Raw genomic sequence first — 288358 nt, 5'->3', positions numbered from 1 at the left:
CTGGGGCTGGTCCTGCTGGGGGAGAAGGACGGCTACACATAACATGAGTTTCCCAGGGAGCCCACAGGGTCATGTGGCAGGATCTCAGTGAGAAATGAACTGAGATAGTCACAAGCCAATGACTCTCCACCACTGGGCACTTTCTGTCAGTGCTTCCAAGTCTGCCTCCTCCTGCGGCTTTTCAAGATCTCTCAGCTGCAGTATTGCCATTGCTGTAACTCATTCTCACCTGCTGGATGCTGGGGTGCAGACCCCTTACATTTCTCAGTTTCCAACAGTCATTAAGATTTATCTTCAGGTTGCACCTTTGGATTGGAACTTCAAATCTTGATAACCGAGGTAGGGGTGAAAACCAGCCCATCACATACAGATTGTGCAAAAGTGGGCCTGTCCCTGAAGCTTAGCCACCTCCTTCTGTAAGGAGGAGACAGAAAAAGCCATAGTGCTGGCAAGACTGGAAAGCTTAATGTGTAGGAATTGCCAAGCATACAAGACAGGCTTAATTAAAGAAAATTCTTATGATGTTTGTATTAGTCTGGGTGGACTAGAGAAACAAATCCATGGACACATATATGTGTATAAGAAAGATATATATATATATATATATATATATAAGAGGGATTGAATATTGAGAAAACATCCCAGCCCAGTCCAAGGCCATAAGTCTGATATTAGTCCATATATCTCATACCAATCTATAAAGACCTCTTTTGACTCACAAAACATATGCAATGAAGCCAAGTGCAGGACAATCACAAGGCAGTGGGTAGAAAGTCTTTGGGTCCAGCGGTGTTGTAAGCATCTCAGTGACCCTCTCTGGCTTCTCCGGCTTCCGAGCTCTGGTTGTGTCCATGTGGCTTGTCTTCTACAATGTCTCCCAGGAAGTGTCAGAGAGAGAGCAGTGTCTTCTGCCTCCAAGGAGGAAGTACCAGATTTCCCAGAATTCCCAGATTGTCCACAAAAGTCTCATTGGCTATCTCCAGACTGACAGCCTAGACTCCACCCCTATACCTCTTAATCCTTAAATTGACACCAGATTAGGTGACCACCGCAATGTTCCTTTTGATTTCCCTGGAATGTGAGATACACTTTGGGACATTTACAACAGTACCCATAAGAACTGTAAGATTTTATATATCTATCTGATTTAAATGTTGGAAAGAGAATGTGGAAAAGGTAGCTTTCTCACTAATTCCAGTTAGTAGAGCCACCAAATAGTGGCGGTGTGGGGCTCCCGAGCTAAGGTTTCAGAAATCACTTCCATCACTTACCGTGCAGGTCATATTGGGGGTGTTTTGAATTTCTCTGTGCTGCAGTTCCCTCATCAATTTAGTTGCCGGGTCACAATGTAGCTGTGAACAAGGCAACATGTTTACCTTCTTACGAGAGTTCTTGCTTGGCGTACAGTGAACGTGAGTGTGTGTATTAGTACTAATATTACGATCATAAAAGGATTTCTACAAAGCTAGTTCAAAGGTGAGCATCCTAGCAATTGGGAAGGCTGCAGTCCTTTCTACTTCAAAGCAGGTGGATCATCTCTGGGCCTTGGCACTGTGAGAGGCTGGGTCCCTGTCTACCTTCCCCATTCTCTGGATTCTTGCCTTGGTAATGATCTGATGGTGGCTGCCTCTGTAAGGATTTACCAAAATTTAGATAGCCTTATTTCAGAAAATATGAATGGAAGATAGAATTTCATCTCTACCTTTACAGCCCATGAAGATTGGCTTCAGCCTTTGGACCACTCTGTGGGATGCTCCCCTAATCATTTGACCATTTTTAAAATCTCTGGGCTCTCGTTTTCTGTGTCCTGCAGAAGAGACGATACCAGAATGGTGAGCCCCTTCACAACTTACACTCTGGCCTGGCCATGTGAAAGAACTGGCAAGCCCTGGAAATGGGTAGAACATTAGGGTCCACACTAGCCCCATAGACGCATTTGAAGTCGGAGTTTTGACAGGGTGCTGTTTGACATTTGGATATATTCAGAAAGGCCTTCCATAAATAAGTCCGTGTCTTAAAGAAACGAAGGGTTTCAAAGGTTCAGCAAAACAATTAGCATAATTCCATGACCTTAGATTACGGGGTTCTCTCAAATATTATTTTTCAAACGTGACAAAGGATAGAGAATAAACAGTTCTTCAGAGGGATTTTCCAGGAAAAACTAAACTGGCTGGGGTTAATGTCCAGAGGTAATGGACTCTCCTCGTGGGTCATTAATTCCCAGGAATTGGCCTGGGCTTCTATTGCTTTTGCTTAAGTAAACAATAAATAACACCACACAGATATGTAATGAACTATAAAACGACCACTTCTCAACCTGCATTGTAGATATCCCCGAAGCACACAGAAGGCAGCCTTCTATTAATCACCTTCCAACTTGATTGATTAGTTTCAATCAGCACCCTGTCCCCTGTTTTCATTTAAAATAGATTGATTTCATACTTATGAGGTTAGGGAATAGAATCATGAATGTTAGGCTGAGTAAAATGGGGTCTCTGCTAGAGTCATGTTTACTCCCTCTCCATTTATCTCGTTCTCTCTCATTTCTCTCCTGCACTTTCTGACCCTCTGTCTCAATTAGCTGTAACTCATACCATGTCCTGGCAATGCCAAGATCTGTGCTGATAATATTGCGGAGTAGAAAGTAAATGCGTCTTCTAAGATCAAGGCCTAATTTCAAGTGATTGGTAATATTAGGACCTCGCAATATATCCAGCACTGTCCTCCAGCCTCTCCCAGTCATCTTGCTCAGCTTGTAACCCAGACCAGTATTTCCCTCTCCATGAAACACGCCCTCCATTTGCTCTTCTCTCCTCTCCCGGTTCTCCTCCCACCTCAGTGAACTCTCTTTCTCAGTCTTTTCTGTCTTACAAACTTCTGATCATTGGAATACCTCAGGGACTAATTTGCACATCTCACCTTTTATATCCATCTTTACCCTTCCGGCTTTCTTCTGCATCCCTAGCTTGAAGCACTGTTTGATATCCTGATGTGTTATTAGCTCCAACCTTCCACCAAATTCTAGGTTCATATGACATTGACTGTGTGGTTAGTGTTGTGGAGTTGATCCCAAGTAATGGTGTTCAATAGAATGCAATGTTGGTTGGTCCTTTGCCATCTTCATGATCACTGGTGTATTTAAGCCCATGGTCATGGCTGGTGTGTCAATCATTCTCATGGAGGATTTTCCTTGTTTTCATCTACTTTTTACTACCCAACCATGATGTCCTTTACTAGCAATTGGCCTTTCCTGATGATATATATGCCCAAAGAAAGCAAGCTAAATTCCTTCCATCCTCACTTCCAAGGAACATTTTCAGTTTGTGATTGATCGGTTTGTTCTTCTGGGAGCTCCTGAGATCATGAGGGTGCTTCAGGAAGTGTGCAGAAGAAATTCCCATTGTCTCTTAGTTACAGTCTTCCACACAATATTTGATGCCCTTTCATAGTCAATACCTTGTCCAACCCAATCGGAATCCCTCAGTCCTTCCTCTGTCTGTGCCTGCGAGTGAGAGTGAGGTGATTGAAAAGACCATGGCTTCGGTCAGGATCATCTTTGTCCTCAAAAACGGACTTTCTATATGGTCACTCAATAGGTTTCTCAAAAATAAGATGTCTATAAGTGAAGCCCAAGTGTTCCAAGACCCCTTCCCCAAGGCCACCACAAACGCGTTCCTCCCGTCGACTCCCCTGATGATGTGCCTCCAGTCTGTCTCATCCTCCCCCCCACCCCAGACAGACCTAAGCTCCAGCCTTTGCTTCTCTCTTGTTCCTGTTGACTCTGTTGTGTGTTACTAGGAGCCACTCACAGTGATCCCGGGTACAGCAGAACGAACCACGGCCCAGTTCCACACCGTCCTGCTCTGTTCAGCCCCATCTTGGCAGCCGCTGTGTCAATCCATCTCCTCCGCAGTCATATTTTGGGTGTCTTCCAATGTGTGGGGCTCTTTTTCTAAACTATATCAGACAATAATGTACTGCTGGAAATACCACGGAAACCTATCCACCATGGTGACCCTACTGGTGTTTGAAATACTGATGCTGTTGCTTCCAGCATTGTAGCAACAGGTAAGCCCCCATAGTCTGACAAACTGACAGATGAGCAGTGGCTGTCCTCTAAAGCCACCAGCAAATCCGGTCTGCTCTGCTTTCAAAGTATACTCAAAAGGTCGATCAGGTTTTTGTTCAAGAAGTCCTGAATAAATAGGGCTTATCCATATAGAACAGCTGTATACACACCACTCTCACCCAATCTCCTTATTCTACCTACTCGATTCTTTGCCTTCAGAAGTATGTGTTAAATGTCTCCTACATCATAATGTAAGGCCAACAGCATGTCTGGTTTGATAGAAACTAAGAAAAAGTAGCAAACCTCCTGGGATATTATTTTTCATAAGTGAGCACATAGCCAACCCTACATCATCACATGGCCCAAATATCTGAGCTCAAAGGTTTATTGCACCAATATGCTGGAGCCATGTGTCCTGAGAGGCTAGCGAACCACCTGACCACGCAGGGTTGCTAGTGACCCAGAGAGCCTGCACATCCGGTGCTGCCTTTCATCTTGTGAACCCCCTCGTTCGTTGGAGCATACCTCACACGCATATAGCCATGTGTAGCCTGAGCTCCAGCTGGTTTGTTACGAAGTGTGTCTTGAGTAAGAATTCAGGGAGAAATGGAAGGATGCTGCTATTTTGTGAGCTGAACAGAGTTTTAAAAACTAGGTGGCATATTAATACTCCATCATTGTACATCAAAACCTGTGACAGCCCGAACCTGCATAAGGTTGCAGTCTGTTAGAGAAGAAAAAGTCCAGTATTTCCCACTGATATGGGGGATAGGGAAGGGTGGTAGTAAACGTGCCTGTGAGACCCGGAAAAACTTGGCTGTCCTTGAAATTCCAGCTCTGGGAGTGTTCACTGCTAAATTATGACCCTAAATCCTCACTGCCATGAAGTCAATTCTGACTCATAACCATCCACCAGGACACATGTGGAAGAGCCTCGTGGCATAACGGTTTATGCAAAGGTTGGCACTTTGAAACCATCAACCACTCTGCTAAAGAAAGAGGAGGCTTTCAACCTTTGTAGAGACAAACATACAGGGCCTGAAGTGAGTAAGAAATGAATGGCTATTTCAAAGGACAAGGACAGGGAGGAGCTCTATGACTTTGGGAAAAGCATTTTGGAGCACTCAGAAGACCTTCCCCGTTGGGATCAAAAGGCTCCCCACGCCTCCATCTCTACAGGAGGCTCTATAGCGGTGGTTCTCCTCTTTCCTCCTGCGGCGACCCTTTCACACAGTTCCTCATGTGGTGGTGACCCCCAAGCATCGAATCATTTTTGATGCTACTTAATCACTGTAGTTTTGCTACTGTTATGAATCAGGCGACCCCTGGGAAAGGGTCATTCGACCCCCAAAGGGGTCGCGACCCACAGGTTGAGATCCGCTGCGCTCGTGTAATCAGCTGCAAGCAAAGTGCAGAGTGGTTGGGATTGTGACTCTTATGATCCTGTTTTTTTTAATGGAACAAAGGAATAATAAAACCTAAAACTGAAACAAAAGACCATGGAGGCCTTATTCAATAATAATTAACCACGCCTTTGCGCTCTAGGCTAGACGTAGCTCCTTGGGCAGGCCTTGTCGTAGGCTTTACTGCATTTCACCTTTATCAGTTCATGCTTTGCCTTGTGTATATAGATGTGTCAGGGAATTTCCACCAGTTTATGACTTAATTCTGAAATTACAGTTTTCCAAAGTTCAAACACCAAGTAGATAACTATTCTGAGTAATTTGTGATCCAAATTTGATTCACAACAGACAGCTGTGGACAAATGACTTTCAAGGAACTATGAATTCCATAAATTTGAAACATGAAGATCCTTTCGCCATGTGTTTAGTATCTTCCTCCACCCCAAAGTATGAGATATTTGCTACTTAAATTAAAAAAAAATAGCTTGCTCACAGAAGAATATGTTTCTTCAATTATTTGAAGTCAATTTGCTGGGATGTGGGGGGTATGATGTTTTTTTTTTTGTTTTTTTTTTTTAACTTGGTGACCTATTTGAATAGACTTGAGACGTTGCTGAGCTAGACTTGCTAAGATTTTTTACTCATTTAAAGGCCCTCTAGAGACTTCATTGTCCTTCATAAAACTTTATTTCTATATATCATAAAACAATCCACATTATTCAAATTCAGTGAAGAGGGGAAAACATAATTGAGGTATTGCTGGGAAGCCAACTGCAAAGGAGAGGCACAAAATACAGACCATGTATTCTTAGTTTTCTGATTTTAAAAAATTTCTCTAATTTTAGACAATGAAATGGATTTGGTTATGTGTCTCTTAGGCCTAAAGAGCAAGCTTCCTTGTTTTATTAAATGCATGTGCATTGTAGCAATTGAAATCCATCTGAAAGTTCCTAGTTATACATTTAGGTTGGTTAGATTTAGCATCCCCCTGAAGAAAACTCACAGAAATTACTAGTCTCATAATCACAGGCTGACAAATTTCTTCTCTAGTTTGTCCACTTTCTAGTTGTGGAAACTTGGACAAGGCCAGCATCGGTGTGCCTCAAAATTTCCATCTCTCAGGAGGGGTAGTCAAAAAGGGGCCATCAGAGAATTTATGTTATGTTTAACTGAATTTAAATAGATGCATATGTATCTAAACTTGACAATACCCACTGCCATGAATTCAAACTCATAGCAATGGGAAATAGGGCTTCTGAAACCATAAGTCTTTACTGGAACGGGTACCCTCATCTTTCTTCTGCAAAGCTGGAGGTGTTTTTGAACTGCCAACCTCTTGTGGAGGTCTGTAACTGACAGTGCCACCAGGACCCCTTGAGATTAGTTAAACTTAGTGCCTACCATTTAATGTGCATAATCACACCAGTCAAGAGATCAAATCAGCATTGCATTAGGTTAATCAGTTGCCCAAGACTTTTTAGTGTATTTAAAAGTAAAGATGTTACTTGGAAACAAGCCATGGTATTTTCATTTGCCTAATATGTGGTGAAAGTTGGACCTTGAATAAGGAAGACCATAGAAGAATCAATGGATGTGGTTTGTGGTGCTGGGAAGCAGTATTGAAAGTGCCATGGACGGCTAAAAGGACAAATCCCTCTGTCTTGGAAGAAATATGGCCAGAGTGCTCCTGAGAGGCAAGGATGGGGAGACTTCATCAGATATACTTTGGACATATTGTCAAGAAAGATCAGGTCCTGGAGAAGCGCATCATGCTTGGTAAAGCAACCCAATAGGACAGAGTAGAACTGCCCCCATGGCTGTTAATCTCTGGAGTAGAAAGCCTCATCTTTCTCTAGCCAGAGAAGCTGGTGGTTTTGAACTGTTGACCTTGCAGTTAGCAGCCTGGTGCATAATGTACTGCGTCACCGGAGGACAGCTACAACCCTGTCGATGATGAGTATGACAATGATGTCCAGTCTCCAGGGACATTAAGTAAATAAATAAATAACCCCAAAAGGATGTCTTGTTCTTGGTTTAGTAATTCTCATCATGGGTAAAGAGACTATATGCAGATAATGTGTGGGTTGTAATTGTATTACCAAAGCATATATATATGTCTTTTAAAAAGGACTCTCAGATGCAATGCATTAGAAGTTAATAAAACTGCTGTATAAAATCCCACTATGCTCTTTAAGGGAAGCAAAAGAAAAAGCCCAGACACTAAAGAGAACAAATGGCCCCAAGTCCCCCACTTGAGGAGGTCAAACCAAATCAATATGTGCAGCGCTGGGCCGAAAGGTTGAAAAAGATTCACTTAAATGGCTCTACTTAGAGAATATGACAACGTTCCAACACTTCATGGCAGGCATCGTATTTCATGCTTGCGAGTTGTGATCAGAGATATTCTTTCTTCCTTCTCACAGAGCCCGTCTGAATGGTAACCTATTATCTGCCAGGACCGCAGCTCGAAAGAAACCTATGAGTCTATGAACGTGCCACCCAGTTCATGATGCCATGGATTAGAATGCAATAAAAGAATAATCCATCTCTGCTTCGAGCTCGGCGCCTTTTAATTCAGCCGTGCTGTCCTATATGGAGATGCTGACCCTGCACTTCCTTCTGACTCTGGAAAGGAGGCTGATGCAATCAGCAGGGGTCTAGCTGATGCTTCATCCATAGGGTGGTACTGGCCCGGAGATGAAAAGGATTACTGGTTTGCTTACTCAGGAAAGATTAATGGCAGAGAGCAAAAGGCTTTGTGTGGAAAAAAGCATGCATGCACCAGGACTTCCTAGAGCCCGGGTGGCAGAGCCTAAAAGGTCTGGGGACCATTGTGGGAAGAAGCTTTTTAATCAAAAATAAGCACCACGACCCAGCAAATCTCTTTTTTGATTAATTCTAATCTTGCCTGAAATACATTGTCATTACCTACTAATATAGGATCTCTGGTGACACCACAGTTAAATACTCTGCAGCCAATCCAAAGGTGGGCAGTTCAAGCCTACCAGCTGCTACATGGGAGAAGGAGATGGCAGTCTGTTTTCGTAAACAATAGAGCCTTGGAAAATCTATGGGGCTGCTCTCCTAAAAAGATTATATTCTAGCGAATAATGAAGGGGTATTTTTAAATGTGCAATTGAAGTTTATAATGCAAAATTCTTGATACTTCATGGCATTTTGAAATAAAACAAGTTGATAGTTGCAAATCCTGGGTGGAAACTTTTCATTTTATAGAGTTTCTATGTTATTCCAGTTTGTGCTAGGCAAACCATCATAGGATACTTGATTTTCTGTTTGGGCTGTATAAACATAAGAGCCATGTCATGATGCATTTGATGCAAACCTTACTTGATGTTAGTTACCAAATCTTCTATTTTATGTCTTGGATACCCAAATTGTACAATTCCCAGGATCTGACTAGGGAAATGCTGACTGAAGAATGGAACCATTGCACCTCAAAGTTCATTAGAATCATACATAATACATTTTTGTGAGATTTGGGGGGAATGATAGTATTTGCTCTTAGACCTCTCGGATTGTTTTAGGTGAGATTAAATTACAGTGAATATGTTTGTTCTTAAATATATTTCCCCTCATTTTATTCCTAGGAAAGGATTAAATATGTATAGGAATTGCCAAGTATTTTATCTGCAGCCATGGAATCAATCCAACTCTGAGTTTATTTGTGGAAGAAGCTCTGTAGTAAGAAGGAGAATTCTCTCCTTAGTCTGGGTCAACCAGCCTTGTGTCTGATTTTGGATGTTCAATTCAGAGGGGATGGATAGTTGCTTTGTTCAGTTTCTGGAGAAGGGAAGTGTCAGGACCCAGTGACATAGATAGGAGATCATTAAAGACTAAGGATGACCAGGACACTCCTATCCGATTGCTATTGTTTTCTTTGACCTTCTCTGAATACTCCCACTCACCAGAGCCAGCAGTAGTGTGCACTTGCTATTTTACCTAGAGTTAGCCCTTGGTTTGTGGAGAACCCATCACAAGGAGATGAAAGCCTGCCTAGCCCTATGTCATCTCCATAACCTGTCATAGACCAAGATTCAGAAATAGATAGCCGGGTCTTCAACCCTAGTCTGTCTTGGTCTGGAATTTCCCCTGCAATCTAATCAGCATAACAACCAGTCAACAGTCATTCCGAGCAGACAGGTGGGGGCCATGCAAAAGATACACTGGCCAGTTATTGATTGCAGGTCTCCTGTCCTGAATTTCCATTACATTCAGCGAACAACAGTGAACTTACACCCATTGAGTTGATTCTGGAGCATAGTGACCCTGTAAGACTGTGTAGAACTGCCCCTGGGTTTGCAAGACTTTATCTCTCTACTGCAATAGAAAACCTCATCTTTCTCCTTAGAAGAGGCTGGTGGATTTGAATGGCTGACCTTGAAGTGAGCAGCCAACATATAATCACCACACCACCAATGCACTACACATAACAACATTGCAGTGAATTGAATTTCAGAGATAATGCTCTGGATTTTTCTTTATTGGTGGTGTTAGAAAAAAAAATGCCTTGAAAGCATTTCCATTTGAAGCAGAATTAACTTTCTTAAATGTTGGGGAGATGTTTTTAAACAGCAACAAAAAAGATGTTTATTTTCTTGCCTTTGAACACCCAGATACATAGAGACTTCTTACTGAATAACGATGACTAGTTCAATGACATAGACATGCAGACTCTTTGACTTCTATAAATATTCTCGTCCTCTCATGATCCTTTTGTAAAATACAAGTGAAAGAATATTCAGACCCATTGTGGTTATTCCGGGTTATCTGCTTTAACAATGCAATCATTTAATTTGTTTTGTTTCCCATATAAACTGAATATTTTCTTATTAACCCCCATGACATCTGAATATATGTTCTGTTTACTGCCAGACCCAACTAGCTTTATTGATATATTCTACATTAAGCTGCCTTGTAAATTTGCAAATGCAGCGATTGTTGCAGCGAATTGAATTTCCGAGGTAATGCCCTGGATTTTTCCTTCTAGACAATACAAATGATGCTGTCTAATGCCAGTAATAACTAGCCACCAGCCACGATCTTTCCATAAAAATGAAGTTTATAATGAGACGGTCGCTTTTTTTGCATAGAGCCAAGGAAATTGGTCATGAAAATCTAGATTTCCGCCCCGCCCCCAGCCACCCCCCTCCCCATGCCCTGAGCTTTCTTAGATGAATCACAGGCAGGTATTTAAAATCAATAGCTCCAACTAAAACAAACCACTTTGTAAGTATGATTCCAAATCTCTTCTATGATTAAGGGACTAAAGATAATGACGGTTTCCATTCTAACTAGTTGATCTCATTCCAAATGTTTTGAAGTTTTTAAGTCGGCATAATGGCTTTGCTATTGCCAATGAATTGTTGGGGCGATTGCAAAGTTATTACTGCAAATTATTTGGAAAGTTATGGCCCCTTCTCCTCGGGCTCACGGTGATAAGGAGTCACGGCCGCAGAACCCCCCAGGGACAGTTGCATACCCTGTCCTGTCCGGTGGCTGTGCGTTTCTGAGGCGTGTAAACCGTTCACTTGCTCTGCGTCCAGCCAGCAGGGGAGCAGTTCCAGGACTCTCAGAAGTGCACGGGAAGACAGGCTTGGAAATCGACCAAAAAACCAGCCCGTGGAAGCCCTATGGCGCACACACAGTTCAACTCAGCCGCATGTGTGCTTGCCATGAGAGGAAATGGACCCCATATAAGTCTTTGTTGTTATCGTTGGTGCTACTGTATCCATATGCTCTGATTATTTCTGCCAATTTCTTCAGAAGGAAGTCTGAACAGGTTGCCTCTCTTCCCTCTCCCTGAAGTATTCAAAAATCTTAGAGCTCCTGCCAGTACCCCACCATTCCCAGGTCTAGAATCATACTGGCTGCCAAAGAGTTGGAGATAGCCCTGTGCCAGCGTTCCTGCCTCTCTCACCTGCCCCACTTCCTCACAGAGCTGGCATACTGCAAGCCCATTGTGCGGCCACTGACGTCCCAGATCCGCTGCCCTCCAGAAGAACCCCCCCCCAACCTCCACCTCTACCTCTGGCTTGAACCACCTTTCACAGGTGTGTCTTAGTGGGATGGTGAGAGTTATTTGTTTTCCTTAGTCTATTCTTCAGGGTCTGGGGGGTCCCTGTAAACCCCTCATCTGCCCTGCTTGGAAGTCCTCCAGGGATAGACCTTCTTGATAATCCTCAAGTCTAGGATTCCCTTTGATCTTGCTAACTCAGTGGGAAGGAACGTAATGAATGAATGGCTTTAAGAGAATCCCATAGAATATTGGCCACGGGATTGCAAGAATGATTTTCAGACATCTGCACCTGTGTCTTAGAGCTATATGCATGCTTTCTGTGTAGATGTTAAATATCTAGATCAAGGGGTGACATTTGAGGAAGTCCTTAATGGGTGCAATGAACAATCAAAAGAGCAAAATGTTAGTGTTTAAAGTACTTGGCGGGATACAAAGGCAAAAGGATGAAAAAAATGTGTGTGCATGGGGTGACTGGTTATTACAAGAAAGTCTCAAGAGAGTGCTAATCTTATTCCTGCCAGATAATGACTTCTTATAAATTCCTAATTTCCAAATTAAGAATTGAATATAAAAAAGTGCTCTTGGAGTTAACTGCGTAATTGTACTTTCTACTCTGCAGAATTCTCCTGGTGGATCGTATCCTGGTTGCTTTTCAGTTCGGGTTCATCCCCCATCTGGCTGACTATTTTGCCTCTGTAATTTCAGCACCACCGTCTGTTCACTTTCTCACATTTTCTGTTCACTTTGGCATTTGGTCTCAAGAAAACCAGGGCATTTTGGTTCTGTAAAAAGTCTCTTAAGCCTTTTCATCTCTTGCACCTCTGATTTTAACACATGCCCTGAATGCATGCTTATTGTTTCAGCAGATCAGCTTCCCTTATCATCTGTCTGCCCACTACCTTTAATACCTGGTCTGGATTCACTATTCTGGCCAATGCTCTTGTTTATTTAATTGGAAGCATTCTAGAATACTTTATTTTCTTTGAAAAACATGCGTCTGCTTCTTCTTCTTTTTGTTAAATTGGAAGCTCGTATGAGAGTTATGCTATTTCCATCTCGATGAATATACTGATCTGCCATCTAATTTATTCATCAAGCAAGACGAAATTTCATTTTCTGAGGCATAGATAGGCTTATAGACTCCCATGTGGTAAATTTAGAGGAATATTCTCATTGCTTTAGGATATATCATGCATATCTAGTGAAGAGACCTTGAAGCAAAATTGTCACTTCAGAATTTCATCAGGCAATGTGTGTTTGCTTTGGGGCTAGACGTGCTAAAAAGAGAGGGATTGGAGTGGAACATGTTCTCAGGTGCAGACACCAGTGGATTATTAACATACGGTTGACGGGATCCCATCTTCTTGTCCTAAATTACACGAGTTGGATGCATTTTCATGCTATTGCTCTCCTATCACTGCCAATGTGTTTCTAATTATGTTGAAGGGGTGCACGCCTTTTAAAATCCTACCTGCCTGACTTCTCCCCAGACCTGGAATCCTGTCCTAGAACCTGTCATTACCACACCAAGGGGATGGGGTGTGAGGGGCTCCTGCTTTGGAGCCTCAGCTGGCGCGGGCTTCTAGTTGATTCGACTTGCTCGTTTAACGTCCATGGATGCCAACGCACACTCTGCGGCCATCTCGTTTTCTTAGCTTTCTGAGTTTCCAACCTTTAAAAAAGCTGCAAGGACATTTTCCTCGTGATATTGGTGAAACAGCTTGTACCAGGGAGTGAGTAATTGCATTCAAATGCATTGTAGGACAAAAGCCGTTGACGACAGGAGCCCTGTGCAGCTAGGGACTTTAGCCAGAACGTGCTGAGGTAATGGTGAACAACCAACCTTCCCAAATGAGCCTGAGCAGCTCGTTTGTAGGTCCACAGGCAGCACCTACTGGCTGTGGGGTGAGCTCCAGGCATCCAGGATGTTGTGATGGGCAGGTTGCTCATGAAAGGACTACTTTCTCCTTGCCAATTGCCCATGGAAATGGAATTAAGCCTCGGTAACTTGAAATGGAATGATGGAGGAGGGCAGAGCCCTGAAAATAACGCAGATGCAGGGGATTTGTCTCACCTGGGGTCATCAGAGATTTCTAAAAATTACTTTATCAATCTTACCTCCTGATGAGTTCAGAGATTGCATCCTGTGGAGCCGTCGCCTCTCTGGCACCGAGTTTTCATGCATGTCAAGGGCCAATGGACATGAATAAACAGTTAAGAGATCTGCAAACAGAGACCCCCCAAAATCCTCTTCCATCGACTTGGATATCATGATTGGACGAGGTCTGAAATTGTCCTAGATGGGCTTCTCAATCTTCTCAGTGATGGTGGCATCCCATGGTGCCAGCCAATGGGAGCAATTTGCTGCAGGAGCTGCTGGGACCAGTTTGTATTAAGATGACATGTTGTCATGCGAAAAATACATGAAAGCCTTGTACTTGCTACTGTCAGAGGCAGTAGAAACAACGCCCCACCCCCACCCCCCACCCCACCCCTGCTTGGTCAGGCCCAGAGTAGCCTCTAAAAACAAGAGTTGGTAAGGGTCTGTTGGCATGGTAGTAGCATGGGTTTATTATGTTCTTATTAAGCACACTATTCTTACCCTAAAGGCAGAATGGGTTAAGTGTATCACTTCTGGCTAAGTATTAAGGCTCATTTGACAAGTTAAAAGGATCTTTTGTGCTTCTTTATCAAGTATGAGAAAAAAAGCATATTTGCTTTGCATCAACGTTTGCATAAGAATTGGATTAATGCTTAATAAAGCTTTTATTTTAATGTGGAACCATAATGATTTGAACAAGTCTGCTTGGATGTCGACCCAAACAGCTGAACCTGCTATTTGATTAAGGAATTGGAGCTGCATGGGTGGGTTTATTGGAAATGGCAGACATTGAACTGACAGATGTCCGCCCTGGAGGATTGCACTTCTAAATCTTTGGTTTTAAAAAATATTTAGTGTAAGTTGTTGACATTGAAACATCACCCTATGGATATTTAAGGATATTACAACTATAATTAAGGCTACCAAATTTTATTTGAAAGCGGGCGACAACCACAGATAGTTTATGCCGCCAATCAAATGTTCAAAGATGAGAAAACAGGACTTCAAAAGAGTTTGGCATACCATCCTCTTGAATAAAACATTGTGTACTTGAACCTAGAAAAATGTATTGGGAAATAAGTGAAATTTGGCCATACAATTAATAATGGAATGTTTGGAATCTCTGTCCCCTGGAGACTTAAGATGTTTTAAAATGTGGCTAGCTAATGCAAAGGCATTTCTTGAAGGATATACAAGCACACTGTTTATATCTACAGCATTCTAGTCTTTTTCTGGGTGAGAGCCTTTTTATACTTTCAAAATAGGATTTTCCCATTCAATGTAGTCATTTTTCAAGAGCCAACATGGCATGATGGCTAAGAATGTGTGCAAAATTCTTAGCATGGTGCCTTACAAATATTAAGTAGAGCATGAATATAAGCTCTTAACATTTCAGAGGTGTAATAACGCTGCCATTGAGTTGAAAACCTTATTTACTTGATACATTTCAATTCAAACCCCAATTAAGCACCACCATATACACAGAAGAGTGTTATGAACTGATTACCATACTTCAATATCCTACTTCCCCAGCCCTCTACCAGTTTTATTTTATTAATTGATAAGATCTCATTTTTAGGGGTAATTATATTTCTTTTTTTTAAACATTTTATTAGGGGCTCATACAACTCTTATCACAGTCCATACATATACATACATCAATCGTATAAAGCACATCTGTACCTTCTTTGCCCTATTCATTTTCTTTTCTTTCTTTCTTTTTTTTCCCTTTTCTTTTTTTACATTTTATTAGGGACTCATACAACTCTTATCACAGTCCATACATATACATACATCAATTGTATAAAGCACATCTGTACAGTCTTTGCCCTAATCATTTTTTTCTCCTCTTTTCTTTTTTTACATTTTATTAGGGACTCATACAACTCTTATCACAATCCATACATATACATACATCAATTGTATAAAGCACATCCATACATTCCCCGCCCCAATCATTCTCAAAGCATTTGCTCTCCACTTAAACCCTTTGCATCAGGTCCTCTTTTTTTTCCCCTCCCCCCAGCACCCCCCTCCCTGATGTGCCCTTTGTAATTTATACATCGTTATTTTGTCATATCTTGCTCTATCCGGGGACTCCCTTCCCCCCCTTCTCTGCCGTCCCTCTCCCAGGGAGGAGGTCACATGTGGATCCCTGTAAACAGTTCCCCCTTTCCAACCACTCACCCTACACTCTCCCAGCATTGCACCTCACACCCTTGGTCCTGAAGGTATCATCCACCCTGGATTCCCTGTGCATCCAACCCCCATAGGCACCAGTGTACAACCTCTGCCCTATCCAGCCCTGCAAGGTAGAATTCGGATCATGGTAGTTGGGGGGAGGAAGCATCCTGGATCTGGGGAAAAGCTGTGCTCTTCGTCGGTACTATCTTGCACCCTGCCTGACCCATCTCCTCTCCTAAACCCCTCTATGAGGGGATCTACAGTGGCCGACACTTGGGCCTTGGGTCTCCACTCTGCACTTCCCCCTTCATTCAATATGGTATACACACACACACACACACACACATTCTTTTTTTTTTTTTTGCATGATGCCTTATACCTGGTCCCTTTGGCACCTCGTGATCCCACTGGCTGGTGTGCTTCTTCCATGTGGGCTTTTTTGCTTCTGAGCTAGATGGCTGCTTGTTTATCTTCAAGCCTTTAAGACCTCAGACACTATCTCTTTTGATAGCCGGGCACCATCCTCTTTCTTCGCCACATTTGCTTATGCACCCATTTGTCTTCAGCGATCCTATCATGGAGGTGTGCAGCCAATGATATGATGATTTTTTTGTTCTTTGATGCCTGATAACTGATCCCTTTGGGATCACTCGCTCACTCAGGCTGGTGTGTTCTTCCATGTGGGCTTTGTTGCTTCTGAGCTAGATGGCCGCTTGTTTATCTTCAAGCCTTTAAGACTCCAGTCACTATCTCTTTTGATAGCCGGGCACCATCAGCTTTCTTCACCACATTTACTTGTTCACCCGCTTTGGCTTCAACAGTTGTGTTGGGAGAGTGAGCATCATAGAGTACCACTTTAATAAACGAAAGTATTCATGCATTGAGGGAGTGCTTGAGTAGAGGCCCAAGGTCCTTCCGCCACCTTAATATTAAACCTATAAATGTAGACAATTAGATCTATTTCCCCATCCTCATATATATGTTTGCATGTACACGTCTTTGTCTAGACCTCCATAAATGCCCTTTGACTCCCAGCTCCTTCCTCCCTCTCCCTTGACTTTCCTCCTGCCCCACCACCATGCTCCGTCCCCACCTGGGCTACAGCTATACCTCTTCTCTATGCAACCTTACCCTTGATCGTTCCCCATCAGGCCTGTCACTCCCCCCTCACTACCATTTTGGGTCCCATGTTGTTCCCTTGTCCCTGTGTTTATTAACACCACTTCCTTGCCCTCCTCCCCCTCCCCCACCCGGATCTGTCTGTCCCCCCGGAACTGTCTGTCCTATTGTTTTTCCTCCTGATAGTTCATCCAGCCTGTCCTATTCAGACAGACCTGTGGAGACACTAACATGCACAAAAACAAGACAGAGGAAAACAAAGCAACAGTATACAACCAGACAATAAAACAACAAAAACAAACCACTGACAAAGAACAAAACAAAACACTTCACAAAAGAAAGGCTTGTAGTTCGTTCAAGGATCGTTTGCTGGCCCTTAGGAGCATTTTCCAGTCCAGTCTGTTGGGGCACCACGCCCTGGCCCCAAAGTCCACTTTCAGAATTCCCTGGGGACCTTGCCACTCCATTCCCTTGCTGTTCCACTGCACTCTCCCAGTGCTTTGCCTCGGTGTGGTGGGATCAGGTCAGGTGCAATTCCCACACTGTGTCTCCGGTGCAGTCCCCTGTATCGCCCTTAGTCACTGAGGGGCATCATGTCTCATAGTGGGGCCAGCCATGTTGTTCTCTCTGTGGACTGGCTGCTCTACTCAGGAACATCATCCTCACGGCCTCGTGGGCCATGCTGTGTTCCACTGTCTTCTCCTGCCCCTTCATCTGCTCCCGTGTGCTCTGATCAGATATGTCCATCTCCCGGAGCTGCAGAATCAATGTCATCCTTTGAAACAAATTCTTTTCGGGGAGGGGCAGGAATCCACTTAATTTTTGGTGGGTAATTATATTTCAAATAAACTTTTTATACATTTTAGGATAAATTTAGATTTACTGACAAGCTAGGGGGAGAAGACAGAGTCCCCATACTTGTCTGGCCCACACCCAATTTTGCAATGTAAGATATGAATATCTTCCATGCATATGGTGCATTTGTTGCAATTAATGGACCCAGGTTGATACATTGTTATTAACATTAAAGTTCATACTTTATCTGGGTTTTCTTGTTTTTGTTTTTAATCTAACGACCTTTTTCTGTTCCAGGACCCCAGGCAGGAAAAATTGAGTCATTACACTGAGTAATCCTTTCTTCTTAGACTCCTCTTTTACCTGGAACAGTTTCTCCTACTTTTCTGTGTTGTTGGGTTTTTTTGTTTGAATGACTTTGGCAGTTTGAAGATTACAGGCATTTTGTCGAATATCCCTCAGTTGGTATTTGGCTGATGTTTTCCTCATTAAGGGGACAGGGTGGTTTTAGAACGGTGAAATTATTCTGCAGGACGCTGTCCTGGTGAATACGTGATATGACACATTTGTTAAAATACATACAATGGTACAGCTCCAAGAATGACTCTTGTGTGTTGCTGTTGTTGTCATTATTGTTGTTTGGTGCCACTGAGATCTTTCCAACTCTGTTCCTCCGTACAACAGATGCAATACCACCTGGTCCTGTGTCATCTTCACAAGGGTTAGGTTGCAGCCCGTTGCTGTAGCCACTGTGCTAATCTGTCTTGTCAAGGGCCTTTCTCTTTTTCACTCTTTTCAAGACTCATAATGACTCAATGTATGAAACTTAACAATCACTTAATGAGGCAGGAGTATCCCGGGCTGGAATGCAGATGGTGGCAAAGATTCTGAAGTGCTTTGCCAATATATACAATAAACTCACCACAGCCGAGTGGGGCAGCGCTTTTCAAACTAATTTTGGGAATTAGTGGAAACTGAAAGATTAAAGACAAAGATAACTGCACATAAGTTGTGTACTTGAGCTGAAAGAAGATGAACAAATCTGAAACGATATCCGTGTAGACTGGAATTAATTAAGTAAATCAAGAGTGGCCTGTGGGAGTTCAAGCGCTGTTGAAGTGGAGGAGTCTAAATGCGCACGTGGAGAAGGCTAGGATGATTGGTGTGGTAATGAACTGGAGTTATAGACATCACTTTGGACTCATTATGGCTTAATAGTAATTCAGATAGAGAAATAAGAGGAACATTTGTGCATGTGTGTGTGTCCATGGATTCGTAGCCCACATATATCCCCTTGCTTCTATCAGTTGAGAAGTTGCAAAAGCAACAACACCCCAATAGCAACAAGCCTACCTGTTGCCCAGATCTCAGTTCTACGGTCATTCTCCAATAAAAGGCACCAGGACTCCTGGGGGAAATGGCAGATTTTAGAACTGGGATGGGAAATACACAGATAGACCTGTGGTGTGCAAATTAAGGAATTACTCCACAAACAAAGGCAGCGATGGGGAAGTGCCAAGGAATGCAGAAGACAACTGAAAGAGGTCCCAATGGACAAACATGTAAAAATTGGAGCGAGAAAAACAAATGAGGTTAATCAAGTTGTGTTATGTTATTACCCAAAGTATAAAATAAATATATATTAGGCCAAAAATAGACACATCTTCCATTCACAAATTTTACACAATGTCTCATCAAGAAAGGTAAACCTATCTCTTCATTTTTAAAATGTGGGCTCTGCAGAGTGATTTTCTTCCAACAAGTGCAGTTTGGGAAGGGGGGAGGAGAGGACATCTGGAGTAGAGAAACTTGACAGACACAACCTCAACCAAGTGATCAAGGTTGTGTTAGGCCAAATTGTCTAGAAAACAAATCCAGTAACACTCATCTCTGTGTAAGAAAGAGCTGTCTATCAAGAAGTAATTAGATATCGGGAAGGCATCCTAGCTCGGTCTATTCAAGTCACTAAGTCTAACACTAGTCTGTAAGTCTCTCTTCAGACTCATGTAGCTGCATGCCGGTGATGCAGAAAGGTGAAGCAGCAAGCAGGAATGGGTGGAGAGTCCAGTGGATCCACAGTCAGTGGCAACTTGGCAGGATGCCGACCACTTTCAAGGCTGGCGGAAGAGCCACAGCAAACAGGAAGATGAAAGTGCAGAGAGAGAGAGAGAGAGAGAGAGAGAGAGAGAGAGAGAGAGAGAGAGAGAGAGAGAGAGAGAGAGAGAGAAGAAGAAGAAGAAGAAGAAGAAGAAGAAGAAGAAGAAGAAGAAGAAGAAGAAGAAGAAGAAGAAGAAGAAGAAAAGAGGAGAGGAGAGGAGAGGAGAGGAGAGGAGAGGAGAGGAGAGGAGAGGAGAGGAGAGGAGAGAGAAGGCCACACCCTCACAGAGGCATCACTGGGCTATGACTTGAGTGTACACTTTTATAAAAATTCAAGTTGACCTAAAATCATCTAACCACCACTAAGGTCAATAGAAATAATGCTGAGTCACATGCATCCTTGGAACGATGTACTGAAAATGGCACTTTCGTTCGGTGGTCATCCTCCCCCAAAGCCATTAACCCAATCTAGAAGCCAACAGATTGAGGTGACTTGCTTGATGGCAATATTTGCTTTCTGCAGTGGTTGGGAACCAAGCCATATCGCCTCCAAAGTCTGTCGGCATGGTGTGGGTTCTTTCTCCCCATAGAAAGTTTGGAATAAGGGTATGATATTTACACAATAGCTGTTGAACCTGCTGGGGTTTCCAACCTACAGAATGACCCTGTGCCTCAGTGATGGTACTTGCTACTCTACAATTGTTTACTGTTCTATAAATTCAGATCCACTTATAAATTTGCCTCCACTGTGAGTTTATTCACCCTCAAAGTATTTGAACAATTGCAACAGTCTTGGGGAAAAATGTATCTGGCCTCCCAAGGTGCTTTCTTTTAATGGATAACACTTAGCTGAATGCATAAATTTGAATATTTAAATACTTAAATCCTGTTATGTTTCTTTGATAAATATCACATCGTACAATGGTTGTAACACCTACCACTGGGATTGTTGGGAGAGTGAAATTAGGTAGCAGATAGGAATTAAATATGCTTAGAGCTTTAAAAAGTATTAAATGTTACTTATTCTTAAAGTTACCTCATTTTCTTATATTAAAACTAAATTGTACAGGTTTAACTTCACATAATAGTATGGTTCAAGATTTTTCATTTCTTTAAGTATTATTTAACATCATACATGTTTAAAGCACAATACAGCATTTTATAAAAAGCCCTACTGCCAAATAGATGCATTTAATTTTAGCTTAGAATACATTAAACATTTGTAATGTTAAAGTTAATGGCTTTTGAGAAAGCATTACTTTAGGATTAAAAGAGCAACTTGGAGACTGTCAATGCATACTGTGAAATATGAGAAAGTTAGGGAATAAATATTGAGAACTTCGATAAACTTCTTTATTAAATGGTGGATGATTTACAATAGAATGATTTCTTCAGGCATGATAAGGTATAAGGGATATAGGTGAACGTCCCGGAACTACAAAATGTCATTGAGAAAATGGTTCAGGGGTGACCCCTGACCTCCTCTGGCTATACAAATGAGAAGAATCCACCTCCTTCCTTTTCTCACTCTCTTCAGATACCAACCATTCCTCTCAGGATGCTGTGCTTCTCTGCTGGGTTCCATAACCTGCTTTCATGGCCACACAGAACTCACAGATACTACTCAGGATTATGGGGTTTATTAGGGAAGTTAACCATTTACAACAAGCCAAGATCAAAAATCACTAAGGATACAGCCTTCAGTCTACAGCAGCGTCTCCTCAACTTGCAGCCAAGTGTCTCTCAGGATGAGCCTCTTAGTTAGAGGAGCCCCTGGCCTTTGTCTCTTTCAGTCTCATAAGTCTCCAAGCTGCTGCTTTGCACTCTCTTCTGGTCTCAGCAGCATTTGCCCTCGTTCTAGTGCCTCTGCCCTCTCCACCACTCCAGAGAGGGGTCTTCAACAGGCGCCATTGGTGGCTTTATTTCTTGAGGGTCTTGGAATTCTCTGTCTCTGCTTCTGAGGAGCAGGGGAATGGCAGAACTGATCAACCCTTGAGTTAGAGTCCACTACCCCTTATTTGCATGGTCTCACCCCATTGTTAGGTCTGAGTTGTTGAGAAATGGGGAGAAGAACCGTAATTAAGGTCACTTCCCCACAGGCATGGAAGGAGTGGATGTGTACGATTCCGCCCGGTGCCCATAGGTGTTATAGTCGGCAATGAACCATCCTTAGGCTCGTCCTTGAGCTCTCTTGGAACGTGGCTTGTCTGTCAACACTAATGGGTTGCTAGAAAGTCCCTCTCTGCAGAGTTAAGATCATATCCCACCCTGAGAAGTGCAGCCAGAAAGAGGATGATCACATCATACAGTATGTACTGTACACCAAGTCCCCTTGTACCTTGGCCCATTGTCGATCCCATTGTGTTTTAAACAATGTCCACACATTTTTTTACTAAGTATTTTGGCAATCCTAAAATTATAAAGCAACTCAAAAGAAGTTATTAGTTAATAGTGCATACTGCCTAAGAATATCAACAGCACACATCCTAAGTCACTGTTCTTAGGCCCACGGAGAATGTTCCACCACATAGCTACATTATACACATCCGAAGGAAAGATAGAATGATTCTATGCCAGCCTCACAATTGTTACAATGTTGCAGGCACAGTGCCAATCCATGTTCTTGAGAGTTTTCCTCCTCTTTTCCAAATAGGATGTCCTTTTCCAGGAACTGGTCTAACTGAGAACATGTATGAGGTGACGTAGAAATGAAGTTAACTTCGCAATTATGTTTAGACAAGTAGACAGGCTCACAGGAGGACCAATCACAGTAGTCAGGTGTACACACCTTGAAATAATCGACCATTGGCGGTCTGTGTCTCTGAGGGCGGTCTGACCTTACTTCTTCCAAAACAGGTGACTCATTAGCCTGGTTGTTGTTAGGTGCCTTGCATCAGTGCTGACCCATGAGCCCATTGTTTTATTCGTTAAGAAAGGATCTACCCTGTTTCTTGTCACTCCAATGATCTGAAATCACACTGTTCATTGTTCAATGTTTAGTTTTAAAGCCTACGAAGTTGTTAGTGTCTTAAAAAGAGCACTACTAATAATTAATTGTCCTTATAATGAATCCAATCAATCACCTCTGCACAATCAATCAAACCCATGGCGACTAATAGGTTGCAATCTTAAACTATATTTCTTATAATAGAGGAATAAAATATATTTATATTTGTAATAAATCCTAATATTGCTATTGAAAGAGAAAATATTTAATATTCACTAGGTTTCCATCTGATTAAATGAAAATTTACTTTATAGTTGAAACTAGTAAAAATGAAATATAGTAAGCATATTTAAATATTTCTTCTGGGTATTAAATTTTATACTAAACTTATGTATTTTCTATTTGTAGTTATCAAAGACGTTCATTCATCTTTTCTTTTTTTGGAAAAAAATGCATTACTTTGTACACTTAAACAATCCTATATGAGAATTTTAAAAACAATTCTGGAACTGGAAGAGCTGTTAGAGAAAAGGGGGAGCATTGCTCTTTTTTTACTCTACTTATGTTTTTAATAATAGTATTAGTGGAAACTTGTTCCCCAGGGAGCACTTAAAATCAAAGCTGAATCCAATGCAAGTGTTCAGTGTCCAATGGTCACATGATTATTAAACATGCTGAACAGTGCAAGTCAGGGACACTCGTGCTGTCATTGTCAGATCATGGACACACCTCTCCTAGTACATTTCATAGCTCGGTTCTGAGTTCCCTTGTTCCTCTTCATCTGTGAGGGACCCAGTCTCCTGCCTCCAAGTGGGTTCTGACCCATAGCAACCCTAGGGTGTAACAGACAAACCTCCGCTGGGTCCTTCTCCACCCTCCACCTTGATGTTGTGTTTGAGACCATGGTTGCAGCCACTGAGTCAATCCAGCTCATCACAGTCTTCCTCTGTTGCCCTGTCCTTCCACTTTACCAAGCAGGATGCCCTGCTCCAGGGACTGGCCTCTCCTGGTAACATGTCCAAAGCAAGTGAGCTGAAGCCTCTCCACTCCTGCTTCTGAACAGCATTCTGACTGTACTACTTCCAAGACAAATCTGTTTGTTCTTGTGGGTCTGCAAAGACTGATAAATAAAGCAAGGGAGTCCTGTTCGGTGGCAGAGACATCCACACCGAGGTGGAAAACACTGAGTTGGGGTAGCGACTGAGGTCAGCAAACAGCCAACTCAAGGGGCTCAGGGAAGGAGCCCCCCAAGGGGTGTGTAGCAGCAGGTCTGTTGTGGAGAGAGAGTGGAGCATGGTGAGGCTGAAGGTGGAAAGGCATTCCCTGTGCACAGCTCCCTCTGAGAAAGCATTTTTCATGTATCAACGAGTCGAAGAACTGTATCCAATCTAACCGTGAGTATAGATTTCAAATATCTGTGCCATGATCCTGAGTGCCCAAGGATGCTGCTGCCTGTCAACCATATCAGTGTCCAGGTGCACAATGGTGACTCACATGGTGGATACACTCATGGCTGCCAGGCTTCCACCACGTTCGGGCCACAGTACACTTTCACCTAAGGCCCCTCTGCAAACACAGCTTCAGTCCCTCCTGCCCCAGCCCAAGTGAAGAACGCGGCACCACGGCCCTTTATTTGTACTGCACTTAAGGGTTTGCTCTCATGTTTTCTCCCCCTGGCTGGCCCTCTCCATGCGTCATGGATCTTTCACATTGCCCCTCTGCTCCACTGCCTTCCGGGCTCCCTCAAAATGTCTTTGTGCTTCTGGAAACCAAAGGAAAGACTTGTTCTTTGGCTAAAAGTGTTGTATGAGTTATTTTTGTTCACTTGCCCCTAGAACAAGTCTTAATGATTTTATTGCAGGGATAATCATCTTGGGGGGGGGGGGGTGGCAGGGCCGGGGAGTTGCCTGCTCTCATGAAGAGAGGTGTTTTCACGTGAATCCAAACTTTGCAGCTGTAAACGTTTCTTGAATTCCCGGACCCCTGATTTTCTCATCGGCATGTTGGGCATCAAGATCACTTCATGTGCTTGTTGTGGGCAGTCAGTGTCTCTCATGTTATTATTGTCAGGGGCCATCGAGTCAGTGCTGACCCATAGCGACCCTACACACAGCAGAAGGAAGTAATGCCCAGTCTTGTGCCATCCTCACAGACACTCTTAAGGCTAAGCCTGGTCAGGCAGTTACTGTGTCAGTCCATCTCCTTGAGGGCCTTCCTCTGTTTCGCTGCCCCTCCTTTTTACCAAGCACGATGTCCTTCTTCAGGGACTGGTCTCTCCCTCCCATACCATGTTCAATAAGGTCAGTCTCTCTCCTTCTGCCAAATATCCTCCCTGTCCATCCACCCCGGAGAGTTTCGCTAAGACATGCACACACCCATGAGCTTAGAAAGGGGCGCATTTCCCTGTGTTTGGCATCCTGATCTCACCACCCAGAAGATGACTTTGACAACCATAATGCTACAGATGAGATATATTTGCCTACAGAATCTATAATTCTGGAAATTGTACAGTAGTTAGCAATGCGCCGAATAAATTTGCTTCTCAGTCAAATAAACATATTATCTATTCATTTCGCTGGACTTCCGGTGCCAGCATAACGTAATGAGTATCAAGCATACCTGCCTGCCACGAACAATGATAAAACTGGACAAATTCCATGAAGCGACTGCATTCATGTGCTGGGCACAGACAGGTAGCCCCATGCAGTGACCCTTGAAAGAAGAAAAGTACCAAGTTCCCCAGATCTGTCTAAGCTGCATCACAGGGGAATGGAGCCCAAAGAGCAAGATCTGTGGTATTGGCATTAGAACTGATAGAAAGATCGGTGGAATGGAATAGAGTCCAGATTTAGAGCCCCCACCTATACGGTCAGTCAACTTTTGGCAAGAGAACAAGCAGATTCAATTAGGAAAGGAAAGTCTTTGCAACCAACTAGCTATCCACATGGAACAAAATGAACCCTGACCCCGACTTCTCATGTTTATCGAAGGGTCTATGTAATGAATCGCAACCCCCAGACAGAAAAGCTATAGCGATAGAGCTTTTAAAAGAAAACAAAGGGGAGTATGTTCATGACCTTGGGAAAAACAAAAATACCCAGGACATGCAATTACTAATCAACAAAGAAACTATTGATAAACTGGATCACGAAAGCGCCACGCTTTTTCTCTCCTCTGGAGACTAATTAAGAAATGAATAGGCAAACTATAGACTGGGAGAAAAGCCTTCACAGTACACACATAATGAACTAAGGATTTGTATCGGGATTATATTAATAACTTCTACAATTTAATTGTAAAAAGACAAAGTAGCAACAACCACAAAAACTGACAGACAAAAGACTGAGACGTTTCAATCAAGGAGTAGACGCAAATGGACAGCAAGTTAAAAAAACATAAGAGCTAACCCCCCCCCCAAAAAAAAAAAACCTCAACAATACAGGCCATAAGAAATGTAACATGAACCCCAAATGCATAGCATGTTGGCAGTAGATCCTCAGACCTTTTATTCCTGCCCCACCTCAGGACATACAGAGGAGCCTTGGTGGCTTAGTGGTCTCCTGATGGGTTGCTAACTCTAAGGTCATTAACTCAAAACCACCAGCTGCTCCTCTGGAGAAATTCAGGGCTTCCTACTCCTGTAAAGAGTTACAGTGTTGGAAACCCACAGAGGCAGCTCTACCCTGTCCTATGGTGTGGCTGTAAGTCGGCATTGACTCAGTGGCAGTGAGTTTTCCAGGTGGAGATGAATGAATAGCCTCGTGCTTAACCATTGGCTGTCTAGGGACTCCCATGTCCCTCCTCCAGGGGCTAAAATTAACAACACTCGCAGCTAGGCTGGAGATCTCACATCTTGCCAGTGGGCGTGGGGACTGATGCAGCCCATTGGGAAAGCAGTTTGGCGGTTTCTTCTTAAGTGAAACGTGCATCGACTCTAGATGCCCCTGCAGTATCCCTCTAGACAGGGACCGAAAGCCTCCGAACGTTTGTACGGCAAACTTCATGGCAACCTTCGCCACCATGGCCAAAGCCCAGCTAGCTGAACACAACCTAAATGTCCATCCACACGAGAACGCACAAGCTGTGTGGTATGTTCGTCATGAAAGCCAACTCAGCAGTCAAAAGGAATTAGCATGCGAAGAAATAGAAATGAAACACGAAACCATGCTATGCGACCCCATTTATATGAAGCTCCGTTTTTGGTAGGCGTCTTCCAGTCAGTTTTGACTAAGAGGGGCCCGGCCAGTGAAACGGATGACAAGTTCAGCTGCCAACCTCAAGGGCGGCAGTTTGAAACCACAAGCCGTTCCATGGGAGAAAGAGGAAGCCTACTGCTCCCGTAAAGATCACGTTTAGAAGCCCACCGTGACAGCTCTATTCTGTCCTGTAGGGTCTCTGTGAGTCTGAATTAACGGGATGGCAGTGAGTGAGTGAGTGAGTGAGTGAGTGAGTGAGTGAGTGAGTGAGTGAGTGAGTGAGTGAGCGAATGACCCCAGGTGACAGGTGCGGGCTGCCATTAAGTTTGTCTCGCTGTGATCTTCATGCAGTAGGCTGTCAGGTCCTTGTCCCATCCATGTAGCCACTGGTCAGCCTTCAAGGTGGTGGTTTGTGCAGGGTGATAAACCATTGCAACAGCAAGCTTCTGGAGGTTCTAGAACAGAGGGAAACGGTTCCAATTTTATACATGGAGTAGTGGTTGACACCTCCGCCACCCCAAACATTGATTAGGGAAGGACAAGAAGGGGCTTCCTAGAGATACTCCCTGTCTTAACTGTGAGTGGGTGACACACATGTAGAATGTACAGAGATTTAAAAGCTCATCAACCTCCAGACTTCAGATCCATGTGTCTCGCGGTATATAAACTATACGACTGTGAAAATACGCTCAGTTAATGTTGGCCAAATGAACAAATTCTATACACTTGCCCTTCCTCCATGAAATGTAAGAGCTTTGGGACCTCCTTGATATAGAGATAAAGATAATATACGCATGCATGGGCACCCACACATGCAGAAACTTGAGGGGGCTTAAAAAGTTGTGGAATACTAAATGAAAAGATCATGGGCTTTTTTGCACAAACGTTTCTAAGCCAATCAGCTCTTCATACACGCACACAATAGAGTATTGGTTGTTATTCCTGAACTGATGTTCACTGAGCCTTTGGCTTTTTTCTGTCAGATTTGATCATTTAGAACGGTGGTGCTCAACCTTCCTAATGTTGCCACCCTTTAATACAGTTCCTCTTGTTGTGGTGACCCCAACCATAAAATCATTTGGTTGCTACTTCATAAATGTCATTTTCCTACTGTTATGAATTGGGTGACCCTGTGAAAGGGTCAGTCAACCCCCAAAGGGGTCACAATCCACAGGTTGAGAACCACTGATTTAGAAGGTGCTGCCTGTTGAACAGGGGACCAGCCGGTGTAGTGGGTGCTCATTGAGCTTCTAACCACAAGGTCAGCAGTTCAAAACTACAAAGTGTCTCTGTGGGGAAAAGATGCCCCTTTCTATTTTTGCAAAGAGTTGCAGTCTTAGAAGCCCACAAGGGCATTCTCATCCCACCCGAGAGTGTCTCTATGATGTGAAGTCAACCAGATGGCAGGGAGTGATTTGTGACCATTCCACCTCCAAACTGTGCCTCTGATCCATCCCCTCAGCTCTGCACACACTCTCCTCGGCCATTATGAACCCCTTGCTACCTCCTTACATTCTTCTAACTGACCGGTGTTTTCATCAGTATTCATCCTGAAGCCATATAGTTCGCTTTATAAAATTCCAGCTCACTGAGGATCGCCTGTCAGTAGATCCATTGCCCACATGCTCCCCATAGCACAAAGAATAAAGTCTTACATTGAGAGTAATCTGTTAATGGACCAACCAGAAACCAAAGTCACTGCCATTGAGTCCATGCTGATGCAGAGACCCCTGGTGAGTTTCTAAGACTGTACCTGTTTATGGGAGTAGAAAGCCCCCAGAGAGTTGCTGGTGGTTTCGAATCGCCAACCATGCAGATAGCGGCCCAACTCACAACCACAGCACCACCAGAACTCCGACTAGCTTTCTTAATTTTAGGTTGACCGTCACCTGCAGTCTTTGATCAACTTCCCATGAAGCAAATTCAATGACCTTCAGTGTATTGACAAACAGCACACAACTTTGTTCAACAGCTTGCCCCTACAACAAGAAGTCTGGATGCTGCTCCGGCCCTCAGGTGCCAACTCCTGGATCAACTTTTCACACCCACTCCTCTAGGTGCTCTTCAGGGGGAGAAATGGCCCAGACTTCCTCTCCCACATCAATTCAGCCAAACCCAACCAAACCGTAGGAAACCTGTTGCCAATGAGTCAGTCCTTACTCATAATGACCACTGCTCAGTGGGATTTTCAAGGCTATTATCTTCACGAAAGCAGCCTGGCATGTCGTTCTCTCTCGGAGCAATGGAAGGGCTGCCCTTACAGCTAAAAGCAGAGCGCTTAACCGCTGTGCCACCAGGGTTCCTCAATAAAGAGATCAACCCAGGAATGGGAAGCTTGACTCTGCCCGCAAGGGTTGCTCTGGAGGACGTGTTCATCCCGTGTTTCTCTCCCTCAGTGCAGCTCCTGCAGCACACAGCCTCCATATCTGTCTCCCCTCCTCTTCACAGCAGTCAGAGAAGACACTGCAGAGACAGGGTTTGGTGAATAAATGCACATCTCACTGCCGGGTAGCATCCTTGCCTAATGTTGACCTCCTACTGTCACCTGTTGGACAGACAGGTATGACGTGGTTGAAAGCTCAATCAGGGATCACATAAAGGAAAAGCAGAAAACTTGAGTAACCTTATGAAGTTGGTTTTTTTTGCAGCACTGTAGAATATTTTTCTCAGAGCAAAAATGATTGGCTGAGATACTAAACTGCTTTGCCAGCTGTTCAAAAAAAACCCAAAATGGATTGCTCCCAGCATATAAATAACTGCTGTTATGTCTCCATAAAATTCTAGACCAGGAATGGCATATTTGATTAGAGTGAAAGGAAAAAGAAAGAATTGTCACAAACAAGAAGCTGAGATTGAAAAGTTGTACTCAGTAACTCCCTACGGTGCACTGAAATAGCCTTGCTCTGAGGGAGCACAGGGAATTGAATAAAACACGTGCAATTTTTAAGGAATGAAAACACTGGACCTTAGTAGCGGTTAATCATATTCTTAATAATCTCTGCCTTTTATCCTGCTCAAATGAAGTTAGTAATTATATATTGTATCAAAAATCTCCAGCCCACTTAGATCAGTGGGCCATTGTTGGTGTACATCCTGTGCTATTATTTATTAAAATAACGCTTTCTTATACATGTCCTCGGTGCTAACTAAAATAGTCAGGAGCCCTCAAAGGTAACTCAGAAGAAACACCTGGAGGTGAACTTCTGAAAAACCAGCCATTGAAACCCCTCTGTGGCACAGTTCTAGTCGGATGCACATGGGATCGTGTGGAGCCAAGACCGTGATGACTGGTTTGGGTAATGTTAATTACAGATCAGGTTCATCATATATAAACAATGTCAGCTTTTCATCACGCCTATAAAAGCATGGAATCTTCCACTTCCGTTAAAAGTAGCAGATATATATTATTCCAGCAAATCTGTGACTGACATTGTCAGTGAATATTATTGTAAAATTCCCCTGGCAACCGACTCCCATTGTTTGTATAAATAGAGCCCAGACATGACGGATTTATTCTGTTCAGATGAATAATTTGGGTATTGCAATATGGAGCTAACCTACATTGTTCCAATATCCCTCCTTGATTTGCATTTTAAAAATTAATACCAGGGGCTAATCAATGGCAATATTAATGGAGGATCTTTATATTCCTGGGATGATTCATAAGACTCTCTCAAATAGAATGTAGATGTTTAGGAAATAATGATAGCAACATATGTACAAATATGCTTGATACTATTGATGTATGGATTGTTATAAGAGCTGTAAGAGCCCCCAATAAAATGAATTAAAAGAAAAAAAAGACTCTCTAACATAAATTGACAAGGAAGTCTCTAAAAGGAGCCAAAGGCAGAATATACACACACACACACATGTATATATCCAGGAATGGGTTTGGGGCTCACACTAAATCCTAGCCCCAATTTAATTTAAGAACAATTAATTCTGACATCACTGCCCTGCTTGATACATGCCCTCAGGAAGATATGGGCGCTATACACAGAAGATATGGGTGCCATAGAAAAGTGTGGTGAAGAAATTAGATGGTGCCCAGCTATCAGCTAAATAGTGTCTTGGGTATTAAAGACTTATTTCCACACAAGCAGCCCTCTAAGTGAAATATCAACAAAGTTCACAGGGAAGAAGCACACCAATATCAGTAACTGAAGGATTGTAAATAATATAATCCCAAGCTAAAGGAAGGGCTAGTCTCAGACTAGCCTAAATACTGCGATTCTGGTTTGCAGAAGGCTATGGATGATAGTGAAACCCCAAGATACATTTCTGAGGTCCACACAGGAAATAAGCCTCCAGTAATTTCCATATTGGATAGATGTGGATAAACTCATTGCCAAATAGAGTGCATTGGAGAGATGACTGTAGGGTATCAGCATGACAAACCTTTTGTGAACGTTTAAAGCCTTGTCAATTGATCCCTCCTCTGATCCACATTGGGCTTGATCAGGTTTCAACATTCTCTCTCTCTCTCTCTCTCTCTCTCTCTCTCTCTCTCTCTCTCTCTCTCTGTGTGTGTGTGTGTGTGTGTGTGTGTGTGTATGTGTGTACTCTCTCTCTCTCTCTCTCTCTCTCTCTCTGTGTGTGTGTACTCTCAATTTTGGTTTATCTCTGAAATAGATTGTCTTTGGAGGTAGCTCTCTTGAATTTTTGTTACATGTTTTTCAGTACATGAAACCCAGGATTGAGGTACCTCTAAATACAGCAAGTAAAATAAGGGTGCGTGGGGATAGAGTGGGAGGGGGAAGGTAAAGGGGAATCAATATCAAGGAGTTCAAGAAGGAAGAGAATGTTTTGAAACTGATTGTGGTAGCAATTGTACAATACTGCTTGATGTGATTGAACTATGGCATGATATGATATCTGTATTAATGCCCAATAAAATGGTTTTGGGGAAAAAAAACTAGCTGCAATGAATGTCTTTTTCAATGCTACCCATCTCCCTATTTGGTCTTCGTGATGTTTGCACAAATATGCGAAGGTCAGCTCATGGTGTTGCGTTAGTGTTATCGTTAGGTGTCACGAGGCCATTCCGACTCGTAATGAACGCTGCCTGGTCCTGTGCCAGCCTCAACACTTGTTCTTATGTTTGAGCCCCTTGTTACAGCCACTGGGTCAATCCATCTTATCAAGGATCTTCCTCCTTTTGGTTGCCCCTCGGCTTTTCCCAGCTTGATGTGCTTCTTCGTGGACTGGTCTCTCCTGGCAACATGCACATCCAATACCCCGGAGATGAATCTTGCCATCCTTGCCTCTAAAGAACATTCTGGTTGCATATCTTCTGACTATATGGGAGTCCTGGAAAACCAAAGTCCTTTTTAACATGGACTCAAATGGACTTGGTTAAGGGAAGGTTGGAAAAAATAATGGGAGTGATGGTGGCACGGGGGTGGGGGGAGTGAAATACCAAAAGCAATGTCTTGTTTCAAATCAGCAAGCACTTCTTGAGCACTTGTGTGCCAGCCTCTAAACTGAAAAAGGAGGTATCAAGAAGGATGCAGAATAAAAAGTGCCCTGATCAAGATAAGACTAAAGGCAAGAAAACCAAATGTGGCAGAATTAAAGGCATGCAAAAAAAATCAAAGGAAAATTGAATCTGTCCGGAGGAAGATTAACCTGAGATGCTGCTGAAGTTACAACAATGTGAAGCCAAAGAGAGGATGGTGAAAGTGGATGATATACAGGGAAGACAGAAAAGGGACCCCTGGTCTATGAATATTTGCTGCCTCTAAGCCAGAGACCTGGACACATAGCATCAGCGATCATCAAGAATCTCATTTAAATAGAATCCCAGGTAAGGGAGGAGTTCCATGAGATGAGAAATGTTCATCACCCAGCCAGCAGACGTCATCAGTGATGGGCTAACACCTGCAGATGTCTGGGTGCCATATGGAATCACCTGGAAAATCCTGAAAAACATGTAAAGACAACAAACATATGGTTTGGTGAACTAAAACTCCCGCCATCAATCCCAACTCACAGTGACCCTATAGGATAGAGAATAACATTTCATGGGTGTAAAAGGCTTCATCTGTCCTTGCTTAGTAGTAGAATATCTAGGTTAGAGAGCTCGGTGACAGCGGTGAAAGTATGAGACTGATAACCACAAGGCTGGTGGTTTGAAGCCACCAGCCATTCCATGGGAGAAAGATACAGCACTCTGCTTCCTGAAAGGTCCTAGTGCCTTGGAAACTCTCTGGTCTACAGGTCACTGTGAGTCAGAATTGACTCAACGGACGTGGGCTGTGTTGGTGGCACCTCCAGGTTGTTCAATTTCAGGTGATCTCTTTTCCTTTTTTTTTCCCTTTGTTCTTCTCCAGAGCCAGTAAAATGATGGCAAGGCATTGCTTTGGTCGCCATCTCCACATATGTACATGCATCGTGATTCATTGGCTGCCGTGTCGCTTCACATCTTTCAGATCACAGCACTAGTGCCCGTTAGAGCAAAATAACACACCAGTCGCCTGCGCTGTAGTGTTTTGTGTTGTGTTCTTCTTGTGACGTCAGTACCTTCCGTGTGACTGGACTCCTGTCTGCCTGTAGGCACTTGACTTTCCCGTACCCGGCCTTGGACTTTGCATGATTGCCTACAGGTTCCATCATCTCTTGCGGTTGTCTGCCCTTCATCCCTTCCCTAGATCCTTTGTGATTGTTGGCTTGAGGCCCCATTCTTCCCGTCCCTGTAGGTTTGGGGTTTATTTGACACCTTCTATGGTGCACAGGCACAAGCCCATGCAGTTTCTGAGCTTCTTCTCCATCCAGTCCTGTTCAGTTCTGCCAATAGCTTTGAGAGAGCCTTCCAGGTGAGGGAAGAGAGACTCGAGGGAGTCTCAGAACTGAGCTAATTAGGACTCTGTCTGATTAACTGGTCCTCACTCTGAGCTGCCCGAAGAGCGTGATCATTTGTTGTCATCCTTGTTGATGTTGTTAGTTGCAGTTGATACCGTAGGTATAGACCGAAGAAATCATTGCCCAGTCCTGAGTCCTTTCTGATAGGCTTGGATCTTCAATATACTCAACTCATTGTTGAGGCAATGTATCCATCGTTTAATTAAGATGTCCTCTCCTTTTTGATGACCTTTCCCCACTAAATACGATGTTCTTTTCTAGCGATCCATCTTTTCTGATGATGTGTCCAAAATAAGCAAAAAGAAGTTTCATCATCTTTACGTCTAAGAGTATCTTTCTAAGGCTGGCTGGTTTGTTCCTCTGGGAGTCCGTGATAGATTCTGCACCAACACCGCAGTTCAAATGGGTCAACTTGCCCCCTCTCATAGTAAACAATCAACGACTGAAATGGAGATAGGGTTCAAATGGTCCCTCCTTCTTAGGCAATTGTTACAGCTTATATTTAGAAACTCCCTGGTGTTTTATTTGCACCTCTGCCTAAGACTTGGTTGTTGGTTTTTTTTGCACTTCAGTCTGCATTTATTTACATGAAGCATTATGTACCCACATGCTATCTGCATCTTACCCCATAGGATTTTAACCAGTTGGTTTTCTATTCTATACCACACAGATGAAGGGAGCATCTGTCAGGTAATACTTTATTAGTGAAGGAACCACAATCATAATAAGCCTTTTTGTTGGATCTTAGTGAAATAGGGGTGTGCAAATGGAAACACAGAAACCAGAATTTAGGCTGGTCTCCATTTTCCCCGGTCGCTCTGAGTGCTTTCAGAAGCAGGCATGTCTCCTGGGCAGCTCTGTAATGGGAACCCAGCCAAGCTGTGAGCATCGTCCCTAGGGGGACTCTAGTGGGGACTGGGGCTGGCAGCCTGCTTTCAACACACAATGGCCATACCATTAGTACAGGCATGTATTTTCTGTGCACTTAGGTGATTGGGTCTTTAGCTCGCCATGCTCCCTAAAACGAAAAGGCTGTTATAAGTCCAGGGGATTACTGCCATTCATGGTTTTCTCTCTAGAATTGATACTATTAGGAAAATGACTCTTCACATTTCTTAGTTTTAAGCAAAACTCCAGCCATTCGATTTTCCCAGTTTTTTAAAAAAATGAGTCCCATGTACAATGTACTGAATCATAGTAGTGCTTTTAATGTAACGCCATCAGCGGGATACGAAGCCCTTTTCATCACTTGGTTTAAATCAGCTCTTGCAGAGTCAGCGGTTTGAAGACAGAGCTACAGGGCTTGCAGACATATGGTGGCAGTTGTGGAAAAATGGCTCATTGCCTTTTAGAAATATCTGTGGTCTAAACCAAAGCTCAATTAATTCCTATTAAGCAGTCTGTCTGAAAGAAGGTGAGCTTGCCATCGCCTCATTTTGTACATATCTAAGCAGACAGAGGCAAAGTTTATGACGTTGGGACTTAATTGAATGGATCTTGGATTGCCTGCATAGTGAATTATGGCAACAAATAGACTTTAACATCTTGTAGTAAAATAGGCATTTATTAGTAAGGTCGCCAATCTGCCCGGGAGACTTTGCTTATCTTTGGTCATTTGTCGGCAGTGTGGTTCTCTTTCCATTGCTTCTATCTGCATGATTTTCTACACGCTGGTTTCTCTGGTATTTACATGTAGAGTCTCTATTTGTACAATCTTAAAAAAAATCGGTGTTTTTTCTTCATTAGGAAGTTGAGCTCTCATTAGAAATTCCAGTTCAAAAACAGATTACTGATCTTCCACTGGCGTGACCCAAGGGTGTAATCCCAGGATCCCACCCCTTCCCCGCTTAACAAGGAAACACGGACAAAAGAAAACTCTGACCCTGAATCAAGCACCATCCGTGAAGTCAATGTCACCTGGGAGAACAGAAAAAGCAGAGAACATCCTTTTCTAGATTATTTTATTTCACAATGCATGGGGTTATTTTGGTTTTTAAAAATTTTGACAGAGATATCTTTATGTATGCATATTTTCTAGAATGGCTTTTATTTCTAGAATATTACTTTTTAATATATGAATTAAGTGGTGATGCCTTCATAAAAAGAACCTGAATAAGCACTGGACTGCTAATAGGCAAAATATTCTTCAAACCCAACAGCCTCCATGGTAGAACAATGAGGCTTAGAGGTGACAGTCCCGCGGAGCAGTTCTTCCCCGTCCTTTGCAAGGGAAGGGAAGGCTGGAGAGACTTCCTCTTACAGACTTGGACATACTGTCTGGAGAGACTGTTCCCTGGCGAAGGACATCATGCTGGGTAAAGCAGAGAAAAAGAGGAAGGCCCTCAATAAGATAGGCTGACCCCATGGCTACAACGATGCGTGCGCTCAAGCACAGCAACAATTGTGAGGGCGGCACAAGAGGGGGCAGTGTTTCCTTTGCTTGGCATAAGCTCACCGTGGATTGGTAACTATTCAATGGCACCCAACAACAACCGCACACAGGTTTGCTGAGTCAGAGTCTACACCGTGGCGGTGGGTTTGCTGACGATTTCTTCATTATTTACAATCACAGATTACATCTGTATTGTACTGAGGTGTGCCTGCTAATGTCATAGACTTTGAGGGTTCCTTCCAGAAGACCAGTTTAGACCAAAAGGCATCAGGATGTTTTCACTGGCATTTCATGAAGGAAGGTACTTGATAGCTCTTTAATATGACCAGATTCATGGTGTCCTCAGAACAAAAAGATGGCTTCCGTGAGCTAGGAACAGCTGCGTACAGTGCTGGTGTAGCCATGACCCACTAGGGCAGAAGGACAATGAGCTTGGAAACTTGTAGTGTACTGTGGCGATTCTGTTCCACCTGCACAGGGTGAGGGCCTGTCGCCAGAATGAAACACACAGTGTAGAGTTGATGCCATGCTCCTTGTGGGATCAGCACGTTTACCTAGGCTCTTTAAGTGGGATCGATAGGTTAAACCTGCTAGGCCTTTTGAGTTGAACAAGCAATGTGTCATTCACTGCTCGGAGGACTCTCCATCATCTACTCCTTGAACCCGAACAGCAGCAGCACGAGGAAGGTATTCTTCTTGCACCTGTTTTACAGAAGAGATAACTGAAGCACGATGAGGTCCATAAATATCAACATTGAATTCCATAGCTATCCCTGGTGTGCATGCCATGTGCTATACGGTGTGACGATGATACACAGAGAGTCACATATACAAGGGAGCTTCAAAATGTTAGTGGGAAACTTCCATCCTCTTTTGATTCCATTTGTTCATGAACCCGTGGAAGTCCCCTCATTTGTCACTCTCCGGGACCTCAGGAAACGTAGGTTTCTCTGGTGGAGGAGATAATGCCAATATCAAAAGTACAGGGGCAAGAAATGTTGAATGTCATACAAGAAGGAATGATGTGATGTTTGCTATTGTCAACGTAATATTGAAGCGCCTTGCTACTCACAATCCAATATTGAGCAAGTTATTCAATGCACGTCCCTAAGCTTTTCTGCGGCATCCTGGTGGCATAGTTGGACTGCCAATGACAAGGTCAGCAATTGGAACTCCGCAGCCACTGAAGGGAGATAGCTGAGGCTCTCTGTTCCCATCAATATGTACAGCTTTGGACACCCACAGGGCAGTTATGCTCTGTGCTATGAAGCTACTAGGAGATGGAGCAGTGAGTTAGAGAAGCCTACCTCAGCTCATAACTTAAGGCAATAATAGTAATTCCCACCTCATGGGATTGTTGGGGTGTAATATTTGGTGTATAAAAAGATGTCAATCATGATATAATTGGAAAATGGCCCTGGTGGTAAAGTGGTTAAGAGGTGGGCCACTGACCAGAAGGTCATTGGTTTGAACTCACTGTCTGCCCCATTGAAGGAAGACGGGCACTCTGTTTCCATAAGGATTTACAGCCTTGGGAACCTTCAGGGGCCAGTCTACTCTGTCTTACAGGGTCGCAATGAGTTGAAATTTGATGCTACGACAATAGGTTCGTTTTGTTTTTTGGGGTTTGGGGTTGTGCTTTTGGAGGAAGAGCCTCAAAAACTCAAAGCCCACTGCCATCAAGTCAATTCCGACTCCTAGAAACACTATAGGATAAAGTAGAACTTCCCTTGTTGGGTTCTGAGCCTGTAAATCTTTCCGGGAGTACAAAGCCTCATCTTTCTCCACTGGTGGTTTCAAACCGCTGACCTTGGGGTTACAATCCAAAAGCATAACCCCCTATGCCAAGAGATGATGTAAATGGCTCAACTCAACTCCCAGTTGAAAGCGTGGTGATTCCCACCCGCCCAGAGGTGCTTTAGATGACAAGTCTAGATATCTCTTTCCAAAATATCACAGCCTTTTGAAAACTTGGATACACGCGGGCTCACCATGAGTGGGAACCGAGTCCAGGGCGACCAAGAACAGACAGTGGTGGTTGAATGGGAAAGCATTGCTACTTACGTTCATCAGAAGCTTCCTGGGTGTCGTATTTTAACTGAAGTCTGTAGGATTGGCAACATTTAAACATCTGGTAACCAAGGGGAAATACATTCTTAGTGGAAGCAATTGTATAGATGATGGTATGGTGCAGGACCACTCAGGAAATAAGAAAAGCATCGAATTTAGCTCATTTTGGACCAGGAAAGACTACAGGAAGAGGAAGGACTTTTAAAGGTAGGTGGAGATGTCATTATTGCCTCAGCCTAGGGCCAAGCGATTTGTCAGCTTTCATTCCAAAACCAAGTTCACCGCCATTGAGTCTATTCAGACTCATAGTAACTCTATAGGACTGGGTCGAATTGCCCCTGTGGATTTCTGAGACGGTGTCTCTTTCCGAGAGCAGAAAGCCCTCTCGTTCTCCCACAGAATGGTTGGTGGTTTCAAAATGTTGACCTGCAGTTATCAATGCTATGCATAATCACGACACCCCCAAGGCTCCTCTGAATCTTGGCTCGCGTTTAGCCAGAAGAGTGCCTCAGCTTTGGGAAGATTTGTCTGCTGCCGATAGGCACGGCAGGATTCAACTGCCTGTCGGGCACAGTGGGCCTCCTGAGGGCCCCCTCCCAGCCAGTGACCATGGGATTGGTAGACGGGGGTGGGGGGTGGGGGGGGGGCTAGGAGAGTCGTCTGGAGGTCATACTGATTGGTGTTGGGGATGGTAGAGGGTGCAGTTGTTGTAAGACTAAAGGATTAAAGGCACTTTCTAGGGATGAACTGCCTGAAAGGTTTGGGCACCAATAAGAAAGACCCAGAAAGCTCAGACCGAAGTTGCAGGGATTCCTAACAAGTTTGCTTTTTGACATCTGGAGGGAGAAGTGCCATCTGGTTGAGAGCGGGTACCAAACAAATCTCCTTCCCAGGACAAAACCTGAGTTAGAACTGTAACTCGCGCTGTGGGTAGGCAGATGTGGAATGGGAGCTGGAGAAGTGGAGCTGAGCCACGGCAAGGACATTTCAGGAAAAGAACCAGGCAGAGATGTCTGGGAAGCCCAGGATGGAGGGGCTTTCCAGGAAGCATGAATGAGCGACAGATATTTCCAAGAGGTGGAGGAGGAAGAGGAAGAAGAAGAAAAGTACCAAACGGGTCTAGTCATGAGGTTTGAAATTTAAGGTCTTTTTTGTTTCAAGAGCAGCTTCTGCCCAAACGAGACAAAGTTGGACATTGCTCGTAGCTTCATATCCTACACACTAGGAAACACTGTAGGAAGTAAGGGTTGAGTTCTGCAGAAATGACCTGGCTGGTTACATGGGTGTTGTTAGTATAAAATACATGGGTGTTGTCATTGCACAATGTTATTGAGTCTGGCCTGACTCACACCTCCCCTTTTATAACAGAACAAGGCACTATCCAGGCCTGTGCCATCCTCACAATTTGTGTCATGTTTGAGCCTATTGTCGCGGTGACGGTGTCAATCCATCACTTTGAAGGGCTTCTGCTTTTGTGCTCACCTTCAACTTGACCGAGCACAGTGGCCTTCACCTGGACCGCTCCTTCCTGCGACATATCCAAAGTACGTGAGACCCAGCTCTTCTCTGGGTAGGGGAGTGGGGCATGGAGGCTGTGAAATCCCATTCTCAGTGACCAGCCTTTGAAAATTGTGTAGGGTGTATGTGTGTGTGTGTGTGTGTGTGTCTGGTGAGCGAGAGAGCCTATTTCTAAGACAGCGCTTTCCAGGTGGGAATGTGAGTCAGGCCAGGCCGGTAGCTTTGATTTTTTTCCAGAGGAAAGAGGGAATCTGGATTTTTTTTATTGTGAAATTTGCACATTAAAAAATATGATTTAGCATTAAAAACCAACAACCCGGTCTAAACCAAATAAGACCTGTCAGTGGGGGAGGCTGCAGCCTGCTGCCCTGACACTGGCTTCATGAGGATTCTCCATGAGCAGAGAGTGTAGCCCTCACCTATCGCGGGCACTGGATAAATATTTGTCAAGTGAAGAGTAAGGTTGTGGGAAAGTTAGAACTCTCGTGTAGCTGTGATTATATGTCATGGGCATAACAAAGCATCTGAACATTTTTAAAGGACAGTAAAAGTCACCAATGAGACATTTCTATTCCAAGTGAGTTGGGATGGTGGAATTGTTGGGTGAGCACTACACAGCAAGCCCACCTGCCAGCACCTCAAGAGAAAGATGAGGTTATCTGTCCCCTCGAGCACTGCGACCGTCTAAGTGCTCTGGTTGAGAATCAACTTGGGGAGGGGGCATGATGTTTGGGGTGTGCCCAACGTGGTTCTCATTATCTATTGATTTGACCATCTTGATGCCCCTGCTCCTTGGCAGAAGCAAATGTGCAGCGTTAGTATCAGTGACTCAGCGCCGTTGAAAGTCAGTCATTCTTAGAACTCAGAGTAATACCTCTACAACATTGCAAAGGACCGTCTGGGTGGTGCTGTTAGCAGGGAAGTAAAAATATCCATGAGGGGCCCCTTTTGTTGGTGTTTGTTGTTGGTAGTTGTAAGTTGGGTCCCACCCATAGTGACCGTAGGTACAACGGAAGAAGCATTGGCCCTTCCTGCGCCATCCTCACGATGGTTCCTCTGCCTGAGTCCATCCTTGCAGCCACTGTGTCCGTCCATCTTGTTGAAAGCCTTCCTCTTTTGGCTGCCCCTCCACTTTCGCAATCATGATATCCTTTCCCGTGTCTTCTGACATGTCCAATGTATGTGAGGCAAAGTCTCGCCATACTTGCCTCTAAGGAGTACTTTGGCAGTTCTTCTTCCCGGACATATTTGTTTGCCCTTTTAGCAGTCCATGGTACTTTCCCTGGGACATGCAGATGCTTAACGTGCTCAGCAGCTAACTGAAAAGCTACAGATTCTAGTCTACTCAGAGGCACGTTGGAAGAAAGTCCTGACAACCTCCTTCTGGGAGGACACAGCCATTAAAGCCCTCTTGGCGAATAGTGTTCTTTTCAGACCCGTTTGAGGTCCCCATGAACCAGAGCCACGTCTACAGCAACGTGTGTTTCCACTGAAGCACAGTGGAACTCTACAAGACAAGTCTATACATACGTGACTAGATGCCCAGAAAGTGGCTTGGTTTAGAATTCTCTCTAATTTCTTTCATTTTCTGCAAAGTTTCTCTATGCTTCAGTCTTGTCCTTCATACATTTTTTTCTACTCTGACTCAAATAGAATTGATCATTTAAAGTTCAGACGTCCCTCTTTAAATTCTAAAACTTCTTTCAGGATAGAGATCTTCATAGTAGGTATCAGTCCCTTTTGACAGACAAGAACACGGAGCCTCAGAAAGGTCATGCACCCCGCTCCTCGGGGCACCTGGTCTGGAAGCAGGACCACAGAGTCTGACTTCCAAGATCTTGTATCTTTAGGCACAGTAAGCTTGAAATAACGTCCTTGAGTTGACTTTCAGGAATAAAGCTCCCCTTCTTTTCTCTTTTAAATGAACATCTAGCTTTATTTTGCTCTAGCCTTTAGGGATGACTAGAGCTTTCCACGTTTCTAAAAGAAAATGCAAAAGCAGCTCTTGAACTCAACACCAGTTGATTTCCAAGAAGAAAATTAGCTTGGGCAGATCAATGGCTACATTTTAATTGTGAGTGTGATGGGCCCTTCATTTCTAGTTTTATTTTAGCAATCTGCTCCATGACTATTTTCTGGTTGGATTTAGCCAAGTGTGAGCTCCGGGAAAAATAAAAAAGGCAAGTGTCTGTTGTGTGTGCTTTGTCCCCATTCCTCATCGCTGCAAAGTCAAAGCTCTTATCAAGTTCAGTTGTTTTCGAGAACATGCAACGAAAGGGACTATGTCACACTATGGTCAATTGACCTAGCCTTTCTGGAAACCTTTGGAGAGAAACCTGCAGCTTTGTCAGGCATGGGGGCCCAGGAGAAAGAAACATCAGGATTTTTTTTTTCTTCCAGACAATTAACCTGGTCAGAGTCTAAAAGAAGCATTTGAGGGTTTTGTCCTTTTCCTCAATATATGTGTTCCTTTGAATGCAAAGATACAGATAGTTGAGTGTGTGGTATACAGGTATAGTCACATCCCTCCATGTAACCTGTCTCCCCTTTGACAGATGTTGACGGGATGATAAATATGAACACACTTTATAGGTACACAACTTCATAGGACTCGCCCCCTACCCTCTTTATTTTTGGCAGAAATATGTTCCTCTGCTACCACACGGCATGGGCGTAACATCTGTTTCAGAGCGTGTTAAAATCCAGCAACTCAATGTCAATTGGATGTGGCGTCACGGTATGGCAAGCTGGATGATGGCTCTCACTGGGGGAGGAGAGCTTGCCTTATCATCCCAGTCTCCAGAGAACGATTCAAAACAGCTGGTCTTCTATATATTACATAATTATGAAGCACACAGTGTAGTTTAGAATACTTAAGAGGCACTAGGGGCTCACTTCTCAAAATATTTACAGCCTTTTATTCTCCTAAAAACAATAATTTGCATGCCTAAAATGATATGTGTACCTTTGCTATGCAAATTTCCTCTGGTCTCTCTCTTTTTTTCCCCCTTCTTGGAAACCTGGCTTTGGAAATGCCCCTCGCAGAGGTTAGCTGTGATGCGGCCACAAGGAGAGATCATTGTCAAGAAAGGAGATCCCCAGTGCTTCCTGAGATTTTTGAGTTGCTCTTGTAAGGTGCCATCAACTTGGTTCTGACCCATGGTAACCCTAGGTACAACGGAAGGAAACACTGCCCGGTCCCTCCCCATCCTCCCAATTATTCCCATGCTAGACCCATCCTTAAAGCCACTGTGTCATTCCATCTCATTGAGGCCCTTCCTCTTTTTCACTGTCCCGATACTTTAATAAGCATGATATAGTTCTTGAGGATCTGGTCCCTCCTGACAACATGTTCAAAAAATGTGAGGTAAAAATCTTGCCATCCTGGGGAAAAGGAAGTGGGTGTTAACAAATCCAAGGACAAGGGAACGACAAGTGATCCAAAAACAATGACAAGGATGGTGTAGGAGGTCTAGTAGGGCGTGATCAAAGGCAATGTAACCAAGAGAAACCCAAATGAAAGCTGAGCATGATAGTGGGACAAGAGGAATGTAAAAGGAAATAGAGAAAAGAGTTAGGAGGCAAAGGCATTTGTAGAGGTCTAAATACAGGCATGTATATATGTAAATATACTTATATATGATGATGGGGAAATATATCTATGTGCATATATTGATAGGTTTAGTATTAAGGTAGCAGATGGGCATTGGGCCTCTATTCAAGGACTCCCTGAATGCAAGAATACTTTGTTCTATTAAACTGGAATTCCATGATGCCCACCTTCCCGATACGAATGCTGAAGACAAAGGTGCACCAGCAAATGTGGTGAAGAAAACTGATGGTGCCCGGCTATCAAAAGATAGAGCATCTTGGGTCTTAAAGACTTGAAGATAAACAAGCAGCCATTTACCTCAGAAGCAACAAAGCCCACATGGAAGAAGCACACCAACCTGTGTGATCAGAAGGTGTCAATAGGATCAGGTATCAGACATCAAAGAACAAAAAAATCATATCATTATGAATGAGAGGGAATGCAGCATACAGACCCAAGCCCATCTATAGGCAACTGGACAGCCCCTTACAGAAGGGTCTCAAGGAGGAGACGAGCCAGTCAGGGTGCAGTGTAGCAATGATGAAACACACAAGTTTCCTCTAGTTCTTTAATGCTTCCTTTGCCCACCCCCCACTATCATGTTCCCAATTCTACATTACAAATCTAGCTAGACCAGAGGATGTACACTGGTACAGATAAGAACTGGAAACAGAGGGAGTCCAGGACAGATAACCCCTCAGGACCAATAATGAGGGTAGCAATATCAGAAGGGGACTGGGAAAGATGAGGGAAAAAGAGGGAACTGATCACAATGATCTATATATAACCCCCTCCCAAGGGAATGGACAACAGAAAAGTGGGTATAGGGAGACATCAGACAGTGTAAGACATGAAAAATAATAATAATTTATAAATTATCAAGGATTATGAGGGAGGGAGGGGAATAAACAAGGAGCTGATACCTAGGCCTCAAGTAGAAAGACAATGTTTTGAGAATGATGAGGGCAACAAACGTACAAATGTACTTGACACAATGGATGGATGGATGGATGGATGGATGGATGGATGGATGGATGGATGGATGGTGAGAAGAGTTGAACGAGCCCCCAATAAAATGATTTTTTTTTAATCTTGCCATCCTTGCCTCTAAGGAGCATGCTGGCTGTACTTCTCCTAAGATAAATTTGTTTGTCCTTTTGGAAGCCCAAGGTACTTCCGATATTCTTCACCAGCACCACAAGGACCTCTTATAGGCACAGTATCTGAGGTCATCCTTGTTGACCCCCAAGTGATGGCAGCCTAAAGCCATGAAATGATGCCTGCCCCTGCATCTTCCCCACGTTCCATTACAGGTGGAGTCACTGTGCTCCTGAGGTGTTTCATTGGCTCACATTTTGGGAGGTTGGTAGCCAGGTCTTCATTCCTAGTCTACTTCAGTCTTGAAGCTTTGCTGGAATTCGGTCCACAATCTAGCAACACAAAACCACATTCTTTGACAGATTGCTGGTGACCACCTGCGATGTGCATGGCTGGGAAGCTACCCTGGGTCCCCTGCACAGAATTCTCCCACTGAATCTTCAGTGGTCCTGACATTGGAGAAAAGGTACTAGTCTTTGCCTGGAAGGGGATGACATGGGTCTCGGTGCCTATTGGCTTGGCCAGTACAGGTGGCTGTTACTGACTTGTAAGGACAATAAGGCAATAGGTGTTGAGTCCTGGACCCCAAGACAGAGCATTAAGATAGTAAGAGTGTTCATTGTGGATCCTAGTAAAATGACATCCTTGACAATCCTTTCTCCATTTATTTTTTAGTTCAAGGATCTTTTGTTGGCCTTTAGGAGCATTTTCCAGTCCAGTCTGTTGGGGCACCACGCCTTGGCCCCAAAGTCCACTTTCAGCATTCCCTGGGGACCTTGCCACTCCATTCCCTTGCTGTTCCGCTGCACTCCCCCAGTGCTTTGCCTCGGTGTGGTGGGATCAGGTCAGGTGCAATTCCCACACTGTGTCTCTGGTGCTGTCCCCTGTAGCGTCATTGGTCACTGAGGGGCATCATGTCTCATAGTGGGGCCAGCCATGTTGTCCTCTCTGTGGACTGGCTGCTCTAATCAGGAACATCATCCTCATGGCCTGATGGGCCAGGCTGTGCTCCACTCTCTCCTCCTGCCCCTTCATCTGTTCCCGTGTGCTCTGATCAGATATGTCCATCTCCCAGAGCTGCAGAATCAATGTCATCCTTTGAAACAAATTCTTCTCGGGGGAGGGGCAGGAATCCACTTAACTTTTAGTGCTGGGGCCAGCCTCCCAGACCTCTCCACTGGTTCCCTACTCCACGCCGGGATATTGCATTCACTCCTTGGGGCACTGGGTTGAAGACTGGTCCCTCTTTCCCTGTGGAGATATAGACAATACCCTCCCCTTGGGTGGGTTAGTGTCCCATGCCCCCACTCCCCTTTTCTTCCTTATATTCATCCTTTTGTTTTCCTTTCCCCACCTCCTCCCCCATTGTCTACCATGTGCATCCCTGGTTTTGGTCTGGTCTCTGCCATACTACACAGTCTTCACCCCAAAAATGTTTGTACACAGTAGCTTTTCCCCTATGCCACTTTTGCATTTTTTAAATTCTTACCTCAGCGGGCTCATGTTGTACTTGTCTTTTTGTGCCTGACTTACTTTGCTTAGCATGATTTCCTCCAGTTTTTCCCATGCCACTATGTGCTTCATACGTTCATCACTGCTTTTTAGTGATGCGTAGTACTCCATTGTATGTATATGCCACAGTTTTTTAATCCAATCGTCAGTTGATGGAAATTTGGGTTTCTCCATTTTTATGATGTTTTCTGTTGGCCAGTTGTGAAGATTTTGATTTTCTTTACATGGAATGGTAAATCCATACCAAAGGCTGCAGTCTTTGATCTTCAACAAGTGCCTCAGGTCTGCCCTACTTTTAGCAGGTGAAGTTGTGTCATCAGCATATCATGGGTTATTAATGAACCTTTCCTCAATTCTGATGCCAAGTTTTTCTCCATAGAGCCCAGAACCTTAGATTATTTGTGCAGCATACAAATGGAAGGACTATGCCGAAAGAATACAGCTGTCTGCAATCTATTGAGTCACCTTTCTTTGAAATGGGCAACACTGTTTTTGTGACTCCTGTCCACTTGTTTTAAGTTTTCTTCAGCTTCAACCTGAACTTTCATATGAAAAGTTGATGGCTTATATAGGGTCCCTATGAGTTTGAAATGACTTGATAGAAGTGAGTTTTTGAGATTTTGATCCCATAGTTGGTCTTGACCTTGTTTTTGGCTGGTGATATTGAGTTTCCCTACTATCTCTTTCTACACATGGAGTCCGTTTGACTCCTGTGTATTCACCCGTCAAGGTCCATATGTAGAGTCGCCAGTTATTCTGTTGAAAAATTATATTTGTAATCAGGAAGTCATTAGTCTTGCAAAATTCAATCATGCAATTTGAAGCTTCTCTTCTATCACCAAGGCCTTTTTTTTTTTTTTGCCAAACTACTGGTTCTCCTTCTAGAAGCTCTCATAGGGTAGTGGTTTACACGTTGGGCTGCTAACCAAAAGATCAGCAGTTCAACTCCATCAGCCAACTCATGGAGAGGGATGAGGCTGTCTGCTCCCATAAAGGTCTATAATCTCAGAAACCATTGGGAACAATTCTATGTCCTGTAGGGTCATGATGAGTCAGAGTCAAGTAGACAATGGGTTCACTTTAGATTTTCTTTGTTTCCACTTTCAAATTCTAATCACTAACATTTTCATAGAATCCTTTGATATTGGAAACTGAGGCTTTAGATAATAGTAATCCATTGTCTCTCCCAGTTCTGAAGCCTGAGATTCTGAGATCAAGATGACTGGTGTGTTCATTCTTTCTGAGGCAGGAGGCAGGTCTATCCCTTGCCTCTCACCCAGCTTGTGGAAGCTCCAGGCAGCCCTTGGCTTCCAGAGGCAGCTTCACATGGGTGCCTTCCTTCCCTCTGCCCTCTGACTCTGCTCCTCTTTTATACAAACAGCACTCAGATGGGATGAAGACCCACCTTCCTCTGTTGTGACCCCCATCGTTGTTGACCAAAGAACATCTTCTAAGACCCTATTTCCAATGAAGGCCAACAAAACTGTGCAATAAGTGGGTTTAAAGAACCACCATGTAGTCCTGTCACAGCTCAGAAGGCCAGAAGTTCAACTCACGGTATTGGCCATGTTGACTCCATGTGGAGGGCCTTGAGAGAGGAAGTTCTCCGTCCTTTTCTCCTAGTTTCCAGGTAGCAGACCATTGTTAGCATGCATTTGTTGCTTAGAGATGTAGCTGCACCTGTCAACTTCCTCAGGGTGTGAGTGGATTTCCCTGACTTCTCTCCACTCTGAGAAGACACCATCAGAGGACATTAGGACTGGAACTCACCTTGGTCTTCACCTGAAAAAGAAAAGCCAATGTCCCCAAACAGATCACTGACTCGCACCAATACAGATGTTTGTACTTCCTCATAGATTTTTGGGGGGTGTGGGTGGGGTGGAGGAAGAGGGAGTATACTTTACTCTAAAACACCAAGCACAAAACAAATTCACTGCTATTGAGTCAATACAAACTCCTAGTGACCCTATAAGACAGGGTAGAACTGCCCCTGTGAGTTTCTGAGACTGGGACTGTTAATAGGGGTAGAAAGCCTGTCTTTCTACTTTTCGAACTGCCAGTCTTATGGGTCACAGTCCAATGTGTAACCACTATGCCATGAGGGCTCTGTGTTCTCTAACACAGCTCTTTATTCATAAAAGGGGTCTGAGTAGGAGAAATTGGTTAATCAAGATATACCCTTAGCATAGTACATCCTTAATTTCCTTGGGTCTGAAAGTCTTAGCTCTAGGCTGCCCACCAGACAACTCTTCTTTCATCATCATCATCATCATCATCATCCTCATCATCGTTGCATGTTCTCTGGAGTGCCCTTTGTGTTTCTGTCATGATACAAACTCCATGACAGCCATTATGTCACATTGACATCTATCTGCCCTACCATTCCTTACATAGAGTAGAAACTCAATACATATTCATAGGCTTCGTGAATGGTTCAGTAGTGTGTGAGACTGCATTCTGAAGTAAGAGAAAATATTTCATATTGGGTTCAAGCAGAACTGTTTAGTTTGCAAATCTGACAACTCATATCAGGAAAGAAAGTGGGTCGATCTGATCTCAGCAATAATGATTGACTGATGGATGTTTCCCCTCATGGCCACATGGCAAGGGGAGGGGTTTCTTCAGAAAGGTAGTGGCCTCAGACATGCAGCACCCTGTCCTTTTTCTTAACAAATAGTCCTTTCTATCAACTGAGGTCATGCTACCCATATGCAGAAAGATGTCACTCTGAAAACTGGGGACAGACAGACACTGTCTTTACTGAAGCACAGCTGTGTGATTTCTAAAATGATGGGGCAGCGAAAACAATTCTTTGCAGAGGGTTTAGAGGAATCATTATGAGCACGATGGGAGCCCGATTCTTACATGGTGTCCAGGGACTTCATAGGGAATGGCATCCGTGCGATTAGCTCCCAGAGCTCCACACCCCCACCAGCAGCATCGCCCTTCAATTCTCACACAGCAAGAATGACGAGAGCTAATGGCTTTGATCCCATGTGCGTCCTTCCAGCCTCGCTAAGTTGGCTGTGTTACATCATCATCTGAATGGCTGGTGGAAGTTCCAATAGCAGAGTCCCTAAGCCTGCAGCTGGGATGTAGCAGGAAAGTTGATTCCAGAGAGAGGAATTAAAACATACTGTGGAGGGAGGAAATCCTTCCAGGAAAAAAAATGATTTTAGCGTAACAGGGGAACTTATATAGTTTCCTCTAGGTGTGGATCACACTAAGGTGTATATGTGATGTATACGTATGTGAACACACACACACACACCTAATAGAATAGGCCAACCCATTGTGAGCCTTGGAGGGTTTTGAGTATGAGGATGGTAATGCCATGTGGAATTGAACTTGTGCTGTGGACTGTGAATCCATTTGGAGATTGAAGCCATTGAATGTCAGGTACTGGGCAACTTTTAGGAAACTTTTTAGGGTTGATACATATGCTCACTCTGCATGATACATAACCTTGATTGTCTGGATAATTTTAAGGTGGATAGGTGGATACATAGGCTCAAACTGAACATACTGTGTCCTGTAAAATGCATGCCCTTGTTTTGTATGTCCATTCACACAAAATACCCCAAACACATTGCCATCGGTCGATTCCATCTCATCAGGACTCTATACAGAGATTCCCAGGCTGTCAGTCTTTCTGAGAGCAAATGGCCTCATCTCTCTCCCAAAGAGCAGCTGGTGGGTTTGGCCCGAGACATGTTTATTGTACCTCAGAGCTGCTTACAAACAAACAAAGTAAGCAAACATACACCTTAATAGTAGTGTGCTGGATTAGAAAAACTAGCAAACTCACTGCCATTGAGTCGATTTGGACTCACAGCGAGCCTATAGGACAGGGTAGAACTGTCCCTGCAGTTCTCAAGAGACTCCAAGTCTTCACAAGCATAGAAAGCCTTGTCTTAATCACCTGGAACTGCTGCTATTGCAGACTGCTGACCTTCTGGTTAGTGCCCAATGCATAATTGGCTGGATGGCAGTGAGGGTTTGTTTGTTTGTTTGTTTGTTTTAATTTGGGGATCAGAAAGCCCCTCCATATCACTCTCATGAATACAATTCAAAGGTCCATGTGCTTTAATAAGGTCATAGCCCAAATGTATCATTCTTTCAAGATTGTAAGCTCTTCTATCCCACATAACGCACATGTCCCAAACATGGTCTCATTGCTAATTCTGTCATCTTATCTGCAACTGTGAAGTATTGATCAGCCACCAATCGTGCTTCCATGATGCAAGGGAGGGAGACAGGGCAGGCAGCTTTATGTAAAGAGGAAACTGTCTGCCCTCTGGGGTGGCTGGGAGTTGGAATTGACTTGATGCAATAGTTGTGCCTTTGACTGTTTTAAGCTTTTTAAAACTTAAAGATATTATCCAATAAGTTCTTTTTTTAAAAAAGATGAGGTTCTCTACTCTCTTAAAGAATTAGTCTCAAAAACTCGTAGGGGGGAGTTCTCCCCTGTCTTATAGGATCACTAGGAGCTGGCCTCAACTCCATGGTAGTGAGTTGGGTTTTGATGGTTAACTATACTTAGGGCTGGCCCTCGTAGGAACTCAATACAGATTTACTGGATAAACGAGTAAATAAATGAACAAACGAAATGGCTCTTGAGCAACAGATGCAAAATAGCGTGCCTTAATCAGATCATTCTACTCTAGCAAGCTGGTTTCATTTTGATTTAAATGTTTATTTCCTATCATTTTCTCTTCATGCAAAAATTAGCACATAATCGTTTCCCGGGGATGTGGCGCAAAAATGACTCTGCGTTTGAGAGAATGTCCTTTAAGATTAGAAGTCATATTTTGGAGTGCAGGCAACCGCTAGATGACTTTCAGACCCTAGGCTGCATTTTAACCCTGCACGGTTCCCCACGGTTGGGGGGGACAGCAGGGCCCTGGAAGAGAACCACAGAAGAGCTGATTTTAATAAAGGCGATCCCAAGGCCGCCTGGGAGTGTACCAGCATCAAACAGCCACCAAGCGCGCCCGTGAAGAAGCTCCCCACACTGACGTGCCGGAGGCGTTGGCCTTCTGAATCGATGCTGATACAATTCTACAAGTACTTAATCAGCTTGGGATCGTGCTCCGGTGTGTTCTACAGCAGATAGATTGCAGTGTTCACTTGTGTTTGCTAGCGAAACGGGGCATGATTGGGAAGTCACCCTGCAGTCGACTTGTTTAATCGCTTACCAAAGGGTAATATCTTGTGTTCATTTAGTTGCTACAACATTGAAAAGGTAGATGCTCCCCTCTTCCTTTTCCAGACGGCCGGCCACGTCCTCCCAGACCACATTGGATTTTACGCTGATGTGTTTGTAGATGTCACTGATGTCCCTCCTTGACAAAAGCCCTCTCTGGCTACTTCCCGCAGTGGAACTCCTCAGACCCAGGGCATCTCCGAAGCATTGTGATAAGGAATTGAGAGAATCAGATCTTGTAAAGTTAAACATTAAAAAATTAAAATCCAAGGTTCTTCCTTCAGTGTTGACTCAGAAATGTATTTTATAATATTTATATTTATATCTAGGAGCCCTGGTGGCATCGTGGTTATGCTTTGGGTTGCTAACTGCAAGGTCAGCAGTTCAGAACCACCAGCTGCTCTGTGGGAGAAAGGGGAGGCTCTACACTGGTAAAGGGTGACAGTCGCCTAAACTCACAGGGGCAGTTCTACTCTGTCCTATCGACTCGTGAGGAGGCAGAACTGGCTCGACAGCACTGAGTTATTATTTATTTTCTTCTTTCTGGAGAACTCCAAACAGTAAAAAATGGTTTCCTGTGCAGATAATGGCTGAAAGGTTAGTGGTTCAAACTCAGTTAGAGGCATCTCAATAGAGTTCCTGGTGACCTGCTTCTGAAAGGTCTTAGTGTGGAAAACCAACCCGCTAGAGAGGTTCAACTCTGTGATGTGGGCATTCCTTGGGAATCAAAACTAACCCGACAGCAATGAGAGCATTTGCAGTGACAAATCTAAAACACAGCAGACTTAACACTGCTAAAATTAAACATGCTAAATGTACAGTAGTTTGCATCATCCACCCCACGGGCACTAACGCCCCTGAGTCAAAAAGGAACGAACCCCACTGCGTCCTGCACCGCCGTCACAATCCAGGCTTTGCTTGAGCCCCTTGTTGCAGCCACTGTGTCAATCCATCTCCTTGAGAATCTGCATCTCTTTCTCTGAAACTTGACTGTACCAAGCATGACGTTATTCTCCAGGCCCTTGTCCCTTCTGTTAATATGTCCAAAGGACGTACGTCAGATGCAGTCTCATCATTTCCCTGCTAAGGACCTTTCTGACTGGTCATCTTCCTAGCATATTGGCTCATTCTTCTCACCGTCCATGGTACAATCAATAGTCTGCCGACATCATCTTCCAAAGCCTTCGATTCTTCCGCCATTTTCCTAATTCATTGTCCAGCTTTTGCATGCATTTGAGGCAACTGAAAATGCCATGGCTTGGGCCAAGGCACCCAAAATGTCTTCAAAATGTCATCTTTGGCTTTATTACGTTTTTTACAAAAGGATTATTAATTGGGAATGAATATATATCATAGTATTGCGTAGTTCAATCACATCCAGTAGAGTTGTGCATTTGCAGCCACAATCAGTCGCCAAACATCTTTGCTTTTTAAAAAATCACTTTCAAAGGTCTTTTGCAGCAGATTTACCCAATGTAAGATGTCGCTGGATTTCTTGACTTCTGATTCCATGGGTGTTGACTGTGGATCGCAGTTGAGTGAAATCCATCACAGCATCAATCCTCTCTCCGTTTATCGTGATGTTGCTTATCAGTTCAGTCGTGAGGATGTTCGTGTTGTCGATGTTGAGAAGACTGTAGGGAGGGCCGTGGTTGATGAGCTTCGTCAGGGCTTTGAGTGCTTGCAGCACTGTTGCTGCTTTGAATGCTTCCAGCAAGGAAGGTTGTTCACGAGTCTCCCCTGATTTATGCCCTGGAAGCCCCGTTGATATTTGGGGGTTTAATTGAAATAATAATAAGACTAACAATAATTTTCATTCATGGAGTTAGAGGTAAGTAATGGGATTCCGTGTTCCATTTTAATACATCTCTTTTAATCCCTCTTCTTTAAGAGTTCTTAAGACCCCTTTCAAGCAGAGCTTTGGACCAGGTCCAACCTAGTCAGTCATGGCGGAGGAACTGAAACCAGAACAGACCTGGATCTTTAACATTTGGGGGATCTAGAATGGGAAAAAGGATGTTCTGGAATGGGAGTTATCAAAGAGGTTCAATGAGCCCTTTTAGATAGCTGGGTGAGACTGGATTAGAGGCAGGAGTTGGGCAAAGACACCCTTCACATATTCCAAGCAACTGGGTTGACTACCATCTTTGAATGGACATCAGTGCTTCTTGCTCAGCACAAAACCTGATGGGCAAGATATTTGGTTTTACTATGTTGTATGGTACACTGCCCTTGGTTTCTAAGAGGGGAAGTAAGCTTCGAGAAGATCTTTCACTCATAATGGTTCCTAGTCTGGTTCTGGTCCAGTTCACTCAAATTTTAGAAACATGATATTGTTCTTGGTTTTATTTTCTCAACCATGATTGAACTGAAAAGAACCAGGCTGAAGCACTGATGTTCTCAGAGAGTTTCGAACCAGGGAGGATGGTGGACAGCTCATCCTGAGTCAGATAGTCTTGCTAATTTTCAGGGCCTGCCCATCTTCACCCCGCAGGTATCTCAGACTCCTTGGCACCGTGTCTTCTAGTGTTTAAATTTTATTATCTTCAAGTGGTGACTGGCATATTGCTTTGTAAAGTTATGAAAAAAAGAACTCTCTTGAATAAAGTGATACTGTTATAATTATGATGATACCATAGCCACTGCGGTCATGTCCCAAGACTTTAAATCTTCATCATCTTTGAGGAACTGGGAGAATTCATAGGACACTGGGTATAAATGATCTAAACAGGTAAGATCCAAATTCAAGTGTTCACAGGTGTGCTACTTTAAGAACATCTATTGTAAGGAGAAAAAAATACACACAACAACTCACAAAACAGTTAAAGTAGGAATTGGTTAACTGCATTTTTTAAATGGATGCTTTTCTGTATAAAAGATCCCCGGGGTCCCTTTATGTGCTCTGCTCTCCTGGTGCATTTAAATGCTCGATTGTAGATCATTAACCACTTGATGAAATGGCTGGGGGGTGGGGGGAAAGGTGAGGGAGGGAAAATAGAGGAGAGGTTTGGGAGCCAATATTAATTACAAAACAATCAAAAAGGATGAGAACACATTGCTGCATTTAAAATGTGAACGCAAGTGAACATTTCATTTGAATCCCCCCCGATTTTAGGTCTATATGCTTTTGTGAGAAAACCAGCAGTGTCTCCAATCCTTTGTTCCCTGAATTGTGACTGTCTTTCGTTCATTCACTCTGTCCCGCCTGGTTACTGGGTGTCTGATGTGTTGTAGACACATGTGAAGCAATGGTGAGCCAAATCAGGCAGAGCCCATGACCTCCTGGAGCAGGCACCCATGGGTCTGTTAACACGATATGTCATTTTATTTTGAAGTCTGATGCAGACAAAAAGATGGGAAATTCTAAGGATAAGTACATTCAGCTGAAAAATATATTCTAGCATCTCCATGAACTGGCACCTTGGGCTCTCGGGGACGAGGGTGGTGAGGGAAGGGGGCTTCCTGATACACATTCTGTCATATAGTCTCTTTATGAATGATCATTGCTTTCTGGATTATTTGTAAAAGATAAAGGGAAAAGCTTTTCTTAATTTGGTTCTTGGCATATTTATATGGATGTTTTGAGGCTCTAGAAATAGCAATTATCATAAATATCCCATCTGGCAGATTTTATTAGCATTGGGCTCACACCACATAGATGAATCAACCTGACACACACACATATTTTTTTTCCTTTAGCTGTTTGGTCACCATAATAATTGGTTCTATTATAAGTGGGCAGTGTGATCTTAATTTCCTTTTGTAAATGTGAGTGATTTCATCTCACCAGTGACTTAGGAGTTGAAGATATGTTTCAAATTTCAGAAAACCCGTCATTTTTTGTGGAGATGTCTGTGTCTTATGAATTTAATGAAAGGAAGTAATCTATTAATAATACTTCACATAGATTTGCTTATTCATGTGGAAGTTGCATTATGACTCCAAACTCTGTTTACATAAGCTATCCATAGGAACTGGTTTTAATTCATTCATTTTCACGATGATTACAACTTTTAGTTGAGCAAATATTGAACTTTATTAATCCCACCTGTGTATCCCGCTGCGTAATAATATGTATTGGCACATGTATTTAAGATTCTTCAAGCTTTGAACAGAAATGTTGCCATGGGAACCTGATTTCCTAGCCCATAGTCCTTTGCAGAATGTACACCTGCCTGATGGTAGAGGTTTCCATGGCAACAGTGTTGTTCGGCGAACACAGAACTTGAACAGAATAAACTAGAAGTCTCTTTTACATATGTGTGTTGATAGTTGAGATGTGACTGTCGTTATTGTGTGTATTGGAAGTACAGGTGGTCCTACTGTGGGCAGCAGTGTTGCTTCTGCCCCCGTGAACAGGTTCCTATGGAGTTGAGTCGTCACGGTGCTTAGGGTTCCGAAATTAAAGCCATTTTTAGTCTCTCTTCCCTGTCTCTGCATCCTTGCCTTATTTGACCCTCCTGCTAGCCCGTGGTGAAGTAGCCCTCCATGGCCAGCTTTACCAGAGCGATCAGTTTTGATCTTGCAGAACGGTGTGTGTAGGAAAGGAGTGTAGCCAATGTCCAGCTGAGCTCAGCGGCTCTCTCTCAAAGGCAGCATCCATCTTGGGAACCGCTGATGCTACAGAATATTCCAGTCATGGCCCTTCAACTGTCTCCAATGGGCTTTGCTCCACAAAGGTCACAAGCTCCCACAGCAGAGCATCCTGAAGACAGCTTGCCCATGTTTGATCTAGTGTGTTCCTTCATTTCTTCTATTAGCGTTCAAGCTGAAAAAAAAGTTGACCACTCTTACATTTAAGTAGCTCTGGCTCTGTCTGGCTCCTGGTTCATTTGTGTCCCATTACATTTGTAACTCATGGTCTGGCGGGGAGGGTACTATTACCCAGCAAGAACTCATCTGGGGTTGCCACGATTGTTTGATTAGGAATCCGCCGGCCTCTGTTAGTCTTCTCATCCATCAGGGAGTGCATGCTTCTTGCTGCCAGGCATGCTCAAGGGGTGGTGTTTCTGGGCAGGACTCCAAGCAAGCAGCAGGGGATTATCCAACAGCCTCAGTAGTTGCTCACCATCTAAAAATCCGCTGAATGGGGCCTATTATTAATGCCAATCACCCTCCACCCACAAGGGTATCCAAGGGCCATTCAGCAATGTGGGGCTGCTTTTAGCAGTCACCCTAATCAGATCATCCTCCTCGATCAAGGTAAGGAATGTAGGAAAATGAGGTGGGTTAAAAGAATTAGGACCAGTAAATGCATTCCAAATGCATTTAGGGCAAATTAGCTCCGAGTGAAAATAGAGATTGATTGGTGTGGCTGAGCGGAGCTGTGACTTAGAAGCCTGAGTTGATGCTTCTGATGACGTAAGGCCTTGGAAAGTTAAACAAATATGAGAAAGGGATGCCTTTGCTGTTTATTTAGAATGAGGGTGGAAAGGAGGAAGGGAAGGAGGGAAAATAAGGAAGGAAAGAAGAGAGTGACAGGATAAATGGCTGAAGGAAGGAAGAAGCGAGGAGAGAAAGAAGGAAGAAGTTGTATATGGAAACACAATGACATCATAAACTCAGGAAGTCAATCTAGAACAGTGGTTCTCAACTTATGGATCTCGCAAGACCCCTTTGGGGGTCGAATGACCCTTTACAGGGGTTGCCCGGTTCATAACAGTAGCAAAATGCCAATGATGAAGTAGCAAGGACAATAATTTTGTTGGGGGGGGGCGGCGGTCACCACAACATGAGTGTGTTATTCTGGGCACATTAGAGAAACAAATCCACAGAAACTCATATGTATAAGAGAGAGTTTTATATAAAGGTTAAGTGCACATCAAGAAAACATCACAACCCAGTGCTGCCCAAGCGCACAAGTCCAACATTAACCCATATGTCTGACACCAATCCACAAAGTCCTCCATCTCACAAAACACACACCATGATGCCAATTTCAGGAGGAAAGCCGAATCAGTGAGCGTGGAAGCATCTCAATGCTGGCAGGGATCTCCACACGGCTGCTCCAGCACCCAGGGCTGCATCAGGGTAGGTCCATGTTGCTTCTTCTCAGGGATGTCCTGCAGGAAGTGAGCCTTGCCAGCTGAAGCAGGGAACTGGCTAAGGCAACTGCACCGTGGTCCGACCATCACAAAGCAAGAGACCTGGGAATTAGAAAGGTGAGACTCAAGAGACCTGAGCAGTAGAAAGGCGAGACTCACTGAGCCACTTACCCCTCCACCCTTCAATTAACCCCACATATGTCTATCGGCCAGGTTGGCACAATAAAAATTAACTATCTCAATGAGGAACTGTATGAAAGGGCCGTGACATTACAGAACAGTTGTCCACGTGTGTCAATGACAGGAAAGCACAAGGAATGTCGTTGGCGGACCGGGAGTCAAGACAACAACCATCTGCTACCTCACCTACAACCTTGGTTGGATTCACCACCTCAGTGAGCTTGCTGGAAGTGAAGTGGCGGAGCCTGAGCTGAGCTTTTAACCTCTGTGCTCTGGGAAGGTGCACATCCACCCTGTGAAGGGGGCTCGTGGGAAGTTCTTTAGTCCCCAGACACGTGCTTCTACTGGAGAACTCAACTCCATGGTGGTCTCTCCTTGGAGCTTTGATTCCAAGCAAATACTTTCTGGATTATATGAAGTTTTAAAGCTACTGGAACTGCTGCTTGCATAAATCCTGCCCGGCACTAATATTCTGATCTGTGCTCCAATCTCCACTAAGCTTATAAAAAGGATGGCTGGTGGCCATTGCTTAATATAGTTAGGGGAGTGTTGAGCTCATGGTCATCACTCATTCAATAACTCTCAAACTGAATTGAGTTACCTTTCATCAGTCCTGGAAATGGACCATGCCAACTCTTTCCCTCAAGTGCCAGCGGGACGCTGTGAATCTTCAAGATGACTGCTAACTCCCAAACAAACCACAGCCCGCCCTTGTGAATAACAGGCTTTGGTCATACCTGGAAGATTGTGCGCAGTTCTGGCCACTGGAGCTTAAATTCTAGAAGACATGGAAGATCAGGGAAACTGAAGAAAGGTTGCTACCCCAAAGGCAGGCTGCTGAAAGGAGTAGGGTGCTATGAGCCTGTCCCAGGCAGGGGTGGGGGGGTACAGGGGGAAGCAAGCCCTAAGGACTTGAGTCCTTTAGGCAAGGACATTTAAGGGGCTCCAGCTAAAGTCTGGGAGATCACAAATCTATGAAGCAACAATAGACACAACTTTCTTCCTCTCACCTGGGGCATTTGGACAAAGGAACCCACCTTTCTTGCAACTTGAGAGAACCGAGTGTAGGCCCAGACAAAGTGCAGTGTCACAGAAGACATTTGCTAATGCTGTCAATTATTCTCAGACATCACGTCCCTGGACACGTGGCACTCAAAGCTGGCAGGGAGAGCGTGGCAGGTGGATTGCTTGCCGTCCATTGCCAGTCGTTTTCTCTGTGTGAGCTGGCAGCTGTGCCTGAGCACAGGGGGGCAGCTGAGGAACTACGATCCTGCTCTCTGCACAAGGCGTGGACCGTGAATTCTGCGGCACGGACACACTGGTAGTCCCCTCCTAATTCACCAGGAATGGACTTAATGCATGCTATCATTACCGGCGTGGCATCTGATCACACAATTATACCCAAGAAGAGGCGACAAATTCTCTCTGTTTTTTTCCCTACTGATAGTGCTGCTTCTATTTGGTAACATCTAACACACAATAATATAGCACAAAAGTGTGTGTGTTGATATACATAATAGGTGTATATGTAGATTCCTATATGTAGGAGCCCTCCTCAAGGTCAATAGTTTGAAACCACTGGCTGCTCCTGGGGAGAAGGATGGGGCTTTCTCTCTCACACAGAGTTACCATTTCAGAAACTCACAGGGTGCCCTACCCTGCCATATGGGGACACCAGGAGTTGGCATTGGCTCGATGGCAGTGAGTTTGGTTTTTGTCTGTGTAGATGTTGTGGGTTAAGCATTGAGCTGCTGACAAAAGGGTCAGCAGTTCGAATCCACGAGCTTCAATGCAGAAGAAAGATGAGGCAGTCTGCTACCATGATGATTACGGCCTCAGTAACCCTGTGGGGCCGTTCGGCTCTGTCCTGTACTGTGAGCTAACTAGATGATAGCGGGGTTGTTTGTTGAGTGTGCATTTGTTAATATGCACATCTACCTGAACAGTTACATGTACACACCAGTAAACACCTAAATGTGTACTGTGTCTATGTGTGTTTATATGTACACAAATCTGGGAATGGACACATACACACATGTGAATTTAGAACCATGTAGTGCATGTGTGGATGCATACACATGAGTAGGGCAATAGCTCATAGTCATCCGCCCAAAGTGCTCCGATTTCCAGATGGTCTCCACGTGGATACAGATGGCGACAAGGAGCATGTCAGGTAGGACGAGCCCTGGATGGAGTCTCAGAAGTGTGGAAACTGCCTGAGCAGTTCTCCTGAGAGGGCTTATGCCGAGCTGGGCAGTGGGAGATGGGGAACAAAGAAGAACCCTGGTGCTGTATTCTAAATGTGTTCGTTGTTTCATCGGGAATAAGACGTCATGGGAGATTTTTAAGCAGGGGACGCTGGTGTGGTTTGTGTCTGAGAAGGGTCATTCTAGCGGTGCATGCAAAGTGCATTGGTTGCTAGAGTGGGGTCAGAGAGATCTGTTCACTTCAGGGTGATTCATTAACTTGACAGAGAGAAAAAAACAATGCCTTCCATTTACAGTAGTAGCAAAGAAGATGGTGTGAAAGGATATAAGAGAGAGATCAAAGACCAGCTTTCTGTCCTACATCTCTCCCGCCAAGCTGTTTCCACGGACACTACCATCCCTTCCATGCAGGATGCTGTGAAAGACGCACAGCTCGGGGTACTGGGTCTATTTCTTCACCGGGGTCTCGTGGCTCCCCTTTCCTCCAAGTCATCTTGAAAAGGAGACAAGACGCCATGCCCGTTCCTTGAAAGCACAATAACGAATAGGTTATGAATGAGCCAGGATGATTATTTCTTCACTAAGCCAGGATTTTATGTAATGAATTTTGTCAGAGAGACCTAATTAAACCTTAATAGCAGTCACTGAGAATAGTAACAGCTTCGTACCGTCTCAGGGTAAGGAGCGTCAAGGCAGATGGCCCCCCCTCCCCGCCTCTCCTCTCCTGTTACCTCTTCTAACCTTTACAGGGCGCTTTTCCCAAAAGCATATTTAGTGCCCGATCATTATTTAAGTAGAGAGTTAGGTGCATGGAAGGAACACAAAAGTTTCCCCCTCTGGCATACACGGGAAACATTGCTGTTCCCACAGGAAGTTGGGAAGGCAATGTTCTTCTTTGGTTCTGAGGTGAGGATGATGCTAAACCTGCGGCATTACAGAGCAGAACTGGTCTCTCGGGTGTCCTTGTCTATCATCTTCTGGAAGCGCATCACCAGGTCTTTCTTCTGAGGCACTATTGTGCTGCTTCGAACTACCCAACGTTAAGTCTCTAGTCTAGTAGCAACAACACTGTGCCAAGGTCGATGCTGAACGATCTAAATCAAATTTTTAAAAGCCCTGCCCTTGGAGAAAAAAAACCACTATGGACCGAAAAATAAGTTGAAGGCCGATACAGATATTTTCCGTCTTCAAAATAAGGCATTTGAAGCATGCTTCTCACATACTGACTATATCAAGTTAAGTGCTCTGGTGTTGTAGTGGGTTATATGTTGGCCTGCTCACCACAAGGTCAGCAGTTCAAATCCACCAGCCATTCCACCATTGACTGATGAGGCTTTGCACGCTCCTAACAGCCTGCAGTCTTAGAAACCCACTGGGACAGAACATCCTCCCTGTGCTAGAGGGTGGCTCTGAGAGGGAACCGAGGGATGGCAGGTCAAGTACTGCCACCAGGAGGGAAACGGAGTGGTAGATTGTCCAGCTCAAGCTTCTCTGCCTATTTGTGCAACCACCACATGTAATGTTTAAATGTCACAGGTGAATTTAAGCACAGGTAAATGGCGAGGAGCTCTCTTTCTACCCCCACCCCCACCCCCCAAAAAAGAAGCCTTCTCGACCCAAGCCTGTTCAGGTCATCGGCATTCCCTTGGCTGCTTCTTCCCTGTTCTTCTCCCAGCATCCCCTCTCTCGGCTTAAGATGAAAAGACTTATTGGATTCTTTGTTGTCAATTGGACAAGTCCCCTCCAGAGTCCTGTCTGTCAAGATCCTCAGATTCCATCTGAATGTAAAGCAGACCGGTAGGCTAGGAAGACGTGAGAGCTGTCATGTGCTCAGGGAAACAGAGCCAGGGTACTTGGTAAGCTATCTTTCAAGGTCTTCATGCTCCAGGTTGGCCGGAGAGAGACAGTAGAGGGTAGTGTTGCAGAGTATTGAGAGGGAGTTTCACGAGTATTTCCTGAGCAACTAACTACAGGTAGGTGCTCTTGAGAAGAACGGCTGTTAACTTATACAAGCATTATTGAAAGTGTATGTCAGGGGTCCTCAAACTTTTTAAACAGGGTCAGTTCACTGTCCTTCAGACCTTTGGAGGCCCAGACTATAGTTTTTTTTAAAATATTAACAAATTGCTACGCACACTGCACATATCTTATTTTGAAGTAAAAAAAAAAAACGGGAACAAAAGCAATATTTAAAATGAAGAACAAGTAAAGTTAAATCTACTAACTGCAAAAATAAATAGACCTCCAAACTTCAAAAACAAAAAAGTCCTAACTTGTTCCTACCTCAGTCCTCAGGCAGTAGCAGGCTTTGCACAGGCAAGCTCCAGACTTCTCTGATCACCCCTGAGACTGAGAGAAGGAGGGGAGTCGGAGAGTGCAGTGCGGCGCACATGCCGCAGATGGCACAGCTGGCTCTGGATGAGTGGGCTGTTACGCAGGGAAGGCAGCAGTGGCAAAAACACCCGAGGGGGGGGCAGATAAGTGTCCTCAGTGGGCCGCATGTGGCCCGCAGGGCGTAGTTTGAGGACCCCTGGTGTCCGTGTATGTGATTCCGTCTAAATGTTGTTCTCTACCTGGTAGCCTAGACATGGAAGGGGATCACCCAGTTTGCAGACACTGACAGTATTCTGGAGTACCCTCTTTACTTTGCGTGGGACATTAGGTTACAGTTTCTTTTATTTGAAACAACCAGGATTTTAACATCCTATTTTAGTTAAACCCAGAAGAAATCATTTTTACTACATTTTTCAAGTTATAGGCTGCTTGTGTTCAATTCCTCATCTTAGTGGAATTTCACTTGTCAAATCAGTATTCTTGTGACCAAAAAAGAAAAAAAAGGAGTTTAAGTTGAACGGAATGATGTGGGAATGGAAAGAGAAACCACCTCCGTCACGGACAGAGGGGGGCAAGCTGTTGTCCGTGGGACACTGGCTGTAATTGCTGGAAAGGGCCTGTGGAAGTTCGAAAAGTGATTTCTCACCAAGAAGCAACTTTCATTGTATTGTGACGATCCCCTCCCTCTCTTGAAGACCACCGTCACCATTATTTCAAGTTGAGAAATGACCACCATGTTTCCTTTTTCATGTATTGGGGTGAACGGTGAGGGCTCCCATTAATTCCACGTGTGCCGTTATCTAAACTGACATTTTTTTCTTTTATTGACAGAGCTATAAAAAGAGAGAGAGATGTGAATTTCCATGTCTTTCATGTGTCCTTAAGCCGGATTGATTTTGCTGACAAGGGTGCATTTAAGATAATTCCCCCACTATTTCTGCCACATGTAACAGCCCCTGAATCCGCCTCATTTCCTCATGCTTGCCTTCCCCATCAGCTGAATCCGCACCAGCCCACTTTTGACTGTGAGTCTCTCTTCTGTAGAGACGCCTGTCCCTGCCCTTCTCTGAAAGTCACCTGCCCTTCTCTGGAAGGCACCTGCCCCTCTCTTACACTCAGCTCCCTAGCTGATCACTCTAATTGCTTTTGTCTTTAATCTACTGCATAATTGATACATTTCACTGACCAACTCGTTTATCACCACGCTACCCCTGCCTTCTGCAACAAGACTCTAAGCCTCTGTGGCCAGGGACACTGTCGTGTACATGTCTGGGTTACACTGCAGGCTTAGTGACCACCTAGCAAACCAAAGTCACTGCCAACAGGAGGATGCAGATGCATAGTCACCCTATTGGACAGGGCTCAACTGCCTCTGTGTGTCTCCGAGACTGTAGCTGTTCATGGGAGCAGAGAACCTCCTCCATCTCCCAAGGAGCAGCTGGCGGTTTCAAACGGCTCACCTTGCAGATGGCAGTTCAACGTGGAACCACTAGGCCACCGGGGCTCCGGTTAGCATCTACAGCATTGTCAAATCCTGGTCCAAGATGAATTTACCCCTAAATAAGATAAGGGGGGAAAATGCCACCAAACTATCATTGGGATAAATCTATTTGATCCTTTCTTAAAGTAAGGCAGTGTTCTCATCAACTCTGTGGTTATTGCTTCCTTTTTTTTTTTGAAATAAAATAATGGTTATTTTCCCCCTAAGTCTATTTCAGTCAAAAATTCTTTGAAATGGAAGTTCTAATATCTTGGAATGTCTGGTGACCTCCTACTCGTATCAGGCTTTGGCATTTGTCCCCTCTGGGCACTCATCGGCCATTCAGTCTAGCATGTCTTCTTCCTTCCCCTTGTACACTAACTTCTGTATCTCCGGCACCTTTCCAAGAAAGCCTAATTTTATTTTCACATTCACTAAATATAAGGATGATAATTATATTGACAGGAACTATCCAGAACAAATCAATATTACAACCACTACACATTTGGAGCACTAGAAGTGACGGTGGATTCTGGTAGCCTAATTTCCATTAGTAACCATGGGCTCAAGCTTAGGAACGTTGTGAAGAAGGCACAGGGCTGGGCAGTGTTTCCTTCTGTTATGCATACGGGCACTGCGGGTCCAGACCAACCCAGGGGCACCTAACAACAATTTTCATTATCGAGTTGTGTTAGACAGGGTTTATCTCTCCACCCTTCAATTAATCCCACATGTGCTTATCGGCCAGGCTGGCACAATAAACTCACTACCTCACAAGTGTATTAAATTCCATATTTTGGTCATAAAAATTTTAAATACCATAATAAACATGTTAAGCCATATGAAGGGATACAAAAAAACACCCAGAATTAAAATATATATATATTTTTAGAGCTAATGTACCATATATACTCAAGTGTAAGTCAACCCGAATATATAAGCTGAGATGCCTAATTTGCATATGCCACAGGATATACAGTGGGCTTGTACTTGAGTATATGCGGTATTTAAATAGTTTTACAAAAAAACTCATCACCTTCAAAGTACTCTCCATTACACTCAATACATTTGTCAATTCTGTGATTCTGTTCTTGAAACATTTTTTAAAGTCCTCTATTTGGATGGCAAACAGCACCTACCTTATTTTTTATTTCTTCTCTTCTACAATATCAAATCACTGTCCTGTCATGTCCATCTTCATTCTCTGAAACAAAAAGAAGTTAAAGGGAGCAAGGTCAGGTGAGTAAGGTGTGTGGGACAAGAAAGGCAAGCTGGAGTTTTGGGATGTTTTTTTTCTCTCCAAAATCTAGCACGCATGAGCAGGTGCATTATCATGGTGGCAAAACCAGTCCCCCATCTGTCTGCCAGAAATCAGGCCTTTTTTTGTTACACCCTGCTTTGAAATCTTTTCAGAACCTCTAAATAGAAACTTTATTAACAGTCTGACCTGGTAGGACAAACTCCAGATGCACTATCCCCCTCACATCAAAAACACGAATGAGCATCATTTTGTTTTGGGGGGGTACCCCCCTGTATATTGGTCTTTGATTAGTGGGAAGGTAGCATACATTACGTGCATGTTAGAAGTCTTGTGTTGTGTTCTAGATGTTTACGAAGCAAGTGGTTTAACATGAGGTTGCTCTCAGCTTGGGAATTCCGTAACTGTGAATCCCATTGTGGTTACAGTGCAGGGTCTTTATTCTTGCAGTCCCCGCCCCCTTCCTAGTTTACGTGAACACACAGTCTTAACATAGTTGGTTAAGCCAATCAGGTCTTTGTTTTTTATCTTCTTCACGTTGTATCTCGCTAGCAGTGCCTTCTTACAAATATCCCGAGTCCACGAGACATCTTTTCTGCTGAGCACTGTGAAATTCAATTCACAAGTAGCGCTTTATTGATGCTTCGTTTTTGTGACCTTTCCAGTCCTGTGTTGGTGACATATTGGTCCTCTGTCTCCAGTGCTTTGAGAATCTAATAGATAGGATGGAACGGGTCAGCTAATGAAAGTCCCTGGAACATTAACTTTCAATTTCATGAATGTCTGAATATTGCGGCGAAGATGAATAGCAGGACTTCCTTTGCTTTTACATTTTAACATTTATAAGCTAGTTAAATTCCCCCTGTATGATCAGCCGCACAGTTCTCATCGACAATATTAACACAAGCATTTATATTTTCCAATGGTGGTGAGAGAGCTTAAAATAATTTATAAACCGCAAGGCCAGGGAACTTACAAATGCTTGCTACTGAAAGAGACGAATAAATAGGGCTTTCCTTTTCTGTGAGTTATTGCATAGATGGTATCCGTAGGAATGACTCCTTCTTGATTTCTCTTTGTTTTACTGACAGGAGAGGAGAATTGGCTTATATCGTCCTAGGACGGATCTGTAATTCAGTAGTTAGAATCGCATTGTTCTTTGGAAGAGGCATCCGTCTTCCCTGAAGAGGTTAGCACAAGGGTGCGCATTTATGAAAGGGTCTGGTGAACTAACCAATCTTTAGGATGAGGCTCAGATCACCAGCATGATAAGCAATAAAGGAGGAGCTTGAGTGACTGGTGCGGACAAGGATGAGAAGTTGCACAGCTGTTAGATCGTCGGGTCTGGAGAGCCACACGAGAACTCATCTGTATTCTCGTGGGTTATTGTATCGTCCTGGCATCATCTGCTCCTGCCCTGGTCCAGTCTCACCACTGTATTGATGGCCTTCATTTTTGTGAAATATGACCAGAATTAGATCAAGCGGTTTGGCCTTTGGGGTTGGGGCTGGGTCTTCCATCTGTATTTAAAAACACATGCTCTTTTGCCATGCTAGGAAAGTTACTCTTTCTCCTGGAGAAGTGTAGGCATTGGTTTGATTCACTGAGAGACGGTCACATGGAAACGTCACCTCACCTGGACTCCTTGATCAGGCAGTTCTCTGGATACACTGTGTACTGTGTGCTATAGTTTGTTAAAGAAATGAAAACTTAGGCTACGTAAGCGTGGTGTTGTGAGTAGATTCTGTCGAGTTGAATTTTTTTTATTACTCGCAACGAACACAGGTGTCATAGTAGAACTTCTCCATTGGGTCCTCTAGCCTGTCATCAGCATGGGAGTGGATCACCAGGGCCCTCTCCTGCAGCACAGCCAGGTGGGCTCAGACTGCCCAGCTTTGAGCTCGCAGCTAGCAAGTACATAAAGGTAAGGACTACAGAGGAAGTGTGTCATGGTGGTTCTGTTTGGATAACGCTTTCAGTGTCTGTTTTCTTGGGGAAGATGGCAGGCTTTGGGCTCTTCTGGAGCCCTGATGGCAAGTGGGTTGTGAATTGGGCTGCTAACCACAAAGCCAGCAGTTCAAACCCACCAGCCACTCTGCGGGAAAAAGATGAGGCTTTCTGCTAGCATAAACATTTTCAGGCCCAGAAATCCACAGGGACAGTCCTTCCTTGTCCTACAAGGTCACTAGGAGCCAGAATATGCTTGATGGTGGTGAGTTTGGTTGGGGTTGTGGAGACCTGTGCGTCCTCTGTTGCTAATTCCTTTTTGTCCAGCTCCTGTTTGCTTTCACCCAGGCTACATGTGCGCCTTCCAACATCACGAGCCCTCTCTATGTTCACTTGCTGTACTTTTGTCAGGAGGCCTCAGTGACCTTGAGGTAGGGTGCTCGTGGAGAGGGTTCATGCACATCATATCTTTCCTTACCATCCCACCACTCGTGCTCCTGGCCCTGGGTCCATCTGGGTCCAGTGGGTTGGGGGCAGAGTTGGGCCAGTGGAGTTCCTGGAGGGAGCCTGGTGAACCGGAAGAAAATCTGGGGTATTTCTTCTCTCTCCATGACTTGGACAGCGTCTCCCGTCATGGCAGCATCTTCCCCGTGGCTCCATCTCTTTATAGAACCTGGTCCTCCAGTGTTCCGGATTTTACAACCTCCAGGCCCCATTACCACCATATTCTCCTCCCGTCCCTCTGGCCGAAGACAGCACTTATCTCCAGATGTTGCTACTCTGTTGGTTGCCTAGCAGCTTCTTGCCTGGCCCTTCTGTTACATGCACAAGCAAGTCTTTGGATTAGATGTCCTCTTCTAAGTATATTCACAGTTGGCCTCTGAGACACACCAACTCATGGCAAAAGCTTCGTATGTCTCTCCCCTACAGACTACACTCACAACAGGCTAAATCCACAGTTTCTCATCAAACTGATCTCTCCATGCATATTAGACTGATGTTCTCCTTTCCCATGAGATAGATCACATTTTTAAATTGGTTTGTATACAATTTCATAAATACCTTCATGAAAGTCTTTTAGCTCAGAAGACACAGAGTGAACTTCTTTCCTTGCCTCTTTGAGAGTGTGCTAAACTTACTTTAAGCTGTGTGCCAATGTTGCTTTATTCTTAAGAACATGTCTTCTCGATCCTACTCTGTCACAGTCCCTGTAAATTCAGCCACTGCATCTCTTCTCTCCATCTCCCTTTGGCCTCGATACAGTATAGTGCACAGATCTGGTGCTCAAAACTAACTGCCAAATGATTAAGTGAAAATTGCTCTCAAGTTCAAAAGGAAGTTGGTATGAAAATGCCTCTATGCTAATAATGGTATTGGTTGCAAGTTGCCAAAAAGAATCCCTAAGAGAAACACAAATTATTCTTTTGGAAAACTTGAGGGAACCAGACCACCTGCGTGAAACACACACACACAAATGATATTGTGCTGATACACATATTGGAAGCATGCCTGTGTTCATCCTGGAGACATGCTTACAGTTTTGTTTTATTTACATTCTTTTTGTCAAATATATTTGTATTGGCTTAAATATTATTTCAGTGTGCTCCATATATGGGACTGTATTCATAATTGAAGCAGCCTTTAGAGCAGCCGTTCTCAACCTGTGGGTCGAACGACCCTTTCACAGGGGTCGCCTAATGCAGCCTGCCTATCAGATATTTGCATGACGATCCTTCATAGTAGCAAAATGACAGTTATGAAGTAGCAACAAAAATAATGTTATGGTTAGGGGCCACCACCACATGAGGCACTGTATGAAAGGGTCACGGCACGAGGACAGTTGAGAACCACTGCTTTAGAGTAAAAAGTTTGGTTGATCATCTTCCCCTCATTCTGGTTTCTTGGAGAATTTCTTCCTACTGGAGCTTCTTTGGTTGATGCTGAGTCGATCTTCCCAGGCTGGTTACCTGGCTGCCACCTTCTCCTTCTCCCTATTTGACTTGCACCCTGACGTCATCTGATGTCCTCGTTTGTAAGTGGCCATTGTGGATTGTTTACCTAAAACCACTTCGCTGGATACCCGTCCTAAGTACTTACACCTCACAGCTCATGTCTTCTGCCAAAAGATGTCACAAGCCTCAAATCAGAAGTCAGTGCAGGTTGGTCTAAGCCAATCGAGACCGGCCCATTCTGTCCTCCTAGTGATTGGTTCAGAGAGCCCAGATCTAAGCCAATCAAACCAGGGCATTCCTCTGATCACTCTGGTTAGAGATGGGCTTAAGAATGGGTAGATGCCACAATTTATTTTAGTGAGGCATAAGAGAAAGAAAATCTAGGGGCGTCTGACAAATAAATTTCTTTACTCTTCTAAGGGATCTTCTAGTAGAAATTTTCTGTTCATTCCTGGACAGTGTAGCATGCAAATGTGGAGCTTAGAAGTGGTATGAGTGCTTTTGCTTTCATTGGGGATGAGGCCTTCGGACGAGACTGACTCATGGAAGATAGAGCAGAAAGATGGAGACAGACCAGAACCTTGATAACAACATGGTAGGGCAGACGGACTCAGAATTTGTCCCATTTCGAGATTTCCTTTTTTATGAGCCAAACCTTGTGAGCTGGGGTTTCTTTAACTGCATTGGAAACATGTCCATTTATATATCACCCGAGGAGCTAAATAACGCTACTCCAATTCTGAATCTCTAAATATAGGGATCAAAAAAAAGATCTTCAGAGGCTTTGAAGAAGGAACAGAATTTTTACCTTCTGGGTGATTAAAAAATACTTTACTGGGTATTCATATAACTCTTATCACAATCCATACATCCATGTATTGTATCAAGCACATCTGTACATTTGTTGCCATCATCATTTTCAAAACATTTTCTTTCTACATGAGTCCTTGGTATCGGCTTCTCATTTTTCCCCTCCCTTCTCCACCTCCCCTTCTCCCCCTCATGAACCCTTGATAATTTATAAATTATTATTTTTTCATATCTTAAACTGACCGATATCTCCCTTTACCCACTTTTCTGTTGTCCATCCCCCTGAGAGGGGCTTATATGTAGATTATTGTGATCAGTTCCCCATTTCTCCCCCACCTTCTCCTTCCCCTCCTGGTATGGCTACCCTCAATATTGGTCCTGAGGGGTTTATATGTCCTGAATTCCCTGTGTTTCCAGCTCTTATCAGTACCCTGTTCATGCTCTGGTCTAGCCAGATTTGTAAGGTAGAATTGGGGTCATATTAGTTGGGTGGGGGGGGAATCATTAAAGAACTAGAGGAAAGTTGTATGTTTCATCAGTGCTATACTGCACCCTGACTGGCTCGTCTCCTTCCTGCAGCCCTTCTGTGAGGGGATGTCTAATTAACCCTCCCTCTTCCTTACATCTCTTTCTGCAAGTCCCTGCCCTCAGGATGCTTATAATCTAGTGTTAGGGGCCCAGTACTGGAACTGTAGTGTGGCCATCACAATAGTTGTAGTGCTGAGGGAGCCTGTGTAGGCAGGGCTTGCATCCCTCATCAGACTGGAATCCCTTCAATATAAGGCACTTAGAATCCTCAACGAAGAGCCCTGGGTTCCTAGATGGGCTTCTATCTGTAAGATCAGCAGTTCAAAACCACCTGTGGCTCCTCTGGACAAAGATGAGGCTTTCTACTCCAGTAAAGCGGTCGTAGTCTTGGACCCCACAGGAGCAGTTCTTTGCTGTCCTACAGGTCACTATGAGTTGGCACCTATTCCATAACAGTGGTGGTGGTGGGGGGTGTCCGCAACCATGGAGGGATCTGGATAATCATCAATGTCCACAAGTAGGGTGGGAGTGCCTTGAAACAGTGGAAGGGATAAGGACGGCATTTCAGTTTGACAAGTTATTTTCGTAGGAACATTTCCTGGTGCTAACTGAAAGATTGGAGGCTCCATCCACCCAGAGGTCTCAAAGGGAGGCAGAGAGTACCACTTCCCAAAAGCCAGCCTTTGAAAACCCCATGGAGCGGAGTGCTCCTCAGCCTCCTCTGAACAGAAAGATCAAAGGGGGAGTCAACCTGTTTGGTTCCTATGTGCCAAAAGGCACTTTAGAAGTGTGATCACATTTACCCCTCTGTGGAGGAGGTGGCTGTGCAAAATGAGGAAACTGGATGGAAGAGACCATCAAGAACTCGTCTGAAGTAGATGACAGATCAATGAACGGTGATGTAACGACATGGGTAGACAGCGAGGATGGTGACACCTCATAAGGCACACAACCACTGTCCTTGAACTATGCATGCAGACATTGTCAACAGAAGTATGCATGATTGTATACATTGCTCCCCAAAAAGAACAGGAAAAAGAGAGAGAAAAAAAGAAAGAAATGGATAGAGCAATCGATCAAAGCAACACTAGAAGCTCAGTAACCCACTGCTGCCATTGGGTTACTTTCTACTCCTTGTGACCCTCCTTCAGGTTTCCAAGGTTGTTAATCAATATAGGAGCAGACAGCCTCATCTTTCTCCTCTGGAGAAGCTGGTGGATTTGAACCTCCAACCTTGTGGTCTGCAGTCCAATGCTCACCCAACAAGGTCAGTGAAGCTCCTTACAATCAGAAAAGAAAGAAAGGAAGGAAGGAAGGAAGGAAGGAAGGAAGGAAGGAAGGAAGGAAGGAAGGAAGGAAGGAAGAAAGAAAGTGACGGGTACAGCAAGCGCTACGTGCTAGGTCTTTGCCCCTAAGCCCATGCTTTTCCTCTGTATTTGTTCTCTGACACTTGATTTTTCTTTCTTTCTAAATATATGTTCCTGTTCATTTAGAGATTTAGCATTCATCAAAGGAAATGTCTGTATATGTAAATTCCCTGCACTGATAGACCAAGTGATTATTTATAGCCTGTTGACATTTGCGGAGTTTTCCGCTCACATTTACATTAGCCTGACACCCCCCTAGAGAAGGCTTGGAAATGTTGTGATGGCTTGTCAGCAACTTCTCGATGTATATTCTTTGATTTGTTCTGCAAACATTTATTGGATATTCAGGACGTGCAGGGTACTGTGTGCAGGTGAAACAGACAATCCTGTGGATAAAGTGGTATCGAACATCTATTAAAAGGGCACCTATGGTGAAAGGCAATCCCCAGTTGGTGCAGATGATTATTATGCATACTTGTTGGTTAACTGAATGGTTGGACATTTGAGTCTGCCCGGAAATGCCTTAGAGGAAAAGCCTGGCAGTCCACGTCTAAAAGATTGGCCATTCAAAACTGATGGAGCACAGGTCTGATAGGCACCACTGGTGTCTTCTGATTAAAGACTCATTCTGTGCAAAGTTTCAGAACCTACACAGACGTGTGTTATATAGGCTGTATCTGGGAGACCAGGTGTACTTCTGACAATCCAAACGCAGATAATTCAATGTGAACAAGAAGATATGGGCCTAGGAGAAGAAGAGATCAAAGAAACCTAGGAATCCTTTATAATCAAAGAGTTAGCCCAAATCTTACTACTAAGAGTGAAGAATATGGAGTCAGAGGCTTGGATTCAAGAATGTATCCGCTGCTTACAAAATGTTTGGTGTTGGACAAATATGTTCTTGGAAGCCAGTTTCTGTGTTGATGAGATGCAGGTAATACTGTCACCCTATATGAGGTCATAGCAGCTCTTCTAAAAGACTCACTGCCATCAAGTCCACGGAGACTCATAGTGACCCTATAGGACAGCATAGAACTGTCCCTGTGAGTTTCTGAGACTGTAACTCTTTTCAGGTATAGAAAGCTCTGTCTTTTCCCCATGGAGTGACACGTGGTTTTGAACTGCTGACTTTGCAGTTAGGAGCCAAAGGCATAACCACTACACCACCAGAGCAGCACTTGGAGAACTGGAAAACCAGCTGCCATCAAGTCAGTTCTGCCTCATGTCAGAGGAGAAGTGTGCACCAGAAGATCTTCCACGGCTGATTGTTCAAAAGTGCATTACTAGAGTTTTTCCCAAGGGATCGCTTGGTCGACTTGAACTTTCAGGTTTGCAGTTACCAGCTGAGTGCGTTACGTATTTATGCTACCAAGCGACTCTAGTATTTATGATGTGGTGTGCACATGCACACTAGGTATAATTATTGATATACATCCTCAGGTTGGAGGACACTCTGGGTACATCAGAAGAGACCAGTCCCTGGAGACGAACATCATGCTTGGTGAAGTAGGGTGGCAGTGACAAAGAGGAAGACCTTTGGCAGGTTGCATTGACAGAGTGGCTGCCAGAATGGTCCCAAACAAACAACCATTTTGGGGATGGCGCAGGACCAGGAAATGTTTTGTTCTGTGGCACAGAGGGTGGCTGTAATTGGAACCGACTGGACAGCCCCTGACAACAGCAGACATACCCCCAGGCTTGGGGCCGGTGGGCAAGATTTCTCCTTTGGTTGGTTGGTTAGGTTTTTGATGCTCTGGACATCTCTGAGATCAGAGGGAGCAAGTGGCCAGAAGCTGTGTGGAAGTAGGGCTTTGTGCGGCGGGAAGATAAGAGATGAAAATTCCAAAGGAGTCCAGCTCCTGATTTAGAAAAAGTCAGAAGTATCTATTCAAAAGGCAGAGCCCAATCAACGAAGAGCGGGCAGCGTTATTTTGCTAGGACACGTATGTAGTTAGTCCTCGTCAGAATTTAAGAGACAGCCAAACGAGAGAGAGATTTGTGAGTCTGCATGTGTGGATGCTTTCGTTGATAAACAAGTTCGGCTTCATTAGCTACACCAGGGAAGTATTTCTTGGTATGAAACAAGGACTGTTTAATCTCAGTTTATGTAAGGTTAACTTAGTCAGATTCAGTGCCCTGCCATTCAAAGCTACCTGATGAACCTTTAATAAACTCTGAATGTCAAAGACAATTTTCTGTCGTGGCCAGCCAGCCAGTCAAACCAACAACTGCACATCAAAACCAGGGCAACTGTTGTGTTTCCATTTCAAGACAAAATTTTAAACTGGCCTTCAACAAGCAGCCCAGGATCCCAGTGAGCATCCTGTAGAACCCGGCGTGGTGAGTCCCTTTCTTCTAGCCTCATGAGTTTGGATCCACCAGATATTTATTAAAGAAAGAACAGCCGGATAAACTCATGTTAAGGGAGGAAATTGGTTTTCCTGCAGCCCAGCCTATTTTTAAATTAGCAGAAGCAAGTGTTAATATGAAACCCCGTGACCAGTAATCACATTTTCCTCTCACTTTGCTGGAGACTCGCAGCAGCCCGTATTAGCATTTCTCACTAGTTAGGGGACTGTCGTCAAACGGTCCAGGGAGACTGTTCAGGGGCAAGAGGCAGAGATGGAGAGGTGAGCTGGGTGGGGAGGTTTCTGGGAAAAACACCTCAGCAGGCGATTGTATGTGGAAATGAAAGCCTTTTTCTTTCTTTCTTTTTATTTTTGTGTCCAGCAATTCCAAGCAAAAGTACAAAAAAGACAACCAAGATGGCACCAGACCCTAGCTGGGCTATAGTTTACTCAGGGACTGGCACAAAATCAATATTGCCAACTCCTATTGATGGTTTATTTCAGTCATTACGCTTGAACCCATAACTAAAATGCTGTCAAGATAGGACAACCTTGTGATACTAAAATGCTCTGCTTTCTTCTTTCTGTTGATTGATTTACATGTAATAATGAGCATAGGGTAGTTCTCGGATGCTGACCAGTCCACTCAATGAACCCAGTGGGCTGGGAAGAGGGGGTCCATCACCGCGTCTAGACGCCCGTGTCCTCGAAGCAAAGAATCAGGCTCCTTGGCACTTACTTGCTGACCGGTGCATTGCGAGTGCAGAGCGTGGGTCTCTCGATAGAACGGAATCAGGACGTGTAAGGAGCAATGCCCCTCATGTCGACAGCAAGAGAATTCACTGGTATTCGCCACCTTCCATTACCATGTTCTCCTTAACACACTGCTGGAAAACTGGTAAAATGGGAAACCTAGTTCTTTCCCAGGCAGCACCGGGGTACATACAGACAGCTGTTCGTTGCGAGGCTCTTTTATGATTTAAGTGGAAATAGATCTTCTGATAATGTCTGCCCGTTGACCGCAGCTAAATTGCCATCTCCTGATCATGGTCCAGTGATGAAGCACTCAGTTGCTAATTCAAAAGTTCAACCCCAGGCTGCTGCTCCACAGGAGTAAAGACCTACCAGCCAGTCCCGATAAAGATGGGCAGCCGTGAACACTCTATGTAGCAACCCCTATAAAGGGCTGTTGTCCCCTGGATTCTCCGTGAGTTGAAATTGACTCGATGGCATCTAACAACACTAGCAATGACACAAGGTAAACCCCGTCCTCCTAAGATATAAACCAGGCTCTCTTCACTGGGGATCCTTGAACCTGAATGGGCATAAAAACAAACGTGCATCTTTATGCTGCAAAGGATATGTAAGATCATTTTGATAGCTTTCTCTCAATGAAATTGGTTTTATTCTTAGTTTGTGTATTTGATCATCTTCAAAAGAGCAACATGATTCTGACAAACTTTTAAAATAATGTTACTAAAGAAATTTGACACGTCAGAATCAACTCAATGGTAGTGAGTTCGAGGGGTTTGTTTTGTTTTGTAACTACATAGATCTATAACTATATAAATATATATGTATCATGTATATATAAATAAAACTGAGCCTAAACCTCACAACTTACATTTAAAACAACTTAATGTGGCATTTAAAATCATTAAACTTTTAGAAAAACATGAAAGACCATCCTCAGGATGAGACTAGGTGAAGATCTAGTTCTTAGATCTCTCGCCAAAATTGTAAATCCAGAAGAAGAAAAATGATTTCTTACCCAAATGTAAAATTTTTGTTCTATCAAGTTTCTGTTAAGAGACTGAAAAGACAAGCTTCAATTGGGAATAAGCACTTAAGGGAGAAAAACTTTAATTTGGAATATATTAAAAAGTCTCCACGCTCAACCATTAAGAAGCAAACAGCTCCAATAGAAATGAGTCAAAATAAATTTTGCTGGAGGATACGCAAATGGCAAACAAGAGCCTGAAAAAAAAGAAAGAAAGACACTATTCAATAGCATTATCCATCAGAGAAGTGCAAATTAAAATCAATGAGATAATCACCTAGCACTTATCTGGCTGGCCAATATTATTTGTAAAAATTCTTATATATACAGTGATCACCCCAGCACTGCAAGCCCGTGAAGACGCTGGGCTTATCGTACATAGGCTGGTAGGAATGTAACAGGTGCCACCATTTTGCAAAAGTTTTTAATGTCTTCAAACCTAAATACATACTTACTGTAACCAGCAGCGGCACTTCTCAGAAAGGAATGACATATGTTCTTATTAAAAATCTATACAAAAATGTTCAGAGCGACTTACAATAACCTAAAACTGGAGACAACCCAGATGTCCGCCAGGAGGAGTCTGGGTAAATAAGTCGCAATGCATCCACGTACTTGTGGTTAGTCACCACTGACTCAGTCCTGGCTCCTGGTGACCCCATGTGCGCCACACTGAACGGCCCCATCGGGTTTTCAAGGCAGCTAGCTGTAGGAAGCAGCTCACCACGCCTGTCTCCAGAGACATCTCGGGGTGGGTTCGAATTGACAGGCTTGTGGCTAGTAGTTAAACGTTGAACTGTTGGTATCACAAGACCCCTCCATGACTACCCCCAAACTCACGGCCATCTTGTCTGAAACCCCGGGGGCTTCAGAGACTGTCACTGGCCATGGCAGTCGATAAGCCCGTCTTGCTCCCCTGGAGCCGCTGGTGGTTTGAAACTGCTGAGCATGGGGTTAGAAGCCCATCACGTAACCACTGCACCGTGACTACTACTCAGCAGTAACAGAGGATGAACTCCTGATGCATACTACAACTTGAAGGACCTCAGCGGTATAATGCTGGGGGTGAAAACCAGTATCAAAAACTCCCCTCCAGTATGACAGCACATATGCAACATTTTGACATAAAATCATAGAAGTGAAAAGTAGATTAGTGGTTGGCAGGATTTAGGGGTTTGATGAGGGAAAGGGTAAAGCAGGGTAGCACAGCAGCGCATTGTGTGGATCGGATAAGCAGCTTGGTTGTAGTCTAAGTTACACAGAGTTACACACAAAATTATGTGCAGTTATGCACGGCTGCCCTTGCTTACTCTGTGTGTACACACACACCATGAATACACACCACACAAGTGAATGCGTGTGTAAGGGTAACTCGTGGAATTTGAGTAAATTGCCTGGAGTGTGCTTTTCCCCGTTTTCTTCGTAGATGAAGGAGCCCTAAAGGTGTAGTGATTACGTGTTGGGCTGATAACCACAAGGTTGGCAGTTGGAAACCACAAACCACTTCATGGGAGGAAGATGAAGCTTCCTGCTTCCGTAGAAAGTTCCGGTCTCAGAAACCCACAGGGGCAGCTCTACCCTGTCCTAGAGGGTTACAGGAGTGGAAATCAACTTGATGACCGTGAGGGTAGCTTTGTGCTTCTCACCATCAGGGATGGGAAGGAAAGAAGGCAGGGGATCTATTTTCTTTCTTTATTTTTTATTTCTTTTTAAAATCATTTTATTGGGGTCTCGTACAACTCTTATCACAATCCATACATATATCCCTTGTGTCAAGCACATTTGTGCATGTGTTGCCATTTTCTTTCTACTTGATCCCTTGGTATCAGCTCCTCATTTCCCCCCTCCCTCCCCATCCCCCCTCCCTCATGAACCCTTGATAATTTATAAATTATTATTATTTTGTCATATCTTACACTGTCCAATGTCTCCCTTCACCCACTCTTTTCTGTTGTCCGTACCCCCTTTCTACCCCACCTTCTCCTTACCCTCCTGGTACCGCTACTCTCATTATTGGTCCTGAGGGGATCATCTGTCCTGTATTCCCTGTTTCCAGTTCTTGTCTGTATCAGTGTACATCCTCTGGTCTAGTCAGATTTGTAAGGTAGAATTTGGATCACGATAGTTGGGGAGAGGAAGCATTAAAGATCTAGAGGAAAGTTGTATGTTTCATCGGTGCTAAACTGCACCCTGACTGGCTCACCTCCTCCCTGAGACCCTTCTGTAAGGGGATGTCCAGTTGCCTACAGATGGACTTTGGGTCTCCACTCCCCTCTCCCCTCATTCATAATGATATGATTTTGTTTTAATTCTTTGATGCCTGATACCTAATCCCATCGATACCTCATGATCACACAGGCTGGCGGGTTTTGTTGCTTCTCAGCTAAATGGCCACTTTTTTATCAAGCCTTTAAGACCCCAGACGTTATATCTTTTGATAGCCGGGCACCATCAGCTTTCTTCACCACATTTGCTTGTTCACTGGCTTTGTCTTCAGTGGTTGTGTCGGGAGGATGAGCATCATAGAATGCCAATTTAATAGAAGAAAGTATTCATGCATTGAGGGAGTACTTGAGTAGAGGCCCAAGGTCAAAAGCACAATTTTTAGAGTGGACTTTGCCAAACTACCAATGTGATCTGTAGCACAAGAAACAAAACTTAAGGATGTCTGCAATGGAGTATTACAAGCTCTGGACTGCTCGGTGTGTAGGAATTAAAGGACTAAATAGCTTCCTTTGCTCAGAGGTGAATCCTCCTCTGGGCAGCCAGGTTCAATCACGCGAAGGAAAACAGACCTTGGACACTGACCTATCCACAGGGGTCTGGGGTGGTGAAGTCCAAGGCTGATCTCCTTCTTCCCTGGTTTTTGTCCTCTTGCTGTTCTTTCTTGTCTCATTCGTCCCTTGCTTCTTTACTTCAAGAAGAGGGTCCCCTGCTTATGAGACAGATTGCTGTGTCATTTCTAGTTAAATTAACTCCAGAGCCATGTGACTCACGTGCTCTCTTCTCCGAAGAACCCGTGAACTCTAGACACAAACCCTTCTGCCTGAAATCATCTGTGTGGAATTGCTCAGAACAAAATTAATGTCATTCAGCACGAGATTTTAAAGCAGACAGCAAAAAGCATTTCCTGAGGGGAAGTCCAAAACAAATTATGCTCTCAGCATTACCATCTTCAAACTAATTGCTGTCAAAGTCCAGCTAGTCACGGTCCCACATGAGTCAGAGTAGAACTGGCTTCTGTAGAGTTCCAATGGCTGATTTTTCAGATATAGATGACCGGCCTTTCTTTCAAGGTACCTCTGGGTGGACTCAAATCTCCAACCTCTCAGGCAGGTGCATTCACTTTTTTTTTACCAACTCCAGGGACTCCACTGGCCATCTTGCTGCAGTGGAACACTGATGTCAATGCTCAGCCATTGCTGGACAAAACAGAACCACTGAAAACGAGAGGGTAACTTCAAATGTGAGATCAGAAAAATATTGGCAAGCAACAACAAATATTAGCAGGCCTTTGACCCCTGGAGGGAAAAGGCATCACTGTTTTTTTCCAGCATAGTGGTTACCCTTCAGGCTGCAGTCTGTAAGATCAGCAGTTCAAAACCACCAACCAGCTCTATGGGAGAAAGATGGAGCTTTCTACTCCATAAAGAGTTTCAATCACAGAAACACACAGGGGCAGTTCAACCCTGTCCTATAGGGTGGCCATGAGTCGGCATCAACCCCCTGGGAGTGAGTCCATCAGTCAGAGGAGCACCCAGTAGCTCCTTTCTAGATCCTGTTGGTGTCCCCCCCCTCCTTTTGTTCTTAGCATTATTCTATTTTTCATAGCTTCTCGTGCCCAGGAATTTATTTTCAGAATAAAGAATATGCTTGATGAACTCTCACCAGAGAGGGCCCTGGAGGGAAATGAGGAAATTGGGTTAGGAGTGTTGAGTGAAGAGCGTTTATGTACAAGATAGAACCATGGGATTAGAGTCAGAATGTTGCTTAGAAGCAAGGACGACGAGACTGCCTCTGCGTACTTTGGAAGTGTTATCAGGAGAGCCTGACCTCTGGAAAAGGCCATCGCGCTGGGTGAAGTACAAGGGCAAAGAGGAAGAGCTTTGATGAGAGGGATCGACATGGTGGCTGCGACAATGGGCTCAAACACGTGTGCAGGATGAGGATGGCCCAGGATTAGGTGATGTTCTGTTTTACACGTGGTTGGTAGGGTTCGGAATCAACTTAACAGCACCTCACAGTAGCAGAAACTCAGAACCCAGAGCACCTGATTAGAATCTGAGCAAATCACTGCCCATTAACCTCGGTTCCCTCACTAGACATCAAAGGCAGTGGAGCAGATGAACTCTCCAGGATTCTACGTCTGAGATAAGGCAGGGCCCACGCCTATGTGCCTTGAATCTTGCTCTCTCAAATCTTTGCATGAAAAACAAAGTGATGGCAACTATTTACTGCACAAACGATACAAGCCAGACACTGCTGCAGGCCCTTGACCTGTTTTGACTCATTTACTCTTTGAAAGCAACCAGTGGAGGAAAGTTTTTATTATTTTCAAGATTCTGAAATAAGGAACAAATGGGCACCTAAGGCCCCAGAAGGCCAAGAGACTCACCTGAGCTATTCAACAGGAAGTGGCAGAGATGGGATGGAACTTTCTAGATTTAGAACTCAAGTTCTTAATTCCTGAACCATATACACCGCCCATGTGACCCGAGCTAGGCACGCTCTGTTCCCTTCAAGACCTGTCGTCACGCCATTCCCAACATAACCTCCCACAGCCTGCACCAACACAGACCTCAGCCCAACAACTTGACCGACAATGCAGACTTGACCTTGGCCAAACTATGTTTTCAGTCTTTGGGACACTGCATCTCTACACAGCATACACATATACCCCGCGGTACTTAGATCGGAATCATTTTCTCTGGCAAAGTCAGACATCTTGCCTTTCTGTGAATCCTTAGATCTGGAACTGGAATTTTTCTTTCAGACTCTGTCAAACATCATATAAATATTTTAGATTTTGCAGGCCCCAGGCCCTCTCACAACTTCTCAGCTGAGCTCTTCTAGCTTGAGAGAAAATTGTAGTTCTTTCTCCCTTCTGCCTTGGGGAAGGTGAGCTAACATGAGTGGCCAGGATGGCTGCTGTGGATCCAGCAAAGGTGAATTAGCTGAAGATGTGCTTCCCTGTTCTCTTTGATGAAATGTGTACACTTCTGGGGTTTAGTGTCTACCCTGAGAAAATGCTCCCTTAAATATATATATGTATATATCTATATATAAGAATAAAAACACAACCAAATAGACTTTTTCCCTTTGTATCAAACGATAATTTCTAAGATTTTTGAGGGGGAAATAAAACCTCTCAGGTGCAGTTCAATTGTCCAATTTCATCAGAAAAGAGGCTATGTCATTTTGGAGATATTGTTTAAAAATTATTTCTTTCATTTTCTCAGTAGAGCTCACACTCATTGTAAAATTTTCCCAGTTCAGCAGGAAGGCATATTCTGTGCACCGGCTGTGCTGTGAGTTCTCTTCCCTCTATTGCTTCTGAGAGAAATGGATACTATATTTTTTTCTATTTTCCCTTCCCAAGGAAGGCTGCCATCCAGGGGTTTTTTGATTTACTTGGAAGTTATGCTCAGGGCCATATTTTAGTGCTATTAGTATTGCGTGATGTCAGTACTGACGGGCTCAATGGATGTGGGCATTATTTTCCCCCTCCTGATGCCGCCCGACTGTTGGGTTATTGCTGATCTATGCAGCTCGAGGATTAATTGTGCAAATTAGTCGAGGCAGGCCCCAGTGTGCGCGAGAAAGGGCTGTCACTCCAGTTGTGATCACAGCACCCAACACATGTTCCCATCACTGCAGCAAGATGCCTCTACAAGCATGAACATGGCCGTCACGTGAGAGCGTAGGCCTGGATGGCCTGTGTTGGGGGGTGGGGGGAGGCGGGGAACAGGGAGCTCCGTCTGGACAAAAATTAAATATTTGAGATGCTTTCCCGAGAACAATGTCAGTGTGCAGCTGTATTCAATTCGGGGGTGGGGGTGGGGTGGGAATGACACTGGCCCATGGTGACAAAGGCCTCTGTTTGAAGCTAAGGGTGAGGCACTCTGCCAACCTCCGATGCGTTGTCCTGAAAATAAGGCAGAGCAAACACTAAGACTCCTCAGCAGCCTGCTCAGTTTGGCTGTTTTCTGGCATGTGCTTGAAGAAGTGCTTTAAACTTGACTTTGCATTCCTCTTATTTTTATGGGAAAACTCCAGAGTGGCTGACCGTGGCCTGGACACTGTTGAGATGAAGCTGGAGTCTTCATTTCATACGAGCAAACATGTGTACAGACCCAATGCGCTCTCTGGTTTCCAGTCCTTGAAAAGACCAAGTGCTACAGAAGGTACTTATTATGAGCTCATTCGATGATCACGTGCCCGGACCACCATTATGGGCACCAAATGAAGCCAAGTTTTATTTTTGGCTCTTGTTTTTAAAAGAAACAAAATACTATAAGATATATTTAGAAAACCTAGTACTCGCTGGAGATGAAAATGAACTGGTTTTTAAATTACACAACAACGGAGGCCTGGATCTAAAATTAAACTTCTATTATTTTTTACTAGAGGAAATAAAATTCCATATGAGAGGGTTTTTTAAAGACCTTTTTAATTATAGGAGTTTAATGTTTTCATAATGGGATCAAAAACACAGCAGGAATGCATTCTCAGCAAGTAGGCACATTTGCCTTAAGAAAAAGTAGAATGTCAGAGGACCCATCCTAAATCGCATGTTTCTTTGGTTTCATTCGAAGATGGGGCTGTAGCCTGAATCCTGAACTAGAAAGTAAACCTTGAAAATGAAGTCTATGAATAGGATCATCCTAAACTGAATTGACTGGAGGAACAAATCCATTGACTACTTTCATCTATGTGTAAATAAAAGAGCTTTCTCTCAAAATTAATTATATATCAGGAAATCATCCCAGCCCAATCCAGCTCAAGTCCATAAACCCCACACTAGTCCATAAGTCCCTCTTCAGAACCGTGAAGCTATATGCAATGATGCAGAATACATAAAGATCACAGGCGGGTGGGTGCAAGGTCATGTGGATCCAAGGGCAGTGTCTGACAGCCATCAGGGTCAGCCAGCAGGAAAGTGAAGGCAGAGAGCAGAGTGGGGGGAGGTTCCCAGAACCCTGGTTATGAGAAGGCCATGCCCACGAGGAGTCACCCTGTGACTGTGAGCTGATTGACAGGCTAACCTCCACCCCTGCACTTTTATAGATATTTTCAAGTGGACATGAAAGTATGTAACTCCCACAGATACTAAATCTCAGGATATGTGAAATGGAAACATTGATCAATGAGGAGCTGGTAGCTCAGGAGTAAAAAGCTCAGAGACCTGAGTTTGACTCTTGACCAAGTCTTGAGGTCTAGACTTGGTGGAGGCTTGAGTGTTGCCCTGAGGTTTACAGGTTTCACTGGTGCTTCCAGATTATGGTAGACTAGGAAGAAAGACCTTACTATCTCCTTCCAAATGCCAGACATGAGAAGCCACCTGCATCACAACGGTTGGATCTGCAACTGCTCGCAAGGATGCCTCCAGGCCAGGCAGCTTTTCACTCCTTTGTGAATGAGGTCTCTCTAGCCCAATATCAACTTCACTCAACCTACAAGGGTCTGTATCCGTAACTAAGTGCTCATGACAGGTCAGCTTCCTTGCAACCGAGCTGCAGTCAATTAGTATTTTACATCTGCTCCTGGGATGCTGTGAGTTAGGCATTGGACTGCTGACTACAAGGTCAGTGGTTCAAAACACCAGCCACTCTGCTGGGGGAAAGATGCGGCTTCCTGCCTCCGAGTGGTTGGTGGTTCTGAACTGCTTATTTGAGCTTAGTAGCCCACTGCATAGCCACTAAGACACGAGGGCTTCGGGTTTAAGAGATGTTGTCTTTCAATATATTTTTTGTATCACAGTGAAGTTTTTAAATAGTTTTTCGAAACGTGATTGTACTTAAATGTTTTCCATCTCAATCCTTTATTTCTGCATGGATAGCTGATGGATGATTCACTGTGTTCAGTATGTGCACTCGGCACCATGACCTATTTTCACATGTCTGTCACCGGTAACTGAAACTCACTTTTACTCTGAGAAAGTTTACACTTGAGGATCAAAACCCAACAATACTTATTGTCCAAAAGGGAACTAATACTCAATATATATATTTTTTCTAGTTTAGCAAACATCCTAAACTGAAGCCATAAATACTTAAATACTTTAAGCATATATTTTTCAAAAGCCTGAAATGTATAGAAAAAATATTAATGGCAGTTTTATGGTTCATAAAAATTCTCAATGCATTATTTATCTGACACATGGACTATCCCTGTAAAGACAATGTGCAGCTACGGCTGAGATGACATGGTACATCTAGGTGTTCATAATTAGTAGCAGCATAATGAATACTACTTTTAATAAGTGTCAATAATCTAGTTAAGACATGGCTAATATATAACAATGGTATATTTCTCTTCAGACATATTGTGAAAATAATATTTGAAGACCCAGGAACAATTATGTGATATCTCCTGAGTATTTATGCCTTGCATTTTGAACATATGCTTAATTTGGTCAATAAAGTCTGGGTATCCATATTCCCAATAATATGATTTTCTATCTAAGATGAAGGTGATTAATCTCAGAGTGCTATCATTAAGACTGAATTGATTATATGCAAATTGATGCAAGATACAAGTAGCAGTGCTTTAAAATAATAGTCTAGGCTTGCATTTTAATTGAAAAGATAACCACAAAGAACTGCTTCATAGTCTACATTAATTCTCCCAATGATTTTATCAGCATGGTACATAACAGACGAGCAGTATCCACAGTGAAAAATGAAGACAACCGATTTCTGAAATTAAAAATGCTGATAAGGATCTAGGCAATGCACGCCTCTTCCCTTCTTGAACCAATGTCTGCGCTTTGCTCCTGATTCCAGCCCATCCCCCATCATCTGTCTATGTGCTTTAAATTGCTTCCAACCCCTTACCTAGTCTGATGGAATATTTAAAAGCGTTAAGAGTTGAACTCGTTAGATGTATTTCTTACACACCCTTAAACAACTCCTGTGCCCCTCTCCTTCTCTTTTCTACCTGAAAGGATGTAACTTACTTCAGGTTCACTGGTCTAGAATCTGTAAGCAAGCAAACAGAGCCTGTATCCGCCAGGTTAATGCAAGGTCTGCTAGATGGTACAGATTCTGATGTCTCCTTCCGTTTCCTTCTGAGGAATGGACAAATTTGAAATGACGCACCCTGACAGGTCAAATCTGTTCAATCCAACCAGATATATTGATGCCCTGCTGCAGCAAATTTCTCTCCTGGCCTCTTCCCTCGAAGTCTCAGTAATAGGACTGTCACCTGGGTCCTTGCTGTGGAGCGCGAAGAACAAAGTGCGTCTCGGGAAGTGGAGGGACGGTCCTGTGAATGATGTGGGCTGATAATACCTTCCCTGTCAGCCACTTCTGGCTCCTTGGAGAGTGATTTCCCAGAAGGGGAGCCTGTGAGCCATAGCTGAGAGTCCAAATACCAACCTTCAGGATTCTGTCTTTGGGGACAACTCTCATACACCACCAAATAGTAACCCTACTTTACATCCCTGATCTGATCTGGCACAAAAAGGAGGAGGGGACGACATTAATAGTATATATTCCAAAGATGATTAAAGCAACAGAAATAGATCTATCTCAACTTTGCCCAAACAATACTTAATTTTCCTTGAGGAAATTTTGCTCACTAAGATACAGATTTACCAATTACGCTGACTTTTTGCTAACAGCATATTGATAAATGCTTTATCATGACTAATGGTATTATCCATGTAATCTCCCTTTATGTTGAGCAAGTCATATCCTCCTATCATCATGAGAAGGAGCCCCGGTGGTGAGTGATTTACTCACTGGGCTGGTAACCACAAGGTCAAAGCTTCAAACCATAGCTGTTCCATGGAAGAGAGATGAGGATCCCATAAAGATTCCCAGCCCTGGAAGCCCACTGGGGCAGTTCGACTCTGTCCAGATTGTGTGGCTGAGTCTGAACCAGTTGACTCAATGGCAGTGCGTTTTTGGTATTACCATTAATAGGCCCTACTCTCGGAAACAAGCAACACACACACATGTCAACACTATTATAAATGTTCTTGGGAGAGACTCTGTTATTGCCTCTTATTTATCTCTGCTCTCACTTCTCTGGGGCAGGTTAATTGCTTTAAAAAGCTTATCAAGGATTTGCTTTGATTTAGACAGCATTCTGATTTAAATAGTTCAGGCATTGACATTTTAAAAAAACCTCTTCAGCAGATTCTGGTGTACACCCCAAGCCGAAAATTGCTGCTCTGGAGGCCTGAGTCTGAAGTGGCTAAGACAGTTTCAGGGTAGGGGACATTTGAGATAGATCTAGAAAGAGAAGGCAGGTTTCCTAGATGTCCAGGAATGGAGGGCGCTAGATGAGTGGAGACCAAGAGACCTGAGGGTGCAGAATATTGGACTAGACTCTGCTCTGGAGGAAGAAACGATTGAAGAACACCAGAAAGTTTGATCAGAATCACACGAAAGAGAGACATCAGGGCCATTCTGGGGATGTTCAATTCTAGTCTGCTGGTCATCGAGAACCTTCTTACAGCAGGAAATACATTGTGAGATGACATATATGTTGTTTAAGGAAGAAAGACAAATCTGTACTGGAGAGCAAGGACTTGAATGTGAGAACTTTGAAATCAGGGGAATTTTGCATCAGTTGGGTGATGAAGCCTGATAGAGCATGATCAACATAAGCCTTTCCCTACGCCTTGGATCGCTAAATGAGAATCATAACTTTCAGTACATACACATTTTAAAATATTGTGTTATCAACAACAGCTACACACTCTTACGCTAATGGTATATGTAAAACACAAAATAATAACCTTGATTTATAAGATTTATAACAATAGCCGTGGTTTAGGAGAATGGCATTTTATTTCATCGTACTGAAGCAGCAATGAAGAGTGAAAGCAAAAGAAAGACAGCATTTAGTATCAGGCCTCGTTTGATTTCTGTTTAATATTGACTCGGTAGCTGTCAATCGATCAATTCATCAGTAGGTATACCTGCTCTGTGACGAGGCCTCTGCCAAACAACAACCACACTAACACCAACAATAACCTAACAATAACAATAATAACAATAGCAATCACCTTAAGCACTGCCATTGAGTTAACTTTGACTCCTAGTGACCCTATACAGCAGAGTAGAATTGCTCTTTTGGATTTTGACGCTGTAAATCTCCTTTCTACGGAGCAACCAGGTAATCTTGTGATCTCGTGCTTAACAGCCCAGTGTTTAATGCACTAGGCGAGTGGGGCTCCTTCTAATAAAAATAAGACAATACTATTTATTCAACTTAATGGGGCACATAATCTCAATCGACTCTCTTAAAGTGACTGGTGGATTTGAACTACCGGCCTTGCATTGAACAGTGCAATGTGTATCTAATAGTGACCCCACAACAAAACAAATCTCCGCCATAAAACCAATTCTGACTCATCATGCCCCTTTAGGAAAGGGTAGAGCTCCTTTGGGGTTTTGAGTTTTTAAATATTAATGGAAGCAGATTGCCTTATCTTTTCTCTCAAGGAAAGTCTGGTGGGTTCAAACCCCTGACCTTAGGTTAGCAGCATAATCCAAAGCCCACTACACTGCCAGGGCTCCTTATATCTGATGCCGTGACTGGGTATTGAACCGTCTTCTTGTGATGCCTTTTGTGTTTTTCATTAGTTTCCCCAGGGAATCCCTTAATATTTCAACTCAGGGCTTGAATTTTTTTCCCCATTCATTTAACTTGATAAGAGCTGAAGTCCCACTTAACATAACAATTACATTAAGTACAAATGGTTTAAATACCTGGATTAAATGGCAGATTGCATAAAAACACACAGCCTAGCTCTATAAAACAAAATGAAACACATGAGAAATATAATGGCACAAATAAGCTGAAAATAGCAGGATGGGGAAAATATGAGATGCAAACACTCATATAAAAATACTACAATAGCTATTATATTCAGAACAAAGAATACTATCAGGAAGAGAGTGTGAATTATCATGACAAAATGGTCCATTTATCAGGATGCTATACAACTATAGCACCTATATACCAAATAACAGAGTTTGAAAATCCGGGAATGGAAACTGATCCAACTGCAAGGGGAATTAGGAAAATTCACAATTACTTTCTGAAATGTTGATTATCCATCAGAAAATAATTGTAGAAAGAAAATAATTAGGACAAAGAAGATTCAAATAATACTACTAAGCATGCTTGGTAAAACAGATCAGTGAAAATCAGGGAAGACTCACCAAAATAGATGGAAGAAAGGAACACAACACTGAACTCAAATTTCTCAATCACCATGAAGGTGCCGGAGCGCCTTATAGCCTTGTATTCTGCTACCCTTACGGTCACTGTGAATCTGAGACAATTCACTGGCAGTGGACAACATCTAACAATTTGATCTGATTGATAATTGTAGAATATTCTACCAAGCAACGGCAGACTACATGTCTGGGTCAAGTCTACATGGTACATTCTCCAAGATAGTCTATCCCCTTTCCAGTATGCCAGGCTAACCCTATAGCAAAGCCAAAACAATACAAGGAAAGAAAATTCCAGGCCAACATTTTTTTATGGACATAGATGGAAAAATTTGAAACAAAATTTCAGTAAATTAACTCCAACAATTGTTTAAAACAAGAATACAGTATGACCAAGTAAGGTTTGTATCTTGAATGAAAAGTAGTTTAGTGTTTGAAAAACAATCATTATAATTCTACATAGGCCCAAACCACCTGCAGTCGAGTTGATTCTGACTCATAGCAACTCTATGAAGACTTTTCAATGCTGTAAATCTTTATGGAAGCAGATAGCCTGTCTTTATCCCTCAAAGAACCTGGTGGGTTTGAACCATCGGCCTTATTGTTAGCAGTGCAAAGCTTACCCAACATTGCTACCAGGGCCCCTCAATTTTTCATATTCCCAACCTAGAAAAATAAAATAAATAATATTATTTTAATAGTTGCAAAAATGCATTTGATAAATTCCAGCATCCATTACTTATTTTTTAAAATACCCAACAACTAGAAATAGGAGAGACAACCTTCTTTGACAAAAATAAACACCAAAAAATCCTGCAGTTAATACTAAATGGTGAAAGACTCCATATTTTTTTCTGATGATCAGGAATAAGACAAGGAGGTCTGCTCTCATCATTTCTATTCAACATGTCTCTAGAAGTTTTATCCAATGTCATAAGAAGGCAACGGGGAGTGGGGGAAGAATTCAGATTGCAGTAGAACACGCAAAAGTATCTTTTTGATGGATAATATGATCGTTCATATAGAAAGTTTGTTGGGATCTATAAAAGAACTAATTGATTCAATGGTAAGTGAGATTAGCAAGGTTGAGGGATACAAAATCTATATGCAAAAACAATCCAACTGTGTTTTTATATGTATGTGGCTATTACTTAGTCTCCTGTCAACTTGAGCAAAGGGATGGAGTCTAGCCTGTCAATCAGATCATAGCAAATGATGCCTTTGTGTAGGCGTGACCTTCTCCTGAGGATTCTGGGAACTCTGGTCTTCCTCCCTGGAGGTGGGACACACTCTCTCTGCTTCACATTGGGTTGAAAGCCACATGAAGCTATGCTGATGGCAGCCAGAACCCTGCAGATGGAGGAGTCACCTGGAGGGCCATGCCAGTGCCGAGATGCTTCTGTAAGACTTTTCACCCACTGGCTAGTGATGTTTCTGCTTTCAGCATCATTGCATATGCTGTGTGAGTCTGTAGAAGAATTTATGGACTCGTATCAGACATATAGGCTAATATCAGACTTACAGACTTGATTTGGGCCGGGCCGGGATGTTTTTTTTTTTAATATACAGTTGCTTTTGGATATAAAGCTCTTGTCTTAGACAAACATGAGTGTCCCTTTTTTTGTTTCTCTAGTCTACCCGGCCTAACACAATGTACTAGCAATGAACAATAAGAAATTGAAATGATAAGGAAATACTATATAAAATTACATAAAAATCATATAAACAAGTGTAAGATTTGTAGACAGAAAGCAACAAAACATTTCCAAATTATAGACCTAAGCAACATGCAAACTTATATGGTGCTCCTGGGTCAGAAGTCCCAATATTGTTACAATGTTGTTAATCACACACACACACACACACACACACACACACATACACACACACACCAAAACTTATCAAATTGTATACTTCAAATATGTATAATTTACTGCCTGCATTATACCTTAATAAAACTGCTAAAAGGAAAAAAAACATCAAATCCTCTTAAGAATGTCGTTGAGTAAAAGCAGCTACATAATTACAAAGTAGTCAAATAAATAGACTGTAATTTCAGAATTTAAATATGAATTGTTCTGTCATAAGACATAAATTAAGGCAAGATGTTCTCAGTAGCAGAGTGACTTTCACAGAGTAGTGAACTCTCAGAAATGACTATTAGACTTGAGATGGGAGAGCCACCCCCAAGAAAATACCCATGTAGTTATTAGCAAATATAAGATGTATGGTTATTGATCCAAACCATACAGAGAAGTTGCTCGATAGATGAAATGTGTTTCTCATCTGTTGCTTTTTAAAACCTGTCAGTCTGTGTTAGACAGGGTTCTCTAAAGAGATAAAACCAGATTGCTGATAATTATATATGTATATTCATAAAGATAGATATATAGTGCAAGAAATGAATTGTTAAATTTTTATACAGATAGCTAGATATATAATACAAGAAATGAACAGTTAAATTATAAAGCAGTACAAATGACTTAGTGCAACTCACTCCCGTGAGAGAGTTGTGAGACACTGGCAGTCCTTCAAGTCTTGAGGGCTCTACTAGCGGGCAGAGAGCATTGTAAAGTCGGTTAGGGCAAATGTATCTTATTACTCCATCCCCACTTAGACCGATTTTAAAGCTGCTTCCGTCTTTTAAAAAGTCAAAGGGAAATACACTTGGGTTAAGTCCTTGTGATCCCCCGCCGACCATGGACCAGGGATGTGAGCAGCCTTGTTAGCATGCAAAATGTGTTGGAGAGTGAGGTTGAAATTTAGCACCCTATCACTTGATCTTCCTTATGGTCCACTTAAATTTGTTTGAGTTTTCTTTATGTTCTGCTTGCTTTACCATTGAGATTTTTATCTGCGTTCCTTTGTTGTTCTCATTAGGCTTGTTGTTGTTGATTTTTCCATGTTGTTCTAGATATGAATCCAGGATAGGTAAATGTAGACAGGTGGCAAATGGATGACTAGCTCTTTGGGGATATGCATGGGAGGTTGGGGTGGAACTGGGAGCTAAGGATGATGAATACAAGATAAGAAAATGCTCTAAACCTGATTGTGGTGATGATTGTACAACTCTTCTTGTTGTGATTGAACTATTGAGTTATATGATATGTGAATGATATGCCAATAAAATTGTTTGGGACGGGAGGAAAATGAGGTAGGGAGTGAGAAAAATGGGTGTCAATTACTCAGAAAATTTCTTCCCTACTTTTCTGTGCATCATCCCCATTCATATTTAAGACACAGTAGACAACCACATCCAGATGGTCCTAACCAGGAAACGAGACCAAGTTGTCTTGTGAAGCCAGAGCCTCAAATTCCAGGCAACAGATGCCCAGACCCTGGGTCGTCATTTTGGTCGGCTCATAATAATGTCACTGTGGTTTGCTTGGTTTTCTTTTCCAACATTAAATTTCTTATATCGTAATTCTGCCAATGGGTGGGTGTTACTGTGTTTCAGAATAAGTTGTGTTATATACTTGGACATGGAAGGGGGGTTTCATTTTGCTTCCTAAAGATTTCTTGACGTCATGGGAATGTCTGTATTGGGAAGCAGCACTCTGGAGATGACTGCTTAAACATTGCTTATATTCAAAGAAGCCCTTGGATATCACTGCTCCTATGTGGTACACAAGCCCAATGTCCAAATATGTTTAATGCAGCGCTGGAAGCCCAGAGATCAATGTCTATGCCATCCTCGGGCTCTGTGCCTGACCGGATTAACAGTTGGCTCACCCCATCAGACTCATCTACCTGGGTAAGAACTTTTTATGTAAAGTGCTCCCAGCATCCTTTTTGTGCCTGTTGACCATTGAAGCAATAATATTTCCCCCCGTGTTAACAGGTTGTATTAGGGAAGGTAGCTGATGACAATATATTAAGGATATAATTCTTGCATCCACTGTGCCTTTTCTCATCCATGCTGGCAACCAAGTCTCTCTCTGGTCCTCAGCCTCTAGCCAAATGGTCCCTTTGACCTCGACTTTGTCCACGAGCTAGTAAGCTCACCTACCATTCTGCCATGTGGAGTCAGTGCTGCTTTTGACAGAATGTGAGACAGACTTACAGTGATGGTGACATACCAACTGTGATCAAGCTGTTGTTTGAGGATCCACAGCCTGGCAGGTGTCCCTCACTAAGGTAGTTTACTATACCTGGATTTACTGTTAAAAATTCTCATCAAGGCTGCCTGACTAAATTGTTTTTGGTAAGTCAGCAAAATGTTGACAAACCAGACTAGAATTGTTGGCTCACTCCCGTAAGTGTTAGTATAACCTTTGGGCTTTCTTCAAACATCTATTTCTGTTGCTATGCATCTTGCTAGACATTTGTGTTGGAAACTTTTAGGAAGGACTATGTCAATTTGGGTTTTGTTATTTTGTCCTCTCTGGACAAGTTATTGTGTTAGTTTGGGGTCCTGACAGTACCATTCCTCTTCTGGTTGATTTATGAAACCCGATCGGTGTTTCTCAACTTTCCTAATGCTGTGACCCTTTAATACAGTTCTGCATGTTATGGTGATCCCCCAACAATAAAATTATTTTTGTTGCTACTTCATAACTGTAATTTTGCTATGGTTATGAATCCAGAGACCCCTGGGAAAGGGTCGTTCGACCACCTGAGGGGCTACAAGCCAGAGGTTGAGAACCACTGCCTTATACAGTGTTCACTGGTGACTGCTTCAAAAGGAATGAACCCAACGGGGACTTGGGCTATTGGAGATCAATTTTCAAAAATGCTAAAATGCACATGCATTTGTAGAATTGACCATACATGCTCCATTGGGTGACCTACAAAAGCATTCGCCCAGCAGCCGAGGCCACATCTCTACTGTGTCCTCATTAAGTCGATGCATCAAGCTTTAGAAACAGGTAAGCACTGGGGAAAGCTTGGAGCCCGTGTATGGTGCAAGTAGCTAGTGCACTTGGCTGCTCGCGGAAAGATTGGAGACTCGAGACCACTCTGAGGCTTCTTAAGAGAAAGACCTGGCATCTACATCTAATTCCCAAAAGAAACATAAGCAGGAGCAGGGGCAGAAGGAGGAGAAGGTTAAACAGAAGAAGAAGAAGAAGAAGAAGAAGAAGAAGAAGAAGAAGAAGAAGAAGAAGAAGAAGAAGAAGAAGAAGAAGAAGAAGAAGAAGAAAAGGAGGAGGAGGAGGAGGAGCAAGGGGAAGGGGAAGAGGAAGAAGAAACAGCTATTGAAAGCCCTCTGGGATTCTATTTTGATACGCATGATGCATTGAGAATAGGATGTTATGCGATTTGGTCGCTAGGCAATCATCAGAATATCACAGGCCATTCTCATACAATCTGAACTTAACTCCCCATAGAGTCTTATATACACTCCCATGGACGCCTCCCAGACAGAGTTCAAGAGCTAGAGCCAATGTATCCTGGGGCCTGCTTTGCCTGGTGGGCTGCTGTGAAGTATGGAGGCTGTGCTGACAGCCAGATTGGAGTACAGCGCAGAGATGGGGAGCTTGAAGGGAGAGGGTGTGCAGAGAGGTGGGTGCAGGCCCTGAGTGTGTGAGTTCTGGGAACACTGTCTGTGGTGGCCCTGGCTGCCATGACCCTGTTGGTGCTACTGTGTCTTGATCATATCCAGCTATGACCACTGCTGCCCAGAGCCAGGAGCCCTTGAGCACCTTGACTCATCAGCCACCAGCAACTGAGCAGGAGCCAAGGCTGGCACTGCCCAACTAGGGGATGGAAAGTCTGCAGAGCTGCTGAGTGGGGGACTGAAGCTGGGAGAGGGGGGGAGGAGAGGAGGGAGGGTGCTGTGGGGAATGGCTTGTGCCCTGCTCTTCTTCAGGAGTTTTGGGTCTTTGAAACCATGAGGAGGAAGTGCTAAACCAAAAGAGAGTTTCTTTCCCCTTAACAAACAAATACAAAGCCTACATCTTATGGGACCACTGATGTCTATGCGCCCTGACATTGTGCTATGCGTAACATACCTGTCTATCGCGTGTCTTGATTTGCACATAAAAAGAGGTGACGTGTTGATTAACTGATGGGAGTGATACGGCCGTAGCTGTTACTGCAGCCCGATGTGCCATTGCCTGTAGCCGTCACCCCTTGTCATGCTCATTCCTTCTTAGCAGAGTAGCTACAGCGAAGAGCAGGTGCGGACTGACTAGGCACAGAACAAAAGTGAGGTTAGAGGATGGACATCTGCAACAAGGAAGTGAAATTTTCCATGGAATGGAGGTGAGGGTAGGGTGGCACGGAGATGATTTGTGCTTTGGGGATCTTCCCAGCAACGTGGATGCTCATGACACGTCCAAGTGGACACCCCACTGGGGGGGTTCCAAATCCCCACTTGAGAGGACCCCTTTGTGTCCTGCTATCTTAGCTGAGGCACTGGTTCCGGCCTATAAAAGAAAGAACCACATCACACCGGGCCCTTCCTCAGGCCAGGACGCACAGTCCCGCTACACATGGGGTCCAGCTACCCTTGACCGCTTACTTCCCTTGGGCTAGTACAAAACCTCTCTCAATTGTAACTCACATATGGAAGGCCATTTCTCATCAATCCTCTGAAATGCTGGCTGGTGTCAAAGATGGCTGTTCTGGCTTATTTTGGCTTTTTTCCCTCGCCTGGAACAAAAGCATGTCCTCCCCACCTGGAAAGAAGAAACAACCTAGACACGAGAGACAATCCAAACAAGCATGTTCAAGTGACAGCCAGTTCCCGATGACAAGATGGAAGCGTCTCCTGCATGGTGGTGGTGTCCTTGCCACATGGTGACCACGACCACACACTTGAAGAACAAAAGGGCACATTGCCTGGTCCTGTGCCAGCCCATGGTCAATTACATTTCAGGTCGTAGTGATTCATCTGGTTTTCAGTAGGTGGGCTTTCTGTCTTGATTTTTTAGGAAATTTCAGGTTTTTCTTCCCAGGCTATCAGCTCCCCTTGGACCTGTTTGGGGTCATACTAAATCTGTTTAGCAACATACTAAGCTACACTGGAGATGCATTGGCTGGGAATTGAACCCTTGTCTCCAGCATGGAGGATGACACTTCTGCAATCGAGTCCGCGATGCCCCACTATGTCTTACTTAACCAAACCAAACTCACTGCCATTGCATCAGTGCTGACTCAGAGACCCCCTGCAGCTTACCAAGACTCACTGTCCGTGGGAATGAAAGTGCAGTCTTTCTCCTGCGGAGCCGCTGCTGGTTTCTAACTGCAGACCATGCGGATCATTGTCCAACATGTAACCACTGCCCCACCAGCTCTCCTCCTTGCGTAGTTCTGCTTCACACTGATGTCAGCTGGTTCTGGGGAGGCAGCTTGTGAGACTAGATGAGATGGAAGCCATGGCACGTCCTTGACTTTCCCTTCAATGTGGACACCCAATTGGGCACCAACACCAGGGGCTCAAATAGAAAGCAAATGTTTAGAAAATGATGGTGGCAACATATGTACAAATGTGCTTGATACAATTGATATATGGAGTGTATTATGAGCTGTAAAAGCCCCCAATAAATTGATTTTTTTAAAAGAATTTTCGAGATAAACTGTATGAATATTCATTTGCCTTAGGCATTCATGAATTGCTGTCCCACAAGAGAGCGTCTGTTGATTATACATCCATAACACAGCATCCTTAAAAACATTTTCTTCGTCAGGACTGGACCTGTGACCCAGTGTCAGCTCTCCAGGTTTTTGCCATATGTTAGTTCTTTTTCTCTCTAGGTTTTTGCAGCTGAAATTTGCATCTGGCTTTCACTCCCGATCCTTTAGGGTAATGACTTGGACAGGGGTCAGGGAGAAGTGTCTGTCTGTCTCTCCTGAAAGGCAGTGGGCCTTGGTTGCATCAGGCATTGAATGAGGCTGTAAGGTTCCCATGGCACAAATGAGCGGCCAGCTTTGTTTTCAAAAGTTGAAATGGCATCTTAATTAGTCGCTCTTTAATACGACACAATGACACTTTTTAAAGTGGCCCAACGTTGTAAAGCACCTCTTCATGTATTCCTAGGTGCCTCCAGATTCTTCTTTACTTTGAAATGATTGGAATTTGAATGATGTCGGTGCTGCCTTCCCGAGTTGATTGCACTAATTGCCGCCAGTAGATTTGTGATCCATCAGCCTTCACGTTGGCCACAGCCCAGCACACACATAAGACCGACTAGAAAGATGTTGCTGGTCGAAATACTAGCCACGTAGACGCTTCCAACAGAAACACACTAACTAAGAAGACCTAAACTAGCTGCCCAACAAAACTAAACTTGTGTTGTCCAAACCTTAACTGTGACTCTTTCTTATTTATTTTTTATTGCTGTAAATGCCAGATGAACATGTAATTTAAAGATAGGAATAAAATGAATTGTTTGAATAAACTAACTCAATTTTTTATGCCTCACACACAACTGTAATTCAGAGATAGCAGGATATATGAATAGCTGTTGGACTAAAGAACGCATCTGATTGATTTTCTAAAAATTAAGCTTCCCTTCTCACTGTGGCATTCATAGTGACGAAAATTGATTTTTTAAAATTGTATTGACTTTTTAAGGTATCAGTATTAATCACATCTTGCATGTTTCCACTATTTCCGGCCCACTGGGAGGTGGTGGTCATAGACAGACCCCTGTCTATCTCTCCTGCCAACGACAGTGATTTAGAGAAATTCCTTGGCCAGCGAGAACCCTGGCTCTCCCATCATCACACGCTGGGATGTCTGCCCACACATAGATTCTACGTTTCTATCTGGTAAAGGTTAATGCATTGTTATTTGAACTTGATTCTCAGAGCTCATGAAGACTTTCTGTCTATCTAGACTTCTTAAAAGCAATCAGTAGAAAAGGTGGATTCTTGTGGACTTTCTAGAGAAGTTATCAGGTTTCTAGCCTTTGTTTCTAGTCTGAATGCCTTCCCCCCCCATTCTTACTTCCCTATACTTTCGTGGATTGACCCTCCCTCCCAGCCCCCGGCCTCCAAGCCCAAGGGAAAATGTGATCAAACAAATCCTAGGAAGCATAATCTCTGGCAGAATGCCTCTTCCATGAACTTTGGACAGCTATGTCTTCCTGGCTCAGTGACAGCAGCTCTTACTTGGGAATAGTGAGCTCCAAGTATCCAACGAGGCCAATGGCCTTGCTCAGAAATGGAGACGAGTTCTTGCTAAGAATCCTCTTGATGGCCTCGCTCCCCCGAGTTTAACCTTCCTCGATTCAGAAGTTTTGTAGAAAAGTAAAAGCTACTCTACAAGGATGACAAACCAGACATAGGGAGTATTTCTTTATTCTTTAGTTTAACTTATATCAATATATAATATATATAATATATATCTATCTATATATATAGTCTGGCTGACAAATACTTGGAAAATGCAGATTGCTCTTGTTGTTACTTTTGCATCTACTCTCATGGAAACTTGTTTCTAATGCCAATCAGAAATGTCCATGAAAATGTAGCTCCTTGTACCATTGAAATCGTTAACGTGTCGCACAGCGCTCCTCCTCTTGGACAACTCCTAGGATTTCTTGGCTTCTCCTCTAGAGCTTCTCTTCTAGATTCATTTCTCTTTATTGAGACTGGTTCTCTTCCCTGTGCTATATTGCTTCTGTTTCCTGTCCAGATGAAATAAGTCCTCAAAGTGTAAGACAAGAGGCCCCACCCTCCTTCTCCAACCTCTGTGATGAATTCTGGCATCTCATAGAAGTTTGACTTTTGACTGGGAAGATGAGATCCGGTTGAGAAAGCTAGGTTTGTGGGAAGAGCTTTTTTTTTTTTTAAACCATTTAGAGAATCAAATTACAGGTGTCAAATAATTTCTATCTTACTTATTTAGTGTCAGTATCAGGGACAGACCACAAGTAGGCAGCTTTAACAAACAGAAATTTATTTTTTCACAGTTTAAGAAGGTATAACTCTGAATTCAAAATGTCTGGTCTAGGGGAAGGGTTTACTTTTCTGTTAGCTCTAGACCAGCAGTTCTCAATCTGTGGGTCGCGACCCCTTTGGAGGGGTGGAACAACTTTTTCACAGGGTTCATCCGATTCATAACAGTAGCAAAATCACAGTTATGAAGTAGCAATGAAAATAGTTTTATGGTTGGAGGTCACCACAACCTGAGGAACTGTATGAAAGGGTGGTGGCATGAGGAAGGTGGAGAACCGCTGCTCTAGAGAGAAGTCCTCCATTTTCAACCTCGGCAGACCTGGCTTTTCCCAGTAATCTTCCTCAGAGACTAAGAGGTTCTCAGCTCAGGGACACCAGATTCGACAGATGTGCTCTGCTCCCTGCTCTTCTTTCTTGGTGGTGGTGAATCCCTCCTTCTATGCTCACCTGTTTCTCCTTTTATCTCATGTAAAGGGAAAGGTGACGTAAGCAATATCCTAGAAACCCTGGTAGCATAGTGATTACACGTGGGGCTACTAACTGCAAGGTCCGCAGTTCAAAACCACCAGCGACTGTTCAGAAGAAAGACAAGGCTTTCTGCTCCTGTTAACATTTACGGTATCAGAAACTCACAGGGGGGCAGTTCTACCCTAATTTATAGGGTCCCCGTGAGTCAGGATTGACTTCATGGCAATGGGCTTGCTTTGTTGTTGTTTTTATTATTATTATTATTTAAAGTAACAGTCTGGGGGAATTTTCCTTATGTGGGATCAGGGCTGATATCTTCATCCCCTCACAACTGATGGGTTGATCACATGGGTGACATCATAGAGAATATATAATCACTTGCTGGCTCACTCACATCATTGCATAATTGAAATCCACCGAGAGCCATGGTTCAGTCACGCTGACACATATTTCGAGGGACACAATTCAATCCATGACAACATCAGAAAAGGTACCGTTAAATAAATGTAGCGTTTTTCATTCTATCAAATAGAGCTCACGCATGACAGTATGCTCACATAAAGCAAAATTTCATGGTAATCACAATTTATAGTCTACTTCATGGACACTTCTGGAAATATCTTCTCTGAGGTCTCAAATATGAAGTTTTGTTTGGGGAAATATATTGTCTGATTTTGTATTTTTTAATAAAGTATACTATATTCTCTCAAAACGAGCTTTTGTGACCAATTTTTAATTTGGCTTAAAATAAAGTTGCAGATATAGAAATGGTTCTTTGGAATGGCTGTGCTTTGACTGTGAGTCTTGGCTTTGAAAGTACTTCTGGAAGTATACATACAGACAATGCAGACTTAGGGCTGGCAGGGAGGAGTGGGGGCTGAGGGAACTGGAGGACACTGAGATTCAACATCTTTTCAAATGATTTCCCTCCCCTAATTGGTCTTATGTCCAGGGCTTCCATGGAGGAAATCACTTACTTAGCAGGCTAGTTGATCCAGGTGGAGGATCATGGTTTTAGAAGTGGCAGGTAAATTCAGAGAGGCGCATCCACAATGTGTGGATGCATCCTCTGAGTTCATGTTGGGGACTTAACAGCCTAAGTGTACCGAGGCCCTCAGGAATAACCTTTTAGGATTGATTCACATCAGTGAGGAGAAACCACTGTCCTAGATGAAAACCCCTTTCTGGTCCTTTAGAGCCAGGCCTTGATTTATAAGACTGATAACTCGTCACCAACTAACAGTCATTAACACTTTACTATAAGAGCACATTACCCTGCATTGGGTTATGATTTAAAAGTCAGTGATTTTGCTGCTTACTATAAAAGGCACTGAAGCAAAAACTTCAGTCCAGGGTTGTTTATCAGGCGGTTGTAAAATGGAGTTAAGGATTAAGCGGACAACATCATTTTTCCTCCTTTCTTTTGTTCAATTGTTCTCTGCTTTTTGGCATTTAAAGATAACCTATTTGTGTCATCAGTCCAAATATGCCCCAAGGTCTGAACCTTGTGCCCTTCATCTGACCCTGGGCCATCTGAGTGGCCAACTCTACCCGGCAGCTATTTGGTCTTGGGTCTGTCACAGATGCACTTGGGTTTGCAAAGAAGCTACTTCTTTCTTTTCCGGTGTTGAGGTAGTTAATTTATTGTGCCATCCTGGCCAATAAACACATGTGTGGTTAATTGAAGGGTGGAGGGATAAATGGCTCAGTGACCTTCACCTTTCCAGTGCTTGGGTCTCTTGCTTTCTGATGGTCAGACCAGGGTGCTGCTACATTAGCCAGCTCCCTGCTTCTGCTGGCAAGGCTCACTTACTGCAAGAAATCCCTGAGAAGAAGCCACATGGACCGACCCCGATGCAGCCCTGGGTGCTGGAGCAGCCGTGTGGAGACCCCTGCCAGCGCTGAGATGCTTACACGTTCACTGACTTGGCTTTCCTCCTGCAGTTGGCATCATTGCATCTGTTTTGTGAGATGGAGGAGGACTTTGTGGATTGGTGTCAGACATATGGGCTATTGAGTTAATGTTGGACTTGTGCGCTTGGGCAGCACTGGGTTGGATGTTTTCTTGATGCACACTTAACCTTTATATAAAACTCCCTCTTATACATGAGTTTCTGTGGATTTGTTTCTCTAAAGTACCCAGACTAACACAACTATCTACTGTGAGCTTTTTCCTTTCTGAAGTGGACAGGGGCCACCCGCGGCTTCCTCACCTGGCTCTTGATTAACTCTCGCCCCCCAGGAGTTGTTCCTTTGGAGTTCACGGCTGAAGGACTGGACTCAGAATACCACGGTTAAAGAAAACCGCCAATCCTAAGAATACTTACAGGGGATATAATTACCTCGTGGCAAGTCTTTCCCCAATCCCCATTATTAAAAGTACTCTATAAATAAGTGATTTGGACAATAAATAAATTCAATTGCTGAACCTATTATTTCCAAATAGAGCCCCATTCAGTAACAACCCAGAAAGGTGTTGGAAATATAATGTCTTTTTTCATGCGGCGCCTTAAGAATGTCACAGAATGCCAAGTTACCATCGCAGACTCTAGGAACACACAGCCGGGTCCGTCGTGGCACAAAGGAAATGTGTGTCGGAGAAGGCCTACAGTCACCTATGCTTTATGATACTGTTTTATCAAGCATGTGAATGCAAGGTTTTAGATTGCATGCTCCAGGCTTTATAATGCTTTACAGACTTGTTTCAATGGGCCCGAGAAAGAGTGCTCTTTATGAAATGCATAGCATAGCATCCCAAGTCTGCCCAGTCGAAATAATTGAAAACTCTTAATTACAGAGTGCCGAGTGGTCAATATCAGGGACCCTGGAGAATGTGTAGTAAGCAAAACAAAACAATGGAATATGTCCACATTAAAATGTTCAGAGACAAACAATTTTTACATAGGCTTCTGTCTCAGAAATCCTTTCAGAGACTTCGCTGTGCTACCGTGTGATCTAAATCTCCAAGAGGGGAACCCATCTTCCACTTTCCAAACTCACTTCATCAGTGGACTGTTTACCGTGGACATCTTTGGGGGTCACTGTTCCCTGCATCATACTTTCTCTTTTTTTTAATACAGCAGAGAGATGAAAATGAACGGCTGTCAGGACCACGCCCATACTTATTTACAGAAAGCTCTGAGTATCACTGCTAATGACAGACACAGAGGGTGTGTGTGTGTGTGTGTGTGTGTGTGTGTAGAGAGAGAGAGAGATAGCTATAGAGAGAAGATTGAGTCATGGCTGTTTGAACCCAGGATTCATTTAATATTAACAAATATGTCCACTAATATTACAATAGTATATTAAGTGCAGCTATACCCGCACTCTGGAGTTTGATTCTTTATAATGAATATCAGGCCAATGAAAGTATTAAGGAAGACCTTCATGATTCTCTTTCATGTGTGTGTACACGTGTGTGCTTTCCAAGTATCTTCAGAATTGGTGTCCAATGAGGGTTTGTCTTTGGGGCTCAGGGATGTCCACTGAGAATGCCACTCATTGGCATCCGCAGAGTTCAGCTCCAGATCTGCCTCAGGGACAGATTTTTGTCTTCTGAGAAAACAATGCAGGGAAACTCTTTTTCATTGCGCTTTGCCCAAACTTCTTGTTTGCAATGCAAAACCAATTTTTGCCCAGAACAGTATATAATGGGCCTTCTATTATGAACATTAGTGCATTTAGATTTATTGATAACCTGTTAGAATAATAAGAAAACATTTTACAAAGCATGACTGCATTATAGATGTAGCAATAATGTGTTTTTAAGTTTTCTAATGTAAGTTGCATGTCTTTAGTAGCTTGAATTTAAAGAACTCGGGTTGTCATAGCTTCGGTTTTAAACTCCCATTAGATCCTGATGAACTGGGCTCTCGTTTTTTCGGTCCATGGCCTCCCAGGCATGCATGGACACGCGTGTGAGGACCCCACAGCCCAAGCACACCGAGGCACACTTGCCCACTGATGATCCGCCAGGAGTCCTTAGATGCTGAGGAGACATCTTTGTGAATAGGTTACAGGCAGTTCTGCGAGCTACCCTTTCGGAGGAGAAGTCTGAAACTTAATTACATGGGAGAGAGTTATTTCCGGAGCTAGACCCAAACAGCGCGTATAGTTCTAATGGAAGAAATCTTTCCTTGTGAGAAGACAGGGAAGAAGTTATCGCCAATGGAAAATGCTCACAGAATGAGCCAAATGAGAGGTGGAACAGCAAGATAGGAAGAATGGATGTCAAAATCCTATCAAGATCCTCATTGACGGACGAGCCTAGGGGCCGTTTTAATGATTTCCATGTATTTATTGGTTGTGGCTGTTGTTGACTGCTAGGGCAGCCACCAAAACCTTGGTGACTTTGTGCAGCCCGCAGCAACATGCTACCCTGCCCTGTGCCGTCTTCATGGTCCGTGATATGTACGAGTCCACTGTTGGCACGCACCGTGTCTGTCCATCCCAGTTAGACCTTGCTGACCTTTGCGGGTCCTCTCCTTTAGCGAACACACTGTCGGTCACATCTGGTCTTGCTTGATGACGTGTCTCAAACAAGTAGGCCCAGATTTCTCCATCCTTCTTTCTAAGATGTGTTCTGGTTCTGTTTCTGCTAAAATGGATTTGTTTTGGCATCTGGCAGTACCTGGTATATTCAGTATTGTCCACTGAAAGCCTAGCTCATGCACACCGTGTCTTCAGTTCGTTTCTCGATGTCCAGCATTTCTCGCTGTCTGCTGTCATGTGCAGAAGGGCCAGGTGCCCCTTCATCAGCCAAGTGACATGATTGCTTGTTAGAACACTGTGTAACACAGTTGCCCACTGCATGGCATTTCGGCTTCTTGTTGGCTGTGTCCTTGCACGTGTACTGTCGGTCGTAGTAGAATGGAATCGTGGACACGTTCTATTTCTTCTTTGTATATCGTGATGATATCTGCTGATCCATTAATCTTACATTTCTTCGCATTCAGGGTTATATTTTGGCTCATTTTCCAACTATCTTCATTGAGCAATTAGTACTCTCAAAATTAGAAAACAAATGTTCTAAGAAAACACTCAAATCCTTCCCTGCCTCATTCATTTTCACCGTCTTCTTCTGATAACCTGGCTAAACAAGTCCGCAGGCCATTCTATGTAACTGGAGACACTTTTTGTACTTCGGTGTGAGGCAGTCTCCAACTAAAATTATTTTAAAGGAGCATCGGATACTCTGCAGCTACAAGCTAAGAAATAGGGACCTATGTCCTTGAAAAGCGCAGGGCCCCTTGTTGTTTGTGAAAGCCAACAAAGTGAGCGGGAGTCAGAAAGTGTTACTGCTAGACTCACAGTCCACACTTGTGTGTTACAGACAGAACCTGTCTGAGCACGTCTCTGTGATCAGTGGGTGGCTGCAGGCAAATTCTCTCTGTAATACACTGTCTTAATCTCACTGGAATGCCTTTAAAATATGTCAAATTGAAACCGTGACTCTGAGTATCAGCCGGGCCAGCTCAGAAGGCCAGGGTGGCTGTGTTTGGGGACTCCAAAGGCGTCCTCATGACAGTATTTTTGAAGGACACAGAAAAATCATGGGTACTTATTAGGAAGTAGTGTTAAGAAACTAAAAGACTGTCTTGGTGAGAAAGCCAGGGAATTGTTTTCATTTGGGGGGCGGGGGGGGGCATCAAAACAGTGCACCTGCTTTCTCTTTGAGAGTCTCAAAGGCTGTTCTAGGAGAATTCCATTGGGAATCTTACCTCATTCACCCTACAGCCATGCTCTGGTCACCTCAGAAGTCTTGTTGTTTCCAAATCTCAAAGAATGTTTCAAAGGGACACAATCTGGGTCCCTGTTGGATGACAAAACGTCCATCTTCCCCAGGGTGTAACGGAAGAGCAGCTAATTCTGGGGGAGGGGAGAGATGCAAACACTGCCTTCAGAGGGAGAGCATGCTGAGAAAAGACAGCTTCCTCTTTGAAATCTTGTTTAATGGAGCTTTCTGTTTTATAGCAATACTCTGTTTTTTTAGTTTTTACTCTGTGACTGGCTTATTTCACTCAGAATCATGTCCTCTAGGTTCGCGCACATTAAGAAGAGTTACGGTTACTCTTTAAAGTTGTGTAATGTGTCATTGTTAGCACTGACTTGATGGCAGTGAGTTGTTTTTTTTTATGTGTGCCAGAGTGTGTTTATCCAGTCTCCCACTGATGGGTGTTTAGATTGTTTCCATCTTTCTTGGGACTGTGAATAATGCTGCGTGAACTGGGCTGCACGTGTGTTTGCTCTTGTCGAGGCTCTTATTTTTCTAGGATACATGCCTGGAGGCATTGCTAGGTCATATGATCTTTCTAATCCCAATCTGTTGAGGAGGCTCATACTGTTTTCCACAGTGGTTGCACCACTTCACAATCCATCAGCAGGGTCCGAGGGCCCTAGTCTCTGTGCCGGCTTGCCAGTGCTTGTTTTCTGGGTTCTGTTGTTAGTGATTTTTGTGTGTTAGTTTTTAAAACTTTGCCATTAATAATGGGGTTAGGTGATATCGCATTGCCAATTTGATTGGTTTGTAATGCTTTTGACTTATCCACATATGTGCAAGGACGTAAAGAAGGAATTGCTTTTTATACAGTATGAAGAGTGGATGACAAGATCAGCCAAGGAAATACTGCATAACAATGAATGGGTGACTATTAATATATGAACTAGGAGGACCAAACCTTTCTGAATTGTTCTCTGTCTTTTCTGGCAAGATTCTTGATAATAGTGAGATACACTTGGTAAATTTGGTAAACAAGCCACTCATGGCCTCATGAAAGGCCCCAAAGTTTCATATGCATTTATTTCACATACTACACACACACACACACACACAAAGGGGTTTCAGAAAGTTCACGGAAAAGTGGAATTAAAAGATACCGAATTTTTTCCTGGAATATTTGAAGCCACCATATGCTAACCTTATGATCTAATCAGATAAGGTGTCCTTTCTCACCCTTGTGGCAAATTATCCACGCTTTAATGAAAGGAAACAAGTAAAGCCTAATGACATTGTGCATTTTATACTCTAAAGCACCTCCTCAGCCAGTGACTATACCCACAGAGAAGGGCATCATCAGATTTGCTGAAAACTCGGAAAATCTCCTTTGAAACCTCGGTGGGAAGGTTATTTTTCTTTCTAATGCTTGAGAAATCATAAGTAAAATGCCTTCTAAGGAGGTCCATGATAAGGACAGTGCCTTTGCAGTGGGAAAGGATGATTTCCCTTTTTAAAAAGAACAGATATGAGGCTTTCCCCGCTCTGACCCTGCCTCATCCCTTTCCCAAGCACTTACAGTGTGAGATGTGTTCAACAGAGGTACACGGGTCTGTCTTGCCTGTCTATCTAATACATGGCACACCATTGATTTTTTTCAGTGTCATAGAGATTACAGCTGTCATGGGCCCATTAGACCCCTTAATGCTGGAGCAGAGTTGGGCCTTCTAGCTTGCATTTTCATTTAGGTTAAGTGACCTTGGTAATGTACCTCTGTTGGGTCCCCTGAGATTCTGGAAAGGCAACATCTCAATATTCAGGCTAAGCTGTTGCTAGTAATAGCTGCCACTTAGCCAGCTCTGACTCATAGTCACCCTGTGCCCAATGGAACAAAGCACAGCCTGATCCTGCGCCAGCCTTGCAGTGGTTATGGCTGAGCCCCCATCGCATCCTCTGTGTCCATCCATCCCCTCGAGGGCCTTCCTCCTTGTCACTGCCCTTCGACAGCCCGAGACGGTGTTGACTAAATATCTGTTATCTATCATATTGCTTAAAAATGAGTCTTTTCCCTCCAGATTGATCTCAGCCTAAAAATATAAGCTCAGATAAGACTAGGAAAAGAGCCGCCTTGATCGTCAGCATGCTTCATGTTACAAAGTCACTGGCCTCGGTCTTTATGCTAAGTCTATATTCCCAATGCAACAAGGGGGTTGCTGGGAATGTGAATTACATTTTCCTTTTTTGCAAGATGTTGGCTAAAGTTACACATGTCATTAGAGAACTGGTTTTGGAGCAGATTGGTTTTCATTTATAACTCTTTAAAGCTGGAGGAATATTAAGCAGATGAATGTCAATATGCAGGAAAATTCTTTCTATTGGAGCATGCTGGTGGGATCTTTCAGATGACTTCTTGGGTTATATAAATTTAGTTTGAGGTCATTATATGGATAATTTGTTACTAAGTAAAGTAGTTTGTCAGGTTACGAGACATTAATCTTCCAATAGGTCTTTAATTAGGACAGATGCACTAAATAATTCATAGCAAGACTTGGTCTGGAAACATTTATAATACTCAATTATACCATTTTACAGGCAATGGCAAATTGTTTTTGTGTAGTCTGGAAATAGTGGGCCTTAATTAATTACCTTCAATGTTTTAGACATCTGCTCTGCACTCTTTAAAAGCATTAAATTGGCAACTCATGAAATGGCTAAAAATAGAGTTCAAATTCCCCAGATGGTAAAGGGTGAAGATCATCGATGGCAGAAGAAAAAGAAAGAAAAAAAAAGCCTCACTGAGACGTACAGGAAATATGAAACCCAAGTACATACCCAGCCATGTGACCCTTATTATTTAGAGAATGGGAAATCTGCATGGTTTTTAAAAAGTATTTAACTTGCTAATAAATCCATCTCCTCCCTGGAGTCTTGAGATAGTCTTCAGTAAACAGCTTTGGCAAGCCGGCCGAGTCCAGATAGGAAACACGTATCCATCTCTGTCATGTAAACACCTCTGAGTGGAATTTATTTCTGCACAAACAAATAGCTTTGCCCCTGTAAGGTGTATCAAAGACATGGCACACACACAAAAAAAAGTGCTTTGGAAGTATTTGCAGAGGTATTTGAATGTCATAGATCTTCTAATGATGGAAAGGGGAATTAAGAGCTTATTCCATGTGTAATTAGATCACAGGAAACAGATGGTGACGGCTGAGCACTGGCTAGGAGGATGTGATCTTTTAAGTCAACAAAGGAAAAGGGAATGTTCACTTCATTTGTCATTCTGGAAAGTTCCCCGAGAAATAGATTGGAACGACCTTCCGAGTAATATGTGAGGCAGTTCTGAAGAGCTGGGAGCACAGTGGGGGGTGGGGGGGGTGCAGTGACTCTGAATGAACTGGATGCAGCGAGACTACGAAGAACCAAGCCCACGCTGGAGGCACGAGGTGAGGCGCTGGAGCCCAGTTAGAGAGCCCGCCTTCCCACTCGGAGAGTCGGCAGTGGGCGTTGGCCAAGAATGGCGTGAGCCGGCACCAGGCCCTCTGAACAGCCTGCTAGGAAGCCGTTTCACCAAGGGCTGCAATCTTCTGGGGATGTTTGGGGTTTGGTCTGTATGGACACAGACACGAGATCTGCCTCCAAAGCAGCCGTGCTGAGTGAACCTGTGGGACGAGGCTGAAGGCAGGTGGGTTCTCATGTAAGTAGTTCCTGAAAAGGATGGGCGAGATGGAGCGGGCCATGGCACGACGACTCTCGGTGAGCAGTGTCCAGAGAAATGCAATGCCAGTCACCTGTATATATTTGTAAATGCCTCAGTGCCACGTTATAAAAGCAAAACTTAAAAAGATCAAATGCATTTTGATGACATCTTGTAATACGTTGCTGTGGTTACGTGCGCTTGAGTGCGTTCCTCTCGACAAAAGAACGAAGCGCATTGACCACATCTCAGCTTGGCTGGGCCAACTTTCCAGAAGTCTATGGTACCATATGGGTGGTGGCTACGTTCTCAGACAAGGCAGCTCGAGATTCTGAGCAAGGACAACAAACTACATTCAATCTTAGCCATACTGGGGAAGCTCCCTAACTCAGTAACACATACAACCCCCCCCCACCCCCCGGGGTATGGGCCTAGCTTGGGGCCTCGAAGGAATAATGGCAAAGCTGGTTCTAAGAGTCAGATGAACTCCTACTCACTGTCAATCACCCACTTAGACTTCTGGGAGACATCCCTTTATTCTCATCCACCACCACCCCACCACCCCCCCAACTCTGTGGGAAAGACAGAAACCTTTGTTTCCCTTGCTTCCCTTTTGGAATTTATATAACTTTTCTTATTTATATGATATCAGAATTATTTATGTACAGTATTTCCCAGTACCAAACTCTTAGCACCTTGAGGACAGAGCTCATGCTTTACTCATGCCAATTTCCTGGCTCACTAGGGACTCTGTGTAAGTATTAACATACATGGAGGAATGCAATGAGGGAAAAAACCTGGGGGGACGTGGGGAGAGGGGAAAAGAGAGAGAGAGCGAGAGTGTGGATGGTCTCCACTGGACCATCTGACCCCCTTTGTCACATAGGCCTGCTTGAGACTGGGAGGAGTAGTGCTTGCCAGGTACGGAGACATTTATAAATGGAACATTGGATGCTTCACTATCTTCATATAATTATTTCCTTTATTGGAAAACAAAACCATTAAATACTTGTACATGCTCTGGCGTGTTTTCCCAAGACCAAGTTACTGTTAATACAAACCTAATCTAAGCATTTTTGACAGAGAGTTAAATGAAGATCATTTAATTAGAATGGCATTTCTTGACAGAATCAATAGTTTTCTTTTTACTTTAATGAGGGGAAAGCACATCAACATAAACAAGTATTTTGGAGTTCTGTGCTGCTGGAAGGGCAGTATGGGGTTTTTGTTTGCAGACTGACTACCCAAGAAAGCTATTTAGACTTAGAAATCAACTGTACTGACGGGACAATGTCATCCCTTCCTGTCTACTCACGAGACCCTTAGATCACCATTGGCCCTAAAACAGAGAAGGGAAGGAGAGAAGGGAAGGTGAGAAAAAATTCCGTGAATTTTATTTCTTCTCGCCTTCAATTTATCAGGAAAGCCGCAATTTATCAGGAAAGCCGCAATTTATCAGGAAAGCCGCCTAGGCAGCATGGGCAGAGCTTGCCCCTGGGCTCTAAGACGAACGTTTGGCTGAGCAGAAGTACTGCTACCCGGAGCAGACCACCTTGTCCTTAGAGATAGGGGAAATTCATTTTCATAAATTTCTTCTAAAGCAACTGTTCTCAACCTGTGGGCCGTGACCCCTTTGGGAGCAGAACCACCCTTTCACAGGGGTCGCCCGATTCATAACAGTAGCAAAATGACAGTTATGAAGTACCAATGAAAATAATTTCATGTTTGGGGTGACCACCACATGAGGAACTGTATGAAAGGGTCGAGGCATTAGGAAGGTTGAGAACCACTGTTCTAAAGGAAGATTTTACCTCTTCCATTGTCTGGACTTTTCCATAAAGGGTTATTTGGGGTCAGTCGTTTTCCCTCTCTGTCCTGTTAGACTCCGGGAAGCAGCAATATTTCAACAAGGCCCATGTGGTCACATCACTCGATCCTTTGGCTTGTGTCTATTTTCTCCTCAGTTTCCCCCTCCCACTACACTTCTAGTCGTGTTCCAAATCTCATTCTCATGATGGTGAGTCCTTGATTCCAGCACAGGGAAAGAAGGTAATAATTGTCCTTCTTGAAAGTAGGCAAAAACAGAAGAATTAAGTCCTCAAAATTGAGATACTGCGTACTTCTAATTCAAAATAAATTCAAAATAAAATTTAAAAATTTATTTTTAAATTCAAAATAAAACCACAGCCACACAGTTGCCACTGAGGCCATTGAAGAATGAGGCAGGAACAACTCAGCAAAGGAGGTGGGAATGGTTGCTCGCCTGGAAGACTGCACTCAACAGCAATGCATTGAACATGGAGAAGCTGATGAATTGCATATGTTAGGCTATGTATGGTCTCAAAACAGCAATCACAACGAAGTGTTATTTAAAGAGAGGGAAAGTGGAGAGGGTCGTCTTACCTAGTGAGAAGATTCGTGAGCTTTGCTTACAGTGTCTGCTAACTTTATGGTCAATTAATGGTAATAGCCAATAGGTATTCGGAACACACTGTGTACCAGGCACCGCTGTAAGCACTTTATCCCGATTCATCAACTGGATCCTCAGAGAAAGGACATCATGTTTGGTAGAGAGTCAGTGAAAAGAAATGAAGTCTCTCCATGGATGGACAGACAGTGTCTCCAACAATGGGGGCAAACATAATAAACTTATGAAGCTAGTACAGGACTGGGCCAGGTTTCATTCTTGTGTGCATGAAGTCAGCATGAGTCAGACCCAACTTGACTGTACCTATCCACAACAGATATATCACACCTTCATGAGGGGGCTTCAAATAGTTTGTATAAAAAGATCCACTTTTTTCAATTCCATTTTTCTATGAAGTATTTGACTCTTCTGTGTGTATGTGATATATATACATATGTGTGTATGTACATCTACACATCCATATATATGTGTGTGTGTGTGCGCGCATGTGTCAGTTTGTGGTACCGAGAAGGTTTGTGCATTGCTCTGCTTCTGGAAGCTACACCATCTGTATTTCAAACACCTGCAAGGTCTTCATAGTGGACAAGTTTCAGAAAAGTTTCCAGAGTCAGGCAGGCTAAGAAGAATGGCCCAGCGATCACTTTAAGACAATTGACTGATGACACCCTGTGGGTCACAACAGACAGACTGCTATCTGATCAGGTGCTGGAGGAGGGGCCCTTTGCTTGAAAGGCATTCAGATGCGCCAGACTACAACAAAAGATTTATGATTATCCACAATAATGGAGATGGTATGGGACCAGACAAGGTTTTGTTCTGGTCTACCCAAGCTCTTCCTGAGTCAGAGATGACTCAGCAACATCTATGAGTAACAACAATAGAGAGAAGGTGGCAGTGAACAAATAAACATCGATGTGCTACCTGCTCTCATGGTATTAATCATCTTCCTTGTTCAGTAGATTACGGTATTGTTGTTTTCCATCGGTACCTATTAATTATAAAGTCAGTTTCACAGAAAGAGGACAAAGAATTACTCAAGACATGCCAATGGACTCTTCTGGAAATACCCATGGGATGTAGTAAGATTCTTGGTAATAGTGCTTATTAATTACTATCATGAGTTGTACATAAAAGTGGAAATTTCTATTCAGTGCCTATAATCGTGGTTATAATTTTATAACTTAAAAAACCCCAAAATTCACTGCCATTGAGGCAAGGCTGACTCACAGCGTCCCCCCACCCCCGCCACCCATTACAGCTCCTGGCTGTTTTAAACCGCCTACCATGCGGATCACAGCCCAGTGCGTAACCACTAGAGAAGCGCAATAGCACTGTGTTCAAATGCTGTAATGATTGGCTTCTTAATTTAGCTTCCTTTCTTTATAATTACAAATGCAATAGTTTCTTTGATCAGATTTATGATCACTTCTTTATTAATTCAACTACCTGCAGTAGTTTCCACGCACAGCTTGCTCTAATGTCCTATGTACCTTCTGGAAAGGTAGGAAGTATTTTATGAGGCGTCACCAATGTTATTTCAGAGAAGCAAAATTAGGTGGGTAGGCTTATAGAATGGGAAGTAAGAACTGAGCCAGTGAATTGTTTTAGGTTACATAGCTCCTGGGAACGTCATCACAAGCTACTGTAGCCTAAGGAAATTGTACCTCATACGTAGCTTATCTCTTGTCTGCCCTTAAAGGCCAGGGTGTTGCCCAAAGTGCTCCAAAAAACGTGGGACCATAGTCAGCAAAAATTAAAAGAAGACACCTTTTTCTTCCCCCTCCATGAGTAGGAAAATGGCCTTTCTCTGGCTTCGGTTTCCCTGCCTGTGGCCACAGAGCTGAGTCGTTACCCAACAGTGCGCATCTGATTCTGAAGGTCTTTATCCATTTCTTATTAGATCTTAGATTTCTTCATCTCATTATTGATCTGAAATGTCTCTAGCCCTCTCGGGTAACGGAAGAACATGTCCATCGGTTGCATCAGATAATTCCTAGTATTGAAAAGTTGTGTTCAATCTAAAATGACCTTTTCTTGTGTTTATTGTCAGGCGAGCTTTACAGCCCACATTAAATTGAGGCTTTGGGGCGCAGGCTGCGCCGCCCTTGTGCGGTGAGCTGGGCGCATGTTTGCCCAGCACAGCCTGGTATCTTGACAGCTGGCCGCAGGCTGCGGGGCATTAGGCCCAGAGTTCTCAGCTGTTGGTCCTTGAGTCCACAGAGAGGGAAGTGCCCAGGCTTCATTTGAACCCTCCAGCGATGCGGGCAGTGATTATGGGGACAAGTTCATTGAAGAAGCACGTCTCCGCACTTAGAGAACTTTGGGGGATAACAGCCCAGGAGGGCTTTTGAGGACACTGAACAAGACATTTTTGGAAGGAGATCCGGCATGCGTCTGTATTTTGCACTTCTCACAGAAAGCAACTGAAAAATACTCTCATTTGGTTTTGCCGGCATTTCAGCAATCCTTGATGAGGCCACGCGTTTGCCATGACAGATTGGAACTGTGGGATCCAGGCACGGCTTTGAAACGGGCCTGATTAGTATGCTCAACCGCGGGGAAGGCTTTCTCGAGGTCCACGTCACGTCCCTCTGAGAAAATGTCCACATGGGAAGAGATAAACACTCCAAATTGTGCCCTGTTTCCCACGGACTGCTCGTTCTCTCGTTTAAACTGTTTTGTCACTTACCTTTTCATGTGTGTGTACTTAGAAGTGGAATTTTAGAATCTGTTTAATGAGAGCCAAAAGGTCATCAATAATAGTAAAATTTGCCTGTGGACATAAAATGAAGTTTAGGCTTGTCTGATGTTTCTTTCTGGCTTAAGTTGAATGCATCGCTTTTGCTTTTTTCTTCCTCCTCCTCCTCTGCAGACCAAGCAATCTCTTTCTTTCTTTCTTCCTTTTTAAATAGGAATTATGTGATTTGAATGCCAGGTTTTACTATACCCATTAGAATGCTAAGTGAGGCAATGGTTAACTGCTTAGTTGTTAACTGAGTTCAGGGGATTAGAACTCACCCAGAGCGGAAAAGGACTGACACTCTAGTCTCCAGTCAGGGTGCAGTGTAGCAATGATGAAACATACAACTTTCCTCTAGTTCTTAAATGCTTTCCCCCCCCCCCCCATCAATGATCCCAATTCTACCTTACAAATCTGGCTAACCCAGAGGATGTACACTGGTGCAGATAGGAACTGGAAACGCAGGGAATCAAGGACAGACGATCCCTTCAGGACCAGTGGTGTGAGTGGCGAAACCAGGAGGGTAGATGGAAGGTGGGCAGAAAGGGGGAACCGGTTGCAAGGATCTATATATAATCTCCTCCATGGGGGACGGACAACAGAGAGTGGGTGAAGGGAGATGTCGGGCAGTGTAAGAAATGACAAAACAATAATAATTTATAAATTATCAAGGGTTCATGAGGGAGAGGGGTACAGGAAGGGAGGGAGAACAAGGAGCTGATACCAAGGGCTCAAGTAGAAAGCAAATGTTTTGAGAATGAAGATGTCAACAAAGGTGAAAATGTGCTTGACACAGTGGATGGATGGATTGTGATAAGAGTTGGATGAGCCCCCAATAAAGTGATATAATAAAAAATAAAATACAAGCTAGAAATTCCATGCGGCAGCTCCTCTCTGTCCTACCGCGGCAATCATAACCAACTCCAGGCCACACAACAATGACATCGGAATTCTAGTTACTGGGGGGAGTAGGCTAAGTCTCTACATTTTTGGCAATAGCCATTGGTGTATGCATTTGAATAATGGTCATATTAACTGATCTTCTGTCTAGGCATATGGGTATTATCATATCCCTGGCAATGTTGTCTTTCAGGATAGATCTCTGAAAATGTTCTTTTTTGACGGTGAGTATTACATCATTCCTTGGCATCTCTCATTCCTGACATAGTAGAACTTAAAGTGTGTCCAATCTACACTAACCAACGTCAGTCTGTGTCAATTCCCTAATGCCCAGGATCGCAATGGTTATGTGTTCCATTTTGGTGTGGTGCCTTCCCGTTTCCCTATAGTCAGACTTTTCGCACTCCGTGTTCCAAGTGTTAAAGGCTGTTGGCAGCTATTTCTGCTTCGTTTGAGCCAGGCATGTCCCATGTGGAAATGGAGCTCCTGAGAGCTTTCCTCCATCCAGATCCAGGAAGATCCACTCCGCCTTGAAGAGGCAGCTCTTCCCAGGCTCATTTTGGGTGGCGCCACCCTGAAGCCACATGCTCTTCCAATATGCTCTCAGACAGTGTTCCACTGTCCTAGCAACACACACGTCGCCACAGTATGAAAGCTAAGTGCTGAGCGGTAGAGCTGGCTCCTGCCCAGGGAGGGAGCCCATCAGGAGGAGCAAGCAGGGTTTTGAGTCCCTCCAGAGCTTCTCTGTTCTTCTCCCCCATCCCTTCTCTGGAATAAACTCCCAGAAACATTTTATGTTTGGAATAGTCACTAATCATTAGGGACTCTTTCCCAAAGAAAGTGGTCCATTGCTGTGAGAAGCGCTCACTAAAACATGCCCATAGATCAGAATTTCTAGGAAGGAAGTCCCAGGAATCTGTGTGGTTTTTCACCCCAACCTTTCCAGGAGTCCCAGTTTGCTAAAGGCGGAGGACCTTGGCTTGGTAAATAGCATCTCTGGTCTAAACACACACTCCCATAGTGACCCATTCCAGATGGAAGAAGAGTTAACAACGGCAAACCAAAGCCCCGTCTTCTTGGACACACAGACCCCGCTTTAGGCTACAGAAGGAATTCGCCTGGTTTGATTTGGCAGAAGATGGTGATGTCTTCATTTGTGGTTGGGCTACTTTCAACCACTTTGGGGGAAATTCTCCGTTTCTTTTATTTCTGCTATGTCAGAAAGCAAAATGTTTGGGGTAAGCAATGATGAGCGATCAAACAGCTGTTTCAACCCAGCACTGCAACTGTCGGTGCCTTTGAAAAGATCAGTTGCAGTGTTAAGGATTATTGTATTAAAGTCAGCTGATCTAGCCATCAATCCTTGTTTAGAATAGCATTTTGGCAGACACTGGAGTTTCGTGCTTATGAGCCAATAGTTTGGAGGCAGGCTGGCTCGGGTGAAATCCAGACCTCCTTCTTAATCATGGGGCCTTGGGTAATTTATTTCATTACCCTTCGAAACCTTGGTATGGTGGTGGTGGTGGTGGTGGTGGTGGTGGTGGTGGTGGTGGTGGTGGTGGTGGTGGTGATGGTGGTGGTTGTCATCTCCCAATAAGGATTTTAAAAATTCTTTTATAATATTGGTGTGAGGATTAAAGGAGAATAACCCACAGAATGAGGATTAAAGGTTTAGCATACAATGCCTAGCCCAGAGTGTGAAGTCAATATAATCTTAAAACTGCTGAGAAAAATTACAAAATGACGATTGCTGAAAAACTTAAGCACTGAAGCCAAACACATTTCAGAAGTAATATTATAGACACTATCCAAACAATTTGCATATTTAGCCATAATTGCATATAAGATAAACTCCCAAATTCAGCCTGACAACAGGGAGGCCAATTTCAAATTAGGAGGCAAGTAACCGTGTAGGTACAAGTGATTTTATATATCTATGTGAGGAAAATATTGATGCCAAAATGAATTTGATACTTTTTTTAACACATGTAATTAATTCTTCATTTTCCATTCTCACGGCTTCATGGTGACATACAAATATCCCTCTGAGCATTTAGCTCTCTCACACACACAACAACAACAAAAACAAAAAATATTTTGGAATGGAAGTATTTTAAACCCTTGGATGTTGAGTCTGTGTTGTGCAATCAGGGACAGTAAAGAGTATTAAAACTGCAGGTCAGCAAAGAGTAGGGACAATCATTAACCACGTGTGAAGCTGGGCCCTGTCGCTCACTGTTCACAGAGGCGCCGCTTGCTGTCCAGTCAGAGATGACTGAAGAAGAGCAACCACGCCCCCCCAGCTCCCCACCCCATGTGTGCCATGTAGACCTACTCCATTGGTTTTATTTATTTATTTATTTATTTATTTTTGGCTTTAAGAAACAGAAATTTATTTTCTCTCAATTTAGGAGGCTAGAAGCCCAAATTCGGGACATGGGTTCTATAGTCTTCTATGTGAGTACTGGCGGAAGCTTCCTTGTCTCTTTTCAGATTCTATTTCTTAATTCCTTGATTATTTTCCTATTAGGTACTATCTATCTTTCCTCATCTGTGTGTCCTTGCTTATGTGCTTAATCTCCCCTTTTTAGATCCCCAAAGTCATTAGTTTTAAATATATACCCTGTACTGGTACGTTCTCATCAACATAGCAAAGAAAACCCTATGCCCAAATGGACTTACAACCCCTTGGACAGGGTTTAAAATTCTGATACACTTTTTTAAAAATTTTTGTTTTGTTTCATTCACTCTTGATTAAAACTTATTTTTAAGTTTTGCTGATACTTAATCCATCTAACCTACAATTCAATAACTCAGTCATCTTAAGAGTTGTACAATCATCACCACGGTCTTACAACACTTTGCTCTTTCCTACACTCGTTGTTCATAGCGCCCCATTTCCCCCAGTCTCCCAGCCCTGTCCCTCATGAAACTTAGAATGTAGTTACTCCCGTCTCCATCGATTGGCCTGTCCCGGTTTTCAGGTATAGAAAACCTATCCCCGCCCCACGGCCAAAAGAAAGAGAGAGAGAAGAAAACAACAAGGCAGCCACAACAAGGCTGTGCCCTTTCTGAAGTGGATTCCCCAGGCTCGAACTGCCAACTGTCCGCATCGCTGATAGGCAAGCACTCAATCGGCTGTGCTAGCCAGGGACTCTGTTGTGTACCTGTCTCCTATGTATTCCTCTGTTATCTGTTCTCTACTCAAAAACCTATGGGTTTCCGAACAGCTACTGGGCAAACAATTGATAAAGCCTTTTGCCTTTCCATGAAATGGCTCAGCTTGGGCAATTATTTATCTGAACAGGCTGAAGCCTTGAGCGTGAAGCCTTTGCATTCCCGTGAGAGCAGAGATGGGTATGACTGACAGCGAGCTGCAACCGTGTCACCTGGGGAAAGCCCTGCTGGAGATGCGGCCTGTGTTCTCAGATCTCACCTTTCTGGACCTGCCAAGCTGCACGGGCTGGCAGCAACTCTGAACGCTTTCCGCGGGAAATGACGCCTGAGAGGTGCCGATTATCACGCATGTGTACTTCACCTAGAGGACGTCAATGGGCACTGATAATATCCTGGCCTGCCCTGAGAGTTTGGGTGGGAGGTTCATTTGTCATAAGAGAGCTGGTCAAAATACATTTATTAATCGAGGCTCTTGAAAGCAGAGCACAGAAAGCAATAGGGAATTGCTTTATTCTTTTCTTTTTTTAAAAGAAGCATATCCTAAAGGAGCATTTACCAGCTAGCACTCAGCAAATGTTTACAGAATAATGGTGCGCAAATAGGCATGTTCTCCTAGAAACCAACTGGATGCTCGCCTCCCGACGCAGCGCCCTGAGTAAATATAAATTAGCTCATTTTGGTGTCCGTGGCATTGGGCGCCTAGAGTTGGTTTTCTCCTTCCTTTTGCCCTCCGTGGGAACTGACAAGAAGGAAAACAACGGTCTTTTGTCTCAGGCTTCTCGAACCTTCTTCCCCCTGCTTCCTCTCAGGACAGCTCGGAGGTGCAGTCATGAGCAGGGAAACAACACGAGTTGAAACGGGAGCACTTTCCACATGTCTGCCGCAGTCCGATGCCTTTCGTGTTGTACTCTACTTCCTCCTTACCGCAGGTTTTAGAAGTCTGGATCGCATCTTTATTTCGGTCCGTCCTCTGGAAGAAACCTGAAACTCTGAGCTGTCAAATAACAAATTTAAGAGTATCCAGATAGATCACGTTCCAAGCGGTCTCAAATGGGAAACCGTGCTTGTCAAGGTTGTATCGTTTCGTGCTATTCAGTTTGTGTGCTGAGTCAATAGCCCAACAGCAGGACCGCATGAAGAAGAAGGGGACGTCAGAGTTGGAGGGAGATTCATCACCAACTTTTGATATGCATTTGACACAACCCTGGTGGCTGCCAGTGAGGACTTGAAGATCAAAGACCATGGCCTTCAAGATGGATCATGTCATCGCAACACAGATAAAACATGAATCCTCACAAACTGACCAGTAGACAACGTTGTGATCGTGAGTGATGTTATTAAGGATCCCTTTTACTTGGATCCACAATCAATGTCCAGGGAAGCGTCAGCCGAGAAATCCAACACTGGATGGCAATGAGAGAATCTGCTCTGCAATGGGTTAGAGAAGTAAGATGTCACTGGGAGAGGACTGCGGTGGATCTGACCCAAGGTAGGGTATTGTCAGTCACATCAGATGCATGCGGAAGTTGGGCAAGGAATAAGGAAGAGGAAAGCAGGATTGGTGCGCTTGAGTTAGGCTGCTTATGAGGAATATTGAAAGTACCTTGGGCTTCCAGAAGAGCACACAGCTCTGTCTTGAAGGAGGAGCAGCCAGAAGTTTCCGGTGCAGTAGCTGAAGAACGTTGGACATCTTATCAGGGGAGCCTAGTCCCTGGAAAAGAGCATCCTGCTGTGTTTATTAGAGGGTCAAGAGCACGGAGGAAGGCCCTGGGAGAGATGGCTTGGCACAGTGGCTGCAACAATGGGCTCAAACATCACGACCATCATGCGGATGACGCAGGACTGGTACACGGTGTCCTGTTATCGTACTCTATCGTGATGGGTCAGAACCAACTGCGGGGCCTTAATAGCAACACAGTTCCAATGTCTATGTCTCCTTCCACTTACAGCTTTGCCGTGAGTTCTCACAGAAGTACCTGTGTAATGAAAACGATGACTGTGCTCAGATGTGAAGTAAGGTTTGGCGGTTCAATTCCAGCTGAAAAAGCCCCCTGGGGATATCTGAGAAACTAGATATTGACAATTCAATGGAGCATAGCTCTGCTCTAATACACGTGGAGGGAGTCACTATGAATCGAAGTGGACTGGATAGCTCTCTCTCTCTCTCTCTCTCTCTCTCTCTCTCTCTCTCTCTCTCTCTCTCTCTCTCTCTCTCTCTCTCTCACACACACACACACACACACACACAAACACACACTTCTGTCCTCTTCTGTACTTCCAGGCCTCTGTTTTTCTGGGTGAAAACATCTGATAAATTCATTCACACTCAATTGGTAGAGACTTAATATAGTGTGCCTCCCCTGAGCATTTTAATATAAAAGGTCGGAGAGAAGGTGACGCTCAGTAGAAAGAATTGCATCGCAAATGGACTTTCACAATCTGTAGAGGAGGTGGCTTGTGAACTGGAGACTTCCTTGGACCCCCTCAACTAATCCCCTTTAGGCACCCTGCTTCCCTCCCTACCCTTGACTGCTTTGTAAATCCCAGCTTCTCCTTCCTGCTGCCTTCTTGTGGCTCTGAGGCTGTGCCCTGTCCATCACCCACCAGTTAACGAGGTACTTCTTCAAATTATAGGCATCCTGGCTAAGAGCTCCATGATGAACTGAGATCTTTGCCAATTCAAATCACACTGAGTCAACTCAGAAGAAATGCCCTTAAGATCTGGTTCAGGCCATAGCCCTGAAACCTTCAAGCAGCAACTCTGCCCTGCACACACAGGTACCTGTGCAATGGAATTGACTCGCCAAGTCAATGGATTGGTTTTTGACTTTGTGTTTGTTTGTTCAAGTCCAAGATGAGAATGCAAAGATTCCTTGCATAATGATTCTTTTCAGATTGCTGTAGAAGCATAGAAGATGTTTTCAATAGCTCTTCACTGTGTGTTGCAAATGATTAAGATCTGGCCTGCTAGCCAAAAGGCTAGAAGTTCAAACCCACCAAATGCACTTCCAAAAGGTCATGGCCTTGTAGGACCTGCTCTCGCTGTGAGATGGAATTGAATGGCCACTTCATTTTATAGCCCTGACCTTGAATAGGCCTCTCCTTTGGGTTAGTCCTGCCAATCTGCAGACCAAGGTCTCTTAGACAATGGGGTGGGCTTTTTTTTTTTTTCAATCAGGAAGTTCAATTTTTATTTGGTGGGTACGAGAGGTAGCACAAGTCTACCAAGGCCTTCATGAATGCAGGGCCCACCACTTGTCCAAGGGGCCGCGGTTAGGGATGTATTTGACTCCACAACCAGGATGAAGCGCTTCTCAGCCACCATATCCTCAAATTCATCAGCATTAAACTTGGTGAAGCCCCACTTCTTAGAGATGTGGATCTTCTGGCGCCCAGGGAACTTGAACTTGGCCCCGCGTAAGGCCTCAATCACATGCTCCTTGTTTTGAAGCTTGGTGCGGATGGACATGATAACCTGGCCAATGTGGACTCTAGCCACTGTGCCTTGAGGTTTCCCAAAGCACCTCGCATCCCAGTTTGAAGCCTGTCAGCCCCAGCGCATGACAACATCTTGTTGATGCGGGTGACGTGGAAGGGGTGGAGTCGTACTCAGATGTGGAAGCCATCTTTACCACAACTTTTCACCAAGAACTTGTTAGCACAGATGCGGGCACCTCCAGGGCTTCAGAGGAGAGCTGCTCGTACTCACCGGACACCATGTGTCCACACGGTGGGAATCCATCCACCTTTGCCTTCTTCCGACCCAGGTCAAAAATGCAAATCTTGGCATCAGAGACACCTCGACAGAAGCGCGACTTTGGGTAGGGCTTGTTCTTACAATACTGGTAACACCGGGCAGGGCAGCGGCCTATGGCGACACCAGGATCCAGGTAGCACGCTGAAGGAAAAGAGCAGGGTGGGTTTCTTATCTTAGCAGAGTGGGGGGAGTTTCCGACACTCCAAGATGCGCACACACACCCGCCACTACTTGTGCCATCGCAACCTAGGGGGGTCGTGACAAGCAGCGCAAGCCCTGCTTTAGTTGTTCTCGGATATGACAGCTCAATAGCAATGATGGGAAAGCCAAGATCTCTGTTTGGGGCAGCACCATTTGGGGGGAGAATAACACACAGCAGGGTAAGGAGGTTCATTATTTTGAGGCAACCTTTGCAAGTCATTCCAACAGGCTCATTGTGAAGCTGCCTTGCCTCAAAATTATGCTTTCTCCCAGACCCGACCCCTGCAAAGGTTCCTGGGGGCAGAGGGAGATGTGTGGTACAGCACAGCCTCAGGCTTTTCGGTTGCTTTGTCACCTCATCCCTGGGGACATAAAACAGTCCCTGCAGCATCAGAAAACCGCATCACTGCCTTAGCTGTCATCTTGCAGCCGCCTCTGTGCCCCCTGGAGGAGTCTCTCAGCTCTGGGTTCCCCTCAAAGAGCATCAGCCTTGGCTCCTGCTTGTCAGAGACCTGAAATACCGGAGCTTTCCCCCTGGACCACGCACAGGCGCTGCCGGCGGGATTCCGCATCTTACTTCTGAAATGTCTGCTCCCATCTGACCCTTGATGTGAGCCACAGCCCAAAGCACCTGCCAACACGTCATTTCCCCGGGAGTTTCAGTTACACCGGGTCTGACCACCAGAAAGCTCCATACCTGCACTGCCCTGCTCCCCCTTGTCACAGCAGCGCCTTCGTGGAGCTGTGAGTTTCATATGATGCCTTGGACTTTGATCAAAGGTAGAAATAAACTTAGATGAAAAATGAAACCCCCTGTGCATTGAGGGAGTGGTACAGGAAGGGTGCATCTATGATGTTTATTGATCAGTTGGCAACAATAATAACAATACACCATCACATCACCCCCACGTGGCTTGAGAGTCACAGTGACCCTGCTGGACAGGGTTTCCTCGCCTGTGATTTTTTTTTAAAAAACATTTTATTAGGGGCTCATACAACTCTTATCACAATCCATACATCAATTGTATAAAGCACATCTGTACATTCTTTGCCCTAATAATTTTCAAAGCATTTGCTCTCCACTTAAGCCCTTTGCATCGGGTCCTCTTTTTTTCCCCTCCCTCATGAGCCCTTGATAATTTATAGATTATTATTTTGTCATCTCTTATTTTTATGGCAGCAGATCGCCACAGCTTGGAGTGGTTGCACGTTGGTGTGCCAACCAGAAGGTCAGCGGTTTTCAGCCATTCCTCCGGAGAAAGACTAGACTTTCAACTCCAAAGAAAGTTCGTTTCAGACACTGACAGGAGCAGTTCTCTCGTGCCCTACAGGGCCCCTGGGAGTCGGCCTCGACTCAATGACAGTGAGTTTGGTATTCTTTGTTGCCTGCTGAAGTGGGTTCGAACCACGGACTTTCTGTCAGCCGCCAAGCCTTTACCTGCTGTGCACCGTATTTGTGCATCAGGAAGTCCACGAAGACTCAACCCAAAAGACTTTCCTTCCAAGGAAAGGGTGTGTGTGCTCCCATTTATTCGCTACCGAAAGCTCTTTCTGTAAGCAGAGTTCCCTTCTGGCCAAGCTGCCGAAATCCCCGGCTACATTTTCTTCTCTGTTTCCGTGGCGTCTGTGGCCCTAGGCTTAGGGTCTCGTTACTCCCATATTCCCCCCATTTCATTACTTGGCATTTTCCCGGACACTGTGCTCAGCATTAGCTTGTTTACTCTCACAGCGACTCCTGCTTTTAACTCTTATTTCAGAGCTAACGACAAAAAGGCCGGAGGCTGGGGGGGTTGCCCAAGTTGCCACCGCTTAGGATCCCCTTGGGAACGTGGTGACTTCTCAGAGATCCGCCAGGGACTGGAAACACAGTGGGGTGCCACCACAGCCCAGTGCCCTGGGCCTGAGTCAAATGTCCCTGCGCTGATTGTTATTGTTGGATAGCCTTGTGCAGCCTCCCCCTGAGTTGATGTGATGTTTGTGCAGCAGACTGGGCCCTTTGGGGTTAGAAAAGCCGCTATGGTGAAGGGGGAAGGTTGTGGGCCAGGGAAAAGGTTGGAAAGAGAAACGTCCCCTAGCTGTGGGACATCGCCCTCAAAAGATGTGGACCGTGTGCCTCTGAGGGAGCTCCACGTAGTTGGACGTCAATGCCATCATCCCTCCATTTCTTATGTCCATGACCATTCTGAAGCCCTAAGCCTCTTCTTCTATATGTGTTTGCCCCTCTATTAGGAGGCAACATGTAGAAGACAAGTCGTTATAATTGTAGCAATTTGCTAAATACCATACCTAAAATTACGGTCAGATAAACATTTCTTGAGAATATCAAAATATATGCTATTTTACACGTCCCCATTTGGATCCTTTTCAATTTCTGTAGTTTATTATCTTGGTTCAGTGTCTTTGAGCATTAGTCAACATTTAAAATGTAGGTTTTTATGATTCTGGGGGAAAGCAATTGCTTCCAAGGGAGAAAACATTCTGTAAATTACATGTAAATGTTTTTACTTGGCTGAGTTCTTTTGCATCTGTGCAGAGGATCATTTTAATTTACACAAGAATGAAGGTTTTTTTTCCCGTGATTGAATGTAGTATGCGTGCCTGTGTATCTAATTTCCACTTCATTTATACCGGAGTCTAGCAGACACAAGGGGCATTTTGTTATAATGTAAGTGCTACTTAAAAATAAAATAAAATTATAATAAAAAGCTAAGGATTAGTGTGCCATTTCTAATTTTATTTCTGAGCTGCCCCATACAATGACTTGGACCAGATATGAGTTGCTGACATTCTAGGATGCTCTGAAGAGACAGGCTGTAAAGACTTCATCCCCAGAACAAAACAGATAAGAAGCTTTGCTGAGTGATTGACGAAATGCACCAACCCATGGTCCCGTCCCTTCAGAGCAGTGCATTTCAGAGTCCAGTGGGTTCTTTCTAAGTAGAAACAGTTCCAGACTTCACTTCTAGTTGGGCTTTTGGGGTTTGTTGCTGTTGTTCCTTAATCTCTGGGATTCCCTGGCCTTTAGAAAACTACATGGGTATTTGCAAATTCAAATGATTGTAAAACCACCAACGAATCCATGGCTTCGTTTTGCGCCATTATTTTTTCCTCCCAGAGAAATAAGCAGCTTCTAGTCTCTGTTTATCGACAGTGAAAAGGATGTGACATTTTGACATTAATCAGTTGCTGGGGGTGAAGACAAAGGGAAAGCTTTTGAGGTTCTAATTACATGGCTCCATCACCGAGAGCCTAATAATAAAGGCCACAGAAAGGGGACATGTGGCAATAGGTGAGACGATCTGCCTCTTTCTGATTCCGAATCCACAGACTTCTTCCTTGTTGATCATATTACATCTGCATAAAAAGGTGCCCTAGATTAATTAAAGAATAAGGTTTACCAGTTCAAATGCATCTACGTTGCCAGGGCCAAGATTTGAGTCTTGGGACTGCAGCTTCTTTGTAGTTCCTTCGGTAGGCATAATTACATTTTTAGTATTTTATTTCTACAGTCATTTTATAGCACTCGTCTCTTCCTCTTGGCCATCTTGGGAAATAAAGAGGTGGCATTTCCCCTGATTTACAATGGAGAGTAGGGAGGCTCTGGAAGAATGCAGGCATCTTGCCCAAGATTTGTGTTGGCAAAGAGAGCTGATAGCTTCCATTCTCCTGGGGCAGGAGATGTTCACAGGTGTGGACCCAGGTGAGAGGAAGACGGGTGAGCACAGTTCCTTTGCATAAACAGCTCCCCCCAACTCAAGTGAAGCTTCTTTCTACCTGCTTTTGAGGTGGACCAGGTAGAGAGTATAACCAGCCCGACCTCTGGACTAAGGTGAATTTCCTTGGCTAATCCCTAGTTGCTGCTGTGTGCGCCTTTGATTGACATTGACCGACATTGACTGTGTAATGGACAGAGTAGAACTATAGGGTTTCCTAAGCTGTGATTTTTAAGGAACCTGTCATCTTTAAGGGATATACTTGGGATAGGATATCAGGAGAAGCAAATCCTTGGAAAAAGACATTGCGCCTGCTAAAACGCATGGTTCCCAAAGAAGAGGCAGATCCTCTAAGAGCTCAATTGACACGGTGGCCACAAGCATGATGGACGCAAACAGCAATGGTCGGGACGGTGCAAGACCGGGCAGTGTTTCCTTCTGCTGCTCAGAGGGTTGCTGTGAGCTGGAACTGACTAAGAACTATCTCTAAGGAAAGAAGATTGGTTAAGATCTCAGCTACTCACCGCCAGGACCCCTTAGCAATAAGGTGTAGCAGTCTGCTTTCTTATAGACTCACAGCCTGGAACCCTACGGGGCAGTTCTGCTGTGCACTCTGGGCTTGGACTATGAGTTGGCATGGACTTGACAGCAAGGGGGCTGGTTTCCTTGGCCATCTGGGAGGGAGAAGAGCTCCAGGTCTCTCCTCCCACTGAAGAGCTGCTGAGTTCAAACCCTGACCTTTTGGTCAGCAGCCAAGGGCTTTAACCATGGTGCCACCATGGATCCTTAATCCTCAGTTATGCAACTGCAATTGTGGTGTCTGTGGGAGAGCCTGCATTTTATGGTTTGGGGTCCTAACTGCCTAATCTCTGAATGTCCATTAGTTACCTGCCTGCTGAGCTGTAAACCCTCCCATGAATTATCTGATTCTTCTCATTACATGGAAATTGTGAATTAATTTCAATCCCTCAGCACTCAGATAATTACGGGATGTGCACATGGCATGTCGCCGTGAAGCCATCAAAGTAGAAAAGAAAATGTATCAAGTAAACACAAATCATCTTGCCCCAGATTTATTTCCTTGATGACGTTGGTTTTGTTATTGGCCTTTCCAATAGGCTTTGGGTTGGCCTATCTGACTTCAATCTAATTTTTAATATATGTATATATATTAAATGCGCTAATTATTCAAACTCTAATTATCTGGATCCATTTAATTCTGGGGCATCCAAGGTTTTCTGAGAGGCAGTCATTGAACGGAATGACCACACCTGGGTCTGACTGCATGGCAGCCGCCTGTCACAATATTTGCAACACCCTAAAAAGTTGTCATCTTGGGAAGGACTAGAAATCTTAAATGCTGTACTCAACCCCCGTTAGTTAACGAGAGGACAGGAGTTATTTGTGTCTGGTTAGATAATGCTGCTTCTACTCATCTTGCTTCAAACCTACGATCCAATCCTTAAGACAGCCAGCAAGAAAAACAGACTCGCTGCCGGTGAGACTATGATGGCTCAGCGAGCCCTGCGGGTTTCTGCAACTGAAACTAGAGAGAAAGCCATCATTTTTTTTTTTTTTGTTAAACAAAATGTTTATTTTCTTCCTCCCTTCTCAACTAAGCTGAAAATTAGTGCTAATGAACCCTCAGTTGGCGCCGTAACCTTTTTTCCTTTAAATCATTTAATTGGTGGTTTTACAAATCTTATAACAATCCATCATTTCATGGTATTAAGCACACTTGTACATAAGTTGCCATCAACATTTCCAAAACAACTTCTTACTACTTGAGCCCTTGGTATCAGCTCCTCTGTTTTGCCATCTCACCCCAACCATGGAGCTGCTGGTGGTTTTGAACTGCTGATCTTGTGGATCACAACCCAACACATAACCACCATACCACCAAGGCTCCTCCTTAATACGTCAACAAATAATAATCACAATCATGTACAGTGCCAGTTAATCTCATTTAGCTAGTCATCAATAATCATCTTCCTCAAAAGTCCCCTGCATTGCTAAAATCACCCATACCCCCCAAGGAGGCCTGCACAGTCTGTGATACTGCAGCGCTGGAACCAAAATGCAGCCCAGGGCCATTGAGTGCTTTTTGACTCCTGGGCCTCCTGTGTGACAGAGGAGAGCTGGCCTCCAGACTGTCATCTCTATGCAAGGGGATCACCAACTCCACCTGCAGAGGTACCTCTTGCTGGATTCAAACGCCTAGCTTCAGGTTAACGAGGGGCCTTTGTTTGCATAAAGGTGGCGAATTTGAAACGTGTGCAGGTATACATCCAAAGAATCTCCCTTTAACAGCAGTTCTGGGCACTGAGAGAGACACTCTGGGAGGGTGGCGGGGGAGAGTGTGGGGGTGGGGTGTAAAGGCAGGTTGGGGAGGGGGAGGAGCAGGGAGGGAAGACAAGATCAAGGTTACTGCTGTAACATACTCATCTGTTTCCTCTTTGCCTCCACATTTCTTGAAATAACAAAGATTTGTAAGACCTGATTCATCTGGTGAATCAGCAAGTACACAAGGGATCAAGATGTTGTGAAGAACTGTAAGACGCTTGCTTGATCATAAGCAGGTTCAGGTCTAGAGAGAAACCGATGGCAAGAAAACAAAAATGAAACGAAATAACACTGTCCAGGGTAAATCTGGGAGAGAATGAACGCTGGCTGGGGTGTGGGCTTTGCAGGCCTGATCCGAACTCTGGAACAGTGAGTGCCAGGCCTAGGGAAGGCTGGGTATGGGGGAACCAGAGAGCATGATGATCGTACAGGGAATGTTGTGGCAACAGCAACCACGGCACCAAGCCTAGATGTTTTTATGGGAATGTTCTATTACCTGCTTGGAAAACCCACTGCCACGGAGTTGATTCCAGCTCATAACCCCCTATCAGACAGAGTGGAACGGTCTCTATTGGTTTCTGAGGCTAAAACTCTTACTGGGAGAAGAGAACTTATCTTTTTCCTCCTACATGTTTAAAGAACTTACAGTTTCCTATATTGCATAGATATAGTCCCAATGAAGAGACAACGTCAGGAAGCTTTCCAACACATTCCTGAAGGATAGCATAAACCATGGACTGCCAGAAGAGCCAACAATCTGTCTGGGAAGAAGTACAGTCAGAGCGCTTCCTGGAGAGAGGACGGGGAGACTCATTGCTCATACTCTGGGCCTGTTATCAGGAGGGAACTAGTCCCTGGAGAAGGGGTTGTCGCAGAAGAAGGCCCTCATCACGATGGGTTGACAGGGGCTGCAGGCCAGAGTCAAGCACAGCAGCGCTGGTGTAGCTGACACAGGACCTAGCAGTGTTCCCTTCTGTTGTCTGTGGGAGTGTTCTGAAAGAGTGCCTGTTGATGTCATCTCATCATAACAAGTTTAGTGGAGAAAGCCCAATAAATTAGAGAGAAATCTATAGCCCAAGTTTATTACTGAACTGAAATGTAAAAATTTTAACTAGTGTACTGGAAAATCCAATCCAGCAATATCTTAAGGTGAATATTTTCCCAGGAATGCAATGATGATGCATCATGGATTGTGAAGTGCATTATGTTGTAGCAGAGATTTATGTGACTACATTAACAGATTTTAAAGTAAATCCATATGCTCCTCTCTATAAATGCCAAAATAGCATATGATAGCATTTGGTAAAAACCCCTGACCAAAACACTAAAACCCGAAGACATCCCCCACGCTCACAGCAAACAGATGAGGGGTCAGTTTGGCTAGGTCATTTTTAACTGGTAAATGTATGGTAGGTTTTTTTGGTTGTTGGTTTCAATAATCTATAATGCAGTCTGTCAGAAGCTTTATTAATGCTTCAAGTTTTGGTTTTATGACGTGATGTACAATGAATGCACCGATATATAATAAGGTACGTCAAGATGCCGTTTGGTACATTTTCACTAACCTAGGAGACAGAGGTGGTGGGCTGCTTCTGCAAAGGTGCCAGCCTCGGAAGCCCACGGGGCAGGTCTACTCCGTTGTGCGGTATTGCGATGCGTCAGAGCGCCCTGGTTGGCAGAGTGGGCTTGGTCAGCACAGGAGAAGGCAGCAGTGTTTGGAGTCGCATTCTTCCTTTCCAGACCAGACACCCAGACTCCGTTGGCAGCTTGTGAGTGACCTTCTGCACAGCCACTTCCTGTCTATCAGCAGAGTCTTGCAAGATATGATAAGGCTGAGAAGATTCCAGAGGAGTTTGCAGACCAAGGCTAGGAAGAAAGACGTGAAAATCTACTTAAAATCAGCCAATGAAAACCCGGTGAATCACAATAGTCTGAGTAGCAACTAATGATGGGGTGGCGCGGAACCAGGCGGTCTTTCATCCTTGCATCCTTTCATCCTTGCAGGCGGTCTTTCATCCTTGCATGAAGGTCTAGACTTGACCACAGATAACCACAGATTATATTTGGATTAGAGTGTCCTTCTCCGAAAAGTACACCATAAACATTCCTTCCCGGTATAAGAATCTTCCATTTCTCCCCTCCCCCAGACCCAACCCAGAACTCACCACTAAAAGGGTGACACTAGCCAGACTTTTATGTTCTTCATGTTAACAGGTGACTGCCCTGTTTGCTCCTTTGATTTCTGACCTATAAGCTATCATAGTCAATGTCTTTTTTACATAATCTGATCTGATTGAGTAAGGAGACCTGCTGGCACAGTGGTTAAAGCATCCTGCCACTGGTTGAAAGGTCAGTGGTCCACGCTCCCAGCTCCTCTGTGGGAGGACACTATCTCCATGTCCTTCCATGAAACTTAGCGTGCTGCAAGCCCCAAATGGAGCAGTTGTACCTTCTCCCACATGGTTGGTCTGAGTCAGTACAGACTTGACAGCACCAGGTTTTGGAGTCTTACCCAGTATGTGTAATTTCTGTGGTTCATCTACAGGAATTCGGTGAAGCTTTGATGTCACCATGTCACCCATAGCAGAGGTTAAGATTGTGCTGATTGCCATAGGGTGAATGTGAAAACCAGAGGATGTAAGGTGTGGGTTCAGGTGCACTGACAAGGTGAAAAAATCATGTATGCAATCAGCTTAGGGACCAGGTCAGTTTGGGACTATCATGCACCACCCATGGCTTAAGCTCATAGGAACAGTGGGACTTAAAGTCACTCCCTAACTGCCATCTAGTTGATGCTAGCACATACAAGACAGGGTAGAACTGCCCCTGTGAGTTTCTGTGACTGTAACTCTTTAAAGAGACTAGAGAGCTCCATCTTTCTCCCACGGAGTGGTTGGTGGATTTGAACCGCTGACCTTTTGGATCCCAGCCCACCACATAAACCACTGGGCCACAAGGGTTCCTCTTACAAGTCCCTGAGTGATGCAAAAGATGAATGTGCTTGACAGCTAACTGAAAGAGTAGAGGGTCAAGTCTACCCAGAGGCACCGCGGCAGAAAGGCCTAGTGGTCTACTTCTGAAATACCAGCTGTGGAAACCCCATAGAGCACAGCTTCACTCTGACACACAGAGGAATACGATGAGCCAGTTCACTTCACAGCAGCTGGCGATAGGAATTGGGGCCGAGGGAGAGCTGTAAGGGAGATGGTTGCCCCGGGTAGAAGTCTCAAGGGACATAAGCACCCTGAGGTCTGCTAGACACCAGCGGGTGACTTTATACGGCCTAAGGAGTGATTTTGGATTGTCAATTGAGTGCCAATCTTTACAAATCTTTATGTGAAGAAATCACATCAAAAGGCATAATTTCCACTTCTGTTGAAAAAAAATTAATGGCTTATCTAGCAAAGTTGGACCTAGATTCCTTCTTGCATGACAACAATGGCAGCATATTTGGAGAAAATTTTAGGTCTCAGGAATGCCCAAGCCTCCCCATTCCTGTTTGTCTTACATCACCCCCTCTCTCATTAACATTTCACTGCGTGGCATTTGTAAGCAGTTAAACTTGTGTGGTGGCCTTTAGGGGCGGGGGGGATGGTTTCTAGGTTTGGGAAAAGCGCCCCCTTTCCAAATAATTGTTTCTATTTACTCCTTAATGATTGGACCTAATGCATAAAAATATTCCACAATTACCTAGGAGAATCCATCCCCCAGAACAATGGTCGATTTGGACTCCTTCTTGGGTAGATGGTCCCTGATGAGGGGAGAGAGAGCGCGTGCCCATGAAAGCCTCCAGGAGAGGGAAGGAAGAGAGAAGGAAAAGGTGGATCTTTGATTCCCAAAGGAAAATCACATCTGCTGGAGAAGCCTGCTGGCTGCTTTGTCTTTCAGGCCAGACCCCTCCCCATGGGGTCTTAAACACTGGGTCTTCATTGGAATCAGTCTAGTCGGAATCAGTCTGGTCGCCAGGACCTCCACCAGCGAGAAAGAGTTGTCAGACCAGAGCCACCAAGTTCCACACTAGAGAACCATTAGATCATCTGCAGAGCAAGTCCAAACTGGGACGGTGATCCAACCTGTAGAGGCGCCATGGAGGGGAACAGCTTGAGACACGTTGCTTAAACCTGTCAGAACGGCTCACGTGACGTGCCAATGATGTTTATTTCCCTTGATGGTGAGTTAGTGACGTTTATCTGCCATGATACAGCCTCTGAAACATTTGAAGAATTGGAGAGTTCACTGGGAAATGAGCCAGCCCTGCTATTTTGTCATTTTGCTGGAGATGCAAAAGTGTACGCCTGGGTCATTCATAATGAGCAGCGCTGTGCTAGTGGAGCCAGCCCTCTCCCCAAACCATGATGGGGAAGCAGGTAAGATAGGTGAAAGTGGCTAACGGGGGCTTGGCCAGCAGGTCATTTGCAGGAGCGAAATGAGGAATTGTCATTGTTAGCTCCATCGTTCTGGAAAAACAAAAAGCCTTCTCCATTTTCTCACTAATTGTGCAAGTTATCTATGTCACTTTGAACGTAGGCATCTCGCTTGCTCAGAGGCTGCAGGTTTGCCGATTGCTGGCCGATCTAAGGCAGGAAGGAGGAGACCAGATGGCTCTCCAGGTTTGACATGAATCTGATGGATCCTGTTTTCCTTAATCTTTTCAAAATGCAAAATCATCACTCTGTCCCTTGGGAAGTTATTAGGACTGTTTTGCCTAATCTGGCTTTCTCCTGAAAAAAGAACACTAAGATTTTTTTCATCATAAATACAACTCATTTTTTTAAACGGTGTAGCCAAGTTCTCTGGAGTCCTGGGGGCAGAGTCGGGGAAGCGCTGCCCTGCTCAGGGAAAGCTTGGTGGTTCAACCCAACAAGCGGAGGAGGAAAGGTGTGGCAGTCTCCTTCTGTAAATATTACAGCCTTGGAATCCCCAGGGGCTGTTCTACTCTTTCCTCTAGGGCAGCGGTTCTAAACCTGTGGGTCTCAACCCCTTTGGGGGTCGAACAACCCTTTCACAGGAAACCATCAGAAACCACATTAATATTTTACAATATATAATTACCTATTGTTTTGTGATTAATCATTCTGTTTAGTTATGTTCTATTTGTAACGATGAAAATATATCTTGCAGATCAGATATTGACATTACGATTCATAACAGTAGTAAAATTATAGTGATGAAGTAGCAACAGAAATAACTTGATGGTTGGGGGTCACCACCACGTGAGGAGCTCTATTCAAGGGTCTCGGCATGAGGAAGGTGGAGGACCACTGCTCTACTGCTCTAGGGTCTCTATGAATCAGACTGGACTTGATGATTAGGACCTTGGTCTCGATCAGCACACCTTTTGGGAAGGAAGTATCTTCACATATACAGAGGAGAAGCAGAATTGAGAAAGTGCTTAACGCTGTGGGGTCTAGAGGCAGATGGAGTCATAGTTTCATCAACTACTAACTATGCCATTCTGAGTCACACAATATCTCTGTGCCTCAGTTTCTTTGTCTGTAAAATGGTTAGACTGTTGTGAAGACTAAATGAGCTAATAGGTATATGTGAAGAATTCAGAGTTGTACCTGGCCATCGTATGCAATCAGGGAAATGTTGGCCACGTTCTGGTTCATGCATCTATGTGTTCGTGTAGAAGTCTAGAAATTAATGGAAATGGCAAGTTTTCAAGCTCACTGCATTGAGTCGATGCCAAGTCACAGTGACCCTATAGACAGAGTAGAAGAGCCCTTACGAGTTTTCGAGACTGTCTATACAGGACTAGAAGGCCACATCTTTCTCCTAAGAGCTTCTGGCAGTCTCAAATGGCTGACCTGGAGGATCGCAGCCCAGAGTGTCATAGCCACTAGGCACCTTCAGGACGCCTAGGCAAATTGCTCAGCGCATGTTTCTCTCAGTTATGCAGACGTAGCAATGTATATACCGGTAAGTAAGGCCTCCCCAGATGCCAGTCACCAGAACACAACGAAGACCGCTGGGTTCAGAGTCCCTTTCTAGATGTCAGTTCTAGAAAATTCTTTATTATATATTCTCTTTAGAGAGATCCATGAAGCTCATTTGCATCTCCCAATGTGCTACACCCCCCAAATCCACTCCCTTTTAATTGATTCTGACTCATAACCAGCCCTGTAGCACAGAGTAGGGTGGTGCCTTAGAGATCCAGAAGGTGTAAGTGGGAATAAAAAGCCGCATCTTTGGGTGGGTTTAGACCGCTGACATTTTGGATAGAGTTCAGCACATAATCCACATTGTCACCAGAGCCCCTTCCGCTGCTTTGAATAGCACCTGGGAGTGAAATAAGCTTAAACTTATGCAAGCTAATCTTGTTCCAACTTACTTCTTGACCACGGAAGCCTAGTTTTTCTCATAATCCAGATGATCCCGACACCCAACAAGTGACCTGCAAAGACGAGGGGGAAACTCACAGCAGGTGGCTTCCTCACAGCTCTGACCTCTGGCCAGGCTAACGCAGAGTTCCTTTTTCTCTCCATGTGATGACATACATCGTGCACCTGCGCCTCTGAGCTTACGCTTCTCATTCACCGTCCCTCGTTCATCCACCGACTTCCTCACCATTCTTCACAGCGTGGCTTAAATGTTATCTTCTGCCTGAAGCTGTTCCTGATTCTCTCTGCAGCCTCTTAGGTGTTAGTTTCTGCAACGTTCCTATCCTATCCTGCTTGATAACACAATTATGGGGGCCTATGTATGTTGTGAGGAGCCAGATGCGGTGAAAGTTCAGTTTTAGAGTGTCCATAAACCTAGTTCAAGTAGTCAAACCAAACTCATTGCCTCAAGTCAATTCTGACTCATAGGAACCCTTTGGGGTAGAACTATCTCTGTGAGGTTTTCAGACTGCTAGCTCTTTAAGGAAGTAGAAAGCCTCATCTTTCTCCCTTGGAGCTGGCTAGTGGTTTTGAACTGCTGACCTTGCAGTTAGCAGCCTACTGCGTAACCCACTGTGCCATCGGGGCTCAATCCTAGTTTATACTACTTAATAAATAGTTTGGCCAACATGGGGAAGCATCAGTTTTAACAAACCTCCCAAGGATTCATTTGTCAAAAAATGATCTTTTCAGGTCTTATTTTCCATCTATAATATCAGAGGATAAGGAGTCGTGTTAATTAATTCTACTTGGTGTCAGGTCTTTATGTGGGGGAGAAACCTTCTTGAGCATAAAATAATAGAGAGTCACTGTTCCATGGCTAATTACTGATTAGCCATTTAATTTCTAATTTGATTTATAGCATTCATGGCAACCTTTATGTTGGTTTTGGAAACTGCATTACAAGCCAGGTCAATATCCTGGCCCTCATTTTATGCAAGAAGAAAGAAGGCATGAAAACGCTGATCAGTCTGATCATTTCAAGGTCATTCTTTTATGCTAATGATAGGACAAAAGTAAAGTTACCCTGACCCCTTTCGAACCCTTCCTCGGTGGCTCTTCTGACCACAGCACTGGGGACAAAGGCCATGCATGTTTCTGTTATTCTGCACTTTATTGGGCACCGATTCAGAAGCGAGGCACAGGTAAGCATGTTTTAAGCAACAGAACACTTTCAAGATGGCAGGATCACCCACAAAAGAAATCTATTGTGCAATCAACTGTGTATGAGAAGTACCAGGAAATGTAAGCAGCTATTTCTATAAATATTAGATTTCTCTATTTTTGTTATTATTAATCATTTTATTGGGGGCTCGTACAATCCTTATCACAATCCACACATACATACATTGTTTCAAGCACATTTGTACATTTGCTGCCATCATCATTCTCAAAACATTTGCTTTCTACTTGAGCCCTTGATATCAGCTCCTCATTTTACCCCCACCCTCCCTGCTCCCGCCTCCCTCATGAACCCTTGATAATTTATAAATCATTATTTTATCATATCCTATACTGTCCGATGTCTCCTTTCACCCACCCTTTTGTTGTCCATCCCCCATGGAGGAGGTTATATGTAGATCCTTGTAACTGGTTCCCGCTTTCTACTCCACCTTCCATCCACCCTCCCGGTTTCGCCACTCTCACCACTGGTCTTGATGGGATCATCTGTCCTGGATTCCCTGTGCTTCCTGCTCCTATCTGTAACAGTGTGCATCCTCTGGTCTAGCCAGATTTCTAAGGTAGAATTGGGATCATTATAGTTGGGATAGGAAGCATTTAAGAAATAGAGGAAAGTTGTATGTTTCATCGTTGATACCCTGCACCCTGACTGGTTCATTTCCTTCCCACGACCTTTCTGTAAGGAGATGTCCAGCTGCCTATAAATCGTCTTTGAGTCTCCACTCACCCTCACTTACAATGATATGATTTTTTGTTCTTTGATGCCTGATACCTGGTCCATTTTACCGCTCGTGGTCATACAGGCTGATGTGCTTCTCTCATGTGGGCTTTGTTGCTTCTGAGCTAGATGGCTGCTTGTTTACCTATTGTACAATCTATTGTACAATCAACTGTGTATGGGAAGTATCAGGAAATGTAAGCAGCTATTTCTATAAATATTAAATCTAATTTTTATTTAAAAATTATAGAATCTTTTAACATGTGTATTAGGCTGGTTAAGCTATAGAAACAAATCCACAGAAACTCATATGTATATGAGTTGTTGTTTTTTAATAGAGAGTTTTATAGAAAGGGTAAGTGTACATTAAGAAAGCATCCCAACCCAGGGCTGTCCAAACCCATAAATCCAACATTAGCCCATATGGCCTACACCAATCTACAAAGTTCTCCTCAATCTCACAAAATACAAGCAATGATTCCAACTGCAGGAGGAAAGCCTAATTGGTGAGTACATTAGCATCTCAGTGCTGGCAGGGATCTCCACTTGGCTGCTCAAGCACGCAGGGATGCATCAGGGTAGGTCCATGTGTGGCTTCTCCTCAGGGATGTCTTGCAGGAAGTGAGCCTTTCCAGGGAACTGGCTAAGTCAGCTGCACCCTGGTCCAACCATCAGAAAGCAAGAAACCCAAGAACTAGAAAGGTGAGGCTCATGGAGCCATTTATCTCTCTGCTCTTCAGTTAACCCCACATGTGTTTATCGGCCAGGTTGGCACAATAAACCTTAACTATCTCAACGTGCAAATGTTTTTATTGTTGCTATGACTCAATCCTGACCCATCACGATCCTATATTACAGAGAATAATTGCCTCAGAGGGTTTCTTAGGCTCTGGTCTTGATAGGAGCAGATTGCCAAGAATTTGCAACTACTGAGTCAATAGGTGGATTTGAACTGGTGACCTTACAGTTAGCAGCTGCACGTGTAACAAGTGCATCATCAAAGCTCTTTAATACTCAAAATCCACTGCCACCTGTTTGGCTCATAGCAACCCTATATAGGATTTCTAAAACTGTAAACCTTTATGGGAGCAGGCAGCCTCACCTTTCTCTCAAGAAGCTGCTGTTGGGGTTGAATGACTGACTTTGTAGTTACCAGGCCAGCACCACCACGCTAAGGGCTCTTTAATGTACAGAATGGATTTCTAAGCTTGTGCTGTAATAGCCAGTGTTCACAGATTCCTCTGTCTAGGGAGTACACTGTATGAAATGTTGCTATAAATTGAACTAACACCTTATCACTGTGCTCCCAGGGGACGCCTTTCAATCCTGTGACTCCTCCTTCCTGTGGCAGAAACTGCTAGCTGTTCACCAAAATTCACTCTCTCATTCTTCTACTTTGTTGTTAGGTGCCCACGCGTCACTTCTGACTCATAGCGTGACCCTATGTACAAAAGAACACAACACCACCCAGTCCTACACCATCCTCACAATTGTTCTTATGTGGAAGCCCATCGTTGTCGCCACTGTCGTTCCATAGTGTTGAGGTTCTTCCTCTGCTTTCACTGTCCTTCTGCTTTACCAAGCATGATGTCCTTCTCCAGGAACTGATCTCTCCAGACAACGTGTCCAAAGATGAAGTCTAGCCATTCTTCTTAGGACCATTTCTGGCTATACTTCTTGACACACTGATTTGTTTGTTCGTTTGGCAATCCATTGTTTGTTGATTTTAAGTGCCATCCAGTTGCCAACTCAAAGTGACCCAGTGTGCAACAGAATGAACCACTGTCCATCCTGCACCATCCTCACAGTTGTTCCTGTGCCTAAGCCTAGTGTTGCAGCCACTGTGTCCATCCATCTCCTTGAGGGCCTGCCTCTCTTTCACTGCCTCTCTCCTTTATCAAGCACGGTGTCCTTCTCCTGCGACTGCTCTCTCCTTATAATAGATCTGAAGTATGTAGACAAAGTCTTGCCATCCTTGGTTCTAAGGAGCTCTCTGGTCATATTTTTTTCCATAGTACTTTCAAAATTATTCACCAGCACCATAATTCAAATGCATCAATTCTTTGTTGGTCTTCCTGCTTCAGTGTCCAATTTTCACATGCATAGGAAGCTGCTGAAAATACTGTGGTTTGACTCAGGTGCATCTCAGTCCTCAAAGGGAAGCCCTTGCTTTAAGGATCACTTTAAAGAGGTCTTATGCCACAGTTTACCCAGTGCAATGCATCATTTGATCTCTGGACCGCTGCTTCCATGAGCGTTGATTATGCATCCCAACAAGACGAAATCCTTGACTTCAATCTTTTCTTTACTTACCACAATATTACCTATTGGTCCAGTTGTGAAAAGAACTTTTGTTTCCTTTACGCTGATTTATAATCCATATACTCAAGGCTGCAATCTGTGATTTTCATCAGCAAACACTTCAAGTCCTCTTGGCTTTCAGCAAGAATCACGGCAACACACAAGGCACCAGACTACGACAAACTAATAGACACGTGGTGGCAATCTTCCATAGTAGTTGGAAAAATCATTCCATTACATTTAACAGCTTCTTGTGTGGCCACAAATGCCCCCCATGTGCTCCCTCCTTGCTCTTTCCACTTCCCATGACTGGAATAGCAACTTCCACAGTGACCTTCAAGGCTGTATCTCTTTAACAGTAGAGCTATTACGCAGCTCGGACCCCTAAATACCTCATTGGAGCTGATACAGCCTGGACTAAATAGTTCCTCCCTGTTTGGAAATAGCCTGGTGGTGTAATGGGCTACACATTGAGCTTCTAACTGCAAGGTCATCAGTTTGAACCCACCACTTGCTCCCAGTGAGAAGGATATCTGTATGTTTGCTCCCACAAAGATTTAAAGTCTTGAAAACCCACAAGGACAGTTGTGTTCTATCCTGTAGGATTTCTGTGTCACAGAATTGACTCAAGCGCAATGAGTTTTCTTGTGTTGCCATGTAACTAGAGTAGTGTGGGTCCTAAACCTGATCACTTTTGAATGATGTCTTCTTGAAAGAGCTGAATAGACACAGAGGCATGGACAAGAGGCCGATGCCATTCAAACAAACATATACTGCAGGTGCAACTACAAGTTCCACCAAGCCAAGGCTGCCGGCAGCTGCTTGAAGCCGATATAGAAGAGAAGGGCCTTTTCCTACAGCTATACCCGGAGGTGTAAAGAAATCACTTTCTGGTCTTTAAAACCACCTACTTGTGGCCACTTTTGTCACACTAGCACTAGGCAAATATGAGGGCCAACTTCTCGTGTGAGAGAAAGGGGGTGGAACTATTCTACTGTGTTGAAGGCAGTACCCTTTGGTTTGTTACCAGGCTGCTTCCTTCTGAAATGCACTTATTCTCTTAGTTTGCCACGAAAGTCAGCGGTTCGCCTCACAGATAATTGCCTGGACTGCTTCCTCTTCTCGCCGTCACTGAGCTCGTCCCACCAGCTAGGCGAGGAGCTGGGTTCCTCCTGGTGGTCACCAGCTGAGCAGGGCACATCGCTGTCCCCGGTCAGGCAGCTTGATTTCGAAGCAACTTCTGTCATCTTGACTAATTTTTTCACAAGACTCATGTGTATAGCTTCTTCATTATCCCACAGCCCAGCAATAATCCACTAGCTTTAAAATATTTCCCCCTCATATTTCAGATGGAATGTGTATTCATTGTAGAACATTTAGAAACTATGTGGTAGCAAAAGTGAGCGGGGAGAGACCACTTCTAATGGAGAGATAATATATGTTGCCATCAAATCGATTCTCCCTCGTGGTGACTCCGTGTGTTTCAGAGAAGAGCGATGCTCCCTGGGGGTCAATGGCTGGTTTGTCCAAAGTGGATCACCAGGTTTTTCTTCCGATGTTTCTCCGGGTGGATTTGCCCATGGTCCAGCCTTTCCTTTGGTGGCCAACCATGATAGCTCTTGATACCTCCCTAGAAGCTTAGATTTGTGGATTGATTTAACTTTTACATGAATAAAATAGAGTTTATGACAGGGGCCCTCAAACTTTTTAATCAGGGTCCAAGTTCACTGTCCCTCAGACCCGTTGGAGGGCTGGACTATAGTTAAAAAAAAACTATGAACAAATTCCTATGCACACTGCACATATCTTATTTTGAAGTAAAAAGAAAAAACCAAATGAGGCAAAAACACCCAACGGGACGAATAAATGTCCTCGGTGGGCCGTATGTGGCCCACGGGCCATAGTTTGAGGACTCCTGGTTTAGGAGGTTAACTGACTTTAAAAAAGAACCAACATCAATGTTTAGATGAATTCTGTAACCGTATTGGCTCCCCAGATACTTTTGTCATAGGTTCTAGTCGGCCCAGCCATTCACCAAAGTCTATATATGCGTGTCTCTCCTGACACTAAGATCTTTACCAAGATATTTCCAGTTCTTCTGCAAAACCCAATTCTGTTGTTTTGACTAGACTGTGAGTTTGTTGTGTTTTTTTTTGGGGGGGGGGCTTGTTTGTTTCCTTTACATTGAGCTGTAGTCCATACTGAAAGTTGCCCAAGAAAAACAAAACAAAACCTCACACTTAGACCAATAGACAACACCTACGCTAAATGGAGAAAATATTGACGTTATCAAGGATTTCATTCTACTTAGATCGATAATCAATGCTCTAGGAAATAGCAGTCAAGAAAGCAAAACACATATGGTACTGGATAAATTCCTGCCCAAGACCTCTTTAACGTGTTAAAAAGCAAAGATGTCACTTTGAGGATTATGTGCCTGGTATTTTCAATCACTGCATATGCGTGTTAGCTATTCAGTAAGGAGGAGGAAAAAGAATCAATGCCTTTGAATTATGGATCTGGCAAGAATGCTGAAAGCACCACAGCCTGCCAAAAGACCAAACAAATCGGTCTTGGAAGAAGTACAGCCAGAGTGTTCCCTAGGGGAGGAGAGCAAGCCTTCATCTCACATATTGTGAATAGGTTATCCAGGGAGATCAGGCCCTGGAACAAACTTCATGCTTAGTTAAATAGAAGGGCAGTGAATGAGAGGAAGACCCTCGACGAAGAGCATTGACACAGTGGTTACAATCGTGGGCTCACACATCACGACAATTGCGGCACCAGCCCAGGGAGCATTCTGTTCTCTGATACCCTGGGTCACTATGGGTTGGAGCTTATTTGACAGCATCTAACATCAAATGAGTGATTTACCGAGCGATGGCTTTCTTTGCCTTCAAAGCTGGCTAGTGAAAAATCAGGAAGACAGAAGAAAAAACGATGCGTTTGAATGATCATGTTGGCAGACAACACTGAGTAGGCTATGGACTGCAGGAAGAATGAGCCAGTCCATCTCAGAAGGAAGACAACCAGCATGCTCCTTAAAATTCAAGATCGTGAGACGTTGTCTCACTTGTTAGAAAAGAGCATCGTGGTTGGTAACGTGAAGGGTCACTGAAAATGAGAGAAAGGCTTCGTGAGATGGACAGACACACTCACCCTACCGATGGGCGCAAACCTGCCACCAAGTGGGACGATGCCATCCGTAAGGTCATGCAAACTTTTCTACATCAGGCCAAGATGCATGGGAGCCAACTCCACAGCAGCGAGCAACCGTGAACAATTTACGATCGGGGCTGGCATTCACTCCGTTAATATTTCAACACGTGGCAGCCAGGAAGACTTCAGAAATGCTTTTTGGACTTTGTGAAAATAAATCTAACTTAGTGTGACGATTGCCAGTTGGTAAATCTTGGTTCCTGAGGCTTCAGTGGGGGAGAACACAAATAATGCAACACTCTCTACGAAGTTGGCTGAGATTTGGGGGACACTTTGATTGAAGAAGAAAAAGGCGATGTTCTTGTGAAGGCTCCCCATCCGGGTTGCACTTGCTTTTTTCTGCTGATGTTATTTTTCCTTTTTTAAAACACCCTCTTCAGTCCCAGGTGAAGGACACCATGCTTGGGACAGCAGAGGAGCAAGGCAAAGAGGAAGCTGCTCCCCGAAATGGATTGATACACTGGCTGCAACAATGGGCTCAAACCCAGTAATAACTATAAGGGTGGGTCCAGATCCAGAAGCATTTTGTTCCATGTTATATACGCTTGCTATGAGTTGGAACCCAAATGACACCCAGCAACACGAGAAAACACCTCTCACTTCCTTGACTTTGTGCTATGACTGCAAGATGCAGCGCTCGTCCAAGGACCATGGGTTGGATTTAAGATGGATTTTTCCCAACTCTGGTGAGAGATGTTTCTACTTTCTTCTCTGCCTCCAGGCCTTCCATTCTCAGGGGGGAAATAAGAGGTCTGGACTCAGTGGCCTCTGTAGGCTCTCCGGTGTTCTGGGATTCTATGGAGCCATCCGCAGGATCTCTTCATCATGCCCTGGGGAGGACCAGGCCAGGAAAGTTTCATTCACGGACTGCCAACTGCAGTGCCCCAGCAACAAATCATGCTTCAAGAACCTCATTTCCCTGTTGGTGCTGATTCAGCACAGACTAGGGCTAGGAAAGACACTCGGAGAAAAATGTGTAAGTCGTTCAGGGTTGTTTATCAAGATTCAATCCCTTAATCAAATGAGAGAAAAACCTACCTCTTTAGGTGAGATTTCCAAACTCTTCTAAAACAACAGCAACCTGTTGCCAGGAAGCTCATTTCCATCCCTAATGACAATGCAGGTGGACAGATGAGAACCTCCCCAGGGGGCTCCCTGGTCCCTCTGCCTTCCGGAAACAAATGCCGGGCCTTTTCTTTTGGTAGATGGCATCACTCAAAGTCAAAACTCACTGCCACGGCCTCAACTCAAAATGAGCCTGTAGGACAGGCTAGAACAGTCCCTGTGAGTTTCCAAAACTGTAACTCTTTACGGGAGTAGAAATCCTGTCTGTCTCCTGAGGAGTGGCCGGTGGCTTTGAACTGCTGACCTCATAGGGTGGGCTCAACCCACCGATCTTCAGTCACCAAGCAGACATTCTTTCTGCCACCGAAGGATCTCATTAAACTGCCTTGGGGCTCGATAAAGTCACACGCAGGGCAGGCGTTCAGAGAGATCTTATTTTGAATAGTAGCACTTTAAGTTTTTCCTCTAGCATGGATGTAATGGATTTCTCGGGGATGTTCCCGAGGAAAATAGCCTTAAGTTCAGCTGAAATCATTGTCAAGGAGCTTAGTACTTTAGGCTGACAACTGTAGCTGAGAATGTAAGTGGCTTTGTCCCATTACTAGTTTTTTTTTCTTCCAAAGTTTTCTGCTTGTAGCAGCACCAGAGCAGTCTCCCTCTGCCCAAATGACACATTTTGATGCTTCAGCTGTGCCTGCGTCTGATTCCCCTTCCTGTTACATATGAGCTCAGCGCTGACTTCACACTAATCCGAGGGTGGAGCTAGGGTCCCCAGCTCGGCCTGGCCTCAGTCTTACCAGCACCGTGTGGAATCTAGCAGTCCCTTTCAATCTGGGGGAGGTCGGCTAACTAGGACCGGTCTCCACTCTGGCCACCGGACAGTTGTCACATTGAGGATCTTTGGTGGGACCATATACCTCTGTCCACCTTGCAGCCATTGAAATCAATTTGTGGCTGAACTTCTAGGACAGGCCTGGGGAAGATCCAGCCCTCAGACTGGAGATGGCCTCCCAATCACCAGTACCAGCTAACATATGCTTCCTCAAAGAGAAGCAGTTCCAGCCATCGTTATTAGTTACGAATTGAGTAAATGGTTAACCGGTATGGTCTGCAGATGATAATATATATATATAAATATATATATATATATCCTAATGGCCCTTGGTAGAAGGGGGGGGGAGGGGGAACGTTCCCTATCCTGCCGTATAGGACGCTTTTTGAGTTTTGCTTCAAAAAGCATCAGAAATGTCTTGCACAATGGTCAGCTTGTTGTAAACTGCTGTCCAGTTTATCCTGTTCCTGGTGACCCTGTGTGTGCAGAGCAGAATGGCTCCAACAGGTTTGCAAAGCTGTCATCTTTGGGAAGCAATTCACCAGGCCTGTCTTCTTTCTACCAACCTTGCAGCTAATAGTTGCATGTGTAACCCCCTGAGCCACTGAGAAGCTGATCTTGGATTCAGAGAGATTTGGGAAAGTCGACTTGGATCTCCAGAAATGTTTCTTACCCTTCACTGTTAGCCTGGCCTCTTATGAGGTCTACTGATCCGTCCCACTGAGAGTACAGGAGTCAATCATGCCTAAGCCGGAGAGAAAGTTGAGCAGATGAAAAACATGGACCCAGCTAATGTGAACTAGCTGGAAAGGGGGGTCAGGACTTGGGGAATGCCCCACCTGTTGCATCTACCTGGGACCTTGGTGAGTTCTACGCAGGAGCCTCTGCCCACTGCTGCTATGGGAGCAGGGAAATGGAGGAGCATCACCCACAGGATCTCAGGATGAGTTCACCTTGGCCTCCTCTACCTCCCACCCCTGCTCAGAATTTCCTCATCTACCTGTACCTCACTCCCCTGTTTCGCTCTTCCCCAATCTGGATGATGTCATTCCCCACACTCTTTGACACCCAGTGGGAAACCTTGTTATGGTTTGATTGGTCAGTCTGTCAGTCAATGAACATTTCCTTCTGGCATTTACTTCTATTTTGAGCAAATCATCAGAGATACTGGATTATATAAAGACGAATGTGGCATCCTGATCAAAGGAAGGCTCATTAACAACCTGTGACAGGCAGACAGCACACAGCCTTGCTCATTGGAAATAAGAAGAACTTGAAACACTTGCTGCTGGAAATCAAGGACTGCAGCCTTCAGTATGGCTTGCAACTCAATGTCAGTAGGACCAAAGTCCTCACAACAGGACCAATAAGTAACATTATGGTAAATGGAGAAAAGGTTGAAGTCATCAAGGATTTTTTGCTTGGCTCTACCATCAGTGCTCATGGACGCAGCAGTCAAGAGATCAAAGGACGGACACATGGCATTAGGTAAATCTCCCACACAAGACCGCAGTAGAGTTGTGAAGAGCAAGGATGTTACTCTGAGGACTAAAGTGTACCCAACTCAAATCATGGTCTTTTCCATCGCCTCATATTGCACATGACAGTTGGACCTTGATCACGAGGTGTCAACAGGGGTAGGTGTCACAAGTTCTAAAACAAGCCATGAAATCAGTGTGAACAAGTATAGACAAAGGGAAGACCCCCAAACCCACCTGTGTGACAATTGGGCAGTCCCTCACAGGATGGCCAGATAGGAGGGAAGATAGATCCATTTATATAGCACTGATGAAACACATCACCATCCTCTAGTTCTTCAATACTACCTCCCCTTACTATTAGAGTCCCAGTTTTACCTCCTTAATCTTGTTAGATCTGCGTATATTCATTTGTATAATGAAGATCGTCTGGTGCATGAAATCCAAGACTGATAGCCTGTCAGAAATAGTAATGGGAACAACGATGCCTTGGGGGTATGGGAAGAGAGAGGAGGAGAGGGGGAGAAGTGGGAACCGATGGCAAAGATGACTGTATAATCCTGCTCGAGGGGAACGCATAACAGGATAGTAGGTGAATGGAAACAATGGATGGCGTAAGATATGACAAAATATTTATTATTATTATTAGTTATCATATATGGATAAGGGTTCCTGGGAGACAGGGCAGGGGAGGGAAGGATTAAAGGGGAGCTGATATCACAGTTCAAGAGAGGAAAGACATTTTTTGAAAATGATGGTGGCAATAATTGTACAATTACGCTCGATCTAACTGAATTATAAATTGTTATAATATCTGTAAGAGCTCCCAATAAAATGTTTTAAAAACAAAAGAAAGAAAGTTGGACAATGCATAAGGAAGATTGAATACGACCAGTTTCTGGAGAAGGGCATCATGCTTGGTACAGTAGCAGGGCAGAGAAAAGAAGAGCTTGGACAAGATGGGCTGACACAGTGGCTTCATCAACGGACTCCAACATGCGAACAAGTGTCAAGATGGCGCAGGACTAGGCCAGTGTGTCGTCCTGTGGCCCGTACAGGAGGCAGATGGCAGAAAAGTGCCCCACCACATCTGCATTGCTGTTCCCTCTGAGGCTTCAAACGGATGCAGGGGTGGAGCGTGCCTGGGGAGTGGAGCCCATCTTTGGGGGCTGTAATAGGGGAGGATAGACCCCCAAATGCAGAACTCTGACTAACCTGAGACAAGCTGAGAAGATATCTTTCCACAGCCTGTGATATTTCAGATGGTTTGATTAGAGAGTCAGTTCTTTGACGGAACGCCTTAGTTCCTATTTGTGTGTGTGTGTGTGTGTGTGTGTGTGTGTGTGTGTGTGTGTGTGTGTGTATACAGCCGTCCCCAGGGGAGCAACACACAGAACCCTCTCCTCCATTTGCCCATGCCATCTTCCTGTTGGGCGGTTCCTCTCTGGAATGGCATCTATTTTACCTGGATGATCTTCACATGCTCAGGTACATTCCACTCACTGGAGTCCCCAAAGTGCACAGTGTGGGGTGTTTTATTTTCCCCCTTTTTTGGCAGCCATTTCAAAGGTGTAACTGAGCTTAGCTGTAAATTGCTGGGTGTAGCTCTTCATGGCAGGCAGCATTTGATCATTGACAACTCTGTTTTCTTCATTGTTTCCCGATGAAAATCTCCATAGCCGCTATAAATATGTAAATTACCCAAATCACTAGTTTTCCATTATTTCTGCCCCTAAGCTGCTTAAAATGTTTCCATATTCCTGCATTTGCACTGCAAGACAGAGCAGCAGGTGACAGCCGAGTTAGACTCGATTAGGAAACCTCTTTTTTAGCAGCCGTTTCAGAGTTTCCCACAATACCTGTATTTCTAGGGTGGACTCCGTGTCCCACTCGGATGCTGGCTAAGACCAGGTTCCAGCCATGATGGAGGAGAAATGTGTGTTCCCGGGCTGTGGACATCCTGATCCTTCCAATGCTGGTTGTGAACGGGGACTTTATGACAGAGGAAATACCTGGGATACTCATGGGGAGACTCATGCATTGATCCTGGCTTTGTTACACCCCTGTTTCCTGCATCTCTCCAGACCTGGATCTCTGTGACTCTTTTACCGCTTCGTGTCTGGGAAGCAGAGAAAACAAAGCCACGTGTTGCATATAGATTTGCATAGGTGCACATATCTTGAGGGAAAGGAGCAGAAACAGGCTGGAAAAAGAAAAGCGGAGGAAATTGTCAGAAATGGGCCCTTGAGAGGAAGCCTCCAAAGGGGCCCAGACATTGTTGACATGACCCAAAGCCTCATGCTGCAGATGACAGACGCTTCTCTGCTGTGCCTGCAAAGCATGTTCGAAGTAACCCTGAGAGACCCAGGGGTCATCTCCACACCAGAAGAGGGCGGGGCCTACAGGCGGCATCAATCTGAGCCAGACCTCGATACAGAGGGGGCAGCCACCTGTCACTCCTTAGACATGTCTGTCTGAGCCTCGGAGGCTGCAGCCACACACCAACGTCTAGAAGAATCTGCACTAAATCTGCATTGTTGGTCTCACTGGTCATGGGGGACCATTTCAGTTGTGTGATAGCTTAGCCCTTTGAAGGTGACTTATCTGGTCCCTATGAAAATCGATGAGGCCAAGGAGTTGGAAATATTTGCATTGCCCTTCACATAGAGGAAAACAGATTCCATGACCTTGAATAATACAGAGCTGGGTCTCAGAAACCCACAGGGCACTCCATCCTGCTCTGTAGCATTGCTGTGAGTCGACTCAAAGGTGGTGAGGTTTCTGTTTGTTTATTTGCTTCATTGATTGATTTTTGGCTTATTGGGGAATGAACACTACCAGTTGTTGGCAGTGAGTTGTCGTTGGGTGGCACCAGTGGATAAGGGCTGGACAATGAACTGAAAGGTTGCCAGTTCAAACCCTCCCAGAGGGACCTGGAGAGGCAGGCCTGGCAATTGGTTTCTGAAAAGATGCAGCTTTGAAAACCCTCTGAAGGAATTACACTCCGTACACATGGGGCTTCATGAGTGGGCACCGGCTCAAAAATGACCAAGGAGACCCGTAATAAAGAGTAAGGGTTCTTCACCTGCTGTTCACCCCGAGTTTTAGAAATAAGTGTGTCACACAAGGGTGATGCTGCCCATTGGATTTCTAAGAAATCCTGCCACATCACTGGCTATTGCCCAGTAGGAAAAGTCACTTAGGGTAGACCATGGCTCCTGGTAGGGGAAGGGAACGAATCCGTCAGTACCATCTGAAAGACTCCTCTGGCTTAGCTTATGCTGTTATTCAGTGTCAAGTCCATTTTCAACTCACAGTGATCCTATGTGATAGAGTAGGACTGCCTGCCCGTGGCTCGTCTAGGCTGCCGTCTTTACAAATCGTCAGCTCACTCTCCCATGGAGCCACTGGGTAGGTTCGACCTGACAACCTGTCAGGTAGCGGGTGAGCATGTATGACCCTGGGGTTGCCTGGTTTGGCCTAGAGGCCCCATCATGGCTCTCCCATGCTCAGTGTGGTGATCATGAGTCAGTTCGTTGGAGTCTTTCTTAGACAAAAGGACAGACATGTGCAATACCGGCCTATGTGTGACCAGCCCTCTCAAGAACTCACTGCCATTGAGTCCATGCCGACTCACCATCACCCCACAGGACAGGGTGGAACTGCCCCCTGTGGGTTCCCAGACTGGAGCTCTTGCTGGGAGTAGAAAGCCTAATCTCTCTCCCCAACAACCCTCTGTAAAACTCTACTCCTTGTAAACGAATACACAAAGGAGTGTCAGAGGAGAACATTTTCTCCCATCAAATGCAACAAGCTCCAAATAAGCCAACCCCAGGGTATATTTCCTTGGCTGAAATAGTCATCAAGTTAAAAAAAAATCTATTTTTCAATCAGACTTTCAATTACCAGAATGCTCAACACACACGTGAATCTAAATCAGCACTCTCCTCTCTCTCGTTTTGGATGGTGCTGTTTTCTCCTGTTCTCTGAGAGACAGTATTAATTGGGCATGCTGGTCGCATTTTCAGAAGCAGCGTAAATCTCTTTGCGATGTTTTCCCTGCAATGAAGTGTCCTGTCAAACGCGACATGAGCTCCGTCGAGGTGGGTGAACGTGATCCATCCTTGACTTAGCCAGCTACCCTTGAGCAAAACGTATTTGTAAAGGCTTGCAGGGAACCGAGCAGGAATGCTTATGAAGGGATGCAACTGTGCGGTGTTTCACGCGGCTCTGGACCGAGGGAGCATCAAGGACCCACTGGCCTCTATCTGGGCACCTGTGGGAGGTGGCGGTAGCGCTCCTGCTCAGCAGATTTGATTTTTTTCACTTGGAGAATTTTCTCTGGACCACCTGAGTTTTCTATTCCCAGAAACAGCCAGAGTCGTGGAAACCCACAAGCGGTGGCTTAGGAGTCGGCCTTGACTCAATGGCAGTGAGTGAGACCACTGATTTTAAATGTCAAAATTCCCTGGTTGATTCACCAACATTTCAAACCCTTTGACTTGATATGCTCGACACAAGCAGTTGGCAAGTCCGAGTGGATTAAGACTGAAGGCTGTGCGCTAATGCACCCATAGCAGTACAGGGACGCTCTCACTTTCACATACCTGCTTGACCCAAAAGTGGGACCCAGATTTGGATCCCTGCTACTCCCAATCCCTGAGCTCTGCAGGGAAGAGCACCTGCACAATCTCTGGTCAACTCCTTCCCTGTCTTGCCCAATAGTAGCATTCTTAGAAAAGGCTTTCCCTGTAACTGAGAGCACCCTTTTACACAAGGTCAGCGGTTCGAAACCACCAGCCTCTATGTGGAGTAATAATACGTTCTTCTCCCATAAAGAGTTACCATCTCAGAAAGTCGCAGGGGGCAATTATACTCTGTTCTATCAGGTCACTGTAAGTTAGAATCAACTCAATGGCAGTGAGTTTGGGTTTTGAGGGGAAGTATAGACAGAGTCATGCCAAAGAGAAAACCATGACCGCAATTGGTGGTTGTAGGAGTTATCTGATACATAGTAACAAGCCATCCTGAAGTTTGTGTCCTAATAGGATGAAAATCAGCCCCCGGGTCATCGGGTCAATGCCGATTCATAGGGACCCTGTAGGACAGGGCGAACTGTTCCATGGGCGTTCCAAGGCTTTACTCTTCATACAAGCCAACTGACATATCTGTCACCTTCAGAGCAGCTGATAGATTTGAACTTTTGGCCTTCTAGTCAATCGTCAAACGCTAAATCATTTATCGCCAACTCTCAGGACCAGCTGGTATTATTTAGAGTCAGATTGATCAGGCAAGGACGTACTTCTGATGGTCTCAGTTGGGCGCGCTCGTGCATTATTTCCCAATTGTTAGGTTAAATAGAGCCTTGCTGACCCCGGTTCTTACAACAATTCCTCTGTAGACATGAAATGAGTAAAAATGGAAACGTTAAAAGTGGGTTTAATAAAATGACTTCTTAAATTAGAATACTGTTCCACCATAGAACTTCTTAGTTAACTTCCCAGATCTTCAATTCATTCATTCTCCTCTTGGAAATAAGACAGTGAATGAAAATAACCCCTGCCCTCTCAGTTCTATTGTTCCATGAACTTGTTGATGCCCCTCCTATGGGACCTGGCCTGACATAGTGGATGTTACACACATGGCCACTTTCTCTATTCACATTTCCTCGTGCTCAGCTCATCTCTTTCTTCACAGTTTCATTAGTCGATGCACATATTTCAAAGTACTCGGAAAGCTCCAAGAGGGAAGAATGTTTTATAGCCTCAGGAGGGTTAGCATATGGTGGACTCCAAATTGAGCGGAAGCAAGGAAGATAGTTGAGATCAGGGGTGGAATTACTTGGCTCGGGCTCATGACTATCCTGCAGCGCAATGGTGTTTGCTGCTCATTGACGATGATGTTGTCCCTTTGCTGGAGGACGGGACCTCAAAAAGGCAGGGCATGTAAGAAGCTTTTAGTTGCTGACAGGTGTTGATGGGGCCAGTTCTCTGCACCACCAAATATCCTGAAGCTCTGACTCACGTGTTGGGTCAGAAGCCATGTTCATCAGCGGGGCTCTTTGCTACAATGAAGGCCCACTTGTTCTTTTAGAATGAGAGTCATATGTCCTTGACCACAATTCTTTTTTTTTTTTTTTTTACAAATCTGAAGTCCGCAAACATACCTCAGTGATTAAATTCACCTAAGCCTACTGGAAACAGATGCCATAAAAATGTAAGCGTCCACATATCCTACTGATTTATGGTGAAGGAGGGAAGCTGAGATTTATAGCCAAATCTTCACTGCCACTACTGTTCAGAATATTCATGTGTTGCTGATCCTTTACGTTAGCTATCTGCTTTTAGCTCTTTCAGGGGCACCCAACACGTTTCCTCTGGAGAAGTCTGGGCATCACTGACTGATGGTTAGGGGAGTGCCAATTCCCAGTGGTGAAACTGGGTTTTGATCTCAACTTTCCATAGATAATTGATTCATATGTTTAGTTTTCTACTATTTATCATCTTTGTAAACACCTTTCAAGGGATTAAAAACAATCATAAATCTATAAGCATAGAGAAGTTAGCACAGTGTATTATCTGTCTTCTTTGGAGGCCCAGAGAGGTCCCTCATCTGCTGAGCACCTCAAGCACGCCCAGAACCCAGGTACCCATCGCCCAGGCTTTTTATGCCAAGTTGGCAGTTCAAACCCACACAGTGGCCTCTCTCGGTAGAAAAGGCCAGAGGATCTGCATCCTTTCAGATCAAAGCCCAGAACAGCCAAAGCCAACGGGCAGTTCACTCTGTAACACACAGGGTCATCTTGAGTCACAATTGACGTGACAGCACAAGACAACCAATGCTTGTGGTTTTATGTCATTTTCCACAGTTGACTGGACTTAAACCTCATCTTAGGCATACTATTTTGTACTGTATAACTGACGGTCTATTCAACCTCAAATGCTTTTACTTCAGATGCACTTTCAAAAGAGCTGGTGGTGCCAGCAGCAAGGGACACGGGCAAAGAGCACTTGATTCAGACATGTTTTTAGTTAGCTTCCCGGCCTCTGGAAGGAGACTATTCCTGGACATGCAGTTGGATTCATTCCAAGTCTTTGAATAGAATTCTTCTCGGGAACAATACAGGCACACTCTAGGTGGTCAGTCACATGTTAGATAACAGCACAAAATAGAGCAAAATTGCCCAGAACTAAAATACAGCTTTCATATCCCATCTGCATGCTCTCTATTGTGTTATTATCTCTGTTTCACCTTTTCTTGAAAATAGAAGAAAGAGTGAAACATCCTCAAAATTTTCAAACATGAGTTGCTTCCAGCTAAGACTTTCAACATACCCACATTTCTTTCATTCATTCATTCACAACATCATTCCTGAGGGAATGCTTGCCCCTTGATACTGCTCTTGATTAAGAGACTGATAAGCAGCCAACTCCCTCCTCAGGTTTAGAATTGAGAAGTGAAAACATGGTAGCCAGTAGTTAATCGTGCAATAAGTAACTTTCCACCACCACGCTTGATGAATTCACTATACCAGAGAACACTTCAATTTCTATACCAGAGACCACTTTCTTGAAAAGAGAGGAATGTTGAAACACAAAGAGGCAAAATCAAATCAAAACCAGAACAACAAGAAATAGGCATGCCTGACCAAAGGAGAGTCCTAGGAATGAGTCAATATTGGAACACCAGCTGTTCTGTCCAAGTCTGTGACAACTTGGTGACTGTATTCTGGCAACCATTGTAAGACTCACTTGGTCCTGACCTCTGTGCAGTGGATGAGGACAGAAGTGCTTCACTGGTAGAATCCTCACCTTTTATGTGAAATAACTGGCTTCTCCATTTCCGGGCAACATGCATAGTGCATAGCCACCTCCGTCCGTCAGTAGAAGCTTGTGCGCTACCATGATGTTCCACAGGATTCAGCAGGGTCCAGACTCAGACTAAGTAAGAGAAAAGGCTTGTCGATCACCTTTCAGAATAATCAACCAGTGAAAACCTTATGGAGCACAATAATCTGATCCTCAACCATCATGGGAGGGCTCAAATTAGAGTAGAATTCCATCTCATTGGGCATGGAGTCACTGAGGGTCAGGAGACAACGGACAACCATGGTGCTTGGGGAGATGGTGGTGCTGGACAGAAAGGATTCAGTATAGGAAGACAACCACCCAACTGACTTTCCCCAACACCCAGGGTTCATATTCCAAGCCCTTTGCCCATGGGCTTCTGGGATGATGTGAAATTCCGCTCTGAAGATGTAATAGTACATCACTATAGCCATTAGGAGGCCCTGGGTTGGACAAATGACTAAGCACTTGAGTACTAGCCAATAGGTTGGGAGTTTGAACCCACCCAGAGGTGGGTTGGATGACAAATCTGGGGTTCACTTCTGAAAGGACTCAGCCTTGAAAGCCCTGCGGGGTGAGTCTCCTCTGCACACATCAGGTCGCCTGCATTACAAGCAACTCAGCGGCAAACTAACAACAACGCAGCCATTTACTCTGCCAGGAAGAAATTCTAAACACCATTTAATTATGGGAAAGCAATACAAAGGGAAAAATAAATGAGGACAAGATTGGCATCTCCCACATAACAGAAATTACCCTGAATTGACAGTGGATCTGGTGGAGTCTCACGATGAAAATGCGTTTAGAAGCATACTTGCCTTTGTTTCTAGAAGAATCATACCACTTCCACAGTGCTCCCTTCTCCAGAATGATCTGTGTTCCTGCCCTAGGCACCTTGTGCCCAGGCATACCGCTGCCACTGTGCCTACGGCACTGCCAATGCTGCCTCCCTCACCCCACTGCCATTTCCAAGGGCATCCTCAAGCTTCGGGCCCTGGTTGTGCAGTGGATAAATGCTTGACTTCTAACCAAAATGTCTTCAGTTTGAGCCTCTCCCTCCCCGCCCCCCCCCCACCACCACCCGCCATCGCCCCTGGTTGGTCTTTGGGAAAAGAAGAGGCAGTCTGCTTCTGTAGAGGTTACCACTGTGGACACGCCATAGGCCCATTCTACTCTATCCTGTAGCGTTGCTATGAGTTGGAATGGACTTGATGGCAGTGGATTTGGCTTGGGGAGAGACCTGTCCCTGCAGAAGCACACCTGGCTTGGAAAAGGGTAAAAGAGGAAGCCCCCAACAAGATGGATTAGCAAAGAGTGGGCTCAAACAGCAACAGGAGTGCGGATGACGCACAACCGGGCAGCATTCCGTGCCGTCAGGGAGCCCAGCTTGGCATAGTGGTTACGGGTTGGGCTGCTAACTGCAAGGTCAGCAGTTCGAAACCACCAGCCTCTTTGAGGGACAAAGATAAGCCTTTCTATTTCCATGAAGATTTGCAGCCCTGGAGACCTACCAGGGCAACTCTCCCCTGTTCTACACGGCAGTGGGTTTGGTTTGGTTTGGGTTTACCCATGGGGTCGCTATGAGATGAGTCTGAATTCACCTGACAGCACCTAAGAACAACAAGAAGTAGCCTCTGGGGCATCGCTGGAGCTTTTAAGGGCAATCAAATAATGTAAAGCTGGTAGAGCATTTGTGCACTTTTTTTAAATGTGGGGAATCAGTACAATTTAGAGTATATGAGGATTGTTAAGAAAAATGCCACGTCCTAGTTGCAAGCTTAAGATGAATCCACCATCCCCTCTTTTACAGAAAAAGAAAAAAACAACATCCCCAAAAAACAATCCTCCCTGTCTCTGCAGATTAGATTTCTTTTTAAATAGTGCAGGCACATGGCTGGGACTAAGATGAAGAAGGGCATTTATTTCTTGGTTAGCAACATGGAATTCCCCAGTCTGTTCTGCTGTAATTAATGCAGAATTTAAAGCTAAAAATCCCAACGCTCAATGATGTGTTCAATAACTCGTGCTGGGATCTATTTTTGTAGTAATGCTTATCTTTCCAAGGGGCATAGTTAATTTTGCCAGTACTCTGTAAATTATTACAGAAATTACAAATCTACTGGAAAATCAATACAACTAATTGTAAATTAATAGATCTCTAAGTGTGAAGGAGAGTGTAATAATGGAGGTGGGTTCTCTGAAGAACATGCCAGTTCCGGTATCCAGGGCCGGGACTCCAGCTGTTTCATGTGACATCTTCAAGTGTAAACACATTTCTTCCTTTCTCCCCATCTCTCGCTCTCCACCCTCTCTCTTCCACACTGATTTAGTCTGCCACTGCCGCAAATAACATTTCCATTAGCCACCCACTGTTAAATCGCAGAGTAACTATGAGGGGAAAAATGCCAACATGCAAACAAACCAATAGAGAAGCAACTGGGGTTACCGTCTGTCTCAAACATTTTGTTATGGGCCCACCAATGTTCAAACTAAAGGCAAACAACATGCAAAGTTAAATAAAGTGGCTTTAATAGGGAGCTCCCGAAGACGGGTTTATAACAAGTGCAAAGTGAATGGGATATTTTAATTCTATGTTTGATATGCACAACGAATAACCATCACTGTTATGTTTGTGTGCCCATGAATTTTAGCAGGAGATGTTGTTGTTTTTTACTGTAAATACTACACCATTGTCAATCAATATTAGGCATTAGTGGACCATCAATAAAAACCCAGCAATTATCATAATTATATTGAAGTAATTGATGAGAATGTGCCAAAACCTGGTTCTGTCTTATACTTCCAGTAGAAACGGACCACAAACAACACTGCAACCTCGCCTCATTCAGTGACTATGTCACTACCTGAAATTCTCCATTTCTAGTAAGAAATCTTTGAGCTGACTATTTTGAACAGTAAGAATGTATGGATGCTGAGGTGGACGACAAGAATAGTGCTGACTGTGATGGTTAAGGTTACGTGTCAGCTTGGCTGGCCACGATTCCCCATGGTTTGGCAGTTACGTATTGTTACATCTCTCTGGTGATCTGATGTGACTATCCTCCATTTTAACCTAGTGCCAATTTCATGTGTTTGCCATTGGGAGGTGAAGCGTGGGTGTGGCCCCACACAGGAAATGCTCCAGGTTCTTTGAATAAAGCGTACGTGTAGTAAAGTGAATAAAGCAAAATATTTGCCATTCCACCCTATTCACATTAGTGATTTGTGCAGCCATCACCACTAACAGTGTCTACCTTCCTTCGTCACCCTTTCAGGAACTTAGTACAACCTCAGTAATAGCTCTCCACATTCTCTTCACATCATGTCTCGCTCACTGTCATCGAGTTAATTCTGACTCATAGAGACCCCACCCATCAGGGTAGAGCGGCCCCTGTGGACCTCTTATGGGAGTAGAAAGTCCCATTCGGTCCCTCCACCCCCACTCCATGTCGGATGGCACTGAAACGCTGATGTGTTTACATTCGCCTCTTTAAAATACTTCCTAGAAAGAAGTACAGTTATAGCACGCATTTTACTCATCACGATGTTTTTAAGGTCAGCCCATATTGTACAGTGTATCAGCACTTCGTGTCTGTTCTTGTCTGAATAATATCTCATTGTGTGTATAGACCACATTTTGTTTATGGGCATTCAAATTATTTCTACCTTTTATGACTATTACGACAGTGAATATTGCACAAGAAACTGTTTGAGTCTTGGTGTCTAATTGTTCTGGCTACACATGTGGGAGCAGAACAACTGGGTCGTACAGGAATTGTGGTGTTGGCTATGTTTATTGACTATACTAGACTGCCAGAAGAACAAAGAAATCTGTCTTAGGAGAACATCCAGAATGCTCATTAGAAGGGAGGTTTCGTTGCACTTACTTTGAACATGTTGTGAGGAAGAGGCAGGGTCCGCCATTTGTGTAGAGGCACGGTGAAAAAGGAAGCTCCTCCGTGGGATAGAGGGACACGGGAGCTATGACTATTGACTAAAACATGACAATCAACTCAAATGTAGAAACAATGCGAGGATGACACACAACGGAGCAGTGCTCTGCACGGTGCTGCTGGGAGTCAGTCAACCGGATGAGAGAGAGAACACATCACCGCAACATGGTAATTGCAGTTTCCACGTTTTGAGGGACTAACTGATAGCAGAATACCTGCACCATTTTATAATCTGCCCGCAGTGGGTGAGGATTCCAATTACCCTGTAACTTCTCCGTTTGTTAGTTTCTATTTCTCTGACCAGCACTATCGTAGCTGGGGGGGGGGGGGTGTTTTCTTCTCTCTGGCAAGATTTGAGTCCTAAGAGAATCTTCAATAATGAGTCTGGTTAACGTAATTTTAGTTTATCAGCCTTGGGAAGGTGTTTTGGGTGTCACTGAAACTAAAATGGTAACTTAATTTAATCAAGTTATAAAGAGTCCATATGTTATTATTTGACATTCACGATTTCTAGTCATGTTTCTGTCCTGCTTTTCACAATATGAAACCCATTTGAGAGTTTACAATCGAAGTCGACTCACGAAGACAGTTAACTAAATCCTTCATTCACAATTCATGAGAAATAGACACATACAATGTTTAGAAAGAAATCAAAACTAAGAGAAAACAAAGCCCAGGAAACCCAAATGCTTTTCATTTTTAAAAAGCAACATACAAAACTACAGTTTAATTCTCTCCTATTACTTTGAAATCTATAATTCTGCGAAATCTACAGTATTTAAAAAGTGAAGTTGAAGTATTGCAACTGAACTAAAGCATCAATGAAAGACTTAGTTGGATTTCTTGTGATGGCAAAGAAAAATGTTAAAAAGTAATAGTGAAGTATAATTTTCTATTAAATACCACTTAGCAAGGTAGTTAAGAGTTGGGCTGCTACTGCCAAAGTTAGCAGTTCAAAGCCACCAGCCACTTCTCAGGAGAAAGACGACTCTCTACTCTCATAAAGAGTCACAGTCTCAGAAACCCATAGGGCAGTTCTACCCTGTCCTATAGGGCTATGGTGAGCTGGACTCAACCCAATGGCAGTGACTTTCTGTTGTTGTTGTTGTTGTTGTTGTTTTCTTATTGTTTTTGAACAAATAGCAAGAGAACTCTGGTTACATTTTGGGCTGTGAGTCATCTGGTCAGAGGGTGGAACCCAGCACCCACTCCATGGGAGAAAGATGAAGCTCTCATCTCCATAAAGGTTTACAGCCTCAGAAACTGGGGAGCAGTTCACTCAGTCCAATGGTTCACAAGAGTTAAAATCAACTCAATGGCCGTGGTTAACAAAGCCCAAGGTGAGCTTCTCTTGGGAAAATGATAAACACTTAGTAAGGAACACAGGAAGAAAGAGGGGGAAGCAAGGAGAGGGGATGGGGGAAGAAAGGAATCAAAAAGGTGGGAAATAGCATTCCCCTTTCAAAGAATTCAGCAGTTCTAGTACTTGTTAAATGCTATTTAAAGAAAATGAGGGAGGAAGGGGGAGAGGGAGAGAGAGGGAAAATAATTCCCCGCTTTTATAACTCAATAGTTCTACGACCAAATGGCGTAGACCCGGGCTGGTGTAGTGGTTACACGTTGGGCTGTGATCCCCATGGTCAGCAGTTCCAAACCACCAGCCTCTCCAAGGTAGAAAGACTTGGCTTTCTTCTCCTGTCCACAGGTACAGTCTCAGAAACCCACAGTAGGTTGCTAAGAGTCAGCATTGACTCAATGGCTGGGAGTGAGTGTGCGTTCCCAAAGGTATTGCCTTCTAGGTTTCAGTAGGCATATATTTTTTAACCAAATTGAGTATTCTGGTTCCTAATTTTATTTAACATATTTTCAAAAGTCTCTTCTAAGATTTCAGTGGTTTCATAATTGTAATGGTGGTGTAAGCTTTCCTAGAGTAGCCGTGTTTAAGTATTCTTGATTGTTATTCTCAGGTGTCGCCGAGTCAGTTCTGGCTCATGGCAACCTTCCATATAGCAGCAGGAAACACTGCCCAACCCCGAACCATGCTCACCATTGTGCTCTTGCTGGAGCCAGCGTGGCAGCCACTAGGCCAATCTCTCTTCCCCAGGGCCTTCCTCTTCTCTGCTGGCCCTCTGGTTTGCCAGTGTGATATCCTCCTGGGAGTGGTTTCTTCTAATAACACGTCCCAAGTACCTGAGATGAAGGCTAGCTAGCCTCACCTCTGAGGCAATACTTCTTCCAAGACAGATTTGTTTGTTCTTCTGGCAGTCCCTGATGCCTTACTATTCTTCACTAGCACCATTGTTCAAAAATCATTTCTTCTTCTATCTTCCTTCTTCAGTTCCCAACTTTCACATGCATAGAAAGTGAAAGAAAATACCATGCCTTGGGTCAGATGCACCTTAGTCCTTAGATCAGCAGTTCTCAATGTGTGGGTCATGACCCCTTTGGGGGGTCGAACGACCCTTTCACAGGGGCTGCCTGATCCATAACAGTTGCCAAATTACAGTTATGAAGTGGCAACAAAAATAAGTTTGGGGGTCACCACACATGAGGAACTGTATTAAGGGGTTGTGGCATCAGGAAAGTTGAGACCACTGCCTTAGATCTTTCAACCTCTCAAGGGGTTTGGTGCAGCGGATGTGCCAAGGGAACGCCCTGTTTGATCTCTTGACTGCTACTTCCATGAGCGTTGGTGGAGAACTCCCGGGTGGGAGTGTTCAGACTTTTCAAGAACAGTCATTCAAGGGCCGTGGCTGTTTAGGGTGTGTCCCACGCAGAGCAGCCGCACCCGGCAGAATGGAATTGCCAATAGGAGATTCTTAGGTGTAATCGCGAAGGAAGTGGAACTTCTGGTCTTGTTCCCATGGAGCCGGTAGATGGACTTGAACCTTTTGGGTTGCTCCGGAGCACGTAACCATTTTCCCACTGGGACCCTTGTCACTCAAATACAGTCGGTAAATATGTCATGAAGAATTACCTTGTACCACTTCCAGTTATTGACGTTGCCCAGTTAGCTCAGCTGTTTTCACTTTCTAAAAGGGTTTGAATGGTTTGAAAGAAGAGCTAGTGTGAAAACCGTAGAGCTGAGGTGTGCTCAAGACCGTAATGGACGGGCCAAGACCACACAAGGACTAACAAAACAGGCGGCCGAACCTCCCAATGCACTACTTTTTTCACGTATGCCAATGGTGGTCAGCCTTCTCATACCAGCTCTCCCTTTTGAATAATTAATCATTTCTCTCTCTTTTTTTTACCCTGAAATGTGCAGGAGATGCAGGTCAGGGCAGTGTTTCATGATATGCATCAGACCCCAACAGCAACCACTTTGATATGTAATTTATAATTGATATAGTGACTGAAGTCAAGACAACAATAAATCCAGCTTATAGTAACTTTGGGGAACGGAGTGGAACTGTCCGATATAGTTTTCAAAGATTCTGTAAATCTTCACAGATGCAGCCTACCAGCCACATCCTTTTCCTGTGGAACAGCTGGTGGATTTGAACTGACAACCTTTGGGTTAGCAGCAGAGCACTTTAATAGCTGCACCACTCAAACTTACTGCCATGGAGCCCATGCTTACTCATACTGATCCTATAGAACAGAGTAGAACTATGCCCTGTGAGTTTCTGAGGCTAGAGTTCTTTATAGGCGTAGGAAACCCCACCTTTCTCCCTTGGAGCAACCGGTGGTTTTGAACTGCTGTCCTTGCAGGTAGTAGCTCAATATGGAACCACTACACCACCAAGGCTCCTCACTGTACTGCTGAGGCTCTTTATAACCTACTTAAACACAGATATTTTAAAAATATAACTTTAAAAAAGCAATCTAGCGAAGAAATTAAAGGGGAATTTATAATCAAGCGATTTTATTTTAATATATGATGTTCAGATAGGGCTTCATTGGCAGCTGTCTCCATGCCGATACTCAAACCTGTATGAAGATTCACCAGCCAGGTGACCACTGTAAATATACACTGACGTACATGACTTTTATGACAGCCTAGACACGGCTAGTGGGGAAACCACTGTGGGTGTGATTCTCTAAATCAGTGAGCACATCTCGGTAAAACATTGTGTGTGTGTGCAAGTGTGTGTGTGCACATGTGCATGTGAGTCTGGTAGGGGGGAGATACAATCCTCCTTTGATATACACATTACTTGAATGCCCTAAAAATTGCGGATAGCGTAAAGCCACACCAAAAATAACTTAAATTTGTGTTTGAAATGGACTTGCATTCTAGGCTTGGATAATTATAAACAGGTTTTCACCCATGTCAACATCCAAAAAAAGACAGTCAAACACCATGTGAAAAACAATTATTGGCTGCTTGGAACTCCTCTGTGAACTATAAAATGTTTATCATCCCTAACTTAGAATTTGAAATCTCTGTTCCACCAGCTGCCCTAGATTTCCCCATCATTTTGACAACCAAAAATGTCCCACCTATTTTTAAACACCCCCTTAGGGATGGGGGGGGAGATCGCTTCTCCTTTAGGATCTCTGGTCTATGGCAGTGTTGCCTCCCAGTGCCACAGAAGCAAAAGCCCATTTGAAGTAGAGCTGTTTGGAGCAGTGCCAGGACCTTCCTGGTCGAAAAAGGTTGTCTCTGTGAGATAGAGTGTAGTCACAAGTCATCCATCCCTTTGTCCCTTTGAACTATGATCTGCATTGGTGACAGTGAAGAACAACCAGAAAGAGACACGGTGTTGTTTTGTTAGGTGCCACCCAGTTAGTTCTGACTCGCAGGGACCCTCTGTACAACAGACAAAGCACTCGCCCTCCCGCACCACCCTCACAATTGTTGTTAGGCTTCAGCCTAGTGTTGCACCCATTCTATCAACCCCTCTCATCAAAGGACTTCCTCTTTTTCATTGGCCCCTGCTTTACCAAGAGCGATGGCCTTTGCCTGGGACTGGTCTCTCCCAATAACATGTCCTGAGTATGGGAGACACAGTCTCACCAATCCTTCCTTCTAAGGAGCCTTCTGGTTGTACTTGTCCCTCTAGCAGTTCACAGTCCTTCCAATACTCTGCCAGCACCACCATGCAAACACATCTATTCTTCTTCAGTCTTCCTTATCCAGTTATTCTGTTTTCACAGGAAGCGATTGGAAATACCAGTGTTTGGGTCAGGTGCATAGTAATCCTGAAAGTGACAGCTTTGTATCTTAACACGGTAAAGAGGTTTTGTGCAGGAGATTTGTCCAGTGAAAAACATCCCAAGCTGCCAAATTAAAACCCATGGCCATGGAGGCCGTTCCCACTTGTGTCGCCCCCTGGTGTGCACTGTAGGCCTGCTCTGTAGAGTTTTCAAGGCTTTGAACTTTCAGAGACAGAACGCCAGGTCTTTCTTCTGAAGCACCTTTGGGAGGGTTGAAAATGCCCACTTTGGGGTAGTAGTTGAGTGCCTACCTGTTTGCAGCCCCCAGGGACTCCATGATGGAATATGGTTGCTCTGTTCGGTCAAGTTGGAAGGAATCCTGGTGGCCCCGTTCCATAGGCATGAGAGTGCTAACCAGAAGGTTGGTGGATCAAACACACCAGACCCTCTGGGAGAGAGAAATGAGGCTATCTGAACCCATAAAGATTGATAGTCTCAGAAACCCCATAAAGGGTCATTGGGAGTCAGAATTGACTCCGTAGTGGTGACTTTGGTTTTGAGCTTAGCAACCCTGTAGGCCATCGTGAACCTCCCGATAGGTTTCCAAGGTCAAGGTTGAAATCTATATAGAGGCAGCCTGCCCTTTCTCTCATGCACAAAGTAGCTACAATGTTCGAACCGCCAGCTTTTCAGTTAGTAGCTGACCACGTCGGCACTATGCCACCCGTGTGTCTTTTAATAAAAAAAGAGTCTGATCATGTGATATAAATGATATTGTTCTATCATTTGCATATTCTGTTGGGTCACCTTTCTTTGGAATGGGCACACATATCGATCTCTTCAGGTCACTTGGCCAAGTAGTTGGCTTCCAAATGTCCTGGCACAGATGCGTGAGTATGCCAGTGCTTCTTGGGCTTGTGGAAACATTGCAATGGGTGTTTCTTCGATTCCTGGAGCTTTGCTTTTGGCTCATATTTTCAGTACGACTTGGACTTCTTCCTTCCGTGGTTTTGGTTCTTGCACATATGCTGCCTGCTGAAGGGGTTGGATGTCACCTCGTTCTGTTTGAAACTGTGCCTGTGCATCCTTTCCATTTTCTTCGGATGCTTTCGGCCTTGCTCAACATTTTGCCCGTAGGATTATTAAACATTGCAACTTGAGGCTGGAATGTTTGCTTGAGTTCTTTTAGTTTCGGATATGCTGAGCGTGTTCTTCCTTCCTCAAGACCTCTTTAAACTGTTGAAAAGCAAGGGTGTTACTTGGCAGAGTAAGGTACACCTGACCCAAGCCATGGTGTTTTCAGTTGCCACATGTGCATGTGAAAGTTGGACGCTGATTAAGGAAGACTACAGAAAAATCGATGCATTTGAAATATGCCATTGTGGATGAATATTGAAAATGCCCTGGACTGCCAAAAGAAATAATGGATCAGTCTGAGGAGCAGTACAGCCAGAATGCTCCTTAGAGGCAAGGATGGTGAGACTTCATCTAGCATATTTTGGGCACGTGTTCAGGAGAGACCCGTCCCTGGAGAAGGACGGTATGCTTGGTAAAGTGGCGGGGGGGCACAAAAGAGGAAGGCCTTCAACAAGATGCGTTGACATAGAGGATGCAACATCGGACTCCAACGGGAGAACGTGTGTGAGGATGCCGCACGATCAGGCAGTGTCCCCTTCTGTTGTTCACACTAAGGGCACCGTGACTTGGAGCCAAATTGATGGCACGTGACAACAGAGTCAAATCATGCTCCTTGTCAAATAAAATAATGTCCCTTCTCATTCAGCCTTCAGACTTTCAATGAAGATCTGGGCACAGACCCTGACCCAAGTATACACGCTGCCCGAGCATTTCCGGCTAAGGTCTTAGAGATGACATCTTTGTCTGCCTCTCTGTAGAGCCGCTGTACAGTGGGAAACAGCTCCCCATTTCCCTGTCTGTCCCTTCCAGCAGTGTCACTCGAGCAGCCTTCTGTACTGCCTCATTGGGACCTCAAAAGGAACATTGTGGAGATTAACATCGGGGCAGCTTGAATTGCAGTGACAAATGCGTTTCCCTCTCTGGCACTGTGAATTTCTGTACATAAAATGGCAAAAATCAATCGATCCATATTCAGCTTGCACGGCGTCAGAAAGATGTACGTTTTGCTACCAAGCAAGGGAGCCTGGCTGCCGGGCTGCACTTTTTGAGAACAGTCTGCTCTAACCTGCCCGGCTCCCTGGGTGTTTCTCTTTAGTATGCGGAAACCTTGGGCCAGCATGGAAAAGCACACTGCTATCTTTGGCTTTATAGAGAAATTTGCATATCAAAAATATGCAAGGATGCAGTGATAGATCACATGGCAATATACAAGAGATTAAGCAAACTCTGTCTCAGCAGTTTGGAAGGAATTGAGGCCTAAGGGTATTACTTTGCCCTGAGTTCTGCAAGGTTTTCCTAAGAAATTCTCCACATCTATCTTTTATTTCTATTTTTCATAAAAAGTTCAAGCAGTGTGGTGGTGTAATATTTGACATGATAATGGCATCTTTCTTCTGGAATGCTAAAGCATTTTCGTTTTTTTTTAAACTTTTTATTGTAAATTAGGTGACGCTTTCAGAACCGATCTACTTTCAGTTTCAGATATGCTGAGCGTGTTCTTAGACCTCTTTAAACCGTTGAACAGCAAGGGTGTTACTTGGTGAAGTAAGGTACACCTGACCCAAGCCATGGTGTTTTCAGTTGCCCCGCAACAATTCGTTTGCATTTTATTTCATGTCATTGGCTGCAATTCCCACCGTCGAGTATCACTTATCCCTGTTCCTCTCTGTGTTTCCTATTTCCACTTCTCTTCACCCAAAACCTTCTGAACTTGATCTCTGGATAAATGTTGCCCTTTTCATCTCAAAGAGTTGATGATGCTAAGTAATGCCTACCTCCTTAGTGCTATTGTACTCCTTCTAGACCTGTCTGTTGTTCGGGTGAAAATTAATTTAGCCACAGGTGCGAACTTAGTGCTAGACCTAAAGAGTAACTAAGGGCCATAGACCCTTGGATTCCACAGCCTCTATCTCACCATTAAGCTTGGTTTTTTTCATGACTATGTTAGTCCAGGTTGACTAGAGAAACAAATGCAGAGACACTCATATGGGTGTAGGAGAGAACTTAATATCAAGAAGTAATTATACATCCCAGCCCAGTTCAGATCAAGTCCATAAGTTCAATATTAGCCCATAAACCCGATATTAGCCCATGAATTCCTCTTCAGACTCACGCAGTACATGCAATGATGCCAAATGCAGGAAGAGCTCAGGCAGGTGGGTGGAAAGTCTTGTGGATCCAATGGCAGTGGATCTATCTCCAGGACTCTGGCTGCCATCAGCATGGCTCCATGTGTCCTGTCAACAGGAGTGTGTAACAGAGAGATAATGTGTCCCCCTCCAGAGAAGAGAGGGAATTCATGAATTCATGCCCAAAAGGTAACATCTTCAGGCTATAACCTGACTGACAGGCTAGATGCCACCCCTTTATTCTATTTATCAGTTTGGCGTGAAATTGTGTAACTGCCACAAGGACTTTAAGTTTTGTTCCTATTTTTTTTTTTTGCCCACTCTACTCAGTACCTTTTAATTTGGTCCCTTTCAGAGCTCTCAGTAGTGATAGATGGGCACTATCTAGTTTTTCTGGTCTCAGTATCGTAAAGGTTGATGTTCAGATGATCCATTTGACTAATTTTTTCCATGCATCTTACATGCTGTTCACTCTTCTTTGCTCCAAATGAGGAGAGATTGATAGTCACATCTTAGAAAGCTATTCTTGAGCTAAAATTGGTTTTACATGTTTCATCTTTTTATCATTTTATATATAGCAAAAATTTGGAACAGGACAAAGTCAAGTGTTATTCCTACTTGACAAATAAGCAGACTGAGGTGCAGAGACATACATGAATAGAATAAACAGCCTGACTCCAAATACTTACTGGAAAGGGACACTCTATAGGGAGCTGGGTCCTAGTTTAGCAGGTGTTCAAATCCCAAAAGCCCAGCTGATGGCCATGAACCTGGCTCACATACAAATCAACTCAGCCATGACTTGGAGGTCTAGGGGGAGTCAATTGATTGAAATATATCCAAACCCATCACAGAATGACATGCAGGCATGTCATTAAAAGTCATTTAGGGATATTCTATTTTGTCTCACCAAAAATTTGACTCAGGCAAATACTAAAATAGCTGTCTCCCTCTTTATTCTTCTTCCTTTCTTCTCGAAGTGAAAACAGATCAGTATCAAGTCTTAGAGAGTTAAGTCTCTGTGTGTGTGTGTGTGTGTGTGTAGTTATTAGCTGCCTCTCTGGCAACCTCTGCCCCATGGAGACCCCAAGCCCAATAAAATGAAGCAGTGCCCAGTCGGGGGCCACCCCATCATCAATTGTGGATGGGACCATGATATTCTCAAAGCTCGTCTCAAACTTGTTCAGCATCCCAGCAACATGCATGCCCCCATGACAGAGGTCTGGTGGCTTTGTCATTAGAAGTCAAACCCAAGTCTCCCTTGGGTTTGAAAAGACCAGATGTGTTGGATGCCAGGTCTTGCTACATCTCACTGGAAGGGCAGGATCCCACCCTACCACCAGCTGAATGTGAAATGACTGACTTGCGGCAGCCGGAATGTGTTTTGTGCTCAGCACATGCATCCAAAACCCAGTCTGCTCCTGGAAAGAAAGGCAGTGCTTTTGCCTGTTGAATATTTTCTGAACACCCATGGGATGGGCTTTCCTTATGCTGCAATGAACTGATTTCTGTCAAAAAATGATTGTGCCCCTGCCCAGATCAGTGTTTGAAACGGTGCACTACAAGAAGAATGAAATCCATCAATTGGTGTAGTTTCCATTTAGGCAAGCAAAAACCACGCTGACTTGATGACATTTCACCTTCCCGTTTAACATCCTCTCTTTGCCCCAACACAGAGCTCAGTAATGGCTTACACAGTTGCTTCCGATAACTCTCCTCCGTTTGACAGTGTGGCTAAAATCCCAGCACAAAACAGATGATTGAGAAGCAGCCATGATCACCGTAGACAGACAATTTGACAAGCTGTGGTCATGGTCCAACAAGCCTGAACAATGGATGGAGACTATGCACAGCCAGTCATGCGATTGCAGTCGGAAACAGAAGTGCTGGCGGACCAGCCTCAGCCCTTGCTGTCTGTGTAGAGAACAAAAGCAGTGTGCCTGCTGGGAAAGTAACAGAGTGGGGACAAGGTAGGAAATAATTGCATTATTGAAGAGAGATATCCTTTGAAGGCTCTACACGTGGCAGACTGCTAATCCCCTCTGCTAAATGTTTGCTAGCATCGCTGTATCCGTGGCGTGTATTAGGGTGGAAACTGCAGCAAGTGCAGAAGTGAAGCTGGAATCCAACCCCTTCCCCGCTGGGGAAACCTAGGCACGTGTGTGTCCTTTGGCAGCTCAGTGCCCTCAGTGACATCTGAGTGAGATGTCCCACAGACCCCCACCTTTAGCTCTAATGAATCTAAAATTCCAAGACATCTCAAAATACTGCAAATTCCATTCTAAAAAACAGCTGCATTCAGAACAACAAAACATGCCGAGAACAGTTCGCAGGCATGAGTGTAACCATGAGTCTACCATTGGGCACATTCCCTACAAAACCGAGAAGAGGCATCTGCTGTCTTCCACAGAAACCGTGTCATTCCGAGGAAGAGAAATGCGTTGAAAGGTCCTGGATTCCGTGTTGAAATCAGAAATGCTGTCCCAGTTGCCTGTGACCTTTCCTAGTTAGATCATTCACTTGCTGGTTATGCTGTCAGGTACCTTACCACTGCCCTTTAAAGGTCATTTCTGTGGGTGTGCCCACAGGCACCTCCTAATCTATGCCTCTGCTGTACTTCTTTCCCATGAAATATATTTCATAGTGGGAGGCATGTTTCACCACCCTGACTCTATAGCTCATAGGGAACATATTTATTTGTGTCTGATGAACATATTTAAAGTGCTGATGGGGGAGAGAGTGAGAAGGAGAGATACTTCATTGATTCCAAAACCTTTGTCACCTGCACTGTATTCGTTCATAAGTGGGGGCTTTTAAATAATAGACATGTAGTGCCTCACAGGTGTAAAGGCCCCAAGGCCACATTCCAGTGACAGCGGGGCCAGGCTCTCTCTTCTCAAGGAAGATCCTTTCTCATGTCTCTCAGCTTCTCATAGCCTAAGTGCTCCTGGGTTTAAGGCAGCTTTGCTCCACACTCTGCCTCCCTGTTCACATGGCCATCCTCCCACTGCTGTTCTGCCTTCGTCTTTTCTCCTCTTTGTATAAGGGCACAAGCCATATCGGATCAGCGCTCACACTGTTACAAAGTGACCTCATGTTAACTTGGCTAATTACACCTACAAAGAACTTAATTACAACTGCCAAGTTCACCTTCTCAGGTACTAGAGCTTACAACTGCAATGTTCTTCAAGGGAAGACACAATTCAGCCTATCACATATACTGATGGGAGAAGAAATGAATTTGGGAAAAGGATTTCCCCGGTAGCTAGAAGTTTAACTCTTGCTTCAATCTAGCATGACAACTTTGAGCAACTTAAAATCTTTATATGAAATATCAAACTTGGGAAAGCTCGCTGCTTCTGTCAACAGAAAGCGCTGAGTGTTATTTGGCTGCATGGAAGTGATTCTGGGTTAGGATGTAAAATACATCCTAACAAATGTATCTCCTATATTACCTCCTCTGCCAACGCTGGAAGCAGCAGACACAGGCCTTGCTGAGGATGGGCTTGTCTTGTGTTGTCCTCCAAGTGAAGCCCAGAGACACCTGGCAATGAATTGAGCTTGGCTCAGTGCCACCGTATCTGGGAGTACCACCCGTCTTTCACGGTCACGCACATGCAGCGTCCAGTGGACACAGCTTCATTGTGATGGCTCTATGACCTTGGAGGTGGCTGAGACCCAAAGAGGCTACACCTGAGTGGGCACTCTATGCCACCCAAAACTCTTCTGGTTTTGCTTGTTGGCCTAGAAGACCATGGTCTCCTTCATGATAACCAGCTCTACCAGTGAGTCCACTGCCTACTAAGAGCCGCCATTGTCTTCCTCTGCATTCTCCTAGCTCTTCTTCTTCGGACCCTTTAGACATCCTGGCCCTTTAGACATCCCAGGAACCTCGCTCCCTACAGAAGAAGAAGGGTCTTATATAAGGGTTATGACCCTTTCTTTATTTCTTTCATCCACTGAATGTTCAGGGTATTGGAGGTAGCGGTGTTGAATAAAGCAAACAACCCTCCTTGAACTCTTGGAGTTGATGTTCTGTCTGTAGAGAAAATAAAAACGAAACCCTTGGTATCTGCAGTCAAATAGCCCATGGGTGGCACAAATGGCTAAGTACACACCATAAACTGGGTGATTAGCCTTCTGAGCCCTCCTAGAAGCACCCCAAGAAGAAAGACCTGGTAGTCTGTGGGAAGGTCACCTTGGGGAAGGTCACAACCTTGAAAACCCTCTGGGGTGCAGTTCTAGTCTGCAATACATGGGGTTACCATGAGTCAGAATCAACTCAACTGTGAAGACAAATTGGTTCATAAGCAAATGTGGTGAAGAAAGCTGATGGTGCCCGGCTATCAAAAGATATAGTGTCTGGGGTATTAAAGGCTTGAAGGTAAACAGCAGCCATCTAGCTCAGAAACAACAATGCCCACATGGAAGAAGCACCCCGGTCTGTGTGATCACAAGGTGTCAAGGGGATCAGGGACCAAAAAAAAAACATATCATTGTGAACGAGGGGGGGTACAGATTAGAGACCCAAAGCCCATCTGCAGGCAACTGGACATCACCTTACAGAAAAGTCACAGGGAGGAGATAAGCTAGTCAGGGTGCAGTTTTATGATGAAACATAAAACTTTTCCCCCTCACTGTCATGATCCCAATTCTACCTTAAAAATCCAGCTAGACCAGAAGATGTACACTAGTACAGACAGGAACTGGAAACACAGGGAATCCAGGACAGATGATTCCTTCAGGACCAGTGGTGAGAGTGGCGATACCAGAAGGGTAAGGGAAAGGTGGGGGAGAAAGGGGAAACCACTTACAAGGATCTACATATATCCTCCTCCCTGGGGGACAGACAACAGAAAAGTACGTGAAGGGAGACCTCGGGCATTGTAATATATGACAAAATAATGTTTAAATTATCAAGGGTTCATGAGAGAGGAGGGAGCAGGGGAAGAGAGGAAAATGAGGAGCTGATACCAAGGGCTCAAGTAGAAAGCAAATGTTTTGAGAATGATGAAGGCAACAAATGTACAAATGTGCTTGACATACGATGGATGGATGGATGGATGGATGGATGGATGGATGGATTGTGATAAGAGTTGTACGAGCCCCCAATAAAATGATTTAAAAAAATAAAAAGAATCAACTGCAACTCGTCACTGGTATCATCTATTATATGATTATGTTGTGTACAGAAGCGTAATGTAAGAAGAGGATAGGGTGTGCTTAGATGGGAGGGAGCTGTGATTGTAAGCATTCTTCCTTTTGAAAAGCCAACATGACAGGCCTCAACTTTAATTGGAGGTATTTGCTAAATACTTGGGGGTTATGTCTTGTTTCCCAAAAGGTATTTCGTGCAGGTATTTCTGGTACCAGAAAGTGAGGTTCCATCAACTGTTATTGAAATAGGAGGACACCTGCTCATCGGTGGTCAAAGGTTGTCCATGGCTCTTGGTGACCGCCAGCATCATCTCCAAGCCTGGGGAGCAGAGGCTTTGTCTTTATCATGAGGGTGCTCTTGGGAGAGGTGCCAAGGACCATGCCACTTCCCAGAGGGTCCTGAGACATAGAAATGGCTTAGATCGTTTTCAGCTAGGGATATGCTAGTGGATGTCAAGAACCAGCCTCCTTGAGGCTAGGGAAGTAATGCACCTGATCAGGGATCTCAAAATGACTGCACTACAAGAAAACTTTGTTCTTTCTTTGTAAAATACATGCAGTATTTGTTTGGCAGCAACTTCTGGCATCTGTATATGCAGCAATATTAAGGCTTCCCCTTCAAGCTTTTCTGGTTCACGGGGCCAATTGTCAAGGGGCCAAGTCATGGCGGGCTCTGGATTCCTGACAAATAGACTTGGACTCAATGAGGCAACGCTCTTAACAAAGTGAGAGGTGCCTGAAGCATGCCCAATATCAATCTGGATTCAAAGATTAGGAGACCTGAGCAGATCCCCAGTGACCTCCCAAAAGAATGGCTAGAGCAGATTAAGAGTCCCAGTGGAAGAGGGGGTGAATTTGTACCCAGTTATGGAGAGAGAGAGACACTGTGAAGTTCAAATTATAAACCATACCCTCGGTAAATTGTAATACTAAAGAAAGACTTTCTTAAGAGCAATGATAAGGGAAGAAAAGAAAATAGAGCTGAAAATCAATATCAATGGAGAGAACAATGGTGGCTAAATGTATATTAGTCCTCTAAGGCTAAATTCCTAGGGTAAATTACCCCAAATGTGGTACTTTAACACAGCAAACCATGTATTTCTTACCATTCCAGAGGCTAGAAGTTCAATATCAAAATGTTGGCCAGATCAGTTCTTTCTGGGGGCTCACAGGGAGTCTCTCTGAGCTTCTGGTGATTGCTCCTCTGCTTGATATTGTTTGACTTGGAGATTCATCATCCCCAGTTTGATATGATTTTCTTCATGTATCTGTGTCTCCACCTTTCCTCTGCTTTAGGGCTGAAACCAAGATGATATCAGGATCCTTCAGTACATCTCCAGAGACCCTACTTCCACATAAGGTTCCATTCTTAGTTTCCCGAGGTTGTAACTTAGACTATCTTTTAGAATTCACAACTTAAGCTAGTAGACCAAAGTTAATGTCTAAGAAGGTGATCAGAAATTATTTCCAACAATTGAAGTCAGGCCCTTATTCTAATTCTCTGTCCACATGAGGGAGAATTCAATTATTTGCAAGCAGTCAGATTTTAGATGTTAAGCTGTACACCCCTGCATGCTAAGCAACTGGGTTTAAATGGTCCATTCTCAAACAAAAGTGAAAACATTGAATGTGAATGGAAACTAGTCAGGTGGACGAATGGCCTCTGCAAACATCACTCCCATGACCCTGAGATCAGATGCACTAAGTGCCCAGCTACTCCTACCAACTGCTCTGAAAGGAGTACCTTTCAGGGGTCACCATTAGAGTGGTAGAAAAACGTGGAACAAAACTCTAAATCTCAAAAAATATCAAACTTATTGGTCATATAGAGGCTAGCAGAACCCCTAAAACGATGGCCCTTAATCTTCCTTCAGGATATTAACTCACCTCTGTAGCTCAATTTTCAGTCAAACAATAGGCAGATATATAAGAGAAACAGTAAAACTAGAGAGGGTCATGCTTCTTAGAGGAACCAACCACTTGAGATCAAAACTTCAGCATCTACTCAAAGACAAAGTTCGGCAGGGTTAGGAAAGAAGGAAGGATGGACATTGGAAACCCAGGGAGGAAGTGGGATAAATGACGTTGTCTTGTGAGGATTGAGATCCAGGGCGTGAAACAAAAGGAGTATGAATTGTTGAATGACAAATGGTTTGGTTTTATATACCTTCACCCAATTAACAATAAAATGTGAAACAACTACATGGATCCATTCATTTATAAAATAAACCTAACACATATGCCAAAGTATCCTTTTAGTTGATGTGGGGCTTGGTGTCTACTCAAGTGGCTGGCCAGCACTCGTGAACTAGGGTTTTCATAGTGACTAATGGGCAACTTTATCTCTGACAGTGTGCCTATTACTAGTAATGTAAAATAGAATCAGGGAAAGGGAAACATAAGCCAACATATTTCATGGTGAGGGTAGTATTCTGCAGAATATAATTCACACTTAACATCACATGAATTGGCCTCTTGGTAATATGTCTATTGAAGCAGAATTTTAAAATATTTTTACCCGCCTGATAAAGTTTTTGCAAGAAAAAAATATTAATGCATGTACAGTCATTCTCATCTTTGTGAAGCTGTGTCCTTGAGAGGGAAAGGATATTGGATAGAATGGCTGCATTGTCACTGTCAACAGCACTAAAACCTTGGGAAGTCCGCCCTGGGTCCTTCTGCAACTGATAATCCTTTGCGCTTTGCAGACCAGAAGAAAGTGACCTACGCACATGTTGACTTAGCTCTGTGCCATCATTGTGCCCCAGAGAACTATTATCACAGAGCCTAGACACATGAGTAATTCCAGAGTCGAACAGATGTCATCTTGTTGAGTGGTGATGTGGCCAGAGATAGGAATAAATGGGCAAGCAGAGGTTTACAACATTCATATTTGTCAAGCTTTTAGTGGACTCTTCCACATCTCTTTTTCTCTACTGCAGTGCAAACCTGGTTGAGATGATAGCTGCTTGTTGATCAGCAGTCTTTTTCAAATTGGGCACCAAGACGGTGCGCCCTAACAAGTCTAGGATAGAGTCCAAGTGAAAGCAAGTCATCATTACCAATAATCTTTCTCCAGAGATGCCCGAGACAGAGTTTGGACTGTCCTTGGATCATTTTACTCTCTCCCGTTCTGACTTCCCTATTCTGACCATCATGAGCACGATTCAGAGTTTAAATTAAGTGGAATGGGAGGACTCACTAGTAGAATCATTGTGAGCAAACAGACACTCCAAACTCCAGGGTGGGAAGCAATCCATTGCCCTCTGATTGATCTCTTTTCTTTGGTTCAATACTACCCATGCCAAACTATGTTTGGAAGAGGGGGATTCAAAAGTTCTTGGGAAACATGGTATAAAAGGTAATGGAATTCTTCTATGACCTTCTTGAACCTCTTCATATATTCCTGTGGCCTCAGGAAAGTCATTTATCTTGGTTATGTTTACCCCAAAGCTGGTGTTCAAGTCTTCACAGGAGTTATTATGGGCATCGACAAGCAGTGTGTGAGAGAGACTGTGTGTATAATTAACACAACAGCTCAAAACCACCAGGAGCTCTGGGCAAGAAAGACAAGGCTTTCTACTCCCATTAAGAGTTAGTCTCAGACACCCACAGGGTCGGTTCTACCCTGCCCCACAGGGTCGCTATAAATGGGCCTGAACTCGCTGGCAGTGAGTTTATTTTTGGTTTGGATCCTAATTTCTCAAGGTACAGACATAGTCACTTTATGAACTTGGCAGCTTAACAGCTGACCCTCAACACTAACTGCTTTTATCTCTACTATTTACTTGGCCAAAGAATGAATAATGAAGAAGAATTACAGGCAGTGATATTTAAAGTCTAAACATAGCCTCCAGGTTCCCTTTATTTTAAAATTGAACCAGAAATACATTGCAGGAGAATTGTGATGTGGTGATGAAGTACTCCATTGACCAAAAGGTCAATGGTTCAAACCCACCAACCACTCCATAGACAATATGGTAGTCTGCTTCAATAAAGATTAAAGCCTTAATGGATTTTGAGAAGAGCTGAATGAGCCCCCGATAAAATGACTTTTTAAAATATATCAGTTTTTTTTAAAAAAAAGGTGAAAGCCTTGGAAACCCTATGAAGCAATTATCCTTGGCTTGTTGTTGTTAGGTACCATTGGCTTGATTCTGACCCATAGCAACCCAATGCATAACAGAACACCAAATGGGCCTGGGCTATCCTTAGAATTGTTTCCATGCTTAGGCCCATTGTTGTAGCCACTAAGCTAACCCATTTCAATAAGGACCTTCATCTCTTTTACTGCTTCTTTCCTTTACCATGCCTAATCTCCTTATCCAGGGAGTGATCTCGCCTGACAATTACTCTGGTTACTATGAGTCAGAATGAACTTAAGGCAATGGGTAAGGTTTGGTGGGTTTGGAATGGTTCAAACTGGAGTCAACATGGCTTCAGTAATTCCCACCAGCAAGGATCAGGTTTGGCATTACTAACAACCAGAGTGGTGCACTATCCTGACTTCAAAGTTATATAAATAGTATGTTTACAGGGAAATTTAATCCATGTCATGGACTTTAAAATGTTTGATGTTACCACTTATCCTTTTTTAAAAAAAAATTTAATTCTTTAGATCTCTCAAGGTATTTAAATAAATCGGAGTTTTTAAACCAAGACTTAAAATGTGTGTGTGGCTAGCAAAACATATATGATCCTCTTAGGAACTAGTACTTCAAGCCCTCTACGACATTTTTAACAGTGGGGAATTTCTCAATGAGAAAGTTCATGGGTGGTTAAGCTGAGTCATTTATGAATCACTGTGGAGGTTCACGTGAAATAAAGATTCTTTGCAATTCAGGAGGTGATTGAGTCTTCAATGAACCTATGCTTCGTCTTCAACTTCTTTTTGGAAATACTGACTTACTGTAGGAATTCAGCCTACGTGTTAAGGAGTAGGTGATGGGAGGAGTAAATCAGCTATTCTTATCACATACCTCTGCTTTGCAAAGCTTCCGTTTCTCCCTCCTCTAGACAGTCGTTTTGGGAACAGTGGAATAAGAACATTTCGTTGACTAATAGTTTTAATACTAAATACAAACAAAACCCTTTACTACTGACAATATGAAACGTTTTTATTATTCAAAAGGAAAAGGCAATACTTTCCGTTTAGTCTTCTTTTCAGCATTCTTTAGTGTTAATGTTACTTTGAGGACTAAGGTGCACTGACCACCATGATATTTTCAATTGTCTCCTGTGCATGTGAAAATTAAACACGGAATAAGGAAGATCAAAGTAAAATAGGTACATTTGGACTGTGGAGCTGGAGAAGAATGTTGAAGTACCATGGACTGTCAAAAGAACAAACCGATCTGTCTTGGAGGAAGTATAGCCACAGTGCTCCTTAGAGGCAAGGGTGGTGAGTCTTCATCCTGCATACTTTGGACATGTTGCCAGGAGAGACCCGGCCCTGGAGAAGGACACATGCTTGGTCTAATGGAGGGGCATCGCCAAGAAGAAGACCCTCAGAGGGATGGATTGACTCCCTGCTGCAATCATGAGCTCGAGCATAGGGACAGGACCGGCAGTGCTTCTTTCTGTTGTGCAGAGGGTCACTAAGGGTCGGAACCGACTTGACGGCACCTAATAACGATGCAACAACAACAACTTGTCTGCAGCCATCCACCGATCTCAGAGACATGTTTGAACGTGCTGCATGTGGAATCGATCCATGCGTGTATGAACTGGCGCTCTAGTAACACTACTGTCTGACGTACCCTCGTAGCAAGAGACTGTGAGACTTGAAGAAGGGAGGAGAAAGGGAGACTAGGTAATTGACAGCCTGATATCCTCTTGACTTTCCGGCCATCCCATCGATCCCCATTTTCATTGAGTCGCAGTGCTTCCACATTTCCTTGGGTCCCAGGAGAAACACCAAGATGTATTCTCAAGAAACAGGAATGCCGGTCCTTGCTTCATACATCATAGAGATCTTTCATTGCTGCCGAGGATATCTGAAGACTATTCCTTTGTGGTAAGGATATGATGTTATGGGACCAACTAGAAGGGAAAGAAAGAGTCCTGGTGGTTAAATGTTCAGCTGCTAAGGGAAAGGTTGGTGGTTTGAACCTATCCTGCAACTCTGGAGGAGAAAACATCTAGTTATGTGCTCTCAAAAAGAGGGCACCTTGAAAATCCTACAGGGCAGTTCTACTCTGTTACATGAGGTTGCTAGTGTCAAACATTGACTCAACACCTAACAACAACCGAAGGAGCTGAGTCTTCCTGTTCCTGGGGGACAGGAAGCATGCTCATGCCTACCTCCATTTGAGATGAGCTAGAAAGGATGACTCGACGCTGCAACAGGGACTCGGTGGTGAAGCAGAGATGGGGCTGCTGCTGTTGTTGTGCTAAATGTTGTCATGTGGATTGTGACTCATGTAGACCATATGGACCACAGAATGAAACACTGCCCAGTCCTGTGCCCTCCTCACAATTGTTATGTCTGAGCCCACTATGCAGCTATTCTGCTAATCCGTCTCATTGAATGCCTTCCTTTGGGGGGCTGGCCCTCTACTCGGCCATAATGAACGTCTCCAGGGGCTTGGCCTCACTTGATAACATGCCTGTAGGGGGATCGAAGTTGTGTGTGCTTCTGGGAGGACAGCGGTAAGGGTATAAAGAAATGAGGCTTGATAAATAAACAAGGATCACATCATGGAAGGCTCTGAAGGTCAGGCACCTTGAGCCAACTTCAAACCATTTCCTTTGCTTGGCGAGGGTAGAAATGGTGCCACGCTGAGTCATACTGGAGCGCAAGGCATAAGGTTAAAGCAGAACCGAATATTTTTGTGTCTATGTAAGTTTATTGGGGGCAGATCATATATATTTGATGTCATATATTTTGAGCAAATCCTATGAAGTCCTTGTGCATTCGTGTCCTGGGAAGGTTATGTGCCTTCCATGCAGGCACTCATTTACATGGGTGTTGTATGTTAAAAATGCAATGATGCTCATCCTGTCCCTTATTTCAGATGTTGCTCTTTGGCTCATCATGGGCTTTTCAAATTAATTTTGATTTAAAAAAATGTTGCTTGAAAACCCCGATTCCTGAAGGCCTTGGCACTCCTTCTCCCCTTAAAGTCCGCCATTGAGGTGGATGCCTTTCTCAGCGCCCCGCTCCCGGCCTGGACAGAAGGGTCACAGCATTGGAAACGCGTGCCACAAAGGGTCCGATTCACTGTCTGCGATCTGAGATCTCATTGAGGATCTGGTGTAACAACTATTTCACGAACATCCAAATTACATCCTCGGACATCCCATGTCCTGGTTTTCTAGCGGACAGGCTGTTGAGATGGAAGTCTAGAAGGTGTTGTTCTGGCATGCTCTTGGGGAAAAGGCAAGACTGAGCAGCATTGAGAGAAGCTGACGGGCAAAAGTGGCCTCAGCCCTGCCCACAGGCCACTGCGCAGTTGGGAAGGCCCTGAAGAATCGCCCCTACATTCAAGAAGGGGCAGGACCTACCTGTGTTTGGTATTCAGTGTATGATGTATAATCTAACATCAGGGAGTTCCAAGTCTCTAATGTAAGCCATCTGGTAGTTCAATCACATGTATATGAATAAACAGACTTGGCTGCTCAGTTGATTGGTGTGTGCATTTGTGCATTTAATTAAATGCACAAATTCCTACAGGCATGTGGTTAAGGGGCTTTGGCAGAATTTGGCTGTTACCACTAAGTCCATTTCGATTCGTCCCATGTGATGCAGGACAGGATAGAACTGTCCCACGCGGGCTTAAGTCCATAATATCTACGGAAGTGCACCGCCAGATCGCGCTCCTGCAGAGCAGCTGGTGGGTTTGAACTACCAACCTTTGGGTTCACAGCCCAGCGCTTTAGCCCTTGTGTCACCTAGGCATCATAGCTGGCACTCAACTGGCTTTGGGATTCCTGCCTTTGGACAGTATGTCGTGGTTTCATAGTGCCAAGGCCTTTGTAACATGTACCTTAACTTTATACCTCCAGGCCTTTTACAATTCATACTGAAATAATCCGACCTGTCCCCTCCAAATACAGTTGTCCGTTATGAGCCAAAAAAGGATAGGGTATTTTAGTTTGTGCCACAACTCAATAAGCCAACTCATTAAGTTTTTGTTTGTTTCTTTTAATCATTTTATTGGGACTCTTACAGCTCTTATCACAATCCAAACATCCATCCCTCGTGTCAAGCACATTTGTACATATGCTGCCATCATCATTTTCAAAGCATTCTCTTTCTACTTGAGCCCTTGGCATCAGTTAATTTACCATCTCCCCTTCCCTTCCTCCCTTGATAATTTATAAATTATTATAAATTATTTTTTTCAAGTCTTGCATCATCCTCTGTCTCCCTTCACCCACTTTTCTTTTGCCTGTCCCCCTGGGGGGCGGTGTTATACACCAGTCAGTGTGATAAGTTCCCCTATCCTGCCCCCCATCCTGCCCCTTACCCTCGTGGTATCACTACTCTCATTATTGGTCCTGAGGGGTTTATCTGTTCTCATTTCCCTGTGTTTCAAGCTCTTATCTGTACCTGTGTACATACTCTGGTCTAGCCAGATTTGTAAGGCAGAGTTGGGGTCATGATAGTGGTGGGGGGGGCAGCATTAAAGAACTAGAGGAAAGTTGTGTGTTTTGTCGGTGCTACACTGCACTCTGACTCTAAGCCAGTTATTTTTTTAAATAAAAACTCGGAGACTCGAAATAGATTCTTTTACTCTAAAAGGTGGTGGCAAAAGCAAGGTACTTTGGAATCCAATCTTTAAGTATTCCACAAGAGAATGGTGTGTGTGTGTGTGTGTGTGTGTGTGTGTGTGTGTGTGTGTGTGTGTGTGTGGTTTTTGAAATGGGGAATTTCCCATCAGATGGTATTGAAATCCATCCGAGGCAGAGTGGTGGGAGGTAAGGGAATGAGGACCAGGAAGGGATCCAGCCCAACTCTGGCTCTCCTGCGCGCCATGGTTTAGGCAGGACTGTTGCCTGGCCCCAGTTTTGTTCTCACAATCAGACTTCATGAAAAGATGTTTACAAATAGGAATGAGAAATGATCAAATGTCCTATTTAAGTTTCAGTTAGTAGCACATCTGTGTGACTAACGGCTTTCCTGGAGTTCTCCGTGGCCTTTCCACAGTCCGCAGAAGTGGGGGTGGAGAGTGACTGAGTAGGTCAGTGTGGTGGCTGGGGGACACCGTTCCTTCTTCAATGAGTAGATATCGATCTGTGAATTGTTAGCTAAGAGTTCCCCATGGAACACTTGTGAACTACAGCTGTAGACCTGTAACCGAGGCATGTTCGGGGGCTTGCTAAGGGAAATACCAATTAGACTGAAGAATTGAGCGTCGGTGCATTTATCTTTCTTCCTTTCTGAATGCAATTCAGTGGAGATATAATCCTCTTGTCTAGTTAAAAAGGAGAGAGGCATTGTCGTGGTAAATGACATAAATTATAAAATATTTATGATGCTTCTGTCTATGGCTCCATCTTGGTTGAGACTCTGACTCCCAGAACACTGTTTTGTTGTGTTTAGTAAGTTTTTTATTATAATTATTGTGAATTAGCTGTGATTTACATTTCAGATCATCAGCTCTGCCCTCAGCAGTTTGAACCACTCATCAATGTCCATCCCCCCGTATTCTAACCCACCCACCCCCTTCCCCTGATTTCTCCCCTTCTGATCTCCATCTACACCCTTCACCTAAGTCCACACCTCCTTCAGGAAGCTGTGTCATCTCCCCACTCTTGCCTCCCCTCCCTTGGGAATCCCCAAAGGTAGTTCCCTTTGTTCCCTGGTTTGTAGACAATGTCAGAGATGAGAGGGTTTCTGTCTGCTGTAACATCATTTCATCTGTCAGTAATATTTCAGGTATCCTACTCCAGTGCCACATCGTATCCCTCCATCCTTGTCATGGTGGTGATGGTGGTTTAACCCTCTTCCCGAACGCCCATCTCTTTCCTTGTCATTGCCAGGTCAATAGGAACTGTGGCTGTGGCCCTGTACCTCGACCTCACATGACTCCTTTCGGTATCCCTGGCTGCCACCTTTAACTTTTGGACACATACCCTCCTTCCTTGCTCTGCCTCCTTGACACTGAGAGCATTCGTTTTCTGGACTCCAGACGGAACCTGGGCGGAGGAGTCTGGGGAAGACAAAACTCTTCCTCTTGAAGCCTGCCTTCTTGTCAGATTCTTCACAGATCCCGACTAATGCAAACTCATCAGAAAGGGCTGTTTTCTATCCTATAAATGATTCTTTTAGAACCCCTCTTTGACCTTTCTGCAATCATTTCTTCGCCAAGATGTACTCAACAGCCCTCCCCATCACTGTGGACTAATTCAGCTCAAACTCTTTAAGAGGCTCTTTGAGGCCCTGTGAGATTTATCTCCTCTTTCTCTCCGGCTTATGAACGACATCTCCCACGCACACATCCTGATCTAATCAAGCCATTTCCAGATTGTTCCCTGAACTTGAAACCCTCTCAGGCCCTTTCTTTAGTATTTCATAATTCATGATTCATCTTCAACCCCTTCACTCTGCTGATTGCAACCCAGCACTGATTACCTCCCAGGCACCACCAGCACTGCCTTGATACCCTTAGTCCGAAATGAACCGTATCTTCTCAGAATTCCTATCATCATATTGTTGTCGTACATGCTACCAGTTCTCCTGAGTTGCAATCTATGAGTTGGCTGTACCCTATGTTTTATTATTTATGTATGTCTCACTTCCAAATAGATGATCCCTGTTGGCTTAGTGTTTGAAATTCTCATCTGTTAATGGAAAGCTTGGCGGTTCCAAGATACACAAAGATTTCGGTCCTGGAAAGCGTACAGGGAAGGTCTATTCTCTCCTATAGGCTGCTTTGAGTTGCAGTGTAATAGGCAGCAATGGCTTATGTTTGTCTCCACATTGTAAATGCTTTGAAGATCAGAACCATGTTTTATTCGGGTTTTTAACAGTGAACATCACTACATCCTTGTGTTGATACATATCGGTGCTCATTAAAAACTTGGTTAGCAGAATTCATATGACCAACTAGCATGAAAACATTATTCTTCATGAAAGATGGCTGATTAGTTGGAACGGATGGTAGAGATGTGGTTGAAAGTCAACCAGGAATTCGGGGAACATCTGACAGGATAGTGAACAAAAGCCACCATAATGGAGTGACATGTTTGGGGTTTGCAGAGAGGAGATGGCGCGGGGGTGGGGGGGAGGGAATACAGGACAACCGGAATCAAAGCCCCTTTCCTCCAGTTTCTCTGAGTCAGAGAAAGGAAGACAGGTTTTGGCTGCGAAGGTTGAAGGCAGGTGTCAGAGAAAACTAACCAACCAGTTGCCCTGGAATTGCCTCTCACTTACGGTGACTCCAGGTGTGCGTAAGCAGAACTGCCCTTCCTGGGGATGCCAATGGTTGATAAAAAAATTTTTTTTTAAATAGATCACCCAACTTTTCTTTCAAGGTGCCTCTGGTTAGACTTAAACCTCTAACCTCCAGAGAACAGCCACCCATGTTAACCATTTTTGCCACCCAGGGACCCCAGAAGGAAGTCATGTGCTAATATAAGACAGTGGAAACTCTCCAGAAAAGATTAAGGAGCTAGACAATGCAAAGGCATTTGTTCAAATTAAAATGAAGTACTTTAGCTACCAGTGTTCCTACAGTTTCGGGGAACTCTCTGTATTTTATGGAACTTATCGGAGTTATTTCCATTTATTTTTGTCTATAATTTTGTTTTTCTTCATGTTGTCTAAGACCATTCAGAGGAAAGATGGACATAACATGCCTTTTCCGCTGACACTAGTTTATCATGCTCCCCAAATAAATGGGATTCCATATGTAATTCTAGAGTGCCGACTTGTGGGCCTGGCATAACGGGTAAGTGAGCAAGACGCACATCCAGGGTCTTGGCTGTTACACTTGCAAGTACACGTGGACATACAGCCTGGCAAGCCCATGAGAAGAAGGTCAAAGCAACGTGCCATCCAAGGACCAAGCAACCAAGGGGTTGCTTTTGCTGCCCCTTTCTCTCGCTGCTTTTAATGGAAACTCTTCAATTAAGAGTCTGTGCTCACTCGGCTATGGGTGATTTTACTCGGTCTCATGTTGTCTTGGTGCATATCATCTCTGACTCCAGCACGATTTCACACCCCTCTCTCACCTATCCTCAAAAGTGCTCCACTTTGTCCCCACGAAGGCTCTCGGCCTTACCCTAAACATGGTACCGTATTTGGCATGTACCTTCTTGTAACCACGATTCTCCTCTACCATCTTGATATTACATACGTGCCAGCTGCCCCCACATTTTGAGCTCCGTGGTGCGTTAGGTTGTGTTTGTAAACATCTGGCTCCCATCCTACTCCTGTCATTGTTGGATGCCATCCAGTGGGCCCCGACTCACAGTGACTCCCCTTACAACAGAGTGAAATACCGACTGCTCCTGTCGTGTGTGAGTCCATTGTGGCCATCACTGTGCTGATCCATCTCCTTGGGGAGCTGCGTCTTTTTCACTCGCCTGGACTTGATGTCCTTTTCCAGGGATTGATCTTTCCTGAGAACATATCCAAAACATACAAGATGAAGTCCTATCCTCCTCACATCTAAGGAGAATCCGGGCTGCACTTTCTCTGAGACCAAATTTGTTAGTTTTTGCAGTCCACAATACTCAAACTATTCTTGGCCAACACCATAATTCAAATGCATCAATCCTTCATAGATTTTCCATAGTTGTTGTCCACATGCCAATACATATGACGTGATTGAACGAACCATCATTTGAATGAAGCTCACCTTTGTCATCATTGTGACGTCTGTACTCTTTAATGCTTTACCTCGATCTGTGCCACAGGTTTGCCCAGTGCAACACATCATTCAGTTTCTTGACATGAGTGTTGATCATGCGTCCAGGCAAGGTGAAACCCTTGCGAACTTCAAGCTTGTCTCCGTCTATCGTGGTTTTGTCTATTGGTTCCATTCTGAAGATGTTTGTTTTCTGCATATTAAGTTATAATCCACATTAAAGGTTGTAGTCTTTGATCTTCCTCATTAAGTACTTTAAGTCCTCTTCACATTTAGCTAGCAAGGTTGTACAAATTTTTTCTGAAAATAATTCAGAAACGGCTGCAGCTGTGTATCTGCATATTGCAGGTTAATGAGTCTTCTTCCAATTCTGATACAGTATTCTTCTCCATACAGTACAACGTCTTGGATTACCTGCTCAGCACATGGATTGAATAGATATGGTGTGAGGATACAACCTTGATGCACGCTTTTCCTGTTTCTAAGCCATGCAGTAGCCCTGCTTCTGTTTGAATGACTGCCTCCTGGTCTAGTTGTAGGTTCTGCATGAATTAAGGGTTCTGGAATTCCCATTTTCACAGTGTAATTCATAGTCTGGTGTGAGACACACAGTCAGATGCCTTTGCATAATAAATGAAACACAAATAAACATCTTTCTGGTATTCCCTACTTTCAGCCATGATCTATCTGACATCAGCAATGATATCCTAGTTCAATGTCATCTTCTGAATCTAGCTTGAATTTCTGGTAGCTCCCTAAGGATAGACAGTGACAACGAGTTACTCATGACATTAATAATATGGTTCCATAATTTCCGCATTCTGTTGGGTCCTTTTGCTTCTGAATGGGCACAAATATGGATCTTTTCCAGTCTGATGTCTGGGTGGCTGACTTCCAAATCCCGTGGCATAACTAGTGATAACTTTCATTGCTGAATCAGCTTGTTGTTTTATTTTAAAAAACATTTTGATTGTTATTCTGTGAATTCCTGGAGCCTTGTTTTCCATCAATGCCATTGGTGCCACTTGGACTTCTTCCAGCACCATCAGTGCTTGATCATACGAGTATCTCTTGTAATAGTTGAACATGACAAATTCTTTTTGGTGCGGTGACTGCTTTTTCCATTGCGTTTTCATGCTTTCTGTACTAGTGAATATTTTGTACATGAAATCCTACAGTATTGCAAGTGAAGGCTTGCATTTTTTCTGCATTTCTTTCTGCTTGAGATATGGTGAGATTTTGACTTACTAACTTGACTTTCACATTATCATACTTTATTTTGTCTTTGTAAGCTTCCTTTTGAAATTTTGTATTCTGATCTTTGACTTTATCATTTCTTCCATTTTCTTTGATGACTCTATGTTCAAGAACAAGTTTCAGAGTGCCTTTTGACATCCACTTTGATCTTTGTTTTCTTCCCTGTTGTGTTACTCTGGGTATATTAGAGAAACAAATCCACAGAAACTCATATGTATAAGAGAGAGTTCTACATAAAGGGTAATTGCACATCAAGGGAACAGCCCAACCCAGTGCTCCCCAAGCCCACAAGTCCAACATTAGCCCATACGTCCGATACCAATCCACAGAGTCCTCCTCCATCTCACGAAACACACACCATGATGGTGACTGCAGGAGGAAAGCCGAATCAGTGAACATGTAAGCATCTCAGTGCTGGCAGGCATCTCCACACGACTGCTCCAGCACCCAGAGATGCATCAGGGTAGATCCATGTGGCTTCTCCTCAGGGATGTCCCGCAGGAAGTGACCCTTATAAGCTGAACCAAGGAACTGTCTAAGGCAGCTGCACCCTGGTCCAACCATCACAAAGCAAGAGACCCAAGAACTAGAAAGTGAGGCTCATCGAGCCATTTATCTCTCCTTCAATTAACCCTACATGTGTTTATAGGCCAGGTTGGCACAATAACCTTTAACTATCTCACCTGTCTTTTTAATGATCTCCATATATGGTGTTCTTTGATCATACCACAACTTGGCTGGTTTTCAGTCCTTAGTGTTCAGTACATCAAATATGTCCCTTAAATGGTCTCTAAATTTAGGTAGGATATGCTCAAAGTAATATTTTGACCATCCTGGAATAGCATTAATGTTCTTTGGCTTCAACCTGAACTTGTATATGAACAATAGACGGTCGGTTCCCCAGTCAGTTCCTGGCTGTGTTTTGGCTGATAATACTGAGTTTATTTATGCAGTCATCCTTATTCCTGTGGTGGGGTCCACATGTGAAGTCACATTTTTATGCTGTTGGCAAAAGGTATTGGTTTTGCAAAATTCTATCATGTGATCTCAAGCTTTGTTTCTATCACCATGGCCATATTTTCCAATGGTTGATCCCTACTCTTTGTTACAAACTTTTGCATTCAAATCACCAGTAATTATTAATGCATCTTGATGACATGTTTGATCAATTTCTGATCCAAGAATTTGGTACAATTCTTCATCAGTTCGTAGTTGGTGCACATATTTTCATAATAACTGTATTAAACTGATCTTCCTTATAGGCCAGGGGTGGAGATACTTATTCTGCCAACGGCTATTTGGCTACTTATATCATCACTTGGGGGGGCACTCTAATCAAACATTTAATTAACTCATCTCTGATGTGATGACTGTAGATGCTTCTCTTGGGTGAAGCATGTCATATTAGCTATCATTGATGATGTTTTGCGCCTTAGACAGCCTGAGGCCAAGGGCTGGCATTCCTCCACCCCTGTCATGGGCATATAGACATGATCCTATCACAAACGGCATTGTACTTCAAGACAGATATTGAGATTTGGGGGTGTGGGGCAATTATTGTGATACCCATCCTCTTGAAATTGTCATTCCTGGAACAGGAAACTATGTGATAGTAAACCAGAGGATGGTCTTTGGGGGACAGTAGATGTCCAATATCCCTAAATTTCAGAGACTCAGGAACCCATTAAGCTATTTTTATTGCCTCCCAGGAATCTTGGTGCGCTCACAAACCACCTGACTCCATCTGTGTTGTAAGGTCAGTTGGTCAAGTTCTGGTTCGGGAAGCACACATTCCTCCGTTTAAAAACAGCAGCAGCAGCAAAACACCATTGCCATCATGTTGATTCTGCCTTACGGCGACTCCCCGTGGAACAGCATGGAGCGGTCCTCTATACGCGCTCAATGCCTGGCCACTCTGCTGAGGCATCTCTGGATGGACTCCAACCTCTACACGTTTTGTTGTCAGTTGACCTCTTAATTGTTTGTATGACCCGGATTGTCCTCTCTCCCCTGTTATCCTTGTGTGTGTGTGTGTGTGTGTGTGTGTGTGTGTGTGTGAAGGGGGCGAGTAGGTTCCAATTCATAACAGCCCTATGACAAAGTAGACTGCCTTATAGGATTTCCCAGACTGCCTTTGGAGCCATGGTGGGCTTGAACTGCCAACCTTTCAGTTAACTAACAGCGGACCCTTCACTCTCACGCACCAGGGCCCCTTCTCCTAGTGCGCTCTGATGCAAGTTCCTGGCAAAGCACCATAGAGACTTGAGTCCCTGACAGTCTTTTGCTCTGCTTACAAAGAAGCACCACCAGAGTGCATTTTATTCCTCCGGAAGCCCCGCTCAATCTTTTCTTTTTGGATGTTACCGGGATTTAAGATGAATTTAGCTCATAGTAGTTTCACAACTGAGAAAATATTGGTCATACAAGGGCTAAGCGGATATAAGAATTAATTGCTTTTAAATGATAACATCCTAATCTCTTTTCCCCTTTCTTCTTTTCCTAGGTAAGTGAGCCTTTTTCTCTCTCCGTGGCTGCAGGGATTGTTGACTTGCCTGGTAAGTGTTCTTTCTGTTGTGGCGCCTGGTGTCCTTTGGAAGCTGTGTTGCTTGACTGATGGGAACCAAAGGCAAGTACAAGAGGACTTTGGAAATGCATTCTCTGGCAAATGCTGGTGTGTGTTGTCTTTTGTGGACTAAGCTATATGTCTATTTTTCTGAGATTTTGGCCTGCGAATCATAATACATTGTGCTTAGGTTTGGAAAGGGCCCAAGAACTGGTTCGGTGTTGATGAGTTCTTTTTGCATGACCTTTTGTTTGTTTTAAACTTGACTTGGAATGTTTTAATTGCTCGCAGTTCCGCTACCAGTTAGGCAGTAGAGCTTCCTATGAAAGCCTTTGCTTACCTGTGTGATCCAGGCTGGGTGACTCTAGTCTTTGGGCAGTATTATGACTGAGGTGCTGAGTGAGCCTGGCTTCCTCTCTATTACAGTGAAGTCGTGTTGAGTTTTAGAGGGTCCAGCGGCGCTGAGCACACTATGGTGGTTACAGCTCTTCCTATCTAAGAGCGTGGTTATGAAATTATTGAAACACCTGTGTTCCCACTTTTCTAGAGAAGCTTACCTGGGCATTATTTGATGGCTTTCTTTCTGTTGCTTACTCTTAGAGCATTATTGCTCTTCTGGTGATGGCCGCTGGTGCCAACATTTATTGTTTGAAGGGAATGCCAGGGAGGGCAATAAATGGCTAACAAAGAAGAAGATGACTCCTTTGATTTGTACATCAAATTTCATAGTAGAAGACACACAATGTTTGATGAGTTTATTGTCTTTTTCATGGTGGTTGACTCTTCCCCATTTTTGAGTTGACACGGAAAACACTAGGACCACATTGTCCTTTGCAGGGACTCTCGGGCATGATGTTTCCCTGTGTCACCTTGTACTATATGATCTGAAGGCTTTGGTTCAGGTTATCGGTTCTGTTCGAAGCCAGTATTCCCTCAGAGCACTGCCACTGGGCCGCCATAGTTTGTTATTCGCTCCTTCATGTTCCCCACTTCATACATTAATTAGTCTGAGCAATCTGTCCTTTTGTTGCTTGAAAAGCCTTTCATTTAAACATTTGGATTTATCAGAAAGGAAAAAAAACACTTTTTTATTTTTCTAGCTTTTGATCATTTGACCTTAAGAAATGCCCCACTTGTGTTTATATGTGCTTAATAGAACATGTTTGAAGAACAGTGCCCGGGGTCGGCTACATTGCTCTTGAAACGTTCAAAAGACTGTCGTGGTTCCTTTAAATAACCAGGCTGGGATTTTGACCCCATGCTGTTTTCAATCTTGCAACAGAATGTTTCTATTAAAGATTCTGGATTGGAAAGATCAGAAACCAGGAGACAGAGAGATGGAAAGGTGAAGAAGGTTAGATTTCAAACTTGCCTGGGCTTTTCCTGTAGACTTTGAAGGGGCCCTCAGACAGGCGAAGCCAGGTGCTATTTGAACAGCTTGTTTGAGGCCGGGCTTTGTGGGGAGCCACACTGTAAACACAGGCTCAGCCTGTGTGGGCGTGCTTTATTCTTTGTCTTGAGACCTTATCGGGTGCCGTACATGGATATGGGGGTGTCAGTTTGTAAAATCCAGGGGCTTATTTGCATCGTTCTGGTGATAAGAGGAAAAGGGGGGACACCCCAACATGTACAAAATGCTGGGTGACCCTCTTCGCTCAGGCAGCAGCCATGGGAAATGGGTGGTTCCACAGCAGCCCCATTGGTTTTTGTCTTTTCGTGATTTTATGTTTTCATTCTGTTCACAGGTAAGCCCTCCAGAAAGTCAGATTGGGGGTGGGGGCTGGGGGGTGAGCATAACTGCATTTTGTTTTCACCGTAACAAGGGCTTGAAAATGCCTCCGCTGGGAGCCTGGCTTTGCCCTCTCCCTCATCACGCTCGCTCCTGTTACTGCTCCTCTGTGCATCTCCACTTTGAAATCAGAGGAGCCAGGATGGTTTTTAACTCCTGCATTCACTTAAAACTCCTTGTCGTTCTTGTTCAGATGTGCCAGTGTCCCTCCCTTTGCACGGCACATAGAGGCCATAGTTGGTTCCCACTGCTGGGTCAGTGTCAGCATGCGCTGATAGTCTCGTTAGTTTCCAGATGGGTTGTGAACATTGTGATGGTACCATTAGCTCAGAGACCTTAGACTTCCTCAACTTTGTGTCGTTAATTGGACTATGTATGTTTTATTATATAACATGTACTATAGAACTAGGGTCAAGTATAGAATTGGACTTACCTGTGGTGACTTGTTTTAAGGCTCCATGAGAACGAGAAATGTAGCACATCCTTGTCCTCACAACGCTAATAATGCTGTCGAAGTTGTAAGATATGTCTGCTGAGAAAATAAAAGCAACTGCGCATGTCAGAATCAAGAACATGAAAATAGTGCAGGGAACCGACCCGACCTCTTTGGACAATGGCCAGCATCTGAAAGTTCTGAACAGGTGTGTAGAGAAAAGGTATCTCTTCACCTATGAGGCTTCTGATTTTCCCCACCAGTCACCATACTCTCGTGTTCCCGTTCCGACTGGTAGTGACCCTCTAGGACAGAGTAGAATGGCCCTGTGGGTTTCCTAGATGGTAACTCTTCTCTCTCAGAGAGGCTGGTGATGTCGAACTGTTGATCTCATGATTACTAGTCCAATTTGTCACCTGCTATGCCACTCGGGGTTCCCACCCACCACACTGCATCAAATCACCTCTCTTAATTTAAAAAGTTTTCTTCCAATGTAAACAAATAGGCTAAATTCAACACCATTGTTTATTCCCAAACCTTCTTCCCAATGGTTGGCTGCATAGGGGGGCTTTGGAAATGACCTTCTGGTGCTCTCTGGCCCACTTGTGGGCACTGCCTGGTATCACTGAGCTGCGCATAGTCCCTGCATAGCAGTAACATTGCAGCTGTGAGCTCTGGTCGCTGCTCTCCTGGCCTGGTCTGTCCTCCTGAGGTCTAACTAACTCTGTTGGTTCCCAGATGGTGTGAGCCACCTGGTGTGGATTAATCTGTGCTGGAGACTTTATGCCAGCCCATCAGCTGCCTCCTCTTCCTCCTTCCCAGTGGAACAGTGGAACTTTGGAATTTCTCTGCCCCTTGGAAGCAGTTCACTTAGCTCAGGCCGATTAACAAGGATGCCTCGCTGTAGCCCGCCATTGGTAACGTCCTGACCGCTCAGCAGGCAGAGTGGAGAGTTCCCAGGCACGTATCTGCTGCCGCGCTCACTTCTCTCCTCAGGTCAGTGATTCCAGTCTGGCCCCAAAGAGAAATGGGGTTTTTGTTTTGTTTCCTTCTAAAGGAGCCCTGGTGTGGCAGTGGCCAAACATTGGGCTGCTAACCAAAAGGTCTGTGGTTTGAATCCACCAGCCACTCCAAGGGAACATAATGAGGCCGCTTGCTCCCATAATGTCTCAGAAACCCTAGCGAGTCATTCTCTTCTGTCCTATAGGCTCACTATGAATGGGACGCAACTTGATGGTGGCGTTTATTGTTGGTGTTCTAGGTACCCTCCCCCAAACTCAAACAGGAATCAATGGGGGAAAGATCTTTTACCCTCAACAAAGAACCCCGGTGGTATAGTGGGTTAAAACCTTAGCTACTAACCCACAAGGTCGGCAGTGAAAAGCCATCAGGTGCTCTGTGGAGAAACGCGAGGCTGCTCTGGTAAAGAGTTACAGCCCCGGAAACCCACACAGAGCCATTGTACTCTGTCCTAGAGGGCCACTGCGAGTCAATCAGCTCCGGATTCCGAGTGAGCGGCCCTCAGCGTTGCTCACAGAGAGTCTGAGACACCTGCCAGCTAGACTTTTGAAATAGCTAGGGGGGGGGGGGTCAGGGCTGCTTCGTCTGCCTTCCCTAATTCTGCTCTTTTCTCTTCCCATCCTCCTTCTGGACTGCTGTTCTTGATATCATCCTCGGAATTCCCTCTACTCCTGGGAAATATTTAAAGCTCAGACCTCGTATCCAGGCTTAGCTCTCAGTCAACTGCATGAGAGCAAGCAGGATTTAGAAAGCCAAAGTTGATTGACTCAGAACTGTTCTATAGGGTTTCCTAGACTATAAGTCTTCATGAGTCACTTCAAAGAGTGACTGTTAGGTTTGACCTTGCCCAGCACTTAAGCCCCTGTGCCACCAGGATGCCTTTGGGATTGCTGAGCTGCTTATGTTCACAGAAATGGAACACAGGACAGCACATGAGACACATCTCCAACACATTTTGCCCCTTCCCATCCTCCCCCACACCACCACATACACATGAAAACACTTTTAAAATATATATATATTTTATTAGGGGCTCATACAACTCTTATGACAATCCATACATACATCAATTGTGTAAAGCACATTTGTACATTCATTGCCCTCATCATTCTCAAAACATTTGCTCTCCACCCAAGCCCCTGGCATCAGGTCCTCTTTTTTCCCCTCCCTCCCCCCTCCCCCTTCCCTCATGAACCCTGGATAATTTATAAATTATTATTTTATCATATATTGCTCTGCCCCACATCTCCCTTCCCCCACTTTTCTGTTGCATGTCCCCTAGGGAGGAAGTCACATGTGGATCCTTGAAATCAGTTTCCCCTTTCCAACCCACCCTCCTTATGCCCACCCAGTATCACCACTCACACCACTGCTCCTGATGGGATCATCCTCCCTGGATTCCCTGTGTTTCTAGTTCCCATCTGTACCAGTGTACATCCTCTGGTCTAGCCAGACTTGCAAGGTAGGATTCTGATCATGACAGTGGCGGGTGGAGTTGGAGGAGGAAACATTTAGGAACTAGAGGAAAGTTGTATTTTGGAAGTTGTGAAAACTCTTAGCCTGGAAAAGGATTAGAAAGCATGAGTATTGCGTTAACAACAATCACAACAGCAAAACCCACTGCCACCTAGTCAATGCTGACTCAGCAATGCCCTGTGGGTTTCTGAGACTAAGTGAGAAAGCTCGGTCTTTCTCCCAAGGAAGTGCCAACCATGTGGACCACAGCTCAGTGAGTAACTACCCCCCTACAAGGGATCCTCATGGGACCTGATTTGGTCTGGGAAACCATGACCTTGAATACAGGAAGAGGAAGGAGATAGCACCAGAGTTCAGAACAGCATTGGGCACTTAGCGCACTTTCAACGTGATTGTTTGGTGAGCGGGGAGGAACTGTCCACGTTTTTATTGCATTTGATGGATGATGTTTGGGAAATAAAAGCTGTCAAGGAATGGGGAGAATTTGGATGATTGACTAAGCACTTTCATCAAATAGAACCACATCCCCAAAGAGATGTTGACAAAGCAGTCAGCTAATGAGATGTGCTGAGTACAGAACGCATCATCTGTGGGGGGTCACCACATACCATATGCCCCCCCTGGAGATTCAGAAAGCACATTAGCATACTAATCGTTCAGAGATTTCCTGCCATATAGGAACATATGTGATACCATTGTACCCGTGTGGTCCTGTTCTTGTCACACCTGTTAATAACACCAAAGCTCTCTTGGAGAGCCGCTGCTAAGACAATGATCTTTTTAAGTGGAGACTAACAAGGAATGTAAGGCTTTCCGAACCTCAATCCATTTTTACAGAGGACTGCCTATTTACAAGGTGTAATGTAATTAATCAACCCCAAAAGATGAGCTCTGAATCCATTCTTGAGGAATTAGAAATTCTCTAAATGTGTTGTCTTTCTTTCAAGAAATAGACAAGGTCATCTATTTGGAGGCGCTGTGCTATTTCGTGCTAGTGAAATAATTGGCTCTTGTTTGCAATTCAAAAATAGAGAAGAAATGGCCAACCCCGCCCACTGACCCCAAATATGGTTCATCGTATTCTGCTCATGTATTAGTGATTGGTGCATTAATGGTAATGGTGATGGTCATCATTGGCATTAGACATTTCGTTCATAACATCAAGACATTCCAAAATATTCTTTCTTAGTATCATTGCTTAGACTGAGCTATGTGGGTGGTCTCTTAAAGGGCCTTTATGAAATAGAACTTGGTGAGGCCAACCTTTCATTCTATATTGGGGCATCCACCTTTTTCATGGAAAATGTTGCCACCTTTTATGGTAATCATAATGGAATGCCTTGAAGGAATTTATAATCATACATTTTAGAGCTTGACCAGTTTTCTGTTTTCATTTTTAATTTCTTTCTCCCATCCTCATGTGGTGTTCTTTATAATGCGTGTTTAATGCGTATCCTGGAATATTCAGAGGATCTGATAGTCAGTGTCAGGAGCATTGAGAGTTCAAGTCTTCCAATTCAGCGAATCCAATGGCATCTTATATGCAACAATCAGCTTTCAAAATGTTGTTTACTTTTTGATTACACATTTTAAAATATTTATGAAACAAGGGAGCCTATGCTAAACCCTTGTTTAAGCAGAAATTATTTATTCTCCAATAAATTCTCTAGCTTTGACTTTTTGTTATTTAAGTCTTTCCTTGGATTTATCTCTTCCTTTGTCGGTTGCAACCATTTGACTACTAGAAGCTTTTCAGGAAAAAATCTCACGAGTACGGAAGTGGGTTTTGTAGAAGAAGATGAGAAGGGTCACTAGACAGCAGGGCCATAAAGGACCTTAGAGAACAGTTGGGCCCAAGCCTCGGGAAGGGGAAATAACTTGTCTAGGGTCAACTCTGTCTTTGGGCTCCCAATCCTTCCCCATTGCACCAAGCTGGATTTTAAAGACGTTTGAAACTACAGAGTTGAATGGGTTTGAGGAATTCTCTTTGATAATCTCCTGTTGTGCCAACGTTTGGTTATGTTAACGTCACCTGAATTATATAAGATATATAGAGCTGACTTATGCTCAGCATCATAATCTTCTTTCAGTCTGTTACTTAATATCATGATAGGTACAGTCATTATTGTTCAAGATGTAAATATTCAGGCACATAAGGTTAAAAAAAGAAAAAACATGGGTCATGGTATTTTGTGTGCTATATGGGAACAAATCAATCAATCTGCCTTTGAGCACCCAGTTTTAAGTGCTGTGCACGTGGATGGTCAATGACTTCCGCATGACTTGCAATCATCATGAAGTTCAGGCTTCATATTGTAGTGAATTCTGCTCATTGACTTAGAAAAAGTTAAAAACTACCTACATTTCGTTTATCCTAGGAAAACTTGAATGGCATTTTTATAGGTAAGATATTTTGGACATTTTCACAGATGGAAGTGTGTGACAGCAGCTAACGGACTAGATAGGGGCACCCTGGTGGTGCAGTGGTTACGCACTGGGCTGCCATCCACATGACCCGCATTTCAAACCACCAGCTGAAAGAGAAAGAATGGGCTTTCCACTCCCATAGCTCCAGTCTCAGAAACTCTTGGCAACAGTTCTGCCCTGTCCTGTAGGATTGCTATGAGTTGCTATGGAGTTGATGGCAGGGAATTTGGTTTTTTGGGTTTTATTTTATTTTACTTGCAGTTGATTTGATTAAGTTGCCAAAGAGACATCTCAGAAAGACATTTTATATGTTTAAATGGTAGAAAGGGCCAATTTTATTTCTTCTATTTCCCCTGAGGCTTATATTTTGATATGGAAAGCATTCATTGCTTTATCAACTGAAGGTCTCAAGCATGTATCTTGTCAAATTGTATTTGCTAAGTAAAATCATCAGAAGTCTTGTGGTCAGAATCCTGAAAGTGATCAAAGGACATTTTTAGATAGCAGCCTGAAAAACAGCTGCTTAGTAATGAGGTATCTAATGCCATCTTCATTTCCATTACAGTTTGGAAGTTAATTCATGTTTGTCCATGTCTTCTTTAAAACTGATATGAAATCCTAGAATTCTTCACTAGAAAAGATTTCTTAGTGGTACATTCTATACATGGAACCCTAAAGTGCTAGAGACTGAAGACGCTTGCAAAAGGAATGTTTTAATTCTCTAATGATGAATTTCACAATGACATTTAATTCCCTGTGTTCAAAATTAACAATGAGTAAGTTAGAAGTGGTTTTTCTCTTGTTAAATTATAGACCTTAATTTTAATTGCAATTCACCTGAGGGCACTTAGCTGAAGTATTTACCTGTATTAATTTATACTATTCAGTCCCCTACTGTAGTGGATTAAAAAACCTACTTTTTAAAAATAAAAAACAGTTAAATTGTCTCTGAACAATTTATCACTTGCAGATAATATTTCAACGTAATTGAGTTTTTTTGTTCAGTTGTCTCAATAAACTGTAAAGCCTAATAATGCGTTTGTTTAATATAAAAATTTCGTTTTCAGAATCACCATAGTGATTGTTTCCTATGGAAGAATGTATTACTTCACAGATTTTAAATTGCTCCAGGGTACAAAGAAATATTAAAAAATAATTTCATAGATCATCACAAAGCCACTGTCTTATATTGTTCTGTGCAAAATATAAAATTAATTTGAGCAGCTAAGTCTATTAACATCAAAGAGTAAATCTATTTAAATGAAAAATTATTTTCATATGTAAGCTTTTTTATGAAAAAGTTTTATGAAGAATATTAATGGAAATTTTTCTTACATATCAAATCATTTACCTTATTTGATATGTTTTCTTGAAAAGCAAATATATTTTCCTTATTATGTCCCTCCTAGGAGATATTAAAAAGTCATGTACAATATTTTGGGTTTACAACCAGTGTGGTACTATTTGTACATTCATCTCTGAGAGTCATTGTGGATGGCACTGAACCAGTGAGAAGGTTCTAGACATAGACATGCTTCAATTTAGCTGACAGCACATGTCAAAGCAACATTTCACTCTTGCAATTAAGTGTATTTAATTCGACAACCACCCACATCAACTCATTCAAGTCCCAGAATCTTAGGCGCATTCCTCTCCTATCTATATTTCAGCTGAATGGGGAGTTCTCTTCTGGACCGTATCTTCTTATTCTTCAAATGTTTTGTGGCAAAAGAAACACAATATAAAACTTATTATCATAATCATTTCCAAGTGGACACTCCATTAGCATTTATCCTGTTCAACCATCACCACTGTTTATCTCTAAAATTGGTCATCAACCCAAATAAAAGCTCAATCCCCATTAACCATCATTCCATATTCTCTCCTTTCCCCAACCCGTGATAGCCACACGTCTGCATTTTGACCTGGGCATGTACCTGTTCTATAGATTGCACCTTAATGGAATCATACACTATTTGTCCTTGGACTTATTTCTTTTAGCCCACTAATATACTAGAAGATGATTTGATTGCATTTTGTGTACTATGTGCAAACAAGTTTAAATGAGGATATTACTGTTCATGTAACCAAGTACTGGATGCCAGCAGCAAACAACTCACAGCTATGTCTGGGTTATGTTATGTTCTCATGGAAAAAAGAAAAGATGTGCCTTGCTCCAGAATAAAGGCATTCCAAATAAAGCCCAGAGACACAGGTGTTATCTTTAGGCCTTTAGGTTGTAGTCTTTAGATTTGATGAGTTTTGTGGGATCCATTGCTCACAAAGAGAGATTTGTGATTGAGATGGTTTTGTTTAGAAGTTTAGGGGAAACTTCTGAGTGTAAGGCAAAGGTTTGAAGCCTAACCTCCTCCTTGCTGCCTTCTTTCAGTCTCTCTAGGTTAGAAACACTTTGGGGCTTTCCAGGAAATGGAAAAATGCCCAATTCTTCACCTAGACTCTCCTCCATCAAAGGCACCTTAATGGCAGAATGGGTGAAGGTTGCATGTCGGGCTGGTAACCACAAGGTGGGAAGTTCAAACTCACCAGCAATTCTAAGGACGACAGAGAAGATTTGCTGCTCCTGTGAGGATCGACAGTCTCAGAAACAAACCCAAAGGGCCACTTTGGCCCTGTCCTTTAGGACCACTCTGAGTTCATTGCCGTGGGTTTGGCTTTGGTTTGACCTTCCACGACAGCTTAGCTTTACTCGTGACCCATGAGGTGCTGGAAGTCGCTGTGCCACTTGCCATGTTCCACGCTGATGGGAGATCGAACTCCACACCCCAGGGGATCTTTAGGGTTGCAGGGTGGGGGACAAAGCATTTCCATTTGCGCTGCCAAGGACAAATAACTAGACCTTGCCTGAAGGGGTTGCCTCATTGGGTGTCTTTGTGAAATGCTGATGGGAGAAAGTCAAGTGTGTGTTTTTGTTCTTTCAGGGACAAAGTCATTGCATTCACAAAGCAGACCCTACTTATTCTTCATCTCCAAGGCAGAGTATGGGGGACTCATTCAAAATCAGTGACATGTGATTGTGCTTTTAGGCCTTGCCTCTCCTCTGCTATTAAGCCAAGAACAACCGATCTGGTCTAATTGCACTTGCCCACCTCCCCACCCCGTGACAGTGATTTATTTATGTTTTGTTCAAGGAATACCCCGCTTGCCTAAGTTGGGTATTGGGGATGCCCTCCGACAGGTGCTAGATGCGTTGAGTCCTGTGAAGGATACAACTTCTTTGAACCTGCAAGCAGTGTTGCTCAGTCGTTGTTACTGATAGATTTGAGACAAATCGAATATTAAGAGCCTTCAGATCAATATGCTACATTGAATGAGTGTTTGCTCTTCATCCGATAAAGTGATGTGATTGATAGGAGGCCACCTGAGGGTTGCTGAAACCAAAGCAAAGGCCACCTCCATGGACAGAGTTCATGCCAGCACAGAGCAACCCTGTAGCACAAACTATATTTTCCCCCATAACATTTGGAAGGCTATTTACAGATATCAAATTATGCCACAGTTCAATCACATCAAGCAGTACGGTGCAATTGCTACCACAATCAGTTCCACAGCATTCTTTTCCTTCCGGAACTCCTTGGCATCAGCTCCCTTTTACACCACCACCACCTCCACCACCACCACCACCACCACCACCACCACCACCACCACCTCCACCACCACCACTGCACACCCCCCACCCACCACCACCACCACCACCACTGCACACCCCCACCCACCACCACCACCACCACCACCACCACTGCACACCCCCCACCCACCACCACCACCACCACCACCACCACCGCAACCACGGCACACCCCCCACCCACCACCACCACAGCACACCCCCCACCCACCACCACCACCACCACTACACACCCCCACCACCACCACCACCACCACCACCACCACCACCACAGCACACACCAACCCACCACCACCACCACCACTACAACCACTGCACACCCCCCACCCACCACCTCCACCACCACCACCACGACCACCACCACCACAACCACCACCACCACAACCACCACCACCACCACGACCACTGCGCACCCCAGCCACCACCACCACCACTACAACCACCACCACCACCACCACCACTACAACCACCACCACCACCACCACCACCACAGCACACACCCCACCCACCACTACCACCACCACCACTACAACCACTGCACACCCCCACCCACCACCACCACTACAACCACTGCACACCCCCACCCACCACCACCACCACCACCACTACAACCAATGCACACCCCCCACCCACCACCACCACCACAGCACACCCCCCACCCACCACCACCATGACCACTGCACACCCCCCACCCAACACCAACACCACCACTACAACCACTGCATCCCCCCCACCCACCACCACCACCACAGCACACACCCCACCCACCACCACCACCACCACTGCACACCCCCCACCCACCACCACCACCACCACCACGACCACTGCACACCCCCCACCCACCACCAGCACAACCACTGCACACCCCCACCCACCACCACAACCACAGCACACACCCCACCCACCACCACCATGACCACTACACACCCCCCACCCAACACCACCACGACCACTGCACACCCCCCACCCACCACCACCACAGCACACACCCCACCCACCACCACCACGACCACTGCACACCCCCCACCCACCACCACCACAACCACTGCACACCTCCCACCCACCACCACCACGACCACTGCACACCCCCCACCCACCACCACCACCACAGCACATACCCCACCCACCACCACCACGACCACTACACACCCCCCACCCAACACCACCACTGCACACCCCCCACCCACCAGCACCACAACCACTGCACACCCCCCACCCACCACCACCACCACAGCACACACCCCACCCACCACCACCATGACCACTACACCCCCCCCACCCAACACCACCACGACCACTGCACATCCCCCACCCACCACCACCACCACAGCACACACCCCACCCACCACCACCACGACCACTACACACCCCCCACCCACCACCACCACAGCACACCCCCCACCCACCACCACCATGACCACTGCACACCCCCCACCCAACACCACCACTGCACAACCCCCACCCACCACCACCATGACCACTGCACACCCCCCACCCACCACCACCACAACCACTGCACACCTCCCACCCACCACCACCACGACCACTGCACACCCCCCACCCACCACCACCACCACAGCACACACCCCACCCACCACCACCACGACCACTACACACCCCCCACCCAATACCACCACGACCACTGCACACCCCCCACCCACCACCACAGCACACACCCCACCCACCACCACCATGACCACTACACACCCCCCACCCACCACCACCATGACCACTGCACACCCCCCACCCAACACCACCACTGCACAACCCCCACCCACCACCACCATGACCACTGCACACCCCCCACCCACCACCACCACGACCACTGCACACCCCCCACCCACCACCACCATGACCACTGCACACCCCCCACCCACCACCACCATGACCACTGCACACCCCCACCCACCACCACCACGACCGCTGCACACCCCCCGCCCACCACCACAACCGCTGCACACCCCCACCCACCACCACCATGACCACTGCACTCCCCCCACCACCACAACCACAACCACTGCACACACCCCCACCCACCACCACCACGACCTCTGCACACCCCCCACCACAACCACAACCACTGCACACACCCCCACCCAACACCACCACGACCACTGCACACCCCCCACCCACCACAACCATGACCGCTGCACACCCCCCACCACCACAACCACAACCACTGCACACACCCCCACCCGCAGAAACCCTTATTCAACTCGCTCTAGCATAGGTTCATTAATCCTGGGTTTCTGATACTGAAAAACAGAAAAACATATGTTGCAGTTATATAATCTGTCAACTTGTGAAGGGATGGAGTCTAGCCTGTCAATCAGGTCATAGCCAATCAGGCTTCTTGGTGGGCATGGCCTAAGGATTCTGGGAACTCTTATCTTCCTCCCTGGAGGTGGGACACACACTCTCTCTACTTCATCTTCCTGCTGATAAGCCACAAGGAGCTCTGCTGATGGAACCAGAGTCTTGGAGCTAGAGGAGCCACGTGGAGACCCACGCCAGCGCTAAGATGCTTCCACTGCCACTGGATCCACAAGACTTTTCCACCTACTGGCCTGGGATCTTCCCAGCATCATTACATGTGTTGCGTGAGTCTGAAGAGGAATCTACAGGCTGCTATCGGACATATGGGCTAATATCAGCCCAATGGACTTGATCTGGAGTGGGCTGGGATGTGTTCTTAATATACAATTACTCTTTTATATAAAGATCTTTCTTATACACATATGAGTGTCTCTTGATTTGTTTCTGTAGTCAACCTGGACTAACACAACCTATAGCAAACACTCAACAGATGACCCTGGTGTCTGTGACCTTTACAGAAGCAGGGTCCCACATCTTTCTCCAGTGGAGCCGCTGAGGGATTCCAGCTATAGACCCTTCACTTAGAAACTGAGCGCTGGAACTGCTGCATCCCTGCGGATTTTTCAGCATGGCTAGAAATCTCAAAAGCAACCCAAATGATTCTAAAATGTTGCGGCTTTCCTGTAGTTGGAAACTAGAGCATAATTGCTAATGTAGCATCATAAAACCTTATCCAGCAGTCAGAGCTACTTAGTGTAGAATTTGATGCCAAACCATATTCTGTAGGGAAGGAAGTCTATAACACAGTGGATAAATTAACCATTTAAATGGTGATCAAACTGGAGTGGCTGCAGTTATTGTGGTTTATAAAATTGCAAAACGTATATGAAACCTGAAAAAAAAGTTTATCTCAATCCAGCTAGTAGATTAAACCATATAAAAGGGCCAAGATACAGTTTCTTTAATCTTCGAAAATGGAAATTTCATAGTCAACCTATTAATGCACAGTGGTAGTGAACAATGCTGTCCAGTTAAATTTTCATTTACTGTGGTGGCTATTATGTAAATTCTAAAGAATAAGGATTATCAAACAATGATTTGATTAATTATGACTCCCTAGTCCCCACCTCCCCACAAAAAAAAAACCCAAAACAGTAAAAACACTGCCATTGAGTTGACTCCAACTCTCAGCCACCCCAAATGGGGTGTCCGAGGCTGTGATTCTCTAAGGGGGCAGAGCGCCTGACGTTTCTTCTCCTGTGGAAGACCTAGTGGGTTTGGAACTCTGACCTCTCTCTTAGCGCTTAACCCACCGCACCAGGGTGCCTACTAGTGACCAACCACATCCTTTTGCTTGTCTGGCTGGGAAAGAAAATGATGACAGAATAATTCCATCAGTGCTTACCTCGCTTCTAAGTAAGTCTTTCATCCCAATCTCTAGGTCTAAAGCACTACTTCATCATTAATGGAATGACTTAGAAAAGCATTTTAAGGTCTTCTGAATTTCACCTATTTGGCAGACAACTTTCTTAATAAACTTTAACATTCATGGAAGGGACCCCAATCTTTTTTTGGCTGAAAGAGTTACCTCTGTCAAAGGATGAGAAAGAAGGTCCCCTCATTAGGAACATGCCAAGTGCCTCCTCTACGCTCTGGGCAGAAGCAGCTCTGGTACCTGAGCAGGTAGAGAACTTCTCTCCAGGAAAGTTGTGAAAATGTGGTCAATCCTCTTAAGCCTGTCCGTTTGTCATGCGAACCACAGCACTTGAAAGTGAAAATCGTTTTGACATACACAAATGGCATATGTGTACTTCAAATACACATATGTGGTGAACTATGCCTGACAAAATAAGAGCAGGTCAGGCAGCCATTTGGAATGGAGAAACCTGTCCCCAGAAAGAAAGCATGGGAAGTTGTTGGGTTTTTTTTAAGATAATGATGGGAACTGCCATTTTCTGGAAATCATAGAAATGCATACAAATCAAATCACCTGAGCATCTCAGTTTTGCCTTCTGGCTCCGGCTGAATTTCCTGATAGGATTATACCTGCATTACCACCAGCCGCCTCTTCTCAGTCTTAAGTGTAATTCCATTTAGGGACTCTGTTATTGTATCAAAACAGAATGGAAATCGAGTTATGCAGCTCAGGAGCCTTCACAATTGGGTGCTCTCGGGTTGGGCCTGGTGTGACCGGCCCCTCTGACGAGGCCTGGATTCATCTTCATCACCTCGTCTTGTTTCCGCCTCCTTGAGCTGCACCTGCCTGGAAGTGACTGCCATCGTTCCAGGTGTAGGGACCATGTGGTCCAAGGACCACCGAGAAGGTGGTCACTGGGAACACATCTCCCAGTGGAGACAGCTTCGGCTCTGTAGGCTTCGTTGTCTCGTCCTTTCACAAAGCACTTCTGGGTGTGAAGGGGGCTCACTCTTCTCGAGCCTCATTCCTTGCCTCAGATGCTTAGAGCTCAACGCTTTGTGTGATGGTCTGGATACGTTCGCAAGCACCCACTCCTGAGAGAAATCCACTTGTTGTTGTTGTCAGGTGCCATCAAATCGGTGTCAACCCACAGTAACACAGACTAAAACAGGGAACAACTGAACAAAACACCGCCCGGCTGTGCTCCATCCTCACAATTGTTCCCGTGCTTGAGCCCATTGCTGCAGCCACTGTGTCCACCCATCTCCACGAGAGCCTTCCTCTTCTCTTGGCTGTCCCTCTAGTTTACCAAGTATAATGTCCTCCAGAGACTGGTCTCTGCTGACAACATGCTCAAAGTATGTGACATGAAGTCTTGCCATCCTTGCCCCTAGGGAGCACTCCAGCCACGCTTCTTTCGGGCAGATTAGTTGGTTATTCTGGCAGCCCACGGGACTTTCCGTATTCTTCGCCAACACCATCATTCAAATGCATCGATTTGTCTTCGGTCTTCCTTATTTCATGTTTGACTTTCGCGTGCATAGGAGGCAGTGGAAAATGCCATGGCTTGGGCCAGTGGCACCTTCATCTTCAAAGTAACCGCCCTGCTTTTCAACACTCTAAAGAGGTCCTGTGCAGCAGATTTACACAAGGCACTATGTTGTTGAATCTCTTGACTGCTGCTTGTTTGAGCATTGATTATGGATCCAAGCAAGACAAAATCCTTAACAACTTCACTCTGTTCTCCATTTGTCCTATTGTTACCTAATTGTTGTTAGTGGCTCTAAAGTCAGGGGAGACTCATGGCAAACCCATGCACCACAGGGAGAAACTTAGCTAGGCCCGGTACCACCTTCATACCATTTGCATATTCCAGTCCAATGGTTCTCAACCTTCCGAATGCCACAGCCCTTTCATACATGTTTTCCGGTGGTCTTAGGAAACCCCTGTGACAGGGGCATTTGTTCTAACCCATTGTTGTAGGGACTCCATAGTCTGAGAGTCGTGCCTGAGTGTCAATAGGGGGCAGATATGCCAGCATGATAGCCAACAATAATCCTTCGTTATCCAGGTGGTTTTCCTGGGCTAGTTTTTGGAAGTCAATCCAGATCTTCCTTCTTTCTTGTCCAGCATGGGTGATCCTGCTGGCAATCAAAATATTCAAAATACTGGTGACACACCTTCCAATATCATAGCAACACAGACCACCTCAGTACAACATAGATGGATGCTAGAGCAATTGAATTAGCTCTCGTAAATGAACCAAAGAAAGGTCTTCTGTCCACCCCACCCCCATTCAGCTAAGCTTCCTAAGAACAGGTAGCATGTTATGTTTCTCTTGTGTGCTCTCTCTACAGCGTGGAGACGAAGAAAATAGAGTTCTTTCCTGACTATTACACAGCCAGACATCTTGGATGTGTTCACTTCCAAAAATTATTTGACAAAGGTTTTTTGTTTTGTTTTGTGTTGCTTTTTCTGACTTCAACTCTGCTTCACCAGAGCTCCCAGAAACCTCAGAGTTGGTCATAGTTCCTCACAGTAGTTAATAATTTGACTCTAAAGAAACAACATCAAAACAGCTTCCAAATGATTAAAGTGCTTGGCTATCCTCTTGGGGATGATTCGCTTCTAATTTGTTATTTCTTGGACTGTCAGAGGCAGCTTTGATGAATGGGAAACTATTGTTACTTGCCGCCTTGCTTGCCTTTAATGGGGGCGTGTGTGATGCCAAGGTTACCCGGGGCTTGAAATAGAAGAAGGTGCACTTTCCCTTTTTGTTTTCCTAAAGATCAGTGGTTTGGGGAATCAGAACTGAAGCAAAGCAGGCCTTCTGGCTGTTCTATTAATAAAAAGAGAAAAATTAAAGAGGGCAGCGTAGACTGAGGTTCACGTCATCATGAAGTCCATTTGTAGAACGTGTGCTGCCAGGATGGAAAACTCAAGCTACAGGTAGACCTTGGGGCCTACACTCATTGATGTTTCTGTCGACAGCCTTTGTTCTGGTTTCAGTGTCAGATATTTTCTTGAAAAATAAGAGAAGACAGAGGCAAAGGGGAATCTGACCAAGGATTTTGAACAGAACAGAGCAGGCCTGTTCTCTTCGCAGCCTAGGGGAAGCCTTCCTGCGCTTGCTTCACAAAGGTGACTCCTCCATTAATTCCACAGAGCAATTGCATTCCTCTTGCCATTGAACTTGGCTCCCTCCTCCCAGAGTTTGAATCTATGTACATTTCAAGGATGACGCTGTTGGCATATGCAAGTCCCTGCTGCACAGCAGTGAGCCTGTTAGCTCACAACAAGTTGCCTCTCTGCCATATAAAAATTCAATTAGAAGCTCCAGATAAAGCCTTAATTAAAAGTCTGTGGAAATGAATGTGCTGCTGCCGTACACCAGCCCTTAGAACTTGCCAAACTCTGGCTCTGATGAATCAAAGGAGGGGGAAATTCCACAGGCAATGGACTTCTTTTATTTTAAATCATTTTATTAGGGGCTCATACAACTCTTATCACAATCCATACATACATCAATTGTGTAAAGCACATCTGTACATTCATTGCCCTCATCATTCTCAAAACATTTGCTCTTTACCTAAGCCCCTGGCATCCGCTTCTCATTTTCTCCTCCCTCCCGCTCCCCACTCCCTCATGAACCCTTGATAATTTATAAATTATTATTTTGTCATATCTTGCCCTGTCCGACGTCTCCCTTCACCCACTTTTCTGTTGTCCATCCCCCAGAGAGGAGGTCACATGTAGATCCTTTTAATTGGTTTCCCCTTCCCAACCCACCCTCCAAGTATTGCCACTCACACCACTCACTGGTCCTGAAGGGATCATCTGCCCTGGATTCCCTGTGTTTCCAGTTCCTATCTGTACCAGTGTACATCCTCTGGTCTAGCCAGATTTGTGAGGTAGAATTGGGCTCATGATAGTGGGGTGTGTCGGGGAGGAGGAAGCATTTAGGAACTAGAGAAAAGTTGTATGTTTCATCATTGCTCCATCGCACCCTGACTGGCTTGTCTCCTCCCCAAGACCCTTCTGTAAGGGGATGTCCATTAGCCTACAAATGGGCTTTGGGTCTCCACTCCGCATCCTCCCCCTCCTCATTCACTATGGTAAGAGTTTTTGTTCTGATGATGCCTGATACCTGATCCCTTCGACACCTCATGATTTCACAGGCTCGCGTGCTTCTTCCATGTGGGCTTCGTTGCTTCTGATCTAGATTGCCACTTATTTACCTTCAAGCCTTTAAGACCCCAGATGCTATATCTTTTGATAGCCAGATACCATCACCTTTTTTTGTCACATTTGCTTATGCACTCATTATTTTTCAGCGATTGTATCAGGGAGGTGAGCACACAATGATATGAGTTTTTGTTCTTTGATGCCTGATAACTGATCCCTTCGGCACCTCATGGTCACACAGGCTGGTGTGCTTCTTCCGTGTGGGCTTTGTTGCTTCTGAGCTAGATGGCCGCTTGTTTACCTTCAAGTTTGTAAGACCCCAGACGCTGTATCTTTTGATAGCCGGACACCATCAGCATTCTTTACCACATTTGCTTATTCACCCGCTTTGTCTTCAGTGGTTGTGTCAGGAAGGTGAGCATCACAGAATGCCAATGTAATAGAAGAAAGTATTCTTGCATTGAGGGAGTACATGAGTGGAGGCCCAATGTGCAATGGACTTCTTCCATGGAAGATTCCTGGCTGCCAAGGAAACACACTCTGGGCCATAACGAGATGGACAACGACTGCCACATGTCTTAAGACCCCTTATGGCATTTCTCTTGACATGCTCCCAGTCTGAAGGCCATGAGAAAGATGCATCGTGGGCACATGTCAAATGTGAGGTCTTTCATGGAGAAGTCAAACTGGACGATGCTTTTGTTCACTGCTATGACTGAAATGTATTCAGGCGCCTGGTCCTCATTTCTCTTCTCGGTATTCACAAGGCAAACCCACTAGAAGGCAGTTTCTACTCTTCACACTGTCGTCTCAGTTCTTAATCAAATGTTTCTACAACTACCCATTCCTTCAGCTCTTCAACTCTGGACTGGGTGAGGTACTTCCAAAGGCAATGACATAGCCCCCTGGCCATTTAACCACATATTGTTTTGACCTAAATTTTGGTACAGATTCTTGTATTTACTTACCCTGAATCTCTATATAACAACATGAATTGTAAGATTTTTTTTCTCACTCTCCAAGAATGAAGAATATTTCCTCTTGGGAGACACTTGGGATACGAGGACCTGGTGATTGTCCTCAAGTACCACACAGCTACAAGCATGTATAAAATGCTAAGGGAATTCCAACTCTCTTTAGAAACTGAACTCCAATTTTCGTACCTTCACAAAGTCTTCCATTCATTCTTCACCCTTCACTCATCTCCTCAGAAGTAACATGTTGGATCTGTGCTGAAGTCATACCCATCAACTTCCCTGATTGACCTTGATATCTTTTCCATTATAACAGAAACTCCTTAAAGGCGGCTGGGGGAGGGGAGTTGCTTTATCTCAAGCTCTATGCAACTGAATGAATAGCTGAGTGGTTGATGAATGGACACTGATGTGGCAGAGCACTCATTCTGAACAATATAATCTAAAAATAAGTCAACAGAGAATGCCAAGGGGCACAGAGCTGATGAAAAGATGTATGTTCAAATTATCACCCTCTTCCCTCACCATTGTTCTGAAGGCATTCAGTAACCTCGAGTCAAATTGCAATCTGCTTCCAGTTTTCAACTGGAGTCCCAAGGTCTCAGAATACAAGTATCACAATTGTTTTATAACATTTACTAAAAATCACGAGGACCAGACCATCATATGCAAAGTTATTCCTGAGGTTACCTTTTGGGCAAGTCCTATGAAGAAGGACATTCAGCCATGCCAGTTCCCCCAAATAATATTTTATTGTAATTGTAACATTTTATATAACAAGTATGAAGACCCATTGCTAAATTTCATTTTAGTTTTTAATTTAGTCTTGGCATTTAAAGAAAACTTCTCTGAGAGCTATACTTTAAGAGAGGATTTAAATTATTGCACTTTATCATCAAGAAAGTTGGCTTTGAATTTTGTGGTAGTTACATAATCTCTTGTCAATTTGTGAAGGGGTGGGGTCTAGACTGTCAATCAAGTCGCAGCTTGATGACCTCTTTGGAGGCTGGAAGGAGATAAGTAGCTCATTGGAGGGAGGACATACTCTCTGTTTGGTATTCCTGATGACCAACAGCATGCTGATGGAAGCTATGCTGATGGAAGCCAGAGTGTAAGAGCTGGAGGAGCCGCATAGAGACCAATGCCAGCACTGATCTGTGATCTCCTAGCATTTGGCATCATTGCATATGTGAGGAAATTATAGATGGGTATCAGGCATATGGGCTAATATCGGGCTTATGGACTTGATCTGAACTGGGATGGGATATTTTCTTAATACTGAATTACTCTTTTATATAAAGCTCTTTCTTACACACCTGAGTGCCCATCAATTTGTTTTGCTAGACCACCCAGACTAACACCAACTTACTAACTTGGTTTCTTCATCAAATACTTGGGTGTCTTATACCCTTCCCAGTGAAACTACTATACAGAGAACATGATTTTTGAAAAACTGGCTTTTCCAGATGTCTCCTCTTCCCCAGCCTGTGTTCAAGAGGATATGACCCAGATTTGAGAGCCAGTCTGTGGGCACGTTCAAGTGCAGGCAAAGATCTTCACAGTGCACATACTCCTTGAATTAAAATCATACACTTAGAGCCCTACGGTTGTAGGGAAACTGTGTTATCGGTGGTTTAACAAAGTTTTGTTCTGTCCTCTTTTTGAAGAACCTTTCTTTTCCTCTTATTTTTTAAAAAAATTATATAGATTCCTTACATTAAAAAAGGCAAACTAACAAGTGAAAAACAAAAGGAACACAAATAAAGCAACCTGAACAATAAGCTAAAATCCAACCGCATTGGCTTAGGTTAAAGGCCAGATGCTTCTAAGCCACCTCTGTCATTCTGGTTCCTTGGGTCCTCCTCAGCTACTACAGAGCAGTGAATGTAGATCTAGCTCCTGGTACCCAGCGATGAGTTCAGCTGCTACTAGAATGACAAGGGGTCCCCTCATTCTTCTTTTTTTAATCATTTTATTGGGGCTCATACAACACTATCACAATCTATACATACATCAATTGAGTAAAGCACCCTTATACATGCATTGCCCTCATCATTTATCAAAATTCTCCTTCTGCTTGGGTTGCTGGAATCAGCTTATTTCCTTTTTACCCTCCCCCTTCCTCCCCGCTCCCCCCTCCCTCATGAACTCTTAATAATTTATAAATTATTATTTTATCTTATCTTGCACTGCCTGGCATCTGCCTTCACCCACTTTCCTGTTGCCCATCCCCCAGAGAGGAGGTTATATGTAGATCCCCGAGATAGGTTCCCCCTTTCTACCTCCACTTCCACCCGGTATCGCCACTCTCACCGCTGGTCCTGAGGGGTTCATCTGTCCTGGATTCCCTGTGTTTCCAGATCCCAACTGTATTGTTGTGTATCCTCTGGTCTAACCAGGTTTGCAAGGTAGAATTGGGATCATGATAGTTGGTGGGGAGGAAGCGTTTAAGAACTAGAGGAAGGTTGAGTTTCATTATTGCTACACTGAACCCTGAGTGACTCATCTCCTTCCAACTAACCCTCTGAGAGGGATGTCCAGTTGTCTACAGATGGGCATTGAGTCCCTATCATGTGGAGTCCCCTCATTCTTAGGGCATGCCATTGCCTTGTGAATAAGACAGGATGGCAGAAAGGAATTTGATGTTGCTGCCCCTTCAACCCATCATATCTTGTCTTCCTCTTGGAACTTGAAATCTCTCTCCACATAATAGCACTGCCTGTTTTTAAAGACGGGTGTCTTGTATAAATAGCCCTGATTATTTCCACTTCCCCAGTTCATCGCTGCCCTTTCCACCCTTGTCTGGACTTGCTTCAAGCCATGCAGACATACGGGTCCAGGTGCAGACTGACCATGGTGCAACACAGACAATCTGCTCTCCCCTCTCAAGGCTGAACTTCCACATGAAACCCAAGACTGCACTTTTCTTGGCAGCCCAAGTTCACTGTTGGCACAAATGTAACTTACCATCCACAGAGACCAAATATTTTCCACATGAATTGATGAGTATCCAGTTAATTTAAACCTCTCCTAGCCAATATTTTGAAGTATATTTGCACACCATCTTGCTTTAGAAGGAAAGTGGTTCCCCCCCCCCCGCCCCAGTTATCTGTATCGCTGATTGTCCATAGTTTGCTCATCTTATAGGAATAAAACGTATTGAGGAATATTGATGTGCACTTCCTCAAAAAGTTACATATAAAGCTATCACATGACCAAGCAATTATACTCCTAGGGATTTATCCAAGAGACTTGAAACAAACAGTAAAAATACACACAAACATTAATGCTTATTGAAGTACTGTTTATAATTGTCAACACAGACACTGCAGAGTCCAACAAAATGTGGTACATACAGAGGACAGAGTCTTGCTCTACCATAAAGTGGAATGGAGTCCTGAATCATGCTGGCCCGTGGATTAATCCTGGATTAAACTGGCCATGCTGGCCAGTGGATTAAACCCGATGTCAAATGAAATAGCCCGCTGCCCTGCAGTCAGTGCTAACGCACAGGGACCCGATGTGGAGTTTATGAGCTGTCAATCTTCACAGAAGCAGGTCGCCTCAATTTCTTCCTGGTGAGTTCGAGCACCACCCTTGTAGTTAGCAGACCAATGCTGACTTGACAGTGCCACCAGGGCTGCGTAAGTGAAATTAGTCCATCACAAATCGACGCAAAATATTGTCTGATTTAACTAACAGAAAAGCCCCCAAAATGACAAGTGTTAGAGTTTAATGGTAGTCACCAGTGGGAGGAGCAGGTAGCATTGTTTGGTAGCATGGAGTTGGTTTACAGGGGTGCGAAATTTGCCAACAGGTATTGGTAACAGTTGCACAACAAAACTGATGTGATGAGCTCTATTGAATTTACACAGGAAGAATGTTCAATTGGTAACTCTTGCATTCTCTCTATTTTTACAGTAAATTTAAAAAATAATGAATGGCAAGAAATTGAGAAATGAACAATTTTTCCGTTCAATAAATATATAGTGGCTGATGTTCCATGAAGGAACTGGTTTGGCTGTGGGTTATGCATGGGACTGATCGCTGCAGGGTTGGCAGTTCAAACCCACCAACTGCTCTGTGGTAGAATGATGAAGTTATCTGCCCCTAGAAAGATTTATTGCTGTGACTCAGGTTGAACACGATGGCAGTGAGTTTATCTCATCATCATGAATACAAGGAGTCGCGTTAGTTAGTATGGTTTTCAGGTTATCAAAGAGCTTTGACAAATATGCTCTCACTGGTTTTCCACAGCCCTCTGTCATAGGCCAGGCAGATTCTGTTGCTCCCGTGTTTCATATAAAGAAACTGAGTCCCAAAGGCTCTGAATAAGGACCAAAGATTATTCAACAAATAACGGTAGTGAGACCTTACCTCTCGATTTGCCTACAACAGGCCCGGTGTGTGCAGACTGACTTAGCAAAGATGAAAAAAAAAGTTCATCTTTTTTTTCCTACCCAGAAATAAGTCAGTATCAAGGTTTGAACAGTAAGTGATTTTCTTAGAGATGAGGTGCTTCCGTGGGAGGAGAATTCTCACCTTTTTGGACCTGCCTTCGCTTCCCGTCCAATGCACATGTGCCCATACACCACCTGGCAGTGAAGGCTAAGCCGCTTTGATGATAAACTGGCTTCAAGGAAGCATCGAGACTGAGAAGAACGCGGAAGAACGGATTGGCCATCTACTTTGGCAGAAACATCGGACAGTGAAAGTCCTGTGAGTCATAGCGATCTGAGCCCATGTGTGTGTGAGCCAGCAGCAAAAACAAGATCAAAGCCTACGGGCAGCTCTTTCTGTGAAGACACAGCCTCTTCTTCATGCTGACTCTGCTCATCTTTGAGTCTACGTGCGCCAGTGAGGAACAGCTGGTTTTGCCACCTGACAGTCTACTTTTCACGAACTCCGATGCAGAACACGGGCCAAACCCAAGGCGGCGTGTCTAGACGGCTTCCACTCCTGGCTTGGCCAACCGAAAATGACCCTCTTCTTGGAGCTGAGTGCACAAAAGATTTTTAACCCATCGGGTTATGAAAGGAGCCCCTGATGATGCTTTTATAATCCTACGTTTAAAAAGGAAAACAAACCCACTCCCATCATGTCGATTCTGCTTGGTCAAGTAGAGGGGCAGCGACACAGCGGCTGTAACCATGGGCTCAAGCAAAATCCCCCTGGTGAAGAGGGTGCAGAATCAGGCAGTGTTTCATTCTGCCGTACACAGGATCGTTGCAAGTCAGAATGCACCAGCACCTAACAACAACGTACACACTTTGGAGCACATGTTCATGCATCAATGTAAGTCAACAAAGTTTTTGCTGTGGAAGCATAGAAACATTTTTAAATGAAAATATCAAAATACGAAGCTATTGTTTGTCAATATATCCTTCACCTAGGTCCATCCACTTCTGAAGGCAATGATTCCGTCTTTCTAACTGCCCCACTGCTCCCTGAAAAACTCTGTGTTCTCCAATTTACACCATGTCTTTGGGTTTGGGAATAGAAAGCAGGGCAAAGGAGCAAGATCGGGACTGAAGGGCAGGTTGGAAACGGTTTCTCAACTCAACTCTCATAGAAAAGTCCCTGATCCCCTAAAAGAACGAGCCAATACATTGTTCTAGCGGAAGGAATTCCTTCGCCACCAATTTCCTGGCAATTTCCTCACCAAAGTAGTTTTTGGTTTTCTTCAAACTTCTTTATGATAAGCTCTGGTGAGCATCCTGAGCCCTTTGAGAAAAATCTGCGGATGATCCACTTGGAATCTCCCACCCCACAACCAACAGTCACCTTGTCCTTCTGCACTCTGCCTTGAGTGTCCCTCACCCGCAGGCCCCTTCGGAAACTCCTGTGTGGAGTGACTGAAGCACTGTCACAGCATTTGCAAATGACAATCAAGACACGCCTGTGTTTTACACAGATGCCTCCTTCAAACTACAAGAACTCGCTTGGAGCCTGTGTGTACAAAAATGCATGTGTGTTTCTATGTGTCTCTGTTCTTGTCAAGGTTAATTACCCAGGGTATTTTAATCTTTAGTCAGAAAAATGCAAAGGATCTTATTACGGTTATTTGGCTAATCCCTTATCTCCATGCAGGACAGTATGAAGGTACATGTGACCTTTATTAGATACCTATATCATATAGATATATATTGACTTATAGGTCTCTGTGGTGTGTATAAGTATATTTGGTGTGTGTATGTGTGCCTTTAAGCACAAAGCTCTGTAACTGTAGACACGCCTAGGCTTGCCCATTGTAGACTCATGCAGGCTTGTATCTTGTAGATGCACCTGTACCATATAAACACATATAGACCTGTAATTGTATAGTGATGCCTATAGCTTCTCAAAGGAGCCCTGTGGCCCAGTGATTACGTGCGTGGTTGTGAAATGAAGAGGTTAGTAGTCCAAAACCACCAGCTGCTCCATAGCAGGAAGATGTGCCCGTCTGCTCCCCCGACTATTAGCCACGGAAACTCAATGGGACTTTTTCTGTTCTTTGCCCTATAGGTTCCTTGGGAACTAGAATCAATTCAGTCAAAGGTAGTGGATGTGGTTTGGGGTTTTTATGTCCCATAAATACATACTAGGGGATTTCATAAAGGTTGTGGGAAAATCCCACTCTCTTTTCCTTCCATTTTTCCCACCCTCTTTTGAAGCTCCCTCATAGAAGCCTATACTTGACAGACAACGGAAGCTTATGCCTTAAAGACATATGTACATAGGAAGAGGTTTCAAAGGGTTCGTAGAAAAATGGGCTTAAAATGAATGAAATTCTGTGAACTTTATGAAGAGATCCTTAGTATGCTGTGGCCTATGTACCCTGAAGACACATCTAGACCTATAATTATAAGACACTCTACAGAAAGTGACTGAAAAGTCCTTAACAAATAGTTCAAAGGTCGTCCAAACAAATCGTTTACAGTCAATATGTCCTCCTGGTTGCTGTTACTGTTGGGTGCTACTGAGCCTACTCATATTTCCACTCAAAGCAACCCATGTGACAGTAGACCAGCCTCATAGAATTATCCAGAGTGTAATCTTTTATTTTTCATTTATAGACATGTGTGTTCGAAAAGAATTACTGCTCATAAAAAAAGACTTAACAATTCTCAAAATTAAAAAAAAAAACCTTACCCCAACAATAGAAACAACACAATTCTTCTGTGTAATTTATTTTTAGGAATTATTATTTTAATTTAATTTTTCTTATTTTGCCATTTTATTAACCTATCAGTCACACATCATAAACTTCAGTGGTTTGAACGTATTTTAAAAGTTGTATGATCATCACCACAATCAATGTTAGATAACGTTCTCGTTTCTGATACTCATTATTATTTAGCTCCTCATTTGCCACCAACCTCCCCTGCTGTAACCTCAAGAACATAGTAATCCAGTTACTAGACTCCTTATGGAAGCACATTGCCACGTCTTTCTTCTGTGGGGCTACTGGTTGGATCCAAACCACCAACCTTTCTGTAATCCGCTGACCAGCTCCTCATTGAGCCACCTGGGCTCCTTTGAGTTTGTTCAGAATCCTCAAACTTCAAGATACAACATATTCTGTCCTCTCTCTTTCCCTGGATCCCTTCATAGACCAGGAAACTGAGCTTCTCAGTCGTGTTCTTTAATGTCCTAGATCTGATGAACAGACATAAGATTCCAAGTGTTCTGCTTCAAGTCTGATGGGATTGCTCCTCCCGTCACAGCTGCATTGCAGACCAAAAGACCTCTTCTTCTGCAGTCGTCTTCAGATGTGTGCGCTGTGTTTAAAGAACGTCAGTTCAGTAAAACTTACTGTGTATCTGTGACAAAACCCAGCTCCAAATTTAGCACATTGTTTTTTTGTACGATCTTTTCTTTTTTCTCCTAAACCTCCCTGATGTTACCATGATGTTCCTGCATGCAGCAGGTATTTCCCAATTTACCACGGTATCAAATGAGGTCTCTTAAGATAGACTGAAGCATCCTGATACTTTTTTTTACAGTTAATACGTTTCATTTAGAACATCACCAAGGCAGTTTGTTGTCAGCCTGTAATTTATTCAAATTGCTGCTGGCTTCATTTCCATTTCTGTCGTCTCTAGCTTAGCATTTCAAGAGATAGAGAATCTGAGTTATGGAATGTATTTTCTTGAAAAAAAATACACACACAAAAAAAACATATGTTACACCTTGTTGGGTTTATAAGGAATGGCAGCTTTCTTTAAAATAAATAAATAGAGGTATCCGATGTGAAGTTGGGTGTCTTCTCAGAATTCAGAGAAGAACGTTGTTAGAATGGCTGTCACAGACTATTGGAAACTGCCGGCTCGAGTGCAGTAGCAGCGGCTGCGTCCGGTACAGTGCATTGATTCAGATGTCATAATTAAATGATCCTGAAACGGAGCTCCGCTCGAAACTGTTTGGAAAGATGGATAAAAAATCAGGAAGAGATATGCATTAGAGTCGCTTTCCCTATTAGTTCCTTGTCAGAATTTCAAGGGTGAGAGGCCCTATCAATTGAACCAAGAACAGTGTGGGTGTGATGGGGTTTGACACCTTATCAATTCACTCCCTTCTAAGGGAGCAAGTGTGTGACATCTGGGCTATATTCCCGATCTACCAGTCTGGAGAGCGTGAGGCTTGAGTTTGCTGCCAAATTACTGAATGTGTCTTCATGCTAAAAGGCTGCTGTGCCACGGGAAGCCTTCCAGAAATCCAAACCCTTCCCTCCAGAATCCCGGAGCCCCCACGTCATGAGAGCTGGCCTTCTGCATGTGGAGACCCCAAATGGCAGGTGATGTGGATGCAAATAAGTCTACATTATACTCCATTAACCTTTCCTGTATGGTTAGAGCAACACTGCATTCCTCTTAGTGGAAGCATGAAATGAAAAATCAGGTTCTCCTAAAATCTCATCACCTTGCAGTTCGTCGTATTAACTTTCATTTATTTAAAGAAAAAATCGAATTATCAGCAGCTTATTTCCATCAGGAAATTTCCCCAGAAATGGGGTGGTGGGAAACATTATTTACTGAATCTATGAGATCGTGGATGGAGCCCTGGTAGCGGAGTAGTTAAGAGCTGGACAGTGAGGCCCACGCTGGACAGTTCGAAGTCACCAGCCGCTCTTTGGAAAGAAAGATAAAGCTTTCTAATCCTGTTAACAGTTAGTCTCAGAAACTCACAGGGACAGATGATCTACCTTATCGAATAGGGTTGCCAGGAGTCACCATCGTGTCGAGTTGAGTTGATGAGATAGGACGGCTGTTAGCTTCCATAGATTTGGCCTTGACTCATGGTGACCCGTGTATGGTAGAAGCAAAGGGTGCCCTGTCTGCTCTATGTTCACCATCATAGCTATGTTCTAATACATTGTTGCAGCTGTCACATATTTCGAGTGAGTTCCAGCACTGTTTCAGACCATATTCTATTGTGCTCTGTAGAAGGCTTTGGGGGGCTCAGTTTCAGGAGATTTCCAGGCCTTTCTCCCTTGTCTTTCTTCTTCTAGAAAGTGCTGAAAGAAACCTGTGCACCATGGGTGACTCTGCTGGTGTTTGAAAGACTGGAGGCCCAGCTGATGACGTCATAGCAACATAGTGGCCTTCACAGCGCAACAAAAGGAGAGCTTGACAGTGGATAGTCCACCAATGGGATGAAAATGTACTTCATAGCCCTTGAAAGGGATGCTGTAATCATTGTTGATGGGAGACCTCTTGAAAGACCTTCTTACTTGTGGGCAAAGGAAGTTCTCCATCTTCACGTCTTTCTCCTCAAAATAGAGAGGCAGGTGATAGAAACATGTAAGGCACTGGTGCCGTTTTATGATCTTCTGCAATTGCCACCTATCCATAGGCACGTCGAAGAGAGAAATATCACTTTAAGTTAACACAGCAATTCCTCGGACCATTGGAAGCACGACCTTCTGACCCAGAAGCTAGGTAGAATCTATAGGAATTATCTAAAAGACCTTACTGTCACAGATATCTGTCCTTGCCCAGCGATTGTAGCGTGAACCTAGCGATAATTCTTAATGGCACTTAGATGCATGTCAGTTTTCTCTCTTCATTTGTCCTAACCTGGGCCCGGAAGGGAAATCTACAGATGTGTTTGAGTCTTAAAATAGCCCCGGTGGTACATCGATGGAGCACTAGGCTGTTATCCACAAGATCAGAGGTTCAAACCCACCAGCCACTCCATAAAAGAAAAAGGTGGCAATCCGCGTCTGTAATGAGTACACCCTTAGAAACTCTATGGGGCAGATCTACGCTATCCAATAAGGTTGTTATAAGTTAGAATTAACTCTACCACAATGGGATAGAGTTGGGGATTTTATTCTTAAGACGTTACAATCCATTTCCTTACCTGAGAATTGTAAACGAACTTAAAAGCCCCGAGGTGTATTCTGCTTGACAAGCACCCTCCTGCCCACTGACAACATGTAGGCCACACATGTTTGCAAATGGGTCAAAAATATTTTAGAGCACTTTTATAAGCATTCGGAAGGACTTATATAATTTTCATTAGAAATCTGAAGCTTTAAAGAGTCGTTGTTATCCCATTAATCAGTTCACTGGTCAAAGTGAATACATCGCATGCAGGAAACATGGTTTGCTTCTTGGCCATGACCCCTGGCTCATGTGTCCGTGGAGATCTGCATGTTGCAGTGATGCTGAAGAGGTTTCTGCGTATTTCCAACTAGGAAATAAAACCTTCTAAAATGAGCCAATGAAAACGTGATGAGTCATATGGGATGGCAGAGGACTGGACAGGGTTTTGTTCCATTGCCCATGAGGTCTTCAAGAATCATGACCAACTCAACAGCTGAGAACAGCCATGGCGATCTCACAACTAAGGGAGAAGAGGCTCAGAAAGAGGGAGCTCACCAGCCCAGAGACACCCAGCTCCAAAACCAAAGCAGGACCGTCTAGCCCAGGCTTAAGGGCCGGGGGGTGGGTGCGGGGGGCAGTCTGTGTCATTCATTTGCCTCTTGATCTCCAGCAATCCTGCATCAATTTCCTTCCTAAGCCATAAAATAGAAAGAAGATCTTGTGGATTAAATGAAAGAATGTGGACCTATGCTTTTGAAGCTCCAAGCACATGTGAACTGTTCCCATCAGAGGGCACTCCCATTCAGTTATCAGCGTGGCAGCCTTCCCTCTTATGCAGCAAAGAGAGCTTCCATCTCTGACATGCGTTTCTTTTCTTGCTTCTCACCCCTATCAGTTAAAAGGAACAGTAGGTCTACTTTGAAGGCCAAACACTTGGTTTCATTTCTCCCCGCCACCCTTCCCATATCCCCGTATCTCTCCCCATATCCCATCCCCACCCTCATGTTAGTCTTCAAAGTCTTTTCCTTTAGTGTGAAAACCATTTTTGTCCCCCACCCCTTTGTAATATTGGTGTGATGAGATAGTTATCTTTTTGAGGTTGACTACCTCTGCTGAGCAGAATGCCTTCCAATTTTGACTGTGTCATGAGGTGTTTGACAATCTCATCATGTTTTTTTTAGAGTTGGATGGACTAGAGTATTTACCCATTCCTCCCCAGCCTGCGTTCAATCAATAAGGGTATGCATCTATAGGTTGGGTTCGGTTCTTCATTTCTTTGGGGTATATACCTTATAGAGATAATGGCAGACTCGTATGGTATTTCTGTTTGCATTTGCTTACATAGTGACTGTACAGTTCAGCAATCCACTAGCAAAGCATGAACATTCTAATCTCTTCACATCCCCTGTAGCATGGTTATTTTCTGTTTTTCTGAATTTTGCTAAAAGTGCCAATGTTCGGTGGTATCTCACCATTGTTTTGATTTGTACGATCACAGCCTTTCTTCCTATGATTGCTGGCCAATTGGATGTTATCCTTAGTAAACTGCCTCTTCATGCCGTATGCCTATTTGGGGATTGGATTATTGTTTTTACTTTATTAGTAAGGTGTAGTGGTTTTCTATGAGATTTAAAAATCAGCCTTTTATCTGACAGATCAGTGCCAAATACTTTTGCCCAAACTCTCAGTCCTCCTTTTTGCTTATGGATGAAATATTTTGGTGTACATAAATGTCAGAATTTTAGATGGCCCAAGCCCTCTATTTTCTCTTCTGTAGTATTTTTTTCCATAAAGTATGTGTTGTATTAGGGGCCTTAAGTGTATCCCTATTTTTTCACTTATGATCGTTGCAGTTCTAGAGTTTATATTTATATCTTTAACAATCTTGAGTTCATTTTTTGTCCATGGTGTAAGGTACGGATCCTGTCTCATTCTCTTGCAGGTGGAGATCCAATTTTGCCAGCATCATTGATCAGAAAGACAATCTTTTGCTCTCTTAATGTTTTTTAATCCTTTATATAAAAAAACAAACAGGTGTTGTAGGTCCTTGGTTATATTTCTGGGTTCTTTGTTCTAATCCATTGGTCTACATATCTGTCTCTGTACCAGTATGAAGCTATTTGGATTACTGTGGGTGCATGATATGTTCTTAAATCAGGGAGTGAGCCCACCCTGGTGAAGGAAGGCTTTTTCCTCTAGGATTTGGACATTTCAGCCTCCTGTCTAGGGAGGAGGAATGTGCCGTGCATTTAGACAATCTCAGCTGGAAAGTGGTGCCAGAAATAAACAAGCTGTCAGGAGCTGATGATTCACTTCTCAGCTACTGGATGGCATCTGCTTTAAGTGTGATGAATACATGCTTGCCTAAATCACAAGGTGACGGTGATGCTATCTGACAGAAATATTTGCAAATATTTGGGGACTCCCCTAAGTGCCTGCTACCAATAGAGTGAGCTCATTTGAAAGGAGAAAATTCATAGCAAACTTTAGCCTGGCACATCAACACTTGTCTCTGTATCCCAAGGTTACGGGATTTGGGGCTATGCCTGCCCGAATGATGACTCAGAAGTGCCTATGTTGACCTTCCATGCCAATGTCTCTAGCAACATGCTGGTGTGTGACAAATGTTCCATAGTCATCGAGCACTAGGAGACAGCCTTTGAACTTAAAAAAAAACGTCTAATTTACCTACTTGTTTCCATTGCTGTCTTTACCTTTGAAGTTATTTGTTTAACCAGGTTTCATAGCTTGCATGATATGGAGTGCACAGAACAGTTTTGTTTTAAAAATTGGACGATGTGTGTGCATGCCATGCCTTAAGATGAGATTTTAATACCCAGACCTGTCCTGGGCACACGTAGCCTATCCCGTGAAGTTTTTATGTGCAGCCATATGGGGATGTCTATGGGATGTGTCTGTCTCACCAAGCCAGTTGCCATAGAATCACTTCCAGTTTTCTGTGACCCCATGTCCTTGTCCAGTGATGCTTTGCCCCGCTGAATGGCTGGGAGTGAGCACTGCAGAGCTGGGACAGATGTATCTGTATGCAGAGGATTTAAATGGTGTGTAGAAGCTCTAAATTGTCTGAATATTGAAAAGTGAGCTCATATGCATAATGCATCACAATTGCTCCCTGAGTTAGGAATAAACATTCATGTGGTGAAAAGCATGGGAAACATGTGCCAGAGCAGAAAGACGCATGCTTGATAGCTAGCCCATTCAATAATATATTTATGCAAAGAAGAGAACAAATGGCTCTTGTTTTTTTTGTTCTTGTTTTTGCATTACATCCATCGCCACTCTTTGGGGACCCCATTACAGCCTTTGAGATGCTTTCCATCAATTATAGGAGCAGAGGATCCTGTTTTCATCCCAATAATTAATTACATTTTTCAATAATGTAATCAGTATTTCAAATGTTTGCTTGTTTTTCTTAAATATCAATAAACAAAACTGGCCTTACAAACTGTTTCCATAAAGTAGACCCCAAATATTTCAAAATCATTGATATTGACATTTTAAGTATACCATCTCCATTATTGTATTTTCTTCAAACAGTTTGTTGCTAATTTAAGTTTGCAGGGGGTTATAAACAGCGTTTTAACATCCGTACATGGAGTTGTAATCCATATTGATCCATATCCATATCCATTTGATCTTCATCAGCAGGTACTTCAAGTCCTCCTCACTTTCAGTAAGCAAGGTTGTGTCATCTGCATACCACAGGTTGTTAATAAGCCTTCCTCCAATCCTGATGCCACACTCTTCTTCATATAATCCAGCGTCTCTGATAGTTTTCCCAGCATACAGATTAAACAAGGATGGCGAAAGCATACAATCCTGACGCAAACGTTTCCTGATTTTAAACCACACATTATGTCCTTGTTCTGTCCACCCAACTGCCTCTGGATCCATGTACAGGTTCTGAATGAGCACAGTGAATGGTCCTAGAATCCCCATCCTTGTCAAAGTTGTCCACAGTTTATTGTGGTCCACCCAAAGCCTTGACATAGCCAATGAAACACAAGTAAACATCTTCCCGGTCTTCTCTGCTGTGAGCGAGGATCCATCAGAGATCAGCATCGATATCCCTTGTTCCACATGTTCTTCTGAATCTGGCCTGAACTTGGGGCAGGGAAGTGCCAATATTACGGCATGAGAGGTCACACATATCAGAAGAGGCCTTGGAAAGGCCTGTCGTACTTGGAACATTGGCGGGTCTGTATGAAAGAGGAAGACTGTTGGTCAAGGAGAGGTATTGACACAGTGGCTGGGCCAATGGGCTCAAAGGTCACAGGCATGTGAGGATGGCACTGCATGGTAGTCTTTACTTCACTCTGGACGTAATAGCAGCTGACAGCCACCACCAAGCCTTGGTGAATCTCCTCCAGAGGGATTCTCCTATGGACTGAAGACCCAGTTTCTTGGGAAACCTGTGCTGTGAGAAGGGATGGAGCGGGATGGGGGATTCCGGGCTCAAGAGGAGGACTCTTGTGGACTAACTTACCGGTCACATTAAGGGTGGACCCGAGGCCCCAGGGCCGAGTCTCACTGAGCCTTCCACCAGGCTGAAGGGCCACTAGTTATCATTGGACCAGAGGTTGAGGCTTGGTTGGCTTCTTCCAGACTTTCCTCATAAAATGGCCATCTCAGGAACCGCTTTTAAACCTTCACGCTCCATCTGCTTGCTTCTTCTTCGAACCCACGCTTTGCAGCGCTGCCCGGCGTCTTCCCAGTTACATCGTGTGAGCTGATTCTGACAGCTTTGTGCTCTCATGTCTGCTCTGCTCGGAAGCAGCGAGTCCATTTTGAGGACAAAGAAGCCTTGAAAAGGCCACCTGTTTGTTTGTTTTTTAAGAATATTATTTGACTGGGTGCTTGGTAGATGGTTACACAGCGAGCCAAGTTGCCATTGACTGGTTCCACACAAATAGTTGGATGACATTAGTTACATTCATCACGCTGTGGAACAGTCTCTTCAGTGGTGGTCCCTTTGTTTCCTTGGGATGCTGTATCTTCTCGTCTTTGCTGTCGAGTGAGCATTGACCTGTGGTTTTCACACTGATGGTTTTTGAGTAGGACACAGCTCTTCTGGGTAATAACCTTTATTTTGTGTGTCTCTCAGTTACTTCATTCAAACTTGATCTCCGGGCTAGATTGACCTTCGCCTTGTAAGACACAGTTTGCAGTGGGGGCCAGGGAGGCCCTTTGTGTGTCTTTAAGGACTGATCAAGGACAACTTCATTGAGGAAGGGGTTTGACTCAATTAAGAGGAGGCTTCTTTCAAGTCTCTGCCTGAAAAGTCAACAGAGAGAAGCCTCTGGGCGTGTGTTGACCTTCCCACTTAAAGGACAGAAGCAGCAGAGAAAGTGGTGCCTGGGGCTTTAGGCAAAGATGGATTGGAGTGGGGAGACCAGTGTGCCCTGCCCTGAATCTACCACTATCCTCAGCCATTGATGAGAGGGGCCCCATTTGCTTCTTCGGGAGACAAAAAAATTAAAAGTGGGATTTATGCTTACCTGTTTCATCCACAGTCAGGGAAGAAGCTGGTTGACTTTACACACTGAAGCTGGTTGGTGTTACCGGGACGTACAGAGCAGCAAAGGCACATATACATAGTCCAAACACAGCGGTTTAGCTTCGAAGTGATTCGCCCACAGTGAATTGCAGAAATCCTAGGTCTCTGGCTGCCATCTTTACCACGTAAGAAAAATTGTCTGATTTGGGGATTACTGGCCCATGAGAGGAAGCTGGCAGAATGACTCCATCTCAGTTTGCTTTCGTGGATTGCTGAGTACGCTTGCTCCACAGAAAGATTAGACTCCTTATTTGTTCAGAGGAAGTGCTCAGAAACCCAGGGCACTGATCCCTGCAGCTCCGGGGAGCTTAGGTGGGGAGCCCCAGGCCTGACCTTGAACTGCAGGTCTTCATTAGAATGCCCTTCTTTTTTCCAGAGTGAGGCTCTTGGTTGGTATCTTATGTAGCTGTATTTATTTTATTCTTTGGTCTGGGATGGGTTTTTGTTGTTGTTGCCATTGTTGTTTCTGTGATAACTTCTATTTTTTTAATAGTTTTTTAAAATCATTTTATTGGGGGCTCATACAACCCTTATCACGATCCATACATTCATCCATTGGGTCAAGCACATTTGTACATTCTTGCCATCATCATTCTCAAAACATTTGCTTTCTACTTGGTCCTTGGTATCAGCTCCTCATTTTTTCCCCTCCCTCCCCGCTCCCCTCCTTTATGAACCCTTGATAATTTATAAATTATTATTATTTTGTCATGTCTTACACTGTCTGACGTCTCCCTTCACCCACTTTTCTGTTGTCTGTCCCCCAGGAAGAAGGTTATATGTAGATCTGTGTAATTAGTTACTTCTTTCTATCCCACCTTCCCCCACCCTCCCGATATTGCCACTCTCACTGCTGGTCCTGAAGGGATCATCTATCCTCTGATTCCCTGTGTTTCACTTCCATTTTTTAAGCAGTGATTTGTCGGTAGCATGCTGGCTCTTTGGAATACCACCTTGGGTTCTATTGGATGGTATCACTGAGCTGCCAGGGTTGTTAGACCAAAGCTAAAACCCACCCCGAGGTACCTGCTCTTGGTCAGCCGCTGGCCCTCGGTGGGCTGACCCAATCAAACACGGATTAACCTTCCTTGCTGGGTGCATAGTGCACAAGTCAAGCGTCTTTCACTGAAGAAGTGTCTCTAATCAGCAGCTCCTGGCACCTTCCTGGGTACCCCTGTTGCTTAGGCTAAAGGCCATTCCCCCTTTGGTATCGCCTTATTTGCATGTTGACTGCGGTGAATTCCTGGGTTGCTTATTGTTATATTCTTTGAATGTTGAAGATGGCTACAGTCTTGTAATCCTTTCTATTAATTCTTGTGTTCTATCGGTTATATCTGCTTTTAAAATTACACATTTGCCTCATCTTTGCACAAGAGAAGACACCCTGCCGTACACATAAGTCTGAAGTGGGTGGGGCTGCTCTATGAATGGCTTTTGAAGGTTTTGTTTTGTTTTGTTTTTGATGAGTGTTCAACTTTGTAAGATAGTGCATTGCTTTTGTTTCACAAGAGCTCCTGCTTTGTGATAAATAACAAAAGTAAGTAACAAACCCTTTGTCATTTCAACAGTCTTCACAGGTGCGGTTCAGGGACCTTGACTGTGTTCGCCATGTTGCTCGACTCTCGCTGTTGACTCTTCCCATGCCTCCCTCACCCTTAGCAGAAGCTCCATGTCCTTCTCTAAACAGCTGTGAGAAAGAACTGTTTCCTTTCTTTTTGGTGTGTAATTAAGAACCCCAGTGAAACAAACGGATGGAGTTGTGAACTGCATTACTGTGAACTGGATCATGAATTACATTAGTGATGAAATAAAGAATTGGTCCCAAGCCATCCATCCCCATATGTGTAGTCTATAAGGTATGCAGAAAGGTCATACTTTCTACCATGTGAATCCTTGGAAGGGTAGCAGGCTCATAGTGGCTCCTGTTACCGGTGGTTCAAGTTTGGGAATCATTGTGGGGACAGTGCAGGACTGGCCAGTGTTTCTTCTGTTGCACATAGGGTCAGCATGGGGCAGAGCAGACTCACTGGCACCTAACACCAACAACCACTGTTAATGGGCTCTTGACTCTACCAGGTAGTGTGGTAAGTGTTTCATGTATTTATTTGTGAACCTTCTAAACCAGTGGTTCTCAGCTTTCTTAATGCTGCCACCAGCCCTTTAATACAGTTCTTCATGTGGTGGTGACCCCCAACCATAAAATTATTTTCATTGCTCCTTCTTAACTGTCATTTTGCTTCTGTTATGACTTGGGCAACCCCTGGGAAAGGGTCGTTCCACCCCCAAAGGGGTTGCGACCGACAGGTTGAGAACCACTGGCCTAAACGAACTTGAAAGCTATGTAACAGTCTTACCTTTTACAATGTATACAAAGGATCTAACACCTACTAAGTGCAAAGCCAAGGTTTGAACCCAGGTCGTTCTGACACAACACTGCCCTTTCTCTCGTGCAGCTGCAAGGAAAATAAGCAAGTGATGAAAAGTGGCCCACAATCGGTAGAAAGAAGCCCCACATGGGAGGGGAATTTTCTAATCACACACTCCCTTGACCTAGGTCACTGCTGGCTTCTCCAGAGTTAAAGAGCCTTCTAGTGGGAAAAGATATTCCATGGAAATAGGATGAACATGCGCAGATGCTTATCCCTCCTTCCTGCCATTTCCAACAGAAGCGAGAGATGTTTTGATAAGTGAGCCCAACAACGGGGTCCTTTCACGGTTGCATGGAGAAGCACCTTTCTTAAATGGTGCGAAAAGAAGGTTCATAGTATAAGAAAACTTTCCCGTGAAGGACTGAAAGAGACTGTCTCTTTTGCAGGGCCCTTTGAGTGTTCAACGCTTCTTCTTCTTGGTGGGTGGTTGATTGATTTTCTCTAAATATAGAAAGTATTTCTCCCTAAAGCTGTTTTCTCTCAAAGATGATGGCAAGAATGCACAGCCAACTTCAGCCATCAGGATTCCACTCCATGCAAAGAGAGCGTGGCTCTCCGGAGACAGCAGGGTTCCCCTTTTCTAATTGTTCTGCACTCGGGTGGGTCCGTTTGGTCTGACGGTGAATAAAGAGCTCATCCTTTTAATGACTTGGGTACCTGACCTAGTCCAATAAAGAATGCCATTGGGGATTTTTGAAGAGAGAAATGGAATACAGTTAGGGAGAAACACTTTGGACACCCTGCACATGCACACGCATGCACACACTACACACATGCACATGCATGCACACGCACGCACACACATTTACACACACGCACACACACGCATGCACTCACAACCACACCTAAAAAACTGCACGAATACATACTTGCATTTAACACACAACCATCTGCACATGTGCATCTGCCAACACATGCTCACAGCCACCACATAAACACAGGTACAACCACACAGACATGCACTTTCACATTTGCACGTGAGCCAAGGGAAGTAACTATGGAGACAGTATAGGCAAACTAGCGTTGATCGAGTGTCTATGGGATGCCGTCTATGGAGCTCAGCACATCACAAGTGACACCCCATTTCTTACTATAAGAACACCCCATTTCTAACTCCATGGAGAAAGTGCTATGGTTGGCATCATCTTCCAGGGGAGAAGCCGGGCTCAGAAAAACCCAGTAGAGAGAAGGAGGTATGCTTCTCCAAGCTGCACTGAATCCATGGACTTCCATCTAAACACTCACAGGCATTTCCGCTTTAACGCTCCTAATGCATCTCTTGCATTCATACGTGCTTCATGCAATCGTGCACAGGACTCTACTCAGGGAGCAGAGTCCCAGGAGAGCTCGTGTGCTTGAAATAAACTTTCAGGACTATGCGACCTGCCTCATTTAGTTCCTCACCAGCTTCACCCGGATAATGCCACGGTCTCTCAGGCCCGCCTTCTGTCTCTCTCCAACACAGATCCATTCACCGCACTTCCAATAGAACTCTTCCCGACACACAGATCTAGCCATGCATTTACCCCACTCAAAAGTCCTGCCGTGACATGGCATCGTCTCAAACCTTAAACAGGACTTCCAGAACCTTCCCCCAAGACCAAAGCTCCCAAATAACCGTGCACATCCTACATCGCATTCCAACTCTGGTCTTGTCTGCTTTCATGACCTCTCCCTGCTTAGATCTGGAAAATCCCTTCTCATTCTAGACCAGTGGTTCTCAACCTTCCTAATGCCGCGACCCTTTAATACAGTTCCTCATGTTGAATTGATCCCCCTCCCAAGCATAAAATTATTTCCATTGATACTTCAGCACTGTAATGTTGCTACTGTTAAGCATCAGGCGACCCCTGTGAAAGGGTCATTTGACCTCCAAGGGGGTCGGGACCCACGGGTTGAGAACTGCTGTAATCTAGACCCAGTTCCCTTGTCTCCTTTTCATGGTACATTCCCCGTCTGCTCTGCCAATGCATGTGATTTGAGCATCCAGTTATAATGTGACGACTCTGCTTATGAAGGTCTCCATCCATTAGACGTTCCACTACCTGAGGGCAGGGACTGCCATCTATTCCTCTTTTGTCACCCAAGCCATTAGGGCAGTGACTGGCTTATCAGTAATGTTCTTAGATGATTGAGGAGGTGGATAAAATCCCGGTCTGTGACCAGTGCTCTCCTGCACTGGATCCCGCGTTCTGCAGTAGATACGCTGTAGTCCAAGGTGTTGTCAATGCCCTTGCACCTAGTCAGCGGGGCTGTCTTACTTCTTGTACTTCCTTGTGCTGGTCCCCTTCTCAAAATTTCTTTTTCAAACTTGTTCTTCTCTGAACAAAGCTGTTTCTGAGCAGAGTAGTACAGTGGTTGGTCACAGAGGGCCAGAGCCAGAGTCAGCTCTCCTGGGCTGCTTTCTGATTCTGGGATCCTGGCCCTGTTTCACTTGGCCACTCCTCCAAATGCCAGAGGCCGAACCTTGTCCAAATCGGTTGGGGGTGCACCAGAGTTGTCCATACTCGTCTACATCACTGAGAAGGACCATGGAGAGCTTATTGTCACCCTCTCTGTGCTGAAGTAAAATCTTTTTTTAAAGGAGAATATTTTATTATTTGTTTGTTTTACTGAAAGTTTACATAGTAAATCGGGTTTTCGCTAGACTACTTCCTGGTTTCACAGTGGTTAAAGCACTCAGCTGCTGACCAAAGTGCCAGTGGTTTAAACCCACCAACCATTTGCCTCTGTAGAGATTTACAGCCTTGCAAATCCCCTGGGGCTGTTCTACTCCATGCTGTAGGATCACTGGGAGTCAGAATCGACTCAACGATAGTAGGTTTGGGTTTTTGCTTTGGTGGGACAATTTCTATACAAATTACATAGATTACAAAGGAGACATTACACAGGCACATTTTTCACAGTGTGCCAGCTTTCCCTTTAACTGCATTCCAGTTGTTCTGTTTTCAGAAATCTAGTTTCCCTACCCCCTGATTCTCATCTTTGATTTACAGTTATTTAGTGCCCTCTGAGTGTTTTTTGAACAGAGCAGCATACTCTTGGGGAATGTCCTTACTTTTGCGTGATAGCCAGGTATTCGGTTAAGAGATGACCTCGAGGGAGACATTAGTTCAAGATATAAAGAATTTTCAGGGTAAGAGTCCCGGGAATTCTCTAGTCTCAACCAGTCCATCAAGTCTGAAATCTCAAAGAACTTCAGTTCCATTTTGTGTTCTTTTCCCAGCCCATCAGGGTGGCTCTCTTGTCACAGCAAGACACCATCTAGTTCTTCTGGCTTCAGGGCAGTCGGGGCTGTGGCTTGCGTAGGCTGGGGCTCTATAGATAAGGTTCTCCTTGGTCCTTGGTTTTTCCCCATTCACTGTGCTGTGGACGAGTAGATAACAATAACTGCATCACAGATGTCTGCTTGCAAGCTTTTTATTTTTAGTTATTTTGCTATTACCAAGGAGTTCCTTTTACTTGGATCCATGATCAATGCTCCTCTTCCATGGGGACTGGGACCAGAGAGAAGTAAATCTCTGAATGTGGTTTTTCTACTCATGTCTCTGTAACACCCACCAAACGATTGGATGGAACCATGCTAATACGAGTGCGTGCAGCATGAATAGAGCATGTCGGTCAGTTTAGTTGCCATTCTCCTGGCTAGAAGAGAGCTATCTCAGAAGAGCAAAGAGCCAATATTGGAGCCAAAAATGGCAGAGGCCAAGATCCTAGGCACCAGAAGCTGCTGCATCGGAGACCGTGGGACTGAGCAAAGGAGCGATGCTGAGACAGAGTAGAGAGGGTGTGCCACTGAGACCAGGAGACAGCGAGATGGAATGAAGGGCGGGCTCCCAGGCACAGGGAAGCAGAGGCCAAGGGACCATGTGACTGAGAGGCGAAGGACTAGAGAGATAGACTTAGCTGCTGACTGAGGAGGGATATTGCTGGGGACCAGTGCCCATATCCTAAATGTTTTCTGATCCTGTCTGTGGCAACCTGTTAAATTCCCTAATAAATCCCCAAAATTGTGAGTATTTTCTGTGAGTTCTGTGTAGCTATTGCAATGGATTATCAAATCCAACAAAGAAATGTAAAGACAGTTGGTCACAGAAATTTATAGTAAAAGAAGGATGGAGGGTGGAGACATGTCTTTCCGCTGCCTTGTGACAGATGGCCTTGAGTTGAATTTTCCTTCTCCCTTGAGTAGCCAGAGGAGGTCAGCTACGTCCCTGCCATATCACATTCTCAAAGGACCATTTAGTTGCTATTGAAATAGAAATCATGTGTGCGAATAGTATTTCCCCATTAACTGTGTCCCTCATTACTGTGAACCTGTGCAGACAGTTGGGACCCCTTGAGAAAGCCGCCTGGACAACAAAGAGAGACAAACGGCTGCTTCCATCTGTTTGGGAGATGGGTGAGATATAACTCAGGGAATAAAAAGAAATGACTGAGAAAGCATGAAACTTCCTTGTAAGTTATAAGAGTATACCGTACCCTCCCTTTATGCCCCTAAAATATAAAAGTTGTGTGCTCATCAAGCCAACTGTGAAATTTAGAACTAGAGAATGTAAGGGCTGCCATAGGAATTCACATTCTCAGAGTTCACCAAATAGCAAGTGTGTTGTATGTATGAATTGAGGTTGCCCATTTTTCACCCAGACAATTATATAACTGTTTGGGATGTGATTTATTTTAAACAAAATAGATTCTAATGGTTAGAGGCGTGCAAATACTGACCCTTCTTCCATATCTCATTCGCAAAGTCAACAAGAAGCTGTGAGGTTGCGCACTGTTTACTGAGGACTTTAACTTGACTGTCCCGAGTACCTGGTTCTCAAAGAAGAGGTCACACATTGGGTTCTCTTCCGCTCCCGTGGGAATTTAGAGTCTCTCCATTCATCTTCGTTGAGTTCTCTAGAGGAATACAACCAGTCAGCCATCCAAACCTCGATCTAGGTTGTTCTTGTTGGTATGTGCTATTGAGTCTGTTTCTGCTCATAGCCACCCTCTGTACAATGGAACAATACACTGCCCAGTCTTCAACCCTCCTTTCAAGGGCTGTCATGCATGAGCATGTCATTCTTTACAGTCACTGTCGACTGATCTTGTGGGGCATTTCCTCTTGATGGCTGACCTACTTCAGCAAGCTGTTCCTGATGATCATATGCACAAAGAATATGAGATTAAAACCTTACCATCTTTGTTCCTAAGGAGCATTCTGACTGTACTTCTTTCAAGAGAGATTGGTCTAGTCTCCTGACAGTCCACGGTACTTTCAATGTTCTTCACCAACACCGTCATTCAAATGTATCACATTTTCTGTGGTCTTCCTTATTCATGGCACAGGTTCACACCCACCGTGAGATAACTGAAAACACCAGGACTTGGGCGAGGTGCACCGTCATCCTCAAAGTAACAGCTTGGTCCTCTAACAATTTCAGTAGGTATGGTACAGAAGATTTGCTTTCGCAAGTACATCATTTGACTCCTGACTCCGGCTTCTGTGAGCATTCGCTGTGAATCGAAGGAAAGTAAAATGCTTTACAATGCTCACTTCACCTCTGTTGATCATGGTGGTGTCTGTTCGTCCAGTGGTGAGGACTGGGGTTTTCTTGCCATGGAGCTGTCATCTATCCTGAAGGCGATCGTGTTTGATCTTCATCAGGTAAGGGTTTCAAGTCTTAGCAGACCTGTCTTATCTGCATATCCCAGATTATTAATGAGCCTTGCTCCAATCTTCATGCAGTGATCTTCATTTAGTTCAGATTCTGGGATTATTTTCACAGCATACAGTTTGAGTAAGTGTGGTGAAAAGATACAACCCAGACATACATCTCTCCTGAGTTTAAAGGATGCCGTCTCCCGTTAGTCCATTTGAATGACTGCCTTTTGGTCTCTGTCTAGGTTCCATGGGAGCGCAATGACGTGTTCTGGAATTTCCATTCTTGGCAATGTTATCCCCAGTTTGTTTCAATCCAGACAGTTGAATACCTTTGTGTAGTCAGTAACACACACACACACAAACACACACACACACCAGTATCCTTTACTTTTGACCAAGGTCCAGCTGACTTTGGCACTAATATGCCTCATTCCACTCCCTCTTTTGAACCGATCTTAAATTCCTGTTAATGTACTTCTTCAACCTCTTTAAAATCATCTTCGGCAAAAGTTTATTTCCATGTGATCTTAGTGATCTTATTTAATAATTTCAGCATTTTCATGGGTCAATTTTCTTTCAAATGGGCACAAGTGTGAATCTCCTTGAGTTAGTTGGCCAAGCATAGACCTTTGAGTGCTTCAGGTGCTGCATGAGTTGTTTGAAGCATTTCAATTGATATATTGTCAGTTACTGGAGCATTGTTTTTCACTAATACCTTCATGCAGTTTGAACGTCTTTCTTCAGTCACCTTGATTCTTGAGCATATGCCACCTCTTGAAATTTTGAAACTTTTCAGCATATAAATATATATAGAGAGAGGTATACTTCAAGAAAATGACTAATGCAATTCTGAGACTAGAAAGTCCCAAATCCATGGGACAGGTGGCAGGCTGGAGACCTCCCTGACTCACGGGGTTTCAGGTGCTGGTCAATCTAAATTCTAAAGCTCAAGGCATAAAGCTGACAACTTCTACAGACTTGTGTCCCCAGACCCAGGGTCATGGGACAAGAGAAGTGTGGGGTCAGTAGAGAGAGTGAACTCAACCAGAAAACTCACTTATGTCCTAGAGGCTGATCACACACCCAAGGAAACGCTCCTTCCAAGTTATTGATTGATTATATCATCAGATAACATCACAAAAGGTGGTTATATTACATCCCATCACAATACAGCAACCGATTCGCATCTAGCCAGGTCAATGAAATGTATAGCCTCAGCAGCAATTTGACACATAAAATAAGCCAGTACACGATGGCTTTCAAGCCCCTTGAGTCATGTTCTCCAACTCTCTCTTGCTCTCTCTCCTAGCTCATTACTAGGTTTGTTCCTTTTGAACCTGTCCTGGAAGACGAATTTTAATGGATCCATCAGAATTAAAATGAAGACATCTGCCGAAAGGGCATCATTGTTTCGTTCCCAAATAGGTCATCTTGGTTGCGATGCCTGAGGGGACAAATGAGTTGTCTGCATTTCTGCCACAAAGCCGCGTGTCTACTTGTTTTCTGATTATGGCTCCTGGACTATGTGCGTGATCATTAGGACATAGCCTCTCTGAAGAGGAGCAAAGGCTGGGCGTGTTGGCACATTGCCTTGTGCTATTGGTACTCAGAAAACCTTTGGATTTAAAACTGTTTTCTCGTGCCAATATGTGTGTGTGTGTGTGTGTGTGGTTTTAATATAAAAATAAAAAGGAAACCAGATGCTGTTGAATTGATTCCAACTCCAAGTGAGTAGAGCGGGATCTACAGGGTTCTCCGTGACTGGTTTGTCTGAAGCACACCGCCAGGCCTCTTCAGATGGAGCTCGAGGGGGAGATGGAGTGCCAGCCGTTCAGTTAGCAGGAAAATGACTGCTTGCACCAGGGGATTGAGACCAATACTGAAAGCCTAGACTATTGATGGATAAGTCATAATTCGCCATTCATGTTTCTTCTTCTTGATAAGACTTATGGACCATAAGGGGACAGAACAAGAGCCCCCAGGACTGTCAAATGCCCCCTCGGATGTTACTGAAGAGGAGACGAATGGGACAGGGCTTTATTTGCTGGCACTGTTTTTACATACCTTATTTCTTACCTCCAGAATTATTTTTTCCTTAACTAGCGAACTTCAAAAATGATTCTGTGGTTTATCTTTGTAAAGGGAAGACAAAGATATTGATACGAAAGCATTCATTTCATACCAAACCCCTGAGTTTGATTCTTAGTTGCATTCTAAATTCTACCTGTATTCAAAGTCAGCCTTTATAGCCTACAAAACAGCGATGACAGAAACATTGCTGTTGCGTTCATTCGGACTCATGGTGATCCTATAGGACAGAGTAGGAATGACCTATAGGCTGTGGGGTGGCTGGTGGGTGTGAACCTCTGACCTTACAATTAGCAGTTGAGCACTTAACCACTGCACCACTGGGGATCTTTTATAATTGAATACTCCCAAAAAGCAAGAGCACAATTTTTAGCCCTATATTGGCTTCCATTGTGAATGTAAATGTGGGGATAGGAGCAGCACTGGACTCTGGATGGGATGAATTATGATACTCTTTTGTGTTTCTCTGAAAACATTTGGCTGTTTGACTGGTTCCAATTCTACTTGCCTTTCCCTCCAAGTCATTAAGAACCAAAGCATGTTATTTTGCAGTGTGAGGCTTAACCAGATTTGGAAATTTACAGATCTCCATCTCCAGCAGAGCCATGGGCCTTGCTAGTTACATTCGTACAGGAGAAGATTCAAAAGCAGGATGAATTGACAGTCATATTGCTCTGTCAGGGGCAGCAAAAAGCCTGTTATTACCTTTAAGGAAAAGAATAGAACCATCTATATTTGAAATATGATTCATGCCAGGGAAATAAAAAACTGTGCATGTGGTGTCACTTTTTCATATATATATATATATATATATATATATATATATATATATATATATATATATATATATATATATATACACACACACACACACACCCTTGAGACAATGTGGAAATGCAAAGCTTCAGTTCTAAGCAAGGCTTCCAAATAAAGGAAAGAGTAGAAATCTATTCCTGCCCTTCCAGCTGCAGCTCCAAGAGAAGCAAGGGATAAAAAAAAAAAAAATCCAAACAAAACCAATGTGAAATGCATTGTGAAGCTCGGGTTTTCTATCACCCTGTCTGGTTCAAAAGTGAGTTGTTATAGCAACAGGAGAAAAATGAGCATTTCTCGTTGTAAAATTATGCCTGCCTCAGTTCTAAACAGCCTTGTCCATGCAGTGAAATGAGTCCCAGTCATTTAAAGGAGAAGAATTCTCTTTTAATTGGCCAAGGCTTGCACCCAAGCCTACCTTTCAAACCAAAAGTTCATTTCAATTAACCTTCTTCCCCAAATCGATGTAATAAATTCTCCTGCAGGATGAGACTGAGCCATGTCCTGTCTGACGTTGATGACCTCAGGAAAATATGGTGCCCTGGGTCTCGGGGCGGAAGAAGGGATGAAACACTGAGGGGCTGAGCCCGTGGCACAGGACAAGACCTTTCCCCTCGGCATCATTGTTTTTAATCCAGTATAGATCGGCAGCGGGCGAGAGACCCTGCTTTTTAACACTTGTTCACTGACCTGTATTAAATTGGATGTTGATCTGGGTCCAGCTTCAAATAGACGCCTGTACTGTGAGTTTACAACCAAGAGATTGGACAGAATTTAGAGTTTTGCTTTTGTTTTCTCCCGCTTCTGGCTCTGGCCCTTTAACTGGGAGCTGGGGCATGTGTTTTCAGGTGGGCGGGGTTGGTGGTCAGTGGGTGTGTCCTAGTCATCCTATAAGGAAGGTCATCCTATAGTCATCCTATAAGGAGCCTGCCTCAAGGCTGCCACTTTTGTATTTAGTTCAGAATTTCTCACCATCCATGTTGAAGATGATCACATTCAGATTAATTTGTAAATATGTCAAACACAAGGGAGGGAACCAACCCTTAGTTCCTAGGAACGACCCTCCCACAAAGCCTGCAGAAAATTTCAATTATTAGCTATAACTGATCTGTATAATTAGCCGGGGCTAATTTTCCCTAATGCTTTTCTATTTAAAGAGCTAGATGTACTATTTACATACGCAAACAAGTTTCTGATTCTAAAAAATCATCTCCAGTTTGATGAATGAGAAACGTTAGCCAGTGGTTAGACTGGGGGTGTTGGAATTGCAGGAACAAAGTCCTCATACAGCTCCCAGTAGAGAGGACCAGCTACACAAGCATGGTACCCAGGAGGTATGGGATCCTTAGGCTTGCCTAGTCTAACCAGCTTGGATGCATCGGTTTGGGCTCTGGTCCCCAGCTTGTAAAGGTAGGAAGCAATTATCTCTCTTTGTGGGTAAGTGCTGTTGAGTCTGTCCCGGAGTGCAGTAACCTTGCACTCGACAAAATGAAACACTGCCAGCTCCTGCCCCATCTTCCCAGCCATTGCTGTCTGAGGCCATTTTTGCAGCTTATTTTCTGGTTTGCATTGTTGAGAGTCTTTCTGGCTACTTTGCCAACCATAATGCCCTTCTCCAGGGACTGGTGTCTCCTGATAGCATGTCCAAAGTACATCAGATGAGGTCTCTCCACCCTTGGATCGATGGGCATTCTGGCTATACTTCTTACAAAATAGATGTGCTCATTTTTCTGACTGTCCATGAACTGTCCAATATCCCTTGCCAGCACCATAATTCAGAGGCATCAATTATTCTCGGGTCTTCCTTATGCCCTGTCCAGCTTGCCTATGAGACTATTGAAAATATCACGGTTTGGGTTAAGTGCACCTTAGTCTTCAAAATGACAGCTTTACTTTTTACTACTTAAAAGAAGTCATGTGCAGGAAGAGGCTTGCTGCCATCGTGACATTGTTTCTTTCACAATGGGGTCAGACATGGCTGATGGTTTAACTCATCCAAGACCAGCTAACAAAAACCCCTTGATTCAGCCAGCCTGGGTGAGGATCAGGTGGTTGCATTTTTAACAAGTTCCTCCAACGCTTCTTTCCAAGCAAAGCTTGGCCACCATTGCCAACTCATTTCACCTTGGGGTTTCTGCCACATGTCCCAGGAGCTCTGTGTCCAACCCCATATGCCCTTTTCCTGAGGCCATATTGCCAAGGTGTTCCACAGTTAAGATGTTCGCACATCCTGAAGCAATTTTATATAACTGTAATTTCCGTAGAGGAAAGCAAATAAAACCCAAACTCCGTATCGTGGACCACCAGATGCTTCACGATCTGCCCTTGACTGCGTGCTCTCACCTTCTGTGGTTGGTGTTTGCACATCTGATTGCCTCTGGCTGAGGAGGGAGCGCTGCCATCTTCCCCCAGATCTTTGCTTGTCTGTGTCTGTCTCCACCCTCAGGTCCCAACTTGGATACCATTTTTTATTAATCCTTTTATTGAGGGACTCTTACAAATCTTATAAGAATCCATCATTCAATTGTATTAAGCATACTTGTACATGTGTTGCCATCAACATTTCCAAAGCATTTTCTTTCTACCTGAGCCCTTAGAATCAACTCCTTTTTTGTCCTCTCCCTCCCCCAATCCTCCCACCTTCATGAATCCTTGATCAATTATATATTATTGTTGTTATTTTATGTCTTACACTGGCTGTTGTCTTCCTTCCCCCACATTTCTGTTATTGGTCCCCCTAGAGTGTGGGCTATATGTCCATCCTTGTGATGGGTTCCCCCATTCTACCTTCCTTTTCCCTTCCCCCCAATCCCAATCATTCCCCTACCCTCATGATATCGCTACTCCTGTTACTGTTCCTGAGGGTTTTCTCTGTTCTAAATTCCATGTGTCAAAAGCTCTTATATGTACCAATGTGTGTACTCCAGTCCAGCTGGATTTGTAAGGTAGAACTGGGTCATGGTAGTGGGCATGGGGAAATGATGTGTTTCATCAGTGCTATATTGCACCCTGGTTGAATTGTCCTTTCCTTGTAACCCTTCTGTGGGGGGATATCCAACTGTCTACAGATGGGTTTGGGGTCTCTATTCTAACCCCCCTCTTTCACATTGATATAATTGTTTGTTTTGGATCTTTTGTTACCTGATCCCATGGACACCTCATGGTCGTACAGACTGATGTGCTTCTTCCATGTGGGCTTTGTTGGTTCTGAGCTAGATGGCTGCTTGTTTAACTTCAAGCGTTTGAGATTCCAGGTGCTATAACTTTTGATAGCCGGGCACCATCTACTTTCTTCCCCATGTTTGCTTATGAACCCATTTTGTCTTCAACACTTGTGTTGGGAAGATGAGTGAATATCAAAGACTGCCAAGTTATTAGAACAAAGTGTTCTTGTGTTTAGGAAGGCCTTGAGTAGAGGCCCAATGTCCATCTGCTATTTTAATATTTAACATAAATGGATGCACATTGGCCTCTATCGCTTTCATTATAAATTAATGTATTTATATATATATACATGCCTATATCTATAACTCTATAAATAGCTCTTGCCTCCTACTTCTTTCCTCTATTTCCTTTCACCTTCCTCCTGTCCCAATATCATGCTAACCCTCCAGTTGACTCTCAGTAGAGATACCATGTTCTTGAAGAAGTTTTCTCAGATGCCATGCCTAGAGGAGGCCTCCAGGCCACCATCCCACTTTCATCCCAGGTGGAAATTCTGCAGATGCATTTTAGATCACTTGTTGAAAGCTGGTTGTTCATCATCTCCCACTAGAAAGTCAGTTCCACCAGGTCAAGAAGCTAATGAAGAGTAACCATTGGTTTAGTTGCTGATGAGCTGCCGCTACCACCCAGGATTATACAACTATTTGGGCATGGAACCAAAGTTTAGCAAACTCAGAGACTCTCTAACCCAGCTGCCGTGGAGTCAGCCAAGCCTCCTGCTGCCCCCAGTATGTTTGACTAAAATTGAATCCATAGCATCTCCAGAGGCTGCTCGTTCAGAAGCAGATGACGAGGATGTCTTCCAACCTGCTTCTGGGTGGACTTGAACCTCCAAACTCACTTAGCAGTCAAGTGCATTAACCACCCAGAGATGCCCTCTCCCACACCACAGGGGTTCAAGGTCTGGCACATCTTTTTATTCCATGTTTAAAGCTGCCTGAGCAGGTATAAGCATGTGAGTGGGTGAGTTCTGAATAGTACATGAAGATTAGCATATGTTACAAATTTCTACTTGTATTAGAGCTCATGGGGTAGTTGGTCTTTCTGTTCCCTTTGCTGCAGGAAGAAATTAGGGACACGATCCTTAGATTCCTGTGTCTTCAGCTCAGAAACATGGTCCTGTTACACTGTAGTTTTTACTGAACCACAAAGAAGGTTGACAACATGGTTAACAGAAACAACCCCAGAGGCACATGGAGACAAAAGAGGGACATGATTGTAAAATGACACGAGTGCTGGGGTCTTCTGAAAACCACAAGAGAGGAGACACTGAGACAAATCGACCACCCAATTGTTGGAAGATACATAGTAGAGATGAAGGACTTCTAACACCAAAACACCGAGGACTCTTTTTCATGCAACTTATTGTTTATCATGTTATTTTAAATGTACATTTTCTTCCCTTTTCAGCTTTCCAAAGCCTCTCTTCTCATCTCAACTTTCATCCCTCCAAAATAATGGATATTTTCTACTATATATACATGTGTGTGTGTCTGTGTGTATGTATATGTATTTTTTTTCCAACAGACCTGCAAAAGAATTGACACTTGGCATGTAATGATTCCAAAGATGCACTGTCCCTGCTCACCACCCCTGATGTCTTTATCTGACAAAATCCATACACTGTGTGATCACCATGGCAACTAAGTAGGATTGTAATTGCAACCCTGGAAAGCTGATTTTTTTTTTCACTCAAATTATGGCATACGTTTAACCGGTCTGAAGTTTCAACAAACCATCTTTTAATGATAGTGTTTTGAAAGGTCGCATTTAGACTGCTTGTTTCAAGGCACAGTTTTACCTCCTTTAACTTAATAAACCAGCAAGGAGTCAGGAGGTTATCATCGTTTTCTGACCTCCCATTGCAAAATTATACCTGATCATTTTATGACAATAAAATAAAAGGGTGTGCAGATAGGAGCAAAATCAGGCCGGGTAGTGAGAATCAAACCTGCCTCTAAGGCAGTACCACGGTAGCAGAGACAAATGAATTTTAATTCTCAAGTTCCAAACTCCCTGCCTCTATCTGCCATCCTGAAGGTGCTAACTCCTCTGTTGCCTTTGACACCAGTGTTTAGGCTAGAAAACTATTGTAAAGGTTTTCTATTTAACAAACTTGAACCTAGGTCAAAATTTCCTTCTAAGCTTCTGGCTCACAGTAATGTCTACAGTAAACTCAAAACTCCCAGCCAGACAGGTGATTCTGACGCACGGGCATCCTACAGAGTCATTCAAGACTGTGGCTCTTTATGAGAGCAGACAGCCTCGTCTTTCTCTCAAGGAATGGCTGGAAGGTTTGAACTGCCAGCCTCACTGTCAGTAGCTCAGTGCCTAACTCACAGTGGTGCCAATAGCTATCAAAGCAACCTTTTATTTTTCTGAATCAATGAAGTGTTCCTTTTGTAATGATAGCTGAGCTCCATCAGCTGGTTCCTGTGATGTGTGAGCAATGAGGTCGCTACTGAGGTTCCTTTGAACACTTATGTCTGGTCCAACCAACTATTATAGGCATTTCCCTCCAGGAGGCTAGGGTTTATTGCCCTGAAACTTCGTAGGATGAAAGAAAAAGCGCAAGAATGGAATACAGAAACCTTGGGTCCTGGTGGCGACACAATCGGTTTCTAGAGGCGTGACCGGAACTTAACACGCTTGACGGTGTTAGCGAGCTGTGTGCGCTTCCTCGGGTACTTGGACATGACCCCATCTGCTTGGAATACAAGCAACCTCCTAGAGAAGATCTCCACCTAAAAGAAGGGCAAGTGAGACGGCCCAACTTGGCTCTGGACACAAACTGTCAGCAGAGAGGGCAGGGGAGATTTTGAAAACGACATTAGAGCATGTCCCGGTGCCCCTGACACACCCATCCAAGCCCACCTGGACCGCTGTCCCAGCACACCTGGTGGCCAGCGATGCAAACAGAGCCTTTTCCAGTAGGAGGAGTGGGTTTCCCTGGCCATCTGTATCATCAGTACGGAATTACCAGTAGCTCCCCCACTATCAGATGTACTCTGGGTTTGGTGTGAAATGAAGGCGTCACCAGCTTCCGGCACTATTTCTAGAGTTTGAAAGGGGCCGGGAAGGGCTACTGCTTTGTTAGTGCTGGTGCTTGTAGAGCCCCTGAGGAGGCCGACTTCAGGGAGCCTTTTGGCCCGCTGGTTCCTGAGTCAGATGCAGGGAGCTAGCAGAGAGCGTTGCCAGGACTGAGCAGGAAGCAGGGTCAGGAAGCAGGGGCCATCGCAAGCATCGTCACTCGCTCAGCAAAACAGTGCCTGCAGAGGATGTCTTAGAGCGAGTGGTTGGAAGAACACGTGGCGTGCCCCCAGAAATCCCGTGAGACGTGAGGAAACTGGGTGCAGGCAGAGGACCGTGGCTTGGCATGGGAATGTGGTGGGGCTGTCCATCACTTGGCTTCAGCCCAGGGGAAGGGCTCAAGCTGACTGCAGTCAGGAAGGGAAATGTCCAGGCCGGACACTGTTGGAGTAGCATATCATGCTTCGGCTTGCCCATGATGTCCACCAGTGGCGGCCCTTGACCTGCTCCAGCCCCCAAATCCATTCCAGGCAGTGAGTCGTCTCTTGTGCCACCAGTTCCCAAGGACTCCCTCTGGACTCTAGGGATCCCTCTTCCTCCTCTCTGCCAGTCTCCTTCCCACAACTCCTACTGGGTCCCTGCCCTGTGGGAAAGTCTTCCCTCATCCTCCTTCAGACTTACTCTAGACATTCTGCCTAAGCTCAGGAATCCCTCTTCCCTGTGGTCTGGCATGTCATTAAGCAAGGGCCTCACAACCAGACAGAGGAGTTCTGGGCACAGTCACGGTCAACGTCAGGGCTCTCCCAAACTCAGACACAACGCCCACTTCCCATGTGAACAGAGGAAGCAGCAGGAGCAAAAGAACAATTTCTATGGGTTTCCTGTTGTTGCCATAACAAACGACTGCCATGTGAATGGTTTACAGCAACACAAATGGATCTCCCACAGTTCTGCAGGCCAACAGTCTCGGCGGTGGGGGGCTGGGGGGCAGGGCAGGATTCAGCTGGTGCTCTGCTGTGTGCCTATCGAGACTAGAATCTAGGTGAGTGCCAGCCTCAGCTCTGATCTGGGGAGAATCTGCTTCCAGGCTCAGTCAGATTTGGGCAGAATCCAGTTCCATGTGACTGTTGGTCCATTGTCACCCTTTTCCCCCAACTGTCAGGTGGATACCATTGTCAGCTTTTAGAAGTGACCCATAGCCACTGGCTCAGACCCTTTCATCTTCAAATTCAGCAACAGCAGTTCAATCCCACTCACATTTTGAATCTTTCTGACTCCCCCCGCACTCCCTTTTTTCCCCCAGTAATGTCCAGGTCTAAATGTCCAGGGTTAAGGTGAATGCAAGCACAGGTGACATCTCAATTACCCTTGATGCCTTTCTAGCCAGAAAGGGCACTTGGACTTCAATGCCACAAAGTGGCCTGGCCTCACTTCTTCAGAAGCCCCTTCCCTGACTGGACAGGCAGCCCTTGGCTTCCATGATGGCCCTGAGCCAAGTGAGCGGAAGGCCTTGAGGCTGAACGATGAGCTATCGATGTAGTGATGCCCCAGTCTCTAATGTGAATCGAGACCATAAATTACACACTGAAAAACCGAGGCCATTGTGGTCTCGGGGAAGTTATGAAAACTGCATTTGGAGGTGCGGGCAGGCAGGATGAGTTAAGCCACCCACGACAGCAAAGTTGTTTTTAAGGAAAAAAGCAATTTATGGTTCAGATCTGTGATCATTATAAAAGAAGTCACAGTCACCAGTCTAGACATTTATGACTCTTTCTCAAGGATCTGTCCTTATGAAATAATCATTGTTTTATGCCAACAATAGTTTATTGATCTGTACCATGACTGGAATTATGTATATAGGAGAAATAAGATTTTCTTTTCAGCATACAGAGAAAAATTATTCTGGACTCCTGAGGCTGTAATAAGCATCTGGTATTGGAAACACAGCAAGGGCATCTTTTTGACATTTCACAACCAGTCTTAAATATTCTCCAAATTCAAATTGTTTACTCCCTCTTTACAAAGAAAATCCATTTTCTGACTGCAATGGGCAGTGGTCTGTGGTAGTCCCTGACAAACAGGAAGAAGAGAGAAAAGAAGGAGGCAGGTGGAGAGATGGCGTATGGCTACCTGGGCTTCGTGTTTCCCAAATGGAAAGGTAGTGGTGGCAGAGAGCTCAAGGGTTACAATATTTATGAGAGCAACTGGTCAGGTCAGCAGCTAGTGAGCTCTGGAGCAGAGGACAAAGTCTTGTGTTTTCTAGACTTGGCCTTTAATGGAGTTTTCATGATTCATAGTCTTATACCCAAATAATATGGGGGGTAGTCCATGTTAGATGTCCTGCCTTTATATCACTTTTATATGCTTCTTTCTCTCTATTTTACAGATGGAAATGTTAAGTGTAGCTTTCAGGTGCTAGTATACTGTATCAGTTAATATTGATGAGGGAGTATGTCCTCTGTGGCTCAATATTAACCTCTAACATTTATTTTATTACTTACACGAGATAGTCCAGTGAGTATATTTCCTGTTGATGGGTGTTGGTTTTTCTCTCTCTCCTGAACCTTTGCGGTCAGTGAGCAGCTTGGCTCATCCTCCTGAGAAGTGGTTGCCAAGAGATGATCTGCATGGAGGTCTGTGTGTGCTGGGTGTGTCTGCCTCATGTAGAGATTCTCTTTCCTTTGGTTGTGTGATGGAACACCACCCTTACGTGTTACCTTTTCAAGGTATCATGTATTTCTACATGTTTATTAGCTTTCTTTGGCTTTATTTTGATGTATTAGATAAAAAGTTCTTCTCCAATTCAAGTGCAAAAACAGAACTCTACACGAGCTTCTAAAACGTGTGTAACTTTGTACTTTACTTAGCATCTTTGAGACCCCAAAGCTAGTTCCTGTGTGTGGTGTGAGATAGGGATCTAATTCTATCTTTCCAATGATTGACTACGTTTGCCGGCCCTGTGCCCTTTGATCTGTAGAGCCGGTTCTGAAATAAGTCACGTCTCCGTGAGGTGAGTAGGACACCTGCAGAAATGTTAGGTGTGTTTCATTCATTCCTTTACTTATTTGGTTCAGTTATTTCCATTATTTTACCTGTGATGAAAGCCACAGAATCTTAATTAACATAGCCCACAATTATTTCTGTTCAATTGAATTTTTAAAATTTTATTATTTTCTTTTGCAAAGAAATATATTCACTCTTCTTGACTCGTTATTCTCCCGTGTGCATTTAGAATCAACTTTTAATGTTCTCCCATCAAAGACTAAATAAACTTGCTGGTGCTTTATTGAACGTGAACTGACGATAGGTTCATGGAGAATTGGTCTTATGATTTTCAGTCTTCTGATCTTTTTTTAAAAAAAAGTTTCAAATAAAATTGTATGTCATTAAGAACTCCAAATTTGCTTCAGTTTTAGTTTTCTTCCTGTTTTAGCCAGTCAGGCAATTATTTAAATCTGAGGAGTAAGGAGTCTAGTGGGGGTGGGGGTATTTGTTTTTTCTATGAAGAAATCCTAAAAATTTTATTTATATTTTTTCATAGTAAAAACCTCCATTTTTTGTTCCCCTCACCATCCCCTCCTCCCTGTTCCTACCGCCATCCTAGCTTCTTCATAGTCATCAAAGTCTTGTCTATGGTAAAAAAACACATTTCTTCTTTGTTTTCTTACAACAACAGCGATATTGTTTATCTTTGTAAGATTAATTGAGTTCAGTCTTCTTATCTATGAACATACTATATCCTTTTGGTGTCGTCTTTAAAATTTCTCAGTAAAGTTTAATTTTTATTCCTTAAAGAAGGAAAATAGCATGATTCACTATTGGGACATCCGTGTGTCTATGCTAATATAGCCGGTGATGCTGTGGGTTAGTCATTGATCTCCTCACCAGTTCAAACCCTCGAGCAGCTCCAGTGGAAAAATATAAGGTTGTCTGTTCCAGTAAAGATTTACTATCGCAAAAACCCCACAGGGATTCACTGTGAGTCAAAAACAAGTTAATGGCACTGGGGGTTTTTTTTTTGTTTGCTTGTTTGCTTGCTTGTGTAATTTAAATAATGTCTTTGAAAATTAACTTTAAAGCTACTTAGAAGGAATACAATGGTATTTATATCTAGTGAAACCCAAAGAACTCAAATAAGTGAGCATATTCACTAAACTTTCTTATACACTAATATTTTATCAGTAGATTTTATGGGATTTTTATGTAGACTATCTTTTCATCATCTAATAATTACAGTGTGATTTCACTCTTTCCAATTGCACTACCTAGACTTCAAGCCACATTTAATAGAGGGGGTGGCTGTGGGCTCTTTTGTCACATTCTCAATCTTTTACTGTATCACAGTGAGTGGAGTTTGGAAGGTGGGGAACTGCACTTTGTAGGATTTTTTCCCTCTCCCTATTTTGCTAAGCATTTGAATTTTATTAAATGCTTTTTTAAAAATTTACTGAGATCATCATGTAATTTCTCCACTTGGGTGTGCTACCATGGTGAAATGTAATACAATATTGGTTAAACCACCTTTGGACACCTATGCAGGGCCAGGTATTGTCTCCTTCTGTTGTGCACAGGGTCACACTGACTTGGAGCCAACTTGAAGGCACCTAACAACAGATGTAAACTTTTATTACTAGATGGAAAAAGAGGTAATCAAATCCAGGGGATCATTAACAGCAGTGGTTCTCAACCTGTGGGTCGGGACCCCTTTGGGGGGGTCGAATGACCCTTTCACAGGGGTCACCCAATTCTTAGCAGTAGCAAAATGACAGTGATAAAGTAGCAACAAAAATAATTTGATGGTTGGGGGTGACCACCACATGAGGAACTGTATTAAAAGGTCGTGGCATGAAGAAGGTTGAGAACCACTGGTTAACAGGCTCCAACACATAGAATCATGAGAAGCAATGTATTATAAGCTTCTTTTTTTTATTTTCTCAGATGTTGAAATCAAGATCATGATAGCTTCAAAAATTGAGTTTGATAAATATCTACTTTTTCTGTCCATTGTTATAGTTTGAATAGTTTCATATATAATGTATCTGATAAATATATTTAAATATATACAATATTTTCATAAATTATAATATATGGATAATATATTTTGGTATTGTCTTTTACAGTTTTTTCTTCATGATTCCTAATAATTAATATATATGATACTATTTAGCCTTAATATTTATTCTTGAGTCAGTTTTGGTTCAACTTAAGTAATTTGTCAATTAACATCAAGTTATTCATAATAGCCTCAATATATTTTAACCTTTTATAGTATGTATTTATTTCATTTTTCTCCTACTTATAAATTTTTTAATCTGTTATTTTTTAAAACCATTTTCTTGGGGGCTTGTACAACTCATCACAATCCATACATACATACATTGTGTTAAGCACATTTGTACATTTGTTGCCATCATCATTCTCAAAACATTTGCTTTCTACTTGAGTCCTTAATATCAGCTCCTCATTTTTCCCCTCCCTCCCTGCTCCCCTATCCCTCATGAACCCTGGATAATTTATCAATTATTATTATTTTGTCATACTTACACTGTCCGATGTCTCCCTTTACCCACTTTTCTGTTGTCCGTCCCCCAGAGAGAAGGTTATATATAGATCCTTGTAATCGGGTCCCCCTTTCCACCCCACCCTCCCGATATTGCCACTCTCAGCACTGGTCCTGGATTCCCTGTGTTTCAAGTTCCTATCTGTGCCAGTGTACATCCTCAGATCTAGTCAGATATGTAAGGTAGAATTGGGATCATGATAGTATGTGTATGGGGGTGGGGGGGGCATTTAAGAACTAGGGGAAAGTTGTATGTTTCATCATTGCTACACTGCACCCTAACTGACTCATCTCCTCCCCGCGACCCTTCTGTAAGGGGATATCCAGTTGCCTACAGATGGGTCTTGGGTCTGCACTATGTACTCACCCTCATTCACAATGATTTGATTTTTTGTTCTTTGATGCCTCAGACCTGTTCCCTTGGACATCTCATGATAACACAGGCTGGTGTGCTTCGCTTGTTTATCTTCAAGCCTTTAAGTCCCCTGATGTTATATCTTTTGGTAGTCAGCCTGCTTATAAATGTATTCACTTTTTCTTCTTATTTTCCATATCATCTTAAACAGAGTTTTGTAAGTTTTATTTCTCTGTCCAAGAACGATTTTGTCTTGGATTTGTGTTATGTGATTAGTTTTTATTTGAGTCTTCGGTTCTCAGTTCTTTCTTCTATTTTGATAAAAGAGAGAAAAACTAAAACTGACACCAAACTGAAACAAGGGAGCCTAATTGAATATAATATAATCAATATAATCACCATACTGAAAGAAACATAAGAACAAAGGGGGAACTTGGGAACACTACTTGATTGTACACTCTGTACTGGGCGAGGTTGTAGATGGCAAGAACCGTAAGCAAATCGGGGCATCTTTTTAGTAAATTTTGCTGTTTAGAACAGGATGCTAAAGCAATTCTGAAACAATTTTGATGTGTTAGAAGGTTCAAAAAGGGAGCAAGTGTGTGGATGTTGTTGGCATCCAGGTTTCTCGCTATGAAAGAAGGGACGTAAAGTATGGATCGAGAAAGAGCAAGAAAACCCTGTAGGGTTAGATTAGACCCAGAGGTATATTTCCATGTAAAGCAGTGGGAGAGAGAATGAGGAAAGCCCTCGGTGAGATGGATCGACACAGCGTAGGCAACAGAGGGCTCAACATAAAAAGAACTCTCATGAGGAAGGCACAGGACAGGGCAGGGTTTCATTCTGTTGCACTTAGGACTGCTTTGAGTCAGAATGGACTCGACAGGACCTAACAATAACAACACAATATCAGTGTAGGCTTGTGAGTCCTCAAATATGTATACATGTGGATAACACATGTAATATGTGCATATGAATATATATATGTGTGTGTGGCACTGTGGATTAAAAATTGGTGCTGCTAATCACAGGGTTCGTGATTTTTTTTCTTGTTTTATTGGGGGCTCGTATAGCTCTTAAAACAATCCAGACATCAATTGTATCAAGCGCATTTGTATATATCTTGCCATCAACCTTTTCAAAACATGTTCTTTCTACTTGAGCCCTTGGTATCAGCTCCTGTTTTGGGAAACATTTTTCTTTTCTTTTTTTTTAAATCATTTTATTGGGGACTCATACAATTCTTATCACAATCCATACATACATCAATTGTGTCAAGCACATCTGTAAATTTGCTGCCCTCATCATTCTCAAAACATTTGCTGTCCTTGGCATCAGCTCCTCATTTTCCCCCTCCCTCTCTGCTCCCTGCTCCCTCTGAACCCTTGATACTTTATAAATTATTATTTTGTCATATCTTACGTTGTCCAGTATATCCCTTCACCCACTTTTCTGTTGTCCATCCCCTAGGGAGGAGGTTATATGTAGATCCCTGTAATTGGTTCTCCCTTTCTATCCCATCCTCCCTTCACCCTCTCAGTATCGCCAATCTCACCACTGGTCCTGAAGGGATCATCCGCCCTGGATTCCCTGTGTTGGCTGGCAATTTTTACACACCGTCTGCTCCACGGCACAAAGATGAGGCTATCTGCTCCCGTAAAGCTTTACTTCCTCAGAACCCTCTGTGAGTCAGCATCAACTTTATGTCAGTGAGTTTGTGGTATATGTAGGCAGGGTTTGCCTTCAGGTGCTAGTATATATACATAGATGTTTTAGTTTGGTTCATTGAAATGACCTAGAAGCTACGATACTCCAGTAGTGATGAGCACTCTTAGCACCCAGATCTTAGATTATAAAGTCACCCCTCGCCAAAACAAATCAACAAACAAACCCAGCTTCTCTGTGAAAATGGCCAACTCTAGGCCTGAGGCTGGGATGAGTACCTTCCAGCCCAAACCCACCTGTCATTGAATTGATGCCGACTCGTTGAATTCCTCTCATTGTTACAAACAGTTAAACAGACCCCAATGCTAGACAGCCTCTGTAGAACAGAACACACTGTTCCCCAGTCCACTGCCCCTGTCATGATCATAGCTATCTTCTAATCCACTGTCCTTTTGAATGGATCCATTTCATGGAGAGTTTCCTCGGTTTTATTGACCCTCTATCAAACGCCGTGTCTTTCCCTAGCACTTGGTCTTTTCTAAATGACGCGTCCATAGTAAGCGAGCTGAATTCTTACCATACTCACTTTGAAGGAGAATTCCAGTTGTATTTCTTTAAAGGCAAATGTGTTTGTTCTTCTGCCAGTACACAGTATATTCAACATTTTTTGCCAATGCCACAGCTTGAAGGCAACATTTCTTTGTCTGTCCTCCTTTTTCATTGTCCAACTTTCACATACATACGATGTGATTGAAAAGGTCAGAGCTGGGAAATACAAGATATGCCTAGAAGAGGAAGCAAGTAATTACTGAAAAAGAAGTAATGAGACTATATCATTAAGGCATAAGCTGCAATTCAAGTAACTACCCTGAGCTGCAATAATAACAAGAAGTACTGAATTACAAATCAATGAAAAAAATAAAACTATATAGCGATACTGATAATAGATGATATATAGATAAATAGATAGATAGATGCGGACACTTGCTTAGAGTAAAATGCCAAATGACAGGTGGTAAACATGGAATAAGTGCTGGAAAAATCCTGATGTTTCTGTCTACAGATTCATTCAAACAAGAGCACCAATGGATGTCAAGTCTAAGGGTAAGTTTCGATGAGGCGCAGGATGTTTGCATTATGTTTGAGCTCATGTTGCAGCCAGTGTGTCAACTGATGTCATTAAGGGTCTTCCTCATTTTCACAGACACTCTACTCCAAGGACTTGTTTGTCATGATAACATGTCCAAATGAATGAGACAGAGTCTTACTTTGCAGAGGACAAAACTTGCATGCTGACAGTGAAGAAAATGTGACGCATTTACTGGTGAGGATCACAGATCAAAGACTCAACTGTGTGATTAAAATTAATGAGTAGTTAGGAGCCCTGGTATCAGGTAAGCATTGAGCTGCTAACTGCAAGATCAGTAGTTCAAATCTCCCAGCTGCTCCATGGGAGCTCCCTTAGGGATTCTGGTGAGCATTCTAACACGTAGCCACCGTGCCCCCAGGCATTGTGCTGAGCTAGGGATTGTGTCATGGGAACCTTATCCACAGGAGCAGGGAGAAGAGAGAACTTTGAAGTTAGCCCATTTGAGGTTCACCTAGTTTCCTCGAGGCCATAAATAATACTAATTTTAAACCACACGGTCATATACTACAGCTACATACAAATACCTTTAGCATTATTCTTTCATTTAATCATTGGGTGCCTCGTTGTCCATATATACTCAGCACATTTTGCTCACTATTGAATCTTTCATCATGGACCTCCCATATGTGAGAGGCCACTGTATCTAGCCTGCAGGTTGTATGCTCACATAACTCCAGGGGGCGCCACGCACGAGCATGCTGCAGCGGATCACATCCTCTGCAGAAACACAGCAGTGCCCAGAAGTTCTGGCCATTTTCTTCTGCCTGAAATATATCTTTTAGTATGTCCTTGTGATGCCAAACTCAGGTTACATTTATCTGAAAATATCTTTACCACTGTTTTGAGAGATGTTGCTGCTAAGTCTACAAATTTAGGTTGACATGTCGCTCGCTCTCAACAAGTGGAAGGTGTCCTTCCTCTCAGATCCTGCTTCCGCTGTGACTTTTCAGAAGTCACCTGTCAGTTGATGCAGGTTTCTTTGTGGGTAAGCTGATGCCCTCCACTCCCACTGAGTTTTTAAGATTTTTTTCTTTGTCTTTGGTGCTAGGCCATCTGCTACTGTGACTGCAAGGTTATTTTAAATTTTATTTATACTATGGGGTATAAATATATAAAGCAACTTAAATATTACAAATAACATAACAGCCTTTCAAAATTCTTCTTCTGAATTTCCAATAAGGAACGTGATTGTGCGTCTCAGTCTCTATGACTGGACTTCTCTTTCATATTTCCCATCTCGTGGTTGTTCTGGGCTTTGTTCTGGGTCATTTTTAAAGATCCACTTTTAATTCACCACTTTTTTCTAAACTCTGTAAGAAAAAAACGCCCTTCAACTCAGCTTTCCAATTGTGACCATTTCAGGAAGTTCTGCGTCATTTGTTTGGGCATGTGCAAAGTCTGAGCCCATTTGGAAGTAGTCTGCCAGATTTCTCTTCCAAGCCACTGATGTTGTGGGCTTGATCCTGACTTCTTGGCAAGTCGTGGAGGCTTGACCATCTGTGCCCAGAGATGCCACCCAACTGTGATACAACCACGCAGTAGAGAATCCACATTGGCGAAAGACAATGTAGGAGTGTTTTCATCATTAATTGAGCCCCCAAACCCAGTCACTCTCCTTTTGTTTTCTTCTTGAGCTATTGTTTGCCCCTCTGTAGTAATTCACAAGGAATCCCACCACCACCATCTCATCTTCGATGTGAATTCACAAGAGGTGTAGTTAATTCTACATGGATTTGGCCACGTGAGGACCCAGAGATGTGATGTTGAGCAGATGACATTGAAATATTGATCTTCTGGAGTTATAAAGTAAACTGGAGACTGGCTACCCGACGCGGTTTTAAATTTGTTTTTCATTTCACAGTAGACAGGAATTTTGTTCATTAGGTCTCTTGCTGTCTAAGGACTTAACTCTCTCTCCCTGGGGCTCCTGCTCATGTGATTAGGCTGTGTAAAATGGCATTTCTACGTAAAGCGCTTTTGGCCAGGGGGCAACAGACCAGCAGAGTACATATCTGAAATGGCTATTTCACTCTCACCATGAATCAAAACGTATTTTAAGTATATGTAGCTCCCTCACAAGCTAGCATCTGTCAACGGTGCCATGTACCAGGCCATCAGCTGGGAATTGAAACCCATTCATAATGCTCCTGTTTGTAAACTGCTGTCATGCGGGCTTCGCAGGTTGTACCTCCACGGCAAAGAGAAGAAGAGGGCTCACGTGCTAAAGAGAAAGCTTGAATTTCGGTTGGCATTTGGAAACTGCGTGGGGGCGGTGATTGCTTTTCTGAATCCAGGTTGAGAAATTTCGACGGGAGGGACTTTAATCTTTCGTGACTTTATGGAACATTAGCTGTTCTCAGAATCTGGATGGGTTTCTCTTATTGTTCTCCTCCACTGGGTTAAAAATTGATGTCCTCCATGGGACAGATTGATTTCCCTTGTGGGTGTGCGCCCACCAACATGGAAACCCTTGCATATACGTAGGGTCAATCTCATAGAAAAGTAACTTTGAGGAAAGAGTACATGATTGCTCTTCATTTTGGACAAAAGTGCCCACCGACACCTAAACAGCAGCTGGACCTCTGAAAATGCAGCCGAGAGAACTTCCATGTGGCGAACAGGGCTTCCGATGACCTGCTGCGGCATTTATTTGCTGGGCTAGATTGCTGTGCTATTTTTATAATGATATGTTTTTGTTTAGAATTACAGCCTACGCGTTGTTTGTTGTTGTTCTTGTAATGTGGAAGCAACTGAATTGTAATTTTCAGGGCAAGGTTGTAGAGTCGATCTAATTTATCCGCAGCATTAAATGGTTCTTAAAAATTAGAACAATCACGCAGACACTGTTATGAATTCAGTATTTTGGGGTGGGCGTGGGCAGCAGGGCTGTCCTGTGTGAGTCTAAAAGTACAGCATGAATGGGGCTCGGAACTCCTTCTTTCTAACAAATACCCCATGGCACTCTTATTTACTCCTAAGCACTTATTTACATTCCCAGCACTTGGAAATGCAGGTTGGACCTGACTTACGAAGTAACAATGTTACAATAACCCATACTAATAACCATGTAGTTTGGGTAGGTTTTTATAGACAACTTATCCTTAGTAATACATGCTACATGCTATGCTGAGGCACAATTTGCTGATGGGGTCATTCTCAGATCTATATCTCAGCTGTTCAAATATCAGATTTATAAAGATAATGATAATAAAAGTCAATCTAATAAAAAGTTACAAAATCACAAAAGAGGTCTTTGACTTAAGTAAGAACCAACTTAGAGCAGTCATGGGAATGGATCCCTGTTATACACTATCTGTACTGGGAAGCCCTAGGATGCACCTCTGGCTACCAACCACAAGGTCAGCAGTTTGAAACCACCAGCCACTGTGTGGGAGAAAGATGAGGCTTTCTACTCCTATAAAGAATTGCAGTCTCAGAAACCCACAAGGACAGTTCTATTCTGTTCCATTTGGTCACTGTGAGTTGGATTTGAGTCCTTGGAAATGAGTTTGTTTTTTTGTTGTTGTTTTGGTTTGGTTTGTTGTTTAGGGGGAGGGGAGGTCTGTGTGGTAGTTATATAATCGTTTGTCAATTTGAGAGGATTAAGAGAGAAGGGGTGGAGTCTGGCCTGTCAATTACATCATAGACAATGAGACCTCTGTGTGAGCATGGCCTTCTCCGGAGGATTCTGGGAACTCCTGTCTTCCTCCCTAGAGGCTTAAGACTCTCTCTGAGCTCACTCCCTGGGAGACATTGCAGCTGACAAGACACATGGAACTACGCTAGTGCCCTGAGCTGGAGAAGTTGTAGAGACCCCTGCCAGTGCTGAGATGCTTGCACCACCACTGGATCCACAAGATGTTCCATTCACTGGCCTGTGATCTTCCTGCATTTGGCACCATTGCATGTGTTACATGAATCTGAAGAGTACTTTATAGATTGGTATCAGACATATGGGCTAATACCGGACTTATGGACTTGATCTGGACTGGGTTGGGACATTTTCTCAATATTCAATTGCTCTTGTACATAACCTCTTTCTTATACACATGTGAGTGTCTATGAATTTGTTTCTCTAGTTCTACCCAGAGCAACAAAATCTGTACTATCAAAATATGTTTTAGACAGATGAAGTTATGAGAATAAGATTTGGCTTTGGAGAAAATGCCAAGGGGAGTTCTTGTCGTTCTTGTACCATTGACTGTGATTAGAGTCCTGATTTCTTAAAGCCAGGCAGCACCTTCTGCACAAAGGGTCTGTTGAGTGGTGAGAGGAGTAGGAGGCAACTCTATGAGGGGCTCCCCAGCTGAAGCTCAGAGTTGGCTTTACCTAATTCCTACCCTGCCTTGTGTCTCGGCCCCTCCTTTCGAAACAGGGATAAAAGCAGAGCATTTCTATCACCTGGAAATGCTGAGCATACAGCAACACATGCACCAGGCTTACGGGTGACTCCATCTTGGTACCATTGTAGTTCCCAGTGGAACAATGCTGAATTCTTTCCAACTTGTTAAGTTTCATGTGTCGTCACCGCAAGGGAACCACCCTTTGAAAACGAACCCTAAACTAGGGCATCGTAGCCTCTTGGGGGCTTGGAAGGGTGATGCCGGAGTCCAGTCACAATTCAGGTAAGCCAGCCCAGAAAGATGTCATCTTGAACACTGCTCTAGAGAATGAAACCGCAGTTTCCCAGGACAGCTGTGTGTTTCTGGACTGGAAGTCTTCCCACGGAAATCCTTCCAAGTGCGCCATCCCAACTCCCCATGCCACATTTGGCCCAGGCTCGGTAGATAGGAAAGGACTGCTCACATAACTTACACTCTCCTTTCATAGACTTCCAAAGCTCGCTCTTCTTCTTCTCTCTCTCTTAATAAATCCAACTGTCAACCCCTGTTCCTTTGGCCGTCTCACATGTGACCTCGACAAACACCCCATCCGTGTCTTGCCTCCTGCTTCATAGCATTGGAAGCATGAACGTGTGATGTGATGCTGCTGCCAACTGAAAGGTGTGAACTCTGGCTATCCTTTGTTCTCTCCCTCCTGCTGAGCAAGTGTTCTTGCAGACTTTTATTTAATTGTTTGATTATGCTTTGGGTTTAAGTGTACGCAGCACAATTTAAAAATTTCTTGACATACGAGTGGATCCGTGATATTGGTCAAAATTTCTTCAGCATGTTATGGGTATCCTCATCATTTCCGTTTGGGTTGTTCTGATCCCCTTAATCTCGCTTCCCCGCCCCCTTACCTTCTTGTCTTTGCTCCGCAGTATCACTGACCATTGGATCTCATCTTTAAAAGAGCGGAGAACTCCCAGGTGATGTTCGTTTTATGAGTCAATCTGCGATGTAACTGAAAGGTGACCTCTGAAGGTGGCCTCAGTTTCAAGTTTATAAGGGTGATAGTCTCAAGTGATCTCTGGTTTTTTTAGGAACTTGGAATTTGTTTCACATTTCACTTCTATTCTCTCTGGTAGCATCTACTGTGTCCCTGGTTGGAATGCTTGTTTGTGATAACTAGGCACCACTTCGTTCAGGTCTCAGAATAGATAAGGATGTGATTTGTATGAGCTATTAATTCAGTAGACTGGTTTATTCTTTGGGTATATGAATTTAGTTATTTCTCTTTTATCTAGACTAGTACAGACCAATCTTGGATGGCTGCACTCAAGTTTTGAAGATGCTAGAGCAATGGTTCTCAACCTGTGGGTCACGGCCCCTTTGGGTGTTAAACGACCCTTTCACGGGGGTTGCCCAATTCATAGCAGTAACAAAATGGCAGTGATGAAGTAGCAGCGAAAATCATTTTAAGGGTGGGGGGAGGGTCACTACAACATGAGGAACTGTATGAAAGAGCCTTGGCATTAGGAAGGTTGAGAACCACTGCCCTAGACACTACTAAGGAAACTAGGACAATGTCTTTATAATCTATGTTATGACAGTTGACCCAGTGGAAACTATGTCCCTAAGATTTCCAACCGAGTAAAACAAACCCATGAGGTATTTAGTTATGTCCAGCAAGTATCAGAAAAGGTGCCTCCTATACACATTTTGATATAGAAATGACAGACAGATACTCACTGCCATCGAGTCGATTCAGAGTCATAGCAACCCTGTAGGACAGAGTAGACGGCCCCTGTGGGCTTCCACAGTTGGAACTCCTTCCTGGGGGAGAAAGCTTCGCCTTTCCACAGAGTGGAAGAACCCAATAAAAGACCCACTGTGAAAGCAGTCTCCTTGAATACGTATACAGGACACACACACATGTAACTATATATGCCTACAGATGTACATAGCAGTCTCCTTGAAAACATCTACAGGACACACACACATGTAACTATATGTGCCTACAAATGTACATAGCAGTCTCCTTGAAAACGTATACAGGACACACACACACATGTAACTATATGTGCCTGCAGATAGATGTGCACTCGTCTGTGGACTCATTTGCTTCTATGCATATATATGCATTCATTCTTATTTATGAAACCACACAGACATGTTTTAGTTGTTTTTACTATTGTTAAACAATTTGTATGCTATAGGACTTACCAAAATTGACCCTTATTCTTGTGTACTTTCTAGGGGCATTTTTTTTACCTTGCTCAAGTTGTATGGATTTGACCCATTTTGAACATTGCCTTTCCCATCATGAAAATAGTATCTACTACCTAGAACATGATCATCCCATAGTGTCTACTACTTGGAAAATGATAATCCCTATCTATCTCTCCCATCCTTGGTAACCATCAAGGAATACTGGTTTTGGTATTTATACCTATCCTCATGAGGCCACGTAATTTTTGTCCTTTTGTGACTGACACTTTCACTCAGCATAATTGTCTCTGGATTCGTCCTGGTTATGATATCTTGAAAACTCATCATTTTCCTTTAAAACACAATCGTATTCCCTTGCATGCATGTTCCACAATTGTTTGCCCACTCAACCACTGATGGGCCTTGAACCTGTCTCCTTTATTGTATTATTATTAGTTGCTCTTGTGAAGAACACTAAAGTGAAAGCAACCGTGCCTGTGTCTATGCGTGTCACTGCTCTTAGATCTCTGCGGTGTATACCCAGCAGTTGCGTTGCTGGTTCATAAGCTATTCTAGTTCTGGCTTTTCGATGAAGCGCCAAACCTCTCTTCATGGTAGTTTTACTATTTTATGATCCTACCAGCCATGTGTAAAGTTCTGTTCTGCACATACCTTCACTTGCATTTGTTTTCTGATCCGTGCCCATTTTGCCGAGGTGAGGTATCACTAGAGTGTACTTTAGATTGGCATCTCCCGAGTGAGCATTGATGAAGAGGACATGAAGAACTGGCTGGTGACGATCAAAGATGACGGCCTTTATGACAGATTACAGCCCAATGTAAACGAAGCAAAAATCCTCGCCACTGCACCGATAGACACCCTCGTGGTAAATGAAGAAGATGATTCATGAGCGTGAGCATCTTCTCATGTGGTTGTTAGCTTCCCAACTGACCTCTTAGATAAAGTTTCTGTTCATGTCCATTGCTCAGTTTTACTTGGATTATTTATGACTTTGTTAAATTGTCGATACTTTCTGTATAGTTTAGAGATTAGACCCTTATCAAAGATTCCACCCCCACAGATTTTCACCCCCTCTGTAGGTTCTCTTTGCTCTGCTTGGAGAACATCTTTTGATATGTACAAGGATTTAACTTTCTGTTCTCAGTTATCTAATTTGTCTGGTGGTGTTTGTGCATTTCTAGTTGTATCTGCTAGCATATTTATGACATAAATTAGATTTATGGAGATTTAAAAAATAAACCCTATACTTAGTGTGGTCAGAAATTTTCTTCATAATTCTAATAGTGGGGATGTTGCAAGTTAATTTCATCTCTTTGGCTCTCAATACAGTTTTCAACACAAGGGCTTTGAACTATATTAAGGTGTTTGAACCACATGCAGTTGTTGATTATTGTTCCTTGACAAGTTCCTGCAGTTATTTGCTGTAGAGGTAAGAGGAGGTTAATTCTGGTCAAAATTATGAAAATAAGGGACTCGTTTATTTTATTTTTTTTGGAAAGCATTGTTGTTTTCTTAACTCCCGTCACCCATCCCACCACCCCACATAGCATGTCTCCTGGGGATAAGGACAGCCTCCCTGTAAGAAGGAGAGAAGGGGTGTATATAAGGAGATGGCGTAGAAGAAGAACAAAACACAGTGTCGGCGAAAAGAATGGAAAAAAGGTGGTTACCGCAAGGAAGTAGTTGTAAGTACGGCAGATGCACAGTTGAAAGTCATGTTTAAGTCCTTTGGCATCTGAGCATACCCTCTGCCCAAGGACAGATTGGTGTCAGTCAGCTTTTTCCTAGAATTCTCAAGTGGAGAGACTTTGGACATAATTGGTTCTAAATAAAACATCGAGCCTTGAATCAAAGTTTCATGATTTGTGGGATCTCACCGGCTGCCCTGGCTTCTTCTAAACTAATGTGTCGGCTGGACATGTGCTGTTTCTTTGGCTGCTCTTTGAATCAGCCGCTATTGTTTGCACACAAATTTAGATTTCACACATGGCATCAATAGCCTGTGAAGATTTTTTTTTATCACATTGTTCCTTCTTTCTCAGTGGAGAAACATGGGGGACATTCTGGAAGCTTCACTGCAGGATCACCTCAAGTGTGGACTTCAGGCAGTCATGGAATGAATCTTGGCTTAAACCTTTGGATGTTTCCAAGACTTTACTTTAAAAAGACACTAAGGTTGCATTTTCCCTGTCACAGAACATAAAGAAATTACTTCTACTCTGCCTGTTCTTCATGCCACAGTAGATGCCCTTGCCAGAAAAGGCAGGAGAGGAAACATTTGCGTGGGTGAGAGTGTCTCAGATCTGAACAAGCAGATCCTACTCACCTGCATGGCAGAGGGCAGCTCCCGGGCTTCTCTTTCTGACAAAGACTGAAAACAGATTCTGAAGGAAAGATTACTCTTTTAGGATCTGTATATGGCCGGGTTCTCTAGAGAAGCAAACCTAGTGAAATTGTGTGTGTGTGTGTGTGTGTGTGTGTGTGTGTGAGAGAGAGAGAGAGAGAGAGAGAGAGAGAGAGAGAGAGAGAGAGAGAGAGAGAGAAGATAAATGTATATCAACAAAATGGCTCATACAGTTGTAAAAGCTGTTAAGTCCGATAGGATTGAAGTCCACAGATAAGATGTTAGGCTGGAGGCTTGTTCTGACTCACATAGCTGCCCAGACGGACCAACCAGAAAGCAAGAAGACAAAGCAGGAAGACCACAGCTGGTAGAAGCAGAGGCTGATGTATCCATGTTTGACAGATCAAATGGAAGACTGATGGCTCCCAGGGTTGACAGGCAATATGGTAGGCCATAGGCACACGCCCAAAAAACCAGAGGTCAGAGAGACGGATGGAAGATCCACGCTAGCAAGAAGTGCGCTAGCCTTCTCCCAAGGTCAACTTATATCTGAAGTCGGCCACACCCACAAGGAAACATCACTGGGGTTGTGACCTGAGTAAGTTTGAACTCTCCCATTATCTTCCTACCACTGCTTGGCTGTTCACAGCAGATCCCATCATAGAGCTGATTACTGTGGTAGTTGGATGATTTCATAGCAACTTGGATTTGTATGAAAATGTAGGGGTGGAGCCCAGCCTGTCAATCGTGTCATAGCCTGATGAAGCCTCCTGGGAGACATGACCTTCTTATAAGGAAGAAACTTGGACCTCTCCTCTCTCTCTTCCCCTTCGCTGTCATCCTTGATGGGACTCAGTGTCTGCATCCAGGGGCGACCCCATGTCAGCCTCCCAACCCTGAGATCTGTCGGTTCCCTGCCATGTTTCACTGACCTTAGATGCATGTGGCTCGGTACCCACTGGCCTGTGATCCTCCTGCATCCTGCTTCACCTTTCTTCATCATCAGCCTGCAAGAGGGCCCTGGCTGGTATTAGACTTATGGAGTTAAGTTGAACTGAGCTAGGATGACTTCTTCATATAAGGTTGCTTCTTAATATAAACCTCTTCCTTGTGGATTTATTTCTCTAGACAACTCGGCCTAACACAGTTACATTAAGTCACGTAATATCATGGGTGAGACCTCAATTGCAAACCACCGAGGATCCAGGCCCAGGCAAGTTGACATAAAACCTATAATAGTACTAAATCAGTTCAAATTAATTACTCAGGTGATCGCAGCAGTCCACATCACCTGCCATCAGATGATCTTGATTTCTGAGAATTCTTGACAATGAATCTCAAGAGACCGCACTCATGAAAGGATAGAGAGACCGACTAGGGTTGACCCACGGTGAAGTTTGTGATATAGATATATTGGCTTGTCTGGTCTTTTAGGTCCTCATTGCTGCCAGTCCTGATATGCAATGCCCTCTCCCTTCTTATCAGATTCATTAGTGTCCCACTGATATCAAAGCAAAGAACATATATCAGTAGCAGATTGACTTATAAACCGCACATGAAGTGGCCTGTAAGAACAGAACTGTATTGTCTCACACTTCTGGGGGCTGAAAGTCCAAATCCTGGTGTTCCCTAGGCCATCCTCCCTCTGCCCTCTCAAGGGGAAGAAGATCTGCCGATTCCCTCAGCTTCTGTTAGCGCAGACATTCCTGGGCTTGTAGATGCATCTTCATATGACCACAGATAGTTGGATGATTTGGTTGGATGAAGATTCACCCGACTGGTGACCTCACATTAATTGTACCATCTTCACAGGCCCTCTTGCCAGACAATGTCACCTTCATGGGTACCAAGGTTAAGACCTCAGCATATCTTTGTGAAAGACGCAATCCAACCCTTAATGCCAAAGAGGGGGCGCTTCCAATGCCAAAGAGGGGTGCTTCCTCGTATCATTTGGCCACAGCAGCCCACTCTGAGCTTTCTTCTTTTGCACAAAGAGGTTTGGTCCTTTGGCCGAGTTCCCTGAGGACTCGTCAAAGCCAGAAAGATAAAGAAAACCAATTCGATGCCAAGGAGACTCAGAGAACGTCTCAGAGGCTTCCTAACACCCAGCATTTCAAGCCTCAAAGCACTTCCCTGGATGCACGCCTTTCTAGATTAACGTGCTTTGTTGCCATTCTTCTGAGGGTTTTTATTTTTCCTTCTGTAATGTCTGAATCCAGCACTGCTGGGATTCGCGTTTGATAGGCTGTACATGCTGGCGGTTGAAAAGTTCACTCTTTGCAAGTCCAGTTTCCCATCTGACTATAATCCAGCAAACCAGATTCCTGCATGATCTCAAGTTATACTACATATGCAATTTCTTGTTTTAACAAAAGCACATACTGTGTATACTCGAGTATACGCCGACCTGAATATCAGCTGATGCACCTAATTTTACCACAAAGACTACATTAAAATGTGCTGGAAAGCTCAGATTACACACGAGCATATACGGTATGTAATCAGAATCTTAGGCTTGAGGGTTATGCACAAACACCTCATTGTCTTTATCACTAATATTTAGTCCCAGGGTGGATTCCCTGACCCCACATCCACTTATCCATATACTGTTTTTACATTTGGACATGCCGAACGAAAGCAAGAGCTACACATTAACTCGCACATACAGGCAGCCTCTGACAGGGAACCTCAAGACTTTACCCCTAAGTTTTCATTCTGGAATACAGTTTTGGCCAGACAACCCCTATTCACTATCATCAACACTGGGGAAAAAAAGCAAGGTTCCATGGTGTGAAATGCTGTATTGATTATGCAGAACCAACCACAACTAAGTCTGAGATTTTCTTTTCCCTACATTCTTCAGCTGATCTAGACTTTTATGTCATCTTGGCCCGTGTGACAGCACTTAGTGCAAGACTGCTTTACTCCATTGCTTCTTCATTCAAAACTCTGTTGAGAAGGCTGAAAGGACGCCATCCACCTTCTGTCTCTTTCAGCATGGAGAAAGTGCTCTCGTGGTATGAAGAAACTGCTCTGCGTTTCTTCAACTGCACGCCGTATGCTTTGATTAAAAGCCTTCTGGAGATCCTTGTAACCCCTGGAACCTCCACATCAGACCCCAATTGTGACACATTACCTCCCACAGCGCAGTTCCGCCAGGAACTTCAGCCTCTGGTGGTAGGAGGTGAGGTCCGGCCGCCCTTATCACGTTCATGCTTTGTTCTTAGACAAAAGGAAGCCAGCTGAACACTGAACAGGGTCTTGAGTTCTAATCCAGTCGTCGAGGAAGACCTGCTAAACTTTGGACTATAAATCATCTTATTTTCCAAAATTATATCATGGCTATAACTCAGGTCAAATGAATTCTCTGGTTGAAAAGGTAAATTAAATTTTTTTTTTAAGATTTAAGTATGTGATTACGCCTAAGAGACCAGTCCCTAGAAAAAAAGACTGGTAACTTTTTTTTAATTATACTTGGTAGAGTGGAGACAATCATGGAGCTGGATTGACACAGTGGCTGCAGCAATGGGCTCAAAGGTAGTAACAGTTGTGAGGCTGCTACAGAGCTGGACATTGTGTGTTTCTATGGGAGAGAGGGTTGCAGTGCGTGAGTGCCCACACAATGGCACCTGACAACATTAAGAGAAGACCAGCTGGGTGGGTGGCCCAGTAACTTGCTCCATTACTGGCCAAAAGGTTGGCGGTTTTGAAACCCACGAAGAAGCACCTGAGAAGACAGGTCCAGAGATCTGCTTTCAAAACACCCCAGTCTTGGAGGCCCTACGGAGTAGTTCTACTGTGCTACACATGAGTCCACCATGGGGCAGTCAAATCAATGGAAACTTCCCAGATTCTTCATATTTTAGTGAGTGGCATGGTAATGATTTGGAGATATGTAATCGTGATAATCCTGGTCGGAATGTAACAGAAAGTCATCGTTAAAGATCACCGGTCAATGTAATGCCTTGCCTGTACCAGTTACCGGAACAGTGTCCATGGCCACATTCTAATTGACTCAGCGTCAGACCTCAATGGCTTCTTCTTTCTGGCTTTTAAAAAGTGATTTACTTGGATAGATGTTCTCTGAGATCGACAGGAGTCCTCAAATTTTCTTATTTTGTGTTCTATGAAATAAATTGGTCATCTTGTCTTTTATATCATTCCCACCTGCTAACTGAAACACAACCTCTTCCCATGTTCCCTCTGGGAACACGGGAAAATATTTTATAGGGGAAACAACTTTCAACCTAATTCCCACTGAAAATAAGAAAGAGGAATCAGCTCAAAGTTCGGCAGAAGGGAATGCCACTTGGCAGACGTTGTTAGCTTGAGGAGATCGGAATCATCGTCTCTGGGGGCAGTTTCTTCCTGGGAGGACGTCATTGTGCTGTTGTCCTTCAGCAAGAAAGTCAGAAGCTCTATTCTACTCTGTCTCAGGCTCTGACCGCCGCTCTCCCTTGGGATATACTGATCACGATGAAATGATGCCACCGGTCCTCCAGGAAACGGCTCTTCTGCATTGCTATTTCTATGGATATGATGGTGGTGCATTTGCACATTCAATCCATCAGGGACTCACCCCCAACACTTGAAAATGGATAAAAGCAAGATACAAGAAGGCTAGCTAATTGAAGAATATGCCAGACACCATTCTAAAACCCTGAACCGACTCACAATAGTTCCAATCCATGTGGTATTAAAGGAGCCTGGTGGCCTAGTGAGTCCTGTGCTGGGCACAAGGTTGGCAGCTTGAACCCACCAGCTTCTCCATGGGAGAAATAGGAGACCTTCGGATCCTGTAAAGATGTATAGCCTCAAAAACCCACACGGGCAGTTCAACTCTATCCTATAGAGATGCTCTGCGACAGAGTTGACTACGGCAGTGAGTTTGGTTTGCTTGTGGGCAGAGTGGATTATACATTGGGTTGCTATCTGCAAGCTTGGCGATTCAAAGGCCCCACCTGCTATGTGGGAGAAAGATGTGGTTTTCTGCTCCCTTAAAGACACATAGCCTCAGACACTCACCACCGCAATTCTACTCTGTCAGCGAGAGCTTTGTGGTGGAGTCAACTCCAGGGCTGTGCGCTTGTATTTTTGTTTTGCTTGTTTGGTTTTGAGCTGCTGTTAACTTTCCCCTGGCAAGGAAGAAACCCTTGAAAGAGGAACAGAACAGCTTCAAACAGAAGAGCAGTGTGTGTGTTCAAAGACTGTCTTTAGGGATGGACCAAACAGCACAACAGCAAAACCCACTGACATGTAGTCGGCCCCCACTCAGGGCTGGAGACAGATTTTCCAGGGAGGCACGACTTTACAGGACAGAGGCTGCATCTGTCACCTGTGGAGCAGCTGGTGGGTTTGACCACAACAAGCCTGGTGGCTAGCAGGCCAACACTTACCCGACAACAGAATCAGGGCTCCCTTAGTAAAGAACATGTTCATTGTTTTTATTTACTCTCGTCCTCATTTACTCAGACATTTAAGTACTGGTCATGGACTGGCAGAGCTACTTCTGGTTCCCCACTGATCCTCTCCCCATCACTTCCCACTCTAGCTCCTGATCTGCCCAGTAAAATTGATAGACGCGAAGCGAAAGCCCGGTTTGATGACCACCGGGAGCCTCTTCTCCCTGCAGAGGATCTGGGACCCCCTATTATGCATCTTGCATAATTACACCTCATCATTTCCTATTCAAAGATCCAATAGAAAGTGAACATTGAAACTCATTTCCTCCTTGGCTTTCCGGGCTCTTGGAAAGCTTCATCTCAAATCTTTTCTTCTTCTTCTTTGAATTAGACCACCGTCTTCCGATTTCCAGGATTTCACTCCTTGGTACTGCTGACTTCTTTCAGAGCATAAAGAGAGGGCTGCGGACCTCTGCACAGGTTGCTCTTGATGCCATCGACCCGTTTAAGCCCTACTAATTTCTTGGACGCTCACGTCTTTCTATGTGGACAACCAGTCAGACCAAAGTGGAGGCTTGTGTCAAGGGCAAGTGTCCACCAGGGACTCTTACCCAGCTTTCAGATAAATATTTTTTTCCCCTGCAACCTAAGGTAGATTGGAAGTTCAAACCAAAAGAAAACCCCATTTTCCCTCGTTCTGTAGATTATTTATAAACATCCTTCCCCCTCACCACCTCCTACTTTTTCTCTTTTCTCCCTAGATAGTGATTAAGTAATAGTTTGCCATAGGCATTTCTATAAGGTGGAGGTGAAGTCACCTATTTAACAAAGGATTCATTAAGGAAGATAAAAAAGGTAGACAGAGAAATTCCCGTAAAAGTTTGTGATATCGTTTTTAAATGCTTTAGAATGACGTCACAATACCTTGCTTTAAAAAGGTCGGCCCGTTGTGGACGACGTTATTAATGGAGTCCTTGGAGCAAGTGCTAGAAAATGGCTTTTTCATGATTTCAAAGGCAATTTTAAAGGACCGTGAAATTCAAAGCTCCTGGTTTTACCGCAGACAGTTTTATGTCAGGATTTAAACATTTTTTCCTACTCAACATTCTTCTAACAACTGTAGTTTTATTGGGAAGAATTGTTATAATTGGCCCCGGATCATAGAATGATTATTAAATGATAGGCATAAATTAAACTGATATTTAAATTGAAGATATTCATATCAGAGAAGAGGAAAGTATGATTATAATTAAATGGGTAAAATGTATAATCTGCTTTGGGAGTGCACTTTTAACCTATTAAGAGAATAAAACATGTGATTATTTGTTGGAAAATAAACTGTTGCAAGATTTTTTTCCTGCCTATTTCCCCTTGCTCCATGTCACTAAGCATAAATAAAGCATTTCATACATATTTTCCTTTATCTGAATATGATTATGGGGTTGCCTACTATCCATTAGGATGCTGAGGGTGTATTACTTAGCAATAAGGAACAGAGAGGGGAAACATTGGAAAGAGCAAGCGGAATTGCTCCCATGAGATGCTCAATTATCAACACACCTTCGCTCCTGAGACTTCACCTTTTGGTCCCCAGGCTTTGCCTATGGGTTATTATCACAGGACTAACACTAAGTTCAGAGTGCAGTGATAATGGGCTCGTTGAAGACACAGAAGCTCAGCAATTGTGTGCATTCGAACCTTTATGAATATGCAAGAACTTAAAAACCCTGTCAAGTTGCAACATTTATGAGTTTAAAGTATCATTTCTTTGCCTCCTGGGGATCAAAGGAACTGATCAAATTCAATTCCCAGATTTGAATAGTAACACTTGCTCAGGACCAGCAAACAAAAAGCTCACTAAGAAGGCAAAGTGATTGGTTTTCTCATCATTCTCAGCCATCTTTGCCCTTGGAGATGCTTGAAAATAAGAGAGCTCTTCATCTGCATGCTAAATCCTTTCCTCCAGGTTTAAAATGTGAGTGTATGCCTCTCTTTATTTGTCCTGTTTCTCTACCATGATTTCTGCGAGCTTCTCCTCCAGCCAAGCAGGGTCACTGGGGTGACCTCCCTCCAGTGACTGCATAAGAAGACACCGTTGTTGTTGTTGCTAGGTGCCACCCAATCAGTGTCAACTCCTAGTGACCTGACAGCCCAGAGACCCAAGCGCTGCCACGCCTGTGCTAGCCTCTCAATTGTTTTCATGTTGAGCCTTCTACTGGAGGACTGCTACTGTCCATCCATCCCCTGGGGGTCTTCCTTCTATGATACCAACCATGATGTCCTCTTCCGGGCACTGGTCTCTCCTGACAGCAAGTCCAACGTAGGTGAGATGAAGTTGACCATCTGCTTCTACGGAGAATCCTGGCTGTACTTCTCTCAAGACAGATTTCCACCTTCCTTCGGCAGTCAGTCCCCAGTACTGTCCACATTCTCCAACAACACCGTAAGTCAAGTGCATCAACCCTTCTTCCGCCTTCCTTAGTCATTGTCCAACTTTCCCATGAACAGAAGAAACCGAAAATACCACGGGTGGGGTCAGGCACCCTCTTTGCCCCTTAACACTTTAAGGAGGTCATCCGTAGCAGGTCTGCAGCAGTCCTTCCTTCTTGGCATCGTTATTGTGCCAGGATGGCTGTGTGACCTATCTAATTAGAGTGAAACTATACTTGTTTAATGATAAGGAACAAAATCTATCCCCCATCCCTCCTACCTCCCACCCAGGAGGTTGAGAGAGAAGCAGAGATGGATTCCAGGAACAGCCATCTTGCGGCCCCAGGAAGCCGGGCTGAGCAAGAAGCTTGGTCACAAAGGCTGAAAGAACAGGGAGAGTTGTATGGATATGAGGTGATGCTCTAACTGGGATACACTTACAGCCTCTTCTTCACTATCAGCCGCTCAAACCAATTCGACTCATCGTGACCATCAGCCACGGGAGCCCATTAAGTCCCGTCTTCACGTAAGCCTAGTTGTGGTGCTGGTCTATTATTGGTAACAAAAGAATCCCCAACATATAAGAGGATTTATTTCAAAGTGGGGTTTTGCACATAGCTGACTTAACACGTGAGAACTACCTGTGCTTGGGTGGTAAGAAGGAAGATTCCTTTTTCTACACTTAAGAGTTGGCAAATCTTATTATGCAGTCGGTGGTTAACTGACTTTTTGCATCTTAAAATATAATCTAGGTGCTATCCAAGTGATTGATTGGCTTGAAACTAACCAATCTGAAAGGTAAGTGGAAAAATGGCTTTTCTCAGAACATGATCTCTGCGGATGGCTTGTACCTGAATAGATGAAAGTCTGATCATCTGAGTTTGATGGGTTAAGAAAGCCTAATTCTCTTCCCCCAAAACTCACTATCATCGAGTCCATTCTGACTCATGATGACCCTATTGGGCAGGGTAGGACTGCCCCTGTGGGTTTCTGAGACTGTACTCTTTTAGGGGGGAAGAAAGCCTCATCTTTCTCCCTCAAGGTAAGATGAATTAAGGCAAGGTATGGTGAGTTGGAGCAAAAACAGGGAGGTGGGATACACAACAAGACATAAAGCTTGCATTTGAAAAAATGCTAATCCTTAATTCTTAGTCCTTTCCCAGTAGCCTTCTGAGAAGTATTCTCTGTCTCATGAGGGGACCACAAATGCTCGCTGAGAAAATGCAGCTCCAGTACAGCTGGGGAAATTGCAAATAATCATAGCCATGTTGGTCAGAGAGATGGTTCCCTGATGCCGCAGGCAGAACATAAATCCCTTTCAGTTGGCAAGTACAGGCTTGGCAAGTGCCTGTGTCTGAAAGACTCAAGATGAGATCAAATATTTTGCATTGATGACAGCCCCGGCATTGATCAGAAGTTTATGTGAATCTAACACCACCACCAAAATATGTTACCTTAGAGTTCATTGTGACGTATGGAGACTTGGTGTGTTACAGAGTAGAACTGTCCTAAAGGGCTTTTCTTTAGGGGAGGAGATCATCAGGCCTTTCTTCTGCGGTACCTCTGGGTAGGTACAAAGCGGCAACCTTGTAGATTAGTAGTCAACAGCAAAAGGCACCACCTAGAGACCGTACTCAATGTTAAGGAGGCTAGAATTCCAAAGTAAATATGAGTTGGGCTCAGTTCAGTGGCATTAACTTTGTTTGGTTCAGACAATCCTCAAGCCTCTCTAATGACATCTGCAGGTCCCAAAAGGCAGGCCAAGCCCTATGCCCCTAATAGATACAAACCTAAACAAAGGGTAAAAAGAAAAGCTGGAATATATGAGATTGGTCAACCAAACATTCATTCAAGGCAAGGGTCATTCAACGTTCTCATCTCCCAAGATGTAACTATGCATCAACCACTGGTCATTCTATGGTCTTCCTATTCTCCTTTACACAAATGGAAATGTGTATTGTGATTTGCCATTCTCTCTTCACCATTGTAAAGTGGGGTGTTAATGACCATGAGGAGTCATGATAAATTGGTTTAAGAAGACTTCATCCAGAAAATTTACTATTGAGCTCTTGGTAACTGGAAAAGACTTGACTGTCTTTCTTTAAACCAGTGGTTCTCAACCATAACCACCTATCAGAAACACTTGAGGAGTAAAATTGTACAGAAGATAATGCAAAATTGGTATAAATGTCCACAGTCCACCATAAATTCAAACCGATTCAGAAGAGGATGTAGAGAGACCTCATAGCAGATGCCAGATGGAATTGGCTGACAGCAGTGACCACCAGCAAGATGTGCTTTATTGTCTATGCAAAGGCATTTGACTGTCTGGATCATAACAAATTATGGATAGCACTGTATATGTAATCCCAGAAACTTCATTGTACTCATTCAGAATCTGCATGTAAGCTAAAAGACGGGTGTCCAGCAGAATATGATACCCCATGGTTTAAAATCAGGAAAGGTGAGCTTCGAGGCTGGATCCTTTCACCACACTTACTCAATCAGCATGCTGAACAAACTGTTCGAAAAGCTGGACTACATGAAGAAGAACTGAGCATCAGGATGGGAGGAAGCCTTGAGATTCTGCCATACACAGATGACACAATCTTGTTGACAGTGAAGAGGATTTGAAGCACTTATTGATGAAAATTACAGGCTACTGCCTTGCCTATGAATTACACTTCAACGTCAAGAAAGCAAAATTCCTAATACATCATGGTAAATGGACTAAATGATCAAGTATTTCATTTTACTTGGGTCCACAATCAATGCTCATGAAAGGAATAGGCAAATCAAATGAATCATGGTCGTGTGCAAATCGGCTGCAAAAAGACCTTCGTAATGCGTTCAAAAGCAAAGATGATACTTTTCTGACTAAGGTGCCCCTGACCCAAGCTATGCTATTATATGTATTGACTATTATAAATACAATATTGATTTGGTTTTTCAAAATTGGAAACAGGAATTCTAACAATGCCTCGCAGAACTCAGGAACCATCAAGGAAATGGTTCATGCAGTTGTGGAAAATGCTGAGCACCAAATCCATAGTTCAGACAGTAGTCTGGCGGATCCTTGTTATTCACCCAGTTGCAAAGGCCAAGAAATCCAAATGATATCATACAATATATTGGTGAATCCTATTGGCTGAAATTTTGTTGAAACTATTTGCATGTGTTTTCATGAAGGATATTTATCATTTTCTTTTTTAGTGATGCCACTGTCTGGCTTTGCTAAAGGTGTTATGCTTCTATGCCGGTGTCCACTTCTAGGTTTCAAATTTGTTGTACACAAATTTGTTGTAATATAATTTTATGTGATATTATGTGATAATCATAATCACAAATTATATTATGTGATAATTCTATTATGTGATTATCCTTTTTGTTTCAGTTGTTCATTTGTTTTCTTGTCTTTTTATTATTGCTGTTGTTTAATGTTTATTAACGCTTTATGATTTTCCCATTTTTCGATTTAAATAAGGCTTATTCATTTTCCTTGGGGTTGCATTGAAATTTCTCAAGATTTCCTTAGTATTTCTTATAAGGTTGGTCTTGTTTTCACAAATCCTTTTCATTTCTGCTTATATGGAAATGTCCTTAATTTCATCATTGCATTCCGAGATAGTTTTCCTGAGTATCTGAATCTTAGTTTCTCCTTTTTTTTTTCTTTCAGAATTTTATATATATGTCATCCCATTACCTTCTTGCCTGCCTAGATTCTGCTCAGAAATCAGAGCTTATTTATTCCCCTTCATAGATTTTTTTTTCTTGAGATGCTCTCACTATTCTTTATTTGGCATTGGTTTTAGAAAGTCATTTTGACTTGTGTTTTCATGTGAACCGAAATTTTATGTTGTTTCTGAGACATTATGATGCTGTTCAATTTGTATTTAAGTGATGGTTTTGTGTTGGTGAGCCCTCACCCACTCACCCTCTGTATCCTCGGGACTGTAATACAGAGTGTGGGTGTGTGCAAAGTCCTGTTTGCTATTCGTATAACACAGCAGAAGGCAAGTTTGACTGGTGTTTTAGTCTGTCAATGATGAAGTGCAGGAGTGTTACCCAATAAGTGTAGTTGCAGGAGTACAGATGTGACTGGACTGTGTGAATATAATTGATGTCTCCCATTGAGTGGGACAAGAAAACAAAACAAAAAAGAACAATAGCAAGAAAAATAACTTCATAACTTTTTTAATTAAAGAAAAGTAATAATGAGTAGAGAAAGAAAAGAAAAAGAAAGAACAAAATACAATAAGCAAAACTGGGAACGGGTGCAGAAAAGAGAATAGTATAGAAAGACTAAGAGTAATGAGGGAAAGGCAGGAAAATAAGAAATAGATAAAGAGAAGATGAGAAATAAAGGCAAGGGCAAGAAGTAAAACAGAAGAAAACTGGGGTCGGGAGCAATTCATCCATCCACCTCCTCTCTTGCTGTTTTTGTTCAGCTTCTTCTCCTAGTCAGTATTCAATTCACTTCTCTATCCTGGAGTCTGATGCTCAGGGTTTCAGGATTGTCATCTTTATCCGTTTCATTAGGTGTCTCGTGTTTTTGTTGCCAGGGTCTCTGTAGTGTGTCTGCCTTGCTGCCTGTCTTCCTGGAAGTTTCAGCTTCCTGTTTTTCTTAATGAAGCAAGCATCTGGTAGTTTGCTTATTCTGGACACAGCTTATTGCAGGAAGTTGGTGCTTATGTTAACATATATATTAAAGATGGCAGCTGGTTTGCAGGTCTCATAAGCATCATGATAAACAGAGAAAAGATTGAAGTTGTCTAGGATTTTGTCTTGTTTGCATCTGACTCATAGTGACCCTAAAAGACAGGGTAGAACTGCTTCGGTGGGTTTCTGAGACTGTGACTTTTATAAGAGTAGAAAGTCCAGTCTTTCTTCTGTGGAGCAGCTGGTGGTTTTGAACTGCTGAGTTTGGGGACTGCAGGTCAATGAGTAATCGTTGTGATGAAACCTCAACCCAAGTGCTTTGCATGATCTATAACCAAAGTAGATGCAATTTCAACAACTGAAAAAAAATTTTTTTATAATTTTAAATTGCCATGAGTTCAACTCATAGGAGAGAACAGAATCGTCCCTTAGAGTTTCCGTGGCTGTACATTTTTACAGAAGCAGCTGCCATATCTTTCACCCAAGAAGTGACTGGTAGGTTCCTACTTTCAATCTTTTGATTATCAGCTAGTAACTTAACCCCTTTCCTACCATGTCTCCTTGAAAGAAAAAAAAAATTACCCAGCACAAATCAAGCATCACATAAAGAGAGGAGAAATTACCAAATCCCTAAGAATGTCTGTGTTCCAATTATCTCTTGCTACATAACAGGTCATTCCTCATACTAAAGGGCTTATTGGCTCTCCTGCAGTTGCAGATGCAGATCTGGACAGCTGGAGCTGGCCAGCAGGGAGTAGGCAGTTGCCACAACTGGAATCTGGGTGGCCATTTCTCTCTCTTCCTATCATCTCAGAGCCGTTCTGTGTAGTCCCTCAGCTTGGGATATGTTAGGCTCTGAAGCACCCTGGCCACCTCAGGCAAGTGAAACTACTAGTAGGACAGATGAGGGCTTCTACTTCAAGTAATCCAATGAACAAGACAGAATGTAAATTACCACTTAGGTCCTGCATTCACAAATGGCCCTTGCTGCCTTCTACTGCTTACAAGCAAGTCACAGACCTCCCTAGATGTAAGAGTATGGGAAGTAGACTGCATACTGTGAGTAGGGAGTAACACATTTCTAGAAGGGCATTGGGGCTGGGAGATAGTATTTGCAGCCGTATTTGGAAAATGCAATGTGCTACAAGATGAGAGAGCTGTGAAAGCAACAAAGAAGCTAGCGTTACCAATTCATTGAATGTGCAGAATTTGACATGAAATCAGTGAATTCCATTGAGGTTCCTGCTGGCTTTAAGCATAAGCTAATTAATTTCCCGTAACAAGTGATTCAATGGGATGGGGGTGATTCAATGGGATGGGTGTGATGGATTTAAATGGTTATAATCATCAAGGCTGGTATTGTAGAATTGTGTTATCATCTCTTAATGTGTGAGAGGAGTCGGGATGGTGAACGCCAGTTGCATCTCTTCAATCCATACATAAGTCTAGAAAAGATGATTCAATAAGTTAAAAATAAGAATACTAGGGGATAAGAAGCAAAAACTGGCACCCATTCTGTTGTTGTTGCTGTTGTTGTTGTTGTTGTTGTTGCTGTTGGTAGGTGCTGTTGAGTCATTTCTAACTCATAGTGACCCTGTGTACAGCAGAAGGAAACGCCTCCCAGTCGTGGGACACCTTCACATTTGTTCCTGATGATGAGCCCATTGTTGCAGCCACGATGTCTATCCAGCTTATCCAGTGTCTTCCTCTTTCTTGTTGCCCCTCCATTTTACCAAGCGTGATGACCTTCTCCCGAGACTTGTCTCTCCTGATAACATGTCCAAAGTCTGTAAGATAATGTCACACTATTCTTGCTGTACTTCTTCCCAGATAGATCTGCTTGTTCTTTGGCTATCCATGGTATTTCAATACTCTTCACAAGCACCATAAATCAAATGCATCAATTCTTCTGTCTTCATGATTCAAGGTGCAGTTTTCACATGTGTCCGAGGCAATCGAAAATACCATGGTTTGGGTAAGATGCATCTTAATTCTCCAGGTTACATCCTTGCTTTCGACACTTTAAAAAGATCTTGTGCAGCAGTTTCACCTAAATCAATGTGTCATTTGATCGCTTGACTGCTGTTTCCATGAGCATTGATTGTGGATACAAGCCAGGCAAAACACTTGACAACTTCAATCTCTTCTCCATTTATCATGATGTTATCTATGGGCCGCATTGTGAGATTTTGATTTTCTTTATTTTGAGTTGTAATCCATACTAAAGACTGCAATCCATGATCTTCATCAGCAAGCCTTTCTAAGTTTCAGCAAACACAGTTGTGTTATCTACATATTGCAGGTTGTTAATAAGCCTTTCTCCAATCCTGATGCCACATTCTTCTTCGTGTAATCGGGATTCTCTGCTTATTTGTTTAGGATATAGATTGAACAAGTATGGTGGTAAGATACATCCCTGATGCACACACCTTCATGACTTTGGTTCTGTTCACACAACTGCCTCTTGACAATGTGTAGGTTTTACATGGGCACAGCTAAGTGTTCCAGAAGTTTTGTGTTGGGGTGGCTAAACAAATGTGTCTGATCATCTATGACATCTTTTGCTTTAATGAAGTACAGTAGGTACTTGAAAACTTCAAGTTGATGCAAATTTCTTCTTAGATAATTAGAAAAAGACCCCAGAAGAGAAGAGGTCCAAGATATTTCCAGAATTGGGGAAGTAAAAATGAAGCACAAACTGTTTGACAATTACTTTGAAACTAGCTCCACCCTCACCAACACAGACTTTGCCCCAACCCTCTGTACATAGACTTCCCACACATTAAATCCACTGCCACTAAATGGATTCTCACTCACAGCGACCCTATATAAGGTTTCTGAGGCTGTAAATCTACAGGAGCAGCCGGACTACATTTGCTCCTGAAAAGCATGTGATGAGTTGAACCACTAACCTTGTAATTAGCTGTCAGAGTTGTGATGACTTACTCAACAGTCCACTCTTCCATTGTGTAACCCCTGGCCATCCATCAAGACTCCTCAGCAGTCCCACTAACCCATGTGGAAAAGATTGTCATCAGCCACCACTAGTGGACAAGAAGGGAGAGATTGGATGGTAGCAGTCAGAACAGAGCTAAGTCCATCTTCGTTACCTGTGAGGATTTCTTGGGAAGTTTCCATTAAAGAAAGGGGTTCACAGCTTAAAAGAAAGCACACGAATGTATGTTACGGTAGTGTGTGGCGCATTCCCGTGCCCAGTTACAGAGGCGTCCATTCACGAGAGGGCATCCGTTCCTTCTATTGATGCTTGCTCTCAGCATCCTCTTGGGGTCTGGTCCTGTGAGACTCACTGGCTGTTCCGGATCTACTTTCTTCATAGCCCTCAGTGAGCTCCATCAAGTTGGAGGGGAAAGAAACTTAAGGATGGTATAATAAATCACGATGGGGGAAATGATATTGACACGATAGTGGAGAAAGTAATCACTTTCTCTTTGAGAAAATAATATTTGAGCTGAGACCTGAAGGGTGTAGGCAGAGCAGATGGAGGAGGAATAACAGTATAAAAGAGAATAGAGCCCCTCAGGACCAGGTGGTGAGAGGGGCGATACCTACTGGGAGGGTAGAGGGAGGATGGGGTCGAAAGGGGGAACTGATTACAAGGACCTACATATAACCTCCTCCCTGGGGGACAGACAGCGGAGAAGTGGGAGAAGGGAGACGTGGGACGGTGTAAGATATGATAAAATAATAATAATGTATAAATTATCAAGGGTTCATGGGGGAAGGGTTAAGGGGGAGGGAAGGTAAAAAATGAAGAGCTGATACCCAGGGCTCAAGTAGAAAGCAAATGTTTTGAGAATGATGATGGCAACAAATGTACAAATGTGCTTGACACAATGGATGGATGGATGGATTGTGTTGAATTGTACGAACCCCCAATTTTTTAAAAAAGTGATTGTAGTGATGATTATACACTTTTAAATATATTTAAATCACTGAATTGTATGATATGTGAATTATATGTTAATAAAGTGGTTAAAATGAAACATTTTTTAAAATTTAAGTTTAAGGAGAAATTACTCCACGTCACTGATGTTTCAAAAAGAATTAGTTACTCCATGTACAAACAAAATTTCACCCTCCCCGTGCTGAATCTAAATCTTTTTACAAAGTTTTATATCTTCTTAAGCAACGCAAGCTGAATTTAATTTGGTCTTCTCTTTATAACTTTGTGTTTTCCTTAGCATTAAATATGTGGCTTGATTTAGCAATTACTGAGAATAATAATATCTAATTATTGAGAAGCATTCTGTATGCATTTTCTCATTAATTCTAACAGCAACTCCATGAAGCAAGGACTGCTTTTATTCCTCTTTTGAACAGAAATGGAAACTGAATTAAAGAGAGCACAAGAAAGTTAACCCAACCAAAGTCACACCGCAGGTAGCTGAAGTTCAAGGCCTATGCTTTTGCCAAATGGAATTTGATCTAATTTGTTCTTGGTAACCCCAAACATTTTCAATGTTAATATAAATGCACAATGATTCCCTGTGTTAGTCTGGGTTGACTAGAGAAACAAATTCATAGATACTCATATGTGTGTAATAGAGAACTTTATATCAAAGAGTAATTGTATATTAAGAAAACCTCCCAGCCCTGTCCAGATCAAGTCCATAAGTCCAATATTACCCCATATGCCTGATACCAGTTTATGAATTCCTCTTCAGACTCACGCAACACATGCAATGACATCAAATGCAGGAGGCCAGTGGGTGGAAAGTCTTGTGGATTCAGTGGCAGCGGAAGTATCTCAGCGCTGGCGTGGGTCTCCACATGGCCCCTCCAGTTCCAGGGCTCTGACTCAATCAGTGTAGCTACATGTGGCTAGTCAACAGGAAGATGAAGCAGAGAGTGTGTCTGTGTGTCCCATTTATAGGGAGTAAAACTGGAGTTCCCAGAATCTGGAGACGGCCATGCCCACACAGAGGCCTAATTGGTTTGGACTTGATTGACAGGCTAGACTCCACCCCTTCTCAAGTTGACAGATTATGTAACTGTCAAGTTCCCCCACATCTGTGCCTAGAGCTTGTGCATGTGTGGCTTCTCACACTATAATGATTTTAAAATACATCATGAAGAGAATCTATATGAGATCGGTAGTTTCTTTTTTTAATGCTGTTTTATTGAGGCTCAATTTGTTTATCCATTCATCTATAGCTTAATGTTTGAGTTTTTCCTAATTTGGGGCTTAATATGTCGTAACAAACGTGTGCATCAAAGCACCTACTTTCATTTGTCTTGGGCAAAATACGTAGGGCAAAAGATTGTTGTATTATTTAATAAGTTTATATTCAATGTTTGCTAAGAACCTGACATTCCCACTAGCTGTGGTGCGAGTTTCAGTTGCTCTGTATTTTCACCAACACTTGGTACCCATGGTTTTTATTTAGATTGTAGCTGCACTAAACATATGCAATACTATATCATTGTTATTTCAATGTGCACTTATCTAAAAACCAATAATATTGAGCTTTTAATGTGTTTATTGGCCATTTGAACAAAGGGCTTCAAAAGCTTATGGAAATTTTCTATAATCTTTTAATTCCATGAATATTTTTGAAGTCCCCTTGTGAAGTCTTCTTTTGTTGAATGTCTGCTTAAATTTTTGCCACTTTTTAAATTGGATTTCTTGTTGTCCTATTCTGGACTTGGCACGATTTTTATAACTTTTTTCTGTGAGCCCGTTACCGAATATGTTACCCCCTTCTATGGTTTGCTCTTTCACTTTCATAGTGGTTTCTTCAAGGAACAAAGTGATTCATGCTCATGAAATCTTCATCTGTCAAAGATTATTTTGTGATTCATGTTTTTTTGTGTGCCACATCTAAGAAATCTTTGCCTACCCCAAGGTAGCACGTAGTTTTGCTATGTTTTATTCTAGATGTTCTACATTTTTGGCTTTTATATTTTAATTTATAATCCATTTCTTATTAATTTTTATGACATAAGATGTTAATATTCGTTGATGTTAATTAATGCTAATCGATGTTAATTAATGTTAATATTAGTCGATGTTCATGTTTTAAATTGCTCTTCGTTTTTCAATCTTTACTCTGTGTGTATTTGTTTAATATCGTGGAACCCATTTCTAGGGATCCCTAGTGTCAAAGTGAGTGAGGAATTCAAGGGGTAACTACAGGCCACTCTGCGGGAGACAAATGAGTCCATCTGATTCCCTAAAGACTGACAGCTTTGTAAACCTAGCAGCCGTTCACTCTGCCCGAGGGGGTCGCTCTGAGTTGATATCAACTGGACAGCAGTGGGTTTGGGATCGGAACTCCTTCTTGCTGATTGTGGATAGTATTCTAGGCACCGACAATCGAGTTCATTGGCAGAGGCGATGCGTCAGAACCCAAGAGCCCCTACTATTTTAAAATGCATTACAATTTAACGCGTTTGTTTGGGCAGCTTAAAAACCTGATTTTGCTGCCTTTAAAGATCTCAGCTATTTCAGGTGGCGACATAATAGGGCCTCTGGAGAAGAGGCATGCTTGTTCCTGCACTGCACTATTTTACTGGAGTTCATTTTACAGTGTGTGGTTTGTTGAACCCTAGGCTGTGTCTTTTATTAGGAGGAATTCTGCACAATGTGGCTCGCATAATGTCAGGCACATAAAGGGTACTTGGTAAATCAAATATTCTCTGGTTGTTGGTAGCAAATAGGAAATGACAGTGTTTCTAATTTAGAGAAGAAAAAGAAAGACACAGGACCTACTTCATTCCTGTTAAGTATTTTTTAATCATAAAAATGAGAGGGCTTCAAAGTGTTCGTGGAAGATAAAATTAAAAGATAATGAAATTTTCCCAAACAAACTTTTATTTATGGAATATATATAGCCATTTTTAAAGCCCCCCAGATAGCTCTACATTGGCATCAACTCAATAGCAGTGAATTTGGGTTCATAGTGTGTACGTGTACATTTGGCATAGTGGTTATGCTTTTGGCTGTGATCCGCATGGTCGGCAGTTGAAAACCACCAGCAGCTCCTCAGAGAAAGACTGGGTTTTCTACTCCTTTCGACAGTTGCATTTTCAGGAACCCACAGGGCATCACTGTGAGTAATCATTGACTTGATGCCAGAGGATACATATGCACATACAAAGTTTATTTTATGTGTTATTTACCTATATATTGCAGTAGCATAGTTTTATTCAAAGCATATCCTCCCAAAAATCTAAGTTAATAGGACTAAAATCACACATATCTAGCTAAAACGTATGGGGGGGTTCATCTTGGCCGTCTATGAATCACGCTTCGGTTTTGTACCTGGCGACGACATGGAGGCTTCTTCTTTGCTGAGCTGGATTCTGAGCGTGCACGAATGTGTGGTTTTAACAGAATGAAATTCCACTCATCAGATGGCAGATTAAGCAGGAGATTGGGCCTAATGGTAGTTATCTTTAAAACCAGCATGTCATTTGAAAGAATTTAAATAAAATGTCCTTTATAGCCATCCAGGGTTTGTTATTAGTCAAACTGTACTTTAGAAATTAAAGGCACGATTTCCTCAGTTTGGAGCAACACATATTTTTGCTTGCGAAACAAGCACTTCTCAATTTCTTCCCTCCAAAGCACCAGAGAATTATGAAGAGAATTACTGGGAAGACATTTGGACCCCCTAATACATCTGTACAATTCATATATTTATAATCATTCATATTCAGCGTGTGCCTTCTAAATATGCCAGTGAAAAATAAAATGATTGCTTTTCCTCAAACGTTCAGCAGGCACCCTAAATTAGCCAGCTGGTCTCTTGTCATGCCCGCAAATATATGGTCTCTTTATAAGAAGTGACAGTAAATGCATCCAGGGCCCAAGTCACTTTATATGCAAGTGGAAATTCCATGGATGCAATGAGTTATGATTGGAGGAGAGCAAAAAGTGTCTATGAAAGAGGAGAATCGATGGGAAGAGTGCTTAGCATGCCGCTCCCTGGCTCCTAGAGAATCATTCATCTTAAGGAATCACCTTGTTTTATGGCCAGGCAGTAATCTCAAGGTCCACATGTTAAGTTTTTTTTATTATTATTGAAGATTCAGAAGTCATTTAAAAACATGACCTGTTAGAACAATTCAATGCACCAAGTCTATTTGCAAAACTTGTGTTGTAAATTGTGATTCATTATGGGATTGCGCTTGGCATACAGCGTTAGAAATTCATCTCTCTTGATAATACAGCCCTTTCTGTGTACTTCCCTCTACACGATGCCATGGCCCCTACACCAGTAGTTTATTTCCTCTGTGCCCTCCTTTTGTTTTGCTCCATTTGAAGGTCTCTTAATTTTTTTCCCATTTAAGTCCATCTAAATTGTATCATCAATACAATAGGGTATAGACTACTTTTAGAATAAGGACCCTTATTCATTTCCACTGAGACCTTGGGCTTAGGGTCTCTCACTGAGCAGTGAATGGATGGCTGGATGGGGAAAAACCTGAGCTATCACACACATCCGTGTGTGACGAGAGACGAGCAAACAGAAGCGCAGTGAAGTCAACGAACTTATGCAGATAATACCACCAGACAGGCAGCCCAGGCCAGAACCTGGTTTGCCTTAGCCCTAGACAAGTGCTTCGTAATCCTTGCCTCAGCTTCTATTGTGATTAAAACCAACGGATTTGATCAACATTGTCAGAGCTTGGTGACTAGTGTCGGGTTGTGAGGTGTTGCCTCCATTCAGTGTGACCCTGTGTGCCACAGAACTAAACACTACCCAGTCCGGAACCGGCCTCACAATTGTTGTTAGGTCTGAGGTCAGGGTTGCAGCCACCGTGACAATCCAGTGATAATATGGCCACAGTGTTTCTAGCCGTTGTCTCTCTCTTTGAGAATTTATTTACACACGAATAATTATGTTTCTCATGTTGCTCAATTATCACCATGCTCCATTCTCATGTTTTCCCCTCAGCCATAACAACAGTTGAGAATGCCCTCGGCAATGATTCTTGCGCAGGCCCTCCCTCAATCCCTCCTGACCCCAAGAGCGTAATCTCTGCTCCTACAGATGTACCTACTGTCGCTGTGTCATGGAGGTGGGTTCATACGGTGTTTGTGAATGTCTTTTTGTTCAACATAATATTTTAAGGTTTTCCTTGTTGGAGTGGTGACATCAGGAAAACGGAAGGCAGGAATGTCTGTCTTCCTGAAGTTAGCATTCCAATGGACTGAAACAGGGAGAACTAACAGCATGAATGAGGTGAAACACAGAGTAAGCTAGATGGTGCCCTGTGTCTTGTGGAAAATAAACCAGGAAAAGGAGATACAGACTAGATTTATATTTGTGCATGGAAGGAAGGAGTAGGTGAAACTGAAAGCAGAGGATGCAGAAAGGAGCGCCGGTAGACAGGTTGAGCTGCTCACCGAAAATAGGGCGGTTGGAACCCACCAGCCACTCAGAGGAAGAGAGGAGTCTATCTGGTTCCATCAAGAGGTGCATCATTGGAAACCCTGTAGTTCTACTCGGTCCTGTTTGTTTGTTATGACTTGGAATCACCATGATGGTCAGTGGGTTTGTAGCCTGAAAGGGCGACATTTCAGTAGGCCTCGGAGGGGGTAGGAAACCATACAGCCCATAACATTCACAACTGTGGGGAAATATGAAGACCGCCATTGTTTTCTCCACATCCTTCATCTTCTTTGAGTTAACAGTTCTACCAGGTGATTATCCCGATGGGATTTTTCTTCTTTCTTGTACCTAAGATATTTGCAGCCATCAGAAAGGCATCTTTCTTCTGAACTTCTAGATGTAAATGATCACAGCGACTATCACCTGCTCGTGAAAACATAAGAGGTCTCAGTCACGGAGTTGGGCAGGGACGATTGGATTTACTTCAGCTGGGCCAGTGCCCATTTTTCTATTTACTCTCTGCCCGTCCACTGGGCTTAGTCTATGGGGCCCCAGAGAATCACCGCTTGAATGGTCTCTACCACGTGGAAACACTTTCTCCAGCGATCTGGGAAGCATCAGTGGTCAGAAGAAAAGGCATTTGTTTACTTGCAAGGAAGCCGCTTTCTGACAATGACCTAGACCTTTGACCTTATTTTTTGAAGGGCGGGAGCTCTCCATCACTCAGGAGGCTTATCCACTAAGTAGCTCTTATTTTAGGTAGAGGAGAACGAGCGTTGTGAGGGTGCGTCTTTTCTTGTTTTGCATGACCTGAAAAGTGTCTTGGATGGAAGCGTTTGGGAAAATTGTCTCTCTGCCATGCTGTTGTTGCTGTGGTTGACGGGTGCTGTCCAGTTGGTGACGACTCATAGCAACCCTGTGTCCAGCAGGACAGACACGGCCAGGTCCTGCTCGATCCTCACACTTGTTCTGAAGTGTGAGCCCATGGTTGTGGCCATTTTGTGGGCCTTCCTCCTCTCTGCTGCTCCTCCACTTTATGGAGCATGATGGCTCTCTACCATGCAACCCCCAAACCATCCAGTCGATTCCAACGTATAGCTACCTGATAGGACAGAATAGAATTCTTCGCTAAGATTTCTAGAGCTTCATGGAAAGGACTGTCACATCTTTCTCCTACAAAAGGGCTGACGGGTTTTGTGACAGCAGCCCAATGCAAAATCTAGACCACCACTAGATTCGCAACGCACAGACCAAAAGCTTTTTATGCGTGGGCGCGGAAACTATATGTGGGTAGAGTCAAAAGGTTCTACCAGTTGGGTTCCAGGTCATATATGCATGGGTTTATTCTTTTTTAAAAAAGCATGTTTAAGCATAACGCAGAGAGCAATGGATGGCTACACACATGTTCTCTCAACAGTACCCTTGCCTCAGCGTCCTTTGGGGGCCTTCCAAACAAAAGCTCAATGAACAATAACACACCCTCCGAACAACCAACCCTCAGCAATCCAATGGGCAGCGTTTGCCCAAAGACAAAGCTCAGAATGGACAGGAAAGAAGACCAAAGGAAAGCAGTCAGCCCAGGGAAGGAGTGGAAAGAGGGCAATTGCATTGTGGGTACAGCAACCAATGTCAGGAAACAAAATGTGTCTGAACTGTTGAATGGGAAACTGATTTTCAAAGTAAACTTTGACTCAAATCAAAAAAAGAAGAGTTCTTAAGAATCCAATCAAAACATTGGCTTCTGAGGGGACCTACTGGTCCAGTTACATTGAAAGGACACGGGCCAGTTCAGAAAGTTATGGCAACTGTTTTTAGGGGGGAATTCAAGGTCATCCCCTTGACTTGGGGGTGGGGGGGGTAAATCCCAAAGGGATCATCTTCGTGAATTTTCTCATAGGACACAGAAAACCAACTTCTAGAATAACTAGATTGTTAAAGCCACCAAGGACACTGAGCTCAACAATACCCTTAACCCAAAGAATCTAATTAGCATCAGCCAACACTCTCCCAAACAACAGCAAAGCGCCCTTTGTTTTAACTGTTCCTGGAACATACCAGGAACACACCAGAGTCAAATATCAACAAACTTAAGAGGAAAGGAAATACAGAATGTGTTTTCTAATCACAGTGAAATCGAGCAAGGAGTCAATAGCACAAAGATAACAGGAACATCTCCGAAATTTAGAAACTAAACAGACTTCTTCTAAATAGCCTATGGAGCAAAGCGAAAGTATCAAAGAAAAGATACATTGAGTCCAATAGAAATGAATCCAGAACATGGCACGATTTGTGGTGCCCAGCTAAAGAAGTACCGAGAGGCAAATATATAGCACCGAAATGCATGAAGTGAAAAGTTTCAAGTCAATCATCTAAGTTCCCATCTCAAGAACACAGATGAAGGCGAGCAAATTAAATCCAAAGCAAACAGAGCAAAGATATAATAAAGCCAGGAACCAAATAGATTGAAAACAGAAAAGCAATACTGATGACCAATGAGACAAAGAACTGGTTCTATGACAAAAATAAAAATGAAAAGACGGGGGGAGGTGGGGGAGAAAAATATGCAAATGATCAATGTCAGGAATAAAGCAGAGGATACCACTACACACCCTGCGGAGAACAGATGGAAAGATACCAAGAGGACGTATGACCTCTACACACATAAATTTGATAATGTACATGAAGCGGACCCTTATCCAAAGCACGGCCTTTTACAGGTCACCCAATATGAAATGGGTGACCATTTGAATCACCTTATGCGTATTAAGGAAACTGAATTCCTATGGTACACTTTCTAAAAAACAGTTCCTCCGGCTCAAATAGTGTCCTAACAGTTGAAGCAATTTAAGCAGATTCTGAACAATCTGGTCCACAAAATAGGAGAAAACACTTCTCAATGTTTCTTCTAAAATGAGTGGGACTCTGATACCAAACCGACACAATGCTAACAACAAACTATCGACCAGTGTCTCTCATCGATACATAAACAATAATAAGATATTGACAGATAGAATTGAGTAGTTAATGAAAATAATTATGCATCATAACTAAGTGAGGATTATCCGGCGATGCAAGCCTGGTTCAATATCAGCTGCCACACTCAGCCGCTAAATAAGAAAATGCATTGATGCAGAAAAAGCATTTGGAAAAATTTGAACACTTATCAAAAAAAACTAAAAACCTACTGTCAGAAAAATAGGTCCACATGAGTGCTTCCTTGACTTGCTAAAGAGCATCTGCAGAAAAAGAACGAAAAGAAAAACCCGACAGTTGGTATTATACTTAATAACGAAACACTGAATACTTTCCCCATAAATCAGGAACAAGGCAAAGACGTCTGCTCCTGCCATTCTTCTTCCACATAATGCTGGAAGTTCTAGCTGTGAAATAAAATAGAAAAGGAATAAAAAGGCATAAAGATTGGAGGAAATAAAACTGTCTCTATTTGCAGATAACATGATTGTACAGGAAACCTTAAGAAATCAATAAAATAACCGCTAGGACTGAGTTCAGCAAGGTTGGAGAATGCAAGATAAACACAAAAAATAATCATTTCTAGTCCTTTATACTGGCAATGAACACATAGACTCAGATAGCCAACGCACAATACTATTTAGAATTGATCAAACAAAAATGAAATACATGAAAGCTAAGAAAGTCTATGTTGAATCATATACTGAACACTAAAAAATGCTGATGAAAGAATCAAAGAAGATTTAAATAAACATTTTTTCACCAACAGAAAAGTGGGTGAAGGGTGACAGAGGATGGTGTAAGATCTGAAAATAATAATCTATAACTTATCAAGGGTTCATGAGGGAGGGAAGGCAGGGGAGAGAAGGAGGAAAATAAGGAGCTGATACCAGGGCCTCAAATAGAAAGAAAATGCTTTGAAAATGATGATGGCAACATATGTACAAATGTGCTTGACATGATGAATGAATGTATGGATTGTGATACGAGATGTAAGAGCCTCCAATAAAAGTATTTAATAATTTTTTAAAAGAAGAAAAGTATTGCGTTCACTGCTCAGTAAATATGTCGGTTTTTCCATATTTCTTTTTAAAGCAATTCCTATTAATATCCCTGGGCATTCCTGTGGGTTAGACAATTGACTGCTAACCACAAGGTCAGCAGTTCAAATCCGCCAATGGCTCTGGGGGAGAAAGATGAAGATGTTTGTGCCCACAAAGATGTAAGTCTTGGAAACCCAAGACAGAGTCACTTGGAATCAGAATCAACTCAATAGCGATGGATTATTTTAGTCAACATCCCAGTAAGAGTTTTTTTTTGTAAATATAGAGAAGGTTATTTTAAACTTTATACCAAAAGCAAAGGAACTGGAATAGCTGAAACATTTGGGGGAGGGGAACAAAGTGGAAGGCATAAGTCTATCCAATGTTGATGTACATTGTACAGAAACAGTACTCAAGAGTGTGTGAAGCTGGTACAGATAGAACAGAATGAATGGGAAACCCAGAAATAATGTTGTTAGGTGCCATTAAGTAGGTTCCAGCCCATAGCCACCCTATGCACCACAAAAAACACCACTGCATGGCCCTGCATCCCCTCACATTGGTTCTTTGCTTGAGCTCATTCATGCAGCACAGTGTCCATCCATCTCATAGAGGGCCTTTCTCTTTTTTCTGCTACTTTACAAGCATGTTGTCCTTCTCCAGAGACTGGTCTCTCCTGACAACATGACCAAAGTATGTAATACAAAGTCTTGCCATTCGTGCATCTAAGGAAAACTTTGGCCATATTTCCTCCAAGACAGTTTGCTTCTCCTTAGAGCAGTCATGGTAAACTCAATACTCTTCTCCAGCACAGTTCAAGTACACGGATTCTTCGTCAGTCTTCTTTCGTCAATGTCCAACTTTCATATGCATATGAAGGAATTGACACTTACCATGGTTTGAGTCAGGTGAGCCTTAATCCTCAGAGTAACATCCTTGCTTTCAGTACTGTAATGCTTTTGTCTTGTGCATCAGACCAAAAGATTAGGTAAACCTTTTGGTCTCTTGAATGTTGCTTCCATGAGCATTGATTATAGATCAAAGCAAGGCAAAGTGTTAGAGAACTTCAACCTTTTATCCATTTATCATGATGTTACCTATTGATTCATTTGTGAGGATTTGCATCTTCTTCACTTTGAGCTGTAATCCATACTGAAGGCTGAAATCCTTGATCCTCATCCGCAAGCATTTCAAGTCCTCCCCTCTTTAAGCAAGGTTGTCCCATCTGCACATTAAGTCAGTGTCACAATAATATCCTTCTCTATATAAGTCAGTGTCTCCAATAATATGCTCAGAATACAAATTGAATAAGTATGGCAAGAGAAATAGACTTCCACAATCATACCCACTGACTTTTGCCAAAGGTGCAGAAGCAATTCAGTGGAGGAAAGGTAGTGTCTTCAACAAATGGAGTTTCCATTGGAGGAAGAAGAAGAACCTCACTGAGTTTTGCACCTTTTACAAAAGTTAATTCAAAATGCATCCCAGAGTAAAATGTAAACTGTAACACTATAATTTACACACACACATAAACCCAGAGGGGAAAAATCTTTGTGATCTAGGGCTAGGCAGAGTCCTTAGCAGCAAAAGCACAATGTAGAAAAGAAAAAGCCATTTATGGGGAAAAGAAAGGTTGATATATTGGACTTGATCAATATTTTAAAATTTGCTCTTGAAAGACCTTCTTATGATGATGATGGCACAGTCAGCCAAGTGGGAGAAAATAGACACAGGCACACATCCAGCCAAAGACAGATTGGATGCCTTCAATGGATTCCAAGTGGTGGAGCCTGTGTGTGCAAAGGTAGAACGACTCAGTAGGATCCAAAAAGATGGGCCCTCTGGTAGACAGATCATGGGGCTGTCTTGGGAGGCACCTCGGGGTCGGTTCAAACTGAAAGCTTTCATCAGCAATCCCATCACCCAGGGACTCAGCAACACACAGGTACCTCGACTGTATAAAGAACTCCAAAAACCAACAGCTTAAAAACCTTTCAACTTACAAATAATTCAATAAGGACATGGAAAAGGACAGGAACAGGATAGATCAATGGCAAGTAAGCAAATGAAAAGATGTCCAGCATCATTAGAAATTAAGGACAAAACCATTAAAACTCCAGCAGGTTGAAATATCACTACCCATTGCCATCAATGGGTTCCAACTCACAGTGACCCTGTGGGGCGGAGCAGCACTGTCCCACGGGGTTTGTAAGGCTGTGTATTTTACAAGAGCAAGCTGTCACATCTTTCTCTTGCAGAGCGACTGGTGGATGTGAACCACTGACCTTTCAGTTAACAGCCTGGTGCTTAACCACTGTGATACCAGGACTCCTTAATATATCACTACAAAGAAAACAAATAAAAAACAATTTTAAAAATCCTCTGCCATCCAGAGTTCCCTTTGAGTAGCATTTCTTCCTAAGATTTCCTCGGCTGTAACCTTTAAAGGAATTAAAGCGGAAATCCTTAACTCTCCCTGAGGTTTGGCTGGTGAGTTCAATTGCTGACCTTGCAGTTGGAAGATTAGCAACTCAACACATAGTCCACTCCACCGCCAGGGCTCCACCCCTCTAAAAGGTCTACAACAAAACCCCACGAAATAGCAAAAGCTGGCAAAGAGGCAAAGAAACTGTATCACTTGCAGTGCTGGTGAAAATGTACAATGAAAACAGTGTGGCAGGTTCTAGTCACTGAACCTTGCAAATTACCACAACTGACCTAGGAATTGCTTTGGGGCTTTTTCTAAACAAACCAACCAAACAAACTCAACTGCCATCAAGTCGATGCTGACTCATAGTGACCCTACAGGAAAGGGAAGAACTGCCTCTTGAGTTTCCAGGACTGTGACTGGTTGCAGGAGTAGAAAGCTCTGTGTCCTTCAGAGGAGCTGGTGGTTTCAAACTTCGGAGTGTGGGGAATGTGAGCACTATGCCACGAGGGGTCCTCCTAGAGAACTAAAAATGCATGTTCACACACACAAAAAATGGCTCATTTTCTTTATTAACAATAACCCCAAACTGGAAATAATTCAGGTATTCAACAGGTGAACAGTTAAAACTGTGGAACAGCCACACCACAAAATACTTTCAGCAATTAAAACAAACAAGCAAATGACTGACATAGCATGTGAATGGCTTTCCAGAAAAGTACACTGAATGGAAACTTGGCAATCCCCAAAGTTTACATGCCACACGATCCCATTTCCGTGACATTATTAAAATGACAAAAGTGTGGAAGTGGTGAGCAGATTGGTGGCTGTCAAGGATGACGGTGGGAGTATGAGCAGGTAACATGAGGGGACCTTCAGGCAATGGTGTTCTGTACTTTGATTATGTAGATGATAATATTCATATTGTGATGTTCTACTGTAGATTTTGAGGTGCTTCTCATTGGGGAAACTGAGCAAATAATCTACGGTATTCTCTATATTCTTTCTTACAAAGGCATGTTGATCTACAATTACCTGAAGATAAAATTCATTTAAAACTTGAACAACTCTATTAAAAGTGAAGCAGTCTTTTTTGGTTCGATTCACCATTTTGGTTTTGCAGTACAGTCAGAAGGAGTTCTGGGGAAGACTGAATACATTTTACATGTCGGTAATTGCCTTCCTTAAGAAGCACTTGGTAAATTAACCAAAGAGATTTGCTAATGACTAAAGGGATTTTTATTTCACATTATTGATCGGCTTATTAGTAAGCCAAAGAAATAACAGAAAATCAAAGTGAACAGGGTCACAGTTTGTTCTCTCTTATTCCATATTGGTCATCTTCCTAAATCAAATCAAATAGAAATGATAAACTTTCCTCCAGTTCATGCTGTATCTCCATGTGGAAACTGATCATTTATACTGTGATGGTGTCTCTTTTATAAAACTCTAGCTAAAGGTAGTTTTCCTTTTTTAAAGAAATCAATTTATTGGGGGCTTTTGCAGCTCTTATAACAATCCATACGTCAATTTATCAAGCACATTTGTACACATGTTGCCATCAACATTTCCAAAATAATTTCTTTCTACTTGAGCTCTTGGTATCATCTCCTCTTTTTTTGCCTCCTTCCCACCCTTGTGAGCCCTTGATAAATTATTATTATTTCATATCTTACACCATCCGCTGTCCCTCTTCACCCATGTTTCTGGTGTTCACCCTGGGCTGAGGGGTGTTAATACATTGATCATTTAGATTGGTTCCCCCTTTCTCCTGTACCTTCCCTCTTACTCTCATGGTATTGCTACTCCCCTTATTGTTCCTGAGGGGACTATCTGTCCTGGATTCCATGTGTTGAGAGCTCTTATCAGTACCAGTGTACATGCTCCAGTCTAACCCCTTTGTAAAGTAGAGCTGGGCTCATGATAACTGGGGGGTAGGGGGAGAAAGCATTAAAGAGCTAGAAGAATGTTGCGTATCATTGGTGCTATAGTGCATCCTGAATGGCTCATCCCTTCTTGGTGACCCATCATTCCAAGCACGATGTCATTCTCCAAGGACTGGTCTCTCCTGACATGCCCAGAGCACGCACATGAGAAGACTTGCTATCCTTGCCTCTCAGGAGCATTCTGGCTGGATTCTTCCAAGACAGATTTGTGAGTTCTTTTGGCTTTCCGTGGTTCTTTCAAGATTCTTTGCAGCACCGTCGTTCAAATGCATCGATTCTTCTAGAAGAAGTTTGAGTTCCGGTAGGAGCTCTTTTTCCTTCCCCTGGCCCTTTGCATGCTTCCTAGATACGTTGTCAGTTCCTTGAGGCTCCTGTTCGTGTCTTGCTCGTCTTGGTTTTCCAAAGCCTACAATGGGAGAGATCAAGAAATGCTGGTTCGGTTTGTAAATGATGAACAAGAAGAACACGTGAAACCCTACATAACAAGTGGCGTTGTGTGGAATGGGGTGCGTGTGTGAATGTTCTGAGAATTCGCTTTTCCTCCTCCTGAAGTATTGCTTAGTCACTTCAAGTGGAGATGATTGATCCCCTGGAAAAAAAATTAATTCCAAGGGTAATCTTTGCATTCACCCTTCAGAGTTTGGCATTCAGTGTTCCCACCCACCCACCTTTTCCTGGTTGTTCTTTTTGCATCATGTTATGTTAGTGAGAGCTTCTTTCTTTTCCATCTCCAGAGCAGTGCAAACAGGCTTCACAAAACATTGTGATAAAGCTGGAATGTCGAAAGGTCTCAACCAAGTTCATTTTTAATCATCGCCAGCCTGGGACATTAAGTAGTCATCTTAATGGCAAGCAATGTTATTTGTGCAAAGTCCCCTGCAAACTCAATATGGAATGATAATAGAGCAATTCCAAAAGGGGCAGCTGTGCTGCTTAAACAGGAGACCAACTTCCTTAAATGTTAGCACGAGGTTCTCCATGCACACCTGTGTTGTCATCACACGGTAAGTCGAGGCAAAACCATGATGGGGTCTATAGGAGCTGAGGATGAGCTATGAACCTACAATTCTTTCTTTCATGCTTCTTAAGACAATAACATATTAATATATCCTTTCCTGTTGTCACATGTATACACATGTGTGTACGTGGATAATTTCACAGAAGTATATATGTTGGTGATGGTGTTAGTTGCCAATGAGCCACCTCTGACTCCTGGGGGCATATGTATAACAGAAAGACACATTGCCTGACCTGGTGACGTCTCCATGTTGAATATCTTTGAGCCTATTATTGGACCTATCACACCAACCACTCCCACCAAGGGTTCCCCTCATCTATGCTGGTCCTAACTGACCACACCTGTCCGTTAATGTATTGTGTGATGGTAGTATGTGTGTTGCCATGATGCTGAAAGCTACGTTGCCAGTGTTTCAAAGACCAGCATGATCAGCCATGGTGAGAGGCTTCAACAGAGCTTCCAGACCAAGACAGACTAGGAAGAAAGATCTGGCAATCAATTTCCATCCAAAAATTAACCAATAAAAATCTTATGGGAATGTACACATGAAGGAGCTTCACAAACTTCATAGAAAAATTCCATGATTGTTTTATTCTATTTTATGAACTTTATGTGTGCATTCCCTATATTATTTTGCTTTATCTCAAAATTAATGAGGTTGAGTTTATGTCAAAATGTATCATGGTTCAA

The 288358-nt window shown here is 43.8% G+C and overlaps 1 pseudogene; it reads right to left on the bottom strand.

Moving 5' to 3' along the window:
• Positions 1-120053: 120053 nt before the first annotated feature.
• On the bottom strand, positions 120054-254748 carry LOC142453159 (large ribosomal subunit protein uL16-like; annotated as a pseudogene).
• Positions 254749-288358: the final 33610 nt, after the last annotated feature.

The sequence above is a fragment of the Tenrec ecaudatus genome, chromosome 7 (genome assembly GCF_050624435.1).
Source record: "Tenrec ecaudatus isolate mTenEca1 chromosome 7, mTenEca1.hap1, whole genome shotgun sequence".
NCBI classification, from domain to species: Eukaryota; Metazoa; Chordata; class Mammalia; order Afrosoricida; family Tenrecidae; genus Tenrec; species Tenrec ecaudatus.
The sequence above is the reverse complement of the archived record's forward strand: the minus strand, read 5'-3'. Positions and strand labels throughout refer to the sequence as shown.